Source organism: Cynocephalus volans, chromosome 1 (assembly GCF_027409185.1).
Source record: "Cynocephalus volans isolate mCynVol1 chromosome 1, mCynVol1.pri, whole genome shotgun sequence".
In the NCBI taxonomy this organism is placed as follows: domain Eukaryota; kingdom Metazoa; phylum Chordata; class Mammalia; order Dermoptera; family Cynocephalidae; genus Cynocephalus; species Cynocephalus volans.
In genome coordinates this window covers 122,719,575-122,926,253 of record NC_084460.1, presented here as the reverse complement: position 1 = coordinate 122,926,253, position 206,679 = coordinate 122,719,575, and the positions used below count along the sequence as shown (strand labels likewise).

The 206,679-nt window shown below is 38.7% G+C and overlaps 4 protein-coding genes and 1 pseudogene across 7 annotated transcripts; 2 read left to right on the top strand and 3 right to left on the bottom strand.

The window, feature by feature from the left end:
* Positions 1 to 3,340: 3,340 nt before the first annotated feature.
* LOC134390643 (small ribosomal subunit protein eS24-like) lies at positions 3,341 to 3,732 on the bottom strand (annotated as a pseudogene).
* Positions 3,733 to 19,963: 16,231 nt separating this feature from the next.
* Positions 19,964 to 59,172, top strand: PARP14 (poly(ADP-ribose) polymerase family member 14). Of its 2 annotated transcripts, XM_063112408.1 has the most exons (17): positions 19,964 to 20,410; positions 24,109 to 24,242; positions 25,155 to 25,188; positions 29,809 to 30,051; positions 32,659 to 32,895; positions 35,828 to 38,064; positions 41,850 to 42,086; positions 42,714 to 42,935; positions 45,772 to 45,850; positions 47,718 to 47,867; positions 48,170 to 48,232; positions 48,565 to 48,732; positions 51,439 to 51,645; positions 51,727 to 52,326; positions 53,646 to 53,779; positions 58,225 to 58,399; positions 58,722 to 59,172. In XM_063112408.1, the coding sequence occupies exons 1-17, from the start codon at positions 20,224 to 20,226 to the stop codon at positions 59,009 to 59,011; spliced, it is 5,397 nt and encodes a 1,798-aa protein (XP_062968478.1). In that variant the 5' UTR covers positions 19,964 to 20,223; the 3' UTR covers positions 59,012 to 59,172. The 2 variants fall into 2 exon arrangements, with proteins under 2 accessions (XP_062968478.1, XP_062968484.1); XM_063112414.1 differs by lacking the exon at positions 32,659 to 32,895.
* A 3,169-nt stretch (positions 59,173 to 62,341) lies between these two features.
* HSPBAP1 (HSPB1 associated protein 1) lies at positions 62,342 to 115,924 on the bottom strand. 3 transcript variants are annotated; one of them, XM_063112569.1, is made up of 8 exons: positions 114,238 to 115,924; positions 99,140 to 99,325; positions 87,307 to 87,488; positions 74,178 to 74,314; positions 68,428 to 68,599; positions 65,912 to 65,995; positions 63,361 to 63,471; positions 62,342 to 63,234 (listed from the first exon to the last, which is right to left on the bottom strand). In XM_063112569.1, the coding sequence occupies exons 1-8, from the start codon at positions 114,575 to 114,577 to the stop codon at positions 62,695 to 62,697; spliced, it is 1,752 nt and encodes a 583-aa protein (XP_062968639.1). In that variant the 5' UTR covers positions 114,578 to 115,924; the 3' UTR covers positions 62,342 to 62,694. The 3 variants fall into 3 exon arrangements, with proteins under 3 accessions (XP_062968639.1, XP_062968643.1, XP_062968651.1); XM_063112573.1 differs by having other exon boundaries at positions 99,185 to 99,325; XM_063112581.1 differs by having other exon boundaries at positions 87,307 to 87,326; positions 99,185 to 99,325.
* SLC49A4 (solute carrier family 49 member 4) lies at positions 115,585 to 187,634 on the top strand. The gene is made up of 9 exons (XM_063112591.1): positions 115,585 to 116,275; positions 125,828 to 125,921; positions 147,622 to 147,887; positions 153,119 to 153,248; positions 160,219 to 160,327; positions 165,166 to 165,233; positions 168,551 to 168,678; positions 180,633 to 180,815; positions 186,982 to 187,634. Exons 1-9 carry the CDS (start codon positions 115,933 to 115,935, stop codon positions 187,095 to 187,097), a joined length of 1,437 nt encoding a protein of 478 aa, XP_062968661.1. The 5' UTR covers positions 115,585 to 115,932; the 3' UTR covers positions 187,098 to 187,634.
* On the bottom strand, positions 128,875 to 133,730 carry LOC134386807 (protein CDV3 homolog). Its single transcript, XM_063108934.1, is given in 2 exon segments — positions 128,875 to 129,483; positions 133,572 to 133,730. Coding segments are annotated over 2 exon segments (768 nt in total).
* Positions 187,635 to 206,679: the final 19,045 nt, after the last annotated feature.

Genomic DNA, 206,679 nt, shown 5'->3' with positions numbered 1-206,679 from the left:
GGAATTCAGGTATGGCTTAACTGGGTCATCCTGCTCGGGTCTCTCATGAAATTATAAACAACATGTCGGCAGGAGATGCAGTCATCTGAAGGCCTGTCTAGGGCTGGAGGATGTAAGGTGAATCACTTTCTTAGCTGGCAAGTTTTTACTGGTTGTCAGCAGGAGGCCTCAGTTCTTCTCCACATAGGCCTCTCCACAGGCTGCTGGAGTGTCCTCATAACATGGCAGCTGGCTTACTCCAGAAGAGCAGTTCAGGAGAAAGCAAGGCAGAAGCCATGATGTCTTTCATGACTGAGCCTCTGAAGTCATACTCCCTCATTTCCACAGTATTCTGTGGGTTACATGGATCAGTTCATTCAGTGTGAGGGGGAATCACACAGGGCATGGATACCCGTAGGCAAGGCTCATTGGGGCCATTTTGGAGGCTGTATGAATGAGCGAATGAATGATAGATGGAATGTTAGCAGTGAAGAGGATGCTAGAGGTTATCTGTCCCACTGTCGCCTCATCTTTCTCCACCACCTTCCCCTGCTCCCAGTGCAAAAAGCCCTCTAGCTTCTGCTTGACCACCCAGCACTTAACAGCTTGAGGGAACCTATTCCATTATGGGATAGCATCAGTTATTGGAAAACTCTTATTTACACTGAATTGAAACCTGTTTCTCTGTGTCTGTTACCTGCTGATCACTGTTCAGACTTCTGGAAGACACAAAACAAGTCTTATTCCTCTTACAATGGCAGCTCTTCAATTCATCCCTTCCCTCTACTGTATTAGAGTTATGTAAGTTCTTAAAATATTTAGTAGCTCATTCATCCACTTTTGAAGAGTTACAAACATTGAAGAAGAGTTTATATTATCATAAAGTGTGTGCACATTCAAAAAGTACAGAAGAACATAAAGAAAATAACTCACTAAACTCATAATTCTAACAGAGAAAACCACTGCCAATGTTTCATATACTTCCTTTTAGTTTCTTCTCCATCCAAATTTAACAAAGTCACACTTTATTCAATCACTAATCATACAATTAGTGTAATTATCAATTATACAATTACAATAATTTTCAGTTAACATTAAAAGTTGTTTCCTTATGCTGTTATTTTTCTTCTGTAAACAATTTTAATGGCTGAGTTATTCTGTTATATATCTTCCCCTATTTTTATGATTTTAGTTTTATAAGTTTTAAAAATGTGATCATCTTTACTGATTGTTTAATAAACAGATTTTTCACTTTGCAGTATATCATTTTCCTCGTGTCATTAAATATCTTACACATAATTTTTAATAGTTGAATAATATTTCATTGTATGTTTCTACCTACATGTCATGTCAAAATAAGTTGCCTGTATTTCTAGATAAATATATGAGACTGGAATATGAGATGCAAAGACCATAATCTACCTTCAACAAGGCACCAGTCCCTAAACTGCTGAGGGAAATATAGTCCTAGAGAACAACGCAAGGTTGAGTAATGCAGTCCTGCCGGGGCCTTGGCTCCCACCTCCAGTGCAGAATTCCAGAGATCCAGGTTACAACTTGGAAGGATTCCTCTTTCGTAGGTGGCATAGGCTTTCAGTACCCACTGCTGACTTGCTGACTCCTCTGATGTCGTTACTTAAGCACTCCCCAATTTATTTTGCCGCTTCTACTTCAGTAGTGAGACGCAGAAGTCTTGACTACAGTATACCCATGTTATTAAAATTGTGATACTTTCTTCATGAAGAAAATATAAACCAATCAGTAATTATAGTTACTATAAATTCTGTCTCCCATCAGTCTGAAGCTAAATTGTGTCTTTCCATCTTTTAAGTCCATCTCCTTCCCAGTTGGCTTGGTGTTCTCTAGCTACATGTCTAGAACAGTCTCTACTTCTAAGAACCCCTGATTTCAACTTAATCAAAATTGGAAGTCTTTCTCAAACTTTGCTAATGACTGAAGAAGTGGGTCTCTTTGGATCTCCAGATTTCAGGCAAATGAACTGATTGGTCTGAGACCAGACACCATGAGCTGCAATTCCAGACTAGTGGCCTGCTTTCACAGAAGCCTTTGCTTTTCATTCTTTGCTTATCTTCTTTTGTTATTTCTCTTACCATTTTTCTGTTTCTTGTTCTTTTTTCTTCCTTTCAACTCTTTCCCTCACTTGTGGAAGAACAAGGACAAACTCAGCTTAGGTTAATTAGAGGAAATGGTCAAATTCCATGTGGTATATATGGTGATATGTGAATTGAACACAAGGTTTGTGAGTTCATTTACATCGTGGTGGATTAATTATCACAAGGCTGGTGAGGTCATTTATAGCTTATATGTTCAAATTCAATTACTGATAAATACTTTATTAGAACAAATACAGTTATTTATATTAAACATGCTTTACAAGCTTACTTGATTAAATTATTTCATACACAAGCCTTGATGTTTAACACAACCATTAGCAAACACAGGAAGAGAGTCTTGTAACTAAATTCACAGAGTATGAATAACTTAATCTTAAAGGACCTTTGCCCCATCTCCCTCTTTTTTTATGTTACTTTTGTGATCACCAGAATATATATATTGTTTTTTCTTTATTTTGTTGAATAGGGTGTTTTCAACATAGTAATTTAGTTTCCTGAAGTCTCTTATCTAAAATTATATTTCTATAACTAAGACCCATCAAATAAATAATTTTGGCTTCCAAAAAAATCCAACTCCACTTCCTCAAACTGAGCCTTTTCTTTCATGTGCTCAGTGTATTCCCGTCTTTTCACACCCAAACCTGGTACCCTGTCACGTCACAACACCTACTTCTCGTTCAATTTAGTCAGTTTGTATAATGCAAGAACAAACTTTTTGCCAAAAAAGAAAAAACCAATGAAAATGCTTCACTATAAGCCTTTGTAATTTAAAGTGCAAATTTTTTTTTTTCATATTGCCTCTGTTAAAATGCCAAAGTACTTGAGATAAGGGAAATACTAACATAAAAACAACATAAAATTAACAAGTGTGGGGTCAACAACAAAAGCAAAATTTCAGTGTAAGTAGAGGAAAGAAAAGAAAAGCAAGAAACTAGAAAGAAAAAAATAGGAATCTTAGAATCTGAAACTACAAATATAATTTGTAAGGACTACAAGCATAACTCAGGGAAGAGCAGAAATCTAAGATTCATAACATAAAAGATGCAAAATAAAAAAATTCAACATAGTGGTAAACATCATAGAATAATAATCATTTCTGTAATATTCTATTGTTTTTTTTAAAGAATTTTTACCATTTATTAATCCTCTTGTGAAAAATGCACGCAATCATTGCAGATATGTCATTGCAGAATTTTTACTCTTTCTGCTGTTACCCAATCTCAAGCTCACTTTTGACCAGCACCAACATTGGCCTTTGCAGTCCCTCTGACTTTCTTCATTCTTTCCTTGTGTTCTTTCTGCTGTTTTCTTGAGGCTTTTTCTTCTCATATAGATCATGTCTTGCAAGTCTACGTTTGGATTCATTTTTCTTTGCATAATCCAAGGAATTGTAAATCATGCCAAAGCCAGTTGTCTTGTCACCACCAAAATGGGTTCTGAATCCAAATGCAAAGATGACATCTCGTGTGGTCTTGTATATTTTGGCTGGTTTTTCCTGAATTTCTGTGCTAGGTACTGTTGCCTTCCTGGGGTGAAGAACGCCAGTGACCATTCGTTTCCTCTGAAATAATCAGTTGGTCATGAACTTCCAGGTCCAGGTAGTTACTGTGTCATTCATGATGGCAGCCAATCCTCAGGGAAGCAGGGAGAAAAAGAGTAATATTCTATTGTTAACAGAGCATTTTAATATAAAATATCTCACTTCTCTTTACAGCAGTCCTCTCAGGTAGGCCCTTTGACAAGGGAAGCGGATACCCAAAGGGATCAATTGGCACAGCTCTTTCATTCTGCTAGTAAGTGGCAGTGTTGGGACCGGATGTCAAGTCTCTGACAAACATCATCGTTGTTGATGGACTCTACACTGCATGGATGGAAGCAGAAAAAAAGTAAAGCTGACTCACAAAACAGTGAATGAACAGATAAACTGAAAAATGAAGAGTACTGAATAGTCCTATCACAATAAGTCAAGAAGTCTTAATTAACTTAGGAAATAGGATATGCAAATTCAAAGTTCTAACCAAAGGTATTTCTGAGTAAACACAATGAACAGACTGCTGGAGACCCAGGGAAGAGTTCAAAGCTAAAAGCAGTCTGCTGGCAGAATTCCTTATTGCTCAGGGGAGATCAGTCTTTGTTTTAGTAAGGCCTTTAGTTCTTGGATGAAGCCTACCTGTGTTATGGAGGGCAATCTGTTTTACTCAAAGCTTACCAATTTAAATGTTAATCTCATCTAAAAAGCCTCACAGAAATATCTAGAATAATGTCTGATCAAATATCTGGGCCCCATGGCCCAGCCAAGTTGACACAAAATTATCACAATAACCAATCATCCATTGCAGTTCCTCGGTTTGGCCCCTCTGACTACAAATGGTTGGGGGAAGGAAGGCCTGCCCTGTCACATGTAGCCAATTGATTTGCTGGTTACAGTTTGCATAAATTTTTTCAAAAAAGAGAGACAGAGAGAAAAGAAAGACCAAAATGTAAAAAGCTGAACAAAGTATAGCAATCAAATGCAAGGATATTTTTAAGCCAAAAAGCTATAAATTAGATCTTTAGTGATCACTATGTAAGGCAACAGAAATAATGAAAAGAGTTTAAACTTATAATAACAAACAAACAAATAATACAAGACAATAAAACAGAAATAACCATCCAAAAATGCATGAAGAAATTAAAAGAAACCCAACTATATTTTTAAATGATCTGAATATCATTTATTGACTACATGTCTGACATTATATTAGGCACTGGAGATACAGTGATGAACAAGATAAATAAAGTTTCTGCTCCCAAGGAACACATAATCTAGCATTGGAGAGAGACATTAAACAAACAAACTACAAAATTAAGTAATTAAATTGCAGTAAGTATTAAAAGAGAAGTAGAGGGTGCTACAAGACATACTTAACTGAGTCTGAGAGGTCAGAGAAGGTTTTCCCAAGGATTATGTTAAACAGAAATAAGATTTTCTCATTTTAAAATATAAAAAGGTAAAATAAAAATGTATAAGGTGAAATAAACCTCTGTTTACAAGTGGAATGGATTAGCTAGTGTCAGACAATGTTCTCACCTAAAATAAGCAGAAAATCAGAACAAAATTAAGAAAGCATCTATTTAAGGCAGAGGAGAGCTGCTGAGTCAAAGAGAACTGGAGGAACCATGTGATATTTTGAGATTTTTTGTTTTTATTTTTGTTTTAAAAGATGACCAGTAAGGGTGTCTTAACCCTTGACTTGGTGTTGTCAGCACCACGCTCTCCCAGGTGCGCCAACCGGCCATGCCTATATAGGGATCCAAACCCGTGGCCTTGGTGCTATCAGCACCACACTCTCCCAAGTCAAACACGGGCCAGCGATGCCATGTGATATTTTGAAATACAATATACATTTGGTCTTTGTCCCTGTTCCTGTCCCTTTTCTGGCATACAACTCCTAAAACCTTCAGACTCTCCAAAGTGCTGTCTTTTTGTATGCTAATGAGTTGACTGGCTGGCAGCCCCTACATGGCTTCAAGATGGGGGCTGGTCACAGCAAAGACCAATGCAGGATTAGATGGTTGGGACTTTCAGCCTCATCCTCCAACCTCTAGTGAGGGGAGAGGGGCTGAAGATTATTGATCACCAATGGCCAATAATTTAATCAATCATGCTTATGTAATGAAGCATCCATAGAAAACCAAGAGGACTGGATTCAGAGAGCTTCCAGATAGTGAATGCATGGCATTTTCCACATCTACTTGCCAGGAGGGTGGCGCACCCCAACTCCATGGGGACAGAATCTCCTGTACTCGGGACCCTTCCACACCTTGCCCTTTGTATTTCTTCATCTGGCTGTTTATTTGTATACTTTAAAATATCCTTTATAATAAACTAGTAAATGTAAGTATTAGTTTCCCTGAGTTCTGTGAGCCACTCTAGCAAATCAATCAAACCCAAGGAGGGAGTTGTGGGGACCCCGATTTATAGCTCAGTCAGAAGTTCCAGGGACCTGGACTTGCAACTGGCATCTGAAGTGGGGGCAGTATTGGGGACTGAGCTCTTAAATTGTGGGATCTGGTGCTATCTCCGGGTAGATAGTGTCAAAATAGATTTGAGTTACAGGACACCAAGCTGGTATCTGCTTCAGAATTGGTTGCTTGCTTGCTGGTGGGGAGAAATCCCCACACATTTGGTTAAAGAATTCTGTCTTCTGTGTTTGATTGTATAGGAAAAACACTTTGGTTTGTTTATTTCTACATATTTGGAGGCTAAGCCTCCAGAGAGGGAGAGCTGAGTTCTGCAGCCACTTTATCCAGGGATCATTTGTTGGCTTTGTGGAAGAGCTGGATGCTGATAACCCCATGGAAGACCACTGCCAGGGGACAGAGACCAGCAGGGCTACTGGAAGAGAGTCAGAAGGTCCCCATAGAACATCTGTTAAATTCTGGGGATGCACGAGACTAGAGTCTAAAAATAGAAATAGAAAGACTCTGAAAGAAGAACAGAGCCTTCTGAAATCTTGTGAAGACAAAGATTAGAATTCTGGATTCAGCAGGGAGAAGGGTATGGAGAATACATCAGGATTTCTGCTGAAAATTCTGAAGATACAGGAGTAAAATCAAGGTTGACTGAGCCTTACAGGGGCTGCAGCTCAGCCTCAACTCCGCACAGTCCACCATTGGATTTGGGTGACCAGTCACCAAGTAGAAAAAAGATCTTCATAAAATTACTATAAATTTTATTTTATATGGAAAAATAGATGTACAAGAACATTAAAGAGTATTCCAGATTCAAAAAGGGTCACGAAAAGAATTTGTCCTAGCAGACGTTAAAGGTACTGGTAATCGATTTGAGACCCCTGGTATACAGGAATATCAATAATGAAAATATTAAAAAGAGACACACTTTCTACCACACTCTACAAAAAAAAATTACTGGTGGGTTTAGAGTTAAATACCTTAAAAGTAAAAACAAGTACACACACATAAATGACAGACCAGCACTAGAAGAAATCACTTTTTGACCATTGATGGAACAGAAATGAAAAAAAGATGGGCAGGTTTATTACTTAGATGGTTTTAGCTTTGATGAAATGAATACCAATAAAACTGAGATTTAAAGATTCAGAAGAGTGGAGAAAATATTTACACATGAAGACAAAAGTTCAATAACTAAAAAAGTATAAAGAGCACATATAAATGGGTAAAATACCAACTGTCCATTCAACAAATGATTCAAAGACAGTTCACGCAGGAAGAAACATCATCAGTGAATTGTAATTTTAAAAATATTCAGTCAACCTTGTTGGTAAAATAATTGCAAATTAAACCTATTATGAAGTTTCATTTTGTACCTAAAAAAGAATTAAGAAAAACTTTTTAAAAAGTTGTACAAGCCAAATCTGCAAGGCTTCAGGAAAGCGGATATGCTCATGCATTAAAGACAGCCATGTATAAATATCTTTTCAAAAGTTTTAAAAAAAGACTCTCTCCAGTTTTACAACCCAGGAATGTTTTCTCATGTACCTGGGAACCATCTCTCTGAAATGTAACCATGAAGGAAGACGGCGCCCCATTTCCTAGTTTCCCTGGGAGGGCAGGAGCCTGAGTTCAGCTGGCTGCAAGTCATAACTGCCTACCTGTCATGGAGAGAAGAGAAATTTTATCATTCCTTTGGATCAAGGCAATTAGGAAGCACATATGGCCACCCCAGTTACCAGGTGAATTTAGGATGAACTGTGTGTGACAAATGGTGTTGTCAAGTCCTCTAACTTAAGGATTAGTTATCGCTTATCATGAGAACATGTGTGTAATAAGTTGAGTCTGCCTGGCTATGGTGAGATTTCTTTCTATCTTTGAAATCTCTTTAATGAATTGCCTATGATAAACAGCACATTCTGGTTTAATCCTTACTCAATAATAAAACTATTTTCTTTTTCTTCTACCTTGTGGTTTCCTGGGTTGGCAGGAGATTTGGTTTTTAATCGTATTTTCCTAACAGCTGCTTCTGGTCTAGGACAGCAGAATTGAGTTGTTGCAATAGAGACCATGTGGCCTACATAGCCTAAAATATTTACTGTCTGGCTCTTTACAGAAAAGGTTACTGACCCGAGGTTAGATGACTAGGTGTGTAAGCAAGATACCTAGAGAAAGCTGAATTCTTCAGTATAATAGAGAAGAATTTTGAGTTTGCGTGGGTGGTCTAAAGGGAACACAGGGAAGGGGGTGATAGGAGGAGATGGATCTTAGGGGAAGGGGCCGCAGATCCAAATGTCTAGAGGGGCTGGCAGTTAATGCGAATAAATGAGGGAAGTCAGCCGAATGGAAATTTTAGTGAACAGAGACCAGGAGTCAGCTGGTCCTGGCTCCAGTTGATTGCTGACATGTGAGGAAATGAACCAAGCATTACCCAACCATCTGATTTTTTTTCCAAGAGAAATCTGAAGTTTGATATGAAAACTGACACTTTGAGGGAGGGGGGCAGAATAACATGTGCCATCAAATTGACTGTTGGATATTTACACAGAGTAACATTTGTTTCATCCTTTTTACTTAAAAAATTTTTTCTTTTTCTTTTTCCTTTATTTTTATAGCAATCTTAGTCTTACAGAGAAACCGAGCGGGAAGTACAAGTGGTCCCATACCTTCCTCCCCCACACATGCACAGTTTCTCCTATTACTGACACCTTACATTAGTGTGGTGCATGTGTGATAATTATGAATCAATATTGATAAATTATTGTTAACTTCATTTTGCATTAGAGTTCCCTCTTTGTATTGTACAGTTCTGTGGGTTTTGCCTAATATGTAATGTCATGTATTGACCTTTACAGTATTATACAGGACAGTTTCGCTGCCCTTAAAGTCCTGTGCTCCACCTGTTCAGTCCTCCCTCCTTCCCTCCCTCATCCTCTTAAATCCGGGCAACCAACTCATTTTTTTTTTTTCATTACCTCAAACATTCTCATTTCTTAGTGTTGGAAATATTTGAAATCCTCTCTTCTGGCTAATAGAAACTATACAATAAGTTAATTATAGTCGTCCTACGGTGATAGAGCACTAGACAGTATTCCCCTATCTAGCTGCATTTTTGTATTTGTTAATCAACCTCTCACTATCCCACCTCCGTCCTGCCCTTTCCAGCCTCTGGTAACCACCATTCTACTCTCTACTTCTACGCCATCAACTTTCTTCTCTTCCACATCTGAGTGAGAACACGCAGTATTTCTCTTTCTGTTCCTGGCTTACTTCACTTAACATAATGTCCTCCAAGGGGGCAGGAGCAGGGGACTAAAATAATAATAATAATAATAATAATAATAATATCCTCCAAGCTCATCCATGTTGTAGCAAATGATAGGATTTCATTCCTTTTTATGGCTAAATAGTATTCCATTGTGTATATATACCACATTTTCTTTATCCATTTATCTGTTGATAGACACGAGTTGATTCCACGTATTGGCTATTGTGAATGGTGCTACAGTAAACACAGGAGAAAACTCACACTTTTAAAATGGTAGCATCTAATTCAAATTTTTCAAAAGCAGATCCCAGGGCAGTCTTCAGTTTGGTGACCACTAGCTTTTAACTTCAGATTTAGAGAGTGGGAGAGGATCTCTCCATGTTAACAGTGATTGTTGGGCTGGCTAGTTGTCTCAGTTGGTTACAGCACAGTGTTGTAACACCATCGTCAAGTGTTTGGATCCCTGTGCTGGCCAGCCACCAAAAAACCAAAAAACAGTGACTGTAGAAATGGTTTGGGCAGGAAGTGGCTGACAAATTACTAGAAATACTTACGTGTGAACTTTGATCTGGGAGTAGATTCCTACATTGAGATGTAATTAATCTAAACTTTCAATAAATGTGTTAGTGATGATTTAGAGGAAAAAAGGGGTGTCTCTAGCATAGGAGCACATTAGAGCAGTGTGGAAATAGGACCACAGATGCAGGAGACAAGGAACAGATTTTAGTATGGATTTTTTTTCTGAAAAAATGGAGCTCCCCAGGAACGGATATATTGAAGAGGGCTCTGGACCTTTCCACAGTACATTGGTTGGGATTTAAGACATTTCATTTGAATATTAAGTGAAGAAAATTCAAACAGGGAAGAGAACTTAGGGATTTAGAATTACTACTGGCATATAGTATGTCCTCAAAAAAAGCTGGCCCCTGTAATTAGCTATTGTTTCCTGGAATACATATGGAAACTCAGATCACCTGACCAGGATGCAACATCTGCCAAGAAAGAAATAAAGGAAGCACAATCACTTTTCAAATCAAAGGGAAATGTTTGGTTATGTGTGGTTTAAAGACATGTCTGCAAATTCCTAAACACTCCTCTCATGAGCAAGTGGAATCTAATTCTCCTGTTCTTGAATATGGGCTGGACTTGTGATTCTTCTAATGAATAAAATGCTCGAGAAGTGACACTGTGTAACTGCTGAGGACTAAGGCATAAAATGTGATCCAGCGTTGTGGTCTTTCTTTCTTTCTCTGTCTCTCTCAACATGCCTTCGGAACTGAACCACCGTGTTAGAAGTCCAGCTACCCTGAAGCCTTTAGGCTGGAGAGACCATGTGGTGAGCCCACGTTATTGATAGAGATGCCAAGGGAGCCCCCACAGTTCCAGCCCCCAGCTGTTCGAGTTGTCCCCAGCTGGGCACCAGACATGTGTGAGTAACTAGCCTTCAAGATGCCTCCAGCCTCAGCCACAGTCTAACTACAAACACGCGAGAGACCTTGGGGAGAATTGCCTAGCTGAGCCCAAGAACCCCAGATCTTAAGAGATAATAGTAGTAAGTGATTGTTGTTGTTTTATAGCACTAACTTGTGGGCAGGGTTAAGCAGCAAAAGATAACTGGGATAACACTTTCAGCTCCAACTGTATCAAGAATTTTTAAAAGTTAGGATCATCGCCTGGTATAAAAAGGGAGTCATTAATACGGAAATTTCTTTATGTTTAATCCTTAAATTACTGACAGATTATGGGATTTATGGAAGAAGTTGACATGTAGGATGGAGATTTAATTTATTTTAGTTCAGGCATGCGACTGACTTATGAAAGCAGAAAAGATTTTCCAAATGTCCTCGGCAGAGCAAAGATTTTTAGAATGTAAGGGCTTTTAGATATCTACTTTATTATACTTAGAATAACTCACAAGATTGTACTTTCTGACTGATGACAGATATAACTAACATTGAAATACCCTGAATTTGAGACTGCAAGGAGGAAGGACACTGCTGCTTTCTTCAAGAAGGCACCCATGGTCAGGCTGTGAAAGACACACAGACTGAGCAGATGGTACTTGTTCCCAGTCACTGACCTACCCTCTTTCACTGGGATTAAAAGATGCTTGAAAATGTCAGATCCAGTCATGATACAGGTTGGCTTCTCCAGGAATCAGCAGAATGTTAGGGAGTGACCTTGGGGTCAACACTTGTGGAAGGGAGAAGAAGGAAGGAGAATTGGGCAAAGAGTTGCAGTGCCTGCCTGACAACAGCCTGGTCAGCCCGGTGGGGTGCCCACATGCTAAAATGGCCCATCGGAGTTGCTCCAGCCTGAGCTGGAAAAGCTGAGCCTTTATACCCCTACGTGAATCAGTCACTGGATTGGGGCTTCCCCCAGAAAGACATGACCTTGGCAAAGCAACTCTGCAGCTGGGGCAATCCCTGAAGTGGCTAAGAGCCGAAGGCCACTGGGCAGAAGCACTGCCAGCAGTTGAGTCAATGCGTCCCTCCTTAAAGAGGACTCTGCATGGTGCATCACTGTGACTACCACCCATTGCTCAATACTTCAAAAGAGATTAAATTTTGGATCATTATGGATCATCCATTTTGTTTCTAAGGATAACTCTGGAGCACAAACTTCAGGAGTCCAACCAGTGTGATGAGTTTCAAGTGAAACTGGCTGAGCTATGAGAAAAGGAGACTCAAGAAAATGCCATAGTCTCCCTAGAGTTTTAGGGATGATTTTATAACCCCTTGAATTATTCTGAAATTTCTGGCTCTGTAGCTGAACTCTGGGCAAAGTTTTAGTCAACCCAAGTCTATGAATGCATTTTAGTCTCTGGCTCTGAACCATTTTCCTATGACTTTTTTTTTTTTTTTGGCTAAGTTTAGATTTAACTGCATCTCTCACTGCTCACTGGACTTGAAAAGATTTTTTGAAGTAAAATTACTAAGGACACAGGATTTAATTAAAACAGATTTGGATGTTGCATTATTGAAAGTCACTTTTCTTGTACCCTATGGCTTATTTAGTTACAGAAAGCTTGTGATCCAAGGTGACCACATTATATTTCAAGTTACTCCTTTGAAGACTATGGTGTGATTCAACTGATTTGACAGGAACATGCTTGTACAGAAAAGAGAGTTAACCTAGCAGATCTGAGACACTTATCCTTAGAAAGGTCTGTTTGTAAGGTTGGCCCTTGGCTGGTGTCTGAACTTAGATTTTGGAAGAGTTCCCTCAGTCTCAATATTAATACAAGACAAAATGGACTTTAAGGCAATGAGAGTTAATAAAGGAGAAAGAGTGGCATTCACTAAGGACAAAAAGGAACAATTCACTGAGAAGATATAAAAATCTCAACACTGTGTGGCCTCAAATTAAGAAGCAAAAGAAGATAGGCAAGAAGTGGCCATATTACAAGGAAAAAAACCTAAATCACCCACCATGTCTGACAGTCCTCATTTCTCCACACTCTCACTACCTCAGTTTTGTAATTTAGGTCACATAAGTATATGGTTAATTTGGCCTCAGAACTGGACCTGAATGTAGGAGGTAGCAGTAATCTCAGCAACGAGGAAATTATAGGTGGAAAAAGTGAAGTAGAGGCAAGGCCAGGAGGCATGCTGCTGTGAGCATCTGCATTCACGCTTCAACCTGTCATTCCACAGCCAGGAGTGTACCCTGGAGACTCCCAACAATAACAAAACAAACATGTACATGGTGGCATTATTTGTAATAGCAAAATATTAGATATGCCCTAAATGCCGTTTGTAAGATAAACTCTATATATCTACAACATGGTGGACTAGGCAGCTGTAAAAAAGAATGAGGAAGATCTCTGTGATCTGATATGGAATAATTTATGGATATATCCAGTGTGAAAAGCAAAGTGTAACAGTGTGTGTGTATAGATAGAGATATAGAATATATATATATGTATATATATATATATATATATATATATATATATATATATACAGTATGCTACCTTTTGTATAAAAAGAGGAGAAAGCCATACACATACACTCATTCACACACTTAATTTTGAAAAGAAACACTAGAAGGATATTCCAGAAACTAATGATATGGTTACCCGGTTACCTGTGCAGGTGGTAAAGATGGAGTGAAAAGATTAAGGGACTTCTCTGACTATACATTTTTATATGGTTTTGATTTTTGAATTATGTTAAAGTTTTATATTTTCAAAAAAGAAATAAGGTCAACAAAAATAGGGAAAAAATGTAAAATTGAATCAACGGATAACAAAATCATAACAAAGAAAAAAGTATTCCAGTTAACTTTTGAGCCCAGTGGTCTGGCTGTGCACCCTCAATGGGATCTATCCAACTGATAAAAACAGTTGCAAAGGAATCTTGAAGTTTGCTTAGTAGATTTGTTGTTGTTGGTATTAGTGTTTGTCTTAATCTGTTCAGGCTGCTATAAAAGAGTACCATATAGAGTGGCTTATAAACAACAGAAATTTATTTATCACGGTTCTGGAGACTGGGAAGTCCAAGATCAAGGTACGGACAGATTCAGTACCCACTGAGGACCCACTTTCTGGTTCATAGATGGCTGTCTTCTTGCTAGGTCTTCACAAGGCAGAAGGCAGAACTGAGCTCTCTTTTACAAGGGCACTAAATCCATTTCTGAGGGTTCTACTCTCATGACCTAATCAATTCCCAAAAGGACCCATCTCCAAATATCATCACTTTGGGGATTAGGTTTCAATGTATGAATTTTGGGGGTACACAAACATTCAGACTATAGCAGTGTTCGAGCTCCAAACTGTTTTGTGTGTAATGGAGGATTGAGAAAATGAGTAAATATATTAATGTTCTTGGGAAACAAGGTTAATACTATGAGATAAGGGTAATACCACTATGGAGTGGTAGAAGGAGAGAACCCTGTGGTAATTGGTTGGAATTAGAGGTGTTTCCTAACTCTGTCCACAAAACTGAATTGAAGGGTTAGGCTTATATTATATATTTCTACAAAATCTTCATTTTGTATTTTTCCATTGGTCAAGTTTTTGTTTGTTTGTTTTTTGTTTGGTTTTTAGCCTTGAAAGGAAATATTTTTCTCTTTTAGTATAATAGTAATGCAAATTATTTCCTTGAGTTACATGATCTGAGGCCATTGTAACATCTAAGAAGGAAGACAAAATTAGATGTTTTAGTAAAACTTCTAGAAATATCTTTCTGTCTTTATTATTCAAGAATTTAACAGGGCTGTGTCTGGGTAGCTTAGCTGGGAAATGATGCTAGAACTTGATGAGTTCTTTTGATTTTCAGGTTAAGTTCTACCAGTTTTTGTTGTTATTGTCATTTTTCTTTAAATTTGATTACTGCATTGACTACTTAGCTACATTTCCAGGCCCTCCATAATCCAATAAAAACCTCCTGCCTCATGCTTTTATGGATATAGAACTTGGAGCTTTTAGACAAAGAGTATCTGTGATTCCTACTGTGGGGCTGCTGGGGTAGAGGTGGGCAAAATGGGCTGGGAGCTGACATCGGTTCTATGTCACTGTCATCATTGGTTTGTTTCTAGTCATGCTTTTGGTATTAATTATTACACTTTAAATTTTTTACTACATTTGTCTTTGTTTTATCATTTTCATTACTACTTTTATGTTTTACAGGGTAGATTTCTTAAAAGTAATGAATAGATTAATGAATGTTTGTCTTGGTGACTAACTGGCTGTTGGAATGAAGGGGAGCAATCAGCTTTATAATGTAGGAGAACGTTAGTTCGATGATACTAAAGTGTGGTGTGTACTGATAGTGTTCTGTCTGATAAAACCGCCTCTGTTGGGGGAAGAGTACGTTTTTGCTGGAGCTGGCTCATACTGGCTCACCGGAGCTGATTGTTAAATTCTGAGAAATTTTGTGAGACAGTTATTAACCACCAGTATTTAGGATCACATTGTATAAACTTATATTAAATAGATTTATTTTTAAAAGGTGATAAGTACGGAAAATTTGTCACTTCCTACTTATCTGACTAAATCTTACTGTTATAGCCGAGTTTCAAAAAGAGAAACACTCAGAAGGAGTTTTAAAGATTTATTCCGGCCGGGACCGCAGCAGCCAATTCAAGCTGCGGCCCCGAGTCCAGGGTTACTTTCAGTTTTAAGCCATTCGTGGCACGCTTGTTAGCCCGCCTGATGCAGTTTAGCCAATGCAAGCAAGCCTTGATACATAAGCTAATTTTGTGGTAAGCCTTTAGCAGGAGCTTTCCACCCGTCCCTCCCCCTTATTACTTCCTTGAATAAAAACAAAATGGATGTATTTTTTACAATATGGTGTTACTTGTGTTAACTTTAACTGGCAGCCAGTGACATCCTGTTAGGCACTCAGGATGTTCGGCAAAAGCGAGCACAGCTGGCTTACAGAGGCTGAAATATGCAAGTTACAGCAGAGCATAAAACTTTCCACAAAAACATGTTTTGAAGAAGCTTTTGGGTAAGGGTCTTTATCACATCTGGGTATAAGGGCAAGAAGTGTGGTTACTTGAGGAGAGGTCTTAGAAAGCTAGCCTGTTTCTCATCTACACAGGAAGGAGCTGAGAGCTGACAGCCTGTGGTTTTCTTGCTAACACAAGCACAAGCTTGTGACCACAGAGCTATAGAGTACAGAAATATTCAGCTGTTTTTTGCAACTGGGACAAAGATGGGTTTTTCCATGTTACTTGTAACACCATTGTTTATGCTAGTGAGATATTTATGTCTGTTGTATCTGTGTGGTAGAAGTAATATACAATAGGGACTCTTATTATACAAGAAGTGTGCAACTGTTCATCTCTTCCCAACTCTGCATTCAGTGATAACACATTGGAAACTTAATCAGCCATAGTGGAAATATTTATACCATGGAATTGGCAAACACTACAAATCAGGGCTTGATTTACTATTTTGTTGATTATCTAGATTTAAGAAAGTCTTGGAGAATATGTTAATAAGGCAGATTATTGAAAAGTGCCTCATGTCTGTAGCCATTACATTGTAAAGAGCACAAACAATTAGGGAATATTCTTCCAGAATTGGAAAACTATCACCCAATTCAGCAAAGGAGTCATGTAATTGACAAAGAAGAGTTCTGACATAGGTCTTCATTGTTTCATTTTCATTTTACTTGTTAATGTAAACAGAAGTATTAACCAACATTTGTCAGAACTATACTCATTCATCAATGGCAACCACAGGTTGGCTACAGATATGTTTGGCAAAAATCTTTGAAACACTCTTTGAGAATCAATTGGCTATTTTGAAAATTGCAATAGAGTATTGTATGCTTTATTATTATTTGTAAATTATGTGCTATACAACCATTATATTGGTAAAATTCATAATAAACACACCCACATATGCAAACTTTTTTTTCCAGAAAGCCAGTTGTTCAATATTTAATAGCACATCACTGATGGAGATCATGCATGGTACAGTGTGTTAATAAAATATTGTGTGTTTTTCTTTCTTAATATGATCTAGATTGTACTCTCTGAGAGTTAATGCTTGTCTTGAGACATGCATGTGTGTCTGATTCAATGGCTACCTAACTGGATGACCAGGAAAGATCTTTACTCTGCCTTACCCTTCAACTCACACAAACTTGGAAAAGTCAAAGTCTACTTTGGAGCTTTCTGCAGAAGCCACCCTCCACCTCCCACCCAACTGTAGTATTTGCGAAACTACATTATTCCTATTTGGGAGTTACTATAGTGACAGATTAAGGAGTATTGGAGACTTTCCCAATGGAGGTTTGAAAAAGCTCCTGAAGCTCCTGAAAGGGACCTGAGCATAGGGAGTGAGGCTAAAAGCTGGGATGCGTTCACTGGGTGACTCCCTCTGGGGGTGAATTTCTTGCAGTGCTTCTTCCTTGGCCTATATGGTCACATCCTGTTGGGGGGAAGGGGACCCTGGGCCAGGAGTTTCAGGAACAAAGTGAGGTAGAGTGGTGGGCATGAGGTGCTCACACACACTGATTCAGGACAGACGGGAAAGCAACTTACGCTTCAATGGGAGAAATGCAGAGCCTGATGCTAGTTTATAGAGAAGTTGAAAGGGAGGATTTAGATGAAGTAGGGAGAGAGAAGTTTGGCCCCAAAATGCAGACGCAGGTTGCTACACTAAGATTAGCCTTGACGGTGAGGTGGGAGGAGAACCAAGGAACAGCTATGTGAACGTGGCTGCTTCTATGCTGGAAGACCACTCACTGCCTCCCAGGCCCTGAGAGGATTCGTGCTTCCTAGGAAGTGAGGGAGTTCCAGGAGGCAGACACCTACAGGAGACAGAGAATTGAGAGGGGATAAGCACAGTCTTGATGGGGGAGGGTTCGGCAAGTGAATAGGATAAAAATTATTTAGGAGTGAAGACAAAGTACTGCAGGGGCTAATGTTAGTAACAATTTGCTCCTTCTAGAACTTTCCTTCCCCCCCCCAGAAGTCCAGCTGTCCTTCTAGAACTTTCTTTTCTTGGCTTTCAAGACCTGCCATCCTGATCCTCTAATAGCTCCTTCCCTGTCCACCAGGAATGAGAAGCGTACCTTGAGTGGCAAGGCACATTGTTGGAAATTAATAAATCCTTGAAAGAAATCCAGAAATGGCCAATTAAAACTTCCACAAATAAAGGGTTTCAGTATCACTCTGATTTTATTCTGTATAAAATGATGATGTGAGGAAAAAAAGAAACTGCCCACTTCTGAACCCACAGCTCTGGGGAGGGAGGGGTGCTCATTTTTTCTGTGGTTGGGATGAGACTGAGACAACAGGGAAACAGTCACCACTGTTTGGCTGAGGGCTGAGACCAGCCCTTCCGTGTCCTCTTCACTTCCCTTGCTGGGGTCCAGGATAGTTTGGATCAGATGAAGAGAGCCATCTGCAGGTAGAAAGCTGGAGGCCAGAGAAAATACCTGAATACTGTTTACATTATTGTCCATCAGGAGTACAAGCCCAGTAAACTCTCTTTGGCCCATCTCTGATTCTCTTCGTTCTGAGACTCAGCTTCATTGAAGTTAAGAAACAATAGGTAATGTAAGGTCTGGCCGTGCAGGAGAAAGCAGCTCTCATTTTGGCAGAGTCTAAGACACCTCGCCACCTCCTTCACAGAGAAACAGACTCCATTCAGGTGAGATCTCCCACCGCCGCCCCGCCAGGACTCCTTCACAATCACCTGCTTCTGTGCTCCCTCTCCGTCTTGCTGCTGGTGCAGTAGGGCAAGTCCTGCTCCCAAGGCTAATGCCACCAGGAGTCCCTCCCATGTTCTCTCACTACCAGTATCTTCAACGTTTCCTTCACTTCTTTTCACCAACACTTAAACATACCTAAAACTAGAAAAAATCAAAAAAAAATTTTTTTAAATAAATAAACATACCTAAAACTTTTCTATCTTTAACATATTTAAAAAGCCAGGAAATAAAAATAACTCCTTGGTCCTATACCCCACAGCCCTATCTCCTTCCTCGTCAGAGTCACACTTCTGGAGAGTTGGCTTCGCTTGCTGCCTCCACCTCCTTCCTTCCGCTCAGTGCTCAGTCCACTGCCATCTCCCTCTTCTCCTCCCCTCACCAGGAAACAGTGCTTGCCAGGTCCCCAGCAGTCCAACAGACACTCCTGGGACTGGACATGTTGGTAGCACTGGAATAATAATTCCTCCCTCTGACTTGAAACACTCTTTCATCATGGGTCCAGGGTACACACATTCCCAACCTCTCTCCCACCTCTCTGGCTACCCCATGGTCCTCCTAGGTGCCACCACGATCCACCCACTTGCTTGAGCCATCCATGGATGACCTTGGAGTCATTCTCACTGCTTTTCATTCTCTCACTGCTCACATCCTTCAGCAGGTCCTGCCCTCAGTATCAATTGAGACTGCCACCCTTTGTCAGTCCTCCTCTGCCAACACCCTGGTCTGAGCCACCCCCCCGCTGGCGCCTGGGACACTAGCAGCCACTTGGCTGGCCTTCCTGCCTTCACTCTAGGTACCCCTCCTCCCTCTCCCCCCACCTCCCCATGCCCCTACCCCCCACAGCCCCTCCAACCCTCTCATGCCCCCCCCCCCCCCAGCAGCCAGAGTGATCCTGGACATGTAAATCACATCATGTAAGCCTGCCTGCTCGGTCCTCCAAGATCATCCCTTGATCATCCTTAGGCCTCAGGTTACATATTACTTACTCCTAAACCATCCCTGGGCCCCACACCTGGCCGGGAGTTCCTCCCCATTTGTTCCCGGAACACCTGTGTATTCCTTCGCAGAGCACTTATTCCACTGGTCATGACCCCTCCGTGTCTGTCTGTTGAATTCATCCCGAATGCATGGCACCTAGTAAATATTCCACAAAAACTGAGTGTATTGTTTCTCCCCCATTCCTAGACATGATTTAACAGCTCAGGAAACAAAACCAAAAGAAGGAAAGCAAGGTAAAATTCTGAAACTTGTACTGACTGTTGGAAGAAGTCTCAAAGTTGGCAGCAAACACTCTAAAAGGGTCACAGTTTGCCAGCCATTTTATTCTCTTTTAAAATGTCGGCCTGCGGCAAAAATGAAACTCTCTTCGTGTGCGCGTGTGCCCGAGGTCTGGTGACCCAGAGCTGCTGCTTTCAGCTGTGGTCTGGGTGAGTGGCAGGCAGTGCCCTGAACACAGGGACCGCTTTGCCCAAGTGGAAGGAGGCCTGATGGCTGGGGCGCCGATGGCCAGCCCCAAAGGGCTGATTAGCCTTCGCTGTGGGCCGGAGACGAAGTTCGTGAAGCTTGAGGACGTCCGGCCCCGGGCAGCTGTTTACAGCTGAAGGCAGAAACTAAGGGCCAGGAGGAGTCTTCTGGGAAACGAAAGCGAAAGAGGCAAAGTTAACCACCCGAGCTGGCCGCACCCGGCAGTCCCGCACCAGCGGAGCCGAGGATGGCCGCGACCGGCTGCTTCCCGCTGCTGGTCGAGGGGTCGTGGGGCCCCAACCCCCCGAAGAACTTGAGCACCAAGTTGCAGATGTACTTTCAGAGCCCGAAGCGGTCGGGAGGAGGGGAGTGCGAGGTCCACCAGGAGCCCGGGAGCCCTCCGCGCTTCCTGGTGCTCTTCTTCCCGGACGACGGTGAGGGGCGCGAGGGGCCGAGGGCGAGGGGGGCGGCCGGGGTCAGGGTACGGGCGGCGCGGACTCGGGTGCACCCGGGGCGCCGCCCTCCCCCGGCGCGACCTGGATGGAGGTGGCTGCCGAAGCGCGCGAGTGAGCCTCCATCTCCCTCTTGATTTTCTGCCGTACCGTTACTTATTGGATGATTGATTCATTGAGAAGGAAAGGGGTTAAGAAACGTGAGGAGTCTCGGGGATCCTCACGGGTCATGGAGATTCCCAGGGATCTTGAGGTCACTTGGGAGAGGGGCAGGGACACTGCCTGAAATCCGCCCGTCTGGGTGGAATTATAGAGCGCGCTGCTCCGCCCACGGGTTGGAGGGGGAAGGCAGCACGACGCCCTGTTCGTTTGTCGAGGGCCTGCTGGTGCCTCTTCCCTCAGCCCCAAGGTGGCCCTCAGATGGGGAGCAGGGATGACATTGTGAGGTATTGTGCGTTGGGAGTTTTGAGCTCTGGGTGGAAGGTTGAGGGCCTGAGTTGTCCGCACCGCCCTACTGCTGTTCCTGTTGGGGAAGGGAGGCCGGGAGCCCACCAGTTAGCTGCCTGCTCACGGCAGCCACCGGGTCTGTCGCGGCATTCCCAGAACCCGCACCTTTTCCATTGGGATCTTATAGACGGGAGGTGGTCTGGCAGGGTGTAGACAGCCTCTGATCCTGCCTTTCTGTCGCTAGATTTGGGGAAGCGTTGGGGCCAGAGGAGAGGCAAGGAGGCTTAGGAGCCCATGCAGTTGAAGCATTTGGAATGCCCCACCAGGGATCCAGAAAGAAGAAATGAGAGAAACGAGGAGAAGGGCGTCCAGATAAGTTTGAAGGAAGTGGGGAGGGAGGGACAGGAGACCTGCTTGGCTCAGAGCCCTTGTGGAAACTAAGTACCTTTTCCAAGGATTAGTTTTACCAAGGAGTGCTCAGAAGGGCAGCTGTGTAATGGATGTCATTTTCCCTCTGGGTTTCACTTCTCTTCCAGGGTTTTTCCCACTTTGATTCCAGCTGTCGACATCACCTTGGACCTAGCCCTTCTTTAGAATCCCATTATCCTCAGGAGTAGGTCTCAAACTGGGGGCACAGACCTCCTGCATCCAGATGGGAGTGCACGTTTACCAGGAACAGTCCCAGCTCTGTGCTAGAGACTGAGGCACAGTGAGTGTGGGGTGGGTGGGAATCAGCTCCTTTAACCAGCAGCCCAGGTGACCCTGAGTCCTTGCAGTTTGAGAATTTCTGTAGTTTGTTGACAACTCCAAATGAACAAAAAGGGAAATAATTATACAAATACAAACAGCATAAAAACACAAATAGCACAAAATATGATTTTGTGATGATAAAATAATTCAATTTTAGCCCTGAAAGCACACAGAATTTCAGTCTCCCTGCTTGGTTCTCTTCCTTCACAGCTCCCAGCCCACTACGCCTTTTCCTCCAGCCCCAGGCTGCTCCAATGGTCCCTCTTGTTTCACCCTCCAACATAGATGACTCAGAACTTAATAAAACTCTAAAGCTTTTGTGGGTAAAGTTCATAGGGCATGGAATACTATTATTCAGTTTCAGTTTCCCAGTTGAGGCTCCACTTTCTCAGTAGGTCAGTCAGGAATTTGCAAACAATGAATGACTTTGCAGTCCTAGGAAATGCATTCTTCTTCTGCAGAGGAAACCCTACCACACTTTATTCCAGGAAATGGCTTAAACAGGTGCAGGCCTGAAGTGTAACATGACTTTATTTATATAGATCTGTAATAGTCAAATAATAAAAATGAACCCACCAGCACATCTTTGTAAAAATAAGTGTAGAGCAAATAAGAACAAATAGGAAGCTCTCTATCACTTTGATATTATAGTTCACTGGATTTCTGAAAAGTTGAGTGTAAACTCGAATGACGTTTTAAACCCTATTTTAGAGGTGTACGTTTTATCATACTTTCTGGTCATAATTTGGATTATTGTCAGACTCTTTGGGGTAAGGGAACCCATCTTCTTAAATGAAATCAAATGTTGATAATCTCAGGTTGGTGCAGGAGGGAGACTGTCCACATGGGTAAGGGAGGCTGGACATCAGAATTTCAGCTCTTTTTCCTCCCAGATTTGCCTTCTCCTTGTTGAGGATCACATACTGGTAATACTGCCATCTGCTCTGCTGTAATACTTGTGCTCATACGTATTGCACACAGTCTGAGAACAGGCTGGCACGTATAGATGCTTTGGCAGGACTTTATCAAAGTCTAGAGAATAATACAAGGAATGCAACTCAGAGGTCCATGACTCTAGATTATGTGGCCTACAAAATTCAGCTTGCTTTTGGGCTTCAGGGGTCCTATCCAGTCTGCAGTCCCCACTCTAGCATAGTAAAGCTCCTCAGATGTCCGTGCAAAAACATGTGCCCTCTTCATAAAGAGGACTTAGAGTGAAATTAGAGTCTGGTATTCCTTCTCAGGTTGTTTCCGAGGCCTATTTCTGAATTGGCATCCAGTTAAAGCCCTGCCCCCTTGGGCTTGGATGGTTGAGGCAGGAAAGCTATCATGCCCCTCTTTGTGGAATATTCTGACTTATATCCTTGGCCTCATCAGGCCAACCATATCCGAACACAACATGCTAACCCAACATTCGTGCCAGAGCTACCCCCGTGAGCAGGAGGGCACTCTCAAAGATTCCCTTTCTCCCTGAGCTCTTTGCACCATCTGACGATGTTGACAACGCCGCCTCCTTTCAATTCACTCACTCCCTGTTCTCCATGGTCTGAGATACACTGATTTCCTTTTTATCTCTCTGGCTGCTCCTTCATATAACTTCCATTTGCGTAGCTCTGCAAGTTTTACGTAGTGTGTCCACAGACACCACTCTAAGTGAGGAAATTAAATTTGAGAGAAGTTAAGGCAAGTGAGAAGTTAAGGTAAGTTCCTCATAGTCACTCAGCTAGGTTGTGGCAAAGTTGGAATTCAAATCCAGGTCTTTGGACTCATGTCCACTGTTCAGTTTTTTCACTACAGCCCAGCTGCCTGATGTACTGATTCTTTTTTTGGAAAAATCTTTCTTATCCCCTCCTTCCAACTCCCTTTACTATCAGATGTGAGCCTCTTATTACAGTCAAAGGAATTGATTGAAAGGACTTTCTAACTAGGCTCCCAGTCTTTCTGCTCATGGCCACCTGATTCACCCTCCTAAAACATGGCTTTCATCGTGCCACGTCCCAGCACCCAGTCTTCACTGGTTCTGCAGGAAGGAGTCTTTAATGAGTTCCTTTCAGTGTAGAATAAATATTACTACCTTTTTGAGTACCTACGGAGTGTCAGGTACTGTATGAAGTTCTTTATAATTTTTTCAGTTTACTCCAATTTTACTTTCAATTTAAAGTTTATTTCAGTTTACTTGTAACATTTGTACAAAACAATCTTCATTAACCTTATTAACAGACAAGAAGACTGAGGCTTGGTAAGGCTTATTAAGGAGAATGCTCAATATGAAAACATAAGTTTAAAGGTAGAATTCAAATCCATGTCTTCTTGCTAAACTTTTCCTTTTTTCACTACACGTAGCTTCTCTTGAGAGACTGACCAAGCCATTGATGGATGATGACGAAGCCTATAGAAATCATGGAATAATTTTGTAAATAAAGATTGCTTATCATTTGGCATCTTTTTTTTTTTTTTTTTTTTTTTTTTTTTTGGCATTTCAGTTCGGCAGAAGGTTCTAGAGAGAAAGAATCACGAGTTAGTATGGCCGGGAAAAGGGACATTCAAGTTAACTGTCCGGTTGCCTGTGACCACAGATGAAGTCCATGATGACTTTGAGGGGAAAATCCCTACAAAGGTGAGTAAACTTGAGGAGTGATTCAAAGAGAAGTAGGGTGTTCTCCCAAGGTTGATGGGACGGGAATCACAGTGAGGAAAATGTGGGGGAACGAGAAGAATAAATCAAACTGGGGTGAGAGAAGCAGCTTACAATGCAGAGGGAGTGAGGGCGGTGACAGGCAGTATGGAATAATGAAGGAGGGGCATTTTTCTGTGATGTCAGACACTTTTGGAAAAGTCAAGATTTGACAGTTACGGTAATGGTGGTTTGGGATGTAAAATTTTGTTGGGCCGAGCCCGTGGCGGAGAGCGGCGGAGAGCGCCGCGGGTTCGGAACCTATATAGGACTGGCCGGTGCACTCACTGGCTGAGTGCCGGTCACGAAAAAGACAAAAAAAAAAAAAAATTGTGTCTGTTTGTCCTGGGTTCTTTATAACCTACAACTCGCTATGTTTGTTTTATTATTACATCATTTTGAGGAAACAGCAGTACATACTACATGTGCTAAGTATTTCCTCAATTGTAGAATAGAATAGTAAAAATATCTGCCTCATTAGATTGTTGGATCACTGTGAGGATTAAATGAGATGACTTCTGTAAAGGACATGACACAATAAATAATAAACGTTAAATGGAGAAAAAAAATCATGAGGTAAGCAGTTTCTCTGATTTAGGTCTTACCCGATACCCATACACTTGGGGTTAACTAGGGCTTCTGTTTTTTGTGTCTCATTTCCACTGGTGATTTTTGTGACTAGAAAGTAGATATGCCACTACATGTGGCCCCAGATGCATCAACAGCACCATTGCCAGAGCTTTTCATTATTATTTCTATTTACCCCACATCTCCACACTGGTCCCTGGGACATTTTCTTTAATGTAAAGAAATTATTAGTAATGTATTAATGCTACTTTACTGTTTGGGTTTCAGGAATCCAAGACCAAAGGAGATGTCAAAGAACCAGGTAAAGTCTCAGATGAGATGACTCTGACTGTCACCAAGTAGTTTCACTTTAATGAAAGATGGCACTTGAGGGGGTCACCCCTCTCTTCTTGACTCACACAGCTCAGAGTTTGCTCAGCTTGGAGTTGCCTTGGGCTGCATCATCATGCTCGAGCCAACTGTGCAGAGGGCAAACTCTGGGGAGCCCCTTGAGGCCTTAGGGCTCAGGTCAGAAGAATGGGAACAGCCCTTTCTGGGGACTGGAATACACCGTGCAGTTGAGGGGAAGGCAAAGAAGTGTCTGGGAGGTGGTGATGACAGTTCACCTTTAGAGCCTACTTGTGCCCAGCCAGCCATGGAGAAGCAAGGACGTGACCTGTCTGTGGGTGTCATGTGTGGCTAAATCGATTAGCACTGCTTTCTGAGCACTGGGTGTGCAGGGTGCAGTGCTGGGTGTGCAGGGTGCAGTACAGTGTCATGTGTGGCTCCCTCTGGAGCCACAACAAGGAAGGGCTACTCCTCTGTGGGGCGTTGTGCAGGATTGGGTGCAGTCCTCTAGAAGGCAGCAGCTCTTTCTGTCTCATCTGCTGCAGGAAAGAGCCAGCAGCCAAGGAGCCGTTGTAGACTCTGCTGCTTAACTAGTGTTTGGGCATTTGTCTGTCATGCACCTGACATTGACTTAAGAAGCAACTAGTTTTCATAGCTAAGCATGCTGTTATAAAGAGGAGGAAGTGAACTATGCAAGTGAGCTGAGCGAGAGAGATAGTGATACAGGAACACAAATCTTAGGAAAAGGAATTCCAAGAAATGTATGAATATTATCCTGTAAAATTGAAATTGTCTTGAGAACGTGTCATTTTCTACTTTCTCTTTTTGAAAATGGCACTAGAATGAGAGCTGCCTTTACTTGGCAAAATGGCTGGATAGGGACATTTGGATGGTTTTTACCTAATATGGGTGTACTATTAAAATTTAGAATCTAGTATGCATGATTTTCTTAAGAAACTCAAGATTCTTATGAAGCAGGAATTTTTTGACTCCTTAGAGTAATTCCTGCTTTCCTTTCTTCAGATTTGTCACCGGCTCACCCACTTCCCAGTGTTTGTTGTCGTGATCCCCTGAATCCTTATCTTTTTCTTGGAAAATGCCTTAAGTGCTGCACTCTCAAGCTCAATTTTAGACCAGGAAGTCATTTGATATTTGTATATTTAAACTTGTACTATATTCCTGGATCTAAAATTTAATCAAGTCTGATTAAATTTCTTATGGTTTTATAGATTTTACCTTAACTCTGTCTTAACTGACTTATTAGTGCTGTTTCAAGTTTGCTTAAAACCCCAAGTGTATTCTCAGGGAGAGCCATCCAGCCCCTCTCCACCAATGGACTTTTCATTGTCCTGGAGATTTTAGACCATTTTCTAACCTGTTTTTATCTGACCTAGACTTCAAGGATAGCAACCAGCTAGGAAGTTGGGTGACCTTAAACATATTTAAGTTGGCTCCTTTAAAAGATGGAAGAGGGGGTCCTTCGCTGAATGGTTACCCCACGCTGAATCCTGACAGTGGCCCTAAGGCTAGGACTCTTCAAATTAATTGGAATGGGGTAGACAATTTCTGAAATAAGCAAGATGTGGGTGGAAAGTAGTTACCTAATAGGGCCTATAATTCAGGATGGGGAGAGCAGAGGATGCTGCACTATGGATGTGCTACTAGGCATGTCAGAGACTCAGTGTGCCAAGTTAAGAACAGAGAAGTCTGCAGGCATTGCCAGAGCAGGGAAAGGCACACGCCAACATCGGGGATGTGAGCACTGAGCCCGTGTCCTGTTCCAGGCTAAGCTTAGTTGCACCAGGTCTGAATGGTGGAAGCCAGTAACTGCAAGATCCTGGAGAAGAGAGAAGGGCAAGAGGAGAGAAATACTGCTGACCTGTGGTCAGCTAATCCTGGTATTTCCAAACCCGTATCCCTAGCTGGTCTCTTCTAAATTTCAGACCTTCTGTCTGACCTTCCTGTTGGAAGGTATGTTAGAGTCAGCATGTCTGACACCACCTGTGCCATATTCCTCCTCAAACCTGTGCCCTTTCTGGCTTCCTTATTTCTCTCAAAGTGCACAGTCTGCCCATAACCTACTAGAAGTTTCAGGCATCTCTCCTCTTTCAGCTTTCACATCTTTTGGTCACTGAGACCTACTCATCTTTTTTTTTTTTTTTTGTCTTTTTCGTGACCGCGCTCAGCCAGTGAGTGCACCGGCCATTCCCATATAGGATCCGAACCCGCGGCGGGAGCGTTGCCGCGCTCTCAGCGCCGCACTCTCCCGAGTGCGCCATGGGCTCGGCCCTACTCATCTTTTTTTTAAGTCTTTCTCATCCATCCTTCTCTCACTGCAGGCCCCCCTCATTACTGCACAAATCCACTGTGATGGGAGCTCCCTGCTTGTTCTCTGTCATAAATCTGACCAGTCCTTTGCTCTGTTGCTAAATATCTGCCATCGTTTTCACAGAAATCTTCCATGATGCACCCTTACCACCAACTGCAAGATAATGTCCAGACCACATTCTTGATCTAGTCTACTTTTCCAGCCTCGTTTCTTACGTCTCTGCACAAAAGTGCTCCTTTTGAGCCACATTGGTCAAATCACCATTTTCTAAATAGTTTGGTGCCATCACGGTACTCTGCCATGCTTCTGGTGCTCACAGTATCCTCTGTCCCACTTTTCTCTACCGAGTTCATACCCCTTCAAGACCTGCTCAACTTCCTCCTCTTCTCTGAAGCCTTTCCATGCCAGCCCAGACCTTTTATCTCTTTCTTAGACTCCAGACCTGACTGTAGATGCTCTTTATTTGTCAATTAACCAAGTCTCTCTTGTGATGAAGCTTCTAAAAGTTGTGGGGTTATAAACTATATTGCCAGAAAGACTCTTACCAGTCAGTTAATTTGCCCAATACCCTTATTTTACAATTAAGAGACTTGCCCAAGGTCACATGGCTAGAAAGTGGCAGTCAGGTCCTGGACACATATAGCCTCACTCCTAGCCCAGTAATCATTCTGGTTTGTTATATCTGTCACATGTAATGCTGATTTATGTTGTTGTTTAATCCTTCAGCTATCGTGTTTAGTATGCCTGTGTGTGCATGGTGTCATATCTAGCACATGACAGGGTGATCTAACTGTTGTAACAAACAACTTCCCAAATCAGTAACCTAACACAATACAAGTTTATTTCTCCTCCACATCACAGTTCAGTGTAGTCAGCAGCTGGGGTGGTAGGGAGAGTGTAGACTGCTCTACACAGTTATTCAGGGACCTAGGCCCCTTCTGTCTTTTGACACCATTGTCTTAATATGTGGCCTGCAAGGTCACTGCAAGGGAGAATGGAGATTCATATAAAGGGTATTTGTATGGGCTAGGCCTCGAGGTGGAATTCACCACTTCCATCCATGTTCCATAAGCCACATGAACTCTATTACAGGAATTGAACTGTAGGAATTTGAAATGTTGCCCAGAAAGAAAACAAAATGGATTTGGTGAACACATAGCATTTTATTCTGCCACAATAAACACTTACAAATGTCAGTTCCCTTTCTCATTTTTTGTGTATATTTCCATTAGAAAATCTGTAGGTTCCTTTTCTAATGTTTTTTGTATTTACAACTCTCCATACTTCCAGTGTCTTGAACGTAATAAGGGCCCCCATTGAACAGTTGTTCACGAAATGTCTAAAGATCTTATCGTACACACCATGCTTCAGTGGACATATGTAGAGTGCGACTGACCTTGTGCATATATGTAACTCACTTATGGTCAGCAATGAAGAGCAACGAGTCAGCTAGGATGATTGCCATTCAGTGAGCTTGATCTATACATATAGCTCTCTAGGCCATTTTACTTTCCTGTGTATAATTTAGTCATTTGTTGCAGGTATCCTTTTCTTTCTTCAGTGATGGAAACTTACTACTTTCCAGAGTATGACATGTTAGATGATACCCACACTTGCGCATCAGCAGATATTCTTGCTTTCCTCCAGTGACCCAAGCAGTATATCTCCATTCAGCAAACATTTACTGTGCCTCAACTATATACCATGTGCCAGCAACAGAAGGATGAATAAACACGTGCCTACTTTTGAGAAGCTTAGTTCAGTAATTATATGATTCTGTGATAGAATTATAAGTCAAGTGCTGTGAAGGATAAAGCGGGGTCCTCAGAGAGACAAGGCAGAAAAGGGGTAATAAAATTGAACTTAAAATAGTAATAATAAAAACAATTAAATGCTACATTTTATTTATTTTTATTTTTATTTGTTTGTCTTTTTGTGACCAGTAAGGGGATCGCAACCCTTGGTGTGGTGTCGCCCTCACTGCGCTCAGCCAGTGAGCGCACCGGCCATTCCTATATAGGATCTGAACCCGTGGCGGGAGCGCCACTGTGCTCCCAGCGCCGCACTCTCCCTAGCGCGCCACGGGGCCAGCCCTACATTTTATTTTTAATTAAATAAAGCAAAAAGTCATCCAAAATACGTTTTTATTTGAGTTAGCCAAGAGACTAGGGGGAAGAAAGAGCAGTATCTTATACTATCTTACTTTGTTAAGACCATGGTAGATAAAGATAACATCTTGTATCTCTTTTGCCTTTCTAAAATCAGATGTGTCAGAAGAACTAAATACAGAGATTGATGTCAACACAATATTGGAAAAAACAGAGGATATCCCAGACGAATGTGAAAATATTTCCTCTGTGGTGGCATTTGAAAGTCTCAAGGAATATGTGACTGACATGATGTTAATCTTGTTAGTGGAGAACATAAGTGGCCTGTCCAGTGATGACTTTCAAGTGGAAATAATACGAGATTTTGAGGTCGCTGTAGTTACCTTTCAAAAACATACAGGTAGGATCTAGTGACACTTCATTTGCCAGACTTCTTGGCACTACATCTTGGGATTTGGGACAGCCAGTTAATGGAACATCTCTGAAAGTTTGACTCTTTCTAGTCAAACTCCAGGTTAATACAGATGCTTTTTAATTTTTTAAGAGAAGCAAATTAGTTTTAAAACCAAATTCTGGTATGTTTAATAGATTGGACTTTATTGCTTGAGTTCATGTGTGTGTGCGTGTGTGTGACAGAGAAATAACACACTCAAATAAAAATCTAAAGTCTATGGTTGTTAAAGTGATTCCGAGTAAAGGAGCTAGTATTTTCACATATAATCTCATTGGGAGAAGTAAATATTAACCTGTGTTCTCAAACTGGACTTACTGGAAGGTAAAACAAAATAATAGCAGACACTCATATGGTGCTTACTATGAGTCAGGTACTGTGCCTAGCTCTTTACATATATTAATTTATTTGTCCTTTCAAATGATATTAAATGCTTAGGAGATTATTATTATTATTCTCCCATGCTACCACTGGGGAGACAGAGGCACACAGGACAAACTGGATTTAAGCCCAGGTGGCCTACTCTGCAGCTTGCTTTTTTATCCACTCTCCCATAGATTTCCTCAGTACTTTCACAGTCATTCACATTTTCAGGCATGAGTAAGTGCATGTGCTGCAGAAAATGCATGCTCTTTAAGATCATTGTTAGGAGTCTGTGGACTATCTTGGAGATTGGGAATAGCCATCTCCACCTAAAACAAGGAAATCTTCTGATTTCAAGACCTCACTATTCCATGACCATGGTAGTGAAATGGTTAATTAAGAGCATAGGTTATGGAGTCAGAATTCTAGCTCTGCCATTTAACTAGTTATATGAGGTTTGCCAAGTTACTGTCCTCTCTGTGCCTCACTTTCCTCATCTATAAAATAGGAATAATAATACCTACCTAATATAGTTTCTGCAAAGATTAAATGAGATAATATTTGAAAAGCACTTAACATAGTACCTGAGACATGGTAAGGACTCAATAAAGGAGCTATTCTTATTTCAGATTTATTATTATTTCTTATAAAGGAAAAACTAAATGGACTTGCTTTTGTTCATTGATCAAAAATGTTGAACACCTACTATGTGCCAGGCACTGGTCTAGGTGCTGTGGGTACAAAGAGGACTAAGTCATGGTTCCTGCCCTTGAGGAATTCATAGTCTCGGGCGGAGAGGATGCCTATATGTAAATGAATAATAGAGGTGCAAGAGGAGAAGCTTTTCTCTCAGCCGTGAACAACAGGCTGTGGGAAATGGAACGAAAGGGGACCAAAACGAGGTGGCTTAGTCTTATTCCTGTGATGTTTATACAGTACCAGTCGATCATGTCCAAGATACACTGTGCTGTTTCAAGTCACTGCTCTTCCCTCTGCCTGACGTAGCTCTTTCCCCTCTCCATCTGATAAACCCCTCTTCAGTGTTCAAAACCTCGATCAGAGACCACTTTGGGAATCCTTGTTTGATTCCTGGCATTAGTCCACCTCATTTGATCCTATAAGAGGCAATTTATTTGCTTTCAAGAATTCCTCCCTCCTGGATGATGAACTGGCAAGGACTTGTATATTCATCTCTGTATCCCCAGATCCTAGCAGAGTACCTGGCACATCGTGGGCTCACCATCAATATTTAATTATTTGAAAGAGACAGTTGGAGTAAGTCCTGAAGGATGAATAGGATCAGAATTAAAAATTGGAGAAGGGTATTCCACATACAGGAAATTGTTTATGCAAAAGCAAAAGAGAAGGGGTTTTCAAAATAATGACTAGTTTTTGTGGCAACATGGAAAAGAAAATGATAGCAGAGAATAACCAAAGGTGATGCTTGGAAGTTAGTTTGGAGTCAGATAGTCAAGGACATTATAAGGCTGGCTAAGGAGTATGAACTTACTCCTGCAGGTAATGGGGAACCATTGAAATGGGGAGATTTGTATTATAGAGAAAGCTCAGGAGAGTTGGAGAGGGCTGTGACAGTATGGGGACTCATCTCAATGGCAGTAATCCAGGTAAGACGTTCATCTGTGCATCGTTATTCAGAGACCAGGAGTCTTAGGCATGTAAACTCTCATGTAGGTATTAAAATTTTGTTTCTAGTTAGATAGGAGGATTAAGTTCTAGTGTTCTATAGTAGTGCTAGATGATAATTAACAATAATTTGTTTTATATTTTCAAATGGCTAGAAGAATGGAGTTCTAATGTTTTCAACACACAAAAAAGATAAATGTTTGTGGTGATGCTATGCTAATTATCCTGGTCTGATTATTACACATTGTATACATGTATTGAAATAGATAACTCTATACCCCATAAATATGTACAATTATTACATGTCAATTAAAAAAAAATCTTCTGTCTAAAATAGGGCTGGCCATTGGTTAGAGAGTCAACCGTATAATACCAAGGTCATGTATTTGGATCCCTGTACCTGCCAGCTGCCAAAAATTAATAAATAAATAAATAAAATAAAAATATAGTGCTTAGCTCTCTCCTTTGTTTTGATTAATAGCTGGACAGTTCATTCTATATAATATAAAGATACAATCATAATTTTTTTTTTTTTTTTTTGGTTTGTAGATACCATAAAATTTGTTGATGATTGTACCAGGCATCATTCAATTAAACAACTCCAGCTTTCCCCAAGACTTCTGGAAGTGACAACAACAATCAGGGTTGAAAATCTGCCACCTGGTGTAGATGACAACAACTTAAAACTTTTCTTTGAAAATCCTTTTAATGGAGGGGGAAGAGTTGCCAGTATTAAATGTTTTCCTGAAGAGAGTTCAGCTCTGATTGAATTTTGTGACAGAAAAGGTAATATCTGTTAGGACATTATACCTGGAATAATCTAGGCCATCTTAACAGTTATCAGCTAAATGTATTTATTCGTACATTTTATTGGAAAGTAAATTAATAATCCTGTTCATCTGAGATATGATGCTGAATGAGGCCAGCGATTCAAAATTTTGAGAAGCAAGGTCAAGTTTTTGAGAGATATAAGGAGATTTTCTCATGAGTCTTTACCTATGATGAACTGAAAAATATATCATTCTTGGAACCTTTCAAATACTGTATTAAAAAAGAGATGATCTGTGTTTTAGCCATATACTGGTAGAAATTCTCAAATTAATTTCAACAAGGTTAGGTAAAGAAATACCTAGAAACACATACAGTTCCTAGGAAGTGTCACTACCTCCCCTTTCACCCGTCAGTGTCATTATTCAGAAATTAGTAGGATGGTTTCACATGATCAGTGGATGCCCGATGGGTCATTGTTTGGAGGACCCTGTGAAAACCATGTCCAGCTAAGCCTTAGAGAAACACTCCTGGAGATTTGGTAGACATAGACTGCCTGTTCTCTGGGGCACGTGCAGTCAGCTTGGAGATACCACTCATGTTCAGAGATGAAAGCTGAGCAGTAAGAATTAGGGGGTCAGACTTCTTAGGAAAAGAAGGAACATTGTGTCTGGGATTAACTGGGGTGGGGCATGACACAGGATCATGTGGTATGCCACCCACTTAAGATAGGTTGTTTCAGTAGGGTACTTGAAGGAACCTCCCTTTTCCCAACTCAGCTTTTATCAGTTTGGAAAACTGGGGTAAAAGTACAGATTGGATTAAAATTAAGTGAGAGACTTAGTGTTCCTTGGGCAAAGAGACAAAAGAGGAGCTTCTGTCACCTATTCCAATCTCCCTCAGCTTGGTCATGGGCCCAGGGAGAGAGGTACATGAAGTTGTCTACCCTAGAAATTAATCTCCCAGTTTATGGTGGGAGTTGAAATTCAAGGCTTTCAAATACCTTGAGGGCATGGAGCTGTTGGATGTGTCCTCAAAATGTCTACGCTGCATCTATACAACTAGCAATAAGTACTATTTAGTTAAGGTTTATTATCTGCCAGAGCTATCCATGTGAACTCTATGGGTACTCTCAAAGGCTCCTTTTCTCCCTGACCTCTTTGCACCATCTGACCATGTTAACCATGCCCCCACCTCTAAACTCACTCATTCCTTTTTCTCCACAATCTCAGGTACACTGGTTTTCCTTTTCTCTCTCTGGCTTCTCCTTTTTATAACTTACATTTGTATAGCTCTTCAGGATATTACAAAGTGCTTTCACAGACACTGCTTTATGGGCATCTTGATTATTATATCTTTTACAAATGAGGAATCTGAGGCACAGAAAGGTCAAATAACTTGCCCAAGATTACACAGCTAGTAAGTGGCAGAGCCTGGATTTGAACCTGAGTAGTCTGGCCCCATAATTTATACTCTTAACTTCTCTACTTCTCCTAAATCTTTTGTTCACCTGTAACATTAATTTTTCTTGTAGGATATTTCACCATATACAATGGGTTACCAATAATGAGGTAAACTGTAGATAGAGTTTGATAAAAACAGAATTTATTTAGCAATATTGTATTTTATGTAGATTACTTGAGAGGAATAAATTAAGCACTTTACTCTGAAATTATTTGGTTCAACTTCACAAAATCTGATTTATTTCTTAAGGAAGGGAACTCTTATTGAACACCTATTATACATGAGACCTTTTGCTGTGTGTTCTGCCACAGTGTCTCCCAATCCCCATAATAACCTGCATGATAAGGTATAGTTATTTTTTCTTTACAGATGAAGAAACAAGATGGAGATTTTATGGCATATTAAGGTGACATCTGTGATGGTTCTTGGGTCAGAGAGACTGGAGTTTGAACCCTGGCTTTGGTCTTGGGCAAGTTACTTTAACCCACCAAAGCCTCTGTTTTCTCATCTGTAAAATGGGGCTTCCATTACTACTTAGCTTAGAGAAGTGTTTTGAGGATTAAGTGGTCGACACATGGTTGTGTTCAGTACATGTTAGTGATCACTGGTACTGCCAGGCTCAGAGCCTCTACAGGACCACGTCTGGGAATTGAAACGATATGTTTGGGCCTCTGAAGGCCACCTTCTTTCCATCATGCCTGATTCCAGCCCTAGGACCCAAGCACACAGAAGGTGAAGTTATTTTTAACATCTTTTCATGAAGGATGTTATTTTAATTCAAGAGCATAAGCTTTGGGGTTAGACACTGAATCTGAGCTCAGATATTTACAGTCTGGGTAGCCCTATTCAGGTTGTCTAACCTTTCCTAGCTTCAGTTTTATCATTTGTAAATAGGGCTGATAATAATAGTGTTTCAACCTCAACTTGTTGGTATGAGAATTAAATGAATTAAATATACGTAAATCACTTAGAATAGTGTCTGACACATGGTAAGCTACAATAGTTATTATTATGCTCCTCCTCTTAGAGGTATTAACGGAGTCTAAGTCAACTAGGAAGCCGAAAAGTTTTGGACTGTAGCATGATACTTAGATGAGCTTCACTTTGAGTACCAGAATATTCTTTACAATGGGGCGAGCGTTGTCCTCATGCTTGTGACGAAATTTATATCTATGTCTTAACATGGTAGCGATATATCAGAAATATCAGAAAAACAGAAAATAGAATTTAATTAACAGAATTTCAACATAGAGTGATCTTGGCTACAAAGTAATTATTCCATTCAAAAAGGGATACCTGTGCACTGTTAATCCATAGCAATCTGTATTTGAGCACTTTGAGAGTAGTGCTGCTTTTTAATAATACGTTGTAACATCGAAGGTCTACAAGCATTAGGATTTTTGAAAATATATAATAGGAAAGTTTTGTTTTCATTTGAAACATATCACACTGGGATTACTTTATTTTTTCTTTCTTTCCTTTTAAGTGTTAGATACCATCATGGCCAAGAAACTTGATTTCAATAAAATGCCGCTTTCTGTGTTCCCGTACTATACCTCCTTGGGCACAGCCTTGTATGGAAAGGAAAAGCCTCTGATCAAGCTTCCAGCACCCTTTGAAGAGTCCCTGGATCTTCCCTTATGGAAGTTCTTACAGAAGAAGCATCACCTGATTGAGGAGATAAATGATGAAATGAGACATCAACACTGTGAGCTAACATGGTCCCCACTCAGTGGCAAAGTTACCATCCGACCTGCGGCCACCTTAGTCAATCAAGGACGATCAAGAATCAAGGCCTGGCAGGAAGCTACTTCCACAGCGCTCTCTGGCATCAGGTCTAAATATAAAGTTACCGCATTTAAAGTGAATCCGATGGTATGGAACACCGTAAAAGACGACGTGGAGGAAAATAGGATTTTGATTGAGTTTGATCCACTTCAGGAGACCGTAACCTTAGCAGGACACTCAGAGGATGTCCAAAACATTGAGCTACAGATCAAGGAATTAGTAGAAATCACGACTCAAAACATTAGAAGAGAAGAGCAAAGTCTGAAGGAAAAAGTGGCCATTTCTCCAGTGAAGTATTTTCTTTTGTGCCATAGCGGTGAACAGGAGCGTCTAAGCACAGAATGCCCAGAGTTGGAGATTTGTTATGATGCAGCCACTGGGCACATGTGCTTTAAAGGACTCCCTGCAGATGTGTATAAAGTAAAGTGTGAAATCCAGGAAAAGGTGTATGCCATGGCGCAGAAGAACATTCAGTTTTCTCCTGAGATTTTCCAGTTTCTGCAACAGGTAGACTGTAAAGAATTCTCTAAGTCTCTTTTTATAGCACAGAAAATTCTTGCAGTTTATGAACTAGAGGATCCAGCTGTTCTCTTAACTGGCTGTTCTTCTGAAGTCCTGTTAGAAGCTGAAAAGCAAATGCTCAGTGCCTTAAATTCTAAGCGCTTTGAAGTGGAGAACAAGGAAGTTCTGGATGGCAAGAAATGGAAAGAGCTCACTTGCAATTTGCGTAAGAAACATAATTCCTCCTCAAACACTGCAGTAATCGATGAGTTAACTTCAGAAACCACTGCTGAAGTCGTCATTTCAGGCCTTGTGACAGAAGTAAATGAAATCTATCACTTGCTTTTTGACTTTGTGGAAAAACACATGGAAATAGAGAGATTGATTGAAGTGAAGTCTTCCTTAGTTGTTGACTACTTAAGGGCAGAAAAGAAGCAATTATGGGGAAGGATAAGGAAGACAGGTATGCAGGTAATTTTCAATCCCGAGAACAAACAAAACGGCATTTCACTGATTGGCCCAAAGACCGAAGTACTGGCAGTAATGAACACTGTCAAGCAACTCCGGGATTCAGTCTGCATTAAAAACGTCTGCATTGATAAGCCAGGCACCAGGCAGTTCTTCCAGGACAAAGCACGCTATTATAAAGGCGAGGTCAGACGGCTGTTTGGTTGTTTCATTGAAATACAGGAGAATGAAAAAAAGGAGGGGGGCTGCACGGGTGGGCAGAAGTGCATCTGCAGGACAGAGGTGGCCCCTGGAGTCATGCTGATTGTGCAGCAGGGCGACTTGTCACTGCTTCCTGTGGACGTGGTGGTGAATGCAGCAAATGAGGACCTCCAGCACTGTGGCGGCCTTGCTGCTGCGCTCCTGGAGGCAGCTGGCCCTGAGCTCCAAGCAGACTGTGACCGAATAGTGAAGACAGAGGGCAAGCTCCTACCTGGCACTGTCACCATCTCGAAAGCAGGAAAGCTCCCATGCCACCGTGTCATCCACGCAGTTGGGCCCCGGTGGGAGGAAAATGAGGTCCTGAGGTGTGTGCACCTGTTAAAGAGAGCTGTGCAACAAAGTCTCCGTTTAGCTGAAAAACACAAGTACCAATCCATAGCCATTCCAGCTATTAGTTCTGGAATCTTTGGCTTTCCCTTACCCCAGTGTGTGGAGACCATTGTTTCAACCATCAAAGAAAGTTTCCATAACCAGGATGGACACACCTTGAAAGAGATTTACCTCGTGGATACATCTCAGAAGACTACGGAGGCCTTTGCTAAAGCTGTGAAAACTATATTTAAAAACACCCTGCCTGAAACAGCTTCCCTGCCCCGTTCACCAGTGGCAGTCCAGCCTGAGGAAATGTCACAGAAACAAACAATTCTGGTGTCTCCTGAAGGCCTGAGGATCCTGCTGGTGAGAGGAAGTGTGCAGGATGCGAAGGTGAGTGTCCTACTTACAGACCACCAAGGTGCTGGTGACTGCACAGTCCGTTGCTCTCTCATTGAGGGCCAAAGGAAGATAAGGATCAAGGGGAAAATCAAGGGAGAGAATCCCATGCCTTCCATCCTTGCCTTGAGACAGGTGTCCTTAGATTATTGGGCTACTTACCAAATCATTTACTGATAGAGATTGGCCAAGTATTTGTGAGAACTGAAAGTGTATTGAGATCAGATCACTAGGTTTCCAGCAAATGTGGAAATCCATGATACCATATTTTTAGAGGCTCTCTATATTTTTTCAGTGTCTTTCCACCTGTCATATTGTGGTAAATCTAATTTCCTGCCAAATTTACTGATAGCAGATACAGAACAATTAGGGCACAGGGATGCAGAGGACAGAAATCTTGTCAGTGGAACTGAGTGAGAGTGAGCTGTGGGGCCAGGGTCTGGGGGACCTTCAGCACCCAGCAACAGTGAGGAAATGTGGGGAGGGAAGGTGGAAGGACCTGAGAAAGGGCCAGCTGTCAGGCATTATGTAGGGGCAATTCTTGTAGGCTGGCTGCGGGTAGGGGGATGAGGGGTTTAGGGAGTTAATATGTGTTATTTTTACTTAAAACAACAAAAATTTATTCTCACAGTTCTGGAAGTTAATAAGTTTTTAAAAAGATTTTTAACAGCCTTTTAACATAGGCTCTCACAATCAGAACAGCAGCCAAGTATAGCAGGGTGTGGAAGCCTACTGTGCCAGGCATTACTTCTTTAATTGGAGGATTATGGGGAGTCCTAGAGAAGGGATTCCTAGCAGTGAGTGGGGGCAGGTAGTGGGAGCATTGGGATCAGGGGCAGGGCAGCACTTATTTACCAACCAACAGAAACATTCTTCTGTATTGTAATAACTGGCATGGCCATAGTTGTGTCTTCCAGTAAATATTAGCCTCAGCCTTCCTCTACTGGCCTCAGAGGAGACATTCTCAGGCTGCCAAAGGGAGCCTGGGACACAGAGCTGGGTGAACACCCTCCCTGCCCCCCAGGCCACTGCCAGGCTCTTTTTTGCCCCACTTTTTAAAAGGAAGATTTATTAGCCCAAAGATTTATTAGCTTGTTTTCTAAAAGAAAGCAAGCATCAAATACAACACAAATTTTAATTAAGCCTGAATGTTTTATTCAGAGATTAAGACCAAAGTCCTAAGTTATCAGCGCTAGGTGTCACTTGTTCTCATTATCTTAAAACAAAACACAGTTGCATATGTGTACTGTGATATTAAATGAAGTGAACTAGATTTAATAAACCTGCCAAATGTTTTGCTTTGAACTGTTTTACAAGAAAAAGTATCTCTAAGCATCCATTCAGTGTCCGATGTAATGTGATGAAAGGTGACACAATTAAAAGCTATTTTAACCTGAGTGTGTCCTTACTGTTTAGATACTCTGCGTATTTTAACAGCACGACTATCTTGAGAAAAGCTGAAAATTGTTTAATTTCAGTCATAATCAATCATCTTCCTTTTTGTTTAAACAGCTTTATTGAGATATAATTCACATACCATACCCATTTAAAGTATACAATTCCATGGTTTTTAGTATATCCGCAGAGGTGTGCACCCGTCACCACAATCTAATTTTAGAACATTTTCGCCCCTCTAAAAAGAAACCCTCTGCGGTCTCTGCCCATTCCATTCACCCCCTCACCCCCCCACCTCCCCGGCTGTAGGCAACACCTAATCTACTTTCTGTTTGTGTAGATTCACCTGTTCTGGAAATTTCATATAAATGGAGTCATATAATTTGTGGTCTTCTATGACTGGCTTCTTTCACTTAACAGAATGTTTTCAAGGTTCAGCCGTGTTATAACATGTATCAGAACTTTATTCCTTTTTATGGCTGAATAATAATCCACTGTATGGATATACTGCATTTGTTTATCCATTCATCAGTCAGTGAACATTTAGATTGTTCACATTCTTTGACTTTTATGAACATTTGTATCCAAGTTTTTGTATGAACATACGTTTTCAGCTCTCAGGAGTGCGTGACTTGGACTGGAATGGTTGGGTTGTGTGGTGACTCTGTATTGACCTCTATATATGAGGAACTGCTAGGCTGTTTCCCAAGCAGCTGCACCATTTTACATTCCTGTCAGCAATGTTGAGAGTTCCAGTTTTTCCACATCCTTGGTAACACTTGTTATTATCTGTCTTTTTGATTGTAGCCATCCTAGTGAGTGAAGTGGTATCTCACTGTGATTTTGATTTGCATTTCCCTAATGACTAATGATGTTGAATATCTTTTCATTTGTATGTCTTCTTTGGAAAAATGTCTATTTAGATCCTTTACCCACTTTTCAATTGGATTATCTTTTTATTATTGAGTTTTAAGTATTCTTTATATATTTGAGGTACAGGTCCCTTATTAGATCCATGATTTGCAAAGATTTTCTTTTTTTTTTTCTTTCTTTTTTTTTTTGTCTTTTTCGTGACCGGCGCTCAGCCAGTGAGCTCACCGGCCATTCCTATATAGGATCCGAACCCGCGGCGGGAGCGTCGCCGTGCTCCCTGCGCCGCACTCTCCCGAGTGCGCCACGGGCTTGGCCCTGCAAGGATTTTCTCCTAGTCTATGAGCCATCTTCCTTTCTTGCTCCTGTTTTGTTTACTTTGTTAAAAATATTTTTTGTTTTAGTTTAAAATACTGAACTGGAAGATTAAAAAATTGGATTTCTACTTACAGTAAGCTTAAGTAAAAATGAGAAGAATTGTAGCTCACGTCGATTGTTTCTGAGTGCCAGGCACTGTGCTAAGTGCTTGACATGCATTTTCTCATTTAATGCCATGAGATAGACTCTAGGATTATTATTATTCTCATTTCACATATGAGAAAATGAGACTTAGAGGGGTTAAGTAATTTGTCTAAGTCCCCCAGCTAGCAAATGGCAGGACCAGGATTGAAATTTGTTCAGTCTCTTAACCACTGAAATATTTCAAAATATTAAAAACAATTTGTTTCTCATTTGGAAAAAACGAATAAACAAAAAACTCCTTTGATCAGGAGTCAGTAGTGAGTGTGAGCACTGCCTTTGTTTCTCTTGGTACTGAATGTCAAGATGGTCTTTCCATCCTGTTCACTCCCGTGGATGTGTAGTTCCCACTGCCACAGTAACAGCTACACGTTGCTCCTCAGTGACCGATGCAGGGCAGCGTTGACGGTCACTTGGTCACGTACCCTCTTTTCTCTTGGCTTCTCTCATCTCACCTGATTAATCTGCTCACATTCACTCTCTGGTGAGAAAGCTTCCACTGCTGCTTGTCATCTGTCGGGAAGTCCAGGTGGCTGGGCACTCGAGGTGGGCCTTCTGCATCTGCCCCAGTGTAACATTTCTAGGCTGGCTTGTGCCATTTTCTTGCAGAAGCTCTCAGATCAAACTAATCTGTTCACAGCTCAGAGCCTGCCATGCTTATGTTCATGCTGTTTCCTGTCTCTTTCTGCTTACTCCAACTATTCCCATGTCTCAGACCCACACCGCCCATGGTGTCCTCACTAGTTACTGAAGGGACTTCCTTCAGTGAACCCATAGCATTCATATATGATGGCTTTTTGACACTCTCTTTTGTCCTGGAGAGTCACTTAAATAAGTATTTAATAACACTTTGTCTTGGGGTGGTATTTCAGTCTCTGAAATCTTAATCATCTTAGTTGTCCCCCATTGTGCTAAGCCCAGTAACTCAAATATAATAATTGTTGATGAATGTTTTTTGTTAGAATTTCAAACAAACTTTTGTTGTTGTTTTTAAGACTGATGTTGTTGTCAACTCCATTCCCTCGGATCTTGTGCTTAACAGAGGGCCTCTATCTAAGGCCCTCTTGGAAAAAGCTGGACCAAAGCTCCAGGAGGAATTGAATACAGCTGGACAAGATGCACATGTCACTGCAGGCACAATTTTCCAGACAAGCGGCTTCAATCTGCACTGCCACCGTGTGCTTCACGTGGTGGTTCCACAATGGAGAAGTGACAGCATGTCTTCGTGCATGGTAGGGCCTGGTTTTAAATTCTCCAGGAAATTGGGTAGCCCTGTGGACCTTCCTTTCAGTGTTATACAGATTGGACCCTGTCTCTCTTCTGTAATAATGTCACATTTTTGGCAGTTTCCATCATTATGGCTATTTCTTTCAGCTGTAGCTGACTTCCCCCGAGGGCTAGTTAGTAATATAAATCGATTATTGTGCTCAGTAATTATTGGAGCTGAGGGAAGGGTTATTGAAGATAATATTTCTTTCGTGAGGAAAGCAAGGCGAGGGCATGAAGAATAGAAGAGAATGAAGGATAAGAACAGTAGTTGCTTTGCTTCCCCCATTGCTGAGTGAATCTGACTCGTTTTGGAGGGTCTCTCACATTCTCTTTCCCCTTTTCTCATCTTTTCCTTTTTTTTAAATTTTATTTATTTATTTTTTTTCCTTTTTTTTTCTTTCTTTTTTTTTCCTTTTTTTTTTCTCATCTTTTCCTATCTCTTTCTTTCCTCCTCTGACCGCCCATAACCTCCACTGAAAGCAAAAAGGAGTAGACAGAGATCACAGTCAGAGGTGCTAAATTCTTGTTCTTTTTGTTCTAACTCTCATTTCTAGGAAAGATGTATAAGGATGTGCTTTTGTGCTTTTCAGGCCATGGAAAACATAATCAGAAAGTGTTTGAAGATCACTGAGAGCCTGTCCTTAAAATCAATTGCATTTCCAGCAATAGGAACAGGAAACCTGGGATTTCCTAAAACCATATTTGCTGAATTAATCATTTCAGAAGTGTTCAAATTTAGTAGCGAGAATCAACTGCAAACTTTACAAGAGGTTCAGTTTCTGCTGCACCCGAGTGATCATGGAAATATTCAGGTATGGTCTCACTCATTTTTGATTATTTTGTCAACTGAGACCTAATGTTTTCAAGGGTCTTCTTGTCTAATAGGATGTTTCTTTCATGTATTTCCCATACAGGAAAGTAAAGTAGTAGTGTAGACTAATTGTAGCATGACAAATTTCAAGAAAACTTAGAGATACAGAAAAAATTAACTTTTTATTGAGGAAAGTTTCAAACATACTCGTATACAAAAGTAGACAAAATAGTATAATGAACTTCCCTCTATCCCTCACTCCCCTTCAACAATTATCAACCTATGGCCAGTTGGTTTCATCTTTATCTCCATTTAGTTCCTTTTCTCTCATTTCATTTTGAAGCAAATCCCAGACATATCATTTTATCCGTAAATAATTCGGCATTTATTTTAAACAATAAGGATTCTTTTTTAAAAAGTAACATAACTACAATAGTATATCACACCTAAAAGAAATTGACAATAATTTCTTTATTTGATCAATTGTCAAGTCAATGTTGAAATTTCCAATTATCTCATAAATGTTTTATTTTGTTTTTACAGTTTTGTGTTTGAATCAGAATCCAAATAAGGCCTACATATTGCAATGCAGTTGACATATTCCTTAAGACTCTTTCAATCTATAAGATTCCCTTCCATATAGCCATAGAAATTTTAATACCTATTATAAAAGCACAGCTGTGGCCCTATCAGTAGGAAAATGTCAGGATGGGATATAAGTGAAGGGTGTGGTTAGAGTGATTCAGTACATCCCCATGTGAGTAGGAGAGTTGGGACCAGAAATACCAGAACCATCTTCAGTCAGAGAGTCTATTGGTTGGCTCACATTTACTGACCGTGAGCTATGGGCGAGCCACTGGACTCTGCATTAAGGGAGAACAAAAGGCATTCAAGCCATCATCCCTGTCCTCCAAGTCTTCAGCTGTACAGGAGATAACATAAAATGTTGAAAATTTCCATGATATTGCAGAAATTTAACAAATGTTAAAGTCAGCAAACCAAGTAATGTCCATGGATCCTTGAACCATCTGAATTTTTAAGTAATACTTTATTTTTTTCTGAATCTAGACACTACCTGTAAGTTTTTGGAAGCAAGCAAATGTAACCTAAATTCTAGTCGGGTAGTTAAACCACCTGAGTAAAATGTGGTCCATTTACTTGGCCTGTATAACTACAGTTACTTTTACTCAGTGAAAGCTTTTTTAATAACCTCTCTATGATTTGCATTATGCGAGGTGATATGGATCATGGAACAGGGTATGCAGCACAGACTTTTCCTTCTGTGAATCATAATTACTTTGGGAACTAAGATGTATACACACAATGTAAACTAAATTAGAGGCATGAAGTGCTGGGCATGTTTGAAAGAATGGCTGAGTGGATAGGTGCATGAGTTCTATGACACAGACCTGAACCTTCAAATCTGTACATTCCCAGCCTTATTTTGTTTTCTCAAGACTCAGAATACTCTGCAAGTAAAAAGGATTAGTATATATAGACATCTTTAAATGCCGTTGGAAGTACTATCGATTTTCCATACATGGCTGTTATACTTTTTCTCTTAAGACTTTTAAAGACAGATGAACTTGGGTTATATTTTCACGAAAACCAACAAAATTTATTGAGATATTCATAAGTGGGTAGTGTAACAGAAGTTGCTGAACAGCAGCCCATTGTCTGATCATGGCCTATAGATGTGCTTTATTTGGACTATTTTTTAAAAATTTGAATCAGTTGCTAACATTTAAAAATCAAAAATTTCACATAAACTCCAAAAGTCCACTATAACCTGAAAAGTCAAATGTTCTGGCACATTGGGCATGGATTCCTGCTTGGGACAATTTGCTGTAGCTGAGTGGCAGGTGCACTCTAATTCTCGAGTCCATCTTTGCATATGAACCTTTCCTGCCTGGCCCCTGGAGGCCTGTGAGTCTGGAACCCTTGCTCTACGGTCTCTCCTGGTCCCTCTTCCATCATTGTATCAGACTTTAGCCAAGATGTTACTTTTTTTTTCTTCCAACAAAATTGTCTGTTGCTTGTTTACAAGGAGGAAGAAAGTGATTTTGGAGTGTCACTACCAGGCAAAGAAATGAAATTCACAGGCTTATTAACACTAGAACATACACCAGCCTCTTGCCCTGAAAATCACTACTCCCCTAGCCGTTTCTCCCCTGGTACAAATAAGAAGTTAAAACTGAAGTGTTTGGGAAGTGATTGTCTTTCTTTTAAACCTGTATTTTTTACAATTTGTAAGTTATATGCTTTTACTAATTATGAAGGTAATACATGTTCATTGTAAAAACTTTGAACAATATAAAATGCATAAATTCTTTGATTGTATTCCATTCTAGTCTTCTATTCTGCATGTGTACTTTTAAAAATGGGATTATGTACTATGTGATTTAATGTCCTTTTTTTCATTTAATAGTATAAAATGAACATTTCCCTATTCCATTATAATATTCTTTGAAAGTATGGTTTTTAATGGCTGCTAAATATTCCAACACATGGATATACCAAAATTTATTTAACTGTTTTCCTTTTGGAATTTTTAACTGTTTCATTTTTATTCTATTATGAATAGCACTGTAATGAATATCCTTGTATTTATATCTTTGTTCACATCTTTGATAATTTTTGTAGGATACATTCGTAGAAACAAAATTTATATGTATTGTTTTCATAACTTTAAAAATCTATAATTAAATTAAATAGTACTGTTTAAGAATTGTTCTCTCCTAAATATGCATGTATGCATGTGGCGTCAAAAGCCCTGATGAATCAAATTTATTCATTGACTGAGGAGTGTAATGGTCAATATGTGTTTGTATTTCCAGGCATTTTCAGATGAATTTGACAAAAGGGCTAATGGAAATCTTGTCAGTGACAAAATTGCCAAGGCTGAAGATACACAAGGTTCAGTAAGGCTTTTAAATTGAGAAATGATTTCTAGTTGCTAAGTAACTATTCAGTGACAGGTAAAAGATGGTAGTGATGATTTTGATGAAAATAATGAGTGATAAATAAGATACTAAATTATGTTTCATACAACTGAGCGTGCAAGACACTGGCCATGTTTATGTGATCTGGAGCAAAAGAGAAGGCAAGTTATACAGTTTGTACAATGGTTTTTTAAGTAATTACGAGACTACTGTTTTCTAAGGGTAAGGTGACATGTGTTTTCCAAAGTAGACAAATTTAGAGAGACAATGCCAACCAAAAACTTCTATGTCAAATTTGCTGCTGCTATATTTGTTTATCTTGTTTGGGGTTCAGTGAAGCTTCTTGAATCTAAAATGTATGTCTTCCATCAAATCTGGGAATTTTTCAGTTATTATTTCTTCGAATATTTTTTTCTGCTGTGGTCTCTTTTTTGTCTCCTCTGATAGTCCTATAATGTGAATACTAAGCCTTTCAATAGTGTCCTACAGGTCTGTTCTCCACCCTTCTGTCACCCTATCTTTTTTCTCTCTGTTCTTCAGATTGGATAATTTACGTTAATCTACCTTCAATCACTGAGTCTCTCTGTCTGCTGTACTATTGAGCCCGTCCAGTGAATTTTTTATTTCAGATATTGCTTTTTTAAGTTCTAAAATGTCCATTTAGTTCTTTTTTTTTTTATTGTTTCTATTTTTCTGCAGAGAGCTCATATTTTTCCATTCATCCGAAATCATATCCATTCATTCAAATGTGTTTACTTGACCTCATGGATCACAGTTCCAGTACATGCTTTAAAGCTTTTGATAATCCCAGCATCTGGATCACTTTGGCATTGATGTCTATTGATTGTCTTAATCTTTGAGAGGTGGTCACATTCTCAAGGTTCTTTATATGACAAGCAATTTTGGAATATAAGCTGGACATTTTTTTTTTTTTTTTTTTTTTTTTTTTGCAACTGGTCAGTACAGGGATCCAAACCCTTGACCTTGGTGTTACCAACAGCACACTCTAACCAAATGAGCTAACTGGTCAGTCCAAGGCTGGCCCTTTTTGTATTATGCTGTGAGACTTAGGTTCTGTTAAAATCCTCTGGAGGATGGTGATTGTTTTGTTTGTTTGTTTAGCAGGCAGTCAGGTGGTTAAGTTCATTCTGCAAGTTCTGTCTCACCTTCTGTGCAGGCAGTGGTTCCAATGTCAGTGCAGTTCTCAAAACTTTTGCATGCTCTGGGTCTGCCGCACACATGTGCAGTTCTGGGGTGAGCCTGGGACTTATTCCAGTTCATACACAGAAATAGGGGATCCTTTTCTCCAGCTCTCACCTTTCCAGGATTCCCCTCCCATTCTCTGGCTTGCAAGAGCCCATTTTCTACATCTTGTAGCCAGAAAGACAGGTTTTTTTCAGAGTTTAAGCTACCTGTCATGTTGCCTCACAATTCTGCATCACCAGGGTTGCCCTTGAGCAAAGTGGAAAGAGAAAAGAAGTAAGAAAAAATAATAGGATGTCCCATACACACACACATCTACTTTTCAGACCACAGGGGCCCTTTTTCCTGATTCTTCTGGCCAGAAGTACAGAATGTCTCAGAGTTTTAGCTCCCCGTGGAGCCAAGGTAAAGTTCTGCACCTGGGGTCACCTTGGGCAAGGGTCTGAATGAAAAAAAGAAAAATATATGGAAAAAAAACGAGAATTTCCTTCCAGGGCCAGGATCAGGGCCAGGTTATAGGCCAGAGGTCTCAGAGCGTGAGAGGGAAGATGTCGGTAAGGGGTATGTGTGATGGCATGAGACCTAAGTCATTCTTGCTATTGCTGACTTGGTCATTGACTCCATGTTTTTCTTTTTAGGTTTTTATGGGACTGTTTCTAGCCCTGATTTAGGAGTGCATGAAATGAAGATTGGCCCTATCAGCTTCCAGGTGGCCTCTGGAGATATCACCAAAGAAGAGGCAGATGTGATTGTAAATTCAACATCAAATACATTTAATCTCAAAGCAGGTACTTGCACAATTTTGAAGAGTGGAATAATTAACACAGTAGATCCCATGAAGGAAGGTTTCTATAGCCAAGTGGTTTTTATGACTTTGGCTTGTTAATATTAATCAATCATTATAAAATTATTTTGACAGGGTTTCTGATCATTAGTAACAGTTATTTTATGAATTTTTCTTCTTTGTTATCAGCAATACCCAGATTATAGGATTCTTCTGACGGTTGGGAATGCGTTTAGATCATGAGGCAGTCCTTCTGATCCAAATTTTGTTACTGATGTTTGTCACTGTCGTGATTTTCTCATGTAGGGGTCTCCAAAGCAATTTTAGAATGTGCTGGACAAAATGTGGAAATGGAGTGTTCTAACCAAGGTAAGGCACAATGCTGTCGTTTGGTCCTAAACTGTAAGTGGAAAACTGAATGTGGGAGGCCGTGGAGAGGCTGAGGAAGGTCTTGGGACTGGGGAGACAACATGTTAGTCTTAAAAATCATACGTTTTACTGAAGAATTCCAATCATAGAGGATTAGAAGTGAAAAATAATCTCACAGTTACAAAGAGAAGTTAAGCCATAAAATTTCATCAAAGATAATATTTCCGGAGTTTCTAATTCACAAAATTCTTACTTGTTCATCAGACATTTTGCTTTCTAAACAAAGGTGGGTTCAACATCTAATTTTGCATCTTTTTGTCTGTGTTGCCCAGCTCAACAGGGCAAAAATGATTACATAATTACTACAGGTGGATTACTGAGGTGCAAGAATATCATTCATGTCGTGGGTGGAAATGATGTCAAGAGATCGGTTTCCTGTGTTTTGCAAGAGTGTGAAAAACGAAATTACTCTTCCATTTGCCTCCCAGCCATTGGGACAGGTTTGTGGCCTCTGAATGTCAAGGCTAAACCCCAGGGTGTCCACTGTCCCTTAGATTTGGTACTGAGTGTTAATGTGGTCAATGCTGAGTCTGAGTAAGAGCAGCAATGGTAATCCAGGTGTGGACAGCCGCCCTGGGGAAAGGCTAAGCCTGTGGATGGTTTAAGTAAAAGAGGGAAAAATGAAGGATGCTGAAGAGTTGGAATATTAAAGAGACAGGAGGAAGGGAAGGGAGAGGAAGGGAGGGAACGGAAAGAAAGGCTATCCCTCATTCTCTCGTATCCGTTCTTTTCTCTTTTTCGCTTCCATTCGTATCCTCCAGTATTTAGTCCTTTACTTCCCACATCGTGCATCAGCTTCCACCTTGCCATAGCTGACTCCCAGAGGAGCATTTCCAGCCTTCAACTCAGCAGTCAGCTGTGTCAGTTGGCGTTAGGGCATCTCTATGTAGAAGCTTCTCCGTCACCAGAACTTAGAGGGTCTGAAACTCAACTCTCCACTTTCCTGTTTTCAGCCTACTTGCCTCTTTTGAATTTCTTGTTTTCCTCAAGCTATATGATGATTGTATGACTTTTCATATATAAGGATTGTGCTTTGGGTTTATCATTAGGTGATGCTCTTTCCTCAGGAATCAGAGTCATGTGCACTGATTAGGAACTTCAGGGTGGTCAGGGGAGGCGTGCACTCAGGCTGAAGTGGACTGGAGCTGACTGGTCCCAGTGAGAGGACGCAGCCTTGGACCTGTCATCCTGTGCTCAGGAGTCTATGTCTGAATGTCTTAGACTAGCATTCTAGGTTCTCCAAAAGTTTAGCCTCGATAAATTTAACTATCCTTGTCACTTTCTGGGCCTTCCTCTAATCCTCTAACCCATATCTTACTTTCTGTAATTCTCTACCATTCTTCATAATGTTCCTAGATGGAATTTTTGGTCTTCTTTGCTACTTTTCTTTTTCTATAAGTATAATTTATTATCCTTTTATGTTTTCATTATCCTTATAGTATCATCCATACCTAGCAGATTGGCAAACGTTTCTGTCTGTTGTCTATCTATCTTTCTATCTATCTAGTTATCTATCCTTTATGGTCTGATGACTCCCCAGTGTCTGTCTCCTGTCCACAAGGAGCACCTAGCCTAGGGTGAGAGACAGGTATGTAAACAGCATGAAATACAGCATGACCCATCATACAGTGAAGGTGTGCAGGTGGCAAAAGACGGGGAGGGAAGGGTCAAGAATAAACACAATTGGCCACTAGATCCTCCTGACTTTACTTCCTAAATATCTCCTCAGTCCCTACACCCTGATCTTCATTCTAGCCTCCTCTCTTTGTTCAGCTCTTGTCTTTTGCCTAAACTTTTGTTATAGCCTCCTAACTAGACCTGAGCTCCCCACTCCAGAGTTTCCTCACACCGCTCAAGATTTATCTTTCTCAAAAAAGGTCTATTCTCCTGTACATTCCAGGCTGAACATACCATGCCCCTGTTACACAGTTCTATCTAGCTTAGCCTTTCCCTGAATTTACCATACTTCGTCTGTTGAACACCTATTCATCCTCCCCTATCATATCCTCTGTGTCCTAGTAAGGGCCGGGCTGAATATATAGGCTGTGATGGCATGTAATAGATGTTTATTGAGAGTGAATGAATATATCTGAATGCTTCCATTTAAACTCTTCCAAATAGCAAAGGAAAACCACAGCTTTGCAGAGGAGAATTTCCCTTCTTTCATGATCATCTAATTAAAAAAACCCCTCATGGTTAATTTTATATGAGGTTTGTCTACATTCCCACAATTGTCTGCATGCCAAGTCAGAGAGGTCTACTCTCATTTTCTGCAATAGTGGTGGGCACCATTAACAAAGATAATCCAAGTGGACTCTTAGGCTATCACACCAGCTTGGCCAGGGGACTTTTACATTGCCCACCATGTGACTTTGCCACCTGCCATTCATATGGGACCAGTTTCATGGCTAGAAAGAGATTTTTCATGATCTCATCTAGGCAGTGGCTTTCCTGGCTTGAGAAACAGGATATGGAGCATGCTGAAAACAGGAAGGGATCTTCTCAGAGTGGCTACCTCAAACCCTGCTGATCAGCTACAGTCTCACTGAGTATGGGAGGGAAGACTTCGTGGAGGCTTATGAGTAACTTGTGCACAAAGAATTATAGATCGCAACAAGTACCTTATAGCTCCACATGTCTTAAAAAATTAGCTTAGTTTAAATCAGGCCCCCAAAGAGATCTAGGAGGATACATGCATAAAATCAAGTGATGACTAAGCCAAAAATATGTTTTTCTCTTTGAAGAGCATGTTGTTTCAACATACATTAGCATCTTATGCTTTTTATATATCTTTTAAGGACACTAGTAAGCCCAGGAGAAAAGTTACCTGTGCTCTGTAACAGGATAAACACAATGAGCTGGAATCAGCTGAATAGAGCAGATATGAACATCAGACACCAAAATTTTGGTTTCTGGGTCCTTTGCTCATTGTTGGGCTGTTGGTGTCCTGACCTCCTAGAAGAAAATCTCCCCATTGCCTCCAGGACTTCAAACATGTTCCTTGATGCAGTGTTAGAAAAGTCCACAGTGATGAAAGAATTGGGGAGGGGGATTTACTCTGTGAGAATTGCGATCCTTATTCCTTAGCCTTTTCCAGGTGGGTCTTTTTTTTTTTTTTCCACCATTTTTATTATTTGCTGTTCCAGGAAGTGCCAAACAAGACCCAGATAAAGTTGCCAAAGCCATAATTGATGCCATTGAAGACTTTATCCAGAAAGGATCAGTCAAGTCTGTGAAAAAAGTTAAAGTTGTTATCTTTCTGCCTCAAGTACTGGATGTGTTTTATGCCAACATGAAAAAAAGAGAAGTGTCTCAGCCTTCTCCCCAACAGTCTGTGATATCTAAACTTGCATGTGAGTTGCTCATTTTTATGACATGAATGTTTCTAATATTCATGCCACATGAAAAATAGCTAATCTTCCTTTTCTTTTTAGCATTTTTCGGCTTTTCAAAACAATCTCTACAAAAACAGAATCCTTTGGTTTTGGAAAAGAAAACAGAATCAGCAATTTTTCAGGTATGTGGTGAAGATATGAAAAATGTGGAAAGCAGTATCTCCTGGATACAGGAGCTGATTGAAAAGGAACAGTGTCCTTTTACCTGTGAAGATGAGTGTATCAAAGACTTTTATGAAAAGGAATATAAGGAATTGAATGAGCTGCAGAAGAAGTTAAATATTACCATTTCCTTGGACCGTAAGAGACCTTCGATTGAGGTTTTGGGAATTACCAGAGATGTGTGGAAGGCTAGAAATGAAATTGAGAAAATGATCAAGAGAGTTAGATTGTCCAAAGAACAGGAATCCCGGGCAGACTGTATCAGTGAATTTATAGAATGGCAATATAGTGACAACAACACTTTTCGTTGTTTTGATAAAATAACCAATCTGCTATTGGAGGATGCAAGGAGAGGAAAAAAAGGGACAATTAGTATCAAAATTGACAATCAGAACTATATAGTGAACTTGGATACGAACACCGCTACAGATGCAAATGGAAGAAATTTACATGTTCAGCGCCTCACAAAATCTGAAGGTGAGTTAAACTTTTATGCTTATCATCCATTATTTTTCACCTACTTTGAGCTTAACACTATTTTGTACATACATCAAAATTTCAAGTAGATAAGATTCAAATAATCCTGATGGAATAAACTAGAAAATTTGGTGTATGAACTTAAAGAGCTTTGCTTGTGGTCAGGAAAACGCAGTGTGGACATAGCAGCCGCCTGAGGGTGACCATCTTAATGGTAACAATAGCCAACCCTTGCGTTGTTCTCACCTCTACAGTTCCCTGAGCTGGTTCTGCTGGGGAGGTAATGGCTGCTTTCGTTGGGGTGTTGGGGGGAGGTGGGCGGGGAGGGAACCATAGGCTTAAAAGAAAAGTGGCCCAAGGTTTTCTAGAACAAAAGGGCAAAGGGGAGGAAATGCAGAAGGCAGCATGGTCAGAGAGTGGGCCCCTCTGTGTCTGTGACTTACCACCCAGGAAGGATTGAGAGCCTGTGGGAATTTCTTCCATAAGTCACCTCTACCCTGAGCGGAAGGTTCCTTGACACACACGTCAGGAAGTAGCCTTCAGATTCTCTGACTGGATCAGCTCCCCAAGAAGGGAATGCCTGTCTTGTGGAGACAGCCATTCCTGACTTCAAACCACATAAGTCCCCCACTGAAAACTAGTAAATTGGCTTCCAGTGCACTCTATTCACCTTCTGTGAGATCCGTGTGAGTGAATTCCTCAGACTCTGAGCAACTGTGGGGAAATGACAAATCACATATACTATTCTGCTTAGCAGAGTAGGAGGCAGAGCTGCCACCATAACCTGTCACATAGCAAAACCCACCATCCACCTGCCTCTTAAGGATGCTGTGAAGAATAATGAAAAATTAGATGTGGAGTACCTTGAGGTGTTGATGGTGAGGAGTCCTGGTGAAAGTCCATGCATAAACAAAACCGGAGCAATTACTTAAAACGTTGCAGGGACGTAATCTATTGTTAAATCATGGCAGATTGGGGACTGAACAGAAAATGCAGATGAGTTGTATACTGCTCCAATAGTTCTCAAATTCTAGCATGTCCAGAACTTTAAGATGTAGACCCGCAGGCTCCACCCCTCAATAGGATCTATGGCTCAGTAGCTCTTTGGCTTTTTTTTTTTTTTAACAAGTGTTCCCGATGGTTCTGAGGTAGGTTGTCTGTGGTTCACACTGTAAAAAACATTCTCCTAGAAAGACAAGGAACTTCTTGAACACATAGATTTACAATTAGGAAATTGTAAAACAAGAACACATATGACACTCAGTTTTTCAAAACCTACTGGGAATGTGTAAGGGAGCCCTCAAATGTCGACTTTGCAGTTGAAATCCCTGCACACTGGAGTGACATGAAGCAGCGGAATTTCTGTATGGTTGACCTGCCACCTAATCATCCAGAATTCAACACTGTTGCAAGCAAGTTTAATCAGACCTGTTCACACTTCAAAATAGAAAAGGTAAGGCTTCTGCTGAAATGGAGTTTCTTAATGGTGGAAAATAGTGGTATCATAGTCCTATATAAATACATTTTCATTCACCTCCTATAACATTTTTTTATCTGGAATTATTAGAATTTTTATGGTAATTTGATTTTTAGATTCTAGATTCTACTCATGTCACCATAATTACTGAGACATTAAGGTTCTTGTGTCAATTATTACAGTATTAGATTGTAATATGATACTAAAGATATACCATGTTTACTTTGTGAAGCAAGCTAATAAAATTTCAAAGATATGGCTTCAAAGTTGGATTTGCTCATTAGCCAGCACCACAGGGAGACACACAGCGGTTCCTCAGATTGGGGTGCTCTTCTGCCCCTATTCACAGGGCAGCAGTGTTTACTTCCCTGATAAATCCAACGGCCTTTTCCTTGTTCATAACAATTGCTTTGGCATCTTCCATTTTCAACATTATTAAAATTGCTCTTTGAAATTATATTCTTCCATGACTTCTATGGCAATATTATTTTGATCTTTTTTCTTTCTTTAACTAATTTTCCTTTCTTAATCACCAGTGTCTATTTCTCCTCCAACCCCCCAATTCTAGCTTTACCCATAGGACTTATACTTTGGTCTTCTATCTCTGTACCTCACTGGGGAATGTTTTACCCATTTTGGCTTCAGCTATTATTTCAATACTGCTATCTCCCAAATCAGCATTACCAACCGGGATCTTTGACTCAAGTTCTAGAACATACTCTCAGTGGCCTAAAAAAATCTCCACTTGAATATCTAACTGCTAAATCATCTCCACTTGAATATCTAACTATTCATCTATAAGGAATTTTCTTTATCCTTCCTTCCTCGTTTCTGTCCTTGGTTCCACCACCTTCTGGGTAAAGCCAGAGATCTTTGAGCACCTTCCCTTCATCCATAATAACGAGTCCAGTAAGGCCTGAACATTTTCTCTCGGTCTTTATCTGCACTGCCACCACTCTGTTTATTCATGTAGTTAAACAAATAATAATTCAAAAAAGATTTTAAATGTCCTACAAAGATTTTCTCACATACCATACCTTCAGATAAAATAAATGGATGAAGAAAGATGGATAAAGAGAAAAAGAGGGTAGGGAAAATAAGATATACAGAGTATTACTAGTTCACAAAAAATAAATAACATGCAATCCTAGTCAGTTATGAATTTGTCCCTGAGCTTCCTAGTAGACAAAGCAAGGAAGTAAACACCCAGCTACAAGACTCATAAAATCTGTAAATTAAAAAGTAAGAATCCTTTAATGAGGCGACTCAGCTCTTTACAATGCTGAAACTGATTCCTGAGATATTTCTCCTGTGGATCAAGTTCTGGAGAATATCTTTAACATCATCTTCACAATAAATTCAATATCAGCTTTTATACCATTGTTGTTTTTTAAACATATCCCTTAATGTAAATCACTTAAACAAAACTGAGGCCTCATTAAATGAAACAATTCTATGAGGCACCAAGACAATGTAATTTTGTCTCTTTGCAGCTCTTTGATGGTCTAGTTCTGAAAGAACAAATAAGTTTTATTCCAAATACCAATTACAGTCAACTGATAGTGGCTGACTTGCTCATTGTGATGAGCTGCCAAGTTCTGACTGGGCAGGAATGAAGTCCTAGTCGATCAGTAGTGTCTGCAGTGGGCCCTGTGGAGACTCTGTCCATGAAATTATTTCAACACTTTTTTACAGTGGAACCATTTTTCAAATAAAATCTTACGTGAAATCCCTGTGTAGGTAGTACTTAAGGCTCTGCAGAGGTCCCCAGTAGTGTGAAAACACCAATATGAAAAATGGGTGGTCTGTCATTTATAACTGGCATTTTATAACAGTTTTCATGACTGTTAGGTGTAACGATTAAGATTTTTAACATCCATACATCTTCCACTTAGACTCAACATTTTTGCCACATTTTCTTTCTTGCCCTCTCTCTGTTTTTGCTGAAGCATTTGAAAGTAAGCTGCAGACATCGTGACGCTTACTCCTAAATATTTTGGGACATGTCTCCCAAAAATAAAGACTTTCTCCTAAATTACAATAGCATTATCCCATGTAAAAAAATTAACATTAATTCTATAATATCCAACATAAATCCATATTCCCAATTGCTCAAAAAACTTTCTTATAACTCCGCCCCCCACATCTGAATTCACACACTGTATCTGGTCATTATGTCTCCTTTGTCGCTTCTAATACAGAATAGTATTCCTGCATTAAAAAAATTCTTCTTTGTGACACTGAATTTTTTTAAAGCATTTAAGCCAATTGTGTTGTAGAATATCCCACATTTCTGGATCTATCATGCCTTGATTTTGGGGGTAGAATCCAAGCCAGCTTTCTTATAAATTCTAGATTTGTCTGATTCTTTAGTGTCATTTAATTTATTCCTCTGTCCTCTTTATTTCTAGTAAGTTTAGAGTTAAGTTGAAAGGCTTGAGTAAATTCATATAAATATTTTTTGCAAGAATACTTCATAGGTGATACACAAGGAGCTCCATATCATAAGGTTGTCTCATTATTAATGATGCTGTTTGATCTCTAGTTAAGGTGGTGACCGCCATACTTCTCCACTGGAATCAGTAGGTTATCTGTGGAATGGTATTTTGTCACTGAGCATCCTGTTCCCCAACAGCCTTTTACCAATTGATTTTAACATCCATTGATGATCCTTGCCTGAATCCATTATTACTACACTGGAGGTTACAAAATGGTGATTTTCTAATTCTGTCATTCCTTCTATACTTATTACTGCTATTTTTGTAAAGAATAAATATTCTTCCTTCCAGCTTTAAAAAAATTTTTGTTGTATTGTACTTAATTGCAGTGATTATTCTTTTAGATGCACAAATTATCCTACATCTGACTGGTAGGAAGTTGGCTCCCGTGTCTTTTGATGATCCCAGTAATCTTTGAGCATTTCTTTACTTTCAGACACAAGGTCTCTCGTGCTCACCCCGCGCTTTCCGTGTCCCAGGCCTGGAGTCAGACATTTCTCTAAGCAACGCTGATTCCACTTAGTGGGGAACGGTAGTGAGAAACCAAGATTGTGTGCTGATTGTGCTCACTGCTACTGAGGTGTTGCTGCCTCCAGGCCCTTTCATGGCTAGAGCCAAGGAAACCATGAGCTCATATTCATGGTTTCAATTAAAACTTAATATTGTAGCTTTTTTTCTTAATATCTTATATTTTTATAATTTTGTCTCTTTTCCTGTACAATGGAAATTTTGGTTCCTAATAACTATATATTTACCTATTTGTTTTATCCTATAGCGTACATAAAATTGTTTCTATCTTAAGATACCAAAATTATTAGCAATATTAAAATAGCTATGCCAGCTTTCTTTTGGTTCTTGTTAGCATGTTATATCTTTTTGCCATTCTTTTTCTTTTAACCTTTTTATAACTGAATATCTAAGATGTGTCTCTTGGTAGCAGCATATACTTGTTTTTTCTTCATCCAGTCTAACAGTCTTCCTCTTTTAATTAAAGTGCTTAATCTGTTTACTGTATTTATTGAAGTATTTGTGTTTAAATATAACATATTAATCTTTGTCTTCTATTTATCACATCTATTCTTTGTTCTTTTTTCTTTCTTTCCTGCCTTCTTTTGGACTAGATATTTCTATTCCTCCATTTTCACCCCCTATTAGATTGTTGGTCATGCATTTTGTTACAATTCTTTCATTGGTTACCCTAGATATTATGTGCATCCTTGACTTATTAAATACTAACGTGACACTAGCCACCTTTACCTACCCCTCACTCCTCTCAGGACAGCCTTATGAAACTGCCACTACTTGGTGATTAGGGAGTTTAGAAGCTGACCTGCAATCTCACAGTTCCCACCACAGCCCTGGAGGCCACTGCCAAAGAGCATGGTCAAAGCATGGCCACTTTAGCCTACAGCCAGATCCCCTCCCAACAGGATTCATGCCCCTCTCTGCCAACTGGACCGGAGATTAATTTTCATTAATTAATTTCCTTCTTGCCTAGACACTCTAGTGCTTCTCTCGCTGTTTAGGGTAGCTAGTATCCCAGAAGGACTGAGGCAGCGAGAGGCAAAGTGACAAAGCAAGGTAGACAGCAGCAGGAGCAGTTATTAACATGTAGGGTAGAACGCAGGAGTTGAGAGTCTGGTTCAGCAGTGTTCAAATAGCGAGTATGTAAGATCCTAAACATTCTTTGCTCTCAGGTGGTGCATAAAAGATGTTAAAAATTAAACCAACATTCTTCCCAATGCCTGTTTCTAGGAAACATTGGATCTAAAAATATTTCTGAATGAAGAAAGCTGCCATCTGGCATTGAAAGTGCTGTTTAGTGTAATTTTTATTTATGAAAAATGGTGATCATGTTTCATTTGCTGTATCTTGGCAAGTGCTCTTGGAACTGGCAGAATATTTTTCTTTATTAATTCACAGATTGAGAGGATCCAGAATCCAGATCTCTGGAATAGCTACCAGGCAAAGAAGAAAACCATGGATGCCAAGAATGGCCAGACAATAAATGAGAAGCAACTCTTCCATGGGACAGATGGAGACTCAGTGCCACAGGTCAATCGAAATGGCTTTAACCGCAGTTATGCCGGAAGGAATGGTAAGGAAGCGAGTAATGTGACTGCTGTGAATGAGGTGTCAGCCATGGGGACCCCAGGCTGGCTAGGGGCAGTGTGGATTCATTGTGTTCCCCCACAGTTGGTGGCCATGTTGCAGCCCGTTTCAGGGTAGGACTCTCCCAAAGCGTACTGACTGGCCCTGTGAGGTGGAAAAATTAACCTAAAAAAAACATAGAAAATTTTAAAGAGGCTTTACAGAGAAGAACTGAACATTATTTTAGCATTATTTGATACACTGGGCCAACATGTCAAATTATACACTAAACTGAAATTCTTAAAAATGTTCTGTTTTTCTCTCCACAGCTGTGGCATATGGAAAGGGAACCTATTTTGCTGTTCATGCCAGTTATTCTGCCAATGATACATACTCCAGACCAGACAGCAATGGGAGAAAGCATATATATTATGTGCGAGTACTTACTGGAGAATACACACAGGGAAATCAGTCATTAATTGTGCCTCCTTCAAAGAACCCTCAAAATCAGACTGATTTATATGATACTGTCACAGATAATGTGCAAAATCCACAATTATTTGTGGTATTTTATGACTACCAAGCATACCCAGAGTACCTCATTACTTTCAGAAGATAATTTTTTGGTGTCCTTCCCAACAGACATTATTCATCTATTTGTAAAACAAGTTTTACAAATGTCTGGTAAAACAAGTTTTAGCTTCCCCCACCAACAGCTTTTTATCTCTTTTATCAAAGGATCCTTCTTTGTCACTGAAATCAGATTTTCTTCAGCTTCTCTTTCACAATGGACATTATTCCATCTTGAGAGCAAATAAATTTGAGAATTTAAATCAGGTAATATAGTTACAACTGTGTCCACAACTGCAGACATCAACTCTGTGGAAAAAGAACAGGTTTGTATTTTCAGGAAGAGAGTAACAGTCTCAGGGACAGAGGGCGCAGCTGTGCGATTCCAGCTGCCCCCGATGAAGAGGCCTGTCGGGTCAGGTGCCAGCGCTGTGGGGAACGCTGTCTTACTAATGGGTGGGGCTGCTGCCTTCCTTAGGAGCAGGGATGGGGTCTTATTCATGTTTGTATCCTTGGGCAGAGGTCTGGGCCTGATATACAATTGGATGCTCCCTAAGTGTTTGATAAACCAATTAAGAATGAAAAGGTCTAGTCAGACTCCTACCCAAAGTAGGACCAATCTCTTCAACATCCTTGACTTATTGTCATTTTGCCTCAAGTTGACCAGATTCCATGACAGAGAACTTGGTTCTTCACAAACCAGCCCATGACATGTGCTCCGGGACTGTGGTGCACTTGTGCCCTGCACAGTCCAGGGACTGTGGTTTGGCTGGTGGTCAGGGTGAGCTGTGAACCACAGAGCTGTGCAGCACAGCAGCTCCGGCTCCAATGGCCAGAAGGTCCATTTTGATGTTGAACCCAAATCTGCCTTCTTGTAACTTCTACCACGCAGTCTTAATTATGCCCAGTGAAAACCATGAGATGACGCCTGCTATATCCTCAGTGTGGAAACCCTTCTACTGTGCCAAGATTAAATGAACTCTAAGGTTCTTAAATAGCATACTTTCCTTGGCAACCTAACTTTTGATGATTTTAAAGCCTTGTGTACAAATAGACTAAAGGAATTAAGTAGTCATGTTGGTAACTTGCTCAGTATCTATTGGATGGTAAAAAAAATTTTTTTTTAAACTTCCACAGGTAAACTTCAGACTCAAATACGATTTACTGAGCACCTGGTAGTACAATAGGTGCTTTCACATACATTATTTTATTCCCCCCAACAATTCTGTGCACTAAGAATTATATCTGTAATTTAAAGTTAAGAAAACATGCTCAGAGGGCAAAAAGCTTCCTTGTCTGAGGTCACCTATGCAGGACCCCTCAGAGCCAGGAACTAAGTCTTGGTTCCTGTGAATCAAGCCCTTAGTGGCTGACAGCCTCCCCCTTTCACTGTCTTTTCTTACTCTCACAATCATCCTTTGCTACACCATAATCTCTATCTCCAAAAAGCAAGAAATTATTTCATCACCTATTTACACTTAAAAATCCATTTATACCGATGTCTTAACTTTCTTCCCGGGTCCCTGCATATAAAAGCCTATCACCTCTAACTGAATGAAATGCTTTCTCTCAAAACTGCTTTCAAAATTTTTCTGACCCCAACCTACACTAAGAAATACATATTATAACAGCCCCAGTACATATACAGATGTAACTGAAAAGTTCTGTGAAATATACATACTGTAAAATAGTATTTTCTGGAAAATTTTATGAAACAATACTTACCGTTGCACTTCACTTAAATTATAGGTAATTTTGAATATTTTCAATTCACTGAAATTATCTATAGATGATACTATTTGAACAGATAATTTTGAAATTATTTATTCTGATCTCACCTGCTAAACTGATTATATGACTTCACTAATAGGTCACAACATAGCAAACAGAAAATATCTGAAGAAAAAGATACATCCATTTCCACTATAGGAACATACCTACCAAGAGTAAGACATCTTACCTTTGGCCACAACATCCTGTGCCCCAATGTGTTTGATGAAGTATTGCCAATAAGTTCTTTTTTATTATCTTAGTCAAATATTTAATGAGCATCTGTTATATGCTGGACACTGATCAAGGCTCTGTGAATACAGCAATAATCAAAGTGAAGTCTCTACCCTCATAAAGTTACATTGTGGTTGGGGTAGACAGACAATACTCAAATAAATAGGTAAATATATAGTGGTCAGTGCAGGATAGTTCTCTGGGTGGCCCTGGACCAACCCAGTTCTCAGGAATAATTGTAGTGCACTGAGAATGCAATGTCTCGAAATAGGGAGGGACTGTCCAGAACAGCCTAGGCTCTGTTCCAGTCCCCTCCTAGAAACAGGATGTCCTTCAGTGCCTTAGCCCAGCATGTCATGTGGCCCCTGAGGTACATGGCCTGGGGAAGGCTGCTTTCCAGGGTCCCTCAGCAAGTGGGGCACATGCAGATAAGACTCCATCTGCCCTTGGTCAGCTTCGTAAATTTATTCGTAAATAATCCACTGCTTCATGTAACGTGTGTGAGGATGTTCTGTCTCACCAGACTCAGACAATTTGGAAACCAGTAAACACTGAAGCTGCCTCACAGTCAGATAGTGATAAGTGCCACAGAAGAGCTCTTTTCAGACCTTTCCCTGGGCATACCACCACCCTCCCTCCCTCTCTCCCACAAGGTATATACCTTCTTTGGATTTATTGATACCTTCAGTGTGAGGACAGTAGGATGGGGCCAGCAGTCAATTCATCCCAAAAGGAGACTTGGCACATCTTTTCTGTTACATTTGTTTCACTCAGGGTTAGTCAAAGATCAGTATACTTTTTTTTTTTTTTTTTTTTTCTTTTTGTGACCGGTAAGGGGATCGCAATCCTTGGCTTGGTGTTGTCCGCACTGCGCTCAGCCAGTGAGCGCACCAGCCATTCCTATATAGGATCTGAACCCGCGGCGGGAGCGCCGCCGCACTCCCAAGCGCTGCACTCTCCTGAGTGAGCCATGGGGCCGGCCCTCAATATACTTTTCTAATTTCTAAATTCTTACTTAGTAATGGTAATAATTACTCCAGGTCTTGTGAATGTACTGAGTGGGATCAATTTCACTGAAGCAAGGTTTTAGTCACTGTTTCAGGAGTATCACCCAGTCCCTTTTATTCCCAGGACTGGTGTTCCCACATGTCCTAGTTCCTTCCATAGGATGCCTTACACTGGACCCCCTCCTACTTTTCTGCTGATAGGTATCCTGCTCTGGATGACGGGTTGACCAGTAAGAATTCTGCAGGTGTTACAAGAGAGATCACCTCCCTATATAGTCTATATAGAGGGCTATATAGTCTGTCACTACTCAGCTCTGCCACTGTAATCCTAAAGCTGCCATAGACAATATGTAAATAAACGGCATGACTGTGTTCCATAAAACTTTATTTACAAAAACAAGCAGCAGGTTGACCCCTGGTTGAGGCTCATGAGAGATTTCTTCCTGCTGGGAACTCCTGGGGCTCACATATGAGATAAGCTGAAAGGATGGGATGGGGGAGGAAAGGGAAAGGCTGAGGAAAGCAGGTCTACAAACAAAAAGGAGCCAGTTTGGCCAAAGAGCAATGTGCATGAAAGAAGGTGGCAACTGAAATATAATTATTTAGGTTTATAAAATACATTTACAAATGTGCAAATTGACCTTTTGCTGTCCCACCTTTGGTTTTAAAATCATACTATTTAAAAATATATTTTAAAAAACATTTAAAAAGTCATCTTCTATTAGAATGATAAACTTCTGCCTTGTACCAAAAGTTGTGCCACCATCCTGGTTATCTGAGGATTCACCAAGCAGTCCAGCAAGTCATCTGTAGAAATGAATGTCTGAGAAGGGGCCGTGGTACTATCTGAAGCAGTTTGTTCCACATCTGCATTCTCACTTGTGCTCATCATTTTCTGCCTCTTGGCACAATGCAATTTTCCAAAGTGTTCTCCATCTTTGTCGACAGATCCTTCTCCAGCACTTCCAAATATGCCTTCTCTTTCTGAAGGTAGTTCTTCAGATCTCGGTGTTACAGGAACCAGATAAGGGCCAAAGGGACTGGCCACCTCCTGTCTCCCCGTTCCCCTGGTGAGGTTCGGGCTGCATGTTTGTTCCACGTCCATGTGGCTGCACACATTTAATTCTTCCTTTTTCGTGTGCTCTCCATTTGTTCTCAGCGCTTGGATTTCTTCTACCTTAGCTGTTCCATAATGATCAAAAAAGGCAGAAACAGCTCCATTCAAGTAGTGACAATTGACTTCATGGGATGTTTCCTCAACCTAAGGAAAAAGAAAAATCCTTTAGAATGGTTATATACATTTAGTAAAATTAGAAAATGAATGTTCTAACCAGGGTTGATTTACCACAGGAAACTGACTGCCATTATTAAAATCAGAAGCACCTACCTCAGTTGGGTTTAGCCAAGCTCTGGTATCGTGTGGATCCTCTGCAGTTTTCAGGGCACACACAAGCATGCGGGTGATGGCCTCCTCTACCCGGGTGAGGTGGTCCTCTTCCTAAGTGGAGATAAAAAAACACATTTTTATCATCTGTCCCGCATCTCATGGCTTAATAAAGAGAATAGAGTCTCTTTTAATTGGGTGTTCTGTTCTCTCATTAACATAAGCTTTGTTATAGAAGGAATGAATATGCTAATTGCTGAATCACAATTTTATGCATTCAATCACCATCTGCCATCTAGGAGAGATGCAGAACATTTCCCCAGTCAAATTTAACTATGTATGCTGTCTATAAGACATAGACCTCAAGTATGAACTACCTTATGATGTGTTTTCCATTTTTTTCCATTCTTTGACATGTTTAAAGTTTTTTTAAAAAGTACTACATACAGAGGAATAATCCCTATAGAGTTTAACAAGCAAATTATATGAGGGATGGGAGATAACTTATAACAAACATGCTTGGCTACAAGAATGAGGTGGCAAACCATCTAAACATGGCTTTCATAAGATATAATAGGCATAAACTATAGCATTAATAAATTACATTAAAATCAACTTCTGTCCATCAAAAAACACCATGAAGGAAAAATCTAGATATCTATAACATAGTCAGTAAAAGATTAATATCCAGAATATATAAAGAACCTGTACACATCAATAAGACAAAAGACCAAATTTTTTTAAATGGGCAAAAGACATGAAGACAAGCATTTCAAAAAACAGCAATCATATGACTAGTAAACATACCAAAATATGCTTAATCTCCAGGGAAATGCAAGTTGAAAAACCCATGAAACTGGCAAAAGAGAGTCTGATAATTCCAAGTAGTGGAGAAATATACTTTGACAGACAGAAGTCTTATACACTAATAGTGGGAGTGCAAACTGATAGAGACATTTGGAAAACATGTTGGCATTATCTCATGAACTTGAGTACTGTATACCTGACAGACCAGCAATACCACCCATAGATCCAAATCTATGTAACTCATGACAGGAATATCAGAACCTGGAGTGCTTGAGTTATATGAGTATGGTAGGCTTTAAAACCTAAGAGCTTCCTTATAGCAATTCCTATTTTTTTAAACATTTCACATATGGCAGGAACTATATTAGATGCTTTTACATGTGTTGCTCAATTTAAGGCTCACAACCACCCTTCAGAGGTGGGTTCAATTATAATCCCCATTTTACAAGTGAGGAAACTGAGGGTTGAAGAGATTAAGTAACCATTCAGGTTAGACAGCTAACAAAGGTAACCTGTAACAATCTGCCTGGTTCCAAAATCTATGACCAGAAAGGTGAAGAGTTGGGGAAAAAAAAGAGTCATATAAAAACATCTCATTAAAGAAGTTAGAGGTTTGGAGCTTGGAAAAAGAAAGGACTAAGCAGACACATAGCATGTATATTCAAATATTTAAAAAGAAAAAAAATCTGTATAGTTTTATAAAAAACAGATAGGGTTACAAGCAGGCAGATGACAGCTCCACTGTTTAACTGCAAATGAGCTTCCTTGGGAGGTGAAGCATCTGTCAGGGCTAGTGCAGATGAGACTTTGGCACTGGGAGTGGAAATGGACTCCATGGACCCTACCTAGACATCTGCTTCTACAAGCAAAATTTCTAATTGTGAGTCTACTGGTCTCTTGCAGTACCACTCACCTAAGTCCCAGTGGCTACACCTCTTCTCTTCTTGAGGTCTATGCAGTACAGCTTCCTGTTACAATATTCCTTATGCTCCACCTATTCCAAAGCCCTTCCTGTTGTCAAAGGATAGGACAAACCTGACTGAGGGGAGGATGCAGCTGCCAAAGAGACCAGAGAGATGCAATCACGGCTCAGAGTTAAAGAGAGCAGAGATGCAATCAGGGCTTCAGGTTAAAGAGGGCACAAGTGCAATCAAAGCCTCTGATTAAAGACAGCACTGATACAATTAAGGCCTCGGGCTGAAGAGACAGACTTGGGCACACGGGGCAGCTATTGTAATTATCAAATAGAGCAGGCAACCATAATTGAGCATAGCATATCAGAGAGTAAAAAAAGCCTCTGGCAGAAATGAAATAATAAAACCTAGCACTGAAAGACTATGCTTTGAGAAAATGTGTAAGCCAAAACTGAGAATTCTGCAATTAGTGATGAGGACCGTGAACCAGATGGTGTGGGATGGGACTGGGAGGCAGTGTGGGGCACATTCAGCAGATGCAGCCAGGCCTAACGCAATTTTCCTAACAACCCTGGTTAAGGGAGAGGACCCTGGCATGCCAACATCAGGGCCCACTGTGTGTCCTTAAAAGAAGGAGAGTGGCACATCACTAAAATTCCTACTTCCAACCTAAACATCCACCCACAAAGGACATAATACATAAATTACAGCACATCAAAACAAAGTAATACTGAAATGCTGGTTAAAGAAAATTAACCACCAAGTTTTACAGACAGGCTCTGTATATCTTAAAAGCAGGGATTACATTTATTTTAAAAACAACAAAAAAGTACCAGCTCAATCCATGAGTTTATACTGACAGTGACAGGATCAATGGATTCTACATAATGCCACCAGTGTCTGGGAACAAACAGAACCTGAAAACCAAACAAAAAATGGTTAGCACATTTCATTTTTATACCAGAAGGAAATACAAATGAGTTCAAAGTAATATTGCTGAGGGGAAGGAAAACGAGAAAAATCCCCACAATTTTTTTTCCCTGTTGTTCTTTTTTTTATAGACAAGTTTGCATGTTCAACAAAGGATATCGCCAGTTTCTCTATTCTCCTTAATCCTGGGTCTTCTCTGCACCTAAATTTTAGTACAGGATTCTGAGATTCTAATTATTCCTTTCTGATGCAAAATAGTGGCATGCATTCTGAGAAAGGGCATAGGTAAAACTATAGGACAGAGTTTCTGTTCTCTCACAGTTCACAATCTAGCCAATGAGAAGACAATGTGTAGAAAGGTGGCAGTATATTAGTCAATTTGAAGACATTCAATTCTTGAGAACTTCAGAGGTGAGAGAAGGAGGCATGAACTAGAGGGTCAGGGGCAACCTGGATGAAGGTAGTATGATTTGAACCAGAACTAGGAGAAAATTTAGACAGAGAAAAGAGTGAGGACATTCGGGGAAGAAGAAGTGGCACAGACAAAGGAGGCGGGACTATGGAGGTACAGCAAAGTAGGTCAGTCTTACTACTGCAGATGGAGTAACAGGAGGTAAGGTATGAGAATTAGGTCAGGGCCAGTGGAGGACCCTGAATTCAGAATATAAAAATCTGGATTTTACCCTGTAGGCATTAGGAGTTGCTAATAAATTCTGAGTAGGGTGATGGTTAAAATAGTGACATTAAGAAGGACAGGAGATTCTTGCAATGGTCCAATTATTAAATGTTAAGATCTAAATAGGAAAATATACTAAACAAAAGCAACAGGCAGACTCAAGAAGGATATCTTCTGTCCAGACTCAGTTTGAGACTTCCTATGGAAGGCTGAGTAAAGCAAATGAAGATGATCTGAAGATTAGGAAACTAGTGGCACTTACTATGAACAAGGCAGGGCTGGGAGATGGGAAGAGAGTTCCTTTTAGGAGAACTGGGCAGTAAAAGGGACCACTAAAAGAGAGCTAGTTTATGGTGGATGAAGACAGGATGTAAGAAAAAAGTGATACAACAGAATCACTCATTGAAATTTGGCTATTAAAGATAGAAAATAAATTGACAACTACTTCACACCCACTAAAATTGCTATAATAATAATAATAATAAAGGAAAATAACAAGTGCTGGGGAGGATGTGAAGAAATTGGAACCCTCATGGATTACTGGCAGGAATGTGACATGTTGTAGATGCTGTGGGAAATAGCTTAACGATTCCTCGATAAGTTAAGCACAGTTACCATATGACCCAGCAATTCTACTCAACAGAACTAAAAACATATTCATAGAAAAACTTCTATACAAATCTTCATAGCAGCATTATTCGTAATAGCCAATAAGTAGAAACAACCCAAATGTCCATCAACTGATGAACAGATAAACAAAATTATCCACACAGTGGAATATCATTTAGCCATAAAGAAGAAATGAAGTGCTGATAATATTCTACAACGTGAATGATCCTTGAAAACATTATACTTTGCAAAAAATCCAGACTTTTACAAAAGGCCACATATTATGTGATTTCACTTAGGTGAAATATTCAGAATAGGCACATCTACAGAGGCAGAAAATAGATTAGTGGTTGTCAGGAGCTGGGAGGAGAGGTGAATGGGCAGTGACTGCTAACAGGTTGAGGTAAGTTGGTCAATTCAAATTGTTTGGGTTAATAGTACCTGAATGTGAAGGAAGCAGGAAAAGGGCCAGCGAGAAGGGAGCAGTGGAAGGAAGACAGGCAGGGGGGAGGGAAAATCAAAGGAAAAAAAACTCCTTAAAAGAGACTAAGAAAACCTTTCAAATTGTTAATAAAATATCAGACAGCAAGTGCCACTGTTGTAAAGAAAATTTTCCCCCTTGGGTAGCAGTACTAAGTATAATACTTTTGGAAATGTTGCAGAGATAGTAATTTACAAAAGCAAAATCCATTTTTGCTTAAAGGCAAATCATGCTCAGTTCATTCTGCCTCTGTTGGCCCACCATCCAGAGGCACTCCAACCTGCGATTACATGTCTGGGTTCACTTCTACCATAGTTAACAGATATTAACTGTGAATGAATTCTCCAGAGATGCTCATCTCAGTACCCATGCCTTGACACTTCATAATCTGAATAAAAATAGCCTGTGGGCTCTTGTCTTCCTCCAAAGTCCATTTTCCTTTTTACCAACAGGAGGAGCTGTGTCCTAACCCATCTCTTTTCCAGGGCCTGTGAAGCAGAGCAGTGGAGAAGCTGCCTTCCTTCCAATAGCTGAGTAGAGGAAAGAAAACCATCCTCATATGTACTGGGTAGGAAGCATGTGGCACAAGGATTTGAGAGAGTTACAGCTGTGATGTCCACTGTCAGGTTATCAATGTTTAAAAACCCCATTACCTGTCCTGGGCTCAGTGTAACCATATGTCTTTGAGCTTTCTGGAACTGAGGAAAACGCTTTAAATCAGGATTGACAACATTGATTTTACTGAACACACTAGATTCTTCATAAGGGATTCTAGTTGGATAAAGGAAAGGAGTATCTTCAGGAGGAAAGAGATGCCATCTTTTCCTAATAAAAAAAATAAGATACAAGTTAGTACTCCGAACTTGAACAAAACATGGACAAAGGCAGCAGCTAAGTGTTCATTTTACTCATTTAAATTCAGTCCCTAATCAGAGAAGTAGAGGGCGGAGTTCCGGTCCTCGGCTCTAAGCCGCGGCTGAGCTTGCACCTTTTCCGGTACTGGTTGGGGGCAGGCTGCTGAGGAACTACAGCTTGGAGGAGGCAAGCCATATAGAATGTGTTGCTACAGCGGCAGCGGCAGCAGTGGAGGAGCCGGTGGCGGCGGCAGCGGTGTAAGCGGCACCAGCGCCAGCGGCAGCAGTGGGAGTGGGGGAAGCGGCGGCAGCGGCAACAGCGGGGGAAGCGGCAGCGGCAGGAGCGACAGCCTGCGGTACCGCCCCGTCACCCAGCAGCCTGGCAGAATCCAAGCTGACCAGAGAAGTGGCTCCCCGGAGAGGTCCAAGACCCGAGGCAACCACACATGCAAGGCACTAGTGGCCACTGAGTAGTCACTGAGGTAGCCATACCAAATTGGCAACCCCAGCAACATCTTAGTCAGACAAAAGTGTCAAACCTGTGGACTGTGAAACCCCCTGCCACAATGAATAAACATCAAAGAAAAGATACCAGAAATATGAGAAATCAAGAAAGTACACCATCCAAAGATAATAAATCTCAAGCTCTAGATCCTATAGAACAAGAAGCCCTTGAAATGACTGACAAGGAATTTAGAGTGATAATTCTAAGGAAACTGAATGAGATACAAGAAAACTCAGCAGGACATCACGATGAAATGAGGAAAAGTATACAGGACCTGAAAGAGGAAATGTACAAGGAAATCAATGCCCTGAAAAAAAATGTAGCAGAACTTGCTGAACTGAAGAAGTTATTCAGCGAAATAAAAAACACAACGGAGAGTTTAACCAGCAGGCTTGTCGAAGTTGAAGAGAGAACCTCTGAACTTGAAGATGGGCTGTTTGAAATAACACAAGCAGACAAAAAAAAGAAAAAAGAATCAAAGGCATTGAAGAAAATCTGAGAGAGATATCAGACAACCTTAAGCGCTCAAATATCCGAGCCATGGGCATTCCAGAAGGGGAGGAAAAAGGAGATTGCATTGAAAACATATTCAACAAAATAGTGGCAGAAAACTTCCCAGGTATAGGAAAAATCACAGATCTTCAGATCCAGGAAGCTCAACGATCTCCAAACGTATTCAACCCAAAAAGGCCTTCTCCAAGACATGTTATAGTCAAACTGGCAAAACTCAAAGACAAAGAGAGAATCTTAAAAGCTGCAAGAGAGAAGCGTCCAATCACCTATAAGGGAGCCCCAATCAGGCTAACATCAGACTTTTCATCACAAACCCTAAAAGCGAGAAAGGAATGGGATGATATTTTCAAAATACTAAAAGACAAAGATTGCCAGCCAAGAAGACTCTACCCTGCAAGGTTATCCTTCCGAAATGAAGGGCAAATAGTATATTTCTCAGACAAACAAAAACTACGGTAGTTCACCACCACACAACCACCCTTACAAGAAATTCTCAAGGGAGTACTGGGTTTGTTTCCTGAAAAATAACTACCACTGCCATAAAAACCCAAGAAAAATCAAAACCCACTAGTATAATAAAAATGGCATTCATGAAGAGAAAACAAACAAAAAGGCTATCTACAACCTAAGGAACCAACAAACACAGAAAACAAACAGTAAATCAGAAAGCAAGGAACAAAAGACACCTAAGACAACCAAACAATCAATAAAATGCTAGGAATAAATCAACACGTTTCAATAACAACTCTTAATGTAAAAGGCTAAAATTCCCCAATCAAAAGACAAAGACTGGCTGACTGGATTAAAAAGGAGGACCCAACTATATGCTGCCTTCAAGAAACCCACCTCACCCATAAAGACTCACATAGACTAAGAGTGAAAGGATGGAAAAAGATTTACCATGCAAACAGAAAAGAAAAACGGGCTGGAGTAGCTATTTTTATATCTGACAAAGTAGACTTTAAACTAAAAACCATAAAAAGAGACAATGAGGGACACTACATAATGATAAACGGACTGATCCATCAAGAAGTTTGAAAATCTGGAGGAAATGGATAAATTTCTGGACACACACAAGCTCCCAAAACTGAGCCATGAAGATGTAGAAAATCTGAACAGACCAATAATAATAAAGGAAATTGAAGCTGTTATCAGAAAGCTCCCAACAAAGAAAAGCCCGGGACGAGATGGATTCACAGCAGAATTTTACCAAACATTCAAAGAGGAATTGATACCGATTCTTTACAAACTATTCCAAAAGATTGAAACAGACGCAAATCTCCAAAACTCATTCTATCAAGCAAACATCATCCTGATACCAAAACCAGGTAAAGATATAACCAAAAAAGAAAACTACAGGCCGATATCCTTGATGAATATAGATGCAAAAATCCTCACTAAAATACTAGCAAACAGAATACAGCAACACATACGTAAAATTATTCACCATGATCAAGTGGGATTCATCCCAGGGATGCAAGGTTGGTTCAACATACACAAGTCCATGAATGTGATACACCATATTAATAAAATCAAACAAAAGGACCATATGATCATCTCTATAGATGTTGAAAAAGCATTTGACAAAATTCAACACTCATTCATGACAAAGACCCTCTATAAGTTAGGTATAGAGGGAAAGTATCTCAACATAATTAAAGCCATATATGATAAACCCACTGCCAATATCATCCTGAATGGGGAAAAGCTGAAAGCTTTTCCTTTAAGAACAGGAACTAGACAAGGATGCCCACTCTCACCACTCCTATTCAACATAGTGTTGGAAGTACTAGCCAGAGCAATCAGAGAAGAGAAGGAAATAAAGGGCATCCAGATTGGAAAAGATGAAGTCAAACTGTCCCTGTTTGCAGATGACATGATCCTATATATCGAACAGCCTAAAGCCTCTACAAAAAAACTCTTGGAATTGATAAATGATTTCAGCACAGTAGCAGGATACAAAATCAACACACAAAAATCAGTAGCATTTTTATTCTCCAATAGTGAACATGCAGAAAGAGAAATCAAAAAAGCCTGTCCATTTACAATAGCCACCAAAAAAATAAAATACTTAGGAATTGAGTTAACCAAGGAGGTGAAAAATCTCTATAATGAGAACTACAAACCACTGCTGAGAGAAATTAGAGAGGATACAAGAAGATGGAAAGATATCCCATGCTCTTGGATTGGAAGAATCAACGTAGTGAAAATGTCCATACTACCCAAAGTGATATACAAATTTAATGCAATCCCCATCAAAATTCCAAAGACATTTTTCTCAGAAATGGAAAGAACTATCCAGACATTTATATGGAATAACAAAAGACCACGCATAGCCTAAGCAATGCTGAGCAAAAAAAATAAAGCTGGAGGCATAACACTACCTGACTCTAAACTATACTACAAAGCTATAATAACCAAAACAGTATGGTACTGGCATAAAAACAGACACACCGATCAATGGAACAGAATAGAGAATCCAGAAATCAACCCACACACCTACAGCCATCTGATCGTTGACAAAGGCACCAAGCCTATACACTGGGGAAGAGACTGCCTCTTTAGCAAATGGTGCTGGGAGAACTGGATATCAATATGCAGGAGAATGAAACTAGATCCATACCTTTCACCATACACTAAAGTCAACTCAAAATGGATTAAAGAATTAAATATACACCCTGAAACAATAAAAGTTCTTAAAGAAAACATAGGAGAGACACTTCAGGAAATAGGACTGGACACAGACTTCATGAATACAACCCCAAAAGCATGGGCAACCAAAGGAAAAATAAACAAATGGGATTATATCAAACTAAAAAGCTTCTGCACAGCAAAAGAAATAATTAACAGAGTTAAAAGACAACCAACAGAGTGGGAGAAAATATTTGCAAAATATACATCTGACAAAGGATTAATATCCAGAATATACAAGGAACTCAAACAACTTTACAAGAAAAAAACAAGCAACCCAAATAAAAAATGGGCAAAAGAGCTAAGTAGGCATTTCTCTTACTCATTCACCATTGTACCTACTGTTACACATGGTATTTGCACAGAAGGATACTCAGTGGATATTTACTGAAGTTATTTTATTACTCCAGAGGCATATGAGGACAGAAAATACATTCCACTACAAAGTTTTTTTTTTTTTTTCTGTCTTTTTCGTGACCGGTACTCAGCCAGTGAGCGCACCGGCCAGTCCTATATAGGATCCGAACCCGCGGCAGGAGCGTCGCTGCGCTCCCAGTGCCGCACTCTCCCAGCGCCGCTCTCTCCCAAGTGCGCCAAGGGGTCGGCCCGTCCACTACAAAGTTAAATAAAGCTATATTAACAACTCAGGTATTTTTTGTAATGTTTTTCCAACTTGAATTTCCTTGGCTTGTTTCTCAATTCAGAAAACATGGAAAGAGGCCACTTAAAATGACCTCTCTTACCAAGTTTCAAACTATTAGCTTTGAAGGGCAGAGACCATGCACACTTGATTCACTGTTGCATCCACAGCATGTAGCAATGTACCTGAGACATTCTAGACCCTTTAAAAAAGATTTGATGAATCAAAGAATGAACTATCTTATATCATTCTGTAGTTTACACATGTGTAGAGTGCTTCTCATATGAACTGAATTCACATGCATGCTGTTTCTCTTGGATTGACTCATAATCCTTTTTGTGTATAATAGGTCTGAGAACTTATACATGGCCATTTTGGTCTTTCCCTCTGTGCTGTCTTATAAATGTCCCAAAAAGTCAGGAGAGAAGACTGGGTCATAATCAATTAGGGGGGGAATAAGGCTGCACATACAACATTTCAGTACATCCTCTAAGTGGTGCAAACACTTAAACTCTCATATAACTCCAGGAACCAGGTACTATCAAAAGTATTGCCTGACTTAGCCCTTATATCTCTTAGGTTCCACAGGCAGATGAGGATAAAAACCAACTTACAATGCAGGTAATAATATACTGCATTGTGTCTACAGGTAGGCACAAACTAAAATTTAGAGATGAAAGGGGCCATAAATACCATCTAGTCCAGTATCTTTCAAACTGGACTCTCTGGCATCCCCTCAGGGCCTGAGGGTAACAGTAAAGCCTCTTCCTTTCAACAAACTGCTTGGCTCTTATTTATTCAGATGCGAAAAAAGGGTGTTCCTGCTTTTAAATAAAAGTTTGGAAATTACGAATGTATACTATTATGTTAAAAAAAAAAAAAAAAAAAAAAAAGCTAAGCAGAGAGCTGTCCAGCTGAACTAGGAGTGGAATCCTGGAGTTCTAGAATCAGCTTTTTGAAGACAATCCTGATTGTGGCTGAGACAGACACATGGAAACCACCATTTCAACTGTTCCCCTTACTATATACAAAGGAGGAAGCAGACCAGAGGTTAAGAGGTCTGCCCTGGGCACAAGGCAGGCTGACAGCAGGGGCTGAGACTAAGCCTTAGGGTCCTGCTGCCTACCCAGCACTCATTCCTCCTCTCATGATCTCCTCCCCCTACCCTGCAAAACACACACATTCACGCATGTGCATTACCTGCCTTGTACCTGGAATACTAAATTGCAACCATAGGAGTCCAGATGACAGGGTGTATGGGCTCCCAGGGAGCCGATCCACAACGTACTTTCTCGTCCATTTCTTCCAGGAAACCCAAAGTCAGACCATCTCACATCCTGTTTTGAAATAAAGTTACAATCCATCAAGAACCAACCCACTCCTCTGTATGCTAGAGTTGCATGTTTTCACTTGCACATCTGTTTTCTGGTACTTGGAATATTCTCTTATACAAAATGCTACAGATGGAGGAGGTTTGGTTTCCAGGCAATTCAAGAAATTTTTTTGACCAATAACATATCTGAATAACCTCACTAATAGTAGTCATTCAACAAATATTTACTGACTACTTACTACATGCCAGGCACAGTTCTAGAAGCTTGAGACGAATCAATGAACAAAACAGACAAAAATGCCGGCCCACATGAAGCTTACATTTTAGAAGTTGGAGACAGATAATAAACAATAGACATAATTATGTAGATATCCAGGGAAAACGTGCTGCAAGCAGTGGAAACAGCAAGTGCAATGGAAATAACACTATTTCAAATTTCTCTGAAGCTCAACTTTGGAAGTCAGAAAGCCATATTTCCTCTAAGCAGTGCAGATATTTGTGAGCATAAGCAACTTATTAACTTTTTGTACTTCAATGACCACATAAAAAAGTCTTCTCCCAGGTTGGTGAAGTTATTTAAAACTATTGAAGCTATAGTCTTAGCTCACCTGCTAAATCAGAGTCTCCAGGTGCGTTACAATGTCTGTTTTGAAATACATATACATAGACAACTTTTGCTGTACTCCCCAAAGTCATGAACTCCTTAGGTGTAATGAATTTTAGAACAGAGACAGCAAAGTCCTCTGGACTTGAACTCTCCTTATGTCTGGTTCTGTGGGAAGAACCCGCCCAAAACAACTACTAGGAAAAGCCTATACTTAGAAGACAATAGCGCCACTGGCAGCACAAGAAAATAGGGTCAGACACAAACCCAAATCCACAGGATTAAAAATATTTAAGCCAGAAAAGAAAAAGGATGTACTAGTGAACCAGGCAAGAAAGTGTTGCTTTATCTTATAAATTTTTCCTTTGGATTTAAAAAAACAAAATAAAACAAACAAAAAGCACTTGTGTGTGCAACACTTCTATGTGCAGAACATGACCCTAAATGCTGACATTTCTTTTATCAGTATCTGCAATCTAAATTTTCTATTTTTAGAGGCAAACCATTAACAGCTGTATTCAAAGAGAAAGAGGATTTTAAAGAGACATTTAATGGATGGTTTTGAGGAAGACTAGAAAGAGTATTTTTGTTCGAGCCAAAAATATTTTTGAGGATCTACCACATACCTGGTATAATGCTTGGTGTTGGGAATACAAAAATTAATATAATACACACCTACCCTTCAAATCTAATAATGGGAGATGGTCCCATAAACAGAGTCTTTCAATATAATGTGGCAAGTGCTCTGACAGAAGTTAGCAGAGGAGGCTCTAAGATCCCAGCAGGGAGCTTAGGGGAGACTTCCAATGAACTTGGTCCCTGTTGAACAATTTACCACACGTTAGTCTGAGAAATTCAATTAACGACAGCTGAAAGACATTCAGTATGAAAGGGAGAATTTTTTTTGCCTTAGGTAAGAAGAAACAGGTTTAAGTGATTGTTAATTCTATAGACACATGCCTTTGGCAATCTAATGAATGAATGCCCCTATCCTCAAAGAAATGTACACACACAAAAAAATTCACATATTCTTTCAAGGAGTTAATAGACCAACCCCAGATGAAAAATGCTGCTCCAGAAAGCATCACAAAAGGAAGATTTTTCTACAGGCTTGGGGAGGGGGGCATTCACTGTATGAGAAAATGAGCTCAGGCTTCCCTGACCTCTATCTGGCACAGTAATGACTTTAAAAGCAAAAGTATTTTGAAATGATTAGAGCGGGGTGATCTAAACTACCTAAAATTCAGCTGCACATTGGTTGGGAAAACCAAAAGGGAGGGATTTAAGAGGGAATAGCAGAGAGTCAAATAAACATCACAAAACAGACAGCATGTAGTTTACCTATTTTGTTTCTTTCCCCATGGTTTCTTGAGAAATGGGATTTTCTTCCCATTTGAGTTCAGCTATTTATGGATAGTCAAATGTTTGAAATCAGTGCAGGCCCAGCAGAAATCTGCTTGAATCTTGCTAGAAACAGGGAACCCTGCTGAAAATATTCTACGGAATTTTATCGTCTTTAAAATTTAACCTTATCCTTGCAGGTGGTACAAGCACCTGACTGTCTTCAAGTGTAGTATAGGCTGGCTGGTTAACTGAGTTGGTCAGAGTGCAGCCTTGTAACACCAACATCAAGGGTTCAGATTCCTGTACTAGCCAGCCGCCAAAAAATAAAAACCACATATATGTTTATATTTTCCTGTATTTTGCAGCTAGGGCATTTTAATAGTTTTTAAAAAATTACATGTGAAGGGAATTATATCACCTACAAATTGCATTTCAGAACAGTAACAGGGATGCAGGATCTGGTACCAGAATACCATTGCTAACAATTTTCTCAGTGTTCAGCACAGACCACCCTGTTTTTGCTCCTGCCATTCCCTCAGCCTGGCTGGTCTTCTCACTGTCTCTTCTATACCCCACTTTGAAGAACCAATTCAAATGTCCCTTCTTTGAACCCTTCTACTACCCTTCATGCAAAGTTGGCCATTTTCTCTGCTGGATTCCCAAAGCACTCTGCACATTCTTTGTCTCTGACCCATTCTCCTCCGAGCAGCAAGAGTGACCTTAAAATGCAAGCTGAGTCGCTCCCTTGCTTTGCACTTAGAACTAAATCCAAACACCTTCTATCATGGGCCCGCATGGCCAGCCCTCTCACCTCGCTATCTCTAAAACACTCCATCTCATTGGGGCTCCGGTCACACTGGCCTTCTTTCTCCTTTTCCAAAAGGGAAAACTTTTCCCCTTTTCAAGGCCTTTGCACATGTTATTCTTTCTGCTTAGAAAGTTCTTAACCCTCTCTTCACGTGGCTAGCTTCCCATTTTTTAGGTATTAGCTTAATTATCACCTTTCTCAGAGAAGGCTTCCCAGTTTACCCTACCTAAAAAGTGAGTACCTCTCCTATTACTCGATTTCGGTCTTTTTTTTTTTTTTTTTTTACTTCAGAACACTTATGACAATTGGCCACTATCTGTTTGACTCACTTGTATATCTTCTCAACTAAAATACAAGCTCCCTGAAGAGAGGGAACAGGGCTGTTGGTGACTCTCTAGCCCTAGCACAGTGCCTGAAAAACAGATTCAGTGACTGCAGAATGGATAAATAACTACTCACATTGTAGGGTCATTTTCTGTCTTCTGAACACTTAATCACCTCAATAACTCTAGCAATCAGTGGAGTCCATGGCATACAGTAGAGCTTGAGTTTAGTTTCTACGTTTATCCACCCTCAGCCTTGGCAGTTCATGTTTTTTATTAGCTGGAACACTATTACTCTATTTCACTTCTGGAATTTTTTTCTTGGGTGAATATAGCTCTGGTGGGTTTGATCCTAGGGTTTCTTGGTCATCCTAGGCCGATACGCAAATTTAAACAATTCTCCTAACACACAGTGACTGATAAGAGCCATCTGGGATAGACCTAGCATAGAACCTGGCAAGCCCCCTCAGGGTCTGCAACATCAGGAAAGGAGCACTGCAGACCAAGGTGTGCATCAGGGTTGGTCCTTGTTTCTGGACTCAACTGAGTGTGACTCAAATGACGATGTATTAGTTTTTGGAGGTCAGCTTAATCATAGGCCTTTATTTGACCTATGTTTTCCAGAGTGGTCACTGTACACTTATACATCAAAATATGTGATATTTTATTATAAATTACATCCTTTTAAATTCTTCTTTACATTACAGGGAAGGCATTTTAACAACTTTGAAAAGTTACATGTGTAGGTAATTATATAATCTACAAATTGCATCTCAGGATCATAAAGAGAATTCAGGATCTCAGAGAGAGTGAGAATCACTGCTATACCACATCTACTTGAATCAACACATTCCAACTAATAACAGTGACATGCTAATCAAGGACAGAAACAAAAAGTGTAAGACACAAAATTCTCTATTATCAAGAACTTTACAATCTACTGGACACACCACCCTGAAATAAATAAATTACCCCCCCAAAAATGCTGGAAGGCAGTTTCTATCACTATTGCAAACTGTACAAAAAATTAAGCGGTCAACAATGGTTGAAATTTGGTTTTTGCACATCTCTGTTTTGGTCCCTCACCAAGGAACCAATGCATTAGTACTTAATAGAGAGATATGAACTTTATTCTTTTCCCTTCCACTGCCTCAGGGAGAAGGGCAATAGACTGCCAACCTAGCAACTTAACCTATCAACTAAATAAAATGACTGTCAGGCAACTTGCCCCAGGGAGTTGGCATAGGGCCACCCCTTGGAACTGCTGGTGGCCCTCTGGCTGCCTGAGAACTGCTATTTCCTTTCCCCTATAGGGAAGGGCACTAAGAATGTCCTCAGGATGATGGGACAGAGGGCGCGATGCATCCCCAGAACCCTCACTTTAATGCTGCAGTTCTCCAAGTTTCTATAATTGCTTCATGCAGAGACTCTGGAATAACCGTACTTTGCTTTTATAATATAAATCTTGCTTCAATTTTTCATGTCTTTCCATGAGCAGGGTGTGCAGAAGGTGTCCATCTTTCATCATATTTAATCCCCAATTTCATTCAAGGAGATAATGTGCCCAGCTAAGAGACATCCATTTCCCAGGCTCCCGTGCAACTAAGTGGGGACATGAGACTGAATGGTAACCATAGCAGAAGGTGCTGGGTGGGACTGCCAGGAAACTGGTTTAAAAGGGAGACAGAGAGCTGAGAGTACACTTTGCCCTTCTTCCTTCCTCCTCTCTGGAATATAGATGGCTATCTTGGAACATGAGACAGCCTTGAGGATAAGAGCCATGCACTAAGAAGGACAGAGCAGACAGAAAAGAAGAACTTAGGTGGGCTCTTCAATGTGATGGTGCCTCCACTGCAGCACTGGCCAGCCCACCTCCAGACTCTCGTTACATGAGAAAAAAACATCATCCTTACGCATTTAGTTAGTCTCCTTCTATTCCGGGTTTTCTGTTATAAGCAACTAAACCTAGCCCAAACTGATTCAGGAGGCTAACCCATAGAATCCAGTCTTTCTCCAATAATCCCATTCTATCAGAGCTTTATCACAAGCTTGCTAGGCTAGTCCTAAACTTATATCAGAGAAATGTATCCCTGAAAAAATATTCCTGTAGACACTTTGGGATGGGGGTATGGAGAGTTCTATGGTACCACTCTTCAAGTTTATTATAAATTAAATAGGCTTCCTCAGGCTAGCCTGGATAACTAACCACCAAGATCATCATGGTTTCTCCAAGTGAAAAGAAAAGGTTGAGTCCAAACAATTGATAGGCAAATAAAATGTGAAGATTACAAGCAATGAAAAGGATAAAAGACAACAGAAGAGAAACAAGAACCAAAGGGTTCGAATAATCAACTCTTTAATTCAAGAGTAAAATCATATTTAATATGGAGGTACAAATAGAGGGCTACAGTAATTTAGTAGTTCATTAGATACTCTAGTGGATAGGGGTAGTTTTAGAAGAAAATAATATCACATCTTACCCAGCACTTAAAGGAGTTAACCAGGAATTTGGTCCTGCTTTTTCATCCTCTTCTACCTCCAATCCCAATGGTTTCCTATTAGCACTGCTTCCTAGCCTCTTCCCAAAATCTATCTGGGAAGTTTATATGTAGTTTAAAGATGCCTAAGAGAAGTAGGATGGAAATGACACATTAGAGTGTTCCAGAATAAGACTGAATGTAGCACAGCTTCTGTACAGAGTGAGCATTATAAGAAAAACTCATTGTTTACTCATAGTTAATAAAAGATGGGACCAATTGAAAATGCCCTTTGTTTATAACAGAAAAGTAGGGCAGATACTTTCTTCTCCTTTCTCTTTGGATGGCCCTGCCTTGTCATGTTTTTTTGTTTTTTTTGTTTTTTTTTAAGTTATCCACTTCCAGCAATGCCATGGTGTTCTGAACATAATACATAATTTGTAAATAATGATGGTTTTACTTCATTTGTACATACAGTGATCACATTTGCCAAACAAAAAATTATATCCAGTGTAACCACCACCATGATCAAGATACAGAACACTTCCATTACCCAGAAAAGTTCACTTACTCCTGTGCAGTCAATCCCCCTGCCTACACCCTCAGCACCAAGCAACCTGCTGTTATCACAATATGTGGAAACTAGATTCCTTTAGCTACACATAAAAGCAATGAGGATCAGTATTGAAAATTCCTTAATTTAAAATGTCCCCAACACTTTAAAAAACATAAAAGAGACTCTAAAACTCTGGTTGCAGTTAAAAAAGAAAGAAAGAAAATGTACATGGGTTCTTCAAAAAGTTCCTGGAAAAATAGAATTAAAAGATAATACAAATCTTTCCATGAACTTTTTGAAGACCTCTGTACATGCTTCAGTGTTCTTGATAATGCACTATGTTCTAAGACTGTATTACAAAACCATGTAATTGACCTCTAACAGCACATTTTATATTATTCTATCATAAGGCTTGGTTTCCACATTAGACTTGAAAGTCCCATGACAACCAAGTCTTTTATTTTATTCAAGGTGGCCTCTCCCATACCTAACACAAGCGAGCACAAGAAATGTTCAAAAATTGCTGAGTTACTGATATAGGTCACTAGATCTGTTTTTATCCTATACTTGAGTAGCTGTAAACTTGTTTCAATTAGCAAGTTAAGTAACTGTTGTAGAATTAAACATTTTAAAAATGTTGCACAAATAACCAAATCTTCCATAATTTTACAGTCTGAACCAAAGAACTGAGGAAAAACTGAAAAGATGCTTAAAATTCAAAACAGTAACTTCTTTTGGCCTACCATGTAAACCAATAACACAAAATAATTCATTCTTAAAAATAATTCATTCTTAAATTGTTTAATTCTAAAAAACAGTACAGTACTTGGTAAAAGTATTTAAAGAATATTTTCACATATGCTTTATTATCTCCATCCCTGTTTTACAAAAAAAAAAAAAAAAAAATCTAAGGTTCAAAGAGGTTAAATGAGCCTACATTAGCTCATATAGAATCTAGGCTATGAGAATGTCCAAACTCAAAAATATTTGTTCTTTTACCTATACCATGCTGTTTGGGCCACTTGTGATCATAGTTAATTTGTGTCAGTCCGTCATGTTAAAACTTGTAGTGTTCTATTTACTCTCCATGATTACACATAATTCCATAATGAACTTATAACTGAATAAAAAATAAATAAAAATAAAAAGCCTAATGTTGGTCAAAAACAATAAAAATGGAACTTTAAAACAATATATTTAGGGGCTGGCCAGTTAGCTCCATTGGCTGGAGCGTGGTGTTATAACACCAAACATCTGCCAGAAAGAAAGAGAAAACACACACAAACACACACACACACAAACACACACGCACACACACAAAATTAACTATAATTACTATACAAAACTTATCAAGGATAAATACTTCAATTTAAATTTCAAACAGCCTTTTAAATGGATATTATACATTAGCAACTACTTAAAAGTCTCTTTTTTCCTAAGGAAAATTCCTTAGGTACATAAACAGAAAAGAGGTAATAAACTCTCTTCTCTCCACCTGAATTTTTACACACCACTTTGCCTCCTCAGAAAGCATCAATGGCCATCAGATCCCTTTAATCATTACCAAACCACCCCCCTCAATTTCAACATGCTCTCCTAGCTATGTATAAAGTCCAAGACAGGTTAGAACTTATCTTCCATTTATTGCATTTTGAAATTCTGCATCCTGATGATTTAATAAGGCTCCTGATTCTCAGTTGTCAATCTGAATGGAATCCACCTGAGAAACATCGTTGAGGCCAAAATTCCTTTTGCTATATTTTGATTCTTAATAGCTTCAATTACTATGATACTTAATGATAACTGCAAAAGGTAAAACCTGTCATTCTTACCTAATGAGTCAAAGATAAAGAAATTTTATGTGGTACTGTCACAAATTCCCTACCTTCCTTGGGAAGTAGAGAACAAAATGTTCAAAATAAATGCTTTTACTTAGGTCAGCTAATGATATGATGTATAACTAAAATATGAGACTAACTTTATTTGCTATACACAAAAGTCAGCAAAGTGTCAAAAATCATAATTTAGGGCCATCTTTGAGGCTACAGGATATTGTCCAATCATATCAGCATATTTACAAGTACATTTATCAGTACATAAATATTACATATTTATCAGTGGATGAATTTAATTTGTGGAAGATAAGGTTAATAGATGGAAACTTCCAGTAGAGGCCATAAAAATTTACATAAAAATCCAGTAAAAATTTACAAAACTAGTAGAAGGCTAAAGAGAGCTAAGAATTTCTTATCAAGATTGACAAACACTACACTTGATCAACTAGAAAACACAGAAAATTTGATAAGGGTAAAGCCAGGGGTGTAAGTCAGAACATTCTCTTAAGGGTCCTAAAGAAATAACAAAACCAGAAATGGTTAAGACTAGTAAAAAAAAATACACTTATGTAATCATTGAAATATCTATTACATATTCAGGATACTAGCAGATTGGGGAATAAAAAATTATAAAACATATCCCAAAGAGCTTATAATATTGTTAGAGGAACAAGACACAAGCAATCTATGTCATGCACCATTTAAATACAATCTGAATAAAATGGACAGGAATAAAAGATAAGGGACAGATATATATGGGTACAAGTGGTGGAGAAGGCTTCATAGCCAAGGCTAAATCTGAGCCAGTCCCTAAGAAGCAGAACTTTAATAGGCAGAAATTGAGAAGGGCATGAGCAAGGGCCAGAGGTGAGAGAGAACATGGTACGTCCGACAGTCAATGAGGAGAATGGACAGGGCTTATGCAAAGGAAATAAGTAGGGTCAGCCATATTGGGGAGAGTGTTAAATGCTATCCTTATATAATTTTAAGTCGTGAAATGTTTGTAAACATGATTAAAATATTTCAATACTTAATCTGAAACATGACTTGAAATGCATTTTCATATAAAACTGTTTGAGCTTTATTTAATTAGAAGAGGAGTCAGAACTGGAGGAATAGAGTAATTACAGAAGTGATGTTGTAGACCTGAGGTTTTCAAAGTGGTCAATAGGCCCCTTGGGGGTCCCTGGAGCCCTTTCAGGGAATCTGTGAGGTCAAAACTATTTTCATAATACTACTAAGATGTTATTTGCCTATTTCACTGTGTTAACATTTGCACTGATGGTATAAAAGCAATGGTGAAAAAAACCACTAGTATCAAGACAGTGAGACCAAGTGTACTAACAGCATTTTTTTTTTTTTAACAGCTTTATTGGGGGTATAAATGATGCACAATAAACAGCATATATTTAAGATGTACAATCTGTTAAATTTTTACATATTTATACGCTTGAAAAATCATAACAATCAAGATGACAAACATTTTGATCATGTCCAAAAGTTTGCCAGTGTCCCTTTGTAATCCATCTGTCCTTATAATCTCATTCCCAGACAACCACTGATCTACATTCTGTCACTATAAATTAGTCTGCAAGTTGTAGAATTTTCTAGAATTGGAACATAGTAAGTACTCCCTTTTCATGCTAACACTAATCAAAGGCAAACTAAACAACATAGACAACAAAGTAAACAGCAGAATAAGGATGAACCCAAGGTAGAGAGATCAGCTCACCATGATAAAACTTATTGATTATTCAGAAATATAATGTTTAATTTTCAAATATTTAGAGATTTTTATCAAGGGGGCATAATAATCCTAAATGTGTATAAACTTTATAACAGTTTCAAAATACATGAAACAAAAAGTGACCAACCAAAAAATGAGAAAAAGACAAATCTGCAATTATAACTGGGGGATTTCAATACCTGTCTATATATAATGAGTAGAACAAATATACAGAAAACCAAAAAGAACAGAAAGATACTTGAACAATCAACTTGACTGAATTGATATTTATAAAATATTCCACTCAACAAGAGAATATACAATATTTTCAAACATACATGAAACATTGATCAAGATTGACTATATTCTAGGTCATAATACAAGTTGCAATAAATTTAAAAGAACTGAAATCATACAAAGTATGACCACAACAGAATTAAAATCAGTATCAGAAAGATAGCTGGAAAAATCCCTAAATATTTGAAAATCAAACATTATACTTCTAAATAATCAATAAGTCAAAGAATAAATCATAAGGGAAATTAGAAAATATTTTGAACGGAATGAAAATGATTTTGAAAACTGTACTTGAAAGCTTCCTAGTATTTAAAGACTTTTTTGATGAGAATGGTGTAACACAAGTGACTTTTTAAATAATGAAATGTATCAAGTATACTAAAATGTGTCAACATTTGGAAGATCTGTATAAGTCAGTAAACCAGTATTTTCCAAATGACCAATGAATGACATTACATAAGATTCATTCTGTGCAAGACCAACCAATGGATTTTATTATAAGAGTACAAAAAGTTTGTTCATTATGGTTCAGATTTCATACTACAAATAATGAAACTTTAAGAAACTACCCCGTGTTAAGTTTGGTGTGAATAAAAAATAATCCACAATTATCAGAAAAAGCTGTTATAATACTCCTCCCTTTTGTGTGTAAGGCAAGATTTTCTTCATATACTTCAAATAAACCAACAAATTACAACAGCTGGAATGGAGAAACATATGAGAATCCAGCTGTCTTCTACAGCCAGACATTAAAAAGACTTGCAAAAATGTAAAAAAATCCACTCCTCCAACTACATTAAAAATTTTTTTGAATATGGTTATTTTCTTAAAAACATGTTATTTATGTTAACATAAAATGGATTTATTGTGTTATTTTAAATGAATTAATACATATTTTTTAAATGTATCAGTTTTAATGTTTAACTACCCACCATTTTATGACAGATGTAAGAAAGCATGAAATAGTAAGTAATAAGATGTGGTGACTGAATGAATTGCAGAGGTAAAAGCAAAACAACTTAGGTACCTGTGAAGAAAGAAGACTTGGTGCCCAGAAAACGCTGAGATAAAAAATGATACAATCTTAATGGACTTGGTTGTTCATAGCAGAATTCACCACCATAATGTGAGCTGACAGAAAACTCATTCGATTAAAAATATCAGATTTTTATAAGGGCTCAATTCAAATTCCAGCACATTTCCAAAACACTGCCTTTTATATCCACACCTAATGGACAGGTCACATGTCTGCCCAGTGCTGTCATGCGTGGGACGGGACAGGACAACTGGTGGGATCAGATCAGAGATTCATCCAAAGCAAAATGAGCCTACAGATGGAAGTCCTTAGTCCTATCTGCAGAGAGGATATGGGGATAGGACTGAGTGTATTTGGACTCTATAGGCAGAGTAGTAGCAAAAGCTCTGGAGTAGTTAAAGCTCTGGAGGCAGACTTACTTGGGTTACCCAGTTCTTAGATGTATAATCTCAGAAAAGTTTTACTTAATCTCTTTGTGCCTCATTTTCCTTAAAATAAGGATAATTATTAAATGACAGGATTACTGTGAGGATATCAATGTAAGGCACTTAGAAAAGTACCAGGACAAGTAAGTACTTAATAAATATTACTATCATACAATGTTTTACCTGAAATATGGAGTAAAACAGTAGTCTAATCCACAGAGTGGACAGGCGTATGAGAAATAAAAGTATAACAAAATACTCTAAAAGTTAACTATGAAAAAACATCTACCTCAAAATTATCATTTAAAAGTGAGTAAATAGTAGATTTGGTATGGACTGTGGACTTAGAAGCATTTACTGAATGTTTTCAAAACCAATGCACTTCTTTTGTGACTATGAGAATAAAAATATACCCTCAACTAACAATTATGGAGCAAGGCACCATATTTTTCCTATTTTTTTATAAAAAACAAAATTAAGTAAACATTTTAAAAACTGAGTAGAGAAAGCTACAAAATATTGGCAGTTGTATTATACTGACTATGTAAATAGTTATTTATGCCTTGACTCAAAGTGAAAAAGAAAAATATAGGCTGAATGGAAAACTACTCAGGAGCCGAAGAACTATCAGCCTATGTGAGAGTAAAGTCCAGAGAAGGGACGGTGATGACAGACGGGAGGAAAGGAGCAGTTTGTGAACAGCATGCAGGGACAGCGAAATACTTCTCTCCTACGAAGGGCTCTGGAGCTGGGGCCCGACTCGGGGCAAGGCAGAATCATCCAAACAGCTTCCTAAGACCACTCCCATTCATGTCCCACGCCTAAGACAAACACTGAAACCAGAGCAGGGAATTTGCAAAATCATCCCACAAAATGAACTGGCAGTTTGAGGTACAAAACACTTAAACTGCCAGTTCATTTTGTGGGATGATTTAAAAGGGGATATGATAGTCTACAAATTCTGCTGTCAGTTATGTCAACACATGGCAAAGAACTTCCTTCCATATTCTTACTTTTGCAAGTCACTCCCACACTTCTGGCAGGGCTTCTACTACCAAAATTCCAGGAACCCACTATTCTCTGCCTCAACCCATAAACCACCAGAGAAAATAGCTGCACTAAAACCCCCAGAGTGGACAGACATGGCAGTGGCGGCCTGGTCACAGCCCAAGGAATGCTTCTTCATAGCATCAGCTTTGTACCTCTATCTGCCGCACTGCAGAAAAAGAATTTATATGTAGGTCAGGAGGAAATGAAGTTTTATACACCATCTATACTTCTAATGTACTCCAAACCAGCTCAGGCACTGATTAAAGGCAAAGGAGGGGTGTGGAGGAAGTTTGGAGAGTACGAAAACAGAAAGAAGGCTGCTCATCTGTTTAAGCCAAATGTTACACTTCTCTTGAGCATATCTTTTGGCTTGAGTGGGTAAAATACTCAAGATTCACAGTGACTACTTATGAGAGAAAAAGGGAGCAAGGCAGGAAGGTAGCAGGGAGATTGTAATTTGTGATCTTTTCTCAAGAACAATTCTTACTAAGATTAAAAGGAATGTATTGACTTACCTGGAAAACATCTGTCTTGTCTTCAAATAGATTGACAAAATATTTATAGTCAGCATAAGCCCAGAATTTGGAATGATCATAATCTCTAAATGGTCCAGAAATATTAGACTGGTCACAGTTCCATGTTAGGAACTCTTCAAGTGTAGCTTCTACATAATTACATGTAGTTTCAAACTGAGGAGCTGCAATGTAAGAGAACGTGACTTTAAATGTATAATGAACACAGTTTCCAAATATTGTTGGTTTTTTTTAAACAAAGATAATTTCACCCCCAAATTATTATTTAACATGAATTTAAAATTGATTTTGTACTTGCTATGTGATTAGAAGCATTTACAACATTCACAATACTAATGACTAAACATAAAAGTAAAAAACACCGTTTTAATCTTAAGATTAAAGACTACCCTTAATACAGCCTGATTTAGTAATCCAGTAGAATACTTTAGATTATCAATTCTCCAAGAGCCTCTAAGGGGGCCAGTGAGCTCAAAGCAATTTTCATAATAATATGAAGACACTATTTGCCCTTTTCACTCTCATTCTCTCACGAGTGTACCATAGAGTTTTCCAGAGGCTACATGACATGGGTGGATGTTAGTGCTCCGACAGCTGGTAGAATACGTGCTGTGTTCTTACATTTTAAAATGTCTCCGTTTTAGTTTCTAATACAGTAAGTACCACTGGTATATAACCCACACCAGCAAAAGGTCATTGGGGTACTCAATAATTTTTAAGTGTAAAGGGATTCTGAGATCAAAAAGTTTGAGAATGACTGCTTTAGATTAAAAAAAAAAAAAAAAAAAAGCAACAACAATGAAAAACTGTCTTGAAAACTTTCTGACTTTATACAGCACATATATCATACATAGCTCTTCAGAATCATTAAGTGGACAGTATCAACTTAAAGTCTGTTCATTTATTCATTAACTCATTTATTTCAGAATTATTTTTTAAGCACATAATGTATAATTAGTACTATGGTCAGACATGTAGGAACATAAAAGAAATAGATAAAAAATAATAGATAATATTATTAATATACTATATAATATAATATAAAAAAATAGACAAAAATAGATAAAAACTCAGAGTTTAGAATATATTTAGACAAAGACAAAGCTTTAACTAGAATACTAGACTTGAGGTATCATAAAATTAAATGCAAAATTTTTTTCCACAGACACTTAGGAAAAGGAAAAGACCACCAGAGATGTGGGCTGATCAGGAAAGCTTCAAGAAAAGATCTGTTACCTGTCCATAGTGGTTATGGGTATGGCTCCAGTGCATCAAGATTAGAATCTTGGACTGATAGAACTGCTCTTCTAAAACGGTAATGGAATTAATTTTTTTGCAACTAGGAGAATATTTTAAATGAACTTAGGGAAGCTAATAGTTAAGAAATCTGATTATGACCTCCTTTACAAAGCATGAAATCCTTCCAAGAGGGGATACAGATCAGTTAGCACAGTGCTTGACACAGAGCAGATGCTCAATAAATGTTAGGCACTATTATTAGTACTTCTTATTCAGTCATCTATTTACTTGGAACCCTTTAAAAGTTAGCTGAATTAGTAGTAGGAAAAAAAAGGTATTCAAACTTTGCTTTCAACAGCTTTTATCTTCTCCTTCTCTTTCTGCTTGAACTGCTTAGGATTATCCAATCATCTTTTTCCCTCTCTTTCTTTTTCTTAAAACCACAGAATGGCAGATAGGTAGTAGAGAGAGGGCAGATGTCAACAATCAACCTAATTCATCTACTTCAACTTGTCATCTGACTTTGAAAAGAAGCAGAACTTTATTGTGGCACATTTATCTGAAAGATAAAAATCTACATATATAAGACCTATTTAAATTTGGTAACTTTTGTGAAGCATTTAGTGCCTGGCACACAGTAAATCATCAATATATATAAGCTCTTAACATTATCAACATCATCAAGAATTCACCATAACAGAACAGGAGTATATAAAGTTTAATTTTGACAAACAAAAAAGCATGTGGCAAGAAAGCTTCATGTTGTTGGGAAATAGGAGTCATTTCAGTAAACTGTACTATAAACCTAAAGACATTATACTGTCTTATAAGTTTTCACTTCATAGACTCAATCCAACTGACCCAACTGAATACTAAAACCATTAATTGAGCAACTTGCCCTTGGAGTGGACTGAACAGGACTTTTCAGTTAAGGTCAGTTATCACAGGCAAGTCTGAATTGCAGCCCCCCAAACCTGGCCTCATTAGAGGACTTTATTTTCTGTCACAGCAAATTCTGCATGTTAAAAAGTAAAAATCTAAAAATGGAAAAATGATATGTGAGAACTGTTATGTCAGGGGAAAATTACAATGAATGGAAACGACACACCTTTTCATTTACAGAATGATTTCAAAATAGTATCTTTTCACTCTTACCTGGTAGTAGCAGCACCAAAGGTACTGTTCTGATTTAGTTATAATGACTATTTCTTTCTGTGTAATACAGTTGTCTTTCTTAGTTTATGCAATGGAATTACAGTATTCCTTTCTAATTCCATCATTATTACTCTCTCATTTAATGTTGAAGTAGCCTAGGCATCTATAACTTTCATCCCATTTACTGTAAAGTGTTAAGAAGGAGCTCGACTGAGTTCAGGATTTGGCAGTTGTATATAAATGAGCTTGCTTTTAACTTTCAAAAAAAGGGGTCCTAATATATTTTTTGCACAGCAGGGAAACAAATATTCACTTTGTTAGACTTTTTTCACTTTACAAACAAGAAATGATGCATGGAGTGTGAGCTCTGAGAAGGTCTTCTGATCATAACTCTACTCACCTACTTGCAGATGTTTAGGATTATTCCTATAACTGCTTGCCAAATTACTGCCAGCTGAGGTACAACACTGCCCCTGAGCACATATATTGGCATACAAATTTGACCAAAAATGTTTCAAGGAGCTTTGTAATGGTCACTATCTGCTTCCTAAAACAAACTAAGGAACACATTACATTCAAAAATACCAATTATTAACACTACTATTTCAAGCACTCTAGAAAAATTCTAACCAAGATTTAAAACAGAAATACATACATTCAATAAAGAGGAAACAAAGTTATCATTACTTATAAAACCATATGCCTGTCTACATAGAAAACCCACAAAACCAGACAAAAAACCACCCAGACCAGTAAGTGGCTGGTTACAAAATAAACATACAGAAATAAGTGGCTTTCATCTTATTGAAAGAATCACAACCAATCACATGAACCAATCACAACCAATTAGAAAAATATAACAGGCAACCAATGAGAAAAACATAACAGGCAAAAACATTTCCTTCATAACAGCTATAACAAACTTACAAGTTTAAGAAATTTGTGAACCTATATGAAAACTACGAATATTTTTACCAAGAGACAATAGAGTTGATCAGTGAAGATAACACGTTCCTGTGTAGGAAGATACAGTGTTACAAAAAAATTAATTTTTTCCAAATTAATTTGTAGACCTTAATTTTTATTTAAAATCCCAACAAGATTTCTTTAAAGTGAACGTTTTGTGTAACTCTAAAGTTCATGTAGATGAATAAAATTCAATAATATCTAAGAAAGAAGAATAATTAGGGAGGATGAATTATGCTTTAAATATTAAAATATATACCAGTGCCAAAATAGAGTTAAAATTGTTTTACTGGTACCAAAACTGACAGCTTAATAGGTGACCCAGAAACTGATGCTGGAATGTACAAGAATACAGTAATATAATAAAGGTGGCTTCCAAAGCCAATAGGGTAAAAAAAGGATTATTTAGTAAATGGTACTGAAATAAAAGTTCCCAACTTAACTATTTGAAAAAAATTCAGTGAACACCATATACCAAAATGAATTTAAAAATGGATAAAGAGTAAAAGGTAAAAAAGAAATCATTAAGCTATTAAAAGAAAATATTAGAATATTTATCTATTTTTAGGATAAAAAGGAATTTCTAAGGATGAATAAATGAGCAGAAAACTATTAATAAAGCATTATTTGATTTGACTTGATTTGACTATATAAAAATGTAGAAATGTGAAGCAAAATCAGAAGGCAAACAATCAACTGGGAAACATATTAGTAACAACATAATAGTCTTAATATATAAAGAATTTTATTTAAAATTTTTTAAAAACCCTAAGATGCCAATAAAAAAAATAGTCAAAGAAGAATTATCAGAAAAAAATACAAATTACTAATAAACATGAACATATGTTCAATATCACCAGCAATCAAAGATGTTCATTAAAGTAATGAGATATCATTTTTCACCTATCAGCAAGATTGGTTTTTATGAAGATAATCTCAGTTTTGGCAAGAGTGGCAAAACAGGCACCCTCACATGTTCTGAAGAGTGTTAATGGAAACCACCTTTCGGCAAAGCGCCCAGCTATATGTATCAAAAGCCTTTCACTCTTTCACTCCACAAATATCTGAATGCCCATCAGGTGCTCAGCCATGATGAGACATAACTCTTGCCCTCAAAAAGGTGACCTTCTGAGGGGAAGAGACTTTAAACAGGTAATTACTTATACAACTAACCATGTGATTATAACTGTACTAAGTGTTACTAAGAAATACAAGATGTTCTGAGATAATTTAATAGTCACACCTGACTTGGGAGAGTGGGGGAGGATGGGTGTAGTTAGGAAAAAATAACATTTAAGCTAAGCTCTAAAGGAAGAGGAATTAACAAATTAAAGCTGGGAGAAGGGGAAATGGGAAAAGAGAATGGCTAGACAGGGAATTACATATGCCAAGGCCTTGAAGTAGGAAGAAGCAAATCCCTGGAAATACAGAAACTGAAAAAATGTTTGTGTGGCCTGAGCTCAGGGAGAGAGATTAAGCTGGGCCTTCTACCCTACAACATTTTGGTCTTTAGTCTAACAGTAATGGGAAGCCATTTAGGGGTTTTAAGCAGAGAAATAAGATTAATTTTTTTTTAATTGTCTCTGGTTTCAGTATGAGGAATGGTCTGAGGAGAGAGGGCAGGGGGTGCAGAGAGACTAGGGTAGAGGCTACTGCAACTATGGAGGTGAGAGAGAGATGGGTAATGCTGACTAAAGGAGGGCTGCGAAGAGAAACATTTGGATGCCAGATATTTAGGATGTAAGTCACTGAGTCACAAGAAACCACTCAAGAGAGGCAATCAAAATGACTCAGAGGTTTCTGGTGTAAAGAGCCTCACAGATATTGTCGCTACTGATGATAATGTTCATACTCTTTGGCCCAATAATTCTCCTTCCAGGAAGCTATCCTAGGGAAATAATCAGAAACTCAAAGTCTGTTTGCAAAGATGTTCACTGCAGTCTTATTTAGAAATTTAAAACTCACAAGCAATAAAGCTTTTATAAAAATAAAACTCATGGGCCGAGCCCGTGGCTCACTCGGGAGAGTGCAGCGCTGGGAGCGCGGCAACGCTCCCACCGCGGGTTCGGATCCTATATAGGAATGACCGGTGCACTCACTGGCTGAGTGCCGGTCATAAAAAAAATAAATAAATAAAACTCATAAGCAATCTAAACAATCGAAATAGGAGAATATTAAAATAAATTATCACACTACCAAACAATGGGATATTAGGTAGCCATTTAAAAGTCACATTTAACATCAAGAGAAGCTGCTCAGAATAGCTAAGTAAAAAGAAGCAGGCTGTGAATATTAATACAACTTTATACAAAAAGGAAGGGGGACAGTAAGAAATTGGTTAATGAAAAAACAGCTAGTTAGGAAAACTAATCTCTATTGATGTACAACTGAGCTAGTTATCTATAATTAACATTAATCTACTGCATGTTATCAAATGGCTAGAAGAGAGATCTAATGTCCTCAACACAGAGGAATGATTATGTTTTGTAATGATAAAAATGTTAACTATCCCAATTTGATCATTGTGCATTGTACTCAGATATTGGTATTCAACTCTATACCCCACAAATATGTGTAATCAATTACATTTTAATAAAAATAAATAAATAAAATAAAATAAAATACAAAAAGTCCTGGAGAGACATACATCAAAGTATAACTAGTGATCACCTCTGGGTAGAGGAATAGGTTTTTTTTTTTTTTTTTTTTTTTTGTCAATATACATTGTGGTTGATTATTGTTGGAGGAATAGGTATTTTTAATTTCTTTGGTCCTTCTCCTTTTTCAATTTTCTCTACAATAAAGGAGTCACTTTTGTTTTTAAATTATTTCTATTTTTAAATAACATGTTGAGCACTACTATGTGTTAGGCACTATTTTAAATGTTTTGAGAATATGAAAGCATTTAATCTTGAAAATATTTCTAACATAGAGAAAAGTTAATTGGCTCGCCCAAAGTCACACAGCCACAATTTGAACTCATGCAAGCTGACTCCAGAGTCAAGCTCTCTTATGCCATTACCCTATACTGGCTGTGGAAATATTGCATTTACACTCAGAGACATAACTTTAGAAAGAACGATTATCAAGATGACCACGAAATGGAAAAAACATTTGAAAGTCATACATCTAATAAGGGTCTAGTATCCAGAATATATAAAGAACTCAACAACAATATGACAAAAACCCCAATTAAAAAATGAGCAAAGGATAGGATGCTCCAAAGAATATATACAAATACAAATATACAAAGGATAGGATAGTATTCTCCAAAGAATATATACAAATAGCCAATACACACATGAAAAGATGCTCAACACTATTAGTCATCAGGGAAATGCAAATCAAAACCACAATGAAATACTTCCCATACACTAGAATGGCTATCAGCAAAAAAATGGAATAAGTGTTAACAAAGATGGGAAAAACTGGAGCTCTCATACATTGTTGGTAGGAAAGTAAAATGGTGCAGCTATCTTAGAAAACAGTTTTTGGAGTTCCTCAGAATGTTAAACATAGAGTTATTGTATACCATATGACCCAGCAATTCTACTCCTAGGTATATATCCAAGAGAAATGAAAACATATATCCACACAAAAACTTGTACACAGATGTTCATAGTAGCATTATTCTTAATAATCAAAAAGTGAAACAACTCAAACATTCCTCAGCTGATGAGTGGATAAATGTACATATACATACAACAGAATATTATTAGGCAATAAAAAGCAATAAAGTACTGATACATACTATGACATAAATGAACCTTGAAAACATGAGAAGTGAAAGAAGCCAGGCAAAAGGCCAAATATTGTGTGATTTCATTTATATGATATGTCCTGAATAGGCAAATTCACAGAGACAGAAAGTAGATCACTGGTTGCCAGGGGGCTGGGGGTAAGGCAGAATGAAAAATGATTGCTTAAGGGGCTCTGGGTTTCTTTCTGGGATAATAAAAGTGTTCTGGAATTTGATAGTGGTGATGGTTGAACAGCCATATACTAACAACCACTGAATTATATCCTTTTAAATGGCTAAAATGCTAAATTTTATGTTGTGCGAATTTTATTTGCATAAAAAAAGAATAAATTGTCTTTACTAAAAACTCATAGTAGTTTCTCACTAGTTTTTTACTTTCTTTTTCTTTTATGCTTAAGTATTAACTTGAAAATGTCAAATTACTTGGCCTCATCTATAAAATGGGATAATAATAGTACTGTCCTGAGAAGGTTTTAATATTAAAAGAGTTAATACATCCATACATTGCTTAACGACAAATTCATTACATTATAAGAAATGTGTTGTTAGGCGATTTCCTCACTGTGCTAACATCATTGAGTGTACTTACACAAACCTAGGAGGTATAGCCTACTACACACCTAGGCTATATGGTATAGTCTATTGCTTCTAGGCAAACCTGTACAGCATGTTACTGTGCTGAATACTGTAGGCAATTGTAAAACAATGCTAAGTATTTGTGCATCTGAACATATCTAAACAGAAAAAGTACAGTAAAAACACAGTATTATAATCTTATGGGACCACCATCATATAGCCATCAATGATCAAAAAGTCATTATGTGGCACATAACTGTATGTGTAAAGCCCTCAGAACAGTGCCTGGCACAATAGCTCCCAATAAATGTTAGCTATTAGTAGTAGTACTGTATTTTGAGTCTAACCAAGATGTGAGAAAAATTACAATTCCTATTTTTCTCCAAATTAGAGTCTAACAGACACTTAAGTGTCAGATTTATTTGACTAAAATCAAGAAAAGCACAATCTGATTTTTGTTATTGCTACTGGTCTAGCATGTAACTTTAAAGTAAAATAAACAGGTCTGTGATTACAATGAGATGTCAAAGAGTTCCAGGTACATTAATCCGGTCCAAGGAGTACAAGGTAGTTCTAGACCCAAAAACTAAATAATTCTGGGAGATATACTACAAGGTCAACATGAAAGAAAGAAGCTTGGAGCAGCCAGAAGGGAAGCTGGGGAATTTTCTAGTTCTTCCTGAGCTATTAACAGATATTCATAAGCCACTTCACCTCAATGCTCACAACACTGTGAATTTGTGGACCACCACTTACCCATATTGAAATACAAGCTAAACAGCAGACAATGGTTATGGACTCCTTTAGGTTAGAAACAGCACTGTTTCTCTATATTAATTTTTAGAGTTAATGGTAATTACTTTATCTGACAATAGGGAAAAAAAATCGAAATATTAGAAGTCTTCAGGCAAGAAAACGAAGCAGGCAAAATCTATTTGTTTAAGAGAATTTAAAAACCAGCCTTACATACATTTCATGTTGGTGCAATGCAATACAGGTCAGGCAGCTGACAAAGCAAAGGGATAAAATTATCACCAAGACTAAGCACTATAAATAGTGCCTGAAGCAACAAGTAAAAGGACACATTCTACATGAATAGAAAGTGGAAGGGACTATTAGATTAGTATTGGTCTTTTTCAGTCGCATGGGAACATAAATAAGAGCACATTAACAAATATCTATTAAGTGTCTACCACTTTCAATGAACCACGATAACATCTAGCAATGTACATACTATTTGATATACGAACAAATACATTTTGTATGGGGTTATAAACTTGCAAAGGAAAAAAATACACTCTGAAGTAAAGTGTTTTTCCTTTGCCATCACAGCACAACAATCAACACCAAAGACCAACTCCTGTGACCAAATGTGTGGAGATTTCTCCACCAGCAAGCAAGCCAATTTTGCAGTGGACACGAGCTAGGTATCCTCTAATTCAATTCAATTCTGACACTATCTACCTGGAGATAGCGTCAGATCCCACAGGTTGAGGGCTCAGTCCTCAAGACTGTTCACCTCCTTCCCCCATAGTTGGATGCCAGTCATAAGCTACAGGTTGTTTTAGCTGGGCTTTTGATGGACTGGCTATAAACTGGGGTTCCCACAACCCTCTCCCTTGGGTTTGATCAATTTGCTGAGTGGCTCACAGAACTCAAGGAAACAGGCACTTATATTTCCTGGTTTATTATAAAGGCTATTAGAAAGGATACAGATGGGGCCGGCCTGTGGCTCACTTGGGAGAGTGTGGTGCTGATAACACCAAGGCCATGGGTTCGGATCCCTGTATAGGGATGGCCGGTTGGCTCAATCGGGAGAGCGTGGTGCTGACAACACCAAGTCAAGGGTTAGGATCCCCTTCCTGGTCATCTTGGGTTTTTATGAAGACTTAGTTACACAGACATGACTTTTTAAATTTTTTACTGAAACATAATTGATTATATATATTTTTAGATATTTGTGGGGTACAGAGTTGACTATTAGTATTTGTGTATAGTATGTGATGATCACATCAGGATAGTTAGCACATTCATCATTACAAAATGTACTCATCCACACTGGCCAGTTGCCAAAAAAAAAAAAAAGTACGTATTCTTGTGTCCATTAACCAATTTCTCCCTAAGTCCCCTCCTCCTCCCCTTCCCCCTTTTAGTAACCACAGTTCTGTTCTCTCCTTCTCAAAGTTCAGCATAGTATTGTGTTTGTTGTTTGTTTCTTTCATCTGTTCTTTATTTTTTAGCTCCCACTTATAATAGAGGACATGCAGTATTTTTCTTTCCGTGTCTGGCTTATTTCACTTAACATAATTTTCTCCATGCTCATCCATGCTGCTGCAAATGACAGATTTCATTCTTTTTTATGACTGAGTAATATTCCACTGTGTATATATACCATTTTTCTTTATTCAGTCATCTGTGGATGGTCATTAAGGTTAGTTCCATATCTTGGCGATTATAAATAGAGCTGCAATAATATGGGAGTGCAGGTTTACATTCAACATGATGATTTCTATTCCTTTGGGTATATAAGTAGGGGGATTGATGGATCATATAGTAGTTCTACCTGTGGTTGTCTGAGAAACCTCCAACTGTTTTCTATAACGGCTGTACTAATTTACAGTCCTGTCAACAGTGCAGAAGGGTTCCCCCTTCTACATATCTTCACCAGCATTTGTTATTCTCTGTCTTTTTGATAATAACCAGTCTAACTGGGGTGAGATGATATATCAATGTAGTTTTTTTTTTTTTTTGTCTTTTTCATGACCGGTACTCAGCCCGTGAGTGCACCGGCCATTCCTATACAGGATCTGAACCCGTGGCGGGAGCATCACTGCGCTCCCAGCGCCACACTCTCCTGAGTGTGCCATGGGCTCGGCCCTCTCAATGTAGTTTTGATTTGCATTTCCCTGATGATTAGTGATGCTGAGCATTTTTTCATGTATCTATTAGCCATTTATATGTCTTCCTTTGAGACATGTTTATTTAGCTACTTTGCCCATTTTTTAATCAGATTGTGTTTTTTACTGTTAATTTGTTTGAGTTCCTTGTATATTCTGGATATTAATTCCTGGCCGGGTGCAGTTTGCAAACATTTTCTCCCACTCTGTAGGTTGTCTTTCCAATCTGTTGATTACTTCCTTTGCTGTGAAGAAGCTTTTTAGTTTGAGATAATCCCATTCGTTTATTTTTTCTTTTGTTGCCTGTGCTTTTGGGGTCTTATTCATAAAGTCTTTGCCCAGTCCTACATCCTGAAGTGTTTCCCCTATGTTTCCTTCTAGTTTTATACTTTTGGGTCTTATATTTAAGTCTTTAACCCATTTTGAGTTGATATTGGTTATCTAGTGAGAGGTATGGGTCTAATTTCATTTTTCTATATCTAGATTTCCAGTTTTCCCAGCACCATTTATTGAAGAGGCTGTCTTTTCCCCAATGTATGTTCTTGGTGCCTTTGTCAAAGATCAGTTTGCTAAGCACATGGATTGATTTCTAGGTTTTCTGTTCCGTTCCAGTGGTCTGTTCCATTGTTCTTGTGTCTGTTTTTATGCAAGTACCATGCTGTTTTGGTTACTACAGCTTTGTAGTATAATTTGAAGTTAGGTAGTACAATGCCTCTGGGTTTATTTAGAAATGATTGATTAAATCATTGGTCCCTGGTGATCAACTTAACCTTCAGCCCTCTACCCTCCCCTTAAGTTGGGACTGGGGCTGAAAGTCCTGTTGTGGGTCTTTCCTGTGACCAGCCCCCATGCTGAAGCTACCTAGGGGCTGCCAGCCATCAATCAATTCGTTAGCACATGAAAAGACAGCACTTTGGAGATTCTAAGAATTTTAGGAGTTGTATGCCAGGAGACAGGATGAAGACCAAATTTAATATATTTCACGATTTTATATATTTCACAATATCACAAAACGATAGACTGTTTCATATGAAAACAAAAAACAAAAAACCTTGGGCCAAACTGTTCTTCCAAACTTTCCAAAAAATTTTCCTGTCCATACAATGAATGGTCAAAAAGAGGATGAGAAATAAAGGATTCTCCAGAGATAAGAAAAACCACTGCTGAGAAGGTGGGAATGCTATTATAGAGACATTATTGTTATCATTACTTATAGTCCTACCTGTGTCTGTGCTCTTCATTCCCATTCTGAATCGTATCTGCTTACCATAAAGGACCTTAGAAAGGTGTTTAGCATTCCAGTGGCTTGCTGGCCAATCAAAAACCATGTTATAGAAGATTGCAGGTTGTTGTAAACACATTATAATTTCTTTTGCTTTCTCTGGCATAAAAGGTTTGACATGTTCATCTAGGGAGAGAACAGAGCAATACATAACTATAAAGTTATTTTGTACTATACAAAGAAAAAGCAGCTAATATTATTTATTATGGCAAATCTTTCTGTGCAATTATACAAGGGTACTTCAAAAAGTTTGTGGAAAAACAACTAAAAGATAAGAATCTTTCCATGAACTTTTTGAAGTACCCTCATACTGCATTTACACTTCATTTACTACTGCTTATATAAATATTTGGCCTCAAAGGATCATAATTCTTAAATAATTTTTCTCATATTAAACTTTAAATGTTTAAATGTTGGTAAATATTTACAATTTTCAATGTTAAAAACAAAACTTAAGTGTTTAAAAAAATGGTTTTCCTAATACTTCTTTAAATTTAAAATGATGCAATTTTTTGAAAGTATTCTTCCCTATACAGAGAATTATGTAAGAAATGCTTTTGGGAACTACTCTACAGCAACTAGAGCTGCTGGAGTCAGCAACAATTCTGCATGTTATATCACGTGTTTATGCCAAAAAGAATATTAATAGCAGTCAACCTGGGAGGTAAGAAATTATTTTTATTGCAATTTTAAAAGGATAAATGATATGCTAAGGTGGCAATCAATGTGAATCCTTGGTTTCAACTACATCTATAAACAGTACAGGGGATATGTACAAAACAACACTGTGATGAAGTACTTTAATAAGTTTCACAGAATCACAGAATGTTAATGCTTGATAGGATAGTAAAGATTAGTTTTTTTTTTTTTTAATAAAAGAACAAGTAAGCTTCTCTTTAAAGACATCTTAAGAGGTTAAGCTTTTCATGAGGGTTAAAAAATGCTTTGTACTCTGACCCTCAAAACATATATTTATGATTCTCAAGAACAATTAGCTAACCCTCTATTTTAATCTGTAATTATACTTAATTAAAAAAATTAAGAGAAGCTCATAAATAATCCAAATTCCTCTACCACCCAAACTTCTTCTAAACTGTCTGATAAAGGGAAGAGGGATGGGGAAGGACTCATCACAAGAACTCGAGTAATTTGTGATTGTCTGAAAGTAAGGCCTGTTTTTAAAGAAAATGAAAAGTTAAATCAATTTGGCCTCTTTTCTCAGACAAGGGCAAATACTTGGAATCCTTTCCTAAACCCTCGGTGACAGTGAGCAGGCTATGAGCCCTGTGCAGCTGACATTTGAGAATCATCTGTTTGTTACCTTCTACACAGTCATCACTCCCAAGTGAGAAGATCAGCATGGATGCCTAGAAGGGCACAGAGCTGGGGAATACACAGAATGAGGAAGAGAGAATGCACCCTTAGGTCTCAACGTAAAAGAAGCCCTAAGTTTGTTTTTAAGCGACCTTAATGTGTTAAAGAGTCCAGTAAAGGATAACATTATGTGACCAGGAATAAATTTTGTCTTTCCTTGAGATGGTTGTTTTTTTGTTTTTTTCACTTTTGACATGTATAACAACTTTATACTCAAGTTCTTTATACAAACTGGCCTACAAATGTTAAGTACGAGGTTACCTAGATTTCAGTGCACCTAATCTTCCTGGACTTGGTGTACCTGAAATCCGGGTGTATGAAAACAAATAAGCCACATTTTTTTTATTACACATGCTTTTTTAAGTTTTGCTAGACTATTGTAGGGGAAGTACAATTTCTCCTCTACCCTCTTAGGGTCTCCGGCCAGGATGACATAGGACAAGTTAACAGGGGGAAAGCAAACAAATTTTATTTAGTAATTTTTACATGTACATGGGAGCCCTCACAAGAAAAACGAAGACCCAAAGATGCAGTTAGAGCCTAACTCTTGTATGCTAGGTTGGAAAAAGAGTAGTAAATTGTGAAAACGTGATGAGACAGAGGGGTTGGGCTAGAGCAGTTAATTGTGGAAAAGTGACTAGGAAGATAAGGGTTTAACAAGGTTGATTTGTATGGATTTCTCTCAGTCTTGACTCCCCATTTCTGGTTCTAAGAATGTCCTCCTTTCTCCTGGTACAGAGAGGACACCTTTCATATGGAAGTTTTATCTCCTGCTTTCGGAAAGAAAATGGAAGGTCACAGGGCCCTTCTTGCATATGCTGTGTTTTAATGCCTTTAACTCAAAATAATCAATATGCCAAAGCAGCATATTTGGGGGTGGCATACTTTGATCCCCCTACACTATGAACAGCTACAATACATTCATAACATACAGTACTCTGTTAATAATGGCATATAAATTGGAACCATCCTTCAGAAAATAACTAGGAAAATAAAGCAAAAATCTCAATGAACAAAATTAATCTTAAACTATACATGTTTATATATACTATATACAATATACACATACACACACAGTGTCTACTACCAAATTATAACACCTAAAAATATGAACCTAATGCCAAAGTAGAAAAATATTTACTAAATTATGACATAGCAATACCATAGCATATCCATTTGTAGTGGATTGAATTGTGTCCCCCCAAAACTCCCTGAAGCTTGAATTGTGTCCCCCCAAGTTTTATGTATTAGAAATTTAGTACCCGCTGTGACTGTTAAGAGAGTGGGAGATCCTACTACAGTAATTGAAAGGTGGAGCCTTGAAGAGGTGACTGGGTTGTAGGACCCTGCAGTAGTGAATGAATTAAAAATGGTGGTCAGGGGTGTGGTTCTGAGGGCTTTAAAAGAAGAGAGTCTGTCTCTCTTGCTCTCTCTGCTCTCTGTGCTTCCACCATCTTGCAATGTGAGACCCATGGGTCACTGCCACCACCACCAGATGGACTTTGGACTTCCCAGCCTCGGAAACTGTAAACAATAAATTTTGTTTTCCTTTATAAATCACCCAGTCTCAGGTATTTCTGTTATAGCAACACAAAAAAGACTAATAAACCATTAAAAACAAAAATAAGAGCTGTACAGAAATATGTAGAGATGTAGGATGGGAAGGGGGAGTAGGGAATGAGATTGACTCAGAGAGATATTGCAATAGCCAAGTAAAAAGTGTGATAATAGGTTCCGGTCAAGATGGTGGAATAGAGGTCCCCAGCATCACTCTCTCCCACAAATCAACCAAATTTATAACTATAAAAATGTGACATCAGCCAAGCTGGGGCTGCTGGAGTTCAGGGGAAGAGGACAAGAGACCTACAGAGTTCACGAAGGTGGGAGAAACCACGATGAGAGAAAGAAAAAGCTGTTCTGAGCATTTTGGGCCACGGCTGCTTTAAGGCTCGAGCTGCTGAGCGCATGGAGCAGGAGGCGGTGGAAGCCGCAGCTGTGCCCTTCAGATGGAGTTACTTGGAGGCAGCAGGAGAGAAGAGGACAGCAAGACCACTAATAGGTTTCCCATGGACCCACACAGGAGTGAGGAGCCAGAACAGCTGAAAAAGGGGAACCATTCAGAGGCCGGTGAGTCATCACAAGGGACCAGTGTAGGGCCCATCCCATGGGAAGTGTTTGGAGCATGGGCAGTGGGCAACATGGGAACACCAGGAGAACACTGGGACACAGCAAGGACAAGCTACCTGCCCCCCATCAGCGCAGGACCACTCAGAGGAGACTGGTCTGGAATGCAGAATTGCATGGGGTGCAGTTTGATGAAAAAACTCAGGTCTAGATCAGAGATTCTATACAACACAGATCCACCTGGTCTTTGGAGAGCAGGAAGTACCTATAAGGTCAAGCATTAAACCCTGAGCTGCACAAAAAGCCTTCCCTAGGGAAACAGCAGCAAAGTAGCAATTTAAGCAACCACACAGCTCAAGTACTGGTTCCCACAGGAAGTTCCCCACATGTTAGAAGCAAAGGACAAAGAATTAGTTCTGGCCCAGGCACACTACCAGCACCTTGGGGCCTGCCTGGGAACCGGAGGCTTGGATTTGGGGACCAGACACCACTCCCACTTCCAGGCTAACTGCGCCAGTGCCTCGGGGCCAGCCTGGGGACCCGAGGCACAGAGAAGGGGACTGGACGCCTCCCCCCGACAACCAGGCACACCAAGCCAGCACCTTGGGTCCTGCCCAGTGACCCAAGGCGTGGAGCCGGGAACAAGGCACACCGCGCCAGCACCTTGGGATCCACCCGGGGACCCAACGCAAGGAGAAGGGGACCAGACCTCTCTCCCACAACCAGGCACACTGTGCCAGCACCTCGGGGCCTGCCTGGTCCAGAGGCATGCAGAAGGGGACTGGCCACCTCTCTCACAACCAGGCACATGGCACCAGCACCTTGGGGCCTGCCCAAGGACGAGAGGCATGAAGAAGGGGACCAGACACACCCCACAACCAGATATACTGCCAGTGCCAAGGAGTATACCAAAAACAGCGCCTCCACGTGGGTGGCCCAGCACAGCCACCACAATAAGCATGGCTGCTGCATAAGCGGCTAGATGCCACAAGCACCATGCTGATGGTCCACCAACCACTGGAGTGCATTGACACAAGGAGAGTTACCAGCAGAGACAAAGAAAAGAAGAGGATGTCTCTTTCCACAAAACCCATTTCAGAGTGACAGAAGCAGCATCTGCTCTATGATAATATGGGGGACCTGATCACATCTCTCAGCATTTGACAGATCATCTAGGCAACAAATTAACAGAGTAACCATTATTCTTTCAGAAGGAGAGAAGAAATCTAGGGCAATTAGAGGGGGGAGGGGAGGAAATGGGGGAAGGGGGAGAGATTGGACAAGGGGCATAAAGAATAATTACGATTTGTAACAATATATATGCTAGTAATATTGATTTAATCAACATATCTGAATGTTCAACCCCCAAAATATTTATAATCGATTTTGATTCAATAAGTTTTTTTTTTAAGTATAATAATAAGACCCTGAACAAGGGGTAGCAGTGAGGAAGGCAGAGATGGTAGAGATGGAGAAATACTAAGAGAATAATATTAAAGACTATTACAACCAGAGAGGTGGGGTAGGAGTCAGATGCAGCCAAAAAAAAGACTGAAGTTTCCAGACTTGGTGACTTGCCATAAGAGAAAAGTCAGGAGTAACAATTTATTCTGTTGCGAAAATTAAGTTTGATTTTGAACGCAAGCATCATAACAATTCCATATATTTACTTGTATAATGCTCTCTTTTTTTATATAAATACCATTGTTTTTATTTTCAACTTGGTTTTGGCATTGTCCTATAAATACCTTTGATTTATTTATGTATTTATTTAAAAATTTTTTAAATTATTTTTACATTCTAAGATGTTGTGGAGCAGTTGGGGGGGAGGGGGTGAAGGGAGGAGGAGTAAGGAGAGGAAGCACAGTCGTCGACGCCTGTAGCACCCCCTCATTCTGGCAGGGGAGCCCAGGGGGCTTCCTGCAGTGGCTCAGTCTTGGCTGGGCTGGATGTGGACTTTGGCTGAGGCCCTTGGCCCTTCTCACCCTGGCTCAAGATCCCCCCAGGGCACTTCCTACGGCTGCTCAGTGGTCCTCGCATGGCTAGATGTAGACTTGGTCGGGACGGGAGGGGAATAGCTGAGGCACTCAGCCCCCGACTGCCCCAGCTTGGGAGCCTGGGGCACTTCCAGCAGCGGCTCAGTGGTTATCACTGGGCTAGATGCAGATACCAAGGGGATGTGGCTGAGGCCCTCAGCCCTCCTCCAACCCCAGCTTGGGATCCCGGGGGGCGGGGGGGAGATTCCAGTCCTTCTGGGTTTTATAGGTGTTCTTTGGTGGTGTTAGACCTTTACTGTTTAATATCAGAACTTTGTCTCTGGTCTGTGGGTATTTCTGTTTTTTCTTCCAGTTCTGTGTTGGATTATTCACTATTCCCACCACTTAACCCTGCACTGGAACTAATTTGTTGTCCTTTGCATACTTCTAAAATGGGCTTCCTGTGGGAACCAGCACTTGAGCCCTGTGGTTGACCTAAATTGCTGCTTTGCTGCTAATACTCTGGGGAAGGCTTTTTGTGCAGCTCAGGTTTTAATTGTTACCCTTGTAAGCACTTGTGGGTCTTGTGAGGTCTGGTACACCTGGGTTGTGTGGGAACTCTTGTCTGGGCCTGAGTCTTTTCATCAAACTGCACCCCCTGCAGTTCTATATTCTTGACCAGTCTCCACTGAGTGGGCCTGTGCTGACTGGAGGGCAGATCAGCTGTCCATGCTGTGCCCCAATGTGCCCACGGTGGGTCTGTCTTCCCTACTGCCTGCACTCCAAATTTCCCATGAGACAGGCCATGAGCAGGTCCCTTGCGATGACTCACTGGCCTCTGAGTGGCTCCTTTTTTCAGTTGTCTGTGGCCCCTCACTCCTATGTGAGTCCATGGGAACCCTGTTAGTGGTCTTGCTGGCCTGGGGGCTACCAAGGCCCTCTTCTCCCCTGCCGCCTCCAAGCAACTTCATATGAAGGGCACAGCTGTGGCTTCTGCCAGCTCCTGCTCCTTGTGCTCACCAGGGCCAGCTTTGAAGTGGCCGGGGCTTGAAACCGTCAGATCGGTCCTTTCTTTCTCTCATTGTGGCTTCTCCCACCTTCATGTATTCCATAGGTCTCTCTTCCTTTTTCCCTGGACTTTAGTGGCCCCAACTTGGCTGTCATTGCTTTTTAATAGTTGTAAATTGGTTTGACTGTGGGAGAGGGTGACACTGGTTACCTATTCTGCAATCTTGATTAGAAGTCCCATATAATGCTTTCACATGTACTTTTATGTACATTAAAATAAAGGTTTCATCAAACTCTATAAGAAGCCTGTAAAACACAGACAGAGAAGGTATTTTATTTCCATTATCTAAAGGAAGAATTAGAAGCTCAGATGTTGGATGAACTGGAAGTAGACACCAGGTGCTCTGATTCCAGGTCCAGTGCTTTGTCCACTGTACAATCCTACTTCCAGAGAATTAAAACTTTAAGACTTAACTAGGGCCTAAGACTCAGGAGACAGAGTATAACCTGAAAAGATAAGCAGGTTCAGGAAGTCTAAGATCAATTCATAGATAACAATCCATGTGTGCTCTGGAGAGAGGAATGTTTTGGGGAGTGTGTGTGTGTGTGTTGGGAGTGTGTGATGCATTGCTTGGTCACACTTTAGTCAGGCTTCTGAATCTTCTGCTAGGCCCTTCTGATCACTTCCTTGTAAAATCTAGTTTTAGCAAATAATCTTGCTAACTCAGTTTAGCAAGAATCCCCATCCTCAATGTGTGATCATCCTCCACCATCCCCCAGGTGATGTCTGACCACCCTGGTTTGTCTTCAGCAAGAATCCTGTTAGATCAGTTTAGCCAGAATCCCCCTGACCCCTGATCTTTCCATCCACTTTTCCATCCACAAATGTTCTTTGGCTATATATTCCCAATTGCCCATGCTGTATTCAGAGTTTAGCCCAATCTCTCTCCTCCATTGCAAGACCCCATTGCAGTGGTCCCTATACCTATTGCAATGGTCCTGAATAAAGTTTTCCATACCATGCTTTAAAAAGTGTCATTGAATAATTTTTTCTTTAACACCTACCTACCCAATACTCATTCTTTTCTTCCTTACTAACAGAACTTTGGGCAATGGGAGTGGCTAAAAAATTATATTTCCCAGACTTGTTTGCAGACAGCAGTGGCCAGAGATCTATCTGGATATTGCCAAGTCAGTCTTTTTGCCCTTATCTTCCTCTCCAAAATATGGAAATATATGTCTGGAAAGCAGACATAAAGGTTAGCCACTTTGGGAGACAAAAAGAAAGGCCCAGGAAATAGCAGCCTTGGCCAAAAGAATGCAAAGATGTCTATCTTTGTGCTACTGAACCAACACCTGCAAACTTACACCTCCTGAATCCTTTTACATAAAAAATAAACCTTTATAGTCGAGACTCTGTTATTAGTTCATAACTGATATAAAACCTTGCCTTCTGAAGCTGTCATGTGCAAGGACAACCATATTCTCCCTATAAAGTGCCCTGAGGCTTTGTCTAGATGAATCATGGCTGGTCTGACCTACTGTAGGATTCTTTCAGTTCTAGGGTTGTAAAAGATTCAGCCTTTGAATATTTTGCTTATAGAACTCTAAAGGGCAGAGAAAAACAGAAGTACCAGTCTTTTGGGGGTTGGGGTTTATATATTCTGCTTATGTTAAACCAGAGCCAATAGATCAACAAGGCTTTAAACACATATTCCCCAAACAGTTATCATATTTGGGTAGACTTATCTGGCTAGCCTTCTACAAATATGTACACAGGCAGTAGTAACAAATGAGTATTGTTCTGACAAAACAGCTTCAAAGAAGTATATACATTTTTTCTCTAACATAATGTTAAATTTTTTAAACATTTACTTAACGATCTGATCTAAAAATCCCAGACATCCCAGAGATTATTTAATGGGAGATCTCCAAACTAAAATTTTCTGAGAGAGCACCTGATCTAGTGACTGGTATATATTAAATGTCCAAACATTTGCTAAATGAATGAAATGTGCTATTAAAGTGCATGGAAAACAGAGCAGTAGGATATTTACCATTAACAGGAAATTAGTGTATTTACAAAATTTCAGGGCCATCAGTGAAATAAAACAAACAGCTGGTTGTGAGATAAAACTTATTTGGTTTCTGATGGTTTAATCAACAATAAACTGGGTCATTAAATTAACAAAATTTAAGTGTTACAATTTCCTTTAAAGAAGAATGCAATGCTATGTCGTGTTAATTAAACAGCCTGGATGCACCCAGTCATTCCATGCCAGGAATATTTGCAAAGAGCTATAAGAATTCTGAAGTAACCTCAACAGCCTTTAAAGGATAAGTGTATTTAGGTCTAAACTTGCAGCGCATAGCAGTTTCTAAGTCATCAAACTGCTGAAAAAACACATTAGAGATCTAGGTGTTGCACAACAGTCTTTCCTCCCTCCAAACATAGCATATTATTCAATTAATTTATTACAACTTTGATTACAACTAATTCTTTGGAGATAGTGAAATACCATGAAAAAGCAAATTGCCTTTTTCTCAGTAATTTTTTTTAACTGATGCAAAGTACAGATAATTTAAAAGCTAATTCCTCTGAATTTGCCAGAATCTGGCTTCAATCAATTTATACCTGGCCTGAATTTGTACCTGAGATTTAGAATTTAAGACAAGAATAAGGAACATTTACCAAGTTCCAGAATACTCTCCAAATATTGATAGAATTTAACAAAGACAAAGATCCTGAAATTGAAATTAACTTGTCTCTCATGTCAGATATAATTTTAACAAAAATTATAGATATTAAAAATCTCTCAGAAGGTGACATGAGTAAGTCAGAAGTTACAATACAGAGAATCACCATAGTGATACAGCATGAATAAAAAACTGGGTCCTAGCCTGGTGAGATAATTTATTTCTGAATATATACACACAAGTGTATGATGTTTCATCGAACTGACAACTATTGTATACACATATAAACAATGTTAAATCTGCAGTGGTAAGTAGATATTAAGGTAAAAAATAATGATTATTTGGGCCATGTCAGAAAAATCCTTATGAGATCATGGAAGTACTATCTCACAAAATGACTGTATTAGCACTGTACTAAAGACTGAATGGCAAAACTTACACCAAATATAATTTTTCATTTTTTAGCCACTATTTTAAAATGTCAATACAAACTAAGAAATTCTCCTGAAAGAAAAGACAACACTTAAGAAAAATGATGAATAGTCATAAACCCTTTGAATTTCAAGGACTAGAAGGTGGTCCTTTGCCACTGAAGAAACCACAAAGGTTAGTGCTGAGGCTGTTGACATAACCTTGTCAATACCAATGCTTGGGTAGTCAACACCCAAGACGGTTCAGCCTGGGCACCTGCCACAGGTACATGCTGGATGGTTACCAAGAGTTCCTGAGCCTTTTAGCTTCTTCCCATCCTCTTACAACTTACAACTCTTGCCCAGTTAACTCAGAAAATTTTTCTTTTCCTCAAAAAATGGCTCATAAAAAATACTTACAAATTCAAAAGTAATACTGGTCTTAAACCTAAGGCAAGGGAAAGTAAAGCTATATTTTAAATGGAGTTAACACTAGAAAGAATATTGTCTCAAATACTAAAGCTCTTTACAATGCTCCAAAGTATCTTCAAAATTTCAAACAAAATGTTTCCAAGTTTCTAACAAAATGTTTCTAACACTAGCTTCCTCTAAGTAAATTTTCCACAGTTCAAAATAAACTGGTTATTTCTTCTTACTTTTCGTTTAATATTCAGCAGCAGGATCTTGAAGAAGTATTTGCACACACTTGTTCATAGCAGCACTACCATAACAGCCAAGTGGTAGAAGCAACCCAAGGGTCCACTAAGAGATGAATAGATAAGCAAAATGTTTATACATATAATGGAGTATTACTAAGCTTTAAAAAGGAAGGAAATCCAGTCACATGCTACAACATGGATAAACCTTGAAGACATTATGCTAAGTGAAATAAGCCAGTCACAAAAAGACAAATACTGTATGATTCCATTTATATGAGGTATCTAAAATGGTCAAATTTATAGAAATTGAAAATCAAATAGCAGTTACCAGGGGCTATGGGGAGAGGGAGAAGGAGAGTTATTGTTTAATGGATATAGAGTTTCAGATCTGCAAAATGTAAAAGTTCTGCAGATCTCTTTCACAAAGATGTAAATCAATATAATGCTACCGAACTGTACACTTAAACTGGTTAACATAAGTTTTATGTAATGTGTTTCTACCACAGTAAAAAATATTCAATAGTGTTGTTTTTCTGACATTCATCACTGCCGAACATAAAGTATTTTAGCTACACTATGAATTATACATGTGCTCTAGCATGGGAATTTTTGTACTTTTTGAGGTTAGACAGGTTTTTGCTCTTCTTTAAACTCCTCCATCCCCACCCCTTTTTACAATGAGAATGAAAATGACATGGAGAATATGGTGTCTCCAACAGAATAGGAGTAAATCCAGTTATGTCAGAGTGCCAGCTCTATAGGAAACTCACATCTGTATAACTCTGGAATGAGATATTTCCCTGGAATAAGATATTTCCTCCAGATACACTGGAAGAAGAGTTGGGGGTATAGCTCAGTGGTAGAGCATTTGACTGCAGATACACTGGAAGAAGAGTTACTAAGAATACATTCTTCTCTTCGTCAAGGCATTAATAGCCTGGCTATAGCTAAAAATATGAGAGGCCAACAGAAAGGAATATAATAACCTTCAGCCTCAAAGAATTACATTTTTTAATCTCACTAAATGCTTCAACCAATGTGCAGTCCTGGAAGTAACATCTCACATTCAGAATTTAAACAGATTCTTAATAATACCTAGTTCCATGTTTGTTTTTAATAATTTCCAAGCTGTTACTTCAAACTAAAAATATCACATCCTTGAAGGCAAGCCTCTTATCTACTTAGAGATTAGGACAGTGCTTGGCATAAAACTATGCTAAATAAGTTTTTTTTTCAATCTGAATAAGAATTCACACCTCATTTTTGGCAAAGTATAAAACTTTATCGAAACTAACCACTTGTTTTCTCCACTTTTGCATATGCACTATTGAGCATAGCCAGAAATATTCTCAAAACAAGGAGCTCAGTTCCACAATTTCACGCTCACCTCCACTGGATCCCTTTCCTGCTCCCAATTACTTTATCTTAAAATAAATAAATTCTTATTTTATTTATAACAGTCACTAACTGACTCTTCCTAACCACCCTCAACCCTACAGCAACCATTCCAAAGCTTCCTCACTCTCAAATCCCCAATACTCTTCTCCACTTCCTCACTTTTTTTTTTTTTTTTTTTTGTGACCAGTAAGGGGATCGTAACCCTTGGCTTGGTGTTGTCAGCACCACGCTCAGCCAGTGAGTGCACCAGCCATCCCTATATAGGATCCGAACCCGCGGCCTCGGCGCTCCCAGTGCCGCATGCTCCCGAGTGAGCCACAGGGTCGGCCCCACTTCCTCATTTTTGATCTTGATCTATCTTTCTCAGAGGACTGAAACCCATGATATCCCTCTTCTTCACTTCAACATTTCTGTTTTCACCCTCCTCTTCTCTGGATTCAGTGGACAGAATATCCCTCCTTCTCACCTGCATTCTCTGTCACCATTTCCACTCTAGTAGGACCAGTCTCCTCACCTTCCTCCCCAACCTCCCCCAAACATACCTTGGATTTTTCTCTTCTAACTTCCACTTTGGCCTCACTTCACCAGAAATGGCCTCTTCCATCCACTTCCACATTCAAACTGTACCAAACCTTCAAGAAACTACTCTAGGAAGCACAGACCAACCCATCTGTATTAGTTTTTTCTCCTCTCAGCACCCCAAAGCACTTAATGTGTACAATACTTACATCATAACTAACTGCATCCCACCTTGTGGATATATCTTATACTACAACTCTTTTTTCTGTGTCTTTTCCCCCAAAAGATGATATTTATAAGCTATTTTAGGGCAAGAACTGTCTTCTACCACACCTTATGAGAGTCCCCCATTTACAGTGTGCACTCAAATATTTTTTGATAATAGAGTGGATTTTTTGATATTAGATATTTGATATTAGATATTTTTTGATAATAGTTTGCTCAAAAATGAACTTTTCTATCACTCCCATTGTATTCATCATTGTACTGAATGTACTGATCCTTTCATTTCAATTTATTTAATGTATGTATTTTTCTTACCCTTTGTTCATATAAAACTTTCTCTTACAGAATATATCCAAATTCTTTTCTGTCAGTTTCAACATCAGTCAGTCACCATAGCTGGCTCTTTGTATCAATAATAAAAATAGCCACTATTCTTGAATACCTAATTCCTGCCAGACACTCTGCTAGATAATCTACATATAGTACCTTTAATTTTCACAATAATCATGCATTTTACAGAGGAGGAAACTGAGGCTCAGAGGGATTAAGTACCTTGTCCTCCAGCTTTTCTCCCTTCAATCTATCCTCTACCCCTTAGCTAAAGTGATCTTCTTAAAACCGAATCTGATCTGCCTACAGCTCTTCAAGGCTTCCCACTGTCTTAAATTCCAAGCTCCTTAACTTGGCATAAGGTGACCTTCAGGATGCCTCTTTTCTCATCACTCTAAACCAACTGCTTTCAGTTCTTGGACCATACCATGCTCTTTCTCCTCTTGCCTCTGGACTTGGCACAGAGCTCCCTTATTCATTCACTCAACAAATATATATGTATTTTTTAATTTTAATTTTTATTGAATCAAAATTGATTATACATATTTTTGGGTTTCAACACTGTGATATGTTGATCAATCAATATTACTAGCATATATATTGTTACAAATTGTAATTATTCTTTACGCCCCTTTTCCAATCCCTCTTCATCCCCCTTTCTCTCCCCCCTACCCCCTCTAATCACCCTAGATTTCTTCTCTCCCTCTGAAAGAATAATGGTTACTCTGTTGATTTGCTGCCCAAATGATCTGTCCAATGCTGAGAGGCATGATCAGCTCCCCCAATACTATCATAGAGCAGATTCAACAAATATGTATTAAGTACCTACTATGTGCCTGGCATTGTACTTGCTGCTGGGCACATGGTGGTGAATGAAACAGACCTAAGTCCTGCCCTCAAGGTATTTAAGGTCTAATGGAAGAGACAAATAATAAGTACAATAATTACAGATTGTGATAAGCAAAATGACAGAAGCAAGACATTGTACAAGGGAGTCTTCAAAAAGTTCATGGAAAGATTAGTATTATCTTGTAATTAAATTTTTTTTATGAACTTTTTGAAGCACCCTCATATTATAGAACAGCTAGGATTGGGGAGTGGAGGAAAATCCACAGTGATTGTTTTAGACAGTTTGGTCTGGCAAAAATGTGGCCATTTTCATTTTCTACTGAACTCAATTTGTACAGGACTTCTTCCAGCAAAGTTCAGCCATATAGGAGCAGGTGCACAAAGGGGAAAAGGTTGGGTTCATCCAGAGTAAGAGTTTGGCAGAATAAAACGCAGGGAAGGAAAAGAAAATAGTGTATTTTCAAGGGACAGCTTATAACGATAAACTAAGACATGCAGTTGAAACTAGATAAAGGGATGCTGTGGACAGAAAATGGAAGGACCAAAGGATTGGAGATATAGATGAAGTTTAAGAATATCTCCCTTGGGTACTTAAGCAAGTGAATTATAAAGGCAGAAGAAAATAGTAATTAGTAGAAGGTTATAATTTGTTTCTTTTGCTTGGAATGGGCATCTCCCCCTCTAGGCAAACTAATTTGATCTCCAAATACATCCCTCATGCGCTTTTCTGTTCCCTGTCTTCCTGAGCCACCAGCACCACTACCTGAGTCTCTCTCTATCTCATCGATTCATAAAGGCCCACCGCAATCTTTTCCCTCCTTGAAGCATTTACGATTTTCCTCCTCCTGGTCACAGCCCTCACCGAGTGTGTACTACGGAGAGTTTAGCTCACGTGACCACATTATTCTTTTTTCCTTTTCAGGCTCCTTTACCCATTGCGAGTTCCTTAGGAAAAGGCATCGTTATAAACATTCAGAAGTCTCTGGATCCCGTGGCAGTACCCAGAACAGAGCCATGCATGGCGCAATCATCCAATTAACGCTAACAGGGATCTCAAGTTCATGAATCGCCAAACCTCACCCATTCACTAAACCAGGGTTCCACCTAAATCGAATAAAAACTCATAAATTCTGTTCGCAAAAGCCTTAGATCATTTCAATTTACCTCAAGGGTGGGTTCCAAATATCGCAAATTTTATTTTAATCTACCCTAAAATTCAAAACACCCTTATGCATGAAATAGTACTGGTAGGATGCGGTAGGATACGGGGACCACAGGAAAATGAAAAATCTGGATGCCACAATGCGAGAAAACCCACGTTCACCAGAAAACAGATCTATTTCTTCATAGCCTAACGCAAGGCCAGAGAGACATGGGGTGGAGCTAAACGAAACGGCCACAGGAGAGGTGCCACAAGAGTCAGTTGGCTCTGGGTTTGCAAAAGGGTCTGACCTCAGCCTGACACCTACCTTCGTCCCCTCCCGTTCCGGCTGCAAGGGTCACGTGCGTGCTCGCCTCCGAGGCTGCTGCCATGGCTACCGCGAGCGGACTTCGCCGAAACCAAAGTGGAGTCAAAGCTGGAGTGAAGGCGGAGTGAGATCCGAGCCAGGCCGAACCGGGGGTCTGAAGAGGTACCACAGGAAAGAACCCCAACGATTCCTCCCGGAGGATTCCGGAAGCGCCGCTCACGTCGACGTCACGTGACCGACGCAGGGCGGGGTCACGCGGGTTTGTTTTGATTCCCCGGGTGTAGCAATGCAGACACGTGGCCCAGATTGTGGCCCCTTTCCCCCGTCCAGACCTAGCCATCTTTCATGTAGGCTTTTCTTAGCTTCGTTTCTGCTTCTTGTTTTTCAGTCAGGTCCTTCCTTTCCATCTGGGCTTTCTCCACCCAACAGGATTGGAGTTTTAGGAGATGATTTACTGTTTTCCAGGGCTCCGGGCGGTGGAATGGGTTTCTGCGTTCGCTTGCTCCGCAGCCGCTCTTACCAGCCTTGATACTAGGATAGCTCACGCTTCTCTTCACCTCTCTTGCCCTTCTGGCAGCAATGTGACTCCATCCGGCTTTTGTGGCTTCTCGGGAATTCGAACCTCAGGCAAAGTGTCCTCTAATTGCGTTCTCTGTGAGTCATTTGTCAATCCAGGCAAGCCAAATTGCTTGACTTAGGTTTTCAAGGACACTAACCGACAGCTGTCAGGCTTCTGGATTTGTTTACCAAAATAAACTGCTGCCTGATGAAGAGATCAACAAACCCCACCTTTCTCCTCGCTTGCTCTTTGTCTGGTCATAATAGCTGGAGAGTAATGTAGGTCACTTTTGGGTAGAAATCTTCTAATTTAAATCAGCATATCTTTATTGTTCGCCTAGTAAATGACAGGCAAAATGGGAAGAAAGATTATCCAGATCTTTCATACATATGAATGAAATCGGCAGGTTTATAATCTCCTCACTGGGTATATAAGACAAAAAGGTAATTGACAAAACTAGGCAGTACTTATTGTACACAAAAAACAAATGATTTTCTTTTGATGGCTGGCGGGTACGGGGATCTGAACCCTTGACGTTGGTGTTAAAAGGCCGTGCTCTAACCAACTGAGCTAACCGGCCAACCCGAAACAAATTATTTTCATGAGACAATCCGTTGGGATCCCATTTCACCTCATCTTATCCTATTTCGCCCTATAATTTCTGAAGTTATAAACCCAATTGAAAAAAGAAAAAGCCCAAAATAGAAGCAAGCATTAGGTTAAGTGACCAGAGGTCACCGAGTTATTAGGCACATGATGTAAACGTGGGTACTTCCTCTAGCAACCCCTGGGTTCGTTGCTCAACCTCCTCTGATACACCCTCTCTGGGAGTTCTCCTTTCCCCGGTTCAGCCGCGCTCCTCCCGGCCTTTTCATTTCCTTGTCGTCCTCTCTCCGGGACCCCGGCTCTCCTCTCTCCTGTTTCCTCGCCACCACCGGCGGCGAGGGCGGACCCCAGCCTCCTCCCCGCCTCCCCGCCGGGGAACCGGCTCGGGCGGCGCAGGCGCACCAGGCGCGGCCGGGAGGCCGAGGTCGACCGCCGCCACCTCCGTCTGCCGCTCCTCCAGCCGCTTCTGCGTGGGGCTGGTCGGCGGCGACCGGGACTGCGCCGGATAGGGGCCCCGCGGAAGTGTCGCTATGGGCTCGGGCTGGAGCAGCGAGGAGGAACGGCAGCCGCTGCTGGGGCCCGGGCTCGGGCCTGGGCCGGGGGCTGCCTGGAGAAGCCGGGAGGCGGCGGCGGCGGCGCTGCCCGCGGCGGCCCCGGGTGCCGGGCGGGTGTACGGACGCCGCTGGCTGGTGCTGCTGCTCTTCTCGCTGCTCGCGTTCGCGCAGGGCCTGGTCTGGAACACCTGGGGCCCCATCCAGAACTCGGCGTGCCAGGCCTACGGCTTCTCCAGCTGGGACATCGCGCTGCTCGTGCTGTGGGGGCCCATCGGTTTCCTGCCCTGCTTCGCGTTCATGTGGCTCCTGGACAAGAGAGGTGAGGGGGTCGGGGAGCGCCGGCCGGCGCTGTCACTCCTGGGGAGCCGGTGCCTGCCCGCGCTCCGGGACTGCCTGAGCCTCTCTCGGCTTCGTCTTCGGGGTTGTGTGAGGTGACGGAGTGTTGCTGGCATCCCATACCTGCCTTAGGAATCTTCTGTTCCCAAAGCGACAAATATGAGAAGGATGCTTTGCAAAATTTATGTTTTTATCAAGGCCTTTTATGCAACACCAGGGGTTTCAGATCATCCCCGTGCACGTGCTGTGTGTGTTTTTTACACCTGACAAAAATGACTAACGCTTTGACTTCGAAGGAATTTGGGGATGTTGAGGGTGAAAGGTCAGAAATAGACTGATGAGGCCCAGATGTAAGGAAGTAGTGAGCTGGTTTTGTATAATAGATGACTCCAGCGCAGGAAGAACTATTGGGAAACTCAGATCTGACGCTTTGGTTTCTGGAACGTGGTACAGGGCAGCTTTAAAATGTGCGTATGTGACTAGGTGGCTTTCTCAGTTGAGATTTGTGACTCCCAGATAGAGCTTGCAGGTAAATGAAGACTCTCTTTCATAGAAGGAGTACTCTAGACATCTCACTTTACCACTTGCCAGTGTGACTCTGTGAGGAGAAAAAAAAAGTATCAAGGCATTGAATTATACCACTTAAGTATGGATAAATGGTTGGTAGTGATGATCTACCTTCAAGAGGCTGTATTGCAAGATTTTAGATTTATTTCTTGGATAGTGATTGGGAACTACTTTGTATAGTTTCTGTTCGTTCGGCCTTTTATAACTTTTGTTGAAATAAGGTTTTTTTACTCCGATTGCAAAGTTGTCTTAGTCCGCTGGAGCTGCTATAAAAAAATTGTAAACTAGGTAGCTAATAAAGAACAGAAATTTATTTCTCACAGTTCTGGAGGCTGGGAAGTCCAAGATCAAGGTGTCATCAGAATCATGTCTGGTGAGGGCACACTTCCTACACAGTGGACTTTTTATTGTAACTTCACATGGGGGAAGGGGTGGAGGGATCTCTCTGGGGTATCTTTTGTAAGAGCACGAATACTATTCGTGAGTATTCATGGCACTAATACTCATATCTAATTATTTCTCAAAGGCCTCAACTCCCAGTTCCATCACCTCGGGGATTGGGATTTTAAAATTTGAATTTTAAAATACAAACATTCAGATCACAGCAAAAGTCAAGTATAGATAGGTAAAGAATTGCTATTGTCTGGTAGTAGTTAGCAGTAAAATGATCTGTTATTCAGTAAAATAGCAGGATGTTAGCAGTTATTTTCCCTTCTCCCCTCCTGACAGTTCCTTAATAGGAATCCTTGTGAACAAGACTAAGGAATTGCCGAAGGTAGAGGGTGTAAGAATCAGGATGTGTAAGATGAAGGGAACTGGGTGTGTCAAGCTTCAAAAAGAAACTTGAGGCAGATCTAGCAAAAGAGGAATTAGACTTAATATGTACGGTTCTAGAAGGAAGAACTACACTGAGTCATATTACAAAGCAGTACAAGGAAGAACCTTCTAACAATTAAAGTTATCCATCCCTAGAAGTGTGTGTCTTGACTGGTGTAGAACTTCCATATAGAACAAATACTTATGCAGAGGATGTGTGCTAGAGGCTGAGGGAGGGCTTCTTGTACTGACTGGAGATTTTCTTTGGGGTTTTTTTGTTTGCTTTCAAACTAAATTATAGACTTTATTTGGATTTCCCCAGTTATTCTACTAATGTCTTGTTTTTCTGTACTAGGATTCAGTCTAGGGTCCCATGTTGCATTTAGTTGTTATTTTTTCTTAGTCTTCTCCAATCTGTGACAATTCTTTGGTCATTCCTTAACAAGATTGGCTAAATTTAGAGGGAAATGCTATTTTTGTAGCATTTTCTGTTTATTTTATTTTTTGGTTTATCAGGAGCATTTTTCAATATTATTTTCTAAATTTAGTGGAACTTGTTTTTATGGAAGGGAAATGTTCATTTTCACCTTTCTTATTAAAATTGTATCTATTATCCATAGCTATATAAATTAGAAACTACCTATTCACTTTTATAAAATAAGTTACTTCAGGAGTAACTTATCTCTTCTTAGTTCATGTGACTGTATGGTGAGTTCAGTTTTACATTTTCCATTGGTTGAAGCAATAAAAACTAAGTTTAAAAATTGTCTCTTTTAGGAAGTAGTGTTTCTTTTCAGAAGGAGAAAGCTAATACACTTTCATAGGTTGGTTGTCCTGCTACAGGTCTCCTAACCGAACACATAGAAAGCAAGTTCTCAGCATCCTTAGGTACTAAAATATCTTGCTCCCAACAGAGTAGGTAGTTGTCTGGCCTTTGGCCATGGGTCACACCCAGCTTAGCATAGTAGACCTGTTATAATCAAGCCGAAAAGATCTGACTGAGTTTGGTTGCTCGTTGCACCAAGAGCCAATCACAGAGACAAAGAATAGTGCCAGGAAGAAGGATTTTATTTATGGCTGGGAGAACAGGTGAGCAGAATAGTAATAACAGCCCGCCTCCCTGACTGACTAAAGTTTAGAGTTTTTAAAAGGAAAAAAGGAAGGCAAGTACATGCAGGGAGGTAGTGAAGGTGGAGATGATGGGATTTGCAGGTGGCTTGAGTCAGAGGTCAGGATTCCATGATGAACAGGGTTCTTGGCATCATGGAGTCTGTGGTTGGTGGTCTGGTGAATCTAAAGTCCCTGATGTTATCTCAAAGCTGGAGTCATTATATCTTGGGAGAAAAAACTCAAAGACGGTGACCTTAGCCAAGCATCACTGGAACTTTAAAGGACCTGACTCAAACCCTTGACTAATGTGCTTGCCTAATACAGTCTTCTGTAAGCAAGGGTATAGGTTGATAATCAGCGTGGCCTTTGTTTGGAATGCCTTTGTTCAAGTAGGTTGGTTAGGAAAGTGGGAGAACAGGAGGGAGACTTAGCTCTGATATAACCCTTAAGCATGTAGAAGCTATGTGAACAGGCACAGGGAAGAAAGAGAAAACATTTCAGAGAAATCCCTATGGGGGCTTGTCTTCACAGTTATCTTACTAAGATGGGTTTTGTACCCTCCCACCCCTTTTTATTCACCAGCAAGGAGACAGAAAAGGACTAGCTAGTGAAATAATAGGAAAGCCAAGAGCAAGTGTGCCCTAGAAGCCAAGTGAAGAAGTTTCAAGGAGATGGCAACCAAATGTGTGCTGTTCGCTTGGGATATAGCCCTCACAAAGCCTACTTCTAGTGAGGAGATTCAGGCAGCAAACAAAAAAATTAAAATTTAGTATGTCAGATGGTGATAAATGCTTTGGAGGAAAATGAGCAGGGTAAAGAAGGCAAGGAATGTGATAGGGTTGTATTATACTTTACATACAGTGTCAGGGAAGGCCTCACTTATAAGATGTGTTTGAGCAGATACCTGAAGGAAAAAGGAAGGCTGACATATCAATTCTGGACAAGACTGTCTTAGGTAAAGGGGGTCCTAAACTTAGGCATATCCAGAAAAGAGCAATGAGGCCTGTGTGGCTGGAGTAAATCCAGTGAGGGAAACGGTGGAAATGAGGTCAGAGAGGCAGTGGGAGGCCGGATCATGGCCTGTGGGGCCTTGTAAGCCATTGTAAGGACATTGGCCATTAAGAGTGACGAGTGTTCACTCCATTGAAAAGCTTAGAGCTGAAGGGTAAAATAATGACTCTGCTATTGTCTTCAGAACAAGAGCCAGAGCAGGGAGACCAGTTAGGATAGTGGAATAACCCAGATGGGAGCTAATGGTGATGGTAGTGGAGGATTTGAGAAGTGGTTAGATTGCCGATATATGTTGAAAGTAGACTTGTCAGTATTTGTTGATGGATTGGATGTGGGGTGTGAAGGAAGGAGAGCAGTCTGTGTTTCACAACTTTTATAGAATAGTGCTTCGATTTACTGAGATATAGAAGATTGTGGAAGGAGCAATTTGGGGGCAGATTGCATGAAGGTTAGGGATTTGAAGTGACTATTAGACATCTGGGTGGACAAGTTAAACTGTCAGTGGATATACAAATATGGAATTCAGGGAAGAGGCCTGCACAATAAATTTGTGAGTTGTCAGCCTATAATGCTACTTAAAGTCTTGGGAATAGATGAGATCACTTGTGGGGGGTGGGGGTGTAACTTCTGAAGAGGACTGAGCCCCGGGGACATGACAACAATTAGAGGTTGGGGAGTTAAGAAAGAACCAGTAGTGAGGACTGAGAATAGAGTCTTGGATTTAGCAACATGGAGATCTTTGGTGTGCTTTAAAAGAATAGTCTCAATAGAGTGGTGGGGTGAGTTCAAAATAAAATGCAAGGGGAAGAATTGGAGATAGTGAGTGTAACTTCTTTCAGGAAGTTATGCCATAAAAGGCAGCAGAGAAGTGGGGACGTAGCCCGAGGGAATGTGGCTACTGAGGTTTTTTTTTATTAAGGTTAGAGATATTAAATCCTATCTCTGCAATGCAGTATCCTAATGGATCCAGTACAAAGGGCAAAATTGATAATGCTGGAAGCAGAGGGAGGAACTGCTGTAGCCATGTTCTTGAGTAAAGGTGGTCTTACATAGAAGTGTTGACAGCTTATTCTTCAGTAGTAACAGAAGAGAAGATAGAGTATACAAATACAGATGCAGATGGGGGGTGGTAGGGTCTTGTGGAAGTTATCTTTGCTTATGTTTCTCAGAAAATAGGAAGCAAAATTGTCACCTGACATGTTATTGAAGAGAGGAACAGCTACTGAAGAGAGGATAAGTTATGAAGCTATTTCTAGAAATGCAGAGAACATGTGGACTAGAAAATTATAGTAGGATTGTTGGGCAGCACCAAGGGCCTACTTTAAATGATTGATCATTAATTTGAAGTGATACCAGTCAGCATGGTTGTGTGTTTTCCTCCAACCTGTTCTGCTGGGCAAGTGCAGGTATGGACAGAGTTGGCAGAGAGAGAGATTTACCAGTATTACAGTTTTGCTAGGTGAATAGGACTGACGAAGGGCAGGCCAAGAGTGGAAGTTTATGTAGAGAACAATAAAACAATGGACATGGACTCTAAGCTGAGTAAAGGAGAAAAGGAAACACATGAGGTGGATGAGAAGAAGTAGTAGGCTCCAAAACTGTCATTCTTTATTGGATCAAGAATTTGTTGTTGTTAGAGTTCTATAGGGAGTGAGTGGGAAAGAGAGGAGGTCATAGTTGAGGAGTGGGGGATGCTGGAAATTGAAATTATGACATAGATGCAATTATAGTAAAGATAAGGTCAGAGTATAACCAAGAAAGTGGATGGCTGAAGTAAGGTAAAGGACACCATGGAATAAGAGGTCAGGGAACTGAGAGGCCAGGATATTGAAATGGTCATCATATGGATATTGAAATCACCAGGTTTATAAAAGGAGTAATGTCCAAAGGAGTAATAATGAGCCAAGACATCTTTAAGCAGTGAGGGTGAAAGACCTGGAGGCAGGCATATGGTGGTTTGCAGACAGCTGCAGCAAGGAGAGGTAGGTATTACAGTCAGAGAAAATTATACCAGACTGGCCATGATGGAGTAACATGAACTGGATTTATCCTTCCATCTTACACAGCTAAAAACAAAAAACAGAAAATCAAAATATATGAAACTAAATAAATTTGAAAAACAAAACAAAATATATGAAACAATGGTTTTCAGACATTAGACAACAGGCAGGGCAAGACAGTGATTGCTTCAGTTTACTGCCTGGAGAGAATATTATAGGCAGCAGCACAGATATGTGAGCCCAAACAGAGCCCAGCAGTTTTCCTAAGTTGAGGAGATAGAGGTGAGAATTCAGAGAGGCCGACATAGCTAGCTAGAATGCTTAGGGCAGAATACCAGAGAGGAGGAAGCTTCACAGAGAGAGTTCCTTTTCAGTTTTCAGCTGAGCATTGATCAGCAGATACATGTTAGGAAATTACCCAGGACTGGAGAAAGGACCACCAAAAAGGAGCAGTAAGAATAATTCCCAAAGTTCACACAAGGCTGGGAATAGTTCACATTCCCAACAGCTTGAATGGAAAAACCTCTGCAAACATACTACATATGTTGAAAAAGATAGAAGAAAGCATGAGCATGTTAAGGAGAGACAAAGAAAACATGAACCAACATTGAACTTGTAGAGATGAAAAATGTAATTAGTATCTGAGATGAAAAAAAATATATGGACAGGATTTAATAGCCATTAGACATTACAGAAGAAAAGATCAATGTAAAAAAAAAAAAAAAAAAAAAAAAAAGATCAATGTGAACTGGAAGACATAGCAATAGAAAATATCCCTGATGGAACACAGAAATGAAGAGTAAAAACAAACAAACAAAAAACCATGAATATCAGTGAGCTGTGGTACAATTTTAATTGGCATAATATACATGTAATTGGAGTCTCAGAAGGAGAAGAGTGAGGTAAGGGGGGAGGGCATGGAGTGAGATGGGGTAGTGCAAAAAAAAAAAAATCAAAGAAGTGATAACAGAAAAATTTCCAAATTTGATATCTATAAACCAACAAATATAAGAAATTCAAGAATCCCAGCAGAAGAAACATGATGAAAATGACACCAAAGCACATCATAATAGTATTGCTTAAAACCAGTGGTAAAGAGAAAATCTTAAAAGTATAGACAGAAAAAGACTGAGGAGCTCAGGGCAAAGAGAATAACAATGATCTGGAAGTGGCAGGGGAGCGGTGCCACTCAGGTGAGAGGTTTCAGTGACAGTAAGAAAGTGGAGAGTTGGTTGGAAGAGCTTGAGAATGTAGGGATTCCACTGATTGGAACTGAATGCTCCAGGAGGCATAGTGGGAAGGTTTCAGAAGTTGGGGTGGTGGCAGAGATGAAGTTAGATTGGGGGATGCAATGAAGCAATACTGGGATAAAGATAAACTGAATCTCGAATCTCTCGTGTCTGATGTAAACAGGAAAAGCAGGCATGATGGGTTTAGTCTTGATAGTCTCCAAGGTGGATTGGGGTGTCAAAGCTGTAGTGCGTAGGGAGAAGGAGGTCTTTCCAGGAGTAAACAGAGCTCGTCTTCACTCTGACTGATAAAAGTGTGGAGCCTGGGGAAGAATGGTCTTACCAGGTGAACTTTATGTCTGTAGCTTATTTTCCACTCTTCTGTTGTGGGTGGGTGTGTATGACACACACACATCCTGATTCTTTAGGCACCTGTTGTGGAGACTTCCATTCCTGTACCCAATGGGTACCTGGCAAAAGGAGTTATCTCATACATTGAAAGGAAGCTTCCTGCAGTGTCTGGATGCCATGTTTGAACAGAAATTAATTTTGTTTGTTTTTCTGACATTTTTCTAATAATACTTTTTATCAGATGGTTTTTGCATTCATATCCTAGTACTATAATGCCTTGGGGTCTATTTCTATAAATGTCCTACATGTGTCATAAGCCTATTTTTCTGGGGTCCTTATACCTCTCCTCCCTGGGTGAGTTGATAGCTTTTTGATTACATGGAGTTATAGAGTCATGCCTTGCCAAATATGAGTGACATGACGAAAGCATTCTCTTCAAGATCGATTGTCAACTGGAATGGATTAAGCAGTACTTGGAAACTATTAAAAATGTGCAGGAAAGCCAACAGTTGTAACTGTGAGGTTGCTTTAATGCAGCTTTTTACAACTTCTTCATTCTTAGAAGTTTATATTAGCTGTTATATTGTCATATATTTGATAAAAAGCATAATTGACTAGAAAAGTGTGCTAGCTTTCAGCAGTTATGATAGGAAGCCTGGTTATTGGGACCATATGGGCTATACCAATGCCCTAATGCTCGCTTTGTGGCTGCTTACCTTAATTACAAACAAAATCTTTAGAAAAAAATAAACGTCATGTAGAGCATAAGCCTTATAGTCCCACATCTATAAAATTCTATTCAATATCTCATAGGATACCCAGTATAACCTTATAAGAACAATGTTTTATCAATTTTAGGATATATATGACTGTGTATGTACTTTTCATTAATGGCACTCTATTTTCTGTGGCTATAATGTAGTTTTAAAATCTGTTCTTTTAGTAGAAGCCGTATATGAACAGTATGTACACATTACTTGTTAGAAGCACGATTCTCTATGGTATTTCTTCTGCCAAATTGTATTAATCATACTCAGATTATATAAGAATATTATAAAGTTAACTCAGTTCATATCACAAGTTATCCTCAGTGTAGCATGTGCATGCCTGATCTGGATCTCATTTATTTCCTTGCTCTGTCCGATCTGCATAATTATACTTTTGTTGACTTTCAATTTCTTTCAAGCAGAGAAGCCCTTTGAAATCCGAACATTATATGATGTTGATGGGAGGAGGGGGAAGAGGGAGGGGTGAAAGGAGACATTGGTAAAGGGACACGAAAATCAACTTACTGTATACTGATAAAGTAAAATTTAAGAAAAAACAAAAAACAAAAAAAGAAATCCAAACATTTAACCATCTACCCTCTGCAAAGAGAAAGAAAACCCTAGAAAAAAGGAAAAATTGTGTTAATCAGTGTAAGTCTATTCTCTGTGTGAAATGGTTTCAAGGTAATGTTGGATTTGGGAGAAATTTGAAGGAATGTGGCCACCTTTGCCATAGACAATATAAGCCACGTGTGGGATCTCACAAACAGTAAGATAATATTAGTCTGGTATTAACAGAAGTGTAGCATTCCAGCAATAGGAAGATACAGTTCCATTATATTTTTCTGCCATAGCTAGAATATTGTATCTATTTCTGTTTACCTTGTTTGTATATTTTTATTTTTGTACTCTTATACTTTCTTTTGCCCTATTATCCATGTGACTGACCATTGGCACACATTTTCAAAATAATTGATCATATTTGGAATACAAAATAAAAAGCTATCTGATCCACATTGTCTTCTAAAGTTCTGAGCAATGCTTTTTCTTTCTTTCTTTTTTTTAAACAGCATCATTCTATAAGTTGTGAAAACCATTGGATAAATCAAGGAAAATTAAAAGACCATTATTGTATTAATATTCAGAGAGTCCTAAAGGGCCATTTCCTATGACCCTGTAACAAGTATTATCTTGTCCTGATTTCAAGATAAAATGTGTAGTTGGCCAGTTGTTATTTTTGAGAAAACTTAAAGCAATAATCTGTCACTATACTTTTTAGGGATAGTTTAGAGTTTTTTAATTAGCAGCTTGCATTTGAAAATTAGAATTTTTATGTTAGAGATATACAACTAAAATACCTAGTCTTTTAAAATCATTTTCTATATTTTTTAGTATTATATCTGAACAAAAAACAGTCTAGATGTCCATTGTGAAAAATTAGAGCTAATAGAACTTCTTCCTCATCCTTGATATGATCATTCCAGTTTTCTATTAAAGTTAGAATAATTTCATTTTCAGCATGTAGGTTTGGTTGTTGTTGTTGTTTTTTTATATTGGGAGTTATAGAGAAAAGCCATAATATTAGAATATAATAGTATGATTTAGTTAAAAAAAAATTATTCTTAACATTGGACTTACTTAAGAGAAAATAGAAAATAAGATAAATGTTTTTGTTTCTTTTTAGGTCTTCGGGTAACTGTGCTTCTGACATCCTTCCTTATGGTGTTGGGAACTGGTCTAAGATGTGTACCTATATCAGACTTAATACTTAAAAGAAGGTAAATCCTATAAATAACTTTAAAATTTTTCCCCACATTTTTCTCTTTTGAGTATATTATATGTTTGCTTATAAGGCTTTTAGTAAACAGTTTCATTTTTAAGAAGATCAGTAGAGGATCATATTTATAGAAGCATTTGTTTTTTTTAACCTACATGATGATTAACTCAATGGACATTTATTCATTGTCATATGGAAGACACTATACTAATTGTTACGGAAATAAAAAAACAAGTTAATCTTCATGCTATCTAGGAGCTATAATAACCATGAGAAAATAATAGTATAACATGCTACATATATAATAGTGTAGTTAATGCCATAGAATAGATATAAAATTGTCCCAAGAGACTGAGAGAAGTTTTGTCTGAGGGTTTATCAAAAAGAAGAGTTCACAGAGGAGAGGGTAATTACAGTAGGCATTGAGTGATGACTAGAATTTTGGCAGCTGTAGTCAGGGGAAGGGTATTCCAGGGTGGGCAGACCACAGAAGTGAAGGCACGGAGGCAAGTAAGCATAGACCACTTCTGGGGTGAGTAGGTAGTTTCACTTGTGTACAGCAGCATTTCTGTAACTGAGGTCCATGGATTCATTTCCAGGGGGTACAAGGTATATGAAGATTTAAAAATTTTGTTTTCATTTTGGTTATAATATTAAAAATTATTTTACCAGTAAAATACAATGAAAGACGTTTTCATTGACCAGGATGTCAATTTCTTAAATTAGAGTTTTTCAAGCTGGAGTCCTTGAATGTCAACTTGAGAGCCATTGAGAAATTTTTTCCCTTTCAAAAGGACCCATAAATTACTCAAGTTTTGAAGACACTGGTCTACAGATTAAGGTGTAAGAATGAGATATAATGAGATGAGGTTAGAAAAGGGTAATTGATTATGAAGGATCTTGATGCCATCCTGTAGAATTCTACTTTCCTCACGAGGCAGTTGTGAGCCATGTAGGCTCTTTTTTTTCCCCCCACATATTTACTTTTTATTGAATTTGTCAATGTTAGAGTTCTTGCACTGCCAAAACATGCTTGAGAATTCAAAGAAATGGTACAATGGACAGTCTCATTTATCCATATTGTATATTAAAACTTGATTCATGTGCATTTTGATAATTTCACAGTCTTTTAAAAAGTCATAACAAGTGCTAGAATTTAAATCTGCTGCAGGTCTTCAGATTTCTAGTACAGTATGCCATTAAATAACACCTCCACGTATTCATCTTAGTTCATTCCTCAATAACGTAACACCCAATAAAATCTTGCTGGAAATAAAATGCATACTTTTCAGGGAATATATGTGGTTCAAGGTCCAAGAGATTATTTGTTAAGATTTTTGGTTCCCAAATGAAGTCTTCTGTTTAACCAAGAATCCATTTGTTTCTCATTTAATCATCCCACTTCCCCTTGGCTGGCTCAGTTACTCACCCAAATGTATCAGAAGGTAGGCCACCTGCCTGCCATCTCAAATAATGCCAACATTATTGCCCAGAAGTGGTTGGCAGGTCCTGTCAGGAGAATACTGTAACCCTCTTAGGAGTCTAATTCCTGCACTGACACTTCCATCAAGACTGAATTCCTACAGGAAAGTGCTCCCACATCAGGATAGCTTTACTCACCCATCTGCTTCAATTTATCCAGTAGCAAGTCTGCACCTCCTGCATTTGGCAAAGGGATTCATTACAGAGAAACCCAGACTCTGCCCCAAGTGATCACATACCACCTTGAAATATTTCTATTGAACCACAGACACAAAACTAGGAAATTGCCAGACCATCTTATTAGGTGAAAAGATACTTTTCAGTATTCTTGGGTAGCTTCTTCATGTCCCTTTTAAAGACTAAAAACTACTGGATAGCTTAAGCTGTAATTATTAAAAACAGAAGTGCTATATCACCTGTCTTTCGCCCTGACTCTGCAAAAGAACAACATAAAGACATACCAAAAGGTTGATAATAGAGCTAGCTGGGACAACCACTGCATCTATAGAACACCCAATACCTTAAAATTTAGGGCACAAGTTTGTAATGAATTTTTATTAGAGATCATGCAAGAGCCATAAACTTAAATGGGTTTTAGATGAGGTTTTGCTTACATTGCTTTTGAATTTATAAGGACAGGTCAGTGAATCCCTCAGCCTGAGCAGAAACCATACTCTTTCCAGTGCAGTTTACTGTACATTTTAGACCTGATTAGAGGAGGCTTTAGTAGCTCCTGATGTAGAGCCTCCGGCATCCACTGCCCTTTACATCAAAGGCTATTTGGTAGCTGGCCGGTTAGCACGTTTAGTTAGAGCATGGTGCTGATAACACCACGGCCCAGGGTTTGAGTCCTATACTGGCCAGCCAAAACATAAAAAGGCTATTTGGTTCCACTGTAGGGATTGACAAATTCACAACACATTTCACAATTCTAATGCATATTTCAGTTATATGCTCTGTCAAATAACTTATTCCACCTCAAAGCAAAAAAGGCCTTAATTTGGAACACAGAGAAAGCACTATCCAAATAAAGAAATTACTAAAAGAAAAGATTATTCCCTCCCCCACCATTTCTCGTTCAGTAGACCCAAGTTTGGTTGAATTTAATTTGTATCTCAGAATGCGAGAGTTTAAGTTATAAATCACAGCCCTACACAGAAGATCTGAACACACCAGTTCTTTTGAGAGTGTCATGTTCCAGCAAGTCTAATATAGCTGTAGCCTACCACAGAGTATTCCTTAAGGGTGGAGCACAGGACAGGTTGATTAAGGTCGCTTAAATCTTCATCTTTTGCCGCACATCAGAATTCAGATGGCTGACTTTCTGCATGATTTCTGATAGGAATCCAGTAGAGCTGGTTTCAGGGTTCACATTGACTCTTAAAGTTGTAACCTTCTTATCTAAAAGTTGCAGTCCACATGAAGTTCACAATGAGTGCAGCAAATGTGAGGTAGTCAAGCCTTAGAAAGGCTCAGTACTTCTGGCTTTCTACATGCAGAGGTGGGAGCTGTGTATCGCTGTATATTTCTGGTGGTCCTTGTGCTGTTTTCCTTGTTGTGGTGAACTTGGCCCCAGGAGGCCTATCCACACCACTAGTCACTGGGGTTTCTGTAACAATTTCTGGAGCAAGAGGAGTTTATAGTGGAGCTGATGTATTCCAGGGACCTGAAGATTTTTCTTTACCACCACCACCACCACCTTCTTCCCAGTTATCACCTGGATCTTCTCTCATTTTATTATCATCTTCTTCCTTCTCACTTATTCGCATTGCCTGGACCCTGAGGCCGCTGTAATCAAACTCTTTTTGTTGAGATTCTTTCCACTCATCTTCATCCTTCTTCACTGCCTTGATGATGCCCACAGTCTCTCCAGCACCCAGCCAGGCCACTGTACACACCCTGACAGCCACTATGCCCAGGACCCCACTGCTCCTGCTGGGGCCTACCACCTGGCTGCTCCAGTCCTTCCTCTTCTTCTTGTCCCTCCTGGCAAAGAAGTTTTCCAGGCTCAGCTCCTCCATCTTAGCCACGGCTGTGGCTTCCTTGGCCCAGAAGGGTGGGGCCAAGCGGTGGGCACTGCCCTTGGGACTCCAACCCACTTAGGCTCTTAATCAAAGGAGCAATAGCATCAGACCCATATTAGGTAAACTACTGATTGAGTTATATTGATTGATTATAGGGGTAGAGACTGCTGGTGGGAGACCAGGAAAGATGCAATGAGTGCCCAAGGTGGAGTCATTCTTCTGTTTGTTTATTCATTTATTATTTCATTCATTCAACAAAATTCACTGAGGTCCTACTATGTGCCAAGCTCTCTTCTGGGCACTGGGAATACAGCAGAGAACAAACAGACAAAAATCCCTACTTTGTAGAGTTTCACATTCCAGTTGGGGAGACCAGCAATAAACTAGATAAATAAGTAAAATATATAGTATATGCTATGGAATAAAAAATTAAAATAGGAAAGAATTTGAGATGTCAAGGGAAGGGTGGTGAGATTTCAGAAAGAAGAAACCTTACTGGGAAGATAACCTTTTGGGATAAAAACCTGAAGAAAGTAAACAGGCGACACAGTGTTTAGGAGAAAGCATTCCATTCAGAGAGAAGCTCAAGTGTAAAAGGGGGAGGGGTGGGGCTGGAGCCAAGTGAGAGACTTCATGGGAAGACTGGTTAGAAATGAGATCAGAATAGTTAGGGGTGGCAGAGGTGTGCGACCAGATCCTTTAAGACCTTGTCAACTCCTGTAAGGACTTCAGCTTTTTCTGAGCTCAGAAACCACTGGAGGTTTTGGACTGTGGGGTGCCGTGGCCACAGGCTGCTCTACTGAGAATAGACTGAAGCTGGAGGTCACAGGCATGAATGAATGAGGAGACCAGGTGAGAGATGGTGGTGGCTTGGGCCATAGTGGTGGCAGTGGTGGTTATGAGAAATGGTTAAATTCTGATTACATTTCGAAGGATTTGCTGATGGACCAGATGTGGGGAGTAAGACAAAGAGGAGTCCAGAATGACTCGTTGCTGTGGGAAGTTGTGGGAATGGAAAGGATGGCACAGATGTGAGGGAGAACATGAGGAAAAGAGATTGGAGGTGATATGATTGAGTGGCACTGGAGAGACTCTGAAATTATTGATTCCATTAACAGATGGGGAGTACCAGTGGAGAGGCGACTGTGTTTTAGGACAAGATGTGGACTTTTGTTTGGAACAGAATTTTTCGGTTTCAAGATAAATGTTCACTATTGAATTTTCAAAGTATTTTCTCTTTCTAGAAAATTTAGGGTACACGTGCTTCATATTTTAAAAGGAAGATAGAAAAAATCATTTGGGTTCCTGTGGAAAGCTAGGTATCATTTCCCATCCTTCTGAGTTAGGTTTTAACATATGAGTTTCATTATTGTATGTGAGATGCTCTCAATTTTTCAAACATCCACAGGTTTTTTTTGTAAGCATCTACAGTTTTTAAGTACAAATTTCAGTATAAGCTTAAATTCAACAATGCATTCTTTAAAAAAGCCTATTAATATTTTTGTTAACTTTTCTTCTGTTTTGGATCATCCATACTACTACTTCTCTCCAGTCTTATATCCCTTTATGTTCTTTCTAGATATAAAATTGTAGGAATAATAAAGAGTTGACTCTCCATCTTGATGGAGAAGGTGGTATGAAAAAGAAATAGAACTCATAAGGACATTTAAACAAAGACAGGACAGATAAAGAGAAATAAAGAGCAGAGAGATTGAATCTTTCATAAAAAGTGGGAATAAATTGAATTTTCAATCCTTATATATTCATCTATAATGAATATAGGAATAGTATCCCTTGGAATAGGACTTCATTTGTGTCCATGCAGTATTATTAACAGTGCACTGTGCAGCTGTTGAAATGAAAATGCTACAATTGGAACATGTATTTTCAATTAATAGGTTTGATACAGCACCACTTTTAAGCTTCAGTCTCCATCTGACAAAGAGACCTTTAATATGCATTTGGCCAGCATTGAAACAAAGATTTAGCAATCTATATTTTTCTACCCCTGTTTTACTTGGAGCATCTGACCTAGCCTTCTGGAATGGGTACCCCTGCACACCTGACTTCCTGTATCTCTTGGCTTTCGTAAGTCTCAAAATATGAAAGTAGCAGTTTTCTGACAAGCTCTTCCTAATGGTGTTTTATTTCTGTGTAGTACCAATGAAAATTCAGGAAAAAATTATTTTGCCACTTTTCTCTTATTAACATCATAGATAAATAAGGAACTTTGAATAATGAATTATAAGTCATTTCTTCTTTTATGATCTGGAAGCAAATCATACAAAAAAATTGTAAATGGCATTACTCTATAGTAGTGAATGGCATTATTCTGTAATGTGAAATATTATAATGCATGCCCAGCAAACAATTAAAAAATTTCTGGGCTGGCCAGTTGGCTCAGTTGATTAGAACATGGTGCTGATAACACCAAAGCCCAGGGTTCAATCCTTGTACCAGCCAGCCACTGAGAAAAAAAAAAAATCTAGAGGGTGAACTTATACCTGCCCTTAATCATAGGTGTATCAAGTTATTCTCATAACACATGCCATGTTATCTTTCAATTCAGAGTAATTTTCATTAATGTTAGCAATAGATAACATTTACTAACACGTATAGTAAACTAGCATGTATAGTAAACATTGACTTTCTAGAAATATATTCCATTGTGAAATGCTTTGTAGCTGGCAAAGTTACATATAAAACGATCATAACAAAAAAGATGAATTGTTATACTAAGTGGTTTTGTGACAGCTGCTTAGATGTCTGAAAAAAAAATGAGGAAGACAAACCTAGATCCCTGCCTTATCACTTAAGTAAATTTCAGTTGGATCAAAGACTAAATGTAAAAAATGAACCATACACGTATTAGAGAATGACTGTTTTAAAGAATCTGAGAGTGGAGAAGGCCTTTCAACTAAGACACAAATCCCAGAAGCCATAAAAGAAAAGCTTGATACATTTGGCTACATAAAAATTTAGAATATTTTCATGATTAAATATATTGTAAAACAAAGTCAAAAGACAAGTTAAAAACTGGGAGAAATTTGCAACAATAAGACAAATGGGGTAATTTCCTTAGTTGATAAGAATTCTTTCAAATAAATAAGAAAAATAGTAACTCAGTAGGAAAATGGGTAATGGATATGAGCAAGCAATTACAGAAATCAAAATACAAATGACATGAACTTTTCAGAAAAGATATTCAACTTGCCATCGTAATTAAAGAAATGAAAATTAAAATAACAGATGTCTGTTTACTGGCAAAAGTAAAAAAAGTATGAATGTGCGCTGTTGCCTTAGGTATGGGGGAAAACAGGCATTGCTGATATGTGAGCAGTTTGGGGCATTCTATTTGGAGGGCATTTTGGCAATATCAGATTCAAAATCTACATCTCCTTTAATCCAGTATTTGCACTTACAGAAAATTAGCCAACATAGAAAGCTCTGCCAGTTTGTAAGGACTACCATGTTTGCGCAGCTTTGCTTGTAATAGCCGAAGGCTGGATGCAACCCAGATGCCCTCAACAGAGGACTAGTTATAGTGCAGTCTATAATGGAACAGTATGCAGCTGTGAAAAGGATGTAAAAGTTCTATAAGTGCTGGTATGGAACTATCTCCAAGATATATTGTTTAGTAAAAAGGCAAAATTTAGAACATTATGTTTAATATGATTCTACTTAGAAAAACATGGAAGGGATATATTCCAGTTTTTGGCAAGGACTAATTCTGGAAGAAGCATTACCATTGGTTGTTTCTGGGGAGGGGGCCTAAAGAACTAGAAGTCTGGGTTTTTATTTTATACTCTTCTCTACTCTTGGGAATATTTTTACCATGCACATATGCTACCTTTTTGTTTATTTGTTTGTTTTGTTTTGTTTTATTTTTTTAATTGCTCTTTTATTAATTTTTTTTTTACATTCTAGGATATTGTTGCAGAGCAGTTGGGAAGGAGGGAGAGAGGGGAAAGAGGAATGAAATGTGATGGAAGGAGGAGGAAGCGGGGGTGGGATTGAGGCCTGTGGCACCACCCTCATTCCCACAGGGGAGACCAGGGGGCTTCCAGTGGTGGCTTAGTCATTGCCAGGCAGGCTGGGTACAGATGTCGGGGGGGGGTGTGTGGCAAAAGCCCTCGTCCCCCCACCACCCCAGCTTGGGAACCCAGGACCCTTCTTTCTGCGGCTTGGTGGTTGTCCCTGGGCTGGCTGTGGGTGTCAGGGGGGGCGTGGCCAAGGTCCGAGACCTCACCACTACCTTGGCCCTGGACAGCCCAGGTCGCTTCCTGCAGTGGCTTGGGGGTCATCACTGGGGTGGTTGTGTGTGTCGGGGTGTATGGCTGAGGCCTTCATCCCCCCCTTGGGACTGGTTGTAGATGTCAGGGGTCATTACTGAGGCCCCTAGCCCTCCCCTCTTCCTGGCTTGGTAGCCCAGGGGACTTCTGGTCCTTCTAGGTGTTATAGGTGTTCTTTGGTGAAATGAGACCTTTACTAATATCAAACTTTGTATCTGGTTGCAGGTACTTTGTTTTTTCTTTCAGTTCTGTGTTGCATTATTTGCTGTTCCCACCACTTAAACTCTGTGCTGGAACTAATTTGTTGTCCTTTGCTTACTTCTAAAATGGAGGAACTTCCTGTGGGGACCAGTACTTGAGCTGTGTGGTTGAGCTAAATTGCTGCTTTGCTGCTGATTCCCTGGGGAAGGCTTTTTGTGCAGATCAGGGTTTAATAGTTGACTTTATAGATACTTCTGGGTCTAGTGAAATCTGGTGCACCTGGGTTGTGTAGAAACTCTGATCTGGGCCTGAGTCTTTTCATCAAACTGCACCCCATGCAATTCTATATTCCTGACCAGTCTCCTCTGAGTGGTTTTTGGCTGATTGGGCTGCAGATCAGCTGTCCTTGCTGTCCCATTGTTCTCCCAGTGGACCTCCACAGCCCGTGCTGCAAACACTTCCCATGGGACGGGCTGTGCACTGGTCCCTTGAGATGACTCACTGGCCTTTGAGTGGCTCCTTTTATCCAGTTGTTCTGGCTCCTCACTCCTATGTGGGTCCACAGGAACCCTATTAGTGGTCTTGCTGGCCTGGGGGTCACCAAGGCCCTCTTCTCCACTGCAGCCTCCAAGCAACTTCATCTGAGGGGCACAGCTGTGGCTTCTGCCGGCTCCTGTTCCATGTGTTCAGCAGCTCCAGCCTGGAAGCAGCTGGGGCTTGAAACGTTGGAGCGGTTTTTTCTTTCTCTCATTGTGGCTTCTCCCACCTTCATGCACTCCATAGGTCTCTCCTCCTCTTCCCCTGAGCTCTAGAAACCCCAGCTTGGCTGTCATTGCTTTTTTTATAGTTGTAAATTGGTTGATTTGTGGGAGAGAGTGACGGTGGGGACCGTCTGTTCCTCAATCTTGACTGGAAGTCCCCATATACTACCTTTTTGACTGAAAGCACTAGTGAGGTAAAACTAAAATGACCACATCAGAGCTTCAGTAATGAGAATAAGAAAAGACAAGGAAGGGTTGTATGTAAATTTCTCCAGTATGGAAATGTAGACCTTCTGATGTGGTAAGGAACAATCGGTAGATTTAAGAACTAAGATTCTTCTCTGTGAAATACATAATATTCAGATTCTCGTAGATCAGTGTTTTTAAAAATATGACCCAGAGACTACCTGCTTATTAAAATACAGATCCCTGGGTCCCACTCTCATCCTAGTCAATTAGGCTCTGGGGTGAACCCTAAGAATGAACAGTTTTAACAAGCTCTTGTGGTTAATCTTATGCTCATTTAAGTTTGACAACTCCCCCATTAGGCACATAGCACCTTCACTGTAAATAGTAATTAATTGAGCAAATTGCATTGTGCTTGTCCGTCCCACAATATAATCACATTATATATATACTTAGTGTCTTATTTTAAAGCAGATTAGGTTAAGCCTTTAATAGTTCTATTTGCCCCAGTTTGACTCTTAAAACTCCAGGGGTCGGGTTTAATGGCTGTATTTTTACAAGGTGGTCAGATGGGCTTCAGATAAGAGTGAGTGGTAAGAGAGTGTAACCACTCATGATAATCATTTAACAGGGGAAAAAGGGAGTGAAAAAGGTGTGCAGGGCTGGCCGATTAGCTCGGTTGGTTAGGGCTTGCTGCCCATAGCACCAAGTCAAGGGTTTGGATCCCTGTACTGGCCAGTCGCCTCCTCTCCCCACCCCCCAAAAAAAGGTGTGTAAAAATTATCTTTAGAGCTTTGGGAAAACTTTTTCTCCCCTTTTTTGTCTTTAAGTCTGTCGAAAAAACAAACTGTTTTTCCTCTGCTCTCACACCACAATCGATACAGGAGACTTCTGTGACCAAATGCGTGGGGGTTTTTCCCCACACACCAAGCAAGGAATCAGTCCTTCAGTGGACAACAGCAGGGTGTCCTCTAATTCAGTTCAATTCCGACACTGTCTACTGGGAGGTAGCATTAGATCCCAGGGTCAAGGACTCCGTCCCATAAGACTGCCCCCACTTGTGATGCCCCAGGGTATTTTGCCTGTGCTTCTAACCAATAGGCTATAATTTGGGGTTCCCACAGCTTCTTCCTTGGGTTCCATTAATTTGCTGAGCGGCTCACAGAACTTAGGGGAACGCTTACTTACATTTTCCATGTTATTAGAAAGGATATTATAAAGGATACAGATGAAGAGATGCAGAGGGCGAGGTGGGGGGAGGGGTGCGGAGCTTCTGTGCCCTCCCCGGGTGTGCCACCCTCCAGGAACCTCCACATGTTCAGTTATCCAGGAATTCCCAGAACCCTGTGCTGTTGGGGTTTTATGGAAGCTTCATTACTTATGCATGATTGATTAAATCATTGGTGATCAACTCAACCTTTAACCCCTTTCCCCTCCCCAGAGATTGGGGATTGGGACCGAAAGTCTCAACTCTCTAATCCTGCCTTGGTCTTTCTGGTGACTGGTCCCCATCCTGAAGCCTAGGGGCTGCCAGCCACCAGTCAACTCATTAGCATAGAAAAAGACACATTACTTTGGAGATTTCCAAGGATTTTAGGAGTTGTATACCAGGAAGTGGGGGACAAAGACCAAATATATATTTCACAGAATCACATTGAGATATGGCTATTTCTCAGACATTTTTTCCAAGGGCCCACAATGTCATATATGAATTTTTTATTTACTTTTTTCTTGTTCAATATATCATACATATGTAGAAATACATAAAACATACAGTTTAGTGAAATAATCATCAAGCAGATACCCATGTACCATTACCCAGTTTAAAACTTCAGAAGTCCCCTGCATGCCCCTTCCTGATGATAATCTTCCCTCCTGTACGTCATCACAATCTTGAATGTGGATAGGATTTTCAGAGTACACTGAGTTGAAAGTCAGTATTAATATATTCAAAATCTATTGCAAATGTCTATCCATTCTTTTCTTTGAAATAAGGATTTACCTCAGGTTTTTCTTCTCTTAATACTAAAAGGAACAAACAATTAAAACTCTATTTTATTAGCAACAAAATGATTATAGGAACAAAATAGATAGGCCAGAAGCAGATGTTGATAATAATTTAATATATAATAAAAACCATAAGTAAGTAGTAGTATTAAATAATTCATATTTTATTAAATGTAGGTTTATCTAAGTGTTTTGGCAAAATGGTTACGTATTAAGAAAAGAATTGAATTCTTTGCATCACACATTAAAATATATTCCTGATGGATTGGAGAGCTACATATTTAAGATGAGACAGGATAAGAAAAAATTAATCTTATCCCGAAAGAGATTGCTTTTTTCCAAGCATAATAACAATGAAAAAAATCACAAAGGGAAAGATTCGTGATTAGGGTTAGGCTAACATTTTAACTACTTCAGCGTTTTGAACCTGTATGCTTCAAAACAGATCATTAAATTAAAACACAAACTGGGAGAAATATGTGTTGCAAATATGATAGGTAATTTGTAAATGATATATAAATATATTAGCATTTTTGAAAATTGAATGGAAAAATGGATATAATAAACATACCTAAATGTTGATTCCCAGATTTCATTATTTAAATTCATAATTCAACAGTCAACGTTTATTGACAGCCTATGAACATATTAGTCAAGTGCAGGCTAAGCAGTGTGACAAAGAGACCAAAGATACAGAGGCTCAAAAAAACGTTTATTTTTCTCTCAAGGGACAGTTTAAAAGACAGTGGGTTATTTAAGGCAGGTAGGCAGCTCTCTTCTATCAGGTTCTCCAGGGACCTAAGTTCCTTCTCTGTTGTTGGTCCAACATCCCTTAGAGTGATATCCTTGTCCCCATGGTCGAATCTAGCTCATTATTCTGCCATTGTAACCCACAGGAAGGGGAGCTAGGACATCCAAGGCAAGTGACTGCATCATTAGGTGATGACTCAGGTTGTATGTAACATTTCTGCTCATGTCTCATTGGTACAGACTTATCACATGGCCACACCTTTTTTGCAAGAGAGCTTAGAAATGTAGCTCAGCCGCCATGTACCCTGTTAAAACTCAAGGCTGCTATAACAAAAGAAAGAAAGGGTGGATAGTTAGGAGAAAGTAGTCTCTGCCATCGAAGGCTTCCATGTATCCATACCCCTGCAGAGAACATATTCATCCTTCTTCAAAGTAGAAAACCTAAAGTCCTGTCCAATTATTGCATCCAACTCAAAATCTGGAATCTCTGGTTTCTATCAGGTCTTTGTGGTTCTCTGGGAGTAACTCCTTTCATTGTCCCATGTGGCTTTTGGCTTTGTCCTCCAGTCTTTTTGTCCGTTATCTCAGTGGCTATACCCGAAGTTGGGTGCTATGCCCTTTTTGGGGGCTACACAGCTTTCACATTTCACTTTCTGCCTGGTTCTGATTTGGGGACCTAAAGGTTGCTTTAGGGACCAAGCAATCTTAAACTATTGTAGAACTGTTTTGTACAATCTTGGCAGTATACTTCCCTTCAACACTTAGTAGTCTTCTGACCTATTTATATCAAGTAGGTTCCATGTAAATGTAGCCACACCAAAAGATTTTTACTTCTGGTTATGTTTCTTACACCTGTTGAATCTCTTTCTTTCTCTACCAGCTTTTGTGCTCAGCCCATCCCTGTTCCCACAATTTAGTGGTGACTACTGTGAAAAAAGTAGGCCTGCGTAGGAAAATAACACCATTCACCTGATCTCTGCTGCTAGACAAGCTCTGAAAGACATTTTATTTCTTGCCATTTGGGTTCAGAAGCAACGTGAAGCTTTAAATTCCTGGATTCTCATCAATTTCGATTTTAGGCCTCAGGCAGAGAGAAACTCTTAGCAGAGCTCTTAACTCTTCCATCCATGCTTGCAAACCAGCTAACCCTTGCCTGACTTTATCAGCACCGCACTCTCCCGAGTGAGCCATGGGCCAGCCCTTGCCTGACTTTATATCTGTCTTACAGTGCCATCCTAAAATCAGCAAGGGGCAGGAAACACAGAGTAATGTTCTGATGTTTTCCCAGCCAGCTCCAGGTTATCACAAGCAGTGGTTTTCCTGTGGCTCACAAATCACTTACCTTTTCAGCCTATAGCCTAACCATTGAGTCAGTGGTTAACCTGCTATAATAAGGAGACCCAAAGATAGAATGGCTCAAACAAGATAGTATTTCTTATTTAACAGTCCAAGGTTGGCAGGTGGCTCAGGGCAGGTAGGCAGTTCTGATTTACAAGGTCATCTAGGGACCTAAGCTCCTTCTATCCTGTTGCTCCCTTAGGGAGATGACCTTGACAGTACAGTTGACAGCCAGTTCATTGGCACTATAGTCCTATTTCATCCCACAGGAAAAGGGAGAGCAGAGAGAGAGCAGTTGACCTTGAAGTCCTCCCACTCTAATCTCATTGGCCCAAACTTAGTAACAAGGCCCCAGCTAGCTATAAGACAGGCTTAGAAATGTAGACTGTAGCTTACCCTAGCAAAAACTTGGGGTGCTCTATATGTAAAAGGAAAATAGAATGGATATTGGGGGATAGTTAATTGTCTTCACCACAGGCAAATTGGCTACCTATGTGGGAGAAAAAGAGCATTTTGTATCCTCACCTCATACTGTGCATCAAAATAAATTCAGATGAACTAAACAGTTAAATCTTTAGCTGAAAAACAATATATGGGAATATTTATCTGATCACAACATGGGAAAGATTTTTTCTGACCATGAAAATAAAGGAAAAGCATAAAGAGAAAAATTGATACATCTGACTACTTACAAATTGCTAAATTTTTGCTTCAAAAAAATAGACCAACTAGAAAAAAATATTTGTCAAAATAAGAGAAATAACAGGTAAACAATTAGATAAGTATATAAAGCACTCATTCAAAATGAGAAATACTGCAATATACAATTGTTGGTTTTTCCCCACCAAAACTCATGTTGAAGTTTAATTGCCAGTGTGTCAGTGTTGGGAGGTGGTACCTAGTGGGAGGTGTTTGGGTCATGGATCTCCACCCAACGGGGTGGCTTGTTGCTGTTCTGGCATTAGCCAGTGGGTGGATTCTTGCTCTCAGGAGACAGAGTGGACTAGTTCCTGTGAGAGCAGGTTGTTACCAAGGGAGGACCCTCTTTGTGTTTGGCCCCTTTGCATGTGTCTGCTTCCCCTTTGACCTTCCACATGTTGTGACATGACACAAATGCCCTCACCAGAAGCCAGGCAGGTGCCAGTGTCATGCTTCTTGGACTTCCCTGCCTCCAGAATCGTGAGCCAAACAAACCTCTGTTCTTTATAAATTGCCCAGTCTCAGGTATTCTGTTATAGCAGCACAAAATGGGCTAAAACATCAACTGACTTTGAAATAGGGAGATTATTCTGTATTATCCAGGTAGGCCTGATGTAATCACAAAAGTCCTTAAAAGAGTGACAGAAGAAGAAATCAGAGAAGGACTCAAGCTGCAGTTGCAGGCCTTGAAGATAGAGGAAGGGGGCCATGAGCCAAGGAATACAGACAGTTGCTAACAGCTAGAAAAGACAAGGAAACAGAATATCTCCTAGACCGTCTGGAAAGGAATACAGCCCTGCCAATAACACCTTGATTTTACCCCTAGAGACTCATATTCGACTTCTGATTTACAGAACTTTAAGGTAATAAATTTATGTTGTTTTAACTACTAAGTTTGTGGTAATTTGTTACGGTAACAATAGGAAACTAATACACCAAGGGGTGTGTGTGTTTTTAAATAGTGATACTCAATGCTTATGAAGCAGGCATTGTTGATCACTACTGACAGGAATGTAAATTACTACAAACTCTTCTGAAAAGTAACTTGGGAGTATGTCTCATAAGGCCTAAAATCTAAAATGTTCGCACACTTTGACTTACCGACCCTAAAGAAGTACATTTGTCCCTTGAGCAGCACAGGTTTGAACTGTGCAGGGCTACTTATATGTGGACTTTTTCAATGAATGTACACTGCAGTATTGTTAATGTATTTCTCTTATGAGTTTCTTAATAACATTTTCTTTTCTCTAGCTTACTTTATTGCAAGAATTGTAAGAATACAGTATATAATACATATTATATGTAAAATATGTGGTAACCAACTGTTTATTTTATCAGTAGGGCTTCTGGTCAACAGTAACGTTTTTGTGGGGCCAAAAATTATATGCAGATTTTCAACTGCACAGGGGGTCAGCACCCCTAACCTCCGCAGTGTTCAAGGGTCAACTGTAATTTGGAAAGTGGCTAATATTTGCATACAAAGATTGTTATACAAGCATTATTATTAGCAAATAAGTTGTTGGAAACAACTTAACTACCCAACATTAGGAAAATGGATAAATGAGTTTTTCTGCATCTGTCTAATAGACTATCACAAAATTCTTAACAATTGTGATTATAAAGAGTCTTTAGTGAAGTGAAAAAATGCATGTGATAGACTTTTAAGTTAAAATGATATAGTGCATAAAACTGTATATTCAATATGATATCTGTGATTACCTGGGCTAAGTATTGATTGAGAGAGAGATGCGTTGGAAAAAAAACTGGAAAAAAAAAAAAGACTGGAAAATCAAAATATTAGTACTGGTTGTCTTAATTGAGGTATTGAATTTGTAGGTGATTTTTTTCTTCTTTTTTTCTTCTCAAAATTTTCTACTGTGAGTATGCATACTTTTAAAGTAAAAGGGCAAAATAAAAGTTATGAGACAAGAAAAAATGTATGAGAGAAAATGGGGGGAGGTATACATCTCTCAAACCAGGACAAAGTCCATTTTTCCCTGCCAAGAGATTATCAAATTTGTCCCCAATAAAAATCCCGTGATATAGATAAAGTATATTTGGAGAAACTGAAACAGAAAGAAAATAAGTGATTCACCAAAGATTATACAGTTGATAAATTTAGCTGAGTCTAGAAGATGAGTCCTCTAATATCTAATCCAATATTCTTTTTACTGTGTTTTTTTATGTACTTTCTATAACCAGTACCTGGTAAGTTATTTGCTTCTTTAGGGCCAAGACTGTAATAACTCATCTTTATATTCCCTTTAGTGTCTAGCTGCAGGTGCCTTGACCAGATATTTTTACCTGAAACATAATTGGCCAAAATCACTTAAGGATACAAAAGTAAAACAAATTTTCATAGAACTAAACTTGAGGCTATGATAACAACGTCTTTGGAAGGCTTGTTACTTTCCTGTCATCATCTCTATTTCTCCTTTTATAACTTCCTTTTTCTTGTAGTTGATTCATAACATCTCTGGCCCTTTTAATTGCCCTGTCTTTTCTTGGGCTAAATAAAGTAAAACTGTTTCTAGCACTTTTGCCATTTTCAAGAAATCCTATAACATATGAGTTCATTTTAATGTGAGGTGATTAGGAATTGGGAGAAAGTTTCTGAACTGTTGGCATATTGAGTCTTAGAGGTAAGCATTTTTATGGATTCTAAATTGTTTCATGTTAAAGACATATAAAATTTAAGTTAAGAATACTGGACTTTCACTGAGTTTCTAAAAAGCCAACTCTGTAATGTTATTATCAGTGATAGTCATAATAAACTAGCCATTTATAAAGTGGGTCTGTGCACAGAAAAATATGCCAGGTATTGCATGCCTTTGGACATAAGAACCTTGGGTTATCTTAACAATCAATGATATTTATTATTACTGTTACTAATAGAGAACCTTCAGAATGAGATCATGTGGGAGAGTAGAGAGGTTTGTGAACTGATAAAATCATTTCTGATTTTGATTTCTAGTCCTTGCTTAGCCATTAACTAGTTATATGATGACTGGAGCTTCCTCGTTTTTAGAGAAGTGAAAGTTATAAAATCATAAATGTGACTTTAAATGTGTTATTAATCTTTCTGGAAGGGGGTGGGTTATCTGGGTGAGGTCTGAAGTCTCTTCCAGCTATAAAAATCTTTATTCCTCAGACCCTGTAAAAAATTTTTTAAAAATATTTTAATTCTAAAACATCATATCCTAAGTAGAAATAATTTAGGAATCATAGATATTCATTCCAGGATGTCTGAAAGCAAAAGGTTAGAAACCAGAATTTCATTAAATGCAAACTGAAGTGTCAAGTACATCAGAAGACATGAACTATATAGATCTTCAGTTTGAACTTCAGCTATTGGCATTTGTTTGAAGCTATGGTATATTGAGATATATGAAAAGGAAAACAGCTTTGTGCAGCTGTGTACAAATGCCATCCCACATGACACTGCAGGCCTTGTCCTCTCTTTGGGCACTAGAGGAGGGCTGTAGGTGCCTAGAGCAGCGCAGGTCTTGGCAGGACCCATGGTGGAGGCCACATTGGGTCCTCTCCTAGGCCTCCCACAGGCTAGCAAGCCTCAGCAGTACTAACACTAGTGGGCAGTACCCAGTCTCCCTAGTCTCCACCATCATGGCTCTGCCAATGCAGGAGAAACTCCAGATCTTTAATCTAATCCTCTCAACCTGCTAGAAACATTCCCCTCTCACTCATTTTTCTACCTGGCTTGTGGGGATGAGATGAAACAGGCTCCAGAAGTGGGCAGAATTGAGTAAGGATTAAAAAAAGGAAAAGGGAAAATGAAAAAGACTTGAGGGAGAAGGGAAGAAAAGGGAGCTTGGGGGGCAGGAGACAAATCAGGAGAGGAAGTTAAAGAGTCAGTGTGCAGGGATGAAGGGGAGGCAGCACACCTCGCCCTGGGCAGATCTCTCGCAGCGTGACCTGCAGAGCTGCAGAAGAAAGGCAGTCCCCTGACTGTGAGGAAGCAAGAGTCAGACCCCTTGAATTAACTGGGCGACCTGCGGGGACAGCTCCCTTTCTGCCATCCCCCTGAGGTCCACTGTGCTGGAGACAGTAATGTCACATTGGCCTGGCTTTCACCACCCTCAACATCTTTTTTTCTAAAAGCCTAATTTCCAGAATATTTGTGAATCACATTGTTTTTTTGTTGCTGAAGTTAAACTTTTTAAAATTTATAAATGAAATTGATCTGGTACATGCATTCGGATAGCTTTGTGAGGTTTAAACACAGTGTAGTTGTATATTTCAGTGACTACATGTCCCCGTACTTGGTTCAGACCTTGCGTTCTCAAGAGCATTCACACTGCCTTCGCACTTTGTGAGTGAGGCACTCGGGGATTTAGAAGCCATGGTCCTGACCTACAAGGAACTTAACTTTTACTTGGCAGCACAAAGCTGAGGCATGCAATGACAACACAAAAATGAACATTAAATTATGCAATTGACTTCACTTTACTGAAGATTGTGAATCACGTCTCTTGTTTTTCTGTGTTGTTTTTAACCATCAGCCCAGATCAATAGGTATTACTTCCTGAAAGCCAGCTTCTTTCCCAAGTGCTTAGCAAGCACTGGGACAATCATAAGTCACATTTTATCTTAATGTGTGAAGGCAGAGACACTTTTCAGTTCAGACTGTTGACTTGAGCTTGGTGTTTTTTCTTTTCACTTTGCCAAGTTTATATACCTAATTTTTGTTCTTGTATCTGTTTCTTACTCCTAGAATGACTAGTATGTGCACATGCTGCACAAGACCTCAGACACAGGCCTTGCAGCAGGCCTCTTTCCCAGGCTGGCTCTTCCTAGGGCAGACTGCAGTCCTGGTGTGTACTTCCTAAGCAGTAGCTAAGGGACAGCTGTTGGGAAGGGGATAGATGGAGCTTACATGGAATTTGGACCTTTCGCTCCACGTGCATACACTTGAAGCCTCTGATGGTATAGACTGAGCCAGAGGTCAGAAAAGAAGTAATACGTGCAGGAACCTCCCCCCTGTCACAGGCCACACAAGCATTAGGGGCAGCCTAATTATTGTCTTCTTTTTCTTTATATTCCTGGTACAGTGCTGGTAGGTGACTCTTCAGCTACTCTTAGGGATTCTTAAGGACAAGGGCTTTAGCTTTGTATTTTTGTGTTCCCATGTGCCTATCACAGTGTCTGTCCAACACACAGTGAATATGCAATACACATTTGTTGAATTAAGTAATGAATGCAACTTATATTGAACATTTTATAATTATCTCATCTCCTTTATTGTCATTTTAAAGAGTTTATGGTAATGTTTGTATGATTTTATGTGTTAGGGCCAGCATTTTTACATAAAAACATATCTCTAACTTTGTATTACCATTAAATGTGAAAATTAGACATATATAAAACAGAATTTTTACAAATTCATTTCCTGCAATGAGATAAGTTAATGGCAGAAGGCAGAAAATAGTGTTGGGTAAGCATGAAAATCTTTTATTTAAAAAAATTTTATTTTGTTTCATAGGATTCACAAGGAGAAAATATTGATATTACAGATTATTGTAGCATCACAGTCACCAGGACAACAGTGCTTATGACCTGTTATAACATATTAGTAACTGCCAAGCCCTAAGGGACTCTGGATACAAGTGTGAGAAGGAGCCAAACTAAGTTCTGGAAAACTAAAAGATGCTGGGAAGAGTGGGACTGAGTTTATCTGCCAGGTTTCTCATGAATTCTGAGGGTAACCCCAAGATCAGTAGGCCCCAGATCTCCTACTGAGCTCGTTTGTAAAGTGTGTGAGTGATGACTTTTGATGTAAAGAGTGTGTGAGTGATGACTTTTGAAGCAAAAAGCATATAATTATTTTAAATTAGAGTAATTTTTAAACACCGCAGTAGCTTGTTTTAACTTTATGACAGAAGTTTATATGCGGTATGTTGCCCCTCCCTCTCCAAAGTTCAGTGACTTTTAAAGTGAGAACCCATCTGAAACGTTGCCAGTACACCTTCTTTGGATGCTGCTTTAGCACATTTACCATGTTGTAGTGAGAAATATTCTGATCTGAGAACTGAGTAAACTGGACTTGGGTGACCCTTAAATTATTTCAGACTCACACGTTCTATGACTCCTATGTTTGCTGCTTGAGTAATAGTCTATTTGTGATTCCACTGGGAGGTAACAAAGAGTTAAGCCATGGTGATAATTTGAGTTTTATACTTTAACTGTCAGGATTCATACTGTTTTATCAGTTTTTTGTTTGTTTGTTTTTGAGAGATTATTTTTTCCATGTTCTCCTTCTATCAACATTTTTAGGCATAATAAAGTAAACTCATTCCAGTCCTCTTCTAGGTGGGACTTGTCTTTCAGGAACACCTCATTAAAGGTATTAATATCAAAGCAGTGACCTTTATGAGCCATCGTCCACTGTCTGATTGTTGTGCCATCACAAGGCATGATTAAAACCATCTAATGACATTGTTATAATATTTCTATGATGAAATTGCCATAGGCAAGACAGTAGGGATCCACTGGCTTTTGGAGGAAGTATTTTGTTTCATAAACAGTTTAAATTGTTTCTGCCATCTAGAAAATAGTTCCTCTTACACAAGGAGATTTAAAAATGTCTTCAGTTTTCTTAATTTAGTGTAGTAATGACACTTGGAGCTATTTTGCCTTCAAGTAATTTTCCCAGCACTTCTGAAGATACGGGCAGACCTGGTTCACATATGTCACTTCCCACTCACTTCTGCTGCTATGTCAGCCCCACCTCTTCCCATATGCCTGTTTATTATTTCCTTCTGCATTCAGGAAACCTTTTTTCTAAGTGGCTTAAGGTGGAATTGTTTAAAAAGAGGGTTTGAGATTCACATGGTGCCTAAAAAGCAAAACAAGCAGAAAAAGTAGTTAGCATGAAAATGTCACATGTACTGTTCCTCTACCTCCAAGGCAGGGGAAAGGGGCTGACTCACCTTCCTTTCTTGTCTGTTCTTTTTTGGACTCTGGCTTCTTTTCACTAAGGTCACTCTTGAATGTGAATGTATATGTTGGGGGTGGGGGCAGCAATGGGGAGAAAGGGTTTAGTCAGCAAGGAACAGAAGCGCTAAGTAGAATACTGAGCAGAGATGAGCAAGAGAACAAATGGAATGGAAGCAAGAAAGTACTTTTCAGTCATCCTTACAATTAAAGTCAGAATCAGAGTATTAGAACTGGAAGTGATCCTATCTTTACATTATCTTAACCTAACAGATGCTCAGTAAATGCATATGAACTAAAACTAATCTACTCATCTTACAGGAGAAGAAATGGAATCCCACAAAGTTTTGTACTGCACAGGGCCATTCAGCTAGCTAGTTGCAGAGCTTGGCTGGGACCCATGTTCTCTGATTCCTCAACCAATTCCTTTTCTATTGAAAGATGCTATAATGGCTATTTTCCTTTTTGTATTTCCAACACTTAGCAAAGAGTAGGAATGAAATGTTGAACTCAATTGTATTATATCCGTAGGGCTGGTGACACTTACTACATCTGTTAATGAGTGGCAATCTAGTAGAAAAAGTATGGATTTTGGAGACAGACCTGGATCTAAATTTCAGCTTTGCCTGTTTGCACTTGGGCAACTTTCTTAATCTTTCTAAGCTGAGGCTTTCACATTTCAATAAATGTGACAATAATAGCTACCATATAATGTTGTTACAGCAATTAAATGAAAAAAGCTTACTTAGTACGGTATGTGGCGAAAATCAGAGGCTTCAGTAAATATTTGTAAAATGAGTAAATGTTAACTATTACTATATTTGATCTCCCTCATAGAGAGTCAGCATATCTTTTAGAAGGTAAGCCAACTTACCTTTTAGGTGTGTCATATTCTTTACAGATATGTATACTTATTTGCCGTAGTTAAACTGCTGTTTGGCTGATTTCTTTTTGTCTTAGAAAATGTCTGTTTCACATTCCTTACAGGCTTTTAATTTTTTTAATTCCAGATTAATCCATGGAGGACAGATGTTAAATGGCCTGGCAGGTCCAACTGTAATGAATGCAGCGCCGTTTCTGTCCACGACCTGGTTTTCTGCAGACGAACGGGCCACTGCCACTGCTATTGCCTCTATGCTCAGTTATCTGGGTGGGGCATGCGCATTTTTAGTTGGACCCCTTCTTGTTCCAGCTCCCAATGGGACATCACCTTTTCTTGCTTCAGAGAGTAGCAGGATTCATATTAAAGATCGCATAGAGACTGTATTATATGCAGGTAATTTGAAGTTTATTTTCTTCTTGTTATACTTTGTCTTTTATCCCATCACCCTCCCTTCTTTTTGTATACCAGATCACTTCACGTGAAATGCTTAAGAGGACTAGTATAAACATATGACATGTGCACATAATGTCCTTTCCTGATCATAGAATGTGGAGATGCCTGTTTAAAACTTACGCCCTTTTTAGGAAGTTATTAAATTTACAGTGTATTATTGCTACATGGAAGGTTATTTCTTAATTTTACTCTTCTCATCCATTTACAATTAAGCATTGTATAACATTTCCTAGTACCTTTTTTAGATATCAGTATGTAAAACTAAATGTCGTTATTGACAATAAACATTTGTTAAGTATCTATTGGAAGGCGTTGAGCCCATTTTCTCCCTTGCAGTTTCCCCATTATTGGCCATGTTCTCTAACCTTGTTAAAGTCGAACACCTACAGTTATTCTTCTTTACATTTTCTACTCTCTATGTTTAGTTTATTAATCAGGGACGTTGATCTTTCCAAAATATTCTCTTGGATCCTTTCTCTTTATTTCTAGAGTCAGGTCCTAGTCCATTCTTACATTACAGCCTCCTACAGATCTCCTTAAATATATTTCTCTTCATACTTATTATTTCCTTCTCCATTCAGAAAACTTTTTATGAGTATTTACTATTTGTGTTTACTGTGCTAAGCACTGGGAATTGGTGAGATCAATAATGAAGCTGTTATAATACCAATAGAGAAATACAGAGGTTGGGAGACCTAACTTGCCTGGGTTTCGAGAGAAGTTGAGGGGTCAGGGAAGGCTTCCCCAAGAATGTAATAATTAAACAAAATTAAGAATTTCATAGGCGTTCACTGAGTGTTTAAGTGGATTAGGGTATTCCATACAGAGGGGACGGCAACTGCAAAGGTGGGGAAGGTATGAGAGAGCTCAGTATATCCAGGGAACTGCCCGTAATTTTGGTATGGCTGGAGTGGTGTAAATGTGTACATTTGGGTGGAGGTAGCAAGTAGCAGGAGATGAGGCTGGAAAGATAAGGGACCAGATTATGATGAACTTTGTATTTATTCGCTTATTTAATGTATTTCGAGCTCTTGTGTATCTGTCACTGAGGTAGACATGGATCCTGCTCTAACAGAATTTATAGTGTTCTGAAGGATACAGACAGGTAAACAAGCAGTTGTAAGACAGAGTGGTGGATGTTATAACCAAAGGCCCACAATTGCTCTGAGAGCTCAGAGTGGCACTTAACTCAGATTTTGAGGTGAAGTAGAACTTCCTGGAGATATAGCATCTGTGTTAGAGCCTGAGGGATGAGAGAGAGTTAGCCAAATATAGTCAGCAGGAAGAATGTACTAGAGAGAGAAAACCACGGATGAGAAGACCGGTAAAGGGAGATACCAGGTACATTAAAGCAACTGAAAGCTCAGAGCAGCTTAGATCTGGTGAGAAAAGTGGCAGGTGAAGCTAGAGAGGGAAGCCAGGCTGGGCAGGCCTTCTAAGCAGCTAAAGAGTTTGAAGTTCACAAAGACCACACTGTGAGGAACTGTATGTCAGAGAGTTACATGATGAGGTTTACATTTCAAAATATGGTTAAGAGGGAATAAAGCTGAAAGCAGGGGCGGCAGCAGTAGTATATAAAGCATTTAACCCCCCTGTAGACGACTCATTCATTTAAGGAAAAAATTGAAATTAAAAATAAGTAATTAATGGGCCGGCCCGTGGCTCACTCGGGAGAGTGTGGTGCTGATAACACCAAGGCCACGGGTTCGGATCCCATATAGGGATGGCCGGTTGCTCACTGGGTGAGCGTGGTGCTGACAACACCAAGTCAAGGGTTAAGATCCCCTTACCGGTCATCTTTTAAAAAAAAAAAAAAAAAGTAATTAAGTAAAACTGAAAGAAGGCAAAACTCATTTTTGAACTTTATTTTGGTCATATCATTCTTTTTATTGAAAACCTCGGCAATGATTGTCTTTTAAATGACTGGGTTTTAGGCACTATTAAGCATGTATTCATGCTCTACATCTTTCTGGCTTATGGTTCCCATGCACTCAAGCAGAAGCCCCTTATTCAAAGCTTCCCAGTTACTTCTTCAGTGCTATCATATTTGCCAGTCTGCATTTCTGAAGTACTGTCCCATGACTCTCCACTTCATTAAAAACACTTCACTAGAATCACTTCCTTAAAAGGTTAAAGTCTCTTAAAGTATTCTAGATAAGGGCACCCTAAGAAAAGTAAACTACGGACCAATGGCTCTTACGAATATTGAAGCAAAATTACTGAATGAAATACAAGTGAACCACATCTAGCAATATATAAAAAGGATGATATACCATGATCAAGTGGGATTTATTCCAGGAATGTAAGTTTGGTTTAACATTCAAAACCCATTAATGTAATATAACATATCAGTAGAATAAAGAGGGAAAACCATGTGATCAACTTAATAGATGAAGAAAAAGCATTTGACAAATCCAATTCCCTTTCAAGATAAAAACAGTCAACAAACTAGGAATTAGACAGGAGCTCCCTCAACCTAATAAAAAGCATCTGTGAAAAACTCACAGGTAACATCATACTTAATGGTCAAAGAGTAAATGCATTCTCCCTGAGATCATGAACAAGAGAAGGATGTCCACTCTTACCATGCCTATTTAACATTGTGCTGGAAGTTTTAGCCAGCATCACTGAGCAAGAAAAAGAAATAAAACGTATCCTGATTGGAAAAAAAGAAGTAAAAAAAATATCTCTATTGAAAATGATGTGATGTCAAATATAGAAAATTTTCTGGAATCTGCTAAAAAACTATTAGATCTAAAAAACGAGCTCAGCAAGGTTTTATGATACAAGATGAATAAATAAAAATAAATTGTATTTCTATACATTAGCGATGAGCAATCCAAACATGAAATTAGAAAAGCAATTTAATTTACAATAACATCAAAAAGAATAAAATATTTAGGAATGCATGTAACAAATGAAGTGCAAAACTTCTACTCTGAAGATTACAAAACGCTGTTGAAAGAAATTAAAGAAGACCTAAAAAAAAATGGAAAAACATGCAATGTTCATGGGTCGGAAAGTTTAATATTGTGAGGGTATCCCAAACTTACTTACAAATTCAGCACAATCCTTACTAAAATTCCAGCTGCCTTTGTTGTAGAAATTGACAAGTTGATTCTAAGATTCATATGGAAATGCAGGGGACCAAAAAATAGCCAAAACAATCTTGAAAAAGAGCAAAACTAGAGAACTCATACTTCTCAATTTCAAAACTTATTTTACAAAGCTACACTAATCAAGATAGGATGGTGCTGGCATAAGGATAGATAAAAGTACCAAGATAATTCAGTTGGGGAAAAAATAGTTCTTTTCAACAAACAATACTGGAACAACTGGATATCCACATGCAAAAGAATGAATTTTAACCACTTCCTTACACCATACACAAAAATTAGCTCAAACCTAAATGTGAGATCGTAAACCTAAATGTAAGAGCAATCCCATTTCTGGGTATCTACCCAAGTGAAATGAAAACACATCCATGTAAGAATTTGAACATGAATGTTCATAACAGCATTATTTATAATAGCCAAAAAGTGGAAACAACCCAAATGTCAATCAACTGATAATTGGATAAATAAAATGTATCTTCATAACAATGGAATATTATTTGACAATAAAAAAGAACAAAATACTGTTACGTGCTCCAGCATGGATGACCCTTGAGATTATTACGGTAAGTGAAAGAAACCAGTCACAAAAGACCACATATTGTTTGGTTTCAGAAATTCAATAATACTGAAATTCATGACGACTGAAAGCAAATGAGTGGTTGCCTAGGGCTGGGAGATTTGGAAGTAATGGTTACAGGGCTTCTTTTGTGGATGATGAATAATTCTAAACTTGATTGTGGTGATGGTTGCACAATTCTAGGAATATACTAAAAACCATTGGATTGTGCTCTTTAAATGTGTGAGTTGTATGTTGTGTGAATTATATGGCGGTGAAGCTGTTTACAAAAATGCTGATAGAAAGATTGCCAAAGAATATGAACACGGCAATCACAAAAGAAGAAATACAAATGGCCGATAAGTATATGGAAGATGCTCATTCAGTGTTAACTAATAATTAAAAAAACTATAAATGAAAACAATCCATTCACTAATTGTTGCTCCTCAGATTGACAAAGAATAAAGAGATTGAGATACCAAAAAACAAACAAACAAAAAACAGAATCTGTAAACACATTTCTTTAAGAATTAGGAATCCATTAATTTCTAATTGAATTAAAATTATCTGTGGCTAAATGTCTTATAGGAACGTTGTCATTTTTGCTAGAATATAACCCCCAGAATTAGAATTATCCTACTGAAAGGACCTCTAGAAATCACTAAATCCAGTCCCTTTAGTAGCCCAGAAAAAGTAAGGGATCTGCCCACATTACAAGTTAGTTAATGGCATAGGCAAGTCTATACTCTAAGTTTCCAATTTTTCTTTTCTACTAAATTGGGCACAGTTAACAAAAGCCTGAACTCCCAAGTGCCAAAACTGGAGAGAAGGATCTGGATGCCTAGGAACCTTCCCTTCTCTAATGGGGCCAAACTAAGATAGCTTGGATGTTCGTTTTACTTTTGATTGTTTAATATTCTACATTAGCTAGTCTTGTGATTAAGTTTTGCTCTCAATGGCTTGGTTTCTTATTTTTGGATGCTTTCTAGTGTCATTCAAATTTCCCATGCAGCCTGTAAATTGGGTTTCTCCTACACTGTGCATCAGAATATGCTATTGCTGATCAAACAAACCTCCTATCCTGTTCTTAACCTATTTTCTCTATCATATTCTTTCTTCCTATCACACTTATTAGACAATCATCCTAGACCTGTTTCAAAATCTATTTTATAGTAAGATGCTATTGCTTTTTAATGTGTTTTCTCCATAGAGTACCATTTGTTTACCCCTCAGTCTTTTTGTCTCTGTAATATACCATAGTACCACCATACTTCTTTGTTTATAGTATGACTTCTTACCTATGAGCTGCTGAAATTTACGTCTTTACATATCTATCTTTCTCGCTAGACTTAGCTATCTTGGCTAGGTACTATATTTTGCTTATCTTTATATGCCTAGGGCTTAGTTGATGCTCAATAAACATTTGTTGGATAAATAAATACTTGAAGTATTCAGCTTTTTGTGTTGCCTGGTTAACCTTTTACTTTTTTTTCTTTCAGAATTTGGAGTTGTCTGCTTAATATTTTCTGCAACACTAGCTTATTTCCCACCCCGGCCTCCTCTTCCCCCCAGTGTTGCTGCAGCTAGCCAGCGACTGAGTTATCGGCGGAGCATTTGTAGATTATTAAGGTAAATATACTTAACAACGGTTGGTTGGTTTTAACTAGCACCTTTAAGATAATTTCACAGTTTTAATGATAATTTAAGATAGTAATTTTTCAGCAACTTATTAATTAGGTTGTAAATAATTGATAAATTACTGATTAGATATTTTAGACTTCCTATTAGAAATCTATCTTGAAAAATCACCAAAAACAAAAACCTCCATAATTTTTGCCTTTATATACCACCTATATTTATTATTAATATTTTTGAAATCAATTTTTTTCCTTAGATAATTTTCTTGGATAAAGAAACTCGTATCACACAAGTGTCTGTGAAATCACTGGTTTTATGTGTTTATTATATTATTCCTAATATGGAAGTTATTTTTATTCATTCTGTATTTGTTAAGGCACATTAAAATAAACAGGTACAAGTCAATACAAAGTAAATAAAATAAATAATGTTCACATGTCACCTAAAATCATCTCATGTACCACCAGTGGGATCATACTTTGAGAAACTTAATATATTATTTTATTTTCTTGGTATAACTTAAGTGTAGTTAGATTAAATTCTACTCCTGACGTCTCAAATGCCCCAGTACTGAGTTTGCTTCTTTGGGTGTATAGAACATCACTATGATTGATTATGATTTGCAATTGGTCCACTAGAACTTATCTTTTGAATTTTTTGTCAGTTAGTTGTGACAAGTTTTAGTAATTCATCAGCAACTCTCTCTAGTTGGTTCTTTCTTTTCTTATTGTTCCTCTTCCATCAGATGGTAAGTTCCTTGTGGTCAAAAACTGTGTCTTTGTATCCTCTATGGTACTATTGTCCAGTAGGAATAGCCACATATGTAATATTAAATTTTCGGGCTGGCCCGTGGCTCACTTGGGAGAGTGCGGTGGTGATAACACCAAGGCCCCGGGTTCGGATCCCATATACAGATGGCCGGTTAGCTCACTGGCTGAGCGTGGTGCTGACAACACCAAGTCAAGGGTTAAGATCCCCTTACCGGTCATCTTTTAAAAAAAAAAAAAAATTTCTATTGGCCACATTTTTGAAAAAAGGTAAAAAGAAACAAGTAAAACTAATTTTAGTAGCATATTTTATTTAATACAATATATCTAAAATATTGTAATTTTTAACATGTCATCAACATTAAAAATTATTAGAGATATTTTACATTTTCTTATTCATATAAAATCTTTGATATCTAATATGTATTTTCCACTTATAGCACATCTGAATTCAAACACTAAATTTTCACTGAAAATACTTGATCTATATTTTGATTTCACTACATTTACAGTTGAAAAAGTATTCAGTTAGTCTCTCTCATATTGCACTGTTTATCTAAAGTTAAAAATAAGTAATTGCAATTTTTCTAATTTTGAATCAACAGATCTTTTATATTATTAGAAAAGTCATATTCTACAGGCCATTATTTGGGTCTTAATTAAAGATCTGTCACTTGCATAGAATATATTTTTTAGTCTTTTCTCTTAATTTTTAACAGAATTTCCATAGCTAAAATAATAATCTATTTTTCCAGCTCTCCACCCAAAATGGTTTTCTTTTTGTGCAAGAATCCAAACCATTTTATAGCTAGCCATAAGTTATAAATTCAGATCTGTTAAAAATCATTTAAATGTTTCCTGTGCATTTAATTCTGATTTCAGGTAACTAATTTTCTTGAATCTTTTTTGACCAGTGAAAAGAAACTTCATATAAAATTCACTATAAATTTGCTGAAAATGTCTCTTAATGCTTCCCACTTAATTGTCTTAAAAAATTTTTTCCACAGCAGACATTTCATTTTGCTCTGCTGCAGCAAATCACAATTGCCATTCATTATGAAATTTGCAACATGCCATCTTCCGTTTCAGTCTCTTATTTTCTTTCTACATGAAATATTCAAATAAGCAAATTACAATGTCACATCAGTGTGTAGAAAAAGTAATTAAAACTGAATCAATTCATTGACACCAAGAAGATCAGTGACATGATACTTGAAACAATACACGCACAGGTGTGCACACTATGATAATATCTTATGCATTGCAGCTGTTACAGTGAAATGTAGTCCTACCAAAAAAATAATATTGTGTTTAATGGAAAAGTAGTTTTCACTGCTTCAGTTTTTAAATTTAGACTTAAATTAGTTAAAATAAATAAAATTAAAACTCAGTTTCTCCGTTGCACTAACCACATTTCAAATGCTGTATAACATTATTTTTCAAATGTTAGTTCACAGCCAACTAGTTTAGTGGATTGATCACCATTTTTTTAAAACAAAGTAGAGTAAAATAGAATAGAAAATATTATTGTATTATTGCATCACATGTAGTAAGGATACATATTTTTTGTGAGACTTTTATTTCAGTATATGTATGTATATATGGGTAGGTCACAAAGTAAAAATAAATTCTTACTCTGGGGTACAGTAAAATTTTTTGAAAACCACTTCTCTGCAGCACCTAATACATTGCCTTTCACATGGTAGGTAAAGAAAAAATATTAGTTAAATTGAATTGTGATCAGTGGCACACATTTGTAAGATGACAGTTTAAAATGATAATTTAAAAAAGTGCTATTTCACTAAATTTTTCTTTATGCAAAGCCAGCTGCAGAGGTTAGGTAACAATAGATAAAGCTAGAGAGGAAGGTTGAGGCCATATAATGCCATACTAATAATTTTGGACTATTCTGTGGGAAATTGAAGGCATTTAAGCTAATGAATTACATACAAGATTGTTCTGACAAGGAAAAACAATAACTTAAAATTATCACTCTGACCACAATATGCGTCTGTTTACTTCTAATTACCTCTAGAGTCAAGACTTTCATTCTTATTTAAACTGTGAAGTATAATATCTTTCCTCTCTATCAAAATCCCTTTTTACCAATGCCTAACATTCCTGTGTCTCTTCCTATATCTGTCTGTTCACTCTGCACAATTGCCTGCTTCTCTGCCTGTGGGCTCTCCATGGCACTTCTATGGCCCCGCCATGCCCCATCCTCCTAGCCTACCAATGTAATTTTTTCTGGTCTTTCAAAGAACTCCTGAAATCACTATCTCTTGGGTTAATCAGAATAACTGCCTCTCTAGATCCTAATTCCACTGCCTAGACAAAAAAACTCGTCAGTGATTATGTTCCCAGGTTGCGATTATTTATTTACCGTCATGACTCCCTTCTCTTAATATGCTTTTAACGTATATAACCTAATATATACATTTCTCTTCTTTTATATATTAGTTTAAAGTTTGATGATGGTTGTTGTTTTTGCCTTTTAGACTTCAAGACTAGAGAGTTGAGTTAAACATGTTCCTTAATTCAAGGCACATGAACACGTTTATTTATTTTTCATTAATTCTTTCGTTTATATTTCCTATTCCCGTTTCCCTTCCTCTGCCCAGGCTCAGATGCCTTTCATGTGTATCTCTGTGCTTTATAATATGTGTTATTGTTTTAGATGCAATCTATGTTTAATTTATCTAAATTATGGCATATTATGTATCTCATTCTGTTGGACTTTTTTCAATAAGTACTATGTGGCTTTTTAAAGATTTTCATTTTGAGACATTACAATAATATACAAAGATAGAATAGTATAACCCCCATATCCCCATAACCTAACATCGAGAGTTATCAATTTACAACTAATCTTGCTTCATCTCTGCTTCCCCCTTTCCTGTACCATGAAGCAAATCCCAGATGACAAGTCGTTTCACTAGAAATATTTCAATATGTGCAATATATGTTTAAAGAATACGGACTCTTTTTAACATAAATATAGTACCACTATTTTACCTAAAAATTTTCTAACAGTAATTTGCTAATATCAAATCAGTGTTTAAATTTCTGTGTGTTGTCTCCTGTTTTAACAGTTTTTTGTTTGTTTGTTTGTTTTTTTAAAAGATGACCAGATAGAGGATCTTAACCCTTGACTTGGTGTTGTCAGCTCTCCCAAGTGAGCCACGGGCTGGCCCTCTTAACAGTTTTTTGAGTCAGGATCCAAATTAGTCCACACATTGCAATTGGCTCAAATGCCTTATAGTCTGTAGGTTTCTTTTCCATCTCTCTCTCTTTTTTCTCTGTGATTTGTTTGTTGAGGAGCTAGCTCTTTTATCCCCAATGTCTGAATTTTGTTGATTGGCTCCTTGTGTAGTTGACATATTCCTCTGGCCTTTGTGTTTCCTGTAAATTGTTGACCAGAGCTTTGTCCTGATTCACATTTTATTTTTGCTTTTGTTTTTATTGTACAAGACTACTTCATAGGTGATGCTCCCTTCTTTAATCAGGAATCGTATTATGTGTGAATAGCTCTCATTTTGTGATGTTAGCACTCTTGTTTTCAAGATGCATCCCTGTTGTTATGTGTATACCTAGTTCTTTGTACTCCATGGCATTAATCTATCACATTTTATCTACCTACTCCCGTTGCCTCCAATTCATTGTCACCACAACCACCACTGCGGTAACACTCATATATGTCACCATAGACCTGAGAATTTCCTTGTAAAATAGACCCTGCAACAGGATTGCTAGGTCATAAAATATTCTAAGCTTAATTTGCCAAGTATTACCAGATTGCTCTGAAAAATGCCTGCACCTATCTATAGTTCCATCAGCAGTGCCCATGTCCCCACGTGCCCACCAAACTTGACATTATCTGTGTTTCTAATTTTCGCCAGTCTAATAGGTATAAACAAATAAATCTTTTGTTTAATTTGCCTTTTGCAGTTAATAAGTTTGAGACTCTTGCCATGTGATTGTTAGCCTTTTAGGTTTTATCAGTAAATTCCTGTTCCTAACTTCTGTCCATTTCTTAATGGTAGTTACTGCCTTTTTCTTGATTATTTACATATTCTAGATATAAATTCCTTGTTGATTTAAAATTTTTCAAATATCTACTCCCATTCTGTCATCTGCCTATTAATTTTATTCATGGATTCCTTAATTATTAACTTTTTGGTTTTATCTTTCTCATTTAGGTTTTTATTCCACCTAGAATCTACCTTAATATATGCTGTTAACTAGTGCTGCAGGGGTTTTTTTTCCTCCATAAAAACTTGCACCATTTTACTAATTTGGGGTGAATTGACACCATGGCCTCTCTTTCTATTTAAATTGTCTTCTGTGCCCTTAATTAGATTAAAGGTTGCTTTTCTTCTCCCTCTTCATAGAATTCTTAGGCCATTATGGCTTATTCCCATATACTTTATAGTTTTTAAAATGGCTGTCATGAATGATATCCAATTTTCATTATATTCTTTAAATTAAACTTTTTATTTTGAGATCATTGTAGATTCACATGCAGTTGGAAGAATAATGAGAGAGATAACATATACTCTTTATCCAGTTTCCCCAACAATAACATTTAGCAAACTGTAGTACAATATCACAGCCAGAAAATTGACATTGATACAAGTCAAGATACAAAACATTTCTGTCACCATAAGGATCCTTCCTGTTGCCCTTTATAGTCGCTCCTACTTCCCTCCCACTCTACCCCTTTGCCCCTATTCTCTATTACTATACTGATATTTCAAGAAGTTATATAAATGGAATCATATAGTACCTAACATTTTGAGGTTGGCTTTTTTTACTCAACATAATTCTCTGGAGAGTCACTCAGGTTGTTGTGCAATATCAGCACACTCAATATAATTCATCAATAGTTCATTCTGTTCTATTGCTGAGTAGTATTCATGGTCTGGATGTACCAGTTTGTTTAACCATTCACCTGTTGAATGATATCTGGGTTGTTCCTAGTTTTTTAGTATGACAGATAAAGCTGCTATAAACATTCGTATACAGATTTTTGTGTGAACATAGTTTTTATTTCTCTGGGATATATGTTCAGGAGTGCAATTGCTGGATCAGACGGTAGTTGTGCATTTAGTTTTTTTTTTTAAAAAAACTGCCAAACCAGAGTGGCTGTACCAGTTTTCATCACTAGGAGCCATTTATGAGTCATCTACTTTCTGCACATCCTTGCCAAACTTTAGTCTTATCACTGTGTTTTTATTTTAGACATTGTGATAGGCATGTAGAGGTACAATTTCTGTAGAGGGCACTTAGCAATATCTGTTAAAGTTACAAATACACATGCTCTTTGACATGGCAGTTACACTTCTAGGAGTTGATTCTACAAGTGTACTTGTACATATGTGAAATGACTGTTTATAAGAGCAAAAGAATAAAAATATATATGGTTAAGTAAATTTATGATACATAAACGTATCAGCTATGTAGCTGTAAGAAAGATGAGGAAACTATGGATTGATTATGGAAAGAGCTCTAAAACCTATTAAATTAAGAAAGCAAGGTTCAACAAATGGTTCTAATATGCTATCATTTGTGTAAAAAGGTTAGGGAAAGAAATATATGTATTTACTTGTATTGGCTTATATATTTATGAAATATTTTTGAAAGTTATTCAAGAAACCAATAATAGTGGGAAGAGGAAAGGGATAAGAGGGAGACTTTTTCTCCATATTTTTGTAACTTTTCAGTTTTGAGCAATTTGAATTTTATTTCCCATCGAAAAATTTTATTTATACAAACTTTAATGATAATAAAACAAAAATGAAAGCTGCTGTCTGAAAATCATAAAACTAGCAAATTATGCTTTTTTTAATCTTTGCTTTTTCCCTCTACTTTGTTCATAAGAACAAACAGTAATTTATCCTTTCAAATAAGAGCTTTTTTGAAAAATTGAACTCCCTACATTCTATGAAATAATGTTGGTAATTCATCTATATAATAAAGTAAACATTGACAATTTTAGTCAATTGGTACAAAAAAGGTTACTCTTATAAAAATAAAGAATTTAAAGAAGCTTGAATTTATTAACAAACTGACAAATATTTTCTGTTTATGATTCTGGTGTTCCAGTTTCCAATGGCTTACATTTTTCATGAGTAAGAGTTTAAATTCTAGATTTTAATATGTAATAATGGTTTTTTTTTTACTTCTCTTTACAGCAATTTGAGATTTTTGATGATTGCTTTAGCATATGCCATACCGCTTGGTGTATTTGCTGGCTGGTCTGGAGTTCTGGACTTAGTTTTAACACCAGTGCATGTCAGCCAAGTAAGTATTTTATTTCTGCATATGTTGTAGGTATTTTACTTCATTTAACTTATAATATTGGTTACATATTCTTGGTTTCAGTGTTAAGGACTGGGTAAGACATTCTTCCTTAGAACCCTCTAATGTCATTTAACCCTCTCCCACCTTCCGTGCTATTATTGCCGTATGTTTTAACTGTTAAAGACATTATTGTTATTGTTTACACAGTCAATACTCATTTAGATTCACCCTCATATTTACTCATTTTGTTGCTTTTCATTACTTCACTTATCATCGATCTTCCATCTGTGATCATTTTTCTTGCCGTCTAAAGAGCACCCGTTAGTGGTTTTTGTTTGTTTATTGTGCAGGTTGCTACTGACAAATTCTCTTGTTTTGGGGTTTTTTTTAATTTTACATTTGTTTTGTTCTGAAAATGTCTTCATTTCCCTTCAGCTTTGAAGATTTTTTCTGTTGGGCGTAGAATTCTTGGTTAGCAGTTATTTTCTTTCAGTTCTTTGAAATTATCATTCCATTTTCTTATGGCTTTCATTATTTCAATTGAGAAGTCAGCTTTGACATTTAAAAGATGGCTGCTTTTAGCATTTTATATGTATCATTGGTTTCAGTGGTTTTACTATGACATAACTAGGTGGTAATCTTTTAAAACTTTATTTTGCTTGAGCTTTATAGGACTTCTTGAATTTAGGGCTTGATGTCCCTCTTAAGTTTCTGAAAATTCTTAGCTAGTATCTCTTCAATGCTTATGCTACATTTTCTCTAATTTCTCTTTTGGAGACTCTAACTATTTATGGTATACCTTTTCACTGTATTCCCTATGTCTCTTCTTCTCTTTTCTGAATTTTCCCTTCTTTTGCCATTCTGTGCTTCAGACTGCATATTTTATCTAGCCTTCCTTCCAACTCACTATTTCAGTTTTCAGCTCTGTGTAATATGCTGTGAAATTTGTCTATGAGTTAATTTCAATTATTGTATTTTTAAGTTATAAAATTTCTATTTGGTTTTTTTTTAATACTTTACACATTTCTGTAGAAATGCTTGATCTTATCTTTTTTTGTCTATTAAAAATTTAAAAATAGTTATTTAAAGTCTTTATCTCATAATTCCATTATCTGGATCCCCTGGGAGTCTATTTATATTTTTGGTATTCAGTCCTGTTTTCTAATCTCTTTATGTGTTTGATTATTTTGGCTGAGCACTAGACATAGTATATGAAAAGTTAAAAAGTTAAAAGTTAAGCTTCAAGATGGTATTATTTTCCTCCAGAGATAATTTATGTGGTTTTTTTTTTTTTTAATTTTTTTTCTGGCAGGAGTCTAGGGATCACTTTAATCTAGTTTCAGAGATAGAGATCATTTAAAGCTGGGCTTCAGGCCCTCAGAATGCTCTCCTATTTCCAGTTTCTCCTTCTTGTAGAGTATAGACCTTCAGAGCCCCCAGCTAAAGTCTGGGGTTTTTACAAGGCCACCCCAACCCACAACAGGCCTCAAGCTCATATTTTTTCTTTCCTAGGTCATTGAGGCTATCAGTAATTTCTCAGCCCCTCAGCCACCTTTTCTGAAATCAGCAGACACCCCTAAAGGAAAATTATCTCTAAATACCAGGCTTATCTCTGGATTTTTTTTCCCATCCTACATCATGATTTCATAATTCTGGATTACCTTGTTGGCTCTCTGATGCCTTTCCCCCAGATTTTTTAGTTCTCAACCAGAATATTAATCCAAGTTGCCTAGTGTATCTGTCTTAGTCTATTTGGGCTGCTATAACAAAATATCTTAGACTGCATAATTTATAAATGATAGAAATTTATTGCTCACAGTTCTGGAGGCTAGGTGCCAGCAGATTCGGTGTCGGGTAGGGCTTGCTCTGTGCTGCCAAGATGGTGCCTTCTTGCTGTTTCCTCACATGGTGGAAGAGGCAAGGCAGCTCCCTTCAGCCTCTTTATAAGGACACTAATCCCATTCTTGAGGGCAGAGCCCTCATGAATTAACCACCTCTTAAAGACCCCACCTCTTAATATTATCACACTGGGATTATGTTCCAACACGTGATTTTGGGTAAACACCAACATTCAGACCATAAGACCAAAGCAGTACTTTTACCATACGAAAAAAGCCTTCCTTTAAGTTTCTGACCTATTTTTATGGATGGCAATTATTCTAAGTGTGGTCAGTTTTGATAAGGAACAGTATGGCACCCATTTAACTGATGCTGATTTTGCAGACCTATGTTTCATGTTGTAAACTCTAAGGAGTCCTTTCAAGTATCTTTGTCTGTATAAACTCTGAGAGAGAAAAGAGACTATGAATCACACCAGGTATTAAATAAAGTGAAATATGAAATTAAATGAAAGCAAAAGAATTTTTAATTAATTATTGGGTAGAATTTTATCAACTAAAATGAATGTCATGAACAAAGGAAACAGAAAAGCACAAAACAGTTGAAAGGACCAGCATCAGTACAGCCAGATATACAGTGGTCTTTAGCCTGGCACAGGACCCCACTCACGTAGGGGATAGATGGGAATATTTGTGGGAGCCTGATATCATTAAGTGGGCCTTGGATAGTATATGCTAAATGCTCTGCAATGAAAGGGGTAGTCTTACAGAACAGAGGATTCTCTTGCCCCAAATGCCAATGGTATGGTAAACTGTAAAGATAATTTAATCTTCAGGATGTTATCTTTCTCCAGAGAGCATTTATGTTTGCTACTGGCAGCATACACTGATAGAGCAAAAGAGTTGTATGAAGTTATTATATTACTTAGAGTAGGCCAAGCTGCTGTGACAAGGGGACTGCCAAAATTCCAAGACTTAAGAAGAAATTTATTTCTAATTCATGTAGCAATCTAAGACAGTGTACATGACAATCTAGGACACTTGTCCACAGTTTGGACACGTTCTTTTCCTCATGCTGATTTACAGACCGTATTAGTCCATTTTCTGTTGCTTATAACAGAAAGAGTACCTGAAACTGGGTAGTTTATAAGAAAATGAAATTTATTTCTTAGTTTTGGAGGCTGGGAAGTCCAAGTTCCAAGGAACACATCTGGTGAGGGCCTTCTTCTTGGTGGGAACTCTCTATAGGGTCCCCTGGCAACCAGGGTATCACATAATGCAAATAGCCAAGAGCTCTTTCATGTGCTCTCTTTATAAATCCACCAGTCCACGCCTCTGACAACCCATTATTCCATGGATTAATTCATTCACAAGGGCACAGTCCTCATGATCCAATCACCTCTCAAAGGCCTCATTTTTCAAATACCATAATTGGATTTCCCACCCTCTTAACATTGTTAAGTGTGGATCAAGTTTCCAGCACATGAACTTTTGGGGAACACATGGGACTCATAGCATAGACCTAGGCTGCTTCTACTTCATAGCTCTTCTGTCCTCTAGGACCTTATCATTATAAGCATGGGTGCAGCTGGGTGACCACATACAGATTACAGCTGTCAGAAAGGAAAAGAAAGCATGGAGGAGGCCTCTAGCTGTCTTCCAGGTTCTAACCTTGAGGTGGCACACCTCACTTCTGCTCACTTCTATTAATGGGAACTTAGTAACATGGTTACATGTAACTGTATAGGACTGGGGCATGTAATCTAGCTAAGTACCCAAGTAGACCAAGATAACATATTTGGTGGACAGCTGGCAATTGCTGTCACAGGTGTAATGAAAAACATGACTAGTAAAATATTAAAAGGTAGAGGTTAGTTTGGGCAACTCTCAAGTGCCAGATCAAGTTTGGACTTTGCTCTTTAGTCACAAGGAAAGCCAGTAACTATTTCTGAGCAGGGAAGTGGAGTGATTGGGATAACTATTCTGGCATTGGTGGGCAAAATAGATTGTGGTGGCCATTTGAAAAGCTATTACAGGCATCCAGGAGTAAGAAATAAGGTGAGAAGCAAGCGTGGAAGTCATGGGAAGGGGAAAGAGAAGACAAAATGCACCAGTATTGTTAGGGACACATGGGATGTCAGTAACAGCAATTAACATGCATTGAGCACTTTATTAACTTATTTATCCCTCAAAAACCTTTGTTATCCTGGACCTACTAATGCAGGAACTGAGACTTAGAGTGTGAACTGGGACAGAAGCCAAGTCATACTAAGAATTAAAGATCTGTGAGTGATGAGGATGCGTTGGCAGCATTTGTAGATTGCTCTGAAAAAGTCTGGCCATGAAGGGAGGAGAGAGATGAGAAAGATGGAGAAGCATACTTGGGTAGTAACAACAGCTGACGTTTATTGAGCACGCCCTGTATGCTGCCGCTGATCTAAGTCTTGTACACAAATTCTCATTTAATCCATTTTATAGGTAAGAAGGCATAATTTGCCCAGGATCCCAAAGCTAGTAAATGGCAGGTCTGGAAACATTTCTCAAGAGGAAAAGTTGTACATTTGAAACCAGCCCAGCTTCTGCTTCTCTATCCACACACACACACACTCTCTCTCTCATTTCTCAGTACATTTCCAGTAGTTTCATTTTGTTAGTTAGACTTACTTTTTGACGTCATTGACCGTTCTTCTCCCATTTTCTTAAGAGTTTCTAATGCGATGCTTGTATGTAGTACGTGCTTGAGAAATAATTCGATGACATTGATCATTCTGTTGATTTAAATATTCCAGTGAAATGTCAGTCAAGGACATATTTACTGAGATAAGTTTATATTAGTTATACATGAATTCTTTCATTTTATACATTTTCTTAAATAGTGTTTCCTAAATTTCTTTCCATTTAGCTATTAAAATATTGATTATAGAGGATTTTTTTCCCTCATTCCTTCTAAATTGCAACATAATAGTCTTGTATTAAATATGTCTGCTATTTTGTCAACAGGTTGATGCTGGCTGGATTGGATTTTGGTCTATAGTTGGAGGCTGTATTGTTGGAATAGCTATGGCAAGGTGAGAAAATTTTGTTAAACATGTGAGTGGACAGAAGACGGGGGAAGGGAAAGCACAAAGAGAAATAGCCTCCCAAAATGAACATTAAAATTCAGGGAAAAGTAAAACAAGCAAAGGTCAGAAAAGGGCACTTGTTCAGGCTACAAGAAAACTCACATGCAGTAGATAGAATTGGCTGCTATAGGAAACCTTCTCAGGAGTAGTCCTTCCTAAAATGTTTTTTGGAGACTAGAAATTTATTTCCAGTGTAATTAAACTGCCTCTCTCCGTTTATTAAAGAACATGTACAAATGGAACCCAAAGAAAGGTGATATGATAATAAAGGTAAATTGATAGTTATCAGCAATAGAAAAGAATCGAAAAGAATCATTTATAAGAGCATCTCTAGAACTATCCATGAAAAGGCAGATATTTATTTCTGGTGTTTTTGGTAGGTATGTTCCTGATTAGCAGATATTTATTTCTGGTGTTTTTGGTAGGTATGTTCCTATGTTTATCACATTTTGATGAAAAATGTCAATAAAGACTTCCAGTTTCATCAAACTCCCTTTGATCTTAACCCATTATGACAACACATTTTTAGAATGAATCAGAAGGAGGATTAAAGGTTTCATTGATTCTAAAAAAAGAATGAAAATGTCACTCTTTTTAGGTGACCGCCTGTGAAACTGTTCTTGGTGTTTCCAAAAAGATAATATTCATTTACTTTCCATATCATTTTAGCCTGTTTAATCCAAAACAAAATTAGGCAATCAACATTACCAGGAAGAGGAGAATCTAATTATGTATTTGGGGAGATCAAATAAGATATGTAAGTCACCTCAATATCTAAATTCTTAAACATAATTGACACAGGATAATATTATATCCAAACTTTTTGTGTAGTGTTTCTGAGATAATGCAAGAATAAATTAAGACTATAATTTGTAAATTACTTTATTTGATGTTTTTGTAAGTTAGGAAAATATAAGAATAAAATCTAAAAGCCAAAACAAGATAGGAAAATACTATTTGTAGGAAATCACTTCACTGATACTGAAATACATTGACCTGTCACATTTTGACAAGAATCATACCTAATTTTTCTAATTAAATCTCCAGGCCAATTATAGTGAGTCATCATTGATCAAATCCTATTCTAAGCACCAAATAGGTCAAAGAGGGAACCATTATATATCAGAATTGACATCTCACATTCTCCTTTCTCTTTATTTTCTTTTTACAACCTCTTAATTTTTAACTATATATAGATAAAACTAGAGGGAAAAATTAGAATAAGGATATTTCTGCTTTTAATTTGTTGAAATGGAAGTTCTGAAAAATACTGCCCTTACTCTGGGATCTGAAATCAGTTTCAGGTATCTACTAGGCCTAAAATCAATTTTAAAATTAGTTTTATAATGCCATTTTTGGGATTCCCTAAACAGAATCTCCTTATAGACACTGAGTGTTTTGGGTAATTTTGTTGGTAATTACATTGCTAAAGGACACTATTAAAGGTACTACTGAGCCAGCCCCGTGACTCACTTGGGAGGGTGTGGTGCTGGTAGCACCGAGGCCGCGGGTTCAGATCCTATATAGGGGTGGCCGGTGCGCTTACTGGCTGAGTGTGGTGCGGACGACACCAAGCTGAGGGTTGCGATCCCCTTACCAGTCCAAAAAAAAAAAAAAAAAGATACTACTTCAGTCCTAACAATATTGTTTGATGGCATCAGCCCATTTGAAAGGACTGGGTCTCTAAAAACAGCAGACACAGTGGTCAGTTTATTCTTGTATGACCAGTGTCTATGAAACCTTGCAGTTCAACTCTGATTTGTACCAGAGAGCTGTTTTAGTTTCTCTTACATTGACATCTGCCTATCTGATGAATAAGTTTATGCAGCATACCAAAATGTAAATCAGAAAAGTGTTTGGTAAGCTTGGAATTAAAACAAAATTATTTCAATTTTGTTGGGAGACATTTCTATCAAGCTGTGGAGCCTTTTTCAGAATACATAGCATTTTCTGCTTTTGAACTTTCATAGATGGCAACAAACCTGTCACTGGGCAAAAGTGCATCTGTTTTTCCCACCAAAAGATGGCATCAGCTCTCATAGGAAGTCATTTTAGTCTAGAAAATCCTAACAAACGTGATTAACATGTCCTATCATGTCAAATAAGTGTAAAACAAAAGTACTGAAAGTGTTAAGGACAGTCACGTAATTACAATAGAAATTAAAATCAACTTTTAAAAATTCAGAGTAGAGAGAATGTGGTAAATGTTGTATTTGGGATGGGATCAGTATAGGGATAATCCCGAAGGACAGAGTAAACTGTTTAGGCCAATTGTATGTACAGCCAGAGGATTGTACCTATAAAATCAACAGTTAATCTGCTGATAAGGAAAAGCAGTTGGCAAAGGGAAAAATTTTTTGTCATAACCAAATAAATAAACATCTCTCCCAGTCTTTTAGTTTTATGTTGATTCAAGAAAAAGCAGGAATTTTGAGAACTTAAAATGTCCCAACCTTTGTAGAATAGTATTCACTATTCCACATGCTATATTCTTGCCCTCAGGAAGCATACAGTCTGGTAGGGACGGCAAAAAATAAACAAATGCAAAAACAAGACAATTTCCAGTAGGAAAAAAATGTTTTGAAGCAAAACAATGGAGAGACAGGATGGGGAGGCTTCTTCAGTAAGCCTGGAGGCCCTGTTGAACTGAGACCTGCATGACCTGCAGGATGAGCCAGGAGCAAGTCATGTGAAGATCTGCATTCCAGGCAGATGGGACAAGTACAAAAGCCACGCGCTGCTGTGGGAAGCAATCTGCACCTGTGAGAAACAGAAACTGGAGAATAGTAAGGAAAAGGGAGAGAGCAGAGGCAGGGACCGGATCATATAGGACCTCAGAGGCTCTGCTCTAGGCATTTGTATTTGTTCTCTGAGTTTGAATTTTGGGAGAGCCATCTTTGCAAGTTTACGTCAACAAATTAGCCTATTATCTAAAACTGGGATAATATATATTCATTACAGAATGTTTACAAAGTATAGAAAAATATAAATAAAAGTTGGTAATTTAAAAACTCAGATCCATCCTATAAGTCATAGATCTTGAACAGAGATGACATTTTGTATGTTTTGTAGGAGAAAACATTTTATCACAAACTAACATCACACACACAAGAACATTTGTAAATTAAAAAAACAACAAAACTAGCTTTTAAAAAACTGCATGGCAAATTCTTCACGTAATTTTTGTTTAATGAAAGCACGTCATTGATTTAAATAGTATTTAAAATTCCAGCTAGAATTAATGTGACATTGTTTCTTTTCAGGTTTGCAGATTTTATCCGGGGTATGCTGAAGCTAATTCTTCTCCTCCTGTTTTCTGGGGCTACACTATCATCCACGTGGTTCACCCTGACCTGTCTGAACAGCATCACACACCTGCCTTTAACCACAGGTGAAAACAGACTATTTTTGAACTTTGAATATTTTCAGTTCACAGAAGTAAACATACTCTTACAGTAGGGCTTCATGCTTTCCATAAGTAATTGTCGGAAGGTTTCCTTTGTCCAGTCATCAAACCATCATCCCATTTAAAGAGCCCAAGAAATTACTAAAAATATCTTAATTGGTACTTCGCACATGGGAAAGAAATATAATCTTTAGCTTAAACTCATACAACATGGAGAGCTTATATTTGTTTAAAATTCATATGACAGCATAATACAAAGATCTTTATCCTGTTTATAGTCGTTGCATCATTATTAAAGAGTAAGGAAAATTAACAAAGGCAAAAAGCCATAATGTTTTAAGTACACCTGAGTAGATTCTTTGAGCCAGCACCTATGGCTTTATTTTATATTCAGTTTTATTGCATCATCAATACAAAACAAAATTTACTGGGAATACCTATTGAAGGTATATGTTAACCAGCTTACTTAGCTCATCTAATTGAATTGAAACATTTATAGTTGCTGTTGTTTTAATCGTTTTATTAATGTCAATTCAGGGTCTGTATTAGTTTTCTATTACTGCTGTGATAAATTCCACAAGTTTAGTGGCTTGAAACAACACAAATTTATTATCTTACATTTCTATAATAGGGTTAGAAGTCCAACACGGGTCTCACTGGGCCAAAATCAAAGTGTGGGCAGTCTCTAGGAAAGAGTCCGTTTCTTTGCCTTTTCCAACTTCTGGAGGCTGCCCACACTCCTTGGCTTATCACCCTGTTCTCCATCTTCAAAGCCAGCAACAGTGGGTCAAGTCCTTTTCACATTGCATCATCTGTGCCTTTCTTCTACAGCTACATGTCCCTCTGAACTCCCCTCTTCTGCCTTTGTCTTCCACCTCCCTTTTCCACTTTTAAGGATCCTTGTGATTACCTTGGGCCCACCCAGATAATCTGGGATAATCTCTCGATTTTAGCAACCTTAATTCCATCTCAGCCTTAATCCTTTGCCATGTAAAGTTACATATTCACAAATCCTGGAAATTAAGACATGAATAACCTTAGGGGAGGTGGAGACATTATTCTGCTTACCATGGGATCCTTTTTAAATTACTATGACGGGGGTGGGGAAAAAATAAATTTTTTAAAAAGTACCACAACAAGGGCCAGCCTGTGGCTCACTCGGGAGAGTGTGGTGCTGATAACACCAAGGCCGCGGGTTCAGATCCTATATAGGGATGACTGGTTAGTTAGCTCACTGGCTGAACGTGGTGCTGACAACACCAAGTCAAGGGTTAAGATCCCCTTACCGGTCATCTTTTTTTAAAAATAAAATAAAATAAAATAAAATAAAATAAAAAGTACCACAACAAATTATTCTAGAAACCAAGGGGACTCTGTTATTGCTTCTTCCTTTCTTCTAACAAAAGATTGTTTCAGATGCTTATTTTTAATTCCATTTGCAAGTAATATTCAGCCACCTTTTGGATTATGTGTTTAATCATAGTGTTACTTGCTATAAAAGTAGATTATAGGATTAATTGTTATAACAAGCATTCGTATGAGTAGGAGTAAATAAAAGTCTGAAAGTAGCTTCAAAGGGACCTATTGCCCGGTGCTGTGGGAGTCTCTGAGGAGGTGGGTTCCTTTTGTCTACGTATAATTAAGGAATACTACATAACCTGATTTGGATCTCTGCACTCTGTAATAAAAGAACCAGTGGTTTACACATGAGAGGTATCAAGTCTTTCAAAGACAGCCATGTAGTTGGGAGTTCCTACACTTTTACAGTGATAATAGGACAATGGGATAAGGTTGTCCTATAACCACAATTACCGAACCATGCACCAAACCAGCCACCTTGGCTTGCCGCAGCAAACTGACAAGGGCTAACACAGTGTCAACATCTGTCAGACACTGCTCAAACCTCAATTTAAGGAAGTTCCCAGTTTCAGCATTAGATTGTGCTGCATTTTTTGATGATGTCATGTCTTTGCAAAGTTGCCATGATAAAAAGCAAATAACACACAAAAGTCAGTGTGGAATAGTAAAGGAGGGTGGTAGTGTTTGATTCCACGATTTGAGAAGTCCTGCACAGCCCATCAGATGCACACATCCCATTAGTAAGTAGTAGTGATTATTTAAGAACGAAATAAAAATATATTGCTTTCAGTTTATGGCTGTTATTTTTCAAATGACTACTAAATTGTCAGAACATATATATTTATTAAATCGTTTGGACCTAACTATGTAATTAACAGAATTGTTAGCTATTTCTTTTGGCCTTGGAGCACCATGAAAAAATTACTGAGACACTAAGAGTGCCAAGAAGGAAGGTTTGGAAACCTCTGCTCTGTACCATCTTGCTGGCAATCCTCCTCTTCAATGTATGCATTGCTTTGCCTGCAAACCCAGTTTTACAGAGTGATAATTAGATACAGAGTAAAATACTGTGTGCTGTTTATACACTAGTATTCCTACATTGGGGAACAATTCTGGCAAGTATTCTGGGCCAGAATTTTTTTTTTTATTCTGATATTATTTCATAATTTAGCAGTTACACAACATTCTGGTATACAATTTTAGTTTACAACTCTTCTTATTCATGGCATTACACTCTAATTTTTTTGTTATACTTTGTTAAGTAAGCATCTGTGAGATTTTACAAGAACATAGACATGACTACATAACGAACATAATTCTTTCCCTTGAATTAAGTGTAGAATATTCATTATAAAATATTGCATTCATTAAATTTTATGTATTTTCTACTTAACATGATAAAATTAACCATTTTTTCTCTGGGTAGAAGCATTAGGAATGAGTTTAATTTTTCACCTCTCTTTTTATCTGGGTTTGTATAATGAGCATGTTTTACTTTTATAATCAGGGGAGAAAGTATATTTGAAAATTATACATCTTTTTAAATCTTAAAACAAAATTGATGTGATTGACCCTGGTCAAGATCATGTTTTCCCAATCTGTCGTTGAAAATAATTGTGTTGGACAGAAAGGAAAACAGAATTCTAAATTAAATAAAGGCCAGAATTAAAAGGTGAGTTTGATGTGACCATCTAAACAATCACAGAATTTATATGTTCTTCTGTCATTTTCAGTTGCAAGTCAGTATTTGAATGTCACTTAGGTACCCCTGAAAGATACATTTTTTTTCCCTCTTTCCTCATGCCACTTAGTAGTTACTTGAATATATGTCTTATCTTCCCTACCAGTCTGAAAATCTGGAGCATGGACTTGTGACTTATAAATTCTGTCCCCAACTTTACCCCAGTACCTAGACCAGGAAAGAATGAATGAGTGAAAGGTATGTTATCTCTGTTTGAGCCTCAATAGATATGACTTACTGCCAGTGCTAGTCAGCAACCAAAGCCATTCTTTATTATTCAGCCCTAGCTGTAGGAAGGCAAAAGGGCACGTTTTAATGGTGCAGTAGAGAATTTGAATTAATCTGCCACAGATACTCTTACTGCCTTTGTAAAAATCTGACCTAATTCCTTTAAAGTAAAAGAGGTTTCATGAAAGAGAACTTACTACAAAATCTAACTGTAGGCGAATCTAGACGTTTAGGCTGGTATTTAAAGTCAATAATGGCAGATTCACATCTTCTTTGTAGTAGTCATTCTTATTTTAATCAGGAAAATATCTAGTCTTTTTTCTCTTTCCTGGCAAACTTAGGATTTCTATTATGGCTTTTTATATATAAGAAGAATCGGCATGAAAAATGTTTTAAAATGTATGCATTAATTGTAACTGTTGATATAATAAATTAAAACCTACTTAATTTTGTTCAATCTATTATAAGTTCTACTGCTGTCTCATTATAACCTTCTGTTATGATCTTTTTGTAGTCCACTGATCCTATTGATACTATTGCTGCCATCTCTACAGAAGAACAACCAAGTCATTGCATTTTTTCCACAGGCATACTGTTTTCATATATGCACTTGCTTACGTAAAACATCTTGGAGGCCATCAGCAATACGCCTTTTTTTTTCCCTTAGGAAAACTCAATTTTTTTAAAATTGTATTATATCTTCATTAATTGAACTATTTATGATAGGGCAAATAAATAATTTCATGACTAGATAACGTGAATTTCAATATCTTGAAGTTTACACCAAAAGCAAAATTATGAAAACACATTATTCACCTTATCTGAGAACTAGATGTCTAGGCCTGTTAGCTACAGCTTACACAGTCATTATTTACTGAACAGATGAGTACTTCGAAAATGGCATTTTGAAAAATGTTAGCACTTTGGTGTTGAGTTTGCAGAAACAATATAATTTGTTGGACAAAAGTTGCCTTAGGGTAGATTATTTATCTAATTTCATCTAAAGTTACTAGAATGCCATGATGGTGGTATCACAAACAAATACTAGGTAGGGGGTAAGGAATGATGACTAGCTAGACAAGCCCCTTGGGAATGATAGCTGATATCACAAGGTGCCTTCACGTGATAAAGGAAATGTACTCAGTTGTGTTGAAAGGCATGAGACATGTATAGGCTAGAGAGTAATCCTTTTATTTATTTTCATATACTTTGCCTTACAATTATTACTTATCAATTAAAAATAAAATAGAATTTTTTAAAAAGATAATTATGTCCCATTTTAATTGCATGCAAAGAATTAAAAACATGCACTTGCCCAAAAATAGGGGGGAAATGAGAAAGCTCAGACAAGAATGACAAATATGATTAAAGAAATGTACATTATTAAATAAATTAGGTATTTTAAGCTTTAAGGAAAGAAGGCTAAGGAGCGACTTTACTCTTCAGTTCTACAGACAAAAAGTGATCGTTACTCATGTTCATGACTGGCTGCTCAATAAAGGGAAAGTAGAATTTAAAAAATAGATTTGTGAAGAGTCTTAATGCAGGAATCATAAAATGCTGAAAGTGCTTATTGAGGAAGATTACATAATGTTTATCCATGGGGATTTTCAAGAAGAGAAATAAGTCTTCAAGCAGAATCTGTATTTCTTGCAGGTAGGGGTCTTGAACAGATAATCAGTCAGTATTCCATGATATAATAGTATATTGCCTTCTTCAGAGCCATTAGTAATTCTTGTTAGCTTGAAATTTACTAAAAACCTATACCTGTGATACCTGATTTCACAACCAGTCTCTACTCTAGACCTGCTGTTTCAAAGTATTATTAGCTGTGCTTCATTTGTGCAAAATAATTACTTTGTTTTCTAGCCATAAAGGACTCTAAAACATAACTGTCAGCCTTTATAGGACTACAGTATGCCAACAAAGTGGCTAAACAAAGGACGCCCACAAGTTAATAACCTGCAGAAAGAAAATCTTAGCCGTTAATGAATCTTACAGCAAAATATGCTCCATCCTCTTTTAGAACTGCAGTTTCGTGCACTGCATATTTTAAATAGCAATAGATTATGTGAAGGCCACAGCAATCACTTTTTAGGAAGAAAATGTGATGCTGAGAAGAGAGGCGCAGATCAGAGATATAGAAATGTATATCTTGTATATATGTGTGTGTGTATACACACATGCATACGTATTCTATATATTCAACATGTCAAAACCAATGAAAAACTACATAGTTAGCAAACATTATGAATATTTATGTTTACTGTTTCTCTTTATACATGTGTCTTTATTTTCCAAAGGAGTATTATCACTTACAATATTAAGTTTAATTTAGATTATGATACATTTTTTAGTAAAGGTCTAATCTAATAATTCCCAGTTAACTTTCCTAACTTTATTATGAAATAAAAGTAAGTGTGTGCACAGTAATAAAAGTTCCTCCAGTAACGTGTATTAATGTTATGAACCTACCCTTTAGGGAAATTTCTTGATTCTAATCCTTAAGATAATTTATACTAAAAATTTGTTATTTTATAATACCTCTTATTTCTTAATAAAACTGTAAAAAACCTCTATAAATGAAAATGTCTATAAAGAAAGAAAACCTAGAAGGACCTATAAGATTTTTGTTTTTAATGACCTGATTAAGCTCTCCTAAATTTGTTACTGATCTCCTTAAATGAACTTCAGTCATCATCTCATATAATTTATCATTCAATAAATGAATCTCTTCTATAACATTCCAGATACATGTTCATCTGACTGCAACTTGAATATCTCCCCAAAAAGAAGATATTACCTATTCTTTTGTTGGTCAGCTCTGGGTCTTGGAAAATTCTCCCTCCCAGTGAGCTGTAACTGACTGGGAGCAGCACAGCTCCCACAGAGCAAGTCAGCTCCCTCCCTCTGCCGTTGATAGCCCTCAGAACATTTGAAGACATCTGTCATGTCTGGCCTTAGCCTGTAATCTCAACACACACACACCCAGTTCTTAAAGCCATTCCTCATCGGATTCCACACCTGACCAAGCTAATCATTTTCTTCTAAACCTACCACAGCATGTCATGGTCCTCCTTAAAACATATAACTAGGATTTACCACACTTTCCTGCTGCAGTAGTAGCACTTAAGACTGGGAGGCTGTTGCTTAGATGTAGCTTTTTTGGGGGCCGAGCCCGTGGCGGACTCGGGAGAGTGCGGCGCTGGGAGAGTCAGCGACGCTCTCCCTGCAGGTTCGGATCCTATATAGGAATGGCCAGTGCACTCACTGGCTGAGTACCGGTCACGAAAAAGACAAAAAAAAAAAAAAAAAAAGACGTAGCTTTTTTTTTTCTAAGAGTGGAGTATAATTATCTTCTTAACACTGTGCATATGAATGGTTGCTGAGCCAATAGGTGTCTATCATAGTCCTTTAGAACTGGAGTGATTTGAGGATAGAGTGTGTCCCGTTTACTGCTGTAGCATAGCAGCTGTGCTATAGGAACCAGATAAATAGTTTGAAGAAAGACGTAAGCTGTTTTCCTTCTTATATACTTAAGCAATAATTTGGGGATACATTTCACATTTATTATGATTTAAATTCATCCTTTTGTTTGTAACCTTTGGATGCTCTCTATTTTGGGTTCTGTCATCTGTCTTATGTGCAGTCACTTCCAAATTTTGTGCTGAATACAGATTTGAGAAGCATGCCTTTTGCGTCAACACCATTGAATTTTTTAAAAATCAAACCTCGTGGTTCTGGTTTTGTATTTTTTTTAATCCAACACAGTGGCTTGGTAGAAAACATGCTAGAGTCTATAGGGCTTAATTATATTATTATTAACTCTGCTAATGTACATTGTTCCTGAGTAAGTCGTTTTTTCTTTCAGAAGTTGTGTCACTTCATCTGTAAAATATCTCAGACAGTTGGTGGATGATCAAATATGATAATATATTTGAAGGCAGTTTTTAAAATGTTAAATAATTGTTTAAATTCAAGATTACGAAGTTGTTATTGTTATTGATGATATCCTGAGAATCTCATTAGATGTTGAGTGGAATGTTTCTTATTCTTATCTGAAATTTTGTGATTTGTTCTGTAACCGCTGCTTGAGAATTCTCACTTAAGGTTTGAGAATTTTAGTTAATAAAAATGTATTTAGACATAGTTTTGTTTCCCTACAGTTTAGTAACATGGTTTGTCATGGGAGCAGGGGCAGAGAGGAGTTCTTTCAGGGTTATAATCCAATTCGTGTGCTTAAAATACATCCATTTTACAGACATTTCCCTAATTTAACAATTTTTTGACTTTACGATTTTTTGACTTTACGATGGTGCGAAAGTGATCCGCATTCAGTAGAAACCATACTTGTAGTACCCACACAGCCATTCCGTTTTCCACTTTCAGTACGGTATTCAATCAATAACATGAGCTATTCAACACCTTATTATAAAACAGGCTTTCTGTTAGGTGATCTTGCCCAACTGTAGGCTAAGTGTTCTGAGCATGTGTAAGGTGGGCTAGGCTAAGCCCTGTTGTTCTGTGGTTAGGTGGATTAAATGCATTTTCAACTTAACGACATTTTCAATTTACAGTGGATTTATCAACCATAAATCAAGGAACATCTGTAATTGTATTTTGTGCTACATAAAACTTTGCTTTTTGCAATTTAAATTGTGGGCCTGTGAAATTTTATTAGGTGCTTTGAAAAAATCTGCATCAGCACTTCAATTGTTTGTTCTGCTAAATTACCTTGACTTTTTAATTGAAAGGCAGTTTATTATAATTTTAGTATCAGTATTATAGGAAGTCATGGAAATACTGAATGATTGTGTAGTTTGAACCCTTTCTGATGATCAGGAAACTATCTTGTCTGCCTGACTTTTCATAGATGACATTCACCCACTGGATCTGATAAACTAGCATATAAAGATACTGTATCAGACTCTAAACAGAAAACTCAAACGGAAGTCAAATTCAGACTTGCGTGCATGTTCCAGAACACTGCGGAATACGTCAAGTCAGTCCTGACACAGCTAACTTTCTCTCATTCTGATTATGAAGATTTTAGTTTAACCTTTTCCTGTGTAAATTATTTTTTTAGTTTTCCTGTGTAAATCATTTTTTTAGTTTTAATTTTTTTTTTTTTGTAATCACTTGTAATAACAAGTGATTACAGCATATTCATCCAATGTAAAACAGAAAAACCTCTTGGTCATCACTTTTATAGTAACAAAAGAAGCAAACACTGAGATTGAGACTGACTAAAAATACTTGATTTTTTATTACTGGCTTCTGAACTTATATTATTCACTTATCCTACATATAATTGATCCTACATGTAACAGACCATTTATCCTATATATAATAGGAATTCTAATAAATGAAGTGGGAATATTTATGTCAAGGATCCTACACCAAGGCTGGGTTATGTGGTTCCTGGGTGTAGACATCAGCTCTTTGGGTGAGCTCACTTGGTGATAATCATTTCTGAGCAATGAGCTAACAGCTCTCATGAAGTGGAATTGTATCAGCTGTCAGTGCACCAGTTTACAATGAAATTTCTCTTTATTTTGTTAAATAGGTAAGATATACACATAAAAGAAAAATTCAAATTACATAAAAAGAGTGTACAGTGAAAAGTTTCTACTCTCCTGAGGCCCCCAATTTCCCTCTGTACAGGCAACCTTGATTGCCAGTTTCTTCTGTATTTTCCCAGAGAGAATTCTATACATTTACAAAGAGATAATGTGTGTGAATCCTTTTTTTTAATATAACACACTTTTTAGCACCTTACTTATTTATTTATTTTAAATACCATGGTATTACTATATACAGAGTTACTTTGTTTTTAATTGTTGCGTAATACACCCTTGTTCGAATGTTTTATTAATTTTTAACCAACCAGCCCCCTATTGGGGGGCTTTTAGCTTGCTTTTAATCTTTTCACGCTACAGACAATATTGCAGTGAGTATTCTTTGTATACCTATACCCACATAGTTGTAGGATAAATTCCTAGAAGTGGAATTGCTGAGTCAAAAAGTAAGTACATTATTTATTTTGATAGACATTTTCAAATTACCGACCACAAGATGAGCTATTTACAGTTCATCAACAATGTTCAACCACAATAGAAATTTTATCTTTCTAACAACAGTTATTTATGCCCCTTCTTTAAAGTTCCTCCCAGAATTTAGACGCCTAGGAAACCAAAACTCAAAGTTTTTTTCTTTTTTGGCAGCTGGCCGGTATTGGGATACAATCCCTTGACCTTGGTATTATCAGCACCACGCTGTAACCAAGTGAACTAACCCACCAGCCCTCGAAGATTCTTAATAAATGTGAAATGAGGGCCAAGGAAGTTGTATGGTCTGGAGAGGTTTTCAGACAGGACCACCTACTTTACCAGACTCTGCTCTGGTCAAAAACAGATCCCATGTCTCTTTTTTGTACCATGCTTGATAAAAATTGATAAAATTGAACCTCCTTTTCAAGACTCTCATACCAATAGACCCCTTTCAGTATGCCTTTATCATTATATTTTCTTTCTTTGTTTTACCACATTCAATTATTCTATTATGTACAGATTATGATTATTTTTCAATTATTACATTTTAATTTGCCTAATTACAAAATGTATGTAGGGGTATATTTCAATCAGAAATAAAAATGTAAAAAGGATTATTCCTAAATGTGTTCCTTAAAAACAGCTAATTTCCATCAGTAATTTGTGAGTCCTTACTCAGAAGTAGCACTTGCTGATCCTTAAGAGCTTGATTTTCCTTTCATTTATTTCAGTATTTTCTTGTTTTAAACTACTAGGCTTAGCTGAGTTTGGGTCAGTAGTCCTCTCTGCTCTAATTACCACTGACAAATAAATTATTACAAAGCGGTTTGGAAATAGAATACCCTATAAAAGCACCAATGATATTTCATCCCTAGATTTCCTAATATACCACTAATGAGTCATGTGTGAGAAGAATATGTTGTTTGATTTATATGATCTACATCTAGCAGATACAAGTATATAGTGAACATGAGTTGTTAGTTTTTGTTTTGTTTTTAAGAATCTCTTGAACATTTTGTCATGTTTTAAATGGTATTTATTGTAACTATCAGATGCTTCCCATGTAATGCTGTGAATAATTTGGTCCCTCCATCAGCCAGCAGTATGTTCTTTATTCACTGTCATCCTTTTTTCTCTATTTTTACATCTGTCTTCTATTCAAAGAAAAAATCAAAGTAATTGCCAACTGTTTGCATAATTAGAGTACTATTTTATAATCCTGAAAGGCTAGTGTAATTGGAGGGGAAAGCAGCAGTGGAAGTTAGAGAAATTCTATTAGAAATCAGTGGATACTATTATTTCTTTACCCCAATGTCATGGACTGTTAATGATTGCAATTGGTTATGGTAAATTCTGGTAATTTGATATGTTCTATGAAACTATGAATAATACATAACAGATTTAGTGTTAACTCCTTTACTTTCTGCAGTTCCTGTACACAAATTATTTTTCTTAACAAATGTTTTTATTAAAAATATTTCCCTTGTAACCATAAACTTAAAATAAATGCTGCTTACTATTATCAATGGATATGATATTAGGATATAGGGACACGTTTTAGGTTTCTAACTAGGGTATCATATTTTCCTCATTGGTTCTGTTTTTGCTTTCAGATTAAGATTAATGAAGGTTTGTAGGCAGACACTTGCAACGATAGAATTATTTGCAGTGGGGTGCATTTCTCTAAACATTCTTATAAAAATAACATCCTTATTCCATGGATTTTACTACAGAATAATTTTATTAGGTTTTCTTATGGGCTAATCTGGGATCCTAACCAATATTAATTATTCCTTTCTGGGTGGAATTTTTCCTGTGTTCTAAAAAAGTTACTTATTAAAAACTGTTGACACAAAACTCATTCCAAAATTGAAGAATAATTCTATTGTAAGTGTTTCTCCAGGAATTATGTACTGAATAATGTTTATTTTGTACTTGAGAGCTATTATTCACCAGTCTCTAAATATGTAATTTTTACTAACATTTAATGTTTTTCACATTATTGTTAGATTTTAAGTTCTCTTTATAATTATAGAATGAGTCTAGATTTCTAATTAAGCTGCTATATTTTATCTATCCCTCTGTTTGCCAGGCGTGTGACCGAGTGGGGGAAGAATACTTTTAATTATATTACAGTGGTAAATTGTTTCTGTGTTTTGGAAAGGTGAAGCCAGAGAGGCAAACCAAGCAAACTGGTAATCATCCAGGAATAAAACCTTTTTGTACCTACTGCAGAAAACCTGAGCGAAAAGCTGACAGATATGTGATGCTTTGTCAAACTTTATCAGCTACCACTGAAAAGCAATGAAAGGGCCGAGCCCGTGGCGCACTCGGTAGAGTGCTGCGCTGGGAGCGCGGCGACGCTCCCGCCGCGGGTTCGGATCCTATATAGGAATGACCAGTGCACTCACTGGCTGAGTGCTGGTCACAAAAAAAGTGATAAAAAAAAAAAAGAAAAGCAATGAAATTCCAGAGCTGATACTTATGAAAGAGAACGCCCAGAAGGTCTGATATGACTCACTGCTGCTACTGTGAAACTAAAATGTTTGTTTTTATTTTAGTGACATTGTACACCTCCTGTATTCTCCTGGGTGTGTTCTTGAATAGCAGTGTACCAATATTTTTTGAGCTTTTTGTGGAAACCGTCTACCCTGTTCCAGAAGGAATTACCTGTGGAGTTGTCACTTTTTTAAGTAATATGTTCATGGGAGTACTTTTATTTTTTCTCACATTTTATCATACAGGTAAGAAATTTGATTTTTTATTTACTATCTAAATGTGTTACGAGAGATTTGTGGCACTGATGTATAAGGAATCTATACGGAGAATTCTAAGACAAATTACGCTATGTGAGCTTTCACATGCCAATAGAAGAAAATATCCACGATTACTTTTCTTGAAATGCATTCTGGCCCAGGTGCGTCCTCCAGAGTTTCTGAATTAGTTAATTTGACCCAGCGTGTGTATTTTCAAAAGCCCCACCCTACTCCCCCTTTCCCACCAGGTCATTCCAATATGCAGATTCTCACTGAGAACCACCAGCCTATTGCTTTTTTAAAAATACTTAGAATCTGCTGTCTTAACACAGGGTCTAAATTTATGTCAGGTGTATATGAGGATATTTCAAAAAGTTTGTGGAAAAATTGAATTAAAAGGTAATATGAATCCTCCCATGAATTTTTTGAAGACCCCTCAGAAATGTCATCTAAAGCCTTAGGGATGAATGAGAGAAGGTCACCCAGTGTAAGAAATGCTCTAAAATGTGACACTGTAAGAAGCCAAATTGTTTTTTTTTTTTTTTTTTTTTTTTTTTTTTTTTTTTTCTTAAAAGATGACCGGTAAGGGGATCTTAACCCTTGACTTGGTGTTGGCAGCACCACGCTCAGCCAGTGAGCGAACCGGCCATCCGTATATGGGATCCGAACCCGGGGCCTTGGTGTTATCAGCACCACACTCTCCCGAGTGAGCCACGGGCCGGCCCAAGCCAAATTGTTTATAGGAAACTTTCTGACAGGCTTATAATTGAAATAATAACCGTGCTAACCTCCTTGACCGTAAAATAAATTTTCAAAACTTTCAAAGCCAATGAAACCATCATCCCTGGGTTTTGGACAACTTCTGGCATAGCACTTTCAATCTAACGTGAAAAAGTGCCCAAACTTAATATAATTAACAAACTAAATTGTTTCTATCAATCTGTAATACAGGTTAAGCAGGCTTTAACTTTGCTAAACCTCGTATGAATTTGGTTTATCATATGAAGGAGAGTGATATTAATGAAGTCAAAAGACCACTCTTTACTGTCCTCCTTGAAATGTGTTTCCATTGGGGAAAAGTGCCGTCACCAGGTTAGAGTAAGGTCTTTGCTTTTGATTAATTTTCTAAACAGTATCGTCTAACAGTGACTACAGAACAGCTTCAATCCACTTCAGTTGTGTCACAATTGAAACTGAGAAGCTTATTGCCTCTCTTTTGCCTGGTAAAGTGTTGGAGATGGCTGTGGTACCCCCTAGGATGATAGAAACAATTTTCCAGCTGGTGTGGGCACAGGTTTGCTAAGTGGTTTGTGCAGCCTAGCAGAGCGTGGTTTTCTCTGTTAGCTAGAAAGTAGAGTTTTGTCCTCCCATTATTTAAACACAATAACAGATGCCAGATAATGCCATCCCCCAATAAATCTTTGGCTGTGGTCTCTTAGTATATAACAACCATGTATTATTGATCAATTTAAAGCAGAGAAGACACCAATAACAATAACCACCCTAAACTGTCTTACTGTAGAAGAGCTCAGTACACTCCTGACCATTTTGCTTGGCCTGTAGAGTATTTCTGTTACTCTCCTGGGTCCATCTACAGTTTTGATTCGTTCAACAGAGATTGGCATCTGGCATGAATTAACTGGAACTGATGTTAGTCAGTGCTCACTCCCCATTTTGCAAATTCGTAGTGACTAGATACAAGCAGATATTTTTGTCTTTTTGGCATGGGCAGGAGAAGAAACACTTAACACCATTTCTGCTAATTCCCATCTCACTTACATAATCAAGATTTATCTAGCAGAGGGAAAAAAGCGTCTCTCTTTTTGGTGGGGTTCCATTCACGCGTTCTTATACATCACTGTATAGAGGTTAAAAAGTTTCTGTCTAAACTCTGTGACTATTGTGAAAAAATGAAACTTTAAATGATAATTAATTCTAATCCACTGAGGTGATTTTCAGGAGGAAAAAAGTTTCAGTAAATTATGGCATTTTAGACAGTTACTGAGAAGATATATGTGAAAGAGCCTACCAGGGCATATAGCTGGCACTCACCAGATGTTTGTTTTGTTTCCTTCTAGATAATTAGCTGATTAATGTCAGGGATTTAAATATCCAGGCTTCTATTTTAAAGAAATGCTTTAATATGTTTATTTGAGAGTGTGTGTATAATGAGTACACACAAATATACCCCACTTCTCTCTAAAGCTGAGATTACTAGAACTCTGAAGTCTGTGTTGAAATTAATTGATCTTGCTCTAAAAGTCCTCCAGCAGAGGTCCACATTCCTTATGGGCTGAGATATGATAATACATGTCGCAAATCTGAAAATTCTGTAAATCTTCTTCCTAAAAATAACTTTTAGTTCTGCACCCTAGTACTCTAAACATTTTATATGATAAATTGAATTCCCTTCCATTAAAGCCAGTGTTCAAATGTCATAATTCAGTAATTTTAAAACTTGAAAAACTCACTCAGCAGTTGTATGTCAAAATTCAACTATTACACGATTAGAAACCATGATTTTTAATCATCATAAAGATCTGTGGTTTTTTAGGTCACTTCTCAAGGAAGTATTCAACTTCCTGACTAGGGCTTTCCCGCCCCCACAATGTGCTGTCTGGTAGTTGACTACATCAGATAATTTTCCAGGGCTGTACAGACTAACCCCAAAACAACCCCATTAGAATGCCGTGCCTAGCAAGATGGGTTCCACTGGTGATCTGCTTGCAGATTAGGGTCATTGCTATCCTGGAGGGCGAACGTTACTCAGGCTTCTGTACCAGTGCCACTGGCTTATTTCAAGCCCTGGTCATAGGTTCTCCATGTCCTGTTTTGCTTCTGCTTTGGGTACCTGGAACCATGTCAGAAGTTTCTTAGAATTTTTCTGACTTGGATTTTTCAAGGTCACGTTCAAAAAAAAGTTGTTCCTTGCTCTCTAATATAAGCATATTTGTAAAACTGAGTTGCTTCCTATAATATTTGCTTTGAGAATCTCAGTGAGTTATTTGAGACAGCACAGTGATGCTTTTCTTACAACTTCACATACAAAATCAATTTGGGAATGGTGCTATATCCTTTTTGTGCTCTGAAATGTATTATGTTTTATATTCTGAAGTTTGTATTATCTGTTGCTTTTGTTTTAGAAGCTTCGCAGCAGGTTTTGGTTAAAAGCATAAAGATTTTTACCTCGGTTCTATATTTTGAAGTGGCTGACTATGAATTTGAGGCTGCATTGTGGCTCAAAAGATTCAGGGGGCTGAGGTGGGAGGCATTGCCTCATGGTTCCCAGGAGAACAAAGAGCAAGTTCAACAGACGTGGACTAGTGACAAGTAATTTTACATCTAAAAAGTAAAATAATGCAGTGCACTAGTAAGAGCTACTGGGTAATTAATGTGGAATGAAGGGAGCAGGGCATTCAACTGGGACATTGTGGTATCAGCTGGCTGTTCACCCTGAGTGAAAGTGGAGACAATTTTGTTAAATCACCATAAAAGAAACTAGAAGACTGGAGAGTGGTAGCTGGAAACAGACAAGTACTTACAGATGGTAGAAACTGAAAGCATGGCATCACTGAAGAGAAGGGTGAGGTAAAAAGTGTAACAGTGTTTCTGGAAGAAGAAGGTAAGAGGATAAGCAAAATCCCAATTAGTTCAGTACTAACAGAGCACCACCATTTGGTGCAGAGCCCACCTCCCTGAGTAAAATATAGCACCCGTCTGAGCTATGTGTCAGCAGACACAGTGCTCCAACTGCCATGTAGTAGGCAGTAGAGAATCTGCAGAAGTATAGGGGCAAATGTGGAATCCTGCCTTCCAGTATGGATTTATGTGTCCTCCAGTGAAAGGCAAAGGGACAGAATGTTAGAAAACTGTGCTCACTTTAAAAGATAAAAAGGGTAAGAATATGAAAATTTCGATGGATCAGGATTCTGTTAGTTGAACTATGTCATACAACATCAAGCTCAGAAAGGACAACAGTTGACTTTGCTACTGCTAAGTCAAATTAAATTTTTAAGCAAGCCATTTCCTGCTTATTAGAGCACCTAATAATTTATGTGAATGGTTTATGTGAATGGTTTTCAGTGAGAAAATCGAGAGGTTCCCTTGTCTCTGACCTTTTGCTTTTTGAAAAGGCAAATAATTTCGAAGAATATTTGCAGTTGATTGAGCCAGATGAATTTACAGTGAGGTGGATTTGACTTTTCAGAGATAGGCACACAGTAAAAACAATCAACAACCGTGACACTAAAGATCAATTATGAGGCAGTTTTAGAGATTTCATCTGAACCTAGTTAGAAGGAATAATTTTACAACTCTGATGAAATAAAAGTTCTCCTATGGCAATATGTGACAAATTTCTCAGTTCAGGTAGAACAAGGACAAGTTGATCATTGCTATATGTGTGTTGCTTTAGCTCCCCATAAAATACAATCTCTAAGATTTAGAAAATGTCATTGTCGTAGACCATGTTGTCAAGTGCCATACTTTCTTTTATCTATTGCTTAAAATTTGGCCTTAAAGTCAAAGAGCTCTCTTTTAATACAAACAGTATGCTTATGCTCCGGTCTCTATTTCATTGCTTTTTTCTTTCTTTCTTTTTTTTTTTTTAATGATTCTTTTTGCCTAGTAAAATTATCATTAGAAATCCAGAGGTTAATATGGTTAATATAAAAGCAGAAAATGCCTGACGTGTCATTTCAGGGAGTATCAGAATAAAGACAGGATCTCAGAAGTCACAGCTTTTCTGAGTATTTACATTATATTCAATCCAAGTAAAGCACAGAAAACAGCTTTGCATAAAATACCATTGAAATATACATTTTGGTTATGTGCTATAGAATAACATGTCTGAGTTTTAAAATGTAGTAATTGAGAGGTGGGGAGGCTGCTTTGGTGAGCATATTACAGAAAAGGGTATTGCAATATCTTTTCTTACCAGTCTGTTTTCTGATTTCCTGAGCATAAATTGCTCTTTCAGCCATATGAATTATGGATTAAACTAAAGTAGCGGTGTGGAAATCTTCAGGATGATTTTTTAAGATTACGGCAGTATTAGCATTCTGTAGAAGTACAAAGGGAAAATATAAACCTATAGCAGTGACCCAAAAAAAAAAGGTACCAGGGAACTTGTTTCCTTCATTTGCTTGTTTTTTTGTTTTTTTGTTTTTTTAACCGAAACTGCTAGATGAATATTAAACTGGAGAAGTTGTCCCCCCCACCACCACCACCACTACCACTAACAGCCTTTTTATGCCCAGGAGCTGCTCGCTTCAAAGCCTTGGGATTGACTGTTCTGGGGTAGAAAGAGGCTGAACAGATGCACAACTCAAGCGACTCTGCAGCTACAGGAGGCAGTTGGAGGAGCCACAGTTGTGTGGTGTGTGTTAGTAGACAGTGTCCCAACATTGTCCTGTTGGAGAGTACTGAATTCATGAGAGCATTTTTGAAGAAACATGTTCTTGATACCATTAAATCAAATAACAGATTTGCCTATTTAGATGATTCCTATAGGTGTTCCAATAATTGGTATCATAAATAACCATTCGTGCTGATAGCAAAAAAAGACTAAACAGAAATAAACTGAAGTATTCACAGTGGTCTCTCGGGGTAGAATTATGATTAATTTTTTTTTGTTTTACTTTACTTTTCTGTATATTTTCTAATCTGTTTTACAGTGATTGCTACTTAATATTTTTGCTGAGAAATATGTTCTAAGAAATATAAAAGTGTTTTCTCAAAATTCAGGTGATTTTTATTTGTCTTTTTAATGTATCAGGTATTTCTGAACAAAGACAAGTGTCACGGTGATAGAGGGCACTTAAAACATAATTAACAAAGTAACATTTAAAGTGATTGTTTTTTTTTTTTCCTTTGAGGTAATAGATTTATTTTGCAACTAAAGTCAAGACAGATTAAATTCATGAAAAGTTATTAACAATATTGATTTAAAATGTTCCACATGAAAGCTCTGTTATATATTACACACATCACTTAGTCTCCAGATCGTCACTGTTTATGGAAAGCCAGTTTCTAGGCTTTCCAGGGCGCATTTATTATAAATGCTTTTGAATGCAGAGCAGACTCCTTCCAGCATACAGGTGGTGTTCTTCTGGTGATACATGAATGTTTAAAACTGCATGTTTTTGTCTTACAGAGTTGTCTTGGTTTAACTGGTGCCTTCCCGGGTCGTGTTTGCTCAGTCTCCTCCTCATTCTGTGCTTCAGAGAATCCTATGACAGACTCTATCTTGATGTGGTTGTCTCAGTTTAATAGCACAGACTTGAAGGAGTTTAAAAGGAGACTGGAAATCAATACTGCACACTGCACATTTGCTTGGAATTGCACATCTAACAGGAAAAAAGGAGAAGAAAGAAACTTCATTCAGAGGTTTTGTTAGGTTACAGATTACCACATGAATTTAAATACTACTAGGTAATAATAATGCAGGACTTGAGTGGTAATAGGGGATTTTAAAACTCTACAAGTGGCATAGCTGTGCCTGATTCTGGCGTTGGAAGTGTGATGTCTTACACATAAAGCACTACCTAAGTAATTTCCTCTATGTTTTGTGCCAGTGCTAAACTACTGATTACCTGTAATTATGAAAAGAAAGAAAGGGTATCTATCACATGAAGATAACTCCTTCCCTAAGTCACATGTCAGAATAGGAAGATATGCCACTAACTTTTAAAGAGGTTTAAACCATGTATCAGATTTTAATTATAAAATAGCTAAGAGGTATGTTGATGATAGAAATTAGCCACGTGTACACTACATTTTTTTCTAATAAAGCCATTTCTTACATGACTCCTTATTTCTAATCAGGCCAGAGGCCTCTGGCCGTCTTTATTATGGGGATCAAGTGCCTGCCAGGGACTTCAGAGCACAGGCACCGTGTCTCCATCTCCACTTACCCTTGTTTCAGTGAAACACAGTTTCGTCTACTGGGCCCTTAAATAGTTATATTAAAGGTGACTAAATGTTTAATATAGTTGCATTAAATATTGTATGAAAAAGTGTAATTCCATTATGCTTTAGCACTTTGTTAAAAGTGAAATGACAGATCGCACAGAACGTACCGCGCCTTCAGCCTGTACATGGTGGCATGAGATGTGAAATCCAGCGCCAACTATTTACCGAGCTTAGATTTTATTAAACGGCCTTTGCTTGAAAATAACAATTTATAATATTGAAACTTTCATATCTGTTGAGTGATTTCTGAATTATATCCTTGTATTTCACTTTAGGTTGTAAAATATTCAATTCTATATGGAATCAATATAGTTGAGAGGGCAGCATTTTACCAGTACCTGTTTTCTTTCTATGGATGATAACTTTTTAAAAAATGAGTTACTCATTGGACAGCTCTCAGACGCATATTTCACTGTGACATAGAATATGCTGTGGGAGGAGTATAATATCACCACTATTCACATTTATATAATTCCCTTCAAAGGAAAAACTATTTTCCCGAAAAGTTAAAAGTACCTTACTATTCTCAGCTTTCTAAAGCCCCCTCTCCCTTTTTTCTCACTTGAAATTGTATCTTCATTGTCAACTAAATATATATTTTATTTATAAAACTATGTCTTTTTCTGGACAGAGTGCAAGCCAGCTTCCATTAGCCAAGATGGCAAATGGTTAAGGAAGGCTGGTTAGCACCTAATTCTGCTCATTTCTATCATGTGCACACACCATCACACCCCTGTATACATACTCCCAAATGCCTCTCCCTTCCCCCTTAGTAAGTTCAAGACTATACATTAAGTCACCTTGTTCCTAGAGGAGGATTCTAATACTGCCTGGTGTCTTCTAAGATCCTAAACTGTGAAACTAGCAAAGTGAGAAAACCCTCAAACTTAACATCTGGCTTCAGTCACCTTTCAGTCATCTTCCTTTACAAGCACCCTGCTCACTTAGCAGCAAGACCTGAAGGAGGTAAGGAACTTGCTAAAGAGAAGAAGAAAACCTGTGAAAGCTAGGCTTGTTTCCAATGAACTCCTTCTTAAATAAAAATCAAATAAAAGGAAGGAAGAATTCTTGAAGATGATTGAAAGCCAGCCACTAAGGATATCAGTAGACCATGACCCACAGACTAAAATAACCACCACCTCTTTCTGTTTAGAGAGAAGATAGAAAGGAGAGGGAAGAATTATGAAGTATTTGGTTTGAGTCAGAACTATTGTGTTTGAGGATGTTGCTGTATAAAATCCTGCTATAATAAGACTTCTGGTGTAGGACATTTTAATTATGGTTAGTTCCACTACTAACACAAAGAATAACAAAAAATGTTACCTAAATGACTAATTAGTCATTTAGTTCAAAGACATCCCAAGTGAGTAGTGATAAAAATTCTTGCTTTGCACCAGTCACCAGCTCCTGTTTTTAACATGCATGAGATGAGACAAGTCCCTCTGTCTTGTCTGTATCTGCTCACCCCTCCAGCAGATAACTGTTCTAATCACAAACTGCAACTGTTTTAAGTAATCAGAATTTCATATACCAAAGGCACTAAAAGGCTTGGGGGTGGGGGAGGATTACACATTATTTACCTGAATATTGCAAATCATATTTTCTTTTTGTTTTTATTTCTTGCATACATCAAAATAGACCAGCTGTTATCTTTGTACTTTCTAAACAAACATTATAGGATCCTAATGAAGTTTTATAACTAAAAGAAATCTTAACCCTCCGCTATTCCAAGCACTCATTTCAGAATTTAGAGAAACAATTCTAGAGACGTTAAGCACCTTACCAAATCTAACTAACAGTCCTAGTTAGTGGCAAAAGTAGAACTAAGACCCACATTTTCTGACTCCCAAACCAGTTTTTTTTCCTGCCTCAAAGAACTGCAGCTTAATTTAGACCATTTTAGGTGTTCATGAATACTCTTCCATGTTCAAAAATGATGGGGCTTAAGAGTAAACTGTCCTTATTGAATATGGGAAATACAGGGATTAAATTGAGATGATTATTTGGTTTATAAATAGAATAATTCTGTTTTCTTTATTACTGTTCTGTAGGTGCTCTAACATCTCGTTAAGTCTTAACTTGCAGTGACATAATGTAAAAAGATTTTGATGAAGAATTTAATCCTCATAAACCAAGTCAACAGCATTACTAATTGTTAAGGGCATATTATAGTGTCAGCTCCCTGTGGGTTATCAGTTAATACTTCACAGGTAATGGGAAGAGTTGTTTTTTAACATGCTCCATGATGGAAGTATAGGAACAAGATAATTATACACAGAAATGCATTTCACTGGAGGGAGGAGCTCATAAAATAACAAGAAGGAATCAAGTAAAAATGTAATTTTGTATACAGTATTTAAGCATAGATGGCCCAAGGGCCAAGCTTTATCATAGATCATATATTCGTGTTTAATTATTGAGAAAGTTTACAGCTTGTTTTTATGAAGCTCTTCTAATGAGGGATACAAGCTAAGGGATTTTAAATTGAAGAGATTAAATCCCCATCTATTTATCTCTTAATTAGTTTTTTTTACTATTAGTTTTACTAAAATCTAGGCATTCATCTTGCAACTGCATAAGTACAAGCTTCATTTTAAACTCAAGATCAAACAAAAATACATAGCAAATTTGCTTTAATGTTAAAAATAACATTAATTTCACATTAATCCCTGAAATAAGAAGTACAGGAATTACTATGATTATACCATGTTATCAAACAAGTGCAAAAGCTATGATATGAAGAAAGTGTCATATTAAAAAAGAAACATAGAAAACTATGAGAACATTTGATCAGACCTATTTTATAAATAGAGGGAAAAATACAGTTCCACTTTAATTTGGAATTATATAGTCTTACAGAAGGGGACAAGTTTGTTTCTGAACTATCAGTTTGCTAGTCTTATGATATATAAGCAATACTCAGGGAAATTGTTGGGCCATCCTGGGAGAATAGAACTTTACAGTGGGATTTGGGCATGCTGTTTGAACAGCATCCATTGGGGCAATTTATGCTCAGTAGAGGCGGGTTGTCTACTCACTCAGCAGACATCTTGGCTCTCCTGATCACTAATTTCCTGGCTCAGATGGATCCTCAAACTTAGACAATGACTCTAGGAACTAATACCAAGGCTCTTAGGACGCCCTTGAGGGTGTCACCTCTGGCCAGGGGGATGGGAGTGATAGAGGCTGAGGGCAGAGAGTACAGACAACTGCATAGCCCTAAATCTCTCCGATTTAAATTTGTTCTTGGTCGGTACTGAAAAACACCAGCCTCTCATTTCGCTTTTCACTTTTCTGACGTTCTTAGTCATCCTCATTGCCTAGTACTTTCTGAACCCTTGGATGAATCTGACCTCACCTCCATATTTGAAACTTTGCTTCCATGAACTGACTTCCTGGCACAGGCTTCCTCACCCTCGACCCCTCCCCAGGCTCCCAGGCAGAAAACCCCATCTCCTTCCTGTGTGGCGAATAAGGCTACACACCTAGGATTCCCTCTCCTGAATAGGACACTAGCATGATCAGAACATAAGCAAATCCAGGTGCTCCAGAAAGATTTAATGGTTCTTCTCATAGCTAAGTCTTCTAAGTTAGAATATGTCCCTGAAAGGGGAATTTCAAAGGCCTCTAACAAGTTTTTATAGTTATTGTTGGTTTCATTTTAAAAATATGGGCTAATTGCTTTATGTGATCATTCAGTTATGCCTTAAAACCTGATAGGCCTCAAACAATAATCCAGTAATTGGATGAAAATAATCCAATTTCCATTTTAGCTCATTCTCAAAAAGAGAGCAAAAAGTTACTCCAGCCCCAGCCGTTCTGTTCAACAGGGATAATTAACAGTTTTTAAAACATAACTAAAAAATGAAACAAAGCATGGAATTGATTTCAGCAACTTCGATTTAATGATAAAAACAAATCAAACCACTTTAGCTCTAAACATGCTGGACTTAGTACACTATAAGGCTCGGGACTTCAAAGAGGATACTAGTAAATCAACCCAGACACCACAATACTCTTAGGATTCCCTACTGTTTCTTCTAATTTATAAGGCAGGCTTCTGCAGTCTTGAACAAAATGGCAAGGATAACCTGGAGACACTTTCGTCTTACTTGAATGTTAGGAAAGGATATTTCTTTTAAAGTACTGTTTGATTTAGACTTTGTCTAATTCACATTGGCTTCCTTCCCATTTATCCAGAAGTATCATAAAGAAATAATCTAATCCAAATGTCTCATTTTACAAATAAGTAAACAGAGAACCTTTTAGGTTACATGACGCAGCTAGGTTTTAGCAGGTTCCAACTCCAAGAGCAGCATTCATTCCATAAATGATAAATGTGTTAGCCAGAAGTAATTCATTAAGTAAATTTGTTTTCATTTCTTTTGAAGTTTTGAAAATTACATAAGATATGAGTGAATATTTAACCATTATAAAATATCCTATATTGGAAAATAAAGTGAAATCCACCTCCATACAAAATCCATTCTCTTCTCCACAGGGAATCATCATGAATCCTTTCAGAAACTTGTCTATGTATTTACATATACAAGGGTACTTCAAAAAGTTTGTGGGAAAATGGAATTAAAAGATATGTGAATCTTTCCATGAACTTCTAGAAGTACCCTCATATGTGTATAAAAACTTGGGATTTTAAATTGTCATCTAGGGAACCACTGCTTGGACCATTTGGGCATAAACTTTATGGGCAGAAGCAGGAATTTCTGAGATTCTAACTTCTCTCCCAGGTGAATCTCTTATCAAACGTAGCAGTGTTTAGTCATTTTACAAACCTGGTTATGTACCATTAAGCTCTATCATATTTTGCAGTCTAAAAGTGAATTCCAATATGTACTATTCTGTTTTCTTATTGGAAATATAATTTCTGTTTTTATACCATCAACTAAGTCCCTGTACATGAGAAAAGAAAGTGAATGACCCACCTCCAAAATCCATATAGATTTTCTTGACAGGGTTTTCTTGACTGCCCCACCTCTGCAGAGGCACACAATATGGTAAAAAGTAGAAAGTTGGGAGAATTAGCTGTGTAATTCCATTTTTAAAAAATAATAGCTAATGGAGATTCTCATAAGCCTTAATTTTCCTGGTCAACATCCTTAGCTAACCTAACTTTAAGCTGCTAGGAGAACTGATGAACTGTAGTAGGACAAGAACTTACCTTCATTTGGTCACTTCTTCAATCCTGTCCTCTTGCCCATCCAGCTTTCCCCTTTCTGGTCATGTCTTCTTTCTGACCATGCTTGGAAGCAAGCTGTGTGAGACCCAGATTTTCTGAGTTGCCAGCATTAGAGAAGAGAGCTGGCCAAGCAGTTTCTTCATGGACTAGACTGGCGAGGGCACAAAGAGCACTGGCTTAGGAGCCCAAGGGCCTGGTTTCTTCTCCCAGGCCTGGTGACTTCAGATGTTTGACCTTGAACAGGTCACTTCATTTCTCATTTATCCACATTTCTAAAATGAGGGAACGAATGAAGATGTTTCCCTAGGTTTCTCCCAGTTCAGAAATTCTGGTCCATTCTTATTTACGTATTAGAAAATGACCGAAGCACATGCAGTCTATGAAACTAAGGAGCTTCCCAGCACTTGTATGTTTCCGTTTGTGTGGTACCCCCCTCATGTGAGCTGTCATGCACACATGAAATATTATGCTGCAGACACGTTCAACAAGAAGAAATGGCCTTTTCAGTGTCTGTGGTAGGAGATAAGCTGCAGGTGCTGTTTATTTCCCCAAAGGATTTTATGTATGAAATGTGGCGCTTATTAAACTTATCAAATGCAATAAGAGAAAATCTGTCATCTGATGTTGAGATAGCATTCTGGGAGCCAGGTTGGAGTACTGCATTTCCTCACTGGAATCAGACCAAACCAGATACCTGTCCTTTGATTTGGTTTGATTCATTGTGAGGCGGCATGGGTTTGCAGCTGTAGAAATCAAACTGTCAGGTCAGATAGTAAAGCTGATCCTTGAACTTATATCTCTAGAGTTTATTGCACCAAAGAATTATAAGTTGCTTTGCAACCAAGTCACCTCTACATGGCGAAATTCTTCCAGGAAAGCTGTGCCAGTATTTTACAGAGTGAGAGCAGAGGTTTAGCATGTCAAGGTATAATCTGTACACAGGTGTTAGTAAACAAGGCTTCATTGTGACTATTATAATGTGGGCATACAAGCTGTCAGAGAGACATGAGCCAGCAGAAGACCAGCCTGGGATTAAGAGGCCTGGGGCTCTGTCTTTAGCACAGCTGCCAAGCACCCTTGGGGCTTTGGGCAAATCACCTGTTCTCTGTGGACTTTGGTTTCCTCACCTCTGAAATAGGAGGGTCGGAGTAGATGTTCCTTTTTGCTGAAAAGTTATATAATTGATCTGCACCTATTGGTCACACATAACAGAAAATAGAAAACAACATGAGTGCAATGCCTTTCCACCACTACTCTTAGTTTATAGATGACCTTTTCAAACGAACGAGGAACTTCTACAAGGCCCTATTATATACTATAGGTGCCAGCCAGGCAGTTATGGAAACTCGAACTGTTATCATGTTCGTTTACTCCTCCTTTCATTTATGCTTTTATTCATTCTGGTTTTGTTTTTGTTTTGGGGGGTGCAGCTGGCTGGTATGGGGAACTGAACCCTTGACCTTGGTGTTATAAGGCCTCACTGTAACCAACTGAGCTAATTGGCCTCCCCCCCACATCCTAAATACAGAGTAATTGTATATGTATGTACAGTGTGTGCCTGTGAAAGAGAATCAGAAAAACAAAAAATATTTCTACCCTTTAGGACCTTTTAGAAAGATTTTTTAAAAATAAATATTCTCCCTAGCTAACACCAAGAAATAATGACAGTTTCCCAAATACTTAATTATGCACAGCAGAAGTCCAAATATCTTTCTCATGTCATCATTAACCATAACTGATTTCTAGGAAAGAATATCTGTTACACTGAAATTTCCATCATGAATAGGATCCAGGTCTGACTGAGGGCATAGAATCAATTTTGGCATGAGGCGTTCCAAATCCTACCGTCATTCCATGGCTGGGGAATGGTTGGTTATTCCTTTGGAAAGTTGTTGCCACTCCCAGTTTCCTTTTCAGACAGAATTTAACAAACGCATCACACTAAGATATACATACTCATAAGCCTGTGTGAGTCTCCTCACAAAGGGAATTTGAATTTTAACAACAAACAAAAACACCAAAAGGAAGTCTCTCTCTCTAATGATAGAATTTGGGATTGCAGCCAACCAGTTAGAGGGGGGCTGCTCTGGAGGCTGGAGGCCATAGAAGCCCTCAGGTCTCCTGTGGGTAAACCTAAGCCACACTTGATGCATCGCCAGTGAGGTCCCAGCTTCCTAAGTCTGCGGAAACCCAAAGAATGATAAAAAGGGCAGGTTGTAGTTCCCACAGGTGATTTTGTTTACTACAAATGTCCCCAATTCCAAATGTACTTCCCTCCCCAGCAGAAATATTTCATTTTGGAGGCTTATGAAAAGTAAGTATTAGGAAAATTCTGCCTCTGTCTTATTAAACCACATTCATAAGTCCTACACAAAATCACTTCCTCAGCCTACACACATAACTACATATTTCTGTGTAGGTCTGTGACTCAGAGAAAGTGCTTACAAGAGGCCATGAGAGGTGTCTGATCCCTCCTCACTTGCAGTAGTAGAAGGGCTTGCTCAATAGAATCCAGCTAAAATTGAGGGGGTGTGTTGGAGTGGTCTGTTTCTTCTTCCCTGAATTCACTAATTCACATTGCACTGCTCTTCCTGATCAGTAAGTTATTGCTGAGAAAATCATTTCTGTAAGTAATGCAGATGTCTCCAGTGGAGCCGTCCCTCTCCTCCATGCCCCCACTGTCCTTTCAATTGTGTCCAGAATCCTTGCTCCATGTCCCAAGGAACCTCTACCCCAGAACCCTTCCTCTTTTGCAGTTGTACTTGTCAGGGAAAAAACATCAATTGATATCTTAACCCTAATATTTTATCCTCTTCTATCTCAGAATAGAGAAGTCACTACATATTTGTTCTTTTTTTACTCAAGCTCAATATAGCCCCCTCTCCCCCCAGGCATGGGAAAGCTCATGCTGCATTCTGCTGCCTATAATTGTCCTTTCATCTAATTGAGGGAAAGTTTATGCTAATGAACCAGCTGCTGATTCCGTTACCTATTCACTCTTCTTTTATCAATATTCCCTTACCAGTAAATTCTGTTACCTAGGTCCTGAAATTTATTTCATGTTTTTTTAAAAAACTTTAATTTTTCTTATAAAAACTGCTTCCTTCATCTTAAAGCACACTATGATCTTTTCTGTTCCACTTTGTAATTCAGTTTGAACATAACAGAATACTCTGAAATAAAGTCAGGCGTGAATTTCATCATAGCCAATATTAAATGTTGGGAAAAGCAGATTACATAAAGATTTAAAATTTAAAAAAAAAAAAAAAAAAAGCTGGATGGAGGAATCTGTAATCATTCAACCAGCATATTTTGGGCTCCTGCTTCAGGCTGGCCACTGGGCTAGACCCTGAGAATGCAGAAACAAGGCATCCTGGCCCTCAGATTTGCATCCTGATGAGTCCATTCATAAAAACTGTAATTCAAAACCAACAATACCCGTAGAGGGTTATTGCAAGCTTTGTAGCTCATCTCTACAGCTGTGTTGGTTTCTGCATGGGATCTTACTGTCTTGGGAAAATACATTCTAAATCCTATTTCCTTGGGCCGTTAAAAAAGCCATGCTTGTCTCTAATCGATATATAGTTATGTTTGACCTTCCTAGAGTAAAAAGTATTCTTGAACAGCCTTTTAAGGGAATGCAGAAAAATCTGTTTGGATGGCTTAAAAATAAGTGGAAAGGTTTTTAGGGAAAGTTAACAAGCTTCCAAAGGTTTCAGATCTACCAGTGTTCGTTCAGGCATGGGATTAGGCCAAGAGAAGAACTTTCTAGCAAGGAGGAGGTAGGGACCATGTAAGGAGATCCATGAGTCCACAGTAAAAGAGTTATTGAAACATAAGCCAGGCCTATAAACATATTTGTTAATATGTCTACATAGCCAAAGTGGAGGAGGAGATCTGGAGGCATGGATCTGTGGTGGAAGCAGGTTCTGGAAAGCAGAGCCCCAAAACTGGCTCATTTCTCACTGAGTCATCTGGCCCAGGTCCTACCTCCAAGTACATCCTGCCTGCAGCGTGTCTGGCCAAGTGCTTTTTCAGCTCTCGAGGGATGGAGATTCTACAACCTCCCTCTGTCATCTGTTCCAGAGCCATTTCCTTTTGTACTTAGAAGTTCTTGCTTTCAAAGAATGGGGGAGGATGGGAGGGGTCGAGAAGCAGAGGGGAGACAGAACAAATCAGGGCAGAGGGTCCCAGCATGGAGAGGAGTTGTGGAACTGGAGGTGGGGAAATAGCCTCCACATTTCACACTTCCTTCCTTCACTTAAATGTGAGCAGCTCACTGTAAGGCTTGTGGGAACTCTAGAAGGTGGCACCAGCCATCTGGGGACCCTGTCTTCACAGATGCCCTGTCTGGCATCATGGAGGTTCCTGTTCTGCTCTGAGGAAGCAGTGTGAATCTAGACATCCACCACCGCCCAGGAGGAGCTGTGTTTTATTCAAAAGTCTATAGCTCTCACAATCCCCTCTTCAAAGGAAAGTCCTGTAATTGAAAGCATGCCTTCAATATCCACTTTATTGTGTTTCATGCACTCTGTCAGCGTAGTTACTTTTCATACCAGTACTTGGATGCAAAGAAATCTTGGGCAGTCCAAGGGAACTTAGATCCAAGTAAAGTTACCGTCTCTTATTCCGTTCAGACTTTTCCAACTGTTTCCATCCTCTCAGTCACAACCCTAGAAACAAGCTAGAAAGCCTGTCTAACCTAAATCACTCTCCCAAAGCCCAAGCACTTTACTGTTCTCCCTCAGATCTCAAGTCACAGTGTATTTGGCTTAATTTTACACCGTTAGCTACCTGGCTTCCACAGCTCCGCACCACGTTACCATCAGCACAGGAAGGCAGGCAGGGAGAAGGCAGTGGAGATAGGATGGCTGCGGAAACAGCAGAGGCCTCTGCAGCTGAGGGAGCCTGCTACAGTCTTCATACTGGGGGTCCTAGCACACGCATCCCCTCAGCCCTGGGCCTCTGGCCTCTAGTCTCATCCCAATTCATCCCCTCCCCTATCCCCTCCTTCCAGTCGCAGCCTACTCCAAAACCACTGACTCCTTTTCAGTATGTGAAAGAACAAAGTCCTTTTTTGTTTGGGATCTGGGTCCATTCTGGGAATGGTTTTGGCTGAAATTGCTGCAGTTGAACACCCTGACTGCCAGAGTGAAGTAGTCCTCCACCAGGCTGCCATCAACTCCCTCTGGGGATCTACATAAGAGAGTGGGTCAGGGCTGTCCCAGAGGATCAGAGATCATCTCTTGAGATTCCTCCCAGCTCCAGGGCCTCACTTTAAAATAGCGACACTAAGATACAGGTTATATACAGGTTCCTTGAGGGCAGATGCAGTACCTCCTGTGACGCACCATGTACCTGGGCAAGATTTCTCCTCCCAGCACAAGAGATGGTGCAAACATAAATGGGTTCAGGGAAGGAGCTTAATACCTGCCCACACTGAGACTTGATGCTGGAGGCGTTGGGGGAGCGGGTGCACCAGCTCTGCCACCTGGTAGGTTTATGCAAAGGTCAGAGCAGGAGTGTGTCATGAACTCTCGTGTGAAGCACATCGTAACTTAGGAAGAATTCTGTGCATTTTTAAAAGAATCTTACCATGTAAAGACTGTATTACATTTTAATACAAAATTTTTTTTGCATTTTACTTTTATAATATTTGGGGTTTTATAGATTTTTATTTTATGACCGACCAAGTATACTTTTGTAAGGAAATGTTGAAGTCTTGAGTATTTTTATTCTTTTAAAAAACTATAGTTAATGTCAACTGTAAGCACTGATAAGTATTATTCATGTGCAATAATTTTCCTTCCTTTCAACTGGGACTTTTTAAGAAACTGTGTTTGGGCATAGTGTTTTATTTAAAATTGCTGCTTCGTTTTACACATTGTGAATACTGAAGATTCTGAAAAATAAAGATGCATTTAAAATCTCTGTGCTGTTACATTGTAGAAATGGTAATGTGCATTGCTCTGCCAAAGTGGTAATTAAATGTTTAATGGTTTAGAACTCCTAGTTCAAAATAGGAGTTGTAGGCATCACTCACAGTGCGTGAGCTTCCAGATAAGCCTCTGTTTCTTTGGAAAATGCATTTCTGAATGGCTATCTTCCTGTTCAGTTAGGAAATATGGTTATGTTGACATTATGGATAGTGTGCTTGTGGTTTTGCAATAAATGTGTATTGAAAGCACTTGTGATAAACGTAGTCTGCATTTTGTTTTTAATCAAATTCCAAATGGCAGTAGAAGTGGAGCCAAAGCTCTCCTTGGGCGTTTGGGCAGCAAGATGGGATGGGAAAAAACAAGAGCTTGGAAGCAGAGGAGGCTGGGCCAAATCCTGCTCCTGCACCAACGAGCCCCGAGTCTTGGGTCTCCTCTGGAGATCCCGTGTCCACATCCATTAAAATAATAATAATTAAAATTGGGGAGGGGGAACGATTATATCTACCTCACATGGATTTTGTGATGATGGAATAAAGTGATGAACATACAGCACCTGGCACAGTTTGGTTGCCTTCAATAAGTGTTACTTATCCCCTTCCTTTCCTTCCTTCTTGTTTCCCTTCCAGACTCTGCAGCATCTACTCAATGAATGCTGGTTGGGTGAACACACCGTAAATCTGTCTTATGCCATATAGAAAGCAGAATTCTTGCCCCAATTGTTTGAAATATTTTTCCATTATAAGATAATACACAGTTATTGAAGACTTTTTTAAATACAGAAAAGTATAAGACTTTCCTTCTTGCTGTAAATGTTTTTTAATATAGTACAGTCACACTGTATTTTTGTTATATATCCTTTAACATTATATCCTGAACATTTTCCTGTGACAAGGGAAACTTTTATAATTTAAAATATCTCATTTTATTGTTGGATACTAAGATGTATTCTGGGGAGATCTATTCTGGGAAATACATCGATGTATATTTATCCTTGTCCTAGTTTCTGATGATTGTCTTAGAAAAGATACCTAGAAAGAAAATTACTTGGTTCAGATATGAAGACTTTTAGCTCCTGATGTGTATCCTCACATTAATTTCATTTTTCATTCAGCCCCTTTAGAGTCCACCAGCATTAGTTTCAGGGATTCTGCTCGGGTGGGGAAGGTGACAGAGGGTAAGTCACACTGGCCTCTCCTTCCCCTTCCTGTTCTTCACTTATCGTGGACCACACACCCTTGGCATGGATGGGCCCTGGTTCAACCCTTAGTTCTTTCTTACATTAAAACACTGAACCTGATTATCTTTTTTTTTTTTTGGCGGCTGGCTGGTAAGGTGGACCCAATGATCTTTAAGATCCTGTTCAGTTCCGAATTGTAGCAAGTAAGAGGTAAAAAGGAGGCAATGTAGGAAGGGAAGGAGGGACGGGGGAAATTCTCATTTAGGTAAATGGAGTTGGGAAGGGAGACTTGTTTGTCACTAGTGGTGTCTTAGCTGATTCATGCATAATTTACAGAACAAAATCATTTTTCCCCAAGGAAGCTAGGGCATATTTTGGAATTTTGTCAATGAAGCAAATTTTATGAAGCTCAAGATCATATTTTCCATATTTGTTTTGACATACCAGTGACTCAGACTGCAGAAACAGGCCTTCACCCCCAATGCTTATCTCAGTAACAAAGATGATAATTTTGGGTGCTTGCCCTGTGCCTGATAACATATCTAAGCACTTTCTATGCTTCAGCCCTCACAGCAAACCCAGAGTAGGTTCTATTATTAGCTCCACTTTGTGCAAGGAGCATACTGCCCAAGGTCAAAGAGCTGAGGAGCAGCAGAGCAGAGCTGGGCCCTGTGGAGCTCCAGGCTCCAAACACCAACCACGAAGCAGGTGCCGGGTAGCCCTTTGTCAAACTAACGGGAAGGAGTTTTTCCAAGGGCGGGGTGTTGGTACTGGTTGGACTTTGTGCTACACCCTGTTCTATAATCAATCTACTCTTCACAAAACCCCTGTGAGGTGGGTGTCACAGCTCCCACATTGCACAGCTGGTCGATAAATGGTGGGTCTGGAATTCAAAAGTCCAGGGTCAGCCCTCTGCGTCAGGGCCCTCTGATCAGTGCATGTGTGTGTAAGGGGTTCACGGACTTGAGAGATTTAAGGAAACGACGAACTGCTTTTTCTAAAACCTATCTGATCTGAGATGGCACCTGCTGACAAGAGGTCATGGCTATGATCTGCTTCCCACTTCCCCTTCCACATTCTCACACTTAGCGGTACTCTATATATGGAGGTCCTGGGATGTCAACACCTCCTCTCTGCCAAAAAAAAGTGGAAGAGGGCAATTAAAAATATGTGTCCACAATGCCTCTTACAGCAAGATTTCATGAACCCAGGGTAAGGCTTCATATCTATCCCTTTCTCACACATGTTTCTGTTACAAGCTGTGTGACATAGATGCGGTGCTTTGACACAAGTTGGGATGTTCAGAATCCAGATGTATTATGGAGGGGGGGAGCAGGAAGGATGGCAATTGTTGTTTAATTACCTCGCCTCTTCCATTTCCCAACTATTGTGAAAGATCATCAAAGTCCCAGGGGAGAGTTCCAAGAAAGCAAAGCAAGGAGACATCAGTGAGAAACAATAAAGGTGGCAGGACCTTTTTTCTTCCATGTGACATGCTGGAGTCAAAGCTCATGTCTTATCTAACCACATTGCAGGACGGAATAAGGCCTGTTGCTTTGAGCTCCTCCTGGCTGCCTCTGCACCATTCTCAGTGGATTCTTCTGTAACTAATTCATTTAACAACAATCAGTAATATGTTTTGCAAAATCCTGAACTTATTGGTGTTCTAAGGCACTTGCTCGCTCCCCCTCTCTCTCTCCTGTTAATTTTTCTCATTCTAGTAAGAAATAACATTTATTATATATAAACTGCCACTCACTAAAATTTTACTTTGTATTTAATAATTGTCAAAGTTCGAAGATCTCTGTAATGTTTGATATCAATAGTAATCATGATATCTCAATCCCAAATAAATTTTTTAACTTAGATCTTATAGTCACAGGAAATTTTAAAAATTAAGTTTGCAATTGATGTGCATTTTTTAGTTGCAGAAAAGTGTGATAGGGTGAACAATAAAAGACTTTCAAGCTTAGAAATGTATTACATTAGGATAAAATTCTGTGGGTGAGGTAGGATGACATACAAGCTCCAGGAGTAAAATAGAAGCAATGCAGATTTTCCAATTGTTAAAGAACTCTTCGTATGTATTTTTAAATGCTGTGCTTTTTAAATTCTATCGGCTACATTTAAAAGAACAGTTTTATTTTGTAGATGTCTGTATTTATAATATGCCAGAAATTACATCTTTTGCAGCTCTTTAACTATGATGAAAAATTCTAGATGTCAACGTAAAAATCATGAGGGCGTAACTAAATTTTTCAAAATCCTTTCAGAAAATATGTGGGGAAAAAATGTAACAATAATAATGATAATAATAGCTAACCCACAGTACCTCATATAAAAGAATGAGCAGGTACAGACTGAGAGCTGGGGGTGCTTCTCTGAGGAGGAAGGTAAGATGTTCAGGAAACGAGATTTACCTCAGCACGTAGAAGGTTTATTTCTATGTGACCCAGGCAGGCAAACGTGAGTGTGTCCATTCCCTCTGAAAGGGAATGTAGAGGTAAAGACCATTAAGTCATGCCAATCTTATACTCTATGGGTGGAGAATTTGGGTGAAGTGAGAAGCTGGAAGAGAAACGTGGGCCAGGAGAGTGAGTTCTGAGCCACACCCATGGAAGTCCATGAGATCATGTGCTCCTACCATTGCAAGAGTTACAAGAATCACAGAGTTGCTTCAGCCATCTTAAGAAAGAGATGTGATGAGAAACATGGGCTGGAGCCAGGAGAGGGGCCAGCTTCTCTCTCTCTCTCTCTTTCTCTCTCTCTCTCCCTCTCTCTCTCTCACCCTCCCTCCCTCCCTCCCTTAGCCGAGTCTCTCTCCCTTGGAGTCTCTGTGTGCCTGCTCCATTTGTGTCACTACTGACCAAATTTATCTTCATTAGGCTTCAGCCCAAATCCCACAGAGAGCCAATCTGATTGGCTTAGCTGAGTTCCCTCTGGGCTTTTGGACAAAGTCCTTCATACCAGGCCACCCTGTGGCAGGTGGCCAATCAGCAGCCCTCGTTGCGCAAGGACTGGCTTAACATGGCCTGCATGACAGAAGGAGGACTGAGGCAGACTGGAACCAAGGAGAGAAGGAACTGTTTCAGAAACTTGGAATAATGGACTTGACAGGACCACAGCTGAGACGTCCACTTCAGTGTCATTCTGTGCCGTTGAGATGGAAGTCCGGTCTTCCCCATGCTTGCTTGTCTCAAGCCCCTCCCACAAATCAAGCAGAAATACAGCTTTTATACTACCATTTAGGGACAATGTTCCCATGTGGATGAAAATGAAGATCAAGAGGACGCAGGAACTTTCTAAGTCCAAAAAAAATGCCCAAGGCAGCAGGCGGGACACCAGTACCTGCCCACATCACAAGTGTTGGCAGTGGAGGGTCAGAGGAGCCTGGGAGGAATTCTTGGAATCCCAGGCCTCTTCCCAACTTCTGAGATAAGGAAAGGGGTGGAAGAATGGAGGGTTGTAGTATTCCAGGCAGCTTTGATTTTGAGGATTTTGGGAATCCCTCTGTCCAAAATGTCTGTCTCTCCCATCAAGTACAGTTCCTGAAAGCCCCAGCATCACTTCTTTGAGATTAAGCCGCTGTGATAATGCACTGTCAACCAGTCACACTTAATCTGGAATCTGCTTTTACAATCGGCATTTTAAAGAACAGGGACCCAGGAAACCTAGGACATCAAAACAAACAAGGTGTGATGGCGAGAGGGGGTGGAAAGTGTGGTGGGGCCCCCAAGGGGCATCTGACCAAGTGCCAGAGGGACCAGGGCCATGGGGGGAGAAGGAGCTTTTGGAGATGAAAGGACACTAAAGTCACCTTGGCTGACTTTCTTATTCCCTAGAATGAGCCCTGCCACTAAAACTGGAGAATCACCTCTACAAGAGAGAGACTGATAAAAATACAAGGTGTAAAGTGATGTTAACAATAAGTTGAACAAATCTATCAAAATTTAAAATATGTATACCCTGAGTAATTCCATTTTTCAGAATTCATTTTGCTATTATGGTTGTATACATATAAGTATACTGTTGTCTTTGCAACACTTTTTGTCAAAAAAGATTGAAAGCATCCTAAAAGTCCATCATTTGGGGTTTGGTTAGGTAATCGGTGGGACAATGGTTAGGGAAAAGACATTCATGGAAGACTCTGGAGAATAGATTGTTGACTGAAGAAAAGCTGGTGCAGAACAGTGTACATGTGGGCATATATGTTGCTCAGACGCACACTTGGGCAGATGTTAAAATCAATATTGGGTTAAAGTTGAGGCCAAAGCCAAATAACACCATCTCAGAATGAGACTTCTGGGATGCAAGAATTAATCTGAAAAAAAATTTTTTTTTTTTTGTTCATGGTCAGTGTAGGGATCAGGACCTGTGACCTTGGTGTAATAACACTGCACTGTAACCAACTGAGCTAACTGGTCAGCCCCTTAATCTGAAATTTTATCCCAAAGAATGAAATTATTCTAATAATTTTGCTATTAAAATTGCTAGTGGTCTAGTTTTAAGTTTGACATTACCATGCGGGAACAGTAATAGCTCAGCATGGTCCCTGCAAGATGGCTCTTGAGGTCACCTTACTGAATTTTGTCATAAGAAATAGATGCTCATTTTCCACAACAACAGTAGAGAAGCCAAGTAATATGGGGATATTACATTTTCCTGTAGTTTTTTCTTTTTTTTCCATTCTCTTTATATTCTTCATGATGTCTGGATCAAAGGTGATTTATCATAGATATTGTACATGATTTGGTAATTTTTTCTGCCTATGAAATGTTGAGGTAGAAAAACTGATATTCTTTTTTTACATTAATTTTCATAAGATGTGAATTCCCAAATAGAATTTATTCTTGAAAGACTCATAACCTAAATGGAATTAAATATCAAAAATTAAACATAATTCTTAAAGGTTATTTAATTTGACATAATGAATGTTAGGGAGACATCAAATTAGTTGACAAATATTAGAATTATGATTTAATCAACTCTCTATTATTCTGTCTTGTATTATTAAAAATTGTTTAACGTTTATTGGCTCACAAAGATTATAATGTTCTTCCTAAAGTTATCTAGCTAACATTTCCTCTCAATATCCTTTTTAACTTTCAGTCTTTTCCCCGATTTATTTGCTATTTGAAAGTCTTAATTGTTTTTGAACATAAAATTAGCAGCTTTCACAATCATCATTTATTACTGTGGTATTTTAATCTTACAATACTAAATATTCATATATATAGTACAAATGACTGAGAATTTTAACAGATGAAGCACAAAAGAGATTTTTACTTCAAGATGAATCTAGACTTCTATAGTGAGTATCACCTATTAATAAATCTAAATGGCATGCCTTGTACATATTACTAATGTTGATATGCTGATTAGATATAAGATAACCTTATTACTGTGGATTGAATGTTCCCCAGAACTCCTTGAAGCTTAATCCCCACTGTAATTGTTGAGAGTGGGAAATTCTATTATGATAATTTAAAAGGTGGGGCCTTGAAGAGGTGAATAGATTGTGAAGACCATGCCATAGTGAATGGATTAATCCATTGATAGTTTTATGGTGGTCTTGGGCATGGTTCTGATGGCTTTAAAAGGAAAGCACGTGAGAAGCTCTCTCTCTGCTCAAGCCAGCTGCCATATGATAGATATCCTGTGTCACTGTGTAGAGTCACTACCAACAAGGCCCTCACCAGATGTGTTCCCTGGACTTTGGACTTCCCACCCTCCAAAACTGTAAGCAATAAATGTTATTTCTTCATAAATTACCCAGTTTCAGGTTTTTATGTTATAAGCCACAGAAAAAGACTAATATACTTATGTAACCATGACTGTAGATCAGGCACAAGCTTAGGGGTATTATACTTGATGGTGAAGTAGTCATTCAGTTATTTAGACTTCCAAAAGCTGAGGTTGAAGGCCAATTGACAGATTTTTGGCTGAATATGAAGGCCAAAGCCAAACTTTGATGCGTTTTACATACACATGTACATAAACGTACGTATATGTGTGTATTCCTTATCTACTTCTAGCTGCCTCGAGGAGGGGAACTTGGGGCCTAGGAATAAAGAATGGGAGACTCACTTTTTACTGTACATCCTTCTGCACTGTTTGGTTTTTTTTTTAACCCATTCATGTATTCCTTTTAAATAAATACTCACTATGCTCATTTAAGAGATTAATAAAATAATATATATGGGACAAAAGTTGTGAACACGTTGAAGGAAGAAAATGGTCAAGGCTGCAGGTCATTAAGCAAGAATTCAGTGCTACCTGGTCACATCTAGGAGAGCTGTGAGCCACGAGCTAGCACCCTGGGAATCTTATAAGAGAGATTTCCCCAGGGGGGGAAAGTGGGCCCTTTGTGTTTGAGTGCTTGGTGCTGGGCAGAGCTAATTGGGAATGTCCCATGTATCGCAGGGGTCAGTGTACCAGCCCTGGATACTGGGGTGCAATCCTAGGGAAAGCATCCCTTCTAGAGTATTTGGAAGGACCTTATGGATAGAGATGAAATTTCCAACAAATTTCAGAGTTCTAAGTCAAGAACCTGAGGCCTGACCCCAC

Excerpts from the sequence above, each read along its gene's own strand:
- PARP14 (XM_063112408.1), top strand. The coding sequence starts at position 20,224 with ATGGCCGCGACCGGCTGCTTCCCGCTGCTGGTCGAGGGGTCGTGGGGC. Across the intron at positions 25,189-29,808 it reads AGGAGATGTCAAAGAACCAG|ATGTGTCAGAAGAACTAAAT; the intron begins GTAAAGTCTCAG and ends TTCTAAAATCAG. Across the intron at positions 48,233-48,564 it reads AATGGAGTGTTCTAACCAAG|CTCAACAGGGCAAAAATGAT; the intron begins GTAAGGCACAAT and ends TGTGTTGCCCAG.
- SLC49A4 (XM_063112591.1), top strand. The coding sequence starts at position 115,933 with ATGGGCTCGGGCTGGAGCAGCGAGGAGGAACGGCAGCCGCTGCTGGGG. Across the intron at positions 125,922-147,621 it reads GACTTAATACTTAAAAGAAG|ATTAATCCATGGAGGACAGA; the intron begins GTAAATCCTATA and ends TTTTAATTCCAG. Across the intron at positions 153,249-160,218 it reads AGCATTTGTAGATTATTAAG|CAATTTGAGATTTTTGATGA; the intron begins GTAAATATACTT and ends TTCTCTTTACAG.
- HSPBAP1 (XM_063112569.1), bottom strand. The coding sequence starts at position 114,577 with ATGGCTAGGTCTGGACGGGGGAAAGGGGCCACAATCTGGGCCACGTGT. Across the intron at positions 74,315-87,306 it reads ACAAGACAGATGTTTTCCAG|GATGTGAGATGGTCTGACTT; the intron begins GTAAGTCAATAC and ends ATTTCAAAACAG. Across the intron at positions 68,600-74,177 it reads GTATTCCAGGTACAAGGCAG|GAAAAGATGGCATCTCTTTC; the intron begins GTAATGCACATG and ends TTTTTTTATTAG.